The sequence below is a fragment of the Python bivittatus genome, unplaced genomic scaffold, assembly GCF_059951505.1.
Source record: "Python bivittatus isolate LINGU-HERP-01145 unplaced genomic scaffold, Pbiv_v1 ctg000020_np1212, whole genome shotgun sequence".
In the NCBI taxonomy this organism is placed as follows: Eukaryota; Metazoa; Chordata; class Lepidosauria; order Squamata; family Pythonidae; genus Python; species Python bivittatus.
In genome coordinates, this window is record NW_028277030.1 from 7,442,308 (window position 1) to 7,693,162 (window position 250,855).

At 37.6% G+C, this 250,855-nt stretch overlaps 3 protein-coding genes across 12 annotated transcripts; 2 read left to right on the forward strand and 1 right to left on the reverse strand.

Annotated features, from left to right (window-relative positions):
• The first annotated feature begins 6,347 nt into the window (after nucleotides 1–6,347).
• On the forward strand, nucleotides 6,348–13,463 carry OTX1 (orthodenticle homeobox 1). Of its 4 annotated transcripts, XM_088150423.1 has the most exons (5): nucleotides 6,348–6,445; nucleotides 7,763–7,770; nucleotides 7,989–8,176; nucleotides 12,639–12,815; nucleotides 12,936–13,463. In XM_088150423.1, exons 1-5 carry the CDS (start codon nucleotides 6,348–6,350, stop codon nucleotides 13,461–13,463), a joined length of 999 nt encoding a protein of 332 aa, XP_088006549.1. The 4 variants fall into 4 exon arrangements, with proteins under 4 accessions (XP_088006549.1, XP_088006559.1, XP_088006564.1 ...); XM_088150433.1 differs by lacking the exon at nucleotides 7,763–7,770 and having other exon boundaries at nucleotides 6,348–6,444; nucleotides 8,025–8,176; nucleotides 12,639–12,821; XM_088150438.1 differs by lacking the exon at nucleotides 7,763–7,770 and having other exon boundaries at nucleotides 6,348–6,444; nucleotides 8,025–8,176.
• A 21,577-nt stretch (nucleotides 13,464–35,040) lies between these two features.
• Nucleotides 35,041–208,050, reverse strand: WDPCP (WD repeat containing planar cell polarity effector). Of its 7 annotated transcripts, none has more exons than XM_088134019.1 (19): nucleotides 207,870–208,050; nucleotides 195,407–195,494; nucleotides 171,241–171,314; nucleotides 170,544–170,588; nucleotides 169,462–169,512; nucleotides 165,869–165,939; nucleotides 165,564–165,623; nucleotides 159,229–159,343; nucleotides 148,315–148,448; nucleotides 135,293–135,484; nucleotides 129,121–129,730; nucleotides 124,467–124,655; nucleotides 117,633–117,756; nucleotides 99,153–99,216; nucleotides 72,979–73,081; nucleotides 51,148–51,301; nucleotides 43,323–43,408; nucleotides 36,769–36,797; nucleotides 35,041–35,599 (listed from the first exon to the last, which is right to left on the reverse strand). In XM_088134019.1, the coding sequence occupies exons 3-19, from the start codon at nucleotides 171,299–171,301 to the stop codon at nucleotides 35,546–35,548; spliced, it is 2,142 nt and encodes a 713-aa protein (XP_087990145.1). In that variant the 5' UTR covers nucleotides 171,302–171,314; nucleotides 195,407–195,494; nucleotides 207,870–208,050; the 3' UTR covers nucleotides 35,041–35,545. The 7 variants fall into 7 exon arrangements, 6 of the variants coding, with proteins under 6 accessions (XP_087990145.1, XP_087990142.1, XP_087990137.1 ...); XM_088134016.1 differs by having other exon boundaries at nucleotides 35,041–35,596; nucleotides 169,456–169,512; XM_088134011.1 differs by having other exon boundaries at nucleotides 169,456–169,512.
• Nucleotides 208,051–211,556: 3,506 nt separating this feature from the next.
• On the forward strand, nucleotides 211,557–218,803 carry MDH1 (malate dehydrogenase 1). The gene is made up of 9 exons (XM_007435751.4): nucleotides 211,557–211,712; nucleotides 214,246–214,344; nucleotides 214,616–214,712; nucleotides 215,387–215,562; nucleotides 215,851–215,973; nucleotides 216,112–216,288; nucleotides 216,862–216,975; nucleotides 217,297–217,389; nucleotides 218,137–218,803. The coding sequence occupies exons 1-9, from the start codon at nucleotides 211,710–211,712 to the stop codon at nucleotides 218,260–218,262; spliced, it is 1,008 nt and encodes a 335-aa protein (XP_007435813.1). The 5' UTR covers nucleotides 211,557–211,709; the 3' UTR covers nucleotides 218,263–218,803.
• The last annotated feature ends 32,052 nt before the right edge of the window (nucleotides 218,804–250,855 follow it).

Sequence of the window (250,855 nt, forward strand, 5' to 3'; positions counted from 1 at the left end):
TTCGTTCTCAAAGCTCAAGTCCCTCGCCCTGCGAAGAATGGTCTCCGAAATGGACAAGGTCTCAAGCACCTAAGGGCACTTCGCCCTGCTTAGACTTTGGCCGAGATATTGGCCCCAGAAAGCCTCCCTTTGCTGCCCCATCTTTCTCCCTTTTTTGTGAATGGGCTGCGGCGGCTTTGTTCTGCGGAGAGGTGCCCGTGTCGCTGACTTTTGTGGGCAATAGAAGGATCTTGTAAACCTCTTTTCTCCTCTTCTCCCTCTCCTTCGCTCTCCCCCCTCCGTTTGATTAAATGTCCCCTCAACGAAAAAAATGTAATTTGGCCGAGCTGGCGGTCGCTCCTTTGAACATTAGCTCGCTTTCAGCTCCAACTTCAATTAGAAGGAGTTGATTTTGAGAGATCAACAAAAGAACCTCACCAAAGCCTTATTAAAGGTCCTAAGAAGATCTCCCGGATCCTTTGAGAAGCAGTTAAAGAAACAGTGTGCTTCCCTCCTATGCTGTTACCGTATTTCATTGGGGCTCCAAAGGAAAGTGTCTCTCCAGGAAAAAAAAATCACTTTGATGGTGCGGCCACTAAGTCCCTTTTCGAAGTCCTTTTATTTATTCTGTTAGCAACCAGTTGATTCATTTTGGGGAGAAAAATCGCGATGACGATTTTCACTTTGCTCTTTGTATGTTTAGAAGTTTTCCTTTTCTGTTAAAACTTTATATGTAAAAAAAAAAAGAATTATCTGTAAAGGATTAGGGTTTATTAATATTTATGAATCTGATACCCTGAATGTGGCATGCACTGAGTGTGTTGTACATGTATGAGCGTGTGAGAGAGACAGAAAGGGAGTAATGGTGTGTATGTATGTGGATGTGCAGGCAGGTGATAAACTGTTCAGTGGAAGATGTAGAGAAATGATATAGTGTATCTATGTATTTATTACAAATCTACATATCACTGATTTAGATTCCGGTGGAAGCATGTATAAAAAATATTTATGACTACACAGAGCTCCTCAGAAGAACCCATCCTTGTCACAATCATAAACATACATTCCCAGGATTAGCCCACTGAAGTCAGTGAGACCTCTTCAAAGTCATGCGTAGAATTACTATATAAATCTTTCATGGACATTGGGATAATGATCACCACCGAAAGAATGTTCTCTTTATTTCGTTGGAACTTACTGCACAATAAATAAGTTATATATTAGAGAATATTTTGGAATGGTGCTTGATTAAATTCACTGAGAACGGTCCTTAGCAAACTTCTTAAGGGGACTGTACCTAGTCCCATATTCCGTTAGACATACTGGCATGCGCTATTTTAGCTGCAGGTATACAGTGAGGTAGGCAATGTGATCTAGACAATGACAAATATATATATTTATGATAAATAATATAACAAAGGCTGAAAGATAACAAGTGCTTGTTCGCTTGTAAGATCTACATCTTACGCAGAATATCCGAGTTTTACATTAACCTACTTATACTGCCCCATCTTTCGTTTTCTGCTCAAAGAAAACAGGTGAATCCCTTGAAATGGATGCATAGAGCTTATGGATGTTTGTGTTCCTATTCTAAGTATAAGGAACGGTTGGTAACTTTTTCCGCTCTCAAAACCCGCTATTTGCCGGCCACTAAATACCAGATCTTCTGTTAAAAAAAACACAACCAGTGCGGGGTTTTTTTAATTTGCGTGGCAAATAGAATATGTTTTTTCCCCAACAAGACACTGGAATCCTTAAGTGCCTATTTCAATCTTATGTTACTCAAAAGGTAAGTCCCACTGAACTCCGTGTATGCAGGACTAGTCTTACTTTGAAAGTAAGTTTGATGAAAGAAACTGGGCTTGCAAGCCAGGGCAGATAGACCTTGAGCGATCCAAATGTCCCAGATTAGGTGGGGCAAACTTTCTTTTGTCGAGGAGCGATAAATGCAGTGCTTAAAAAAAAAAAAAAAAACGCCATCACTGCTTGGAGAGGAGCCCACGATTTTGGCGAGGAAACGACCCTTTGTGAATTGCAGGGGAGGAAGACCGTCATCTACCACCATCGCTCACAAACTGAGGATTATGCCCACGTGGTGGTCGCTCCAGGAAGAGCTGGCCCCAAGAGCGTTGCGGGAATGGGTGGGGTGGAAGAGCGGGATGAGGTGGAGGGGGGCTTTGGGCTTTAACCACGGCCCGAGGGCGCCTGGACGGGACGCGCGGAGCACGTTTATACGACGGCGGAGTCAGGAGGAGGAGGCGGAGGCCAGGCCGGTTTCCAAAGTCAGGCTGGAATTCAAGGGGGGGAATCCCCTGTCAGGCACGAGGACACCTCTCGCGCTATTCTTCTGCGCGTCGAAGGGAGTCTGAGGGAGGGAATGGAGCTGCGGCTGCTCGCTCGCGAGGGCAGCCCGAGCTTGAGCGGGGAGACGCGCGCGATTAAAAAGCCTTCCGGCTTCTGCCGGCTGGCGGACCGTCGCTGGCCTCCAGAACCTGCAGCGGGGGAGGAAGGGCGTCCATCCTCTCAGACGACCCGCTGGAGCAGGCGGCGGCGGCTGCTGCTGCTGCTGCTGCCGCGACAACTCCAGCCGCCTGCCCTGAGGGAGCTGCTGGGAAGAGTTGGCGGCTGAGGCTGCTGCGCGCGCGGCTGGGACTGGGGTGGAGTGGGGGATGGGGACGGGCCGAAGTAACATTCATCCCGCGCTGCTATTGCCCGGGCGGCTGTCACTCAGCGGCAGAGAGCTTAGCGATTGGCGCCAGGCTTGGTTACGCATTTGCCTTGCGCTCACATACAAGGGTAGGGCAGTAGAAAGGTGATCAATCTTCATCAGGCTACATTTCCAATCACCTAAACAACTGGGCGAGACAGCTACCGCGACAAGGTAAAAAAGCGCTTGATTTATTTCACTCCCCCCTACAGGTGAGGTCTCACTTTCCGTTCCTTTCCCGGGCCGTCCCAACATCACACTCGAGCCGAGAAGCCCATCCCCGCTTCCTTCTCGCCCTCCGCCCACGCCAGCTTTCTTCCCAGTTAATCTGGAGCATTAAATCCGCGCTACTTCGGTGCAAAAGTATCCGAGAAAACTAAGTTTTCCTCCTCCTCGTTGGGCGAAGCAACGCAAGAGCCCTCCTGGCTGAGAGGAGGCGGGGAGGTGGAAGTCGGAGGTGGAAAGCAACACGGACAAAAACTTTCCCTCCTAACTTCTCTTGTCCTTCGCTTTGCAGCGCTGCCTGGAAGGGGGCCTGGTGGTGCTGAGGGGTATTCCCAGCCCCCTGCTCGCCCACCCACCCCGCGGCTGCTTTCCTGCTCCTCACTTCTAAACGGGAATGCTCGGCAGGTAAGCAAGAGAGGAGCCGCCTTGCTTTCGGCAGCTGCCTTCTTTCTCCTCCGGCTCTTCCTCGCCCGGCTCGTGGCGCGCGCCGCTTGATGCTTCCTCCCCCCCCCCCCGCACCTCATCCCGCGCGCGCGCGCTCTCCGCGCAAAGGACGAGTTCTGTCGGAGGGGCCAGGATCCGCGCGCCCCTCCTTCCTCCAGGCGCGGAGGAGCAGAGCTGGCCGCCTCCCGGGGGAAGAGCCCGAAGCTCTGGGATCCTCCGTCCGTCCCCGCTCCACCCCCGGCACGCCACCAACGGCGTGCCGCTGTCGCTTTTCTGGCCTCTCGGCTCACGGAGGCATCTCGAAGGCAGGTAGCCGCGGAGCCCGAAGGGAGAGGTCGGGGTGGCTTTCCTCCTGGAGCTGGAGGAAAATGGCTCTGGTTAGCTTGATCTCTCTAGCCACTGGGAGACCCTTGGCCGGCTCCTCCGGGCTGGCGCCTTCCAACGATCGCTTGCCGAGGCCAGCGAATCTCAAGATATCTGGAGACACCTTGCTCTTTCCTTGGCACTTTTCCTGCGTTTCTCCATTGAGCAACGGCCGGGTGTCACCCAACACAACAACAATCAAAGGCGAAGGAGGGGGGGAGGGGGGAAGAGGCCGATCCCGATCGCCACTGAGCGGAGAGCGTTCCTGGACCCGGGGATGGATCTGAACTCCAAGGAAGGAGGCTTGGAGCGGGCGGTTTCTTGTCCCTTCTTCCTCGCTTGAGATAGTCGAGCCCCTCTCGTTGAGAGCGAGCCGCAGCTCGACTTTCCCCCTTCCCCAGACAAGGGGACTCAAGCTGCAACCTTATACACCCTTCGCTGGGAACAAGTCCCCTGCACTTGACTTTCCAAGGAGCGGGGCTCATCCCTTAGCCTACGTGGCCCAGCTTTTGTCTTGCCCAGGCCTACCTTGGGCTTCGTTGACTTTCTGTGCAGGATCCCCGCAGGATTTAATCAGTGAGTTCCTAGGCCAACCACAGTTTATCTATTCTTAAGATCTTTGCATCTAAGGAAAAGGCTGCTTGGTAGGAGCAAATCTGGGAGGAATTTTTAAGGAATAAAGGAAGACATCAAAAGTGTTCAGGGATACAAGCTTCAGTGAAAGTAAGTTTGGAGATAAGTATGGGGAAAAGCTCCAAAACAAAACAGAAAAACAACTTTTTGCCTTGCTGTTTTAAGCCCATGGCCCAATCCGAATATTGTCTCCTGATAAAGAAATCCCCCTGGTTTTAAAAGGCAATGACTGTCAAGTAAGTATACATGTAGTACCTTAGTTATCCTATGCTGCTTAAATAAACCAGATGGGCCGGTTTTGAATGCTTAATTGTAGCACAGAGAGAGAGGCAAAAAAAAAAAAAAAAAATCTCACCTCACAAATCCAGGCAGAACTCTAAATAAAATCTCAATTTAGGGAGAGCTGCAACAGGTTAGCCGGTCTGGGGGTATGGATTGTCTTCACGAATTTGGAATATTTTAACTTAATAGCCTAGAATCAATTGGTTAACATTAGTTCAAGACCCACTTTGCACCCTTTGTCTCCGTTTTTATTCATCCTTAGTGTTTTTAACTTGGCAATCTTTCTGTGCGAAAATGCATATTGGTAGCAGCCGGGCCTGCTCTCTACATAGTTTTTGGCCACAGATTAATTGAGATTAATTCTGCCACCATCTGGATGTAGGTTTTTATGTATCTGCTTGGGTGGTTTGTTCTGTTCAGGCATTTAATTTCCTTGTTTAATGAAACTACTTGGAAAAGAAAAGCTTCTGGATCAGAACATGGGAATTTAACCTAAAAATTATTTTCTATTTGGGAATGCTAGCCCACCAAGATCCCCAAATCTGTTCTGTAACTCTTGGAAGTAAATCATACCAAGGAGTTACAAAAACTTGAAAGTGTATATAATTGAAACAGAGCTACCACACTCCTGCAAGAAAATGCACCATGTTCTTTACCCAGCACTTTTACTTGGAGGTCAGTGTCATTAGTTTACTTTAGTTTTATTTCTAAATGAGCCTGTTTGAGATTTCACCTTCAATCTTTTTTTCCCCATACTCCTAGAAATGCATTCTTCAGCATGTGAGGGAATCCGTAAAGTTTTGGTGTCGCCATCCTCTGCCTTTCCTTCTGGCTTCCCGTCTGTTGGTGCAGGTTCTTTACAATACAGATTTCAAAGCTTACCCCCCCCCCCCGCCAAAGCTGTCTTTTTTAGATCATTAGCCATTTCTAATTAATGTGTCTGCTTCTGCTCTCTTTTAAATTAATTATAGTTCCCTCCTTTTGTTATCTCGTTTTGATTTCTAATCCAATTATCTTTTTAAATAATTGCTTTATCTCTCTCATCATTGATATTGTACCCCCTCGCAGCCCCTCGGCAATTGTATGGTAATGTGGCTGTAGTTTTTTTTTTTTAAATAATAATCTCGGTTTCCTTATCTCCACCCCACTACACTTCACTCTCTGCCACTTTCCAGTTTTCCTTGGAGGGGGGAGGAATTATCCGCCATGTTGAGAGAGCTTCTGTGTTGAAGAAACCTTGAAACTGTAAGATAGAAAAGAATTAGAAACTTTTAAAATATTTGGTTAGCTCCCAGAAGAAGCTTTATTGTACTTGATATGGAAATTAAATTCCTTTTTAAAATCAAGATCTATCATAACTATACAGTATATAAAAAATTATTGCAACTTTTTAAAATTGAAAATTACAAAAGGAACATTAACTGGATATGATCCATACTTGCACTTGCACTGAAAAACTGGAGTAGAAAAACAAAGATGTTATATTTGGGAATTACATAAAATGTTGATATTTTGTTATCAATTCACTATATGATAATTTTGTTGTTTTTCTTCTAGAGTGCTGTGAAAAACTCTTCTGCTCTTTGGGATTCCCTTCTGTTACCTGGTTGGATGAATACTTTTTTTTTAAATAAAGCACAGTTTGAGACCCTGCTAAATAAACAAATAGATAATTGTGTGTGGATAAATTGGAAAAATCTTTCCAGCTTTTAGCATGATGTCTTACCTCAAACAGCCCCCCTATGGCATGAACGGGCTGGGGCTAGCCGGACCAGCAATGGATCTTCTACACCCTTCTGTGGGGTATCCAGGTGAGCCCCCATCTTCTGCCCTTTCAGCCACTAATTATTGAGTAGACACACTCAAATTATTCCACAGGATTTGAAAAAAAGGAAGAAACCTGCCAATTCCTCTTTCTTGCCCTACAAGTTATGTGGAAAGCAAACAGGCATTAAGAAGGGAATTCTTTCTTCCCACGCTTCCATTCTTAGAAACTGCACTAGGGTTTTAATGGATTTTAGTTCTGTATCTACGTGTTTCCTAACAGTCTCTGAATGCTTTTCTTGCATTCAGTCTAATGATAATAAATGGAAAGCACTTTACTAAAATGTTAATCTAAGTTTTCATAATGGAGCTGATTTCAAATCCCTGATTTCTGCCTTGTTTTGTTTTTGCTTGCAGGTAGAGAACTGATTATGACAATTTTAGAACAAGTGTGTGGTTGTTTAAAAAGAACAGATTCAGGGCAATGAGGCACTCTGATAAGCAAATCTTTAAAAGAGATTGAAACTTCTGTGAAGGTTGATTTTTGTAAGTGTAGTTTTAAATGAAGACCAAGGGAAAAGAAAGTGACACTCGTAGCTTATGAATGCAGATGGAGGGCTGTCCCAATTTCAAGATTCCCTGCTACCTTTTCTTACCTCCAAGACTTGTCCTGGAGGAAAGGGTTTACAGCTGAGAGGATCTGCAGCCAATTAACATTTCCTCTCCTTCCATTAGCAATGTCCAGAAATCAGCACAGGTTTTGTAATCTTTTGTAGTCTGATGACAAATCAAATAAGGCTCAGAGTAGTGCTAATTAATTCAAGGGAATACTTCATATCCCTATAATTGTGAAAGATTTAAAGTGCCAACATCCCGATTCGGAAAGTGAGGAGCTCACTAGGTCAGCTGTAAACTGGATTGATTTTGGTGGAATTTACTCCCGTTTGCAGCGTTGTAACCTTACCCAGCCTGAAACACACATAGTTAGACCAGTAAAATTAAGTATGCTTACAATTGCAGCCTTGCTTGGACATACTACAGACTTCTGTGGAATACCTCCCTGTTAAGGTTTTTAGGTATGGGAATAAATAAGCTATTGAAACGCATATGCTTCTGTTTTAACTGACTTGTTATCTGGCGAGCCAGCTACTTTGAGGTAGCTGTTGTCGCAGGTCCGGGGCCGCTCCAAAGTCGTCCTTTGCAAAAGCCCCAGCTACAGACGAGCCCACCTTCTTTCGAGTAGATGAATGGAGGCAGCTTCCCTCTTCTTTTGTACTGTTTTCTGTGATTTATATTTATAAGCTAGAAACCTAATCAGCCTTTTTTCTCCTGGCTCGGCGAGTGCATATTTCCCTCTCGGATTCCCCCGTGGGATCGCCCGGCCCGTTCTATAGAAATCTATGGGGCGACTGGCGATCGCCTGCGTCAAGGGATTGGTGGGCGTGGGAACGAGCGAGCCTCGCCGTCTCGCCTCCCCCTCCTGAATCGGGGCAGCGGGCTGGCGGGGAGGGGGGCGGGGACGAGAGAGAGAGAGGAGAGCGCGAGACCAGGTCCGAATGCCTCTCATCTTTCCGTTTTCCTTCCTACCTACCTACCTGTCCTGCCGTGTGTGGTTCGGGGCTCGTAGCCACCCCTCGGAAGCAGCGGCGAGAACGCACCACCTTCACCCGATCGCAGCTGGACGTGTTGGAAGCGCTTTTTGCAAAAACCCGTTACCCAGACATATTCATGCGAGAGGAGGTTGCCCTGAAGATCAACCTGCCGGAATCAAGAGTCCAGGTCCGGGGGCTTTAAAAAAGCGAGTCTGGGGCTGGGGAGGGACTTGGGCCTCTGTCTGCGGGGAAGGGGGTCGTTGGGGCGCCCTAGTTGGCTCTGTTCTCCGGTCACTCTTCCAAACTTCAAGGTAAGAATGGCTCTGGATGCGGACGGTTCCTTTTATTTTAATGGTTCTTCTCGTTCGGGATCCACTGTAGTCTCCGTCTGGCCAGGGCCATTCTGGTTTTCAGTCTAGGCGCAGCTCTTTCGCTCTAGGACTGATATTTACTGGGGTAAATTATTCTTCGCTCGGCCGGAATAGCTGTGCAGGGAGTGACGCGCCAGTACTGGAGTTGCAGAAGGGCGCGATGAAGATCGTTCTCGGTTTATTGTATCTGGCAACTTCCTTTAGCTCCCTTATCACTTTAGAGGAATCGATACTTTACAGCTACTTACTTTCTCCTTCTCTCAAGTCAGTGTCAAGGCTACATCCCAATCCTAAACGCATCTCAATGGATACACTCCAGCACAAGTTAGATTTCACTAATTTCCATAGAGATCAATAGAATAGGATTTTTTCTTACTCCAGCCTGAGTATGTCTACTCAGAAATATAAAACTTAGAATGTTTCTGTATTTAAAATCATTATTAGCATATACAGTGCACAAATAGTGGAAGGACGGATAATTTATTCCTCTGGAATACTTTTATGTGTAAGATTAAGACTACATAAGCATTTAAATAGAAGCAACTTTAAAATCATTTGACATCCTAATCCTTAATGCACTTGTAGCATTATCTATATTTGTTTATCTGGAAATAAATTTTACTGGGACTTATCCCAAATTTATATTCATTAAAACTGTCACATTGCTTAAAAGTAAAATCAAATTGATTTTTAAGTGCAGGAGTTCCACTTAAAGTTTCTGATGCATTTCCAGTCCTCCAGTTGGTGACTTAATTAGAAGTTGTAAAGAGAACAAACTTGTGATTAAGATTTGGAGTCTTATCCTTGCTCCTTCCTGTGAGGCTTTTTAAAATGTATCATCTCTTCCTCCCCCTGCCCCCAGCAACAATTCATTTTCCTGCAGTAGAATTGAATCTCAGTTGTTGATCTGAAACTCAGACATTGCCTGTGACTGGTTTGCACTACTTTTTACTTGATTCTAAATGATTTAGGGGCAAAGCAGCTGATAACTTGACAATGTGGATTGTGTTTTGCATGTGTGAATGTGTGTATAGACTATATTATACAAACAGGCTTCAACATATTGTACAGTATCAGAAAAGGAAAAAATGTTTCAGAAATGTAGAAATTTCCCAGCTTTCTTATTCAGTTCAGTGTGTTGTTGAAGACAGTGTTTTGTTGAAGGGCAGTCTGGATTTTGGGGGTGGGAAGTGGGTGGGTTGCTGTAGAATTCAAAGCAGAGACACTATAAAAGCTCAGGAAAGTCAATCCATGTTGAATACACAATGGACACACACAGGTGAGAGGAATGGAAAAGGTAGACTTTGATTCTTCTTGGATTTCAACATAATGAGACTTTTCTGCCTTCACAATCCCTGGTTTGGCATCACTAAGTAAGGCTTGATAGTATATTTTCTGTCTGAGATTGGCTGTCCCTTATTGGGTTCAGTCTTGCTCAGCTAGACTAAACTGGGAAAGGAGATTCTTCTGGGAACTCCTAGAAATTCAGAGATTAAATTCTGAGTCTCTGAAACAAGACCATGGAAAGTATACTTTATCATAATTTCCACTGAACTTTGAGAACTTGTGGTAGATAAAAGGATAGGCACCAAACTATCTCTTTAGGATGTAAATAAGTGTGTAATTAAAATACAATCACACCTTTGCCATGCAAGCTGGATCCTTCCTGTTTGTTTGCTCTGTGTCCTATTTCTCACTGAAGGCAATTTGAAACCTTGAAATAAAGGCATTTAAGTGGGGGGGGGGGGGAGAACTGAAATTGCAAGTAAACCATACAATGGTGATTTCAGTGTGCATATGTATGCTTGGCTGGATCTCATGTAGCAAGACAGATTTTATATGCAACCATCATGTATTTGAACTATGGAAGGGAATGTAATGTAGAACATTTATAAAATATACTTATTTATAAAAATATGAAGTAGCCTTAAAATCCTAAGCAATTTGTTGGGAAGTGACTTACTCTGATTAGTTTACCAATATTAGCATATTCAAATTTTCTCTCATCATATTAAGTCTAGTGCTATTAGCTACTCAGGGATGTTCTACTTTTGAAAGTTGTGGGACATTGCAGGAATGATATATTTAATATTTTAACAATTTGTAGAGGCCCGCACATAAGAAGAGTGGAATTATTAGATTCTTGAATTCTGGAGTAAACATTTTGAGGGCTTGGATTGGTTCAGTGAACTTCCAGTTGGCTGTTGGCTAGTCTGCTTTTGGGTAGTGGGAATTCTCTGGGGAGGGAGGCTAGAAAATAGTCCATTAATTTGACTTGTGTATAATCTGAATGAGAGATGGGTACCCTATCCTGAGGTTATGTAAGAAGCTGCTGAATCCTGCAAGTGATGAACGTAACAGTACATTTGTTATGGTTGCACTATTGGCAGCATTGAAGGTATATTTTGTAAGTGTTGTTCATTGTGACACTGTCTCAGAATCTGTAGTGGGTCCTTCTTTGAAGAACTAGAGATACAAAAATATTCTGTTACAATTTAATGAAATGGAATATCAACATAGGTACATAAAACTCTGGATGCTACACTCCATCAGCAGTGTAGCTGTTAACTGCAACATAATTTTTATATTAATGAGAACTCTGGAAGAAAAATAGACTTGTAGAGCAGACAGATGAATCCTAACATCAGATGAAAATTTATTTTTCCCACCATTTCTGACAGTTAATTTACATTTTCCACCTATCTTTTCCATAAACTAGTCTTAATATTGGCTGTTAGGAGTTTGGGGGTCTGATTCATGAATTTTATTTATTTGAAATGGTATGGCAGGGATGACATGTGGAAGAAGTGTGGTTGAATTTGACAAGGGATATCAAATAATTATTCTCTTGGAAGTAAAAGATGTAGCTGATTACTGATTTGGTGTATCCTGGAGTATAAAATGTTGATGAACAAGGAAAATATCTCAGTGAAATTAAGAACCAAAATGCTGTCTTGCTCCATTGAATACAAGGGACAATACCGCTTAGAGCTGAATGCTACAGGTGAATGGCTTAAGTGTAACAGAAAGTAGCCTGGAAAAATAGGTAAAGTGGTACACAAGCATTTAGTGAGGACACTGAGGATCCTAATTTCTCCTCTAGTATAAATGCAGTTTCTCTCTATTTTCTAATGCAAGGTATCTATTGCCATGGACTGGCAGAGGATGGGCTAGGAGCTTTATAGTTTGCTGACAGCTTTGGGTAAGACTAAGCTGGCTGCTCTGTTGGAAGCAATGGGTCTGAGAACCTGGTTATCAATGGTTTCCTGTCTGTGTAGGCTTGGGAAGATAATAAGGTGTACATGCTGTATTATATCTTGCCCTGCCTGGATTGTTTTACTGAGGACATAGCACAAGGCAACTAATATCTACTCTTTGCTTGCTCCTACTACCTATATACTGTACACACCTGCATAGATTCAGAGCTGGGAAATCATTTGTGAGGAATGATGTTCTCTCTCCCCCCAAGTCCTCCCACTGCTATATTAATAGTAAAAGGTACATGCAGGCCTGAGTGTTGAAGATCTCGCTTCATTTATAAGTTCCAAACAAGGTTAGTTAGTCAAGGCTGTGATAGTAAGGATGAATGTAGAAACCTCTCTTCAAGATGGTGTTATGGAGATACTGGGTTTCCCTGATGTATGAGAAACTATTGATAAAGTTTTGGAGATTGACCAGTGGAGATAAAACCCAGCAGAACTGATGGCACTACTAAGAGAGGTGGGCATCCTGCCCAATGGGGTATGAGCATAGTGTGCTTTTTTTAGGATAGTTTGCGGGGGCACGTGGTGGTTTATACTCCCTGCGTCAGGAATGCTGCGCCCGTCCTTGGCCGCCTGGCTTCTCTTCTGCTGGCCCCAACCACTTACCACTTACTGTGCTCCTGGGGGCCCCACCTGAAGGCAGTGGCTGTAGCTATTTGGGATGCGCTGAGCCAGACCTGATGGCTTTGCTTCCCCTCTACGGGGGGCGGGCAGGCAGGCGGGCAGGATCAGCGAAAGGATAGAGCGAGTACATAGACCTGAAAGCTGTCTTTTTCGGCCTAGAGCCCTTGTGGAGCCCCGGTCTCTTTGGCGCCGAAAGCGACCGTAGAGAACCGAATCGAGGGCGGGGGGGGGGGGGGTGGCGGAGAAGGGGCCGAAGGGACCAGGGCGTTGGTCCTGGGTCGGGCTGCGGAGCGGAGCAGGGGAGGTCCGGCTGGGCCTGCCTGCTCCCGTCGGGTCCCCCCGGGAGAGAGGGTCTCACGAACGCTGCCTCTGCCTCTGCCTCCCTTCACAGGTCTGGTTCAAGAACCGCCGCGCCAAGTGCCGACAGCAGCAGCAGAGCGGCAGCGGCGCCAAGAGCCGCCCGGCCAAGAAGAAGTCTTCTCCGGCGCGGGAAAGCTCCGGCTCCGAAAGCAGCGGCCAGTTCACGCCGCCCGCCGCCTCCAGTTCGGCCTCCTCCTCCTCGACCAGCTCCAACTCTTCGGGCCCGGCGCCGGGCGGAGCGGCCTTGAGCAACCCGGCGGGCGCGGCGGGCTCAGCGTCCGGGTCGGCCTCGTCGGCTGCTTCGCTGAGTAGCGCGCCGTCGGCCGTGGCGGCCTCGTCCATCTGGAGCCCCGCGTCCATCTCGCCCAGCGCCGGGCCGGAGCCCTTGGCGCCCAGCGGGGCCTCCTGTATGCAGCGCTCCGTTTCCGGCGCCTCGTCCGCCTCTTACCCGATGTCGTACGGGCAGGGCGGCGGCTATGGCCAGGGCTACCCGGCGCCGCCGCCTCCGCCGCACTCATCGTCCTACTTCAGCGGGGTGGACTGCGGGTCCTACCTGCCCATGCACGCACCCCCGCACGCTCACCAGCTCAGCCCAATGGCGCCATCGTCCCTAGCGGGCGCGCACCCCCACGCCCACCACCCGCTCAGCCAGAGCTCCAGTCACCACCACCATCACCACCACCACCACCACCACCAGCCCGGCTATGGCGGCCCCGGGCTGGCCTTCAACTCCTCCGACTGTCTGGACTACAAGGAGCCGGCCCCGACCGCCGCCTCCTCCTGGAAGCTCAACTTCAACTCCCCGGACTGCCTCGACTACAAAGACCAGGCCTCCTGGCGCTTCCAAGTCCTGTGAGGTCTGCAGCGGCACCTGCCCCCCGTAGCGCCCCCTTTCTTCTCGGTTCCTCGGGACGGCCTCTTTTTCGTCTTGCAAGCGCTCTCCCTCTCGGTTCACTCGCCATCAGCCCTTGCTCTTCCGCCCCTTTGACCAGTTGGTGAAAACAGCCTTTGTTTTTATATTAAGAAAAGGAAAGACGCTGTGAGCACCCGGCTCGAATAGCGTACCGCTTCCAGCCCCTTCCCCATCACCAAACCCGGGGCTGAAGGCTGCTGGATCAAACCTGCTGCCCTCGCCCTTGCTGGACGTGCTGCCTCCACCCGCCGAGTTGACTCCTGGTGTGTTATTTATTCGCTCCCTGGGATTATGTTCAGGATCGTACTTTTTTGTTTTGAAGCAGAAGAGGACTTTAAATCGAGATTCATCCTCCTTCTTCCAACCACTCTATTGGCCTTGCCCAGCCAACTGGCTTTGTGACGCTCGCTCGCTTGGGTGCCTGGAAGGATAGGGGAAGAGGACGCGCCTGTTGCTTTCTGGCCAACCGCAGACTTCGTGTATAGATCTTAACACCGCCCTCCCCATCCCCTTCGAGGACTCCCCACCCCCGCCCCCACCCCCGCCCCCACCCCCGCCAGGTTCTCTCTGTAGGGTTATATTGCAAAAAAGCAGTAGGGATTTTGTATATAAATGGTTGAACGAGGTCCATTCCAGCGACCCTCTGAAGATGCTGAAGGTGAACTCTGAAGTCTCAGCAGGCAGGAAATTGAAGGAAAGGCACCTCTTCTCTCCTGGCCTGTTGTCTTCTCTTGCCCTCGTTGCGGGGAGGGGAAGGGGGAAAGCAATCGCCCGCCTGAGTTTGAACAGGGAAGCAGAGATGACGTGCTCGGGAGAGGCGCGGGGGAGGGCAGGGCAGGGCAGGGGAAAGCCGCCGGGAAAGAGGGGGGGGGGCGGGCGGAGGGCGTGCTTTGCGAATGGAAGCACGGGGGCAGCATAACATCCTGGGCTTGCCAGGGCAGCATCGGTTGGACCCATCTCAACACCTGGCCATCGGTGTCCCGACAGGTTTGGGACCCACTTGGCTCTTGGGGAGGGAAGCGGAAGGACAGGGGACCAAATGTAAAGTTGATAATTTACTCCGTTAATCCAACAGCCACCTTTTGACATGTAAGGCAAATCCTGCCCTTTATCTACATATCTCGATAATAAAATTCAAACTGACGAAAACCCTCGTCTCTGTCATCCTTCCTGGGGAGAAACAGCGTAAGGAAGAGGCAGGAACTGCTGGCAGTTCTCTTGGGTAGGAAAGGGGCAGATCGCTGTTACTTCCAAGGCCGGCAGAGGAGAGCTGGCCCGCTGCACGGGATCTCCCTGAGCTGCCTTTTAATGTCTGTAATTGGATTGGCGTCCAGCCAAAACTTTGATGGGTCACGTAATCAGTGAAAACGGTGGGATCGGCCACCTCCCTTCGCACCCCCTGCCAAAGCGGAAAAGTTAACCAGCGCAAACCTTCCTCGGAGACCCGAGCGGAAAATAAAGGGCCGGGCCAGGCGGAAAGGTGCTAGAGCTCCGTTGGCCGTGACTTTCTGGAAATCCTCTATCGCGTCCAGTTGTCTTGGCCCTTTTTCCTCATCTGGTCACTTGGCAAGAGCTGCTAGGAAGTGAATATTTATGAAACTTAAGGATTGCTGTAACCCTGTCACTTTAGGCTGAACATGAATGTCAAGAGCAAAAGCGGAATCTATTAACCATTGAAACCGAATGATTAGAAATACCTTCTGCTATGATATCAAAGGAAATTCAAAGGACGTTTAGGATTTAGTGAGCAGGGAGGAGGGAGCGCTATTAATTCCGCTAGCATTTCCGTATCAGGACTGCAAATCATTCCACCGACGTCTGTGGTGACTCTAACAGTACCCTGGTGCTCACACGAAGGAAATCCAAATGGTTTTTGACCAGGGTTGTGCTTTTTTATTTGGTAAACCCCATAACAATTAACCTGTAATATCAGCCTAAATTGTTTAAGATTTGAGTTTAAGTGTAAGGTTCAACAGCTTGAAAACAAACAAGAAATATAATTGCTGTTAAAAAAAAATCTACCTTAACTTTGTGTTGAATGGACCTAAATACATACATTTTTCCTTCCTAAAAAAGTAGAATTGGCTAAAACTATCAGATACAAAATAAAAGACAATGAAGGTAGAAGTTATAATAAAGTACAATGTGAAGTATCAGAAGACAGTAATGGAAAAATTATGCTAGTACTCCAAGCCAGAGGGAATACAAAATTTCCCTTCTGCTTGAAAAAGCAGTTTCCTTTTTTTTTTTTTTTAATTCTAAGGAGAGAGAAAACTTTACCTGGATTAGTTTAGACTCAGGTGAAACTAGCTCTAGGTTAAATCAGCATATAAATTAATATTAAATAATTAAGTGCTCTTATCAATGAAATAACTATTCTTATCAGTACATAATTATGATGCTGTATATTAGTTCAATATTTCCCACTCCTGAAATGGATTGAAGTTCGGGACAACTTTTTTTTTTTATTTTTCAATAGTAAGTGATTATTTCATACTCAATTGTCATTTTTTGAATTATAATGTTATAATTAAATGAACTCTTCGGTTTGGGAAGCGAAAATGATGACTTACATAAACAGTGGTTGACGGTGTCTAACTGTTCATTTGGTGGAGGAAGGCTAGAGGCGATATTTCACCCCCCACCCCCGTCTGAAGCTCAAGGCAGGGGTTTGTTTTTACCAGGGGACAGAGTCCTGTGACAGGAAGCGGAAGATGCGCCCTCCTGAACCGGTCTTTAAGCAGCGCCGCTCCCCACGCTCGGTGGATCCCCTCAGATCAGGAATCCTTCACAAGGATAAGGTCAAAAACCGGCGGCTCTTCAGATGGTGGTCATCTCCAGGGCCCAACGTTCTTGGCTCCTTTGGGCTTGGAAGAAGCGAAATCCAACTTCCGAACTGCTAGCCTCCGCCCAGCGCTGCCTGACCGTGCCGGGACAAACTCGGAGCCTTCCACACCGGGCTTTTTAGAGGGGCAACGCGGCGTGACCCCAGGGAGTCTGCTTCCGGTGAGGCTGGAGAACTAACACCTGCAGCTTACGGGGACATTGCGGCCGAAAGGCAGCTGGATGTGGATCCAGACTGTCCATAATTCTCTCTGGATAAAAGAGAGATCTTGAGATTTCCCTCGTGCATTCCGGACAGCTGTTTTTTTTTTTGGTGAGTTGGCAGCAGAAACTGTTGTTTTTGCAGCCGCTTGCGATCAGCTGGGAGTCGTGGGTTGCATCAGGCTCTGAGCCGTGCATGTAGCCTTTTTAAGGACTCAAAGTTGGTCCAAAGCTCGTATTTTTTGAGCAACGCGACGTGACCCCGGCGGTGGTTTAGGCAGCCACTGCAGAGATCAGAAGTGAGCAGCCCTTCAGGGGAGGGCGCCCCCCCCGTCGCTTGCAAGGAGGGAAGAGGACACATCTGGGAGTGAGGGTCTTCAAAGCGTCCTGGTAAAGCCAGGGGCCCCTGGAAAGAGACCGCTTCCTCTCCTGCGTTCGCAGCGGCTGCCCGCTTTCCGATAGCCAGATTTTTCCCATCCCTTACCGGGGCAGAAAACTGTGGGTGGGCGTGGGCGTTAGGAAGTGGCAGGAGGGCGCAGTTGCCGGTGAGACCTGCACCCGAACACGGTTGCACGACACATTCCCTGCCGCCAGGGTTCTGCCAGGATCCGGTGCAGGCCCAGTGGGGGAAAGCTTTCGCGCCTTGCTAGACCGAGGCGGCCTCTGCAGGTTGACACCAAGGCGTCGAAAAGACCCCCTTCGGGCCCTTCCATCTCCGGGAAATGTGAGTAGGTAATGCCTTGGAGCATGGGCAGAGCGCCCACTCCCAATATGCATCCGTATTTCGCCCGGATTAGAGGGAGATGGGCTTTCAGGTGACCCCTCCTGACTTCCCGGACCTCTGATTTAGGCATAAAGTTCTGTGTGATTCTGCACCTTGGAGCCTCTCTTTCTCCTCCCCAGTGTCTTTGCGGGGGAGTGGGGGGGGGAACAAATTATCGCAGAAGTGCAGAAACGTCAATGTAATTAGCATAATCGTTTAGAGTGATTGCACCATTCTTCGGCGAGCAGCTGGGCTGAATGCTACCTTCGCGCATTCTCCGGTCTTGTACCCTTTCCCACAGGAGTGTCGGGAATGGAGCCTTGAATGCCCCCGAGGGAGCCACAGTGCCCCATCCCACCACGATCTAGGGTTTTACTACGGCCTTCGGCAGACTTCACCCCTCCCATACGTTGCCCTTGGAAGCTAATAACGTAATTATTGTAAATCACACATCTATGATATTTTTAATGGGACAAAATGAGAGTTCTGCTGTACTAAATAAGTACTTCCCCGCTCCTGGGGTGGGGGAATCGACGAGAGAAACGTCTTTCCAGAGGCTGCCGGAGCTCGGGCTCCCCTCCCTCGGTCCTTCCCCCTCCTTCTCAAGCGGAGGCATCTGTTCTGAGCGATTGGCTGAAACTCCCCGGTCTGCCTGAACCGCTCCAGCCTCGAGTGGTTACTGTGCCTCACTAGGGGTAGCTCCCGCTTAGGCACTGGGCTCAGACTGGAACTTACTGGAACGTTCACTCGGTAAGAAATTAGAAGGGGGGGGGGAGAAGGTTTGGATCGAGTGCCTGCCCCTCCCTGTCTTTTCCCCTACTTGAGAAGCGGCTGCGAGCGGGGTTGTCTAACTGGCTCAGGTGGGATTAAGCCACCAAACTGACTGGGGAAGCAGCGGTGCTCAGGCGCCAGCATCTCGCCGCGTTGAGTCGGGGGGCGGGCAGGCGGCCGGCCGGCCCCGAGAGCGGCGCGACCCCTCGCGTTTCAGGGGATGGGAGGGAATACGCGTGTGCGGCGGCGTGTTTGGCTCGGCGCGCGCGAAAGAGCGCGGCCGTCAGGAGAACCTCCTTCGCTTCCAGCAACTGGAAGAAGGCGCTTCCTCGGCTGCCGCGCGAATCGGCCACCGCTGCTCCTTCTAGTCCTGTAGTCACTCCCGTTTGGAGGGAAGCCGCCAGTCAGACATCCAGCCGGCCCGCTCTCCCCCCCCCCCCCCGGTGCGTGGGAGACGCCGACGATTCCAGCGCCTCGCTCGGATAGGTGTTGCAAGAGACCAGCAGGAGCGTGCTGAGAGCCGGGCTGCTGCCGGGCGAACCCGAAGCGGAACCATCTTTCCACACCTGGCAACGTAATTAAAGTTCCCCTGGGAGCAACCTTCCTCTCCCTCCCGCCCAGGCGGGTCACGTGGCAGCGGGCGAGCAGCCGCGAGAGGCGGGCGCTCAAGAGACCAGGAGGCCCCGGGCAGGCAAAAGGGCGCTACCCCTCGGCTGAGAGGTGCCGTCCGGGAAGCCAGAGCGAACCGGGCGGGGTCCGAGGGCAGGCGCGAGGACGCGCTGCTGGACTGCCCGAGCAGCTGCCCGCACTCCTCCCCGGCCTCCTCACGCTACCTTTTCGCCAACTCAGCCCAGCCGGTGCCAAGAGTTGCAGCACAACCAAGGAAAAACAGCCGCCGCCACCGCGGTGCCGTCGCCAGCGAGCCGAGGGCGTTCGACGCTCCTCCTGCGCGCCTGTGATTGGAAAAGCCCGAGGGCGAGTGGCTGAGTTTATTGGAGGCTTGGCGGAGAAGCGCATCTTCTCGAAGGCTGATCGCTCGAGAAGGCCCGCGTGGAAGTGTGCGGCTCTCTTTTTTCTTCCAGCATTTCTCCGCGGCGGGGCTGAAGCAGGGGTTCGTTGCTCCGCTGGCGGGGAGGAGAAGTACCTGGGCACCCGGGTGCGTTCAGACGAATGGGAAATTATGTTCCGCGAAAGCGGTTTATATCGAGAGTTTTAGAGCACAGCACGTCTCAATACCAAAGAACCTAGCGACCTAACCCCCTCCGTCCTTCCCTCGTTGGCCAGCGTGTATCTGTGCTATGTATCTTCTTTGCTCAAGTTCTCTTTGAGGAATTATTTGGTTAAAGCTGGCCGAAACAGCAGAAAGTCCGAAGGCTTCCAAACCTTCACGGTCCTGTCATAAAACTTCCGAAAACGTTTCATGTGCAGACATTAAGCGAGTTTCACTACCAAAGCACTACCTGGCTGTATTCGTTATCCATTGGCATAACTTAATGCGAATGTAGTAAAATAATACAAGCAGAAAGACAAACGCGCCAGTTACACAGAGGCAACATTTCAGCCACCAAGGTTCTTTCTGCTGTTCTATCTAGTCCTTCAGCCCATAACTATTTTTATTTTGGGACAAATGCATCTGCCTGGCTTCAACAGATCAAGCAACTAGAGACTCCCTGCTATTTTCTGTGGATGCGTGTGTGCGTTTGTCTTCAAGTAAGACACTGGGTTCCAGCATCAGACTTGAAACAAGTTTTGCTGTATTTGTAGGTTTTCTGGGTTCAAATGATACATTTGTACCAGGATCCCATGCATCTTGCAAATCCAATCTCTGGGTTATATTTTCTGTAAGTGAAAGAGGCTGAAGCTATTGCAACTAAAACCGAGGTACTTGAGTAAGACCCAACCCTAAACAAATCTGTTCAAGAAAATCTTCAGAAGAAGCTGCACTTTCACAATCAGTTAATGTGAGAATAAATCTCAAATGACTCCATATTACTTACTTTAGAGCAGACTGGAATTAAATTGCACTATGTTTTTCTGAACCCAGTTGAAATTACTTCCAATTAACGTATGGATGTATTGTTATGGTCCACATCATAGCCTGATGTGTTTAACTAGCCAGTTTGGTTCATTTTTTACTTTGGCGTGTCCAGAGGTCCCAGAAAAATCAGGGTGCATAAATCATGCTTGGCTAAGCTCTAGCACTGACACAACTATTACTTGGGATTGAACAGCAAAAAAGCTTACAGGTACATATGCCTATTTCAGGGGTAAAGATTGAGGCATTGTAACATGAAAATATCAAATTAAACATAACTTCTCCAAAATGAAGTGAAATAAGGACCTAATCCAAAGGTTACTTTCTAAAGACAAGAATAAAATTAAGAGCTTAGATCAAGAAATTTAAAAGTTAAAATAGAATATCAATTTAAAGCATTAAAAATGCAAACCTCAGACTGACTATGCTGCTAATATTGCAGGCTAAATTACAGATTTTCTTTCATGGCTTCCTTTAATTTTCTCCCTCTTCAAAGTGAACAAAATTAAAAAACTGAGATTGCTTTGCTTATTCTCATGCCAATATTTTTAGTTTGTTTTTTGTCCAGTTGCTTCGCTCTGTGATCTGTGACAATGTCCATTTCTGGTTAGGCAGGAATCAGGATGACTGTGTGCCAAATCTGTGATGAACAAACCGATCCAGTTTGGGAAGAATGTGAGGCTTTCATCATGATGAAATTGACTTTTCTTGGAAGTAAATTGTTTCACAGATTTAAAAGAAAATATGCTTTTAAGTGAGGTGTTCTTTAAAATTGTTATTGACTTAGCATTCCCTTTGACCCGAGTTTGTCAGAAGAAAATTATTTATATCCCACATTTAGAATTTGGAAGTTGGTTCCCTTGAAAGCAGTGAAGCTGTGTACTGAATAGAAAAGCCATTTGTTATGGGCCAAAGGAGTTGAGATGTATCTTCTCACCTTCCTGAATGGGTGAAGGTGTACTTCACTGTACACTGTACTTCAGTTGTCTGGTTTGTGAACATTTCTGCGTGGCCAAAGCCAAGCCTTCTACTACACAGCTCAGGTGACCTTCCTGGGCTGTGCTCAGAGCAAGTTCATCGAAGAATTGGAAGAAAGGATATACAGTACCAGAAGGGACCCACCAGTGTATGCTGTTCACTTTCAGGAGATAAGAGGTTGAGCATCATGTGGCAAGATGCTACAATAACAGCAATAATGGCAACATTGGAATGTGTACCTAGACTAATTTCAGTGGAAGAAGCCAAGTGCACAGGTGTCCAGAAGGCCCCAGGCTGCTGAACAGATTCAAAACTACTAACAACTACAGTGGGAGCTTGAAAACCTTCAGCCTAATGAGCTTTCAAGGGCCCTGCCTATTAATCTAGATGCAAAGCACACAGCTAACTTGGGAAGGAAGCATTGTTTACTTGTGGCCAGGCATATCAGTTGTACAGAATCATCAGCTTCCTGCCTCTCCAGTAATCGGAGAGCACTCTGGTTTGCCAGGCCTCGTGCTCCACTCCAGCCTTCAGCCCCCATTTTTCACCCCTGTGGTGACCTCTCCCACGGAGAGATTTTTCCTTAGGATGGGGGTGATGGCACCCCACCATTGCCTGGCTACTGTGGCAGGAGTGGGAGGGAGTCACACATATGCCTTGGTTGTCTGGCAAGTGAAGCAGTGAATTAAGCTCTCCGGTTCAAGAAGCTCTTTCATGGCAAGGCTGGAGAGATTACTGACCTGCCTTGCTTTGTGACCCTTGACCCTGCTGTGCAGTGCCCGTAAATGTGTGCTAACTCTGCCCCCTCGTCTAGAAAATCTTAGCTGCCTTCTGCACATGGTCCAAAGCCTCTGACATGTTGACTGCTGGCTGCAACCCCAGGAGGAAGTGGACAGCCAAGGACTGGAGGAGATGGAGAGGTGACAAAGTGCAACCCTCTTCAGGTCTACACAGCAGGAAGTCCTAAGTTGAGCCTTATGCTCCCAGGCTGAACCCTTGCGCTCGTCGGTTTTAAAGAGAAGCCGCCTGTCTAAGGCTCGCTCCGTGAGAAAATCCGCATGGAGAAGGGCGAAAGCGTGGGAACTCAGCCCTGTGGCTAGCTGACAACTCAGCGCACTCTGCGAACCCCGGCAGTTGGACTGAGTAAGCCGTGGCTACGTTTCCTGATGGTAAGGCTGTCAGCCGATGACAAAAACGTGGATATGAAATACTTTCGTCTTCTAATTTGAATGGATGTTGCAAACACAAGAACGCAGAACTACTAATCGATCACTCGATTTGAAATATCTCTCGATTAGTACCCAGCGTTCCCCTTACGAGTCCTTCTGACGCCGCGTCGAGAGGGTTTTCTTTGCAACCCTTCCTCCCCAAAATGCTGGGGACTGAATCCGAGGTTTTTCACGTGTAAAATAGGACTCCCCCCCTTTAAGACATGTTGCTTGAGGGAGAAAAGAGTGTGGTTGAGGGAGGACGCCGGAGGGTTGACGCCTTTAGATTGTCGGGAAAAGTCTGACCCCAGTTTACAAACCGCTGCACAGACCCAGAAAATAAGCGGAGGGTCGGCGGTGGGTATGGTGCCCCGAAGGAGTCTTCAGGGTTACTCGCTGGCTACTAGGAATTGCCGAAAAGCCATCACTGAAGTAAGCGCTACTGATTTCAAGGAGGCTTGTACTTGGGTAAGTAGGACTAGGGCTCTACGCTGACACAGCGGATTCCTCAGAGGAAAGTCCCGCGGCGTAGGGGTAGGATTGCCACCTTCGTGTGTTGCGCGATAGCTGTGGATCGCTATATGGCCACATTGCTTTTTCCTTCGGGGAAAAAACTTTGCGCCTGAAGCAATAATTCTGTAAAAGCTCTGATATTGTAAAAACTCTGGTATTGGACTCCCGATGGGTGTTTCTCACGCCAGGCCGAACCCATATGAGTAAACACCGTGGCTAACCAATTCAAGGCGCACGGTTGTGGGAAGAGAGCTCGAGGCGAGAGATGCTGCACAGCAACCAGGTCATCACAAGCCTGCCTTACGCCAGAAGACCAAGATGCCTGGGGCAGGGATTCTGTCTTTTAAGTCCTTCCGGTTGCGGGCTGGAGAAATGTTGCCACTGTTCACCTTTGAAATACTCATTTGGGAACTGTGGCTCTGAAATTAAGAGCTGCCGTGCCTGATGTTCCCAGGCGGGCTCCTGTATCTCGGCCATCCCATGGCTCATAAAAAGCTCCTTGAAGGCTCTGCTGGTGCTCCCCAGAAGGCCCAGAAGCTCCCGCCCTGTTAGGGGGAAAGGTGGCTCTCTGGGCAGAGGACGCCGGGGGTCCTGGCGCAGCAGGACGGCGGCCCCACCTGCCAGAGAGAGCCGCTTCTGTTCTCCGCACAGCGCTTCGCTCTCTGTTGAAGCGCCCTCAGAACCCGAGCGAGCGAGAGGATCCCAGCTCGGGGTGTGTTTGGATCTTATTCTGGAAGGACTGGCGGCGGCCTGTTGATCCTCAGGAGTTGTTATCGATGGCGAGGGTGCAGCATTGCTGGGAAGCAAGGGTGTGGTTGACTTCCTTTCAACTTCCCCCTCTTGCTACAGTTGAAGCGCCCCAGAGGCCAGGTAAAAGCAAGAGGCGTGGCTGGCGGTCACCTTCCCGTGCTTTCCCACGCACTTACTAAATGGGTGCTGGTGTCTTCCTCGGTCTATTTTCTTCACTGATAACAAGTTGAGCCAAATAAAGGTTTCCCAGAGCAGTGCTTCCTCTCTTGCAGGATGGGAAATGCCTCAAGGGAATTCTATTCCTTCGAATAAAAAGTAAAAAGGGTTCTGAACCTTCCCTACCTTAACTGTCAGTTCAAGGAACCCTGATAACCCACTGCCCACTTTTTCTGAGCACATCTGAGACACGTTGACCTGGTTTTGTATTTATCTGTTAGGGTAAAATTTAAAGACACAAGATTTCAATAACATACAGAGTCCCTTCCTGAGTCTCACCCAGGGTACCTGTCCTACAAGGTGAGAACCATTGCCCCATACCACTATTAGGCTCTTGTTCCTTTTCTGCCCACCACTACTGATAAAATCTCACACCCCAAAAAATTTTGCCCAACAACAGATAAATTCACACAGGCAGGTTCTGTGAACTTTTATTAGCAACTCAGTTATGTAAATATTGATCGCCCAGATATATCATGCGGAATGCATTTGAAGACATCCTTGTGATTAACAGAACTCATTGTCAGGCAAAATGTTCTGGCAGGTGAAAAAGGAACCAGAGCTGACTGTTGTAGGCAATCTCCAAGATGCCCTTAACAAGCATGTTTAGACTTCAACAGGCCTACAGGGCTACCTCAGTGATGTATTAGATTACATTTATATCCTGACTTTTGTGCAGGAGTTCAAGGTAATGTACATGATGTTCTCTCCTCCTAGTTTTCCCCATAGCAACAACTTTGTGAGGGAAGTTGAGCTGAGAGAGAGTGACTAGCCCAAGGAGACCCAATGATGAAGCACTAGAACTTGCATTGTCCTCTCCCAGTCCAATGCACCACACTGGACAAATCAGTGTTTCTTTCCTGTCTTAAGTCCCACCAATCATTTTATCAAAGAGTGCCACCAAGACAGAACCAAAAGCTCACATTTCCCAAGAAGGAATTATTTGTTTGTTTATTTGCAGGCATTTTTTTTGTACATATTAGTTATGCTTAGTTTTTAAACGAGAGAAAAAATGGCAATAATAATACTCTTGATGATACTGCTGTAACTGTAAATTAATGCATAAGAGCTATCTGGAGTTAAATCCATGTTTACCACTTTCCCAAAGACCAGTCAAGTCCAGATAATGCCAGAGAGTTAACTAATGTGCAAAACATTACTGTGGCTCCTAAACCCAAACCTCTCAGAGGCTGCTCTGATCCCAAGTTGCAGGAAATGCTCTGTGGATTCTCAATTCCTTTGCTCTGCAGACTCAGCAGACATTAGTTTGCTCTGTTCACCTTTTCTTCCTCTCTGTCTTTCAGAAGTTCTTTTCTAATATGAGGAGGAAGTCATGACCATCTGAACTACTTTCATGTACCAAAAGGGCTAATGAGCAATAATGGTTTAGGTATGCTGATATAACACTTGGACTTTGGCATCTATCAAAGAACGAAATACTTTTATTTCAACAAGTCTTGATAATTTGATAATGGTGATTTCAGGTCACTCCTTAGGTGTTTTTAAAAATCTTACCTATAGGTATCTCTCTGTGAATGTATTAATTATAGGAGATCAAGATAAAAATAAATAAAGCAGCTTTCAGTTCAGAAATACACATTCTGAACTATAATACAAGTAACATAAAAGATGTTCAAATAGTACTTTTCATGAAACAGAAGTACAGTGTCTATGGAAAACCCAATTCATAACCCACATAAAACCCAGTATATAACTGAGGTTATAGGATTTGAGCTCCCAAACAGCATAATGAAGAATAAGTTCATTAATGTACCACTTAATGGAATAATTCTAACCTGTAAATTAAGGGCTGCAATCAGGAGTCTCCATTAAATACCTAGAAATATGTGGAGCTCAAAGACTTACAACCTAAATGTGTAAAGCCACTTTTTTTTTTTTACTGCTGGCCAGTTATGGTAATAATGAGGTATATAGGTAAGAATTTAATTTAGATGCTAGACAGATTTAAAAAACAAACATATATTTTTCAAGTAAATATAAACATCCAGAAAATCAAAAAGAAATTCTATTCTTTGGAGAGAAAGGAAATGAAAGAATAATTTATGTAAGTAAATAGAGAAATATGTACACTAGCTGTCTATGCAGTTACTAGAGAATGTCTTAATAATGGGCTGCAGGGAAAACAAGTATGTTTCTTTCCTTTTTTTTGAAGTGGGTATTGTAAAAGTGCCCAGGAGCGTTGCTCTAATTAAAGGGTCTGTCAACATTTTTATAATAAACAGATTTTTAAAGGTGTGTTTTGTTTTTTTTACACTTCAATATTTCCGAATTGTCTGTGGAGATTTTGCTTCAGGCAGATGGCATAGAATGTAGAGAAACTGTTTAATACTTATCAAAGCAGAATAGAATTTCAGCCAGACCTGCAGCCCAGTTTAACTAGTTTATTTCCACTGTCATGTGTCGTATCCAAGCTCTTCATCTTAAATTATTTGAACATTAGATTTTTTAAGAAGGAACATATCATATACTCAATATGATGAGAAATATTCAATGCCTCTACAATACCACTTCTACAGAAACCAGAAACAACACTGAGAACAATTTGATTTCTTTTTAAAAAGTCAATAGTTAGAAGCATCAATTGAAGGAGGTGGTAATTTCTTGGGTTAAAGAGCTTCTGATTATACAGGTATTTGTGTCGTATATATTTTTGGTAAAGTTAGTAGCTCTGGAGTCTAACCTTGAGAAAGAAACAGGAACATACCACATTCAAGATAATAATTTCTCAGTAGTTACAATCAGTTAAGCAGAGCTTTGTTGTCTTGAATAATCAGAGACGCACATTTCATTTCATTGTTCTCCAGAGAAAGAGTTTAATTTAATTTACTCACTTTAAGTGTATGGAATTTTACGGAATTTGATAGAACAGGTTTGTACATAGGGCTAGCTGACAGGTTTGAAGTTTTAAAAAATTCTGCATAAATTGAATATTCCCTAACCTAGAAGTAGAAGCAGCATTAACCACAATTCTGTTCCTACTGTACTGTATTTAGAAACTGAACTTAGTTGATTTCCTGATATTAAAAATGAACATAAACACTATTTTATAGCTATACCTGTTTAGGAATATTATTGTTATTCTTGTGTAAACATATTAATTGTTTAAAAGCAGAACTATTCTCATCTACATCTACGTAATAGATGTATGTCCAATTCACTTGCATTCATCCCAGCAAAGTAGCTATTTTTTAAGGATTTTCATATTTTGATAGCACTATGTCCACTTTAATTCTTATACATAATTTTCAGTTTAATTCTTTTATTTATCCAGTTCCCATGTTTTCTGTAGATGTTTTAATTTTATTTTGGCATATAAAATAAACCAAATTTATTTATCAGTTGATCTTTATTGTTGATTGAAAATTTGGAAATGACCATTAATGAACATACTAGTTTCTGGCACTTTCATCAGAAATCAAAATTTTCAAAGAGTTCAGATTTTAAGTAAACACAAAAAGAAAAGTGACTTTTTCATGTTCATGGAATATGCTGGTACTGCATTGCGTTATGGTGTAGAAGGTATAATAGCAAAAGCGTTCTATGATAAAACAGATCTTTCTTACTATTTAAGACCCATAATATACAGTAGCTGTGGTTTGATGAGCAAGGCAAAAAGAAGAGCAATGCTAGTTTCCAGAAAATACATAGAGGCTGTTGGGAGAGACTTTTCATCCTTACCTTTTTCTTAAATGTCCTTTGAAAATTAAAATGTCAATAAGCAAAAACAATGTAGAATTATAAAACTTGGCCTTTTATGATTAGTGACCTATGATCTTAGTTTGATAGGAATCGTGAGAACTGTACTTTAACGTATTTAGAAGTCACTATGTTGAACAAGACTGTATTTTTCAGAGTACTTAATTTGGATTCCAAAATAGAGCTCAGCTGCAGTAGAATAAAAATCAAATCCAAGACCTATAAGTAGTCCTTGGGTTATGACAGCAACTGGAACCAGAATTTCTGTTGCTAAGTGATGCGGTTGTAAAGCACAATGTCACATGACTGCATTGGTTAGCAATGACAATCCTGGCAGTCCTGGTTGCTGTCATAACCCCAGGACTGCATGGGTTCAGTGAGGACCTCATATGACTATGATGTGGGAAGAAGCAGGAGTCCCAGGAAAGCAGGTTGGCAGGTGAATGCTACGTGGAGGCACTGTAGATGGTTAGGCAGGTGCTGTCGGCAGGCGCTACAGAGCACGGGGGTGCATGGATGCCACAGGCAGGTGGGTGGGTGCTGCAGGCACTATGGAGAATGGATGGGTTGGTGGGTGCCACAGGCAGGTACTGTGGAGTACTGGTGAGTGTGAGGGTGCCATGGGCAAGTTGGCGGGTGCCATGGGCAGGCTCTACAGACTGTGAGCGGGCAGAAAAGTTGGCAGGAGCAGGAGCAACTTGTGACCTCCTGCTGGCTTCACTATTGACTTTGCTTGTGGGAACCCAGCAGGGAATGTCAGAAATTGTGATCATGTGACAGTGACTTGCTACGATGTCATAATCGTGAGCCAGGTGCTGAGTGCCCAGATCACAATCATGTGACTGCAGGGATGCTGAGATGGCCGGAACTCCAAGGACCCATTGTAAGTCCCCCTCATTCACTGCTGTCATAACTTTGAACGATCATTGAATGAAGTCATAATCTGAGGACTACTTGTATTTGTTTACCAAATTATCTTATCTAAGATATCTACCTATTGCTTTGTTACCTTTCAGTTACCTTTTGCTTCTATTTTTAAACATTTCCATATTACCCATTTTAGATGGCTGAATCCCTTGAAAACCTGCACATTTTTTTCAGTTGCTTTCTAAATCAATATGAGTCACTGGGAATGTCAGGAAAAAAAGTGGAATAATATATTTCCTCTATTTGGTGGATGTTTCTTCTGTTTGGTGATTTAATATCCTAATACCTTAAAATAAAATTTGTCTAATTTAGTTTTTTGAAAACAGAAACATCTAGAGGTGTATAAATAGTTCTGCAATTCAGGTACAAGTGGTATTTTAAGCAGTAGAGAGTTAAAGATGTTGTTGGCTATGAACTAACCGCTGGTCAATTTGTTCAAGTTTTGAAGAAATAAATGTTTTATGATTAGATATTCTGTCCAGGATTATTGATGCTTCAAGTTGCAATCATTTTTGTTGAAATCATTTGCAACATTTTCAGATGAATGTATTTAGCATGCATAATTTTTTTCTGAAGCATATCTGTATAGAAGTGTGTTCCATGAATTAAATTGGGCTTGCCTTAGGAGAATTTTGCTAACTTTAGAAATGATCCAGGGCATTTTTGTTTGTTCTGGGGTTGCTGCTGTTATCAGAAAAGCAAAGTTCATTTTCCCCTAAATTTCTAGCTTTTAAGGAAATATAGGTAAAACGAATAGTCTGTAGTTGCAATGCCTTCAAACCTTTGGATTATAAGAGTCTCTAATTTCAGAATTTGGCTTTTACAATATTTATATTTCTATCCAACACTCTTCCCTACTTCATCTACCTTCCTATCTGGTTAGTAGCTGTTGATTTTTTTGTTTTTGTTTTGGTGGGGGAGGGGATAAATTGAATTGGCATACTTTTTTTTTTTAAGTTCTATACCTGGTCAACACAGTATAAATCACTATTTAGGATTATAGGCTATGATGAATTAAATCAACACTAGAAATCTAATTTGTCATAAAGTTGAAATATAGACTCTATGCCTTCTTGTGCCTTGTTATGCCTTGTTTCCAATTGTTCTTTCAGTTTCTGTATGGTTTGCTTTCTATGATGCTAGGGAGATAAACAAATCTTACTAGCATCTCATAAAGAAATTTTAGACATTGAATTGATCTGGAAGAAACTCTTTAGTTCTTAATAACACTTTTATTTAATATCCTCTTGTAATAATAATTCATTAAGGTTCCACCAATTCTATCTAGGAATTCCTCTATTTAGTTTTATAAGTACTAGATTATGAACTGCATGTGTAGGAGATGCCACCTTTAAACTGATGAGATTAGTTAGTAGTGAGTTTGAAATCCAACACATAGCTATTCTGGAATAGGTGTTATGAACTGAGGAACAGTAAAAATCTCTGAAGGATCTTTGTATCTCCATGCCTCCATGAGAGATAACTCATATAATCTGAGATGTTTTGAGGGAGTGTTTCTTTTGGATAAAGTCATTTTATCCATGTAGGGGGAAAAACCCATTCATACTATATCTAGAAGTATTAAGATATCTCCCTCTCTCCAATTTTAAGAAGCAGTTGAAAACATCTTTTGCCCTCACCCCTTTATGAGAAGAACTTCCAGCAAATATTTCCTTTTCACTGTTTCCTTCCATGTGCTAATACTACTGAGATTTTTGGTGTTCAGCCCTTGAAATTGAAGGGAAGAAACTTGGAGCCACTTGATATTGTTCTTAGCTAATTATGAGATGAACTCTCATACAAAAACTAATATGGGAGCATTCTTTATAACATCAAATAACATATAATTTACCTGTTCTAAGAAGGCCAGTACCGGATTGTTAATCTACAGCTCCCCCCTGCTTTTTTTTTCATGATAGGGAGGACACTAAACAAAGATGAATCTAAAGTAATAATTAGCAGATATTTCTATCATTAAATAGAATAATCTTCCTAGATTGTTAACGTACTAGGAACACATCTAAGAAGTGCAGCATCCTTGCATATTTTAAGTGTGAAAAAAAGAATTTCTGTATAATAATAACCTCTGTTCTTTCAACAGATCCATCTGAACAAACTGTGCACTAGAAACAAAAAAAGACATTTTAGTTCTGAGCCTGACTTTATAGAAATTGAACAAATAAATAGGCAACTACTTATATATAAGCATTATAATTAATTCCTTGCAATAGATAACACCAGAGCAGTGCCAGGTTGCTGTGTTGTATTTCTAACTTCATCATTGGTATTTCATTTAAATCTTAGTAATGGCTTCAAATAATTACAATGCATCGGGGACTTAAAAATTGGAGAATATGCAGCAATGGCAAAACTAACAGAATACAGATAGTCCTCACTTAATGACCATAATTGGGACTGACAACTCTGTTGCTAAGCGATGTGGTCATTAAGTGAAACATCACATGACTGTGCCCAACTTATGATGTGAGTTCTGCTGTGGTCGTTAAGTGAATCACCTGTGGTCGTTAAGCACAACATCATGTGACCGCAACTTGTGACTTACTGCCAGCTTCTCCATTGACTTTGCTTATCAGAAGCTGGCTGCGAAGCTTGCAAGTGGCGATCATATGACTGTGACCATTGTAAGTGCGTGCCAGTTGTGAAGTGCTCAATCATGATCATGTGACTGCAGGGACACTGCAACGGTCATAAGTTTAAGGACTGGTTGTAAACCTAATTTTTCAGTGCCGTTGTAAGTTCAAATGGTCGCTAAACAGGGCAGTTGTTAACTGAGGTCTACTTGTACTTACATAATAAAAGTTTAACCAAATTTAAGCAAGAATGGTTCCCACACATACAACACATCCTGCAGCATGGTAAATATAACCTCTTACAGTATCACTTTTAAGAGGGCCTGAATGTTTACAAATATTGAAAATTAGCAAATGTATAAAAAGGGGGAAGTCAGAAATCAATAGTTTGTTTTTTAGTATTATTTTTTTCTCTCTTTTTTCCCAACTTTTCAGGTATGTTAATTTTTATTATCTCTTACAGGTGTTTCTCACTTAACCACTTGTTCAGCGACCATTCAAACCTACGACTTTGTTGAACAAGTGGTGCTTACATCAGTTGCAGCATTCCGATGCTCATGTGATCACCATTTGCAACCTTCTTTGCCAGCATCCTACAAGCAAAGTTAATGGGAAAGCTGGCAGGAGGTCTAAATGGCAACCACATGATGTCTTCACTTAACAGCCTGCGATGGTTTGCTTAACAATAGCAACCGGAAATGTCAGAATTTCTGTTGCTAAGCGGTGTGGTCATGTGACATCGAGCTTCATGACCGCATCACTTAGCAACGGAAATTCTGGTCCCAATTACCAAAGTTGAGTGAGGATTATCTGTATTTCCTTTTATCAGCATACACACACACACACAGAGTAATAATACAATAGAGATCTTAATATTAATTGATTAGTTTCAGACAAAAACTATTGTCACATAATTACTACTTTGATATGAAATGCAGTTCTTTTTTATGTTATACTCAATTTTTGATGAAAAGTTAAATAATTTTATGCTTGCAATATTGACATCCTAAAATGCTATTAATATTGATAGAATTTTTACTTTTTTCTTATTTTCAATACTTTAAACTTTCTAAATAATAGAATGTTCCTAATCGTATTACATAAATAGTATTGCATTGAAATACGCGTTGAGATAATACAAACTATCAAGATTTATAACATTACAATAAAAGGAAAACATAATTACAATGCATGTGCACCTGTACAATATTTTTCAACGTTTCTTAAAATATAGAGCCAGTGTAGATCCTCAGTACTTAGTTCCACTGATTTCGACCACCCTTAAAATTAAGTATATTTAGATTCTTCAGTGAGTCAAAATGTGTAGTCTGTAGAGCAAATCTTGGGGATGTTTTTACAGATTCTAGCTTGAAATTACTTAGAAAGCAGTTTGAGAAAGTTTCAGAATAAAGATAGGAAACCACAGTGTCTCAAATTTCAGAAGCTTTCTGAAGACCTTTGTATGATGTATCAACAAATGAGGGGGGCTTATCTTTCTCCGGTGCTGATACTACGTTCTTTTTATTTATGGTATTTCAGCCACATGCAAATTGGCTGGGTTTTTTTTTTTTTTTTTGGTTAAACAGTTTGATCTATTATTAATTGCATGATAGGATTTTTAAAAAATACTTATTTAAATTTTGATATATTATCCAGTTTTGAATAAAGGTGTGATGTATAAACATTTCCTAATAAATAAAACAATCAAGAGGTAATATATTTAAAATACAAAGAGCTTGAAGATTGCTTTGATTTTATCAATAAAACAATCATGTAACCCCCTGAATATGTTTTGCAATATAGGGGACTTTCTTTTAATGTCTTATATCCAATAAGCACATACGTATGCAGTAGAAGAACACAGTTGTAGGGCTGCATAAAGAGGGAAAGAAAAAAAACATGCCCATTTCTAGCTAAATCCCCATTCAGTGCTTTGAAAGCACAGAACTCCAAGAAACCCGTAAAGGGTTTTTATTAAAAACTGAGATTTTGGGAAATGACATTCCTGATCTTCTGTACATTTCCAGCATCACTTCCTGTGTATTTTGAAATCAAAATCCTCTTAGCATGCAAAGTAAATAGATTATGATATACTGAAGGATTAAGGATCACTGTCTGGTGTCAGATTAATCTCTCATACAGACCATCACTTGTACTGACAGAAATATGGCTGCAATTCAGCAAAATAGCTCTGTGGCTAAGTAACATATGTCAGCATCCTTAGGGTGAACAAGTGAAAGCCCCCCTGGATCTTTTGTTGGAGTCTATCTCCAACATTTACACATAATACCTCATGAACCATATGTTCTTCTCAAATGAGAAAAAAGCATATATATATATATATATGCTTTTATTTTATTAAAAATAAAATAAAAGCATATATATTTTATTATTTTATTTTATTGTATAAAATCAAGTATGATAATAAAATAGTATATGATTAATACGGTTAATAAATTGTTGTTATTATCAGTTAATGTTTACTAATATTTCCTCTACGTACTTATCATTATATGATAATGATGAGAATTTTATATATATTACTACTTTTTCTCTTCTGAGGATACATGGATTTTCAGCATGGATTTAATGCATTCATCTGATCATTACTGATAAATATGCTTTATTTCTCCTTTCTTCCTCTAAATCCATCATTCATATGTTAAATAATTTTAAAGGTTTTTTTTTTTTTTAATCTTAGGGAGGATATATTTAAAACACAGATCAGACAAAGCCTCTATTAAAATTAAAAAATTAAAAAGTTTCCTTCTCGATATTTTGCAGGGAGTCACTTTGAGGATATAACTTAACTTCCAGTAATTTTGATTTTAAGATCAAGATTAACTCAGACTGCAAAAGAAAGATTGTATTAAGCAATGCAGAAAAAAATCCATTCTTAAATATATGAGGATAAATGTAGCTATGCCAAAAGTAATGTAATTTTTCCTTCTCGGTCTATTTTCCATTAATGGCTGAAAAGTGAATGATTAAAAATCTGAATTTCTGTAGAATTAAAGACAAAATAATGATTATTATGAGAACACTTTTCTCAGAACATTAAATCAACCATTAAAGCTGATCTGTTGCAAAAAATATCTTGGCTGTAGATGTTATTTTTACAAGATTGCTAGATTGTCTTTTGTACAGCCTTAACTGGAAATTCACATAATGTAGGGAGAAACAGAAAATGTTGAAAAACGTAGATTTCTTTTAATCGCTAGGAGTATACTGTGCTACTCAGCCCTCTTGCCAATTCCCAACTTCCTGGGTTCCCACAGTGACTTTGGTGGAGACAGTAGGAAGATACAGCAGGCATGCTCCAAACCATTTAAGAAGAAATTCACTTTTCACCTTAGTGTGAAGTGCACCTTCAATCTTCCTCATGGTTTTATTTATTTATTGATAACAGGTTATAGGCTGCCAAATCCCAATGACTCTGGGTGGACTCCCAATGACACATAATGGTTGTCTTACATTGTCAACTGATGAGGATTTTGTTAATTTATGTCCCTTCATAATCTTGTTGGCGATGTTGTTCTATTGCACATAGAATTGTTTTTGCAATTTGTGGTTAAGGACTTGGACACTGATTGGTAAGCCTCCTTTTAAAGTAATTTGTGGGATAATAACATCGTTGGGCAGTATGAAACTGTTCAGACAATACTATGACAATACAAGCCTTCTAGTATAACCAGCAGTAGATGCTAATCAATTTATCAGTCTGTACCTCCAGCAAGATTTATTGGACTTTTTATAATAAAGTTGCAGCCTATTTTATGTGTGCATATATGTATTCCTGCATATCTATGAAGGAAAGATTATTGTTTTATTTTCCTCTACACTGTGAATATGATAAGAACCAAAGTGAAGCTCACAGTCTTACACTGTGTACAGTAACAGTAGTTAGGTGATTTGCTTTAGCCATAATCTACTATAAAAAAATACAAAATTACAAAAATGCAAAGAAAACTATAGAATTATGTTTAATAATATAATTAAAATCCAGTCAAAGGTCAGACCTATTTATCAGCCTATAAAGTACACAATTAAAAATATTTTATTGTCTGTTTATGGAATCAACAAGTATTGGGTATCTTTCAGTTAATATAAAATAAATTCATGAGGCAGTTTCCATCTAGGACAAAAACAATCTTATTTTATTCCAAATATACAGTATAATGTTGATGGTGGTTAGTCATCATATATGTTGATCTAGGAACATACAAATAATACAGTAGCTATAAGGTCCCATGTTTTATATAAATAAGTTATACGACTGAGTCCTGCCTAAAAACAGTAGATTCAGGCAGAACCAAGCACACTCAATTCCCCTTGATTTCATCACTTGCTTAACTTTCTCCCACTGAAAGTAGCTGAGATTACAAGCAGTTAATATTTACTACTGAATTATTTGAACATGATTTCAGAATCTATGTTAGTTGAAAGCCTTTTGTTTTTCACAACAAGTGATGTGTAGGACCATAACTTTCTTATGCATCAATATTTCTGGCTTATACCAGACCGAAATGCACCACTTTGATAGAGCTGTTTCCTCTAATTTCCTGCTGAAAGAGAAAGAGTAAAAATGTATTATAGTATATGAATCAAATAATATAAATTGAAAAGATTTTTTTTGCTAAAGAAAGGATGACATTAAAAACATCAAACCAAGGAACAAAAACAGAGGGTCACCATTCTGATATAAATAAACCTTGTGAAAGACAGAGATTGCTTTCTTGAAGTTCTTTTAAAAAGAGAGTACAATTTATAATTCAATTTAAGATGCTACAATTTTCAAGTCAAAACTCAAATTGATGTTTTTGAGAAAAAAAATATAAAAAGCAGTTTCTGAAAATGGATGTCTTACTTTGTAATATACTACAACAGACCTAAAATATGAGTGCTGTACTAAAGAACATATTTCTTTACAATGATGAATTACTTTTTATAACCATATACAAATGTGCCCAGCTTCCTGATGGAAATAAACTAGGTGTGGAACGTGAAACAAAAAGAAACTTGCTGTACTGCAATATTTAGCACATGTTCTAATCATTTCAGTAACAAGTTATACATTTTGGCAGGAGAAATGTGCAAGCTACAGCTGTTTCAGACTTATTTGTATGCTGGCAAGTTCAAGTAGAACTTTTAAGGATTAAAAAAAAGTGTTCACATGTCAGAATAAATCAATCTTGAAAAAAGACTAGCAGCTGTATCTGATAGTATGTTTGTTCTTACAAAGTTGTATAATACCTGCACTCCAGCAGGCAGCTAATATCCTCACGCCTATACCCTCTATATTGGGCCCAGCCTATTCTTTATATTAAATTGATGCAAGTAAAATACATCAAATGATCTTTTGAACAAATGAGCTGATCTTTGCTAACAAACCCAAGAATTGTTTTACTTGCACAACAAAACGTTTTCCCATACCTCTCTATATAACACAGCTTTCTACTGTCCCAAGTGCCATAAACGTAAGAGAAACCAATTAATATTTCCTTGTATATTTCCAACATGATTCTCTTCAAGTATAATTTGACTATCCTGAAAGTAAGACTCTTAGACAACATATGAACGGTAGTTTTGAACATACTGTATTGACTTAAACTTATATATTTAACTTTCACAAGGCTTTCAGTTGCTGCCTAGGAATGGGGGGGGGGGAAGCCCTTCAAGGACAAAGACTTGTCATTTCATACTAGAAAATGTAGAAAATGGGGAAAATAGTTACCTGTTCCTCATGTACTTCCTGAACATTTTCTAAAAAAAAAAAAAAAAGGAATAACTGAGTAAACTATTAGGAAATTATGTAAAATGGTTATAATTTAAGTAACTCTTGCTTTTAAATGTTACATATTATCTGCTATATGTAGGTGTACAGCTACATATGCATACATGCACATATGTATACTAATTGTATACGGTGACTGGAAATAGTGTGTATCCATAGGATAATCCATCATTCCTGTTCCCTCCTTATCTCGTATGCTTTCTACCCTTCCAAACCACCCCACTCCTGCCTCTTGGAAAAATAACATATAGATAGAAGGGGCAACGTGCTTTAAGCAATGTGTTGGTAACAGGATATCTAATTATTTCATCTCATTCATCCGCATAACAGTGGGGCATCTTCAGTTTACTACTCAACTAACAATTCTGTTAGTCGAAAAGGAAACAGTCAAGATGCAGAATTTTCTTTTCTTCCCACAGGCTGAACCAGCAGCTCTGTTTATCTTCTTCACATCTTTCTTTTCTTGGGAGTTGTAGTAGCAAGCATCAGGTGAATAATATTCTCTGCCTTGTGCCGGGTGTGTACTACAGTTTATCACTGGTATGCATGGAAAGCTGGGTGGGGTTCCGAAAGCTTGCCCTTGTGCCAAATCAAGCTTTAAGCGAAAGCAGCTCATTTAATTATTTGAAATGGGAAATCTTCAGCCCGCGAGGTGATTTTCGGCTTGGAGCTACCTGATGCAACCCTATACATGTATGCTCAGCAGCCGTCCCCCTGAGTCCAATGGGGCTCACTGTTAGGAAGTGGGCTGCCGTTTAGTATTCTAGCCTAAAGCTCTTGGCTTCCTTCTTGCTACCGAAAAATCACACTCAGCTGCAGAGGTTTGGTCCCCAGTTAAAAAAAAAAAAGAATCCGTATGACAGTATCAATATCCTGTGTTGACTTGTAGCCTAATGTCATATTTTGGTAGATTATTACATGGCTCTATTGTCTACTAGCCTTATTTATTATTTTCAGTTGCTGAAAATCAAATATGCTTTAATAACAGCACAGAGCACCCTTGACTACTTTTGCTGGAATAGCTTCATCCCAATTACTAACTGATTCCTACTACCATCTTTTTTTCTTCAGTATTTTCAGTATAGCTTACCTCTGCCCCAGTAATATCCATTATTTTATATTTCTGTCTGTTTTCATTCTATTCAGTTACAGTATCATATGCACCTATGATTTGTGTTTTGCACTATTAATTACATTTTTCTTCCTATTAATTTCTATCTGTTTCCTGTTTTGGGGACATTTATGACTTGGAGCCAGCTGTGATCTTTGACTTTATAAAAGAGTTAGTTAAATAAGTATCAGAGCTTTTGTATGATTTAAAACAGTATCTTTTAATGGAGTTCACAGACTCAGAGCAACAACATGGATTGATCAAGTGACGAATAGATTTCTGATAGCTTTACTCTGAGTCTTCTCACCTGTGACCCACAGAGCAAGCTATAGGCTGAAGCAGAGGCACACAACTTGAAGTTCCATGGACTACAGTGGCCTCACAAAGTCTTAAGTCCCCAAAATATACTTTATTTTTTATTTTGTGTCCTGAACTATTCACTTTGAGGAATGCGGCCCTTCATCAGAGGAAGTGGCATACTTCTGGATGAAAAATTATTAGACCTCCACAAAAACAACAGAATTGTATGGTATCTTAAACTAATTAATTCATTAAAGCTTAAGCCAGAAGTAGGCAATGTGTTGTTCCTGGGCACCTTCCTTGGCCACCAGTAGGCTCCTTGTCCCAATCTCTTTTCAGAATGCTTGTGTTAAAAAAAAAAAAAAAAGTTAAATAATAAAGTGCCAAGCTCCAATATCCTCTTTATTTTCAAAAATACCTCTAGAGTTAACATAGGCACCATAGGCATTCTTAGAAATTAATTGGTGTTTGACTAAAGCCCAAATATTTGTTTGGAAGAACTTGCCCAGAAAAAAAAAGTAAGTCTGGTAGAAGCATTCTGGGAGCTGTGGGAAGCAACTTTTGGTAAAGGGGTATTCTATAATTGGCCATGCCTATCATGGTAGACACATTGTGAGAGCTCCCCACAAGCAGGAATTAATACATTATCAATCTATTATTTCTGCATTCCTGTCTTCCTTGTCAAGATTGTCCTCAGATTGTCCCAGCTTCCCTCATATGAGATCTAAACCTTGGTTTGATACTGAATTTATCAAAGCAAAAAAGCTCCTCCTCCTTGCAGTAAATGCTTTCTAATGTAACAACTCTTTCAATGTATTTCAATTGCTTCTAGAGTAAAACAAATCTATAAAGACTTACTAAAATCTTACTAAAAAGAAAAGGCAAGCTATGAGAGAGGAATGGGAGATTTAATTGCAGCTGCTAAGTTTAAGAACCTGTTTTGATTCTGGCATCTAGGTAACAACTCTTTTAATGATAGAGGCTTTGATTCAACCTGCCAAATATCTGCAGGAGCATGGGAGAATAATTTCCAGAGTGTCTTCACAAGGGAATAATTAATTAATCCAGTTATGACTTAATCTCAAAATGCTCTTCCTAACTGGCCACCTATATCTACATCTGAACTTAAGGACCTTATTACTGTATAAAATTAAGACCTGGAAAAGCCCTTGGAAGGGATTTTATTCCCCCAGAATTATTAAGGGAGGGTTGGTGGCTTCCAGTGATGACTGCTTTATTTACAAATATTAACAGTTTAACATGTTTTCTGTTGGACTGGAACCATGTCATTGTTATCCCTTTCTATAAAAATAAAGGAAATAGGCTTGATCCTGCCAACTATAAACCCATTAGCCTGTTTTATACAATAAGCAAGCTATATGCCAAATACCTCTCTCTAAAATAATGGGAATGCATCAAAAATAAACATATTTTCGTTGAGGAACAGGCTGGCTTTAGAGGGGGTCAGTCAACTCTAGACTATTGTCCTTTACCATTTAAATGAAAAATATTCCTCCCATCCCAGAGGTTTCTTTTTTGCAGCCTTCACTGATTTCAAATTGGCCTTTGATTTGATCCAAAGGGAGAATCCATGGGAAAAATGAAGGGATTCCTCAGTAGACCAAAGACTGCTATTTGTTAGTCTCTCTATTCTAACATGTCTTTTTTTAATTTATTTTTTAAATTTTTTGATTACAAAAAGAAGAAAAAAATACACAAAAGTGCTTTAACATAAAAGTGAAAAAAATACCACAAAAAGAAAAAAAGTGTTAACATATCATTATAACAGTAAACAGTTACAATTCTATAGATGCTTACCTAATACAAATATTATTCAAATACATCTATATTTTTAATAGAGTTATATGACTATCATGTTTTTTTTAACCCAGTGTATTTTGTATAAGTGAGTCCCATATTTCATTATACTTGTCCATACAAAGTCTACATCTATAGGCAATCCGCTCGTAAGTAGCAAGTGCAATCAGATCTTCAATCCATTGAATAAATGGGGCCATAGGTTTATCTTTCCAATGCTGCAGTATCAGTCTTTTAGCCATAGTAAGGGCACAGAGAATCCATTTACATTGTCTGGGTGTCCAGTTCCATGTATTAGGTATATAGTTATAAAAGAATATTATCCTCTGAAAATTTTAGCTTTTGTTGCACAGTCATATTTATATAGTCTAGTACTTTCTCCCAAAACTTAGTAAGTATAGGACATTGTAAAAACATATGCTTTAAAGAGGCATTGTCCTTATTACATCTCCAACAAAATGCTGTTTTTGGCAATCCTTTTCTATACAGACGTAATGGAGTCCAAATTCTAAATATTATTTTGTGTTGTATAAGTCGTAGTTTGAGGTCCATTGACACTCTTGCTATAGAAGTTAAGACACTCTCCCATTGCCTATGCAATATAGAAACCTCTAATTCTTTATTCCACTCATCCCTTAACATCTGCATATCAAATTGATTTATTGATAACAAATATCTATACAAACCAATAGTAGGTTTTTTAGTTTTAAAGGATTTAACAAGTTGTTCTAATATCTCAGTATCACATAAGCTGAAAATGCTGCTGGTCCAAACAATGTGGTTAACAAATGTTGAAACTGTAAATATTGCCATTGATCAATGATATTTATCTCAACACAGAATACATGAAAAATTCATCTTCATCATCTATCAGTTGGTCCAAAGTCAATATCTCTGCTTCCATCCAATTTTTCCATATCACCATCTTTTTCCCAATTTTTAAAGTTGGGTTTCCCCATAAAGTCAATTTGGCATAGGAGAAAGGGTCAATTTTTTAAAATAGACATTCCATTCCATAGCTTTCTAACTGACAAAATTGTTTCCAAAGATATTAGAGCTTTAGTATATTTCAATCCTAATACTGTCCATCTGACCTCACATCTCTTTGAGAATTAGATATTCCAAATCTTTCTGGAACTGTTCCTACATAGAGAGGGGTGAGGCAGAGGCCATGTTACCTCCCTTACTTTACAATTTGTATTTTAATTCAATCATTCAAGCCCTTTCAGTTCCTAAGCATCACCCTCCTGTATTAGCAAATAGAGTGGTTCCAGCTGTTTTATACGCAGATCGTTGTAATTATGACTATTTCCCAGGTTGGAATAAGAAGGGCACTGGGGGCATTGCTCTCTTTTTGGCTTGAACTTGTTATAAATCATAAGAGAAGTAAATTTCTAGTACAGTGGCACCTCGGGTCACGAACGCTTCTGTTCATGACCAATTCGGGTCACGAACAGCACCGTTCGCAAAATTTTGCTTCCATTCGCGAATGCCGGATCGGGTGACGAACAGGATCCGCGGCCATTTTCCCTCCCATGACATGTGGTCGTGGCTTCCTGTAGGAAGGGGGACTCTCCCTCCAAGCAATAACCGCCTCCCCACCTGCCTTCCTGTCCTCCACGCCAGAAGTCGCATCGAGCAAGGTTAGCGTTCTCTCTCTTCGTACTGTATTTTGTTTCATATTTTTGTGGTTTAAAAAAAAAATTCATATGGTTCAGAACGGATTAACCATAATTACATTGAACCTTATGGGAAAATTTGATTCGGGTCGCAACCAATTCGGGTTGCGACCAGAGTCGCGGAACGAATTAAGTTCGTGAAACGAGGTACCACTGTATTTGCATGAAACTACTACAAAAACCATAATTGCTAAATTAATGGGAATTCTGTTAAGCAAGTGGGTCCCTATAAATTCCAGGCCTCACTGTCCTGGAGAGAATACTTTTCCTATATGGTTGGTGTTGATCCTGTCATTCTTACAGTTTGCAAAGTCTTTGTAGCCAAGGTTATCTCTAAGCTTCTCTATGGTGTCCAATTCTGTATTTTTACAAAGCTTGACATCCTTGAAGTAGTACAGTCTAAGTTTCTTAGAGCTATTTTAACTGTCCCAAGATGTTTTAAGAATACTGTTTTATGTTTACAGATGAGCTTGGTATTATCTTTTTAATTTCTGCTTAAAGCTAATTTTCTTCCCAGTGGGTTTGGCCCCATTGGTTCATTAAGACCATTTTAAGTCAGCCTGGTTAGGACTCTTGTTGGAGAACTGTTACTCATTAGGCTTTGAAAATGCCAGAAATATTCTAAGGCAGCATATCTGGGACATTGATTTTCAAATCAGATGTGTTTGTGTGTATGTTTTACTATATTTGACCTCTGGTCTATGGCCATAATAAGAAAGGTTTGAGTTGACTTTGTGAGAGTACCCACAATGTGCTCTCAAAATTTCAGAACTGCATTCTCATTCAGAACTGCTGGTTATCCATGGCACAAAGCCATAACTTCCATAAATCATTCTCAGGATGATTGTTTTTAGTCAAACTAGCCACTGTCTTCTGAAAATTTGGGACTGATTATCCACTCATCTAAGTTTACCCAGTCTGAGTTTTGTAATTTTGATAAGGTAGAAGTGATCTTGGAGAAGTCACTATAAAAATATGAGAGTAATGTTAAACTCTGAGCAGAGAAATTTAATAATGTACGGTTTGCCAATCAGGAAATACAATGTCCTGTATGTTTTAACATACTCTATTGTCTTACTGTCAGAAAGACTTGACGTTTTGGGCAGACACAATATTAGTAGGAATCATTTGGAGTTGAACTTCAATAAGTGCACAGAATCATGGCTCTGTTATGTTCATGGATACGATTTCACATAATTGTTGAGGCCCCTTATTTTTATGATGATGAACTTAAGTTATATTGTTTAATTAATATTGTTGTGCATATTTATATGTTCTTTTTAAATTAGTGTAGCCCAATAACATTTTAAAAATTATTTCACAGAGTCAGTACTCTCTGATTATTTCATGAGCATGAGGAATTAAGTTACAAAATATAAGCTTTGCCCTAGGATGCAGTTTCTCTTGTATCTTGCTGCTTCTCTTTATCAGTGGGCCATCCTGTCTCACTGTTACAGACATATACTCAGCAAATTGCCTCTAAGTCCCCACAACTTTTGAAGTTTCTGATTGCAAAACTCTACTGATCTGTTAACTCACCAATTTCTACCACACTTCTCATTATACACATTATACAGCACCCTTACCTGTTTGACATGAAGATGCAGGTTTGTCCATCTCCTGTTTAGTACAAAAATCTGTTAAAAACTCATGTTCCCTTTTGTTTACTTCACTAGAAAAAAATGGAGCAGAAAGAAAAAGTATTATGCAAAGGTCATAATTATATACACTGATACATCATCATCGTTGCTGCTGCTGCTGCCTTATTGCTTTCAGGTCAGTTTTTTAACTCCTGATGATTGCCTGGACAAGTCCCTGCAGTTTCCTTGGCAAGATTTTGGAAATGATTTGCCACTGCCTGCTTCCTAGGGCTGAGAGAGAGTGATTGGCTGAAGGTCACCCAGCTGGCTTCGTGCCCAAGGCAGAACTGGAACTCACAATCTGCCGCTTTCTAGCCTGGTGCCTTAACCACTATGCCAAACTGGTTCTGATACATTTTAATACACCCATAATTATGTATATAAAATGCTTATAAACTATGTTTAATGATAAAAATGGCAAGAAATGTAGCAATTAATAAGAAACATTAAAATCAAATGTCCAGCCTAGCCAAAACAGACCCCCCCCCAAAACAAAACTAAAAATGAGTAAGACTTAGGCATTCCATATATGGACTGCAAACGATCAGAAGACTATTAGATGGCAGCAAAGAACTAAAATATACTACTCTTTGTTGTCATCTGATGGTCATCTGGATTTTTCCAGCCCAGATATGGTATGCCTAATAATACTTAGAGCATAACATTTTCTAAGAACTCCTGTAAAACTACAGTGGTACCTCTACTGACGAACTTAATCCATTCCATGACTCTGATCGCAAGTCGAGTTGGTCGCAAGTCGAAGTAAATTTTCCCATAAGGTTCAATGTAATTATCGTTAATCCGTTCCGGCGTCTGCGGACCACGCGTCAGGGGCGGAAAAAATGGCTGCGGACCACATGTCAGGGTTGGAAAAACGGCCGCGGACCACGTGGAACGGGCGGGAAAATGGCCGCGGACCACGTGGAACGGGCGGAAAATGGCCACGGACCATGTGGAACGGGCGGGAAAATGGCCACGGACCACGTGGCACAGGCGGAAAATGGCTCGTAAGTCGAGGTGAGTTTGTAAGTAGAGGTAAATTTTTGGGGTCGGAGCTGATCGTATCTTGAAAATTTCATAAGTAGGGGCGTTCGTAAGTAGAGGTACCACTGTAACTTGTGGGACAACTGTAATGACAACCAAAGAAATCTGTCTTTAGACAAAGCTTATCACATCTAGGCTTGGCCGACCCAAATAAAGTAATATTACAAAATCTCTAAATTTCTTAAGATAACACACGAGTTTGCAGTATTTTATTTAGGTATGGGAGTTTCTGGAGATGGAAAAGGTGGCTTTATCTTGACATAGACTCTGGATAGTATAATATCAAAAGTATTATTTAAGTAACTTGGTTTCCAAAGGCTTCAGAGCAGGAAGATTTTAATTCTGTTTATTGAAATATGACCTCAGCAAACAGAATCCTTTGCATCTAGTTGGTACATCTTTTCATATATTTATGTTGTAATGTCTTCTGGCTGAGCAAGCAAATACAATTGTAATTGTAGTCAGAATTAAGGAAAACAGCCTTTCAGGGCAATTTGGCTATTCTAATTTTTTCATCTAAGAAAATATTAAACGTACTGTAGCTATACATTCAGAACACGCTAGGGGAAAGAAAAGGAAAATAGAATTAAAAATGTGTTTTAAAAATTAAAACATAAAAAGCCCTGTTCTCTTCTGTGAAGAATATCGTTCAAATCACCTCAAGAACTGTTGTAAGTTATTCTCTGGTTTGGAATCATGATGAAAGATAGCAGGACTTTGAATATCTCAGATCGTCAATCTCTCCCATACCCCTTTTTCATTACTTTATTGTCATTTTGGAAGCACCAACTATGGAGGAGAATGGATAATACAGAATGGAATCTAATATCGCATTTTCCCTTCACAAAATGAAATCACATGTCTAAACTTGGAAAAGAAAAACTGATCAAGCCCAAGAAACTGGGACATTAGAGATCACAAGATTGTACCTTTAATTATCATTTTTTCACTCAAGTCAAGTTGTAATCTTAGAAATGTAACTATCATTTCTAGCTGATGTAGTATCAAATTGCATGAACCTTTGAAGATGCAGATGGTGCAGTCTAAGTGAAAATACCCCCTTCTTGCTGACTAGAATTGTATGGGCATGTTGTGTTTGCTGAGGTTTTTTTTTGTCACAGGACAGTAAAGTAAAATCCATCAGTGATTGGTTTGGATTTATTATTGGTTGTTTATTCTGCTTCATTTTAGAAGCTGAAATAAACTGAATTGAATTGAGTGAACTTTATGCAAGCTGCTGTGAATCTATAGGAATTTTATAACTCTCCCTGAGCCATCCTAAAGCTACAGTAAGGCAGATACCTCATCCCAGTAAGCTTTATTGGCTCAGGCAAAGAAACTAAGGAACTTTATTGGAGACCAGATTAAAAGAGTTTCTCTTTTGCCCTCTAGCTCCATTATCTTTCCATAGTTTCTTGATCGGCTTGTCTACACATAGTTGTGGATTCGTTGGCAAACTGTAAATTGCTTTTTTGGCTGCCAAATTGCTGTAACCCTTCCATTTGTATTTTCGTAACAGAGCTTAAAGCTATCATTCCTTTCTGGACATCTCTTTAAAATTAGCCAGAACTTGGGTGGATTTCATATATATCCCAAAGGCTTAAAAGAAGATGTTACTTGCTTCTAATTTTTATTAAAGTCAACAAACATGAAAAGCCGAGAAAGGGATAAAAGCAACTTAACCACTTTTATCTAATACATATAAATCCACCTAAGAGCTCTGTGCAAAGCAGTACTCAAAGAACTACGTTTATTTCTATCTAAGATGCATAAATAAGTCTGGTGCACTTATATCACATGCTCTTGACACAGTGCCAAGTTTAATTTGAATCAGAAGGCTGTGTGATGAGTAAATAGGTTCAGTCTAGGCTAGTCCAGGTTATATTAATGTACAAATAATAGGCTTTTCAGAATAACAGTTTGTTTGGTGTAAGACACTTGGAATCGTACAGTGGGAAATGATTTACTAGACCATCTGCCAGATACTTTTTTACTCTTTTTGAAAAAAGGAATGTTGAAAACCTCTCACTCTTATAGGTATGGTTAGTGACAAAAGCTACTTGTTCAGGAAGAGAGTTAGTTTACAGCGAATACACAAGCTACTGCACAAGTCATGCCCCAGTAATGAATTAAATTAAGTCCTTCATCTTAACCATGTGATTCCATCATTAATCTGGTGCAGGAGCAGGCAACATTTTTCTTTAGCAATCCAGGGATAATTTTATTTTTAGTTATTTTCAGTTTTTAAGTAGCACAGGGAGTGATACTGTGATGTCAAAACAGGCTTGGAGAATTATGCAACTTTTCTGAGCAGAGGATGTATGATTTTTAATACAGGTCGTCCCTGGGTTAAGAATGCCTGGTTTATGGACAACCCATAGTTAAGAATGGAGCCTACTGTAGCAAAATCTGAGTTAAATACACAATGGTTTGAGTTCATTACACAATACTACTTATACAGTATTATACAATAATACTGTTCCAGCTTTCATACAAATTCGACTTAAGGACAGACCTTGGGAACAGAGCTCATTCTTAAACTGGGGACTAACTGTAACAAACATGATCAGCCCCAAATCAATCTACTGCAGGATGAAGGGCTCTTTATTGAAACTTATGGGTCATAATCTACCATGCTAGTTCAGCATGGGCTGGTAGATAAATGTCTAGGGCTGAAAGTGACTGGCTCAAAGTCACCCCAGTGGTTTCCATGCCCAAGGGAGGACTAGAACCTGGGTCTCTCCACTTCTAGTCCAGCACTTTAACTATTATACCACACTAGCTCTCATCTCATATATCTACACATATGTAGATGTGAAGGACTCTTGTGTCTATTTGTGCACATTTTTTAAAGTGAAAAATTGTGTTGTCATAAATTCACAATTTATCAGTGAATTTTGATGGCAAATCTTGAAAGAAATCAGGAGCTATACGTAGGGCAAGCACTAACCATCCCAAATCTACCCTATAGGATATGTTATGGGAAAAAGCATAGAAAAAGAACAAAAGAACACATGATTCCCAATCAGATGCAATATTTGGTATGAGGCTGATGAAAGTTTATTTTCCCTGTGCATTTTTCCATTTGGAATTCTTTTAAGGCAAGTTACATAAGGTAATAACATACTACAAATGGCATTGAAGTGCATTTCCTATTCACAATTTTCAGAAACTGCTTCCATCTTTCATTTACTAATTTCTGTCAATAGTTAAGATTCCTAAGTTGGGCTTATTTTTAATACAGAAAACTGATCCATTTTAAGACTATAGGCAGGTGAAAATGGGCAAATATTATCCAGATAAACCAGTTTGTTCAACCTACTATGAATCAAGATAAATTGATTTTGAATGCTTGGCATGCATTGTTCTTCTAGTACAATCTTTCTGACACACCTTAAATGTTATTTACACATTGGCATGGCTTTCTAGCTGAAAAAATTTAGAAGGAAAAAAACCTAGGGAGTAGCAGTTTAGGAAAAAAGAAATTGACAGAAACATTATGGTTTAAATTTTATCCCAAAATTATAATTCTATCAGTATACTGCATAAACAAATATTCAAATATTTTTACACACATTACAAATTTGAAGAACCTTGTTCTTACAAGTGAAAAGCTGAAGGAGTTTTAATAATCTAATGTCTAAGAAGACAGGATAAAAAGTCCAACTGGAAGATACTAAGATACTAAATATGGTACTGAAAGGACGAAACATTTATTGGCTTTCTATGGTTAGAAGGATCTCTGGAAAGTAGGTTAGACCTGCAGAGGAAATAAAAGATACTAAAAATTTGCCAGCAGATAGAATCCTGACAGCATCTCAAAGTTCAACTTTCTCTCCAACAATGTAGCCTACCTTCCAACATTTTCTAATCAACTCTTTGACAGGTGAGGATTTTGACTAACAAATCATGTTTCCTTACACATACACCTGAGGTAACTTACTTCACAGACTCTGTTACCTTAATAATTATTGAGTAGGAACAACTAGGCAGGAAAATCAGGATTATGTGTAGATTTATGTATGTAGATTGTTACTGAGCAATTGCTAAATAAACCAAAGTAACTATTATAAGCAGTTGTATCTTGCTGGTGTGAATGATGCCAGAGAGGAAGCTGGAGAAAGGGTTGGAATCCATAATCTCCATAAGGGTGTATGGGATGAGATACACATAAACTGCATAGTTTAGCATTTCAGCAGATTGGATACCATAAATGGTCGAGGAAGGGCAAAACCACTTTGTATCAAAGGATCTACAGTATTGCAGTTCTCTCAGATATCACTGGTGGTTTGCCTGCCCTGGCTGTCTAGTGTAATTAAATAAGAGCAGGACTAGTTTGGCAGCCCATAACTCCATTGCCAAATTATGTTCACCAAGCACCATGAGACAGTGTCGTCCATGGGGCGGGGAGTGTCAAAAAAGTAAAAATTCAGTTGCAGCAATGTGATTGAAGCCTTGCCCCATCATAACATCAATGCGTGTACAGAAGGGTGGGCTTTGATCATGTTGCCACAACTGTAATCTTCACTTTTTTGGCCCCTACGGAGGGAGAGAGGGTATGCATAGATGAATATCGATGGGCAATGTTAAATAATTCTACTTGCCATTCTGAGTTGATCTCCTCTGTGCTAACTTACACTTATCTGAGCATGCAGCCTCCTTAGAACAGAAGAATAAGAAGACGTGTCCCAATAGTCTAATTAGGACACACATTTCCCTATTTACTGCACTGAAAAAAGCAGTGTGATCAGTTGTGGATATCTGGGCAGGTGTATTGCAACTTGGTAAAATTACCTATGTAATTGAACTTTAAGACTGGTGTACTTATTACAGATAAATGTCCTAATATGGATGAAGAGGTGACTATTCAACAGTAGTCCACTATAAGACACAGGCTCTCTATTTCAGCCACCTTACGGGTATAGAAACGTAGAGAACATTAAAGACTTTTTAAAAGAGATTAGGGATCTTGAGAGTTGCATAGATTGCTAGTGATTCATAAAAACACTTGGCAGCAGAAATGTAAAAGCTGCTCAGTCACAACTAGTTCTTGGTTAATTCTGAGAATATAGCTCAAAAGTCTTTTCTGCTGACTACATTTTTAGAGAATCTCTTCTGAAGCCTCTATGGAACAAACAAACAAACAAACAAGCAAAAAACGTATTAATGTCAATGTAGCAAGGGGCTGGAACTTGAAAATGTGCAAATATATGCAAAGTGTTCCTTAAAAATTAGCACATTATGATCACGTGCTGTATTTTGTAACAGTGCATATGCAGTCTCTCAGCTTCATGGCTTCTAGCAGCAGACAATTATTCTCTGTGCCAATTTACATTTATTAGAGGCAGTTCCCTTTAAACTTGCACTTAGTTTGGCATTTGAATCCTGCACTTCTAGAGTATTTGTAATAATGACTGGATGCTTTTTTATAGTTAAAAAAGAAGGGGAAAGAGATGGTAGATCTGTATTATTTTAGGGTTGGCAGCACACATTTACATTCTAATAGTTAAAGAGCTGTTGGAGGGTTGGAAACTCTTTTTATGTTTTTTACCTCAGCAAACAATAATCCCGGTCTTAGAGGAAAAAGCATTTTAAGCAGTTTCCGATTTAGATGGAAGGATTAACCACTTGTGATGACCCTTTTAGCTGATCAGTTACAGTCTTCAATACAGTGATGAAAGAAGTAAAACTAAAGGTCGAAGAACTTTGGGACTACCTAGAGCAGAAACTCATACTGTATTAACAATGGACAGCAATGCACTTTTCTTTAGAAAAACTGAAATTACAATGTTCTGAAACTAATGCATAATCCTTTGAGATTTTCATTTCGTTTGAGGGAATCTTCTTCCAAAAAGGTATGCTAAGATCGCAATCTTAACCAATGCTAAATCTAGTTAGATTTTCTTTTTAAAAATGGGCAACAGTTCTAAACACATTTACTTGGAAGTATATTTCAGTGAAATTAACTAGTTCTCTCCATAGTACAGTAAGAAACTAATATCTGGATAGCAGTTTTGAATCCCGTATCAGAATACTTAAGGAACCATTGCATCATTTAAAATAACTACAGGAATCTGCCTATAATATATACCTATTTCAGTATACATTTAGGAGCTATGTATTCTCAACTTCCAAGTACAAAAGCCAGTTAAGCTATCTGAGTGACCACTTGTCTGTCTGTCTGCCTATTTTGTCCTGTCTGCCTGTCCTGTTTGATATAACAGAGTTGGCATGTTTTGGGTTCCACAAAAGTGTCATCTTGTGGGACTCGGGAAAAGGGCCTTCTCTGTCCTCAGGAACAGCATCCTCCTAGACATTTGTATGGTCTTTCCCATGACTTCATTTAAATGGGCCCTTAAAACCTGGCTCTTCCTTCAGGCCTTGGGCTAGATTGGGTGGCAGTTTCCTTGTGGAATGTTGCATGCCATAGAAGGTATTTTTTTCTAGCTAGTCATTTTTTCTTTGCTGTGTGTTGTTCACTCTGTTTTTAATACTGTACACCACTTAGAGCTGTCAAAGTCAGGTGGCCATACAAATTTGATTAAATACATACATACATACACACACACACACACACACACACACACACACATACTGCAGTTATATGTACCTATTCTTCCCATTATACTGTACATTATAGATTTATAGCCATATTTAACTTTGCCTTTCATGTGCATATATTCTTCTCCAGATGCTTTTGACTGGTTGCCTGCTTTGAGCATTTTACCTTGTAGAGCTGTTGCATGTCATATGTTTGAAGAATTCATCATTTATACTACATGGTGGGAGTCTGCCTTCAAATTTCTGTTCTTGTGGTGCCATAAGCAGGTCCACGACAGGTTCTCTTAGATTATCTTCTTTGTCTTTATGTCTTGGAATCTCTAGGGATTTAATAAATAAAACTGAATATCTTTTATTGCCAGAAAATATAAAACTTAAAAGGAGATAGTAATCGTCTTTAATAGCAATTGAAGTAGCATCTGTTCAAGTGGCTTCTATGACACTCCATAAGAACATACAGTATGAAATTACTAGACATTACTCTCACTTCATGGATTGTTATGTGTAGTGGCAAAAGGACTTGCTCATTCAATGATGTTATAACCTATGTCGCTGGAAGTGTTCACTAAATACAACCTAGGTAGGATTGTTTGTGATGCCACTGTTCATAGAAGACTTCAGGATACAAAGGCAACTTTAGCAACAACTACCAAGGTTGTATAATGTCAAATGGTGATGAGTAGGGAAATAACAACCAAGATCTGAGGCTTGCTAGGAACATTTTTTACAGACTTTGATGCCAGCATATATGATGGGAACTTTTAACTTCTCAGTAGACTCCTGCCTACAAGTTGTGACTCTAATTGATTGCTGCTTCCATTACTGTCCCCCAACAATGGTTAAAAAAATCCCGGTTTATGCATGTAGCCATGAAAAATTATCTTATCCTTGTCCATATTTTTAATGTGATCCCTTAAGATCATTTTTAAAAACATAGTATTGCTTCATTGGTCTTGATAACATGAAACATAGTTACTAAGACAATGGAGTGCTTGAAGAGATGAATTCATGAAGAATTTTATATATTGACCCAATTTCTACATAATGCTAATTTTTGGATGTGCGTGTGTCCCTTCAAGTTAGTCTTGATTCCTGATGACTGCCTGGACTAGCAACTGAGGTTTTCTGTACTATATGCAAACTATTCACAGCTTTTCAGCTAAAATTCTCAGATCAGTTTACAAGCTAAAATAATAAAATAATACACAATAAAGCAAATCAGAATACAGAATAAATGACAATGATGAAAACAAGTTTTTACAAATCAATAAACAAAAACAGTGGCTTCTTGTTTTCTCAACAAAACATTTATGAAAGAAGTGATAGCTAAAAAATGATGCCGCTGCAACTATGGAATTATGTCAGATTTTAGTAGACATTGAATCTGGTAGCACCTTCAAGACTAGCCAACATTATTAGGGCATAAGCTATGGAAGCAGGAGCTCACATCATCAGATGCTTAGGGTGGGTTTGCTATTACAGGATTTCAAATTTAGGGAGTGGAAGAGGGAGAACGGGATGGGAATAAAACAAGATGGGAAGTCAGTGATAGTGGAAACTGGAAAGAAGAGGCTGAGTGCCACTTTATCACTTAGCAAAGGTAATAGGCTAGAGCTCATTGTTTCTGTTCAAATCTTCTGTAATGGATGGTCATTTTTTAACGGATTGTAATTTGGTTACCAAAGTTTCCTGTTCCACCACTGCTATTTTGAGGTCAGTGATGGAGTGTTCTCTGATGCTGACATGTTGTGTTGTTGTCTTGTTTCTGTTTTGAGCTCTGATGCTCCATTAGTGTCCATTTATTCTCTTATGCAGAATTTGGCTTGTTTGTCCTGCATAGAATTTTGAGGAGCAGATTAGGGCATATCACTTTAAAGGATGAACACCTGACACTGTGGTGATGTTAGCTTACTGAGTATGTGTTTGAATAGCTTAACAACTAGTGACAACCAATTATATTCTGTTGTTGTGCCTCAAGGTACCTTTGGTGGAATAGGGACTTTTCTTCAGCATAAATAATACATTCTTGCTTTAGGTGAATTTATATTTGGACCAAGCCTAGGAAATGGAAGTGTCTGAAAACATCTGAAATTTATTAATGATTCCAAAAATGTAAATGATCTGTTATTTTCTTATTGAAGATTTTTTAAAAATTAGAATTTAAAATTGTACAAATTATAACTGCTGATACAAAGAAACTCACTGTCTTATTTCCTCCTTTAATTTGTTGATGAACATTAGCTTATCAGCCCCAGGAAGGAGGCAGTGGCAAGCCGCTTCTGAAAAATCTTGCCAAGAAAACTGCAGGGACTTGTCCAGGCAGTCTCGGAGAATCGTACACGATTGAACAGATTTTTTTTTAAAAAACAAATGGTCACCAGTTCCCACAAAAAGCTTACCATGTGCAATTTGATCAACAGGGAATTCTGGCAAGTCTTAGAATTTCTGTGTTTAGTTTAGCACATGGTAATGCAGATACACTTCTTTGTGTTGGCACTGTGCCCAGAAATGGGGAGCAATTTGCTTTCTCAAGTTTCCATAGTACTTTCTAAAGTGAAATTGGTTTCAAAGGTATATTATGACACAGAAGAATGAAAGTGGCATCTTAATATTGCATCATTGACCATTCTACTTAACAGGAACCATTAAATATGTACAAAGCAACAGCTGCTCTTGTATAAAACAGCTTTTTTGGCATGAAAGTATACATGATAAGTGAAGATAAATCATTTTTTAAAAATATCTTTTTGTACTCTGCATGATAGATGCAGTCAATTCTGTATAATCTGATGTTTACAAAGTAATCATAACGCAAAACCTCCTTAGGCAAGAATAAACCTTAAATTGCTGAAGCAAACATTTAATCAGAATTCTTCATGCTGATCTCGAACAATTCAATATATTCAACAAATGTAACTCGTAAAGATTAACTATGGATGTTTTTACATTTATTTTGCAGATATATCCCAAAGGAGCTAGTAAGCCAGATTTTGTTTGTTACTTGTTCAAAAGAGCCCTTACTGTGACTTTCTGTTCTTAAAGACTCATGAAGGGCATTCGTTGAGCACAAGACAGCACTTCCCGCGGAGTCTGTACAGGACCACAGTTACTTTTTGGGATGAAAAGTCATTCAGCCCTCCCAGGCCAGACAAGCAGAACAGAAAGCTGCTTGTATATCTGGAGAAAAATTGTCTTCGAAATAGGAGAGACTGCTGTTCCCCTAATAGAATGAGATGTGAATCTGGATGTTTCTCAATGGCTTGATACCAAAGGTCATTATTATCCTTGAGCCAACTGGAAATTGTGAAATTAGATGCTTTCTCAATTTTTATTTTGAAATAAAATAAAACAAATTAGGAAGATATAGTCCTTAATTTAATTTCTCTATCCAATACAAGCACAAATAGTTGCACAACTAATGCCAACACCTTGCTTTAGAACCCACTTCTTTAGACAGAAAGATGGAAGGGACATTTTTTGAGTTTGGTTGAAAACAATTAACTTTGGGTAGAAGAGAAGAATGAAAAAGTGAACATTTGCAGGCAGAGCCTCAAGCTAAAAACAGAGTCAAAAGGCTCAAAAAAGGCCATCCACATGATGTATCAAAACCCTAGGGAAGCAATGTATAAATGCAAGCTTTAAAAGTTTTGCATCTCTTAATAATGGGATGAGAAGACACAGGATTTTCCATGCTACCCAAAATTTTGAAAATAGTGATTGCCTCTTAATTATGTTGTAGCTGACAGCTTTATTTATTCTTTCCTAAAGAAAAGCTGAGTGACTTCATGTTCCATGAAGAAGATTCATCGTTATTTTGAATTCACCAAACCAAGGTTTCCTATGAAGTGGAACTGATTTTATTAGTGGATATGATCTGGATGGACAATAGTGACATTTCAGTTAAATACTATACTGATTAAAGGTATTGACTCTTAGCTTCTACATTATCAAAAGAAAGGTGGCAGGATGTAGAACTGGCCCAACAACAACAGCAGCAGCAGCAGCAACAACAACAACAACAAATCCTTCCTGGAAAAATGGGTGAAGGAAATGGAGCCTGAACTAATGTAGATTCTGGTATACTAATGCTAATGTAGATACTATATGTATCTAGTATGGAAAACCTGGGAGTCTTACCAGTGAGAAACACTAACAACTAGGTTTGCTGATATTGACTACCAAATGTTATTTGATCTTCCAAATAACTTTGGTAGAAGAGCATAAGATGGAATAAACTTTTGGCTAGTTTGTTTTCAGAACATCTTTGCCTGCTTCTACAGGGAAAAAGAACCTTGTGAATTTACCAGGGTTTATCCATTTGCCAAAGTGGAAAATAGGCCAAGATAAGGTATCCCAAAAATCTTTGTTCCTAATTCAAATACCTCAGCATTGAGTGCCTGCTCATTTTTTCTGTAGAGAAACTGGTTCAGAGAGATAGGATGCTTATTCGTAGCAATCCTGGCTACTTACAGTGCTGTCAATCTGAATAGGTACATGGGCCTATCCCCAGTTGATTGTGAAAGGGTGGCAATATCAGGAAGATGGCACTGATTTATAGTTAGTTGATGCTCTTTGGTTTATCTAAATAGTTCCAGGTCATTTGGCTACTACATTCACTAGTAGAGCTCTCCAGCTGAAATAACTGGCATGATGATATCAAAATATTATCAGTTTAAGAAGATGAAGATCACTGGGTTCAATGCTAAATTGTACGCAGATGTGTATCTATAGGGATATTTCTAGTTTAGGAATTACTCAATCCAAATTGTTAAAGGCATTAATCTGGGTTCTTCATTCCACACTCCCATTTGGTTAGAATTAGGGTGCATCTCCTTAGGGGCCTGACTGAGACTATGCTATCTTAGGTACTGGTTGAAGCAAATTCTTGGTTCATCTTACTTCAAATTAAATCAAATTCTTTACTATAGCTCAGCGACCTAGACTAAATACAACCTATAGAATATAACCTACAAAATAGAATATACAAAGTAAAATAAAGCACAAAAGGTAAAACATTTGCAATCATGCTTGCACTATTTTTCTATTAAAAAAAGTTTTATAAACTGCAAAAACAAACTTTGCAATGGCGAGAATTACCTTGGGATCCTTATCTGCCAGTAAAAATTTAACATAAAATTCTTTAGTTTGTCCTGAAATTGTGGAAGAGGTATTAGTTGCTCTTTATGTATGTCTCAATAGATGTTATAATACCACAGAATATGAGTTCGTGTTTCAATGTTACCATCTTTACAAGGGCAGAGCCTTTCTGGATATGGAATTTTATGAAATTTTTGACAGTATAATATTGAACCGTAATAATGTAAATAGTCACCAAAATGTATTGTTTGTAAATTGATCCAGACGTGATCCTTTGAAATGTGTATTGCTATAGTCCAACTGTATCCTAGGTGAGATTTTACTGTATTCTGATTGTAATTCTATATCAAGGACCACCATTGCCTGTTCTTAACTCAAGAGCATGAGCATCTCTCTTAAAAAAACAGTTTATATAATTTTTTGCCAATTTAGAATTTCCAGGAAGAATCATATTTATCACATATATATTTATTAATATTAGATGTATCAGACCTTGAGACTGGAAATGAAATTTTAGCCAGTATTTGAACACACATACCATGTCCTCATTTCAGCTTTTGTAAGTCCTGCCTCCACCCACAGGGCAACCTTAGGCAAGCATTTCACCACTTGGAATAGCTTTCTTAGGAATTTTGACTGTACCCTTTCCAAGTTCTGATAATTAATACCTGGGTTTAATTGGACTCCACATAAGAGCTGGGATAATATCTTGGTTTCAAAAAGCTTGAAGGGAACTGGTATGACTGGGCACTTCTGGAGAAGAAGAGAGAGAATTGGTGCTGAACTCTTCTGTGCATTTGAAACAACTGAATTGGTATGCATATGACGCTTCCCAGAGTAGTGTAGCACAAAGCCCAAGTATTTAAATCTGGGAACTACTTTATTTTATGACCTTCAAGGATCCAATACAATTTTTAAAAACCCCTTGCAAAACACACAACCTTTATTTCTTCATAATTGATCTGTAATGAATGTACTTTACAGAAATGCGCCAGAGTTCCCATGGCCCTTTTAAGACCTATTGATGTTTGTTATAATAAATGTATCATCTGCATAAAGCAGTATAGATACAGTATAGATACAGGTCTGCTGTCCAGTTTGGGGAGATGAAAATCTCCCTTGTTAAGGGTATTGGCTATTGTATTGCTATAACAATTAAAGAGTAATGGGGCCAGAATATACTCATGTTTAAGCCCTTGCTGGTTATCACTGTGTCTGAGAGATGACTGGCTGTGGTACCTCTCATCCTCAAACTGGTTTCTTTACATAGTGCATGTATTAGGGTGAGTAACCATCTATTGATGGTAGAAGCTTTCAATTTCTTCCAGAGAGGTTCACCTTACTTATTAGATAAGTTTGAATCTTAAGAAGACAAATCAGTCTTGATCTGGCTCACTGTAGCTTATATTTCCCAACAATAGCTGCTCTATGAAAATATGTTACTTATGAGGCTACCCTGAAAACTACAATTTTATAGAAATTAGAGATAGTCCACAATGTTACTGCCAGAGTTCTGACTTGAATAGGCCTACAGAACCCTTACTTCCAATTTGCTTCCAGGTAAAAATCAGGAGTATGTGTTGATTTTAAAGCCTTATGTTGTTTGGGAAAAATACTGGAAGAAGTATCTGCTTCTATATGTTATGAGTCTGCATGATTTTTAAAAACTTTGTCCAAGGCCTTGTTCTGGATTACAACCTCAGCACAACCAGTGATATGGTTTATTGATGATGGAACTTCAGTTGTGGTTGCCTCTCCGGAACATACAATTGATTACTATTCTAACCTAACTACAATATAAAAACAATATTGTATTCCCACTGGAGTTGCATTTATTTCTGTTTTACTCTCTCTCTCTTTTTAATATTCCTTTAAATGATTGTTCTATATTTATCCAGTTTATGGCTTTTTTATTAGAGGGTATATTTACTGGATGTGTATTAACTATTTTGTTTGTTAATCACTTTTATACACAGAATATAAAGGATGAGATAATATAAAAATAAATGTATAGTAGTATGTTTAGCACCATGCCTGTAGTCAGAGTAAATAATTGATGGAATCTATTCTCCAACTAGTGTTTTCTTTCTGATATGTTAAGAACATAATATGTTGGGTCCATAATCATGCTAAGAGTAAAGTAAATTAGTGGAGTTTATCCCTAAATTTGCATCCAACATTATGTTAAGACAATATGGTAGCATCAGAAGAACATGTCTGGAGTAGAAATTCTATAATTTGGACATTCTCATCTAGAAGATCCTCTCTGTAGAGATACATGGGTAATCTCCCAGGGAATAGTCTCTGAATTAATATCTTATTTGATGAATCTCATCACTTGGGAGCTTGGTACCTTATATAACATGCTAAAAAAATGTAATAGTTTCCATAGCTATCCCTTTCCTTAATGCAAAAAGCCCCTGTCTTGCTTCATTTATCTTCAGAAAACTCCTAGAAATCCTGTAATTCCTATTTGATGTAGGTCAAGAGATGCCCCAAGAATTTAGAAAGTTCACACTTCAATTTGGATTTAAGCAAGATTTGCAAGGCTTGTATCAGTCTTTATGATGGAACAAGAGGACACTTCTCAACATTTTTCATTATAAGAAGTGGTTAACTTACTTGAAAGGTTTTTTTTTTCTATTGTACTCAAGACAGTCTGAGCAATATTGTTAGTAGTCTCTACATGAACATCATGAAAACAAATAATAATTATATATGCTGCATAAAGGTAGATGAAACAAAGACATTTAGCATTAGGCATTTTTTACAGCTACAGAGACAAGTTATTATCTTTTTTAATTTTAAACTTTTATATTTGATTTTCTAAAATGAAAGTCTTAATAGGTAATAAACATAACTGATACTTGAAATGTTTTCTCGACTTGCGTTGACCTCTAAAATATATAAACTTCACAGATCTTTTTTCCCCCAAGTTACAGCTATTTTCTGAAAGCAAAATGAAAGACTTAACTGTCAAGATATGCCTGGCCAAATTTTTAATGGCCCAATGCACACATTTAACTGACAAGTAACTGAAATCTGACCCAGATGCTCAATCTTGCTTGTTACTTCCAAACTATTTTGGACTTAAACATCTAACACCTACAGGTATTCACAATCTCCAGCTTGTCAGTAATGCAGGCCTTGCTAGATATACTATTAGGACGTGGGCAGACATAAAGACCTCACAAGTGACTCCAGTTAAACCACCTTGACCACCTGTACCCCTCAAGGCTTTTCCTTGGTTTTGTCCTTCACAAGGTCACTTTGGAAGAGTAGTTAGTAAATTACCAAATGGCTAAAGCAATTATAGTGAAGCCATGCAGCAAGGGAGTTAAGCAGGGCAAGGGAATTTAATTTGATAATTCATAGTCATAAGACAGAAACTTAACATTTAACCTTGCAGCAAATTACAGTAGCTTTTTGATCCAGTAAAAATTCTGTGACCATTGAAACCTGAGAATATAAAGCACATTCTTATGAAAATTTACTGTTATCTCATTAGAAACATTTTCTTCTTCCATTAACTCTTTAGCAAAAAAGACAGGAGTGCATTTGAATATGTAATATACAGTGAGTAGTTTAAATTTAGACCTAGAATAAGTAACTCAAACCGAAATTTAAATGATACTTTTTCCCTAGTATTATATATTTGTAAATTAAAATATAATATCAGAGAACACAATAAATTCAATTCCTATACAGCTAAAAACAATAAATCTGAAAGCAAGAGAAAGTTAGTGGTAAAAGGTATATAAATAGCAGATCCCTTAAAATACCTGTTCTTCAGGCTGATGATGTTGAGGTAAATGTAATGATACCAAGTTTCATAGTGAAAAAACTTTTCTTCTTTTAATTACAACAAATCTTACAGAATATGAAAGAAAGGGAAATATTTGTTGAAAGCATAGTTTGACTACAAAGTGAATTCCAACATACAATAACATTGGCTCATTTATATACTGTATATTGACTATGGATTATGGACTATAATTTCTGTAAATTAATTTTTCAATTTCATCAATACCTAAATGACTGTTCTAAAAATGATCTCATTTGAGGAGGCTTCCAAGGAGATCATGACAGATTCCATGTTTTTTTAAGCCTGCTGTAATGAAGCCAAGAAAGATGCAGGCAGAGTGGAATCCAGTTGATCCAGTATTGTCAGATATGGTATACTTCAGTCTTTTTGAGAATCTGGTGGGACATAAAATAAATAAATAGCCTGGATTGATTATCTAAGTTGGAAGTTGGAGGCAAAGCACTGTTTTGCAGTAACCCTGTTCTTACAGTACTTGATGGATCTGAGATTGTATTGGAGGTTTATTTCACTGGGCCCAATCTTATTCTCCATGCTATCTAAAGTCTGCAGGAGGTTTTTGTGAATATCACCTGAGGAAGTGGGCAGAGTTATAATAAATTCTTATTTATTTTTAACTTTATACTCCACTTTTCTGTTTGTGTAAATACTCCAGGCATACTGTAAAATCAATCAAAATCAAACATTAAAATCAACAAACACCATTAAAATATTTAATGGGCATGATACCTAGCTTTAACTTCTTTTCATCTAATAAGCTGAGATAGTGAATGTTTTAAATCAATTGCTTGAATATAGTTCAATTGGATAATTTAGTATCTGTTATGTACGCTCTGGTAACGTCAATTGGATTATTGTAATGGGCCTATCTTTGAAGATGGTTCTGAAACTTCAGTTAATACTGCAATATTACTAACTGGGATTGGATGTTATGATGATGTGACCTTAGTGCTCTTTCAAGAAGATTGGCTAACACTCCATATTTGGGTCCAGTTCAGAAGTGTTGCTCCTGATAATATGTCAAAACATATTGGAACTGAAATAATCAGTGCTTCTTCTGATATGTGCTTGCATTGAGCCTCAGGTCATCCTCAGTGGCTCTGTTCAGAGTGTCCTTGTTGAATGCAATCATATGGATGGTTACTTTCCTGTGGTGAGGTCCTCTTTTTATCTAGCCCATATAAGGGAACAGAGGTTCTGAACCGTTTGCTTAGCATAGTAATGGACCTTTTTTTAACCAGGTTTTAAAATTATGGTAAAAATTCAATAGCCAACAGATCGTTCCTAGTTGTTCCTATTTTTCCCCAACATTTAAGGAAGTATTTTAAAAGATCAATTTAAATGTCCTAATTTGTACAGTTAAAAGGTCTATGTGACATCTATAATTATCAAAAGAACTGTGCAGTCCCTCCCTATAGCACAAATGAGAAACAAAAACTTGATATATTTTGATGAAAATTGCATTTTAAGAATCTTGACAAATATTTAATTCAGGGGGCAAAGAATTCACTGCCAGTTGATTTTAAGTACAATGCCAGCATTCTCAAACTAAAAAGGTCCTCCCTGCTCAGATGTACCAGAGCAAGAGGCCAGTAGAGTGTCTTCACCAAAATCGGGCCCTTCCTTCTAGTATTGTCATTCTATACAAACAAAAAAAGAAGATTCCATTTGTTCAGTGGTGGACATATATAAAAAATAGTATTAAAAACAGTTTCTGCTGTTTCATACTAGCAGTTGTCTAACATCAGGCACGCATTATAACCAGTACAGTACTTGAACGCCATTAGTGAAAGTAGCTGCAGCAGACGTATTAGCTGCAAAGACATGGCCACTGAACCAGGTGTGGAGATGTTGCTACCACTGTGCACAGTAGCCAATCAAGGTTTGCCTAGAAAAAAGTAAAGCACAGGCACATTAGGCCCCAAGGCTTGACCCTGCACAAGCCAGAAAACACAACTTTCATCCCATAACAGGAAAACACAAGCAGAGGTTGCGGTAGGTTGGGAGTAAGTAGGGGACATCACCATGTGTTCCTGCCCTCCAGAAACAATTGGTGGCCCACACTCGCAAGGGGACAAACTGGCAGTGCAGATATGCCCTGTGTTGTTATTTAGTCAGGAAGGAAAGTTTCCTGATGCTTTTTTTTCTGATTTGCAAACCATGGTTCTATGGAACACAGGATGGTATTTATTGCAGAAGAATAAATTGACAGTTTTTGAAAGTGGAAAATGTAATTTTGCACAAAAAGTGTACGTGTTTTGTATCACTCAGATAGTATCTTCTAACCATTACTGGATGATGTGTGTGCTTAAAAAGCCTGGACTTGCCTTTTACTGCTAGCTGAAAATATGCTTCATCAGGGAAGACAATACAAATATCTTAAATGTGTTTTTAAGGCCTTAGACATGAAAGTGGTTTGGATATTAGAACCCAACTTGCTTTAAACATCTCTTTATAACCATGACTGACAGTTTATAATTTACAAGAAGGGTGGGGCTACTAAATTTACTAAAGCAGATACAAGCACTGGCTTTTCAGATCTGTACTTACGCCTATCTCTTGTCTAAGAGCTTTGCTGAATAGAAAGGTTACAGCTAACATCACTTTCTATAGGTCTAGTGCCCAAAGGCTTTTAAAAAAAGAATATGAAATCACATATAAATTACAAACCTTTAAACTTGGGATAAGAATTTTCTTTTTTGATAAAATCCTACATTTATGCTGGAAAGTAATTTTTTAATGGTATCTCTGTTTTTGTATAATCTTTTAAAAGAATTTTTAAAAAATAATTTTTAAGAAGGGGAATCTATCTAAAACTTCAAAATATTAAATTCAATATAATTTTCTTTTTCCTATATTTTAAGTGAAGTAACTTCTGTGATACAAGTGAAATACTGTCTAAGATAGATTTTACAACACAATAAATTAACTTCTACTCCAAAGGAAGGCTACTGAATTTAGTGGGAGTTACAGCTTATAAATGTGTTTTGGACTGGAGCCTTAGAAATTATAGGAGATATCAAAGCAGTGTCACTCAACTCCGGACTAAAACATAATTAATTATATTTGATTCTAGAGGTGGCCATTTAAGAGAAATATTTGAGGAGTTTCACAGTAAAGCTATCAAATGCCTGTCATATGAGGAAAAACCAAATAAATCACTTACTGTATGATTAAATAAAAACTAAGGTGGGAAAATATGCTAACATATTGGAAAAAGCATTCAAACTCCTCCAAATTAAGTAATATATTAAATTTACTATGAGTTATAGCATTATTCGAACTATCTTCCCTCCCTATTTTAGCCAAATCACAGCCCCCTCCTAATCCTTAAACAACAGTTGCAAATATAATGGCATAAAAGGTCACAGATTGCGCTACTTTCCAGCCACCTGAGATTTGAGTGCTAACTACAGAACAACAAAAAAACACCATATAGCAAATATAAAACTGGGTGCTCTTTTCAGTGGTAAGAAGTTTTTTGTTTTTGTTTTTTTAATGGGGTTGGACACTGTACTTCTTTGTGGACAGTGAAACAATTAGATAATTTTACATGCTGGACTTAGTGGTCTTATGGGGGCCTTTTTCTTTTGATGATGAAGAGTATTTGTTCACTTACTCCAAGATGTGGTAAGCCAGCTATTGCATACGCGACCATTCTGTGCATGCGGGCACGGTCAACGGCTCGGATATATACACAGCCAGAATAGATAGCAGCTCTATCAATTGTTACATCATTAAAAATATTTCCATGTCTTTCATATTGTCATTTAAGAACTGAACTATATGTATGACTGGCTTCTAATGTTAGGTAAGAATCTAACGCTAATGCCTTGTTTTTAGTTGCAGTGTAGACTTTATCAATCTTAATTTCTAAAATAATTAGGAAATTTAAAAATAAATACAATTCAATAATGACATTCTGTAGATTAACCAATCTGAAGACTGGTAAAGTAAAAACAGCAAACAGAAACAAATGTTACAACTGTAAAGGCTCTGCCTTCATATTTTTAAAAGATACATCTTCATTGTTGAACATCTGTTTTAGATAAGTGATGCAAAATTTGCTGTAAATGTGCTGAATGACTTTGTATCACGTAGATACACTGTTTGCAGAATGAGCTATAAGACTTCAAAGTCTTTATTCTAACTAAACTAGACACATACCTCTGTAACACAGAGAACTAGCCATGTACCTCTGTAACACAGGACAATCCCTTAGCTTGGAACAATTTATATTTAAATGTGGCATCTTGGAACAATTTTGTAACTTCTTCACATTAAAACACTCAAAGGCGTTCAACTTTACTACTGTGATTATCATAATAAATTAATTAATTTGTTCAATTACTTCAGTTAAATATGTTTTAATCTATTAAATGTGTTTTCTATGAACTAAGTAAAGGCATAATTGTTTAAAAAATACTAACACTTTCATCAATATATTCACACAGTATCTTCGCTCATTCTCAGAACAGAATCACTGCAATTCTCAGGATGTTCTGGGATATAAATTAGTAAGAATTGTATAATTAAAATAATCAGGGAAGAGAGAATTCTGTAGACAATTGTTTTAATACAAATGAGAGTTGAAAGCATCGATTATCATTTCCTCCTCTGAGCTGAATGATCCATAAGCAGGAGTCTGAATTCAGCCAGTCATGATAGGTATACAACTCTAAAAGCGTCGGTATTGTGATGGGATTCCCAAGGTTGCCCAAAAGTGCTCTAAGTATATCAGTGCTCTAGCTCTACCTAATGCAACAATCTAACAAACGGGTCCACTTAATTTATCTGTTAACTGGATTATCTAGCAAATATATAATACCCAGTTACTTAATTAAAAACGTCAAGCATCTTAGCAGGACTCAGTCCCTGATAGGATGCATGACATTTTAAATTAGGTAACTGAAGGAAATTCAAAGATAGGATGAGAAAAATTCTCGTCTTTTTCAGGGTTTTGCCCACCTAAAGAACCTGGTTTTAAATTTTAAAACATTTTAAATTAGGTAACTGAAGGAAATTCAAAGATAGGGTGAGAAAAATCTCGTCTTTTTCTGGGTTTTGCCCACCTAAAGAACCTGGTTCTGGGACTTTTGTGAGGAAGAGTATTGAACAGAGTTGGCCAATCATTTTCCAGGACGAAAATCCAACTTACTTTTTTCTACTCCAGAGTTATTTCCTTAAAAATTTTGACCCATATTTCTTGCCTGAAAGGATAGAGTTGGAATTTTCTCTTCTGTCTTTTTGTGGGCACTGTTGCTTCTATCTAGTTTCCACAAGTTTAGCATTCTTCAAATTCACCTGCTCTCATGGGATTAGCTCTTGATTGGCCTCTGGAATTTGTAAGGCAAATCTTTTCCCTTGTAAATTAGGTAGAAGTAGAAAACTAGTGTCAACTATTGGAGATGCTCAAAGGGCACATTTTCCTGTTCAAGTCCACCTATCCTTTTTAGCAAAGACTCTGCTCCAGGTTGATAATCTAATTAAATAATATGTGCTGGATTTAAGCAGAAGGACTTGTATTCAGAAATTCCTGTGCATTGTGTTGATAGTCCAGCATCTTTACTTTCTATCACACTTTAAAATACTTGCAATCAGCCTACTCTATTTGCAAAATGAATTGGCTATTTTTAAAATTTCCAGATACAAGAGAATTATACATATTGACAGTTGATTATTATTGTATTTGAAAATTTTGCTGGAGATAAAAATCTTCCCCATATCTATCAATTTTCTGGAAACACTATTTGGTTAAAACACCTATTTTCAAGCTTAGAAAAACCATTCCTCTTGAAATTCCTTAGTTGACACATCACATCTGTGATGTGTTACACCCTGTCACATCACATTACATCTTGCAGAGTAAACAGAAGAAAGGTTATAAACTCAGTGTGCATACCAACTGCTAACAAGAATGTGTTTTTGCCAACTTCTATCTAAATGAATGCACTCAGGAGTGACAATACTGAGGATCAGATAACTTCTGGTTGAAATTCCTTACACATCTGCTGGTGGAGAAGTCCTATTTCTATCACAATAGTAAACTACATTTATACACTAGCTTATTTGACCAGGAATTTTTCTCTTTCTTGCTTTCTGGATGTATTTTATATTAATTAATATTAATACTGTGTGTGTGTGTGTGTGTGTATAATACATGAAAATTACTATAAAAGTTAGGATCAACAACGAAATAAAGCATTTTTTGATATAATGAGTTGCTTTGTTTTGGTTTTGATCCAGGATTTTCCAGCCCCTCTGCAAGTTAATCCTTATGAGGAGCCATAAAAATGCTAAAGGTTGCTTAAGGAGAGACACTTTGTTTACTTATTCGTTGTAGCCAGCAGTGGTAATGACATACCATCACGAAGATGATTCATGTTCCTGATAGCATTACCTTGTACCTGATGCCTGTAGCTAATCAGAATATTGTTTTTAAACTTTTTTTGTTGTTGTTGTGCCCTATTAGAGCTTGTGAATTCATAGTTCATCATCTGTATTTAGATAAGGAAACTATAAGGATTGTTGCAAACACAAACAATGCTAAAATACTGGATTTATGGCTACTACCATAATATAGTTTCCTTAAAATACAGTGGATCTCCTTCCCTGTTTCTCTTTTTTACTGATTACTGTAAGCCTAGTCAGCACTCTTATTCCAGTATGCAGAGAGTGAATACACAGACTGATGACGATAGACAAAGAACCATTTCAACAATACAAATATATGGTATAAAGCTAAATAGGCTTTCATATATTTAACTCTGGTTGGAGAAGTTACGATACAGAAGGGGAAATTAATGTTTGTTATTTACATTCTGGTGAGGACAGGCTAAGAAAACCAGTTGCCTTGATGTACATTTATGTCAATTATGTCAATTATCTTGCCATGGAATATATAGATCAAAATAGAGAACATGACATTGGAAAAGCAAACAGAAGTGGTCACAGTTATTGTGGCTGTGTCTTTTAGTCAGACCAAGAAAAAAACACAAGCTCAGCTTCCACATATAGCAGTGACTATCGTTCACTGTTTTAAAACTACAAAGTACTGAAGATAATATTTTTATAAAAGTTTAAAGGAAAAGCTGGTTAAAAAGTAAATTTCAAAAAAGTAAATTTCAAAAGTAAATTTCAAAAAAGCTTTATAAAACATATTTTATAAACAGAAATGGCACTATAATGTGGCAATTCCATGTAACATGGTTACATTTTTATGAACATTTCAACACTGCTCTATTAAAAAACACATCTTCAGATGTTGCCACATTATTCTGCCCTAATTTTTGAAACACTTGAGTATTTATAAGTCTTTGCATTAAGTAAGCCTGGAAATATCGTTAGGTATTTCTCTACAACAATAGGAACACAGTTTCTTCATCTTTATACAGAATTGCTCTAAATCACCATTTTAAATAGCAAATAACATATATATTAAGATAATGATAATGAAGTGCTGTCTTATTTCAGATTAATCCATGCCTGGGCTCTAATCCAGAGAGAAACAGTTAATGTGCGTGTCTTTTCCATTTCTTGTGTCCATAATTTTAACACAATGGTATGGATTGGTATATATGCATGTATGTGTGTGTCTCTCTGCGTATACACACACACACACACACGCAGACACACATATACACACACACACCAATCCATACCATTGTATTAAAACTATACGCACCCACACACACACATATAAAATAATAGTAATCTATAAATCATACAGAAGATAATTGGTGCAGATGTACTGAATCATAAAATCACAGTATGATAGCACTGCATTAATAGAATTATCTGAGGTTAACATAATGGTATTCAAAATGTAAGATGGTACATTTTGTCAGAGTTACTTACACATTTGACCTCTGCTGTAATTCTATGTCATTCTAAACATTTATTTTGTTTTGCCAATAATGAAACAATTTTATTATAATTAAAAATAAATTTGTTTTATCAGATTAAAATGTGATTTAAAATGTGATTTCATTTAATTTCACAAATGTAACATGATATATTTTTAGATTTCTAGTTTATATAGGATACTTCATAGTTCCATGCACATAACCAAAAATTAAATAGTTAACTTTAATTTGAAATCTTTTTCTTCAGTGTAATACTTTTTTTTAAAAAAGATCAAAAGTTCATGTTAAGTAATAGACCACTGAGAAAACCCTGGTAGGATTTTAACAATAATGAAGTCATAGCACTTTTAATAGAAAACTTTTCTTATACATGTTACCAAAATGCAAAGCAGCCAACAATTAAAGGCAACGTTTCTTTATAAAAGGAGAGGGCTCTGGAATTCTTCTTTGAACTATGCATCATTTATTGGGAATCTTGTCACAACATGAATCCCTTTGGGGTGAAAGCAAGTGATTTGAAGGTTAAAATAAATTAATCTTGCTGTGACCTAATGCAATTTATTGGAAGCTGGCCTTGGGAAACACATTGACATTTACTACATGGGCTTTTCACTGAGTATTCAAAATGCAGTAAGTTGTTCATCTTCACAAGCCTTTATTAATTACAGCATTTTAAACGACCCATTTAATTTTGTGTTAGTTTTGTTAAGAGTTTGATTTTATTATCTCTCTGTGTGGTAATAGCTACAGGTTTCATCACTTTTACATTAACAGCATTGAGCTGTTTGCTAAGCCAGAATTCCATCCTCCTTCCCTTGCCCACTGCCCCATCTCTATTCTCCTTTATGCTGATGATGCAGCCATACTGCATCAAGTAGGCCTCTGAAGATGCCTTAAAGCTCTATCACTATGCTGTGCTACAAAACACCTCAAAATAAATTACTCTAAGATAAAAGTATTGGTATTCTCTAGGAAACACTTTAAAGCTCCAATTAGATGAGCAATCAATGGCAAATTCATTGGCCAAGTAAAATCCTTTAAATATCTAGGTGTCTATTTTCAATCTTCTGCTTGCTGGTCTACTCAAACAAAAGGTAGACAGTATAGCTGTTCAAGTATCTCAAGGGCTGTTCTGTATAAGACAGAATTATCCAGAGTTGTTCCAGAAGACAGGACAAGAAACCTATGGGTTTAAATTATAAGAAAAGAAAAGTAGATTTTTGGTTGGCCCTCAGAAAAAAAAAATCATAATCATAAGAGCTGTTCAACAATGATACAGACTGTTCAGGAAATAAATTTCTTTTAAAAAATTGAACATGCAGGAAGAAATGAATGATACTTTTGAACTTGTGCAGACTGGCAGATGACATTTTTGGCCACAGCTCCCTTGCTTTGGGACAGCTGACTCCCAAGATCAGAATGGCCTCTTCCATAATATCCTTCTGGAGAACAGTAAAGCTTTGTTCTCCCTCAGCATCTTTGGAGAGGACAGCCCTGTATAATATAGACAGTGGCTTTAGGGATTTGATTAGGGTTCAGTATTCCTGATTATTTTTAATTTTGATTTTAGATATTTATTGATTATGATTGTAAATCCCTTAGAACTGACAGCTTTGATTATCCTGCTCCAAGTTACAAATGGGTTACTTTCTATGCTGTAGGTATAAGTCAGAAGCTGTTATGCCAGTCATCTGAAGATAATATTCCACGCTTCTAGTTTTTAGTTAACACCATTCTTGCTACTATCAGCATATAAATCACCAACTCTTTAGATTTTATTTTCTTCTTGTCTTTAGTAAATATTCCGAATAAAGCTTATTGTGGATCTACTGTATATCCTGATTGATAATTTTATCTGCATCTGCATTACCAAGCCCTCCAAATCCTTGGATATTCCCACTGCAGGTAAAAATATGTGTCTTTCTTATTGCAATTACACTATCAATAGCTCTCAGTAACTATTGTTGGGGAACATTAGTGGAATGCTGCTATTCCACTTATCATCTGCTTATGAACATTTGTTTCCCTAGAACATTTAGGCTTTGGCTCTAATGTTTTTCAGCTACACTTGAATGTTTCTTCACACTGCTCTATTGCCCAGTTCAGGTGGATGAGAGTTTGCTCTTTTCAAAATCTAATCAAATAATTTGGAAAAACTCTTTAATTTAGGGTGACATTATGTTTCCAATTTCCACTTATGCTTATAAAAATCTGGGAAATTGAAATTTAAAGTATGCATCTTAATATTATGTGTTAAATGAAATGTAAAGATTTTGTTCAATCTCATATGCCATAATGGCTTCACAGGTTAGGATCCAAATATCCACAATTTCCTTCAATCTTTCAAGTCAGCTCTGAGTAAAGAGGGGATACTTCCAGATAAACACTCAGCAGGTACAGCTTTCCAAGTTATTTGATAGATGAAAGTATGCCCAATGCATTTGCATAAGGCATTCTGCTTTTCATAAATTCCTCCTATTCTTGTAATTGATTAAGCAGAAACTAAATGGATCCATAAATCTAATACTATAGTGACATACAGTAGTTTCAATGGTGAGCACAGTGTATTACAAGTGATAGTTTTAGTTGGAATTGGAATTGCATCATTAGATAATTACAACCATAATTTATCTTGAGGTCAGATTGTCAAACTTTTCATGGATGTGCTCTGAACATGGTAAATATATCATGTTCATTCCCATTAAAATGGACGTTTCTGCTTTATTTATTTATTTAAGGAATTTATATGGCTTTAATTGCCCTTACTCTGGGACTTTAAGCATCTGTGTATGTTAATCAGGAAAATGCCTTGCAATTATCTTGAACTAAAAGAAAAATAATTATTGATCATAAAACAAAATAAATTTATTCTAGGAAAAATAAATGGTGTCCACTACATTCTTGCTAGAGGTTGTAGCTAATAAACATTGCTGAACTGAATCTGCATGGTCTCCTGGAGTTTCTTGGGCTAGGCCTGACATCTACCCTGGTCAAACCACTCCCAGCTTGGTCCCTCCTAGCCCTGAGCCTTGGTAAGGTAAGGAACTGCCTCCTCTTCAGCTCCCTCACCCACTTCTCCCCCCTCTCATCTCTGCCCTTTGGGCCACTCTGCTGCTGCTGCTGGCCTTGCCGCCCTGCGCTCTGCTTGCCCTACCACCCTGCTGGCCCTGCTGCCCTGTGCAAACTGGCCCTGCTGGCCTTGTAGCCCCCAAATGACTTCACTGTCTTCCTCCCACTGCTGACGAGGCGTGCCTGGCCTGGTCCTATGCGAGGCAGCTGCTGGCTACACCACACCTTTTTCCTGAGGCCGCTTGCGCCATTCTCAATTTTATGTAGACTTTATTGAGTTAGGGTTCGCTTGTTGAAAATCAGTGAGAATTCTGAATACACATGGTTGTATTGAATAGGGCAGCTATTAACTGGATATTAACAGTTATGCTAAAATGTAATATCTATAGTGTCAGAGACCTGGAAATTCATTTTTTCCACAAAGTCATGAGGAAGTAGCCCCAGTTCTGCCTATGTGAAATAGGAGTCACATTCTCCTTTTCTAGATTATTGTGAAGATGAAGGTTATCAGGTACATTATATACAAAGTCCATGTAAAATTCTATAGTAATATTCCATAGTTGTCTGTCTCCACTTTGAATGAAACTTGGGGTGAACAAGGAGCAGGACTTTATTTGATCTTATAATGCTATAAATTCATTCACATGGGATTTCAAACATAAAAAGCCCTCTGAGACCTTGGCCTCTTAAAAATCTTTTATCTAATTAAACTCAACAATATTTATTTGTCCCTAGGCAATAGGCAAAAGATAGCTGATTTTTCCCTTCAAAAAATCTCATATGAAACAAGCAAATGTTCTGTTGCCTGAAATCAAGAGAAACAGGACTTGGCAAATCCTCTCTTAATTTTCACTGGGGAGGAAATGGTTGCTCATTTACTTATATATTTATATGCTTATTTGACAAACAATGTCCTTGTAAGCAGGTCAAATTATAAAGTCAGAGTTTAATTTTCTTTGTAACATTACAACAAACAGTTTCAGGGTCTTGCTGTAATCTGTTCAAGCTACATACCGCATTCTGATTATTATAAGCTTATGGTGGACATAAATACACAAGTAGAAATATTTCTGTCTAAGTTTCAAGAGAGGCAAATCCCTTGTTAAAGAACGGGGTGCAGATCAAGGATCCCTTGGCTATGGAAGTGAATGGAGTAGCAGAGAGAAAACATTAAGAATGAGAGGTAGTTGTTATGATGTATATTTCAGTATATAAACTTGGGCACCGGCAAACTAAAACTGAGCAATAATCATTCTTTGATGTCATAATCAAATGGTCACACTTCTAACATTTTTCCCAAACAAATTTGCTGTGATCAAAATAACATATTTATCCTGCAAATGCAATGTTTGCCCCAAATACATTTGTCTTCTTCAGTTTTATATAATAAGATATGTAATATAAGGTGTTTTCATTCTGTTGCATTTAACCAATATTGTATTTACACATATTTTCAAAAACACAGGAATAAAAAAGAAAGCAAAAGATGTATTCCTGAAGCCAAGTCTTTTTTTACATTTTTATCTTGATATAACTGTATATACACAAACTACATCTGCTTACATATTTGTAATAAATCTCAAGAAATGGGATATTTTGTATTTGCCAGTGTGTACCAAAACATAAGTATATTAAGAACATTGATAACCAATCATAAAATTGTAGATAGGTCCAATCTTGCCAGCTGTGAACTTTTTAAAGAAGCTGACACATATATTTTAGAATAAAATAATCTGCAAATAAGCTGGTAGTAAATTTAATAAGTTAAAGGAAATGTGACGTCTGTGAAAAACAGTTGAGGAGGATATCCCCTTAAATATAATGTATTCTTAAAATATGAATTTTAAGAATTAGATTTCTGTTTTCAATATGCAAACAATATAATTTGTTCTCACTCCTTGCTTTATTTTATCAAGAATTCTTGTGTACTTGGGGACTTCTAAAATGCTGCCATTGTCACTTGGATATCTAAAGGCTGCTTTTGTATGCTTTCCCTTCTTCGTAAAGATGCCAACATTGTTCTCCCAACCAAAAACAATTCCAATTAGCCAATATCCCTACTACAAGCATAACATGACAGTGATACAAGAACAAGTATTGATTAAAACAAAAAGCCATTTTTAAAAACAGTGTTCATTCTTACCAACTCCAGTAGTTATTGATTCTGTGTCAATGTTGTTAGCCTTTTTCTTTGCCACTTCAGCTAGTGCCAATTCACCCTTATCTAGTGCAAAGTAATGGATGTCCTTTAGAAATAAAGCAAAATAAAAGATTAATCTAAAATGAATCTTGGGCAGGTAACAAAGGAGAATTTGAAAGGAACGAGCTTCTTTATTCCTTAGATCAGATACAGAGATGGAAATGATGAGACTATATTTATAATTTTCTTTGTGTTGCTCTTGAAATGCAGCTTTATAATCCAACTTGTATTTCTTTACTAGTACTTAGTAATGAATGAAGCATTAACCATTAACAGAAAGAATAGAGCCACTCAATCCTGCGGTACAACTTTTAATAAACAGCTTAGACTTTCTTGTTGTAAAAGCCAAAGCTTTTGCAAGCATCCTAGTATAGGAGGAAACATGAAGGCATATAATGAAGGTATATTTTTTCCTAACATTTCCTAATGATTTGTGATATTCTAATGAATATTACATAACTTTTTTTGCCTTTTTATTCCTGAGTGTCTCCAATACAGATTTTTATTTTTGTTTATTCCAGTTTGAAAATGAGAGGTAACAGTAGCTTGGAAAAGTTCATATTATATTCTAAATCAAAGATGCATGTTCTAAGGCCCCAGGCCTACACGTGACCCCCAAATTCTAAAGTATATTCACCAGAAATCTTTTTAAAGTTTTCAAATTGTAATTTTTAATGCGTCAGAAAGGAAATAAATGATTGGTCAGCAATCATATTAACAATATAAAATTAAATGACAGTCTCTGTAAATGCAGGTCTGTCCCACTCAAGTATAAAAAAATATGAATACTGTTTTAAGGATTCCATGTCATGGGGAAGTTTCTGAGGCCTTCCACCAGGTTTTACTTCTGTGGTTGTTCCTTTTCAAGATTGTTTTTAATTTAGATGGCCTTCCACACCAGAATGGAATTTGGGAGAAAATACCTAGAAAAGAGTTTAATGGGTATATCATCCAATTCTCAAGTGCCTTCCTTTTTGCTCTTCCCTGCATTGAAATAGAGTCACCTTAACAAAACTATCTGTGTAATCTTCCAGATCTCTCTGGCTGCTGTAAAACACTTGGGGTGTATCTGCACTGCTGGGCTGCCCTGACATGACTAGAGGCCACCAGTTGTTTCTGGAGGACTGTAACAGATCTCAACTACTGACCTCCAGCCCATCCGAAATGTACTTCTGCCTACTGTGTCTTTCTGCTCTAAATGTGGCTTTCTCCTCTGTTGAAAGTAGCATTTTCTGGCTGATACCAGCACCGGTACCACTATCCAGTTTGGCTACCAACGCTTTAATTTCTTCTAGGCAACCCCCTGTACTTTGCTTGGCAACTAGATAGACACAAGAAAACCCTCCCACTTGAATCAGTGATTGCCAGCCTGTAGTATTATAATCGTGGCTGCAGCTACTGTTGAAAAAGATCAAGCTCAATAGCATAACGTTTATAAGACTTGCCTGACATGTAGAACATTAGTGGTTCAAAACCTGGCAGAATATTTTTTAGAAAAAGAAACTCTATTGTTTTCCCCTTGTCCTTCCTTTCTGCTTGACTTTTTTAAAAAATAAGTCATTTGTGCCCTATTTTATCACTTCTCAGTCACTGAAATCCTTCTATCTCAAGTGACTGAACAAAAGATGAAATGAAACACCAAGTGGTGTTTTATATGTCCGACAAATGTTACAACCATTATGCCACTCAGACTCCTGTTTCTCAATAGTAGCTGATACAGATCTTATTGCGCCAAATTGGGAAAAGGCAAGAAAGGAATTTTTATTTCAAAGCTGGCTGTTGTGCCTGCATATATGTGTCTTCTGATCCTTTAATTCCATATATAAAAATGAAACTTTGTGGGTTGCATATAAAATGTATATATGGACATATGTATCTGTATAGGAAACCAATCAGCAATTGCTTTCCTGGAACGGTAAGTGGGGAGGGCACAACAGTAGGGGAACTGTCCATGGGAGCCTCCATTAGGACTGAATCCCTTCTAAGCCCGTTCCAAAAGGTATCAGTCTGGACAGTTTTTTAAAAGTTGGTTTAGAGTTAAGGCAGCATCAGCGTAGCATAGGAGCAGTTATCCTTCTTCCTATTTGCTTTGCTACTCAGATAGCCAGTTCTTGTTATACCAATTCTTCTCTTCTCAGTGGATTTACTAATATTTGTTACCAGTTTCATATGGTTGTTGTTAATCTTGCTTACTAAACAACACTTCCTACTTATCAGGTCTTGTCCCAATTTTAAATTCCTCCTTGTGGTTATCTATTTCATGCTGTGTAACACAACTTATTTATGTATATACTGTATGTATGCACATACTTAGGTGTTCTTGGCAACATTTTTCAGAAGTGGCTTGTCACTGGCCTTCTTAGGGCTAAGAGAGAGTGATTGAGCCAAGTCACCCTGCTGGCTTTGTGCCTAAAGCAGGGCAAGAACTCACGGTCTCCCAGCTTCTAGTCTGGTGCCTTAACCATTATACCAGACTAACTTTCTAAATAAGTATGGGGCACTCATAATTTGATCCAGATCAATCTCTTATTTATGTTTCCCTATCCCTGTTGAAGGTATTATTATTTTCATTCTCTACAAAATTGGGACAGCTTCTCAAAACTGCCAAAACTTCTATTTTCTTCTTCTGCACAGCTCAAAAGTTCACTATCGCTCTTTGTATCAACTCAAACTGAAAACTGAGATAATTCATGTGATCTCTTTTTTCGGAGGAGAGCAGAAGGTACAAAAGTTAACAAGCCTGTTTTTCAAATCTGTATAACCTGGTGCTAAATTATATTTCTTTGTGTAATCAAATATTCTGCTAAATTAATCAAAATAATTCAACATTTCTATATAGTCTTGGTCTTGCAGATAGAGTCCTGTTATGCAGTGTCAGTGTCAACAATTAGCAGTGGCAACTTCACGTTTGACTGCAATAATGGCAAACTTGAATTGAATGAAGGCGGATAAACTTATTAACTTATGTTCTGTTCTGTTCAATATAAACTCTACCAAAAAATCAATATGGTACAACCAAAGAAAAATAAAATTTTAACAATATTCTTTCAACACATTCTTACAGTATTTTCCAGGTAATTTTCTTTATTTGTTCCACCCAGCAGTTCTCTTACACAGTTTTTAAAAAATATTTATTTAGCCTCAACTTTCTGCTGAGCGTGCAGTGAAAATAACATAGATGTTAATGCTAAAAGAGCATGAAGTGAAAGCTTATTAAAGTATCTTTTCATGAATATTAATGCAACCACAAGGTGAATGCTGCGAAGACATTTTGGAACAAAGGAGAATACTTTGGGTTTTCCAAAAGGCTCAGGTCTCAATAACGAGTCTTTACTCCAGAATGAAGACCCTATGGTCCTCCAAATATTGCTGACCTACTGCTTCTAGCCATTTCTCACCAATAGTGATACTGCCTGGTGCTGCTAGAAACTGTAGTTTAGACCAACCAAAGGGCTGACTCCTCACCACTATTCTTATACTTTTAACTACTACATTCCTAGGCTTTCCCTATGCGTAATCTGAAAACAAAGGCAGGAAGAAGACATAGAAGAATCTGATTTCACTAAATCAAGTTGTTTGAATTATGTTTTATGCTATTATTTGATGATATTTTAAAAAAATATTATACTCCTTCCAGTGTGTTGTTTGTAAAGCTTCAACCAGTGGATTTATTTCAGGTGGCAAGTGGTCTGGTTAATTCATACTGTCTTCACTTGGCTGCCAGTGCAAATCCTGCCTGAGAATAAAAACTGGTTTCTTTGCAGATAAAATCAGTGGGATTTTGGATGTGTTCCTAGGTCAAGGAAATCAGTATCTAAAGAGGAAAATGTTATGAATTCATCTCGCGGAATGTGGGTCAGTAATATAGGCTGTGATGCAGAGCGTGCTTTTGGATCTCTATCCTGCCAGGTTTACAATTACTGGGGGTAAAAGATGGATTTTATCTATACATGTTTCTATTCCCAAAAAAGAAGGGACTTCTTCAGATATACTTAAGCTTTGTTATGATGCATAGAGGCTGAACCATTGCTTGGTCTTTTAAATCTACCAAACCGCTTCTCATATATCATTGGGTTAGATGAAGCAAAAGCTTCTTGAACTTTTTCATCCCATAATCCAGCAGGGCTTTGCATTAGCCTACCTTTGAAATTGGTTTAGAAGCTGCAGTTAGTAAGTTGTTGAAAGGGGCAACCTGTCATAAACATATCACACCTGTTCTGAGGAGTTGCACTGGCTGCCATTTTGCTACTGAATAAAATCCCAGGATCTTGTATTCATATAAAACTTAAAACTGGAATACCAGATAGCTTTTCACGTAAGGATTTCTTATGCAGCAACCTGGAGGTGGACTTTCTTAATAAATGTGTCCTGATTCTGGAATTCTTTTCTTGTTTGGTTATGATGAAAACTACCTGAAAAAGATTTGTTCACCCAGGCTTTTTATTCTAACTCAATTTATGCTGCCCTTTTCAAATAGCTCAGTTTTTTTCAAAATAGCAAAGAAGTTTATTCCACCCAATTTATTTTATACCATAATATCTGTCATTCACAATCACTGAGCACTACGGTTGGAGGTCATGAGAGCTACAGTTCAATAGCATTACAAGGCTGGAAGAACTCAGGTGAAAAAAATGTGCAAAAAAAAAAAAAATTGAAGCACAAAAGTAGAAGAATGTAATAGGCAAAATGACCTTAGTGAACGTGAGTTTATACTTATTTTTGATATTTATTGCTCCCAGGGTTGGAGTTAGGCTGTTTGTTGAGGCCCTGGCATTTTTGGATAAGGTATTGTCAGGTATTGGGTGACTTTATCTGGGCATATATGTTCCTCTGTTTTTTATTGTTTTTCTCTTCTCTTTTTAACCATGTAAACCACCCAGAGTCATTTTCAGGTCAGGTGGCCTTCTAAATCTAATAAAATAAAATAAATGTATAATTCCAGTAACTCAGCAAATTACTCTATTTATAACATCAAGCTGTTTAACACACAGCAGTTCAAAAAGCAGCTGATCAAAGTGAAGCTACATGAGGAAAACCAATTAATCTAGCCATTCCTGGTTTTTTTTGTCTCACTTTTTTTTTCCCCCCAAATTCAAATGTACAGTTCTACTTTATTATTTAACTTTATTTTAATGCTAGTTTAATTTTCTTAACTTGCTTGTTCACATCCTTATTGTTTCTTGCTTACATTAATCACCTTTGACTGAAGTTGGATCATAACATACAGCAATAAAATTTGTATTGCAAGAGAAATATAATCACACTTCAGTGGGCTGATTTATCTGTCCACTGAATATTCATAAGTTAAAAATGGTTGAATATTAGCATTGGTATGTGCACTGGCAAATATTACTGATCTCACTGTATTCTGAGAAGCTTGCAGTATTAAAATAGAGCACATTATGGAAGGAGCTGTAACAGTTTTATCAGATTAAACATATCTAAATGTATATGGTCTTTGATGTTAATTATTCCAATATAACACAATTGAAAATTACAAAAAACGGTGTTATAATGCTTCTGAAATCACATAAAATTGTTGCACATCAGACTATAGTTTCTAATAAAAAAATCTGAACTATCTAAATACTACTAAGACTCCTGTGTCTGTAATTTTCAACTGGGCAAAATGGTGCTTCATAGGGCAACAATTTTTGAACCAATGGGCTCAAATGGGCTAACATACAAAATGTGTCCAAAATCCGGGACCCATTACTACCATGGGATTGAAATTTGGGAAATTTGTGGCTGCTTCAGCACCTCTGTGCCACCGTGGTCAGCCCAGGTCATGTGATCGTCATGGGTGTATCCCCAACCTCTTTCCCGCCTCCCTCTGCCCCCTGAACCCAATCGGCTGGCAGCAAGGCCTGATGGGCAAGTGGTGATTGGCTGCTTTGGAAACAGGGCAGAAATCTGAAATCTCTTAACGGCTGTGGGCGTTGAGGGCAGGATGAGGGAATAACTTGTATGCCTGCTGGCAAGGTAGGCTGGCTGGGGTGTGTGGGTGCTTGATGGGTGAGCCCTCTTCCTCGAGGGAGGGGGCACTTGGGAACATGCCAGAATGGGGTGCATTTTTCCTCATGGTCCATGGCTCCCTTTGTTCCACCTCTCCCCAGCAAAGTGACAGGCAGTTTTGCTGGTCAGCTGAGGAGGAGGAGGAGGTGGTGGAGGCTTCAGCTGGGGCAAGGGAGGGAAGGAAGAAAGGAGGATGGAGGGAGGGAGGGAGATTTCTGACGCTCCCTTCCAGCTTCCTACAGCAAAGCCAATGGGAAGCCGGCAGCAAGTCACAAGTCGCTCACACTCGCACTGCTTTCTTGCCCTTGCCCATTCTGTTTCTCTGCTTAGGTAAGGAAATATCTCTGAAATGATGACCTAACAGGTCATGGGTTGTCTGGTTTATTATATTTAGTTTTATAATGAAGTGAAAGAAAGCAGATTACAGGTAGTGCCCAGATTAAGAACACCCAGTTCAAGGACTACCCATAGTTAAGAATGAAGCCTATTGTAGCAAAATTCAAGTTAAATACACAATGATTTGAATTAAATACACAATGGTTTGAGTTTATTACACAATACTACTTATACAGTATTATACAATAATATTGTTCCAGTTTACATACAAATTTGACTTAAGAACAGATCTTGGGAATGAATTCATTCTTAAACTGAGGACTATCTATACTCATTTTATTAGATTTATATCCTGCTTTTATTTTTTACAACTCAAAGCAGCATATATACTGTAATACTCCCTTCTCCTATTTTCCCCATAACAACAAGCCTGTGAGGTAGGTTAAACTCCAAGAGAATGACTGGTCTAAACATCACCCAGCCAGTTTCTGTGCCTGAGGGAGGACTACAATTTGTAATCTCTTAGTTTCTAGATTTATACTTTAATCACTACCCTAAACTGGCTCTCACCAAGATTATTTGGAATAAAATGTCATATCATATTATCAACTAAACGATTCATTGATTTGAATGTTTTTTGGGAGTACTGAATACAGTGGATTTATTTCTGAGTAAGTTTCATAGGTCTGAGTCACACATGTTAAGTTTAACTCTCTGGACAGATAGTGTTAATATAGTAAGCGCTCTGGAGAAGAAAAAAAAATGTAATGCAATGGATATACTAAGCTATTTTCCTAGACTTTACTAACACAAAAAATACAATATGAAAATTTTTAAAAATCAAAATGTGTAACACATTGGTTCTTGATATTTTTACACATTTCAAAGACTCAGCTGTCCATTATATGTAGAAAAGCATACAGAAAATGGCCTGCTACTGAGCTGCAGACAGTGGTTGGAGGGGGGCAATTTTAAGCACAGAAACAGCATTGGGATGAATTTGGAGAAAGAGTGGGGCCTTTCATGAAGAATAGGAATGTAGAGGAGAATTGTTGTTACAACAGACTTTTTCCAAGAAAATTCAAGTAGGCATTAGAAAATATTGCCAAGAACCTAACATTTAACAGTAGTTAATTTTAATTTAGTTTAACCTAGTTTAAACTTAACCTTTAGTTAAGTTTATTATTTAACTAAACACTGTATCAAGCAATATAATACTAATTAGAACAAAAGGTATTATATATGGTAGTCCTTCAGGTTCAAAGAAGACATGCTGTTGTGTAGTTCATCTGTGGACATGGAGGTGGCTTTGCAGTCCCAGTCTGGAAGTGCAGAGTCTAGCACAATGGGGGCACTGGAAGCCCATTGTTGTAGTAACTGTGGGTGTTATTCTGTGACACCACTCACAGTTTTCTATCAGTTTTTGGTGGCACCTGTCTTCAAAGCTGGTGGAGGCTTCATAGCAGCTTCATAGCTTCTAGTTCCCTTGGGCAGATGTCACAGTGGCGTAGGGTTTCTTTCACAGTGTCTTTGTAGCGCTTGCGTGATTGACCTCGAGGTCTCTTCCCAGACTCCAGTACACTATAGAGCAACTGGCACATCAAACCACTGGAGAAATTTCACATGTACACTCTCCGTTCCATCCTCGGTATTCGTTGGCAAGACCGTGTCTCCAACCTGAAGGTCTTGGATCGCATGGAGTCCACCAGCATTGAGTCCCTGATTTTCAGAGCCCAGATGGAGTGGGTAGGACACATCATCAGAATGAATGACTACCATATACCTCACAAAAGGTATGTTTGTTAGAAAAGAGACATTCACAACTGCTGTAATTTTCTGCTTCATAGATTAGTCCATGACAGACTGTCCCAAAGAGGTGGAATTTTCCCTTTCTTTTTCATACTAATAATAATTCTTAACTTTCCTCTCTGGTTCAAAGAATGGAAGACAGAAGCTAAGTACTACTAAACTGAGTTACATTTTTTCTGTATTTCCCATCCTATTCCAGTTGAACATCTGGGCCAATCATTGAGTCAAATGGATATTTAATGTCATGTCTGTGATCTAGAGGAAAAATGACTATCTGGCAATCCTAGAGTAGAGGTGTGGAGGAGGGATTCAGAGAAGGGGGAGGTGTTCTTTGTGTAATTCTATTCAGTTACACTCAGATTGGCAAAATAAAAACTTGGAACAGAACCATCTGAAAAAATCTCAACCACGTTGATTATATAATTTGCCCTGGGACAATTAAATTATCTCTGTGTCTTTACTTATTATTGCATACAAGGCAGCATACATGATGGTATAATTATCTTACAACTAATGTCCTTAGCTTATGTATAAGTCAACTGAAATTATAATTTTAAGTAGAAGGGAGAATTTGAGGATCTCCAAATGTTCGACTACAACTCCCATTATCCCTGACAACTGGCTATACTGGTCAGAACTTATCTAATATCTAGAAGGACACAGGTTCCCGACTCCTGATTTAAACAATCCCGTCTTTGATCTTTGAAAAGAAGAAAAGTTCTTGCTATCTGGTACTGTATCATAGCTTCTACTCATAGGACTGATTTCTCCATAGGAAAAATTATACCTTTGTTTTCTTTTTCTTTGAATGGCAAGAATGACAACAGCATTTGGAATGAAGTGCTATGGCAAGGGACAAGTACCTGAGAAATTGGCAAGAACAGCAAAAGGCAGAAATCAAATTGATGATTTTGATATATTTTTCTAACATGGTGATGGTACTTGTAACCACAGATAGAAAATATAGTTTGCAAACAGTGTCGTACTGATTTTCCCCACTTTCCCAACCTAAAGGGGACTTTAAGTTGTAGTGACTTCATTTCTCCTGACACTGGAATCAGGGAGGATATTGTACCAATTCTGTGAGAGTGCCAAGTAGACTAGTGTTAGTGAAGTGCACAGTGAATTCATGTGACACTCCCCCCTCATGAATAAGCACACAAATCACACAGGAAAAAAGCCATCTGATGGGCACCAGAGGAAGGGAGAAAGGCAGAATTGAGCATGTCCAGCATGCAGAGGACATTCTTCAGAAATATCTGTAGCTAAAATGTATTGGCCTTCTATTGTAAGGCACCATCATCTTGCAAGAAGTAGAAGAGACACAGTGCTTTGGCTGCCTGGAGCAGGTGGACAGGCTCAGTGCTGGTACCCAGTATAACATCTTCCAGGAAGAAGCCTAGGAAAAGCCACCCCTGGAAGAAAGGGAAGGTAAGACTAGGCAAGTGGTGCATTGGAGCAGAGTGTAACCTTTAAATTTCCTCATGACCTGACCCCCAGGGACTCTGTTTTAGAACATCTGGCATAGTTATTAAATAGTGTAATTACATAATTACAGATCAATCTATTTTTGTAATTCTGGCAATAGTCTATGAAGCAAAAAATATAAATCTTTCTGTGAAGAATTTTTCTTCTATCACAAAAATGTATCTATTTATCATTACAAAGTTTTCTCTTCAAAGACTTCCTATGAGGAGCGCACCTGCCCTTGTGGTTCAGGTGTGGTCAAAACAGTTGGGCATGTCCTGTTATACTTCAGATTTTATAGGGAGTTACACAATATATTTATTATGCTCCTGTTAGCAAATTTTTAGGCCACCTGGATGAATTCCTGCTCACCTTTTTACTTTGAGACAGGCAGCCTCCCACTATCTATAAGGCAGGAAAAAATTGCATAGCGGCATGTTCAGCATAATCTATTGCTTTTATATTAATATTTCTTTTACTATTTATTGTCTGGTGCTAGTGCTAGTTGGCTGTTGTAAGTGATTGGCCTTTGGCTGTAATAAAGGATTCATTCATTAATTTATTCAAATTCTTCCCTTTTCATGTTACTACCATTATAACAGAAGTGCTCTGAATGATTTTAATAGTTTCAAATGCCAGCATTTATGCACACCATTCACAGAAGATTTATGTGTCTCTCTGTGGTGTTTTCAAAGCAAAGTATCACAACTAATTCCTTTTTAAGTATATGCAGTCATAATTGGAGTGAACTTGTAAAACTTGTTTTTATTCTCTGATGACATTATAAATCAGTAACTTCAGGTAAAAACAGACTCGTGTAAGAAATGTGAGTCATCCCTGATGAATATAAGTGTTAGCTTTAAATGGTTAGAAATGCAAACCTAAGGCACCCCAACCTTAGCAGAGGATAAAGATGAAGGCACAGAATTCCTCAAACTCCTGGAAGTTTGAAGATGCCTAGTTCTCTTGAAACAGGTGTGGTTTCCGAAGAATGTCTGTCTGGAGGCAAAGTAGTAAGAATTTGCCATCAATATTATACTTCCTCTGTCCATAAGCCTAATAACATTGTCAGAAAAGAGAGCCCTGAGGAAGTTCTTAAATGGGTGAAAGTTTATACTATCAATTCAGCTAAGGTAATACTGTAATTGTGAATCTCTGTTTTTATAATGTTCTTAGCAATATATTCATCTGATTCAAATTAATTAAAAGGGTTTTCAGATTAAACTCATGATGCCAAATTTTCATAACTGATTGTGACAGCTTAAAACATTAAAAAAGTGAATTTTCCTGCTCAGATTTTGTTACATAAAGCACTCCCAAATAAAGGTTATTTATGGTTATATACCTTTTCTTCTTTGATTATATACTTCTTTGTTAGGAGCTCATTAGATGTATATCAGTCTTTCAACAACTACCCAATCAAATATACAGTAATGCTGACCAATGGCAACTGGCTTCCAAAATTTAGCAGCACAATTTCTGGGAATTTTGGAGGCTACAGAAGCAGTGTTCAAGGGACAGGGGAGTAGCACAGTGTAATCATTGCACAGTAAAAACTGGTGATCTGTATTCATATGTACATACTGTATAAGCCTTGATCCATGTGGTGTGTTATAACTTGCTTTATTATTTATTTTAAACAATTCTAGTTACAATTCATAAAAAGAAAATAATTTTCAAATAAACTTTCAAAACCACATCATTTTCTACACAAAGATAGTGCTGCATATGAATAATATTTATAACATAGATGCAAATTGTATTAAAATAGCATAAAATATTTTTATGCTAAGAATAAAAACAAAAAAGAACATAGTAAAGTTTCTATTTTTTTTCCTTTAAATAATCACATTTTGTTTACCATTTAAGCTAAACCAATACTGATTTCAAAGGAACTAATGTGCACCTATCTGGGCAAAATTCCAAGAATTTTTCAGAATGTTCTTGTTCTATACCGATCGGACCATCACATATGATCTGACACTTTTATTAAAGTGTCTGCTCCTTGGGTTTGTCCTATTTATAACAGAACATTGGCTGCCCTTTCAAACTGTCAGCAGCCGAAAGCAGGAGCCCACTACAAAAGGATTTAAAATGAACAACTTTAATGTTGCTTGATCTTTATTGTCATATATAAGATTAGCCACTTTGCTGCAGTAAGAATAGGTGGTATCCATTATGTTCATTTCTATGGTTTTTGAATTTTGTAGGAATTAATAATCATTGTTTCATTTATATGTGATATGGCGCTTTATAAAATAAGTAGTTTTTAATTTATGTTGAAGGACATTACCTATAAACTCCTTTAAGAGGAGGTGTCTACAATAGTATTACAATTGTTTCACATTTAGGCACTTCCATGAGAATTAGAAATACAGTACATAGCACTTAACAGGACTGTCACATGAGAGTGCCTTGAGTGATATCTCACCTCAGGTACCATCTTGCTAATTAGTTAGGCAACTATTGATGCTTGTAGTATTTTTACTCCACTCTTCAGGAAGTTCCAACAGCAGTTCAGAAACTCACAAGCACCTTCATTCCTAGTCTTCCATTTGCATTTTAAAGATTATGCTAAATATGGTGAAATCTTTGAGCTACTAAGAAAAATTCCCTTTTGCAAGGGTATTCAGCAGCTTCTACACATTCTCCTTCTCCCTGCACCTCCCACACAAACCGCCTTAGAGAATCTACCATCCTGCTGCAGTAGCATATTTTGAGAAGAGTGACAGTGAAGGAATCCGTTCTGTTGGTGGATGCCATTCTATTAGCAGAAGGACACCACTGGATGCAACAATGAAATTAATCAATAGTCTTTGCAGACTTGTACTGGATGTTGATTCAAATGTGTACCAGAAATAATTCTAGAATTATTTTAAAGGGTAAGAGTTTAAAACTTTAGAAATCAAGGCTACGTTCTCTTTTTATAGTTGCATCCAATTGTCTTGGTAGGCTAACCTGCCATTTTAAAATAATGGAGTGAGTCAGTCATTTTACACTAAATGCTCAGATTTTACACATATTCAGCCTGAAGCATTTAAACCCTAGTTCAATTAAATTTGCATTTTGAGTATGCATGCATGTAAAAGATCACATTTGTAATTAAAATGCTAACTTAATAATCTTTTTTTACAGCAGGGTACAACTGAAGCAAGATTTTTCTTGCTCATGTCTTAAAGAAACAAATGCTGTAATTTGCTGAAAATTTCACTCTCAAAACCTAGGTTGCAGAAATTCTATAGGGATGGTTTTTTGACTGATGGTTGAAGTCCAAGAAGGGCTGCTTCCCCTGTGGACTTTCTGCTTGCTACACAGCTGTTATGCATATACCAAACGGTTAGCAGACATGTCTTAACAAATGGTTCATTTCGCCCAAGTAAGGTATTCAGTCAATACACATGCCGCACTAAGAGAGGAGGAGGAGGAGATGGGCATGGCTTCGTTGTAGCTAGTGTGGCTGTGAAAAAGACAGAAACTTCCTTCAGGGGTTGATCTGGCAATCTTTCTTTGGAGAGGAGATGGCAAGAATATTTTATTCAGCCTTATAAATACTTCATTCAATTACATTTCACAATAACAATATACATAATCTATCCTATTTCCCTCCTCTACTATCTGCCATATATTCTTTTCAGTGTTGCCACCTGAACAGTAAAAATCTGATTGATTACACTGAAGAACCTAACCTTTTCTAGTCTCAAGTAAAAATAAATTGCTAGAAAAACAAATGATTTTGACGGTTAGTATTTATCCCCAAGAAATCTTGGGACTGTGAATCTCTAATACAGAAAGAGTTCAAATGTTAAAATGGATTTGCTTCAAAAAGCATACAAATGAATATACAGACACGCAATTTGCCTTTGCCTTAAGAATTTTTTTCATTTTTGGACTGTCAACTGGAGCCTGATATTTAACCTTTTGAGTTCCATACATCTAAATTGTTGAGAAACTTAGTTTCATAAACTAATATTTAGAGGTGCTCCTTTAGGCATATTGAAGAGTAAATATACAGTTGGATGAATCTTTAGGACAGTACCATGGCATCTATTTCATTCTAATTTGCTGTACAGGGGTTTGAAACAGTCAGTAAAAAAAGTAATTTCAAAGATGGTTTCAAACATACCAGCATCATAGCATGCATCATTTTACACTTGCCACTTTTCTAAACATAAAGGCAGATTTAGAGCAACATACTTGGAGACACACAGTCTGCTTATGAACCATTTTTACAAGTACACAACTTAAGCAAATGAAATAATAAGCATCCAAATACAGTGCTACCCTTTTTTTAAAAAAGGGATTTCCTTTAAATATTTTTTAAAAGACTTGGATTAAAAAGAAAAAGTTTTTCTAGCCACCTATCCTATAATTATCTTATTGTAAGAGGTAAGAACTACAGAAATTGAAGCTATATTCCCTTTTTATAGCTGTATCAAATTGTGTTGCTAAGCTAACTGCTATTATGTAACTAACTGGAGTAAGTCAGGCATTGCTCTGATTTTAAATATATTTTATTGGAAGCAATAAGGTTTGTAAGGCGTAGCACAATGACAGTATATTTTGACAAAATGCATATAGAAGATAAGGTGATATCTGAAAGGCAGGAGGGAAGCTGAATTCTAGTTATGCAGAGTAGAAAAGCAACTATGAAGCATAATGAATCTCAGAGGTCATCTAAAAATGGGCGGTATTCCTGCGCAGTTCCTCGTATTTGAATCTGTTAGAGCTGTGAAGGACTTTTTGGCAGAACCTCCTCCCTCCAGTAAGCATGATTGCCCCCCCCCCCAATTTCCCTAGACTCTTGCAGTAAATGCCCTGAAGAGAGGATGGGATGGTGGTAGTCATTTGAAGAATCAGGTTTATTCTTCATGGTTTCTTTTTCATGACTTCAAATGGGTGAGTGGCAAGTTTACATGGCTAGTGGAGACAGCAGGGGCACCATAAAGGAGAAGGCACTAATAACATCACTCTGCCAGAAGAGGTATCAGTGGCAGAATAGAAGTTTGGAGATCAAGTTGCAGTTTTGCAAATGTCAGGTAGGAAGATACCAACTAGAAGAGCTGCCAATGAAGAAATGGACTTTGTTGCCTGCTGGTCAGCTGATAACACAATTTAATGCTTTTCACTTAGCAAAATGCTGAGCAGATACTAACACTGTCTTCTTTGAATCTTCACAGCACACATAGAGATGAAGATAACAGTGAAAAAAAGCAGTCGGATCAAAATAGAAAGGCAAAGCCTTATGAACATCCAATAAGTCAATTAAACTTCTAACAACAGTCGATGAAGATGGGAAAAATTAGTAAGACAATTGGTTGATAACTTAAAAAGGCATATATATGAGTGCAAATTTTCTTTGTTCTTATGAAACTGTAAATGGGTTTAGTTTTGTTTAATTTAGTGTAGTGCATAACTCACTGGGACACCACACTGAAGGAATCAGCTTTAAAAGGAAGCTAGGGCTTGTTCAAAGTTATATAAGAAAAAACACAAGAGTTTTTGAAGAGCCTGTCAAGATTTGGTAGATAGGTAAATGTTCAGAAGTTCCTCCAAAACCATTCTGAGAAGAGATGGAGAAAACAGAACTGTCGCTTACCTGGCTGTGATAGGCAAAAATGGCCACCAGGTATACATGCTAAGAAGAAAGTGAAAATCCCTTTGATGTTAAGGAAAGAAGGGATTTCAAAACATCTTGTAAGGGACAATGAAACAATTCCTTCCCAAGAGTAGAAACTAACAAACAAAAAAGAACCATCCACTTGAAAATGTACGAATAAAGATACCTCTTTTTTTAGATCAGGATAAAATTGCAAGAGAGAATATCTGTCCACTGGCGTAAGAAAGGTAAATCCTCCTGTATAAACAAAGGAGAGTTGAAAACAATGACTGCCTCAGCCACCATGGAGTGATCTGAATTCAAGGCACAGCGACATGAGGCAAGTGCTTCAGACTTTTGCTCAGTATAGGAACTAATGGAAACCTGTGTAGAAGGTCTTTATTCGAAGCATAGAAAAAGACATCTCCTAATGATTCAGGATTTCATTTTGTGGTTTCAGAAATTATGACATAGGACATTCTCTGTTGAATGCTCAGCACAACAGTTTTCCATTAATGGAAAGTAGTGACAGACAGACTGACAGATTGAATCATTACACTTTTATCTGTTTAGGTGAACAGAGGCACTGTTCCCTAAGAAGAGTCAGTTGTTGAAGAGCTGGGGACAGAGATCCCTCCTTATTTGTTATTATATTATCATACTCGCAAGTTGGGTTGCATAGGTTGTTAAGAAGACTTGGCTCCTACTGCCATAATAATTTTCTGATTATTAATAAATCAAAGGAAAAATTATGGTCTTTGAAAAATGACATCATAGACATAAATGGCTATTAGATGGTGAGCCAACAGAGCAGGTTAACACCTTTCCTTATCTAGGAGTAGTCTTCTCTAAGACTGGATCTTGGCTTCCTCATCACCAAAGGAGCTCACTTAGAGCAAGGGCACATGTGAATTTACTGCTCAAATTGATAAATCACAGCTACCCAGGTTCCTTAGCCCCAGTTATTAAAGTATACAAGGCTAAGATTACTCCTATGCTTTTATACGGAGCTGATGTTTGGGGCTTAAAACAGGTACCGATATTAGAACAAACACAATCACAGCATCCGAGAAGTATCTTGGGCATGGATAAAAGGACTTCAGCTGCTGGAGTTTAGTTGTATTATATGTGATTTTTGAATGAAATATGTTGTTTTAATATGAGGGTCCCAATAGGTCGTTCATCTAATGTGCGAGTTGAATTGGGAATTTATACAATTTGTTCTTTGTCTAAAATCAGGGCATACAACTATTGGTGCAAAATCAATGCAATGGAAACTGGCAGACTCCCAAAACTGTGTCTGATAGAACAGAGAAAATCTCAATTACAGACTTCTTGGAGTATACAGTTGATAAATTCTATTAGAAGCTGTGGTCTCCCTGTCTCTTGTCCAACTATTTTTGGAGAACAAGTTAAAAAGATCGCTGCACAAAGAATCTTGGATATTGAACCACAGAGAGACATAGCCACCATTAGTAAGGTTGGTACATTGAAATGGATGAGCCATTACAAACGTACCTTCCAAATTGCCAAGTATTTAAACATAGAAATGCCTAAACGTCTTAGGGTGGTATTTACCTGAGCAAGATTCAAGCAGCTGGACACAATGGTTAGATATGAAAGATTTAATCAAGTCCTTTATAATGAGCGTACTTGTATTTGCAGAGCTCCAGAGATAGAAGACACAACACATACATTATTTGAATGTCAATTGTATAAGAAAGAGAGAGATCAGTATCTTGGACCGCACATTAGATGAATGACCTATTGGGACCCTCATATTAAAACAACATATTTCATTCAAAAATCACATATAATACAGCTCTTTATTGGAACAAAGCAGTACAGCTGAGATCTGCATATGTGGATCTGATTGGGGTAAACCGTAGGGATGATACAGAAATATGATTTGTATTTAACTTGTTTTTTTTATTCTATTTTTAACATATGGTTTTATTAATGTTTTGTGTTTTATATTCTGTATTTTAATATGGCCTAATGGCTGATCAATAATAAAGAATGAAATGAATGAAATGTTGGCATAGAAAATAGGCATTGAATCATCAGAAGCTATCTGGATCATGTGGTTCTGAAACACAGGTGCAAACACCTGAACTACTATATCTAGAAAGTGGCTAATAATTAGCATATGGAACTATATATGGAACTGGGATTGTTAAACATTATCTGAGAAAGGGGCTATAATATGCAAGCCACATCATGGAAGAACAGTTTGTGAACTGTATCAATTGCACTTCATATTTGGGTCCTGTGTATTTTAAAAAATTAGATTCCCACTTGGCTGGAAATTTATGTCCATTTAATGTTAACAGATTCATTTCTGAGAAGCTGCTTACTATACTGTTATTCCCAAATAGCTACAAGAATATCTACAAGTATATAATAGATTTGTATAGCCACAAAAAAGGGAAAAATGAATTTCTAAAAAGTGTAAGAAGGACCACACACACATACATACATGCACATTTCTAGTATCTGTATGTATATGCACACTTTCTCAGAAATGTTTTCAGAAGGTTCTTTTGAAGCATGCTTAATTGGGAAAGTTTATCACAGTACACACATCTTTCTAATTGGATGGAATAAGCTGGAAGATTAGAACTATATACCGAAAAGTATTAAAAGATTTATGCAATTCCTTTTTGTATAATTAGAAAGGAATTTTCAAAAACTATAAAAAGAGAATGTAATGGTGCAATTTAACACAGAAATTAAATATTAAGATCAAACTAACAGGGCAAGTAGCATAATAGGATAAATTATATTAGCAGCTAGTGTCAAGGCTTAATTTAAACAGAATGTCTTAATTATGCAAAAGAGTTGAGTTAATGTAACCCTCTAAGGTTTCCTCCATTTTTTTTTCTTCAAAAACAATAAAATCTCCTGCAGATCTACAGCAATGTGCTGGGAGACTGTAAAACTGCCGTTGTCCATTAAACTTAATTGTCAGATTGTGCTGCAAAATCTTTTAAGAAAAGAGCTTCCCAGAGGACTTGCATATAGGGCCACTTAAGAATTGATTTACTTTTATTCCTGTTGCAAATTGTGCTGGACAGAGATAACAGAGTGATAAAATATAAATCCCTCATTGCAGTGATTAACTTCTCAAACTTCAGTTACAGAAATCTAAAATGTGAAATGTGATGAAGGGTTTAAACAATCACAATGAAAAATTTCCACCTATGTCAGAATACAATTAAAATGTTATTTAAGATTATTGTGTTACCAAAACATATGGGATTTACCAACAGACAGTGCCATCAGATACCAACCTTCTTTCCAGGGGAATTTTTCAACATTTCCATTGATTTCATAAGTTCTACATGTGTTTGTCCAGTTCACTGATTCAGTAAGAATTTAATATAAACGATTTCTAAGTTGCACTAGACTTTCATCTTCAAGTTGATGGCAGCAAACAAGCTTCCTTATCCAGGGTTGGATTGCCCATATACGGATGATACCTTTTAGGTAGTTAGGTATGTTAATTAAGTCGCTACCAAAAACCCTTCTGAAAGAACGAATGACTGTTAATCTGTTTAAGCTCCAAAGCAACTGATTATTTCAATAGTCTATTATAGAAGCCAATGAAAATACCATATTCAAAGATGGTATAAGCTGAATAGGGTAAAATGATAAAATGAGGCTACATTCCCTCGTTTTTCCCATTAAAGAATTGTGAAGTTAAGATAATGTTGTCTTAAAATAAACAAATTTTCCTTTTTTAAAAATATATAGCTTTATTAAATTTTTTTAAAGACAAAAACTAACAAGAACTAATATTTAGGATAAAGAAAAGAAAGAAAAAGAGAGAAGAAAAAGAAAAAGCCAAAAGTGCAGGAAAGAAAGAAAGAAAGAAAGAAAGAAAGAAAGAAAGAAAGAAAGAAAGAAAGAAAGAAAGAAAGAAGGAAGGAAGGAAGGAAGGAAGGAAGGAAGGAAGGAAGGAAGGAAGGAAGGAAGGAAGGAAGGAAGGAAGGAAGGAAGGAAAAGAAAGAAGAAAATATAAAGAAGTAGCTTCTGATTTTCTTTACAGCAGTTATAGATATAGATATAAATTAATCTCTGACTATATAGTTATAGCATGACTTAACAGCATGATTTTTTTTATAATCTATTTTTTTAATCATCAAAACCATATATAAAAGAGTAGCTTTTTAACAAGATGGATGGTGACAAATTTGATATAGAAATAAATTAAATAAATAAATATATCATAATTTCATTTTTTTCTGTTTCATGCAAAAAGTCTATAAGGGGTTTCCAGTCAGCATTGAACTTAGATAATGTCTTTTCTCTGCTCAAAGCTATCAATTTGGCCATTGCAAATTTCCTCCAGAAACAGGAGGGTTTAGGTTTACCACTTTATTTCTCACAGGTGACATAAAACTATAAAGTGATCTATAGTGGAATGGCCAGATCTGAATCCTGCCCATTTATGGTTATTAATATTTAATTATTTCCCCACAGCTCCAATGCTGTTACATTCATTCCATGTATATTGTTATACTATTTCATTTATGACAGCAAAAGAAGTCTTATTGTTCTTTTATTACTACATACTACAGGTCAATCTGAAGAGTTTTGAATTAAGTTTCTTTTATTAGACAAAACAATTTTGTTACAGATAATGCTGCAAAGTTTTGCACAGCAGCGATCAATACCCACAAACAAAGGACCTCAGGTTCTGCTAAGTAATACGCTCATATGGTGTCTTAGAGACAATTTCTACATTGTGGACATTTAAATGCCATTTTATCTTTAGGGGTATGTGTCTCTGATCTTTGATCAAAATAAATTGAATCAATTAATATTCAAAGATTCCAAATTTCAGATTTAAATAATGATAATAATTGATAATAATAACAGCAACAATAATGATATCAACGTTATTAGCTTTATTCAGCTTCCCCAAAAGGGCTACTTTCTTAGGAACTACAGATTATTCTTCCAAAACATTTGCCGTTGTGGAATTTCAGAAGCAAAGTTAGAAAAACTGCCAGGAAGCACTCTGAGGTAAATCAAACTATTTTTTTTTAATTGTGCAAAAAAATTAAAAATAAATTCCTCAGGACTTCTGAGGAAGCAACAGTGGACTGAAGACAGCTCCGTGACAGTGCTGCTGATGGCTGTGGTGCAAAGAGAAGCCGGTGAATGGATCAGCTCCTCAGAACCCCTCTCGGGATCAAGGAGAGGGCTAGGATCACACATAGGTTTGCTTCATACAGAGGCTCCCCACCAAGAGATCGTACAATAGTTATCTCCAGCAAGTCTGAGAGCTCTGGGAGCCAGGGGAAAGTCATCCTGCCTAAGACACAGTTCAGCTCCTTCAAAAGGACATTGGATTTGCCCACTTCCTCTCTTAATTACCTTAATTAGGAAACTGCTTGTTACTGATCTTTTGGATGTTAAGAACCTTCTGAAGGGCATGTTTCATTACGCTGGGAGAGCGTAAACTGTTATTATGTCATAATATAAATTTGACCTGTTTAATGGTTGAACAGGTCAAAATTATATCTGCAACCGAATGTTTTCCATAGTCTGTATAGTACAATTACTGAAACCAATCCACATACAGATAGGAAACCCATTGATCAATTCTTGATTTGAGCCCAAAGAGGAATTGAATTTGGACATCAGGACATTTTTTATTCCAGCTAGTAACTGAACCTAGGAGAAATGCCCAATGATAAACCTGAAAAATTCAGTCCAGCTTTTTCGAATGGCAATTGTAATTTGTGTAAAGAAGATTTTACAGAATATGCTTGCTAAAGAAATGTAATAAATATCCTGTAAATTATTTTTAAATAAAACGACGGAATAAAGATAGGCCTCTCAGAATTCATTTTAATCACATTTATCTTACCCCAAATACTCAAAATAATCGTAGTTCATCTGTCTAATATTTTTGTGTCAGTTTGGGATAAATTCAAATTTACCAGTTGGGAAAGCTTCCTGGAAATTCTTATCTTAAATCCTAATACTAGAAAGATTATTATTATGACTCAGTGGCATTAAGACTGATTCACTCATAACTTGGAGTGGAACAAAAGCAAACAGGATCCCAAACTTTTGTCTTAATCAAAAGGAGTCCCAGATAACATGGCAAATTGCTGCCGCTTTCACCACTATGAACTCTGTCCATGAGGAACCAGGACTTCAGCAAATCCAAGTAACTTTACTGGCAGAATGCTGAACAGAACAGTGACAGCAGCCAGGAGGGAGACCTGCTTGTTCTCTCCTCCCTAAAAGGGAGTTCACCATCCTAAATAAGGTCACTGGTCAATAGCCCATTTATGCAATAAGGGAGGAGTAATGACATATCACCTCTCATTATTACAGTGTGGGCTCAAGTCTGGGCTTGTATCTGTGTTTAGTCAGCTTCATTTTTAGTTTTCTATTAATGCTGTAGGCCTCAATTCTGTCATTTGACCTCCTGAAATTTCTTAAAAAACAATGAGCACACCAGGATTGAAACACTGAGAAATACCACATCAGGGAATTTTCTTAAGAGCTCAGGTCACTAGATGCCAACCAGACAATCAATAGAACTGCTTGCAGATCACTGGGAAAATTCCCGAGAGCCTTCTAGAAACTCTCTGGATCTATCATGTGCTGGAAACAGACCCTCCAAATAGATTCTTCAGCCTTGTAGGAATCTCAGGTGGCAGTTAATCTCAGTTGAATCAGGAAGTGATATGACCATGGCAACAGGCTAGTTGTAATGCTCTCCATTAACCATTACCATTAATGGTGGTAATCTAAGTCACAAAAAGTGCTCTAAGGCAAAGACAAGATCCAAAGTGTGTCTTCCAACATATCGTGGGCCAGTGGTTACCTTGGGCAAGCCCATGGTTGCCATAAAGGCCATGAACTCCATGACTGTTCCTTTTTTAATAGTAATTTTATTAAAAATTACAATTACAACAATAAAAACTAATACAAACTAAAAAAAATTAAAGAATGAAAAGAAAAAATAGGTGCAGAAAAGAAAAAAGAAAAAAGAAAGAAAAAATAAGAATATAGTAAAGAAAAAGAAAAGAAATATATAAAGAAATGACTTCCCCCTTCATCACAAGAAGTATAAACAGTTTTAGTAACTTATCACCTTCTCTTAAAATACAACAAATGATCTTTTTTTCCCATATCCTATCTCTTACCTATAAACAAATCCTTAAGGCCTCATCATTTCAGGCCTGATGTCACAAAAGTCCACTATGGGTTATCAGAGATAACGACATATCTATTTTAACCTTGATCAAATAAACCAACTTTATATTCCTTCCTTTTACTTCTAACAAACTTGATCGTTATTTCCTTCAAATAATGTCCTAGAACTTAATTTCTTTTCATTTTTTCTTTGTCCCTTCTCATGAAATTCTTTAAAACTTTAACAAGCCACTTTTGTAAGCCCAATATAGGAAAATTATCCAGGTCACTCTTTTGGTTTGTTATTTGTATATCCCTTTTAATTATTAAGGCATCAGCTGGTTTCTTTTATATGTCCAGTGTAACATCTTTTTCCATCTCATTCTTATAATCTGCCATCTTTAAATTCACTTTCATATCAGTCTCAATCTTGTCAGGTAAAACTTGTTTCTCTTCCAAAACATCTTTTAAACACAGACTAGCTATAGAGGCAGATACTCTTATCCATTGTTCAAAAATACCCTTCGATATGTCCAATGTTTTTATTTACTTACTTACTTACTTACTTATTTATTTATATGTCCAATGTTAAAATACTTTGCTTCATTTTGTATTTGCAAGTTGAGTTTGAGTGATCTTCTCCTTTAATTGTAATCTTGAGTTCCTTCTAGTTCTCTCTAGTGTCCAATTTTTAAAGTCTTATCTTATGTTTTTTTTAAATAATTCAAAACAAAAGTGTTTTCCCATGGGAAGGATTCTTTATAATTAATTCCAAAATCTTATTTCAAATTTATCTGGACCCTTGGTCCATTTGTAACTTTCTAAAATCAAAGTTTTAATCACTTTTTTGCTATTTACTATATTCCAAAAAAAATTTTTTTAAGACCTTAAACTTGTAGTTAAAACTTCTTTCGCTATGGATTGATGGAAACTCACCTGGTCCTGTAAAATATGTCAATCCAGAGGTCCGTAATAATTGAAAAGCAGTTAACAAGCAATTTCCAAAAGTGATTAGAAAAGGCATAAAACCAAAAATATGGATCTGGTATGTAGATTACACCTTTGTCATAATAAAAAAGGAATAACTAGAGAAGATACATGAAACAATCAACAACATCTTAAAAGGAATAAAATTTACAAGGGAAGAAGAAAACAACAACACACTACCCTTCCTGGATATCTACATCAGCAGAGGAAATGATGGCAAATTAGAAATACAAGTCTATCAAAAAACAACCCACATTAACCAAGTGCTCCATTATGAAAGTAACAACCCAACCTCCCACAAGAGCTGTGTAAGAACATTATTGTCAGGCCCAGCCCAAGAACGACAACGAAGTGGTCCAGTCCAGTATAGTTCCTTTATTAGCTTGCACCTATTAGACAGAATCTTGCCAGACTAAACCTATGCTAAAGCAACTAGTGGATATACCCTGTGAGGCTCTAGGAAGGGGCCAGTCTCAGCTTCTTCCTATTCTCATGGTCCTGCCGCAGGCTGAAGAAGAGCTTGCTCTGTAACCTCTCCAGGAATACTCTTCCTCCCTCCTGATAACCTTGATCCCCCATTCCAGTATCCTCCTTGCACATGCCTTCCATTACAATTATTCAGACAAGCGCAAATGCACTGCAGCAACCCAGAACACCAGAAAAAGGAAACAGACCACCTATACAACATCTTCCAACAAAATGGATACCCACCCAACTTTATCAAAAAGTGTCTGACCACTCAACCCACTACAATGCAACCAACGCAAGCTATGAAAAGGATAACACTGCCATACATCAGAAACATCTCAGAATTTAACCAACAGACTATTACAACCACATGGCATCACTGTAGCACACAAACCAACTAAAGCTTTCAAAAACTGCTTAAATAAACCAAAAGAACAGTAGCTCAATAAGAAAAAACAGGAATCATTTACAGTACAACAGTGATAACCACTATGTAGGACAGACAGGCAGAAGACTAGCAGAGCGCATCCATGAACACCAATTTAGCAGTCAGAAGACACAATGAAAACTCCTTAATCCCACAACACATGGACAGACTTAACTACAGTTTCAATTGTCAGCATCTTAGACCAAGCTAAATCCAAAAATGTGAAGGAATTCCTGGAAACTTGGCATTCAGACAAGTGAGCCATCAACAGGCACATAGAGATAAACAACATTTACACACTATTCAAAAGAGACAAAAAAAGGATTAACACCAGGATTAATACCAGACAAACAATCAAGCAGTAAACAACACCCTAACCAAGGACCTACCAAGGAGAAAACAACACCCCCACCAACATTGACAGGCCAGCTACTGTATATAAACAGACAGCAAACCCCACTCCCTTCTAGCACTGAATAGGTTACCTAGCTAGGTAACAAAATGCCTGCAGAAAACAACCAAGCTCAGAGAACCTCAAGAACTCCCCAGTTCAACCCTGAGCTACATATATTCTCTTCTGTTGGTGATAAGAAAAGGAAGCATGCGAACCCAGTGTCCTTTCAAAGGTGCCAACTGCGATTTGCACAAGATGGCTATTCCTTTGTCTCCCAGAACTCTAAATCCGCCAGAGAGGAGCAACTGTATGGAGCACATGTGGGCAATCTCAAGTCCTCTTCTTGTCTGGAGAGGAATTACAAAGAGCCAATCTACTTGCCAGCTCTTTATTCTACCATGGTCGTCGGCTCCATTTTTTGTGCCTGCCATTTCTTCTCTGGAAGTCAACTCCATGGCTATTCCTGACCATGCCCCTATGGCATGGAAACTAGTCAACAAGCATCAAAAGTCAAAGGGACTCTAATATCAATCCAGCGACAGCATCAAGGACCCTAGAGAGGATCCAACTGGCTAGCAAGGCAGCTGGTACACCAGGGGGATACCAAACTTGTCCTTATTGCCCAATGTAATATTTAGGCATTTGTCTCTGTGGCCACATAAGCAGGGCTCTGGGTCACAAATAAGTTATCATGTAAGCACAATGCCATTCCTTTCCCCCATCCTTGGATTCAAGGTTACTGTTGGACCCCAAACCTAGAAGGGCAAATCGCCAAAAGGGTGATAGCACTGCTCTCGCCCAGCCAGGTTTTAGTAATGCACTCCAGCTCTGTCTGCTATCTATAACCAAGTCATGAACAAATGGACCTAGTATTTACCCCCAGCATTTATTTACAAATTGCATTTGTAATGGACCCAGTATTTACCCCCAGCAACGTGAATCCAAGGTCACCAGTGATCTGACTACTAAGATCTAGAAATGGGGCATGCTTTTGAGAGGCCCAGAACAAAAGAAATGGATTGTATTTCCATTGTCCAGTTCTTAGCCAAGGATAACTAAGCCACAACTAAATCAGTCCCCAAAATGAGATCAGAAACTAGAATGAAAAGGATTTTGACAGCTGCTGACTAAATATGTATTACCAGAATGCAAGACAAAAATGACAATGGGTCAGATTTAATAAAACTAAAACAGCACTGTAATATTACTCTATAAAGAGCTCATTCACACCACATTTATCACAAGACAATCACTGTATGTGATAGCATATTGTTGAGAATGATTGTTACAGATTATTGCTTGATCTTAGAACTGCCACTAGGAGATGAACTATAAGCTCATCCATTTAAAAAAAGATTATAAATTACTTCAATCCTGTTTAATATGCATCAAAAGTGACATAATTCATCCCATAACAGCAAAATAATACTGAAAATTCTTCAAGCATAACTTACCATAAATAAGTCACGGGCACCTATATCAACTGCTAGCAGAAAGGCCTTTTCAAATCTTTGGTGCCTATAGGATGAACAGAAACAAAAATAATTGAAATCTATGGGATAAACTACATGTAACAGACAAAAATATATAATGACAATCTTATAATCCCATGAGTTCTAGTCCTGCCTTAGGCACAAAGCCAGCTGGGTGACCTTGGGCCAGTCACTCTCTCTTAGCTGTAGGAAGGAGGGAATGGCAAACCACTTCCAAAATCTTGCCAAGAAAACTGCAGGGATGTGTCCAGGCAGTTGCCAGGAGGCAACACTGACTCAAAGGCACCAAAAAAAAAATTAATTAAAATAATTTTAAAAAATCAAAAGGAAGGAAGAGGCAAGGGAAAGGAGGTACGCTACACACAGAGGTGTAATTCCAAATTCACCTCCTTTTACGCTGTAAGTGCCTGTTTTCCTGCATTTAAACTTTGATAAGTTTCAGGGCAAGTGAACAGTTAAGACCCCTACAGCCACTATTTCTGATCACCAAAAGTTACTTTTCTTCTTAAAATGAGCAGAGTAGATTTGTATGTAACACATAACCAAAGCACCTCTCTACACTGAAATATTTTTGCAAAATGAAAGAGATATAGTTTTACTTATGGTACATTCTCCCACAAGTCTTGCCATTGTGCTCCAGCATAGTGGTGGTGGTGGGGAGTCCTGAGAGAGAGGAGCAAAGAACATTCAGGCATGCATGCCTAGGATCACCCAAGGTGTGAAAGTCTTCCCAGAAGCTCAGCTAAAGCAAGCAAGTGCCTATATTGGGAAGAAGTGATATAGGAAAATTCTGGAGGTGGATGATCACTTTAATGACAACAGCAAAAGCATATTTTCAACGTGTGCAGGAGAAGTCTATAGTAGACCACTCCTATATTTTAGCAAAAAATCCACATGGACAGACAAGATAAAGTGATTGACAATATAATGCTGGAAGATGGACCCCTCGGGTTAGATGACACTCAACAAACTATTGAGGAAGAACTGAGGATTTTACGGAGTACTAATGGCATTTATGACATGGCAAGATAAAAGTCTTCTGGATATCTAGTTTCTGATATTGCCTTCAGGAAAAGAAAACCCAAAGCTGCAAAGACAGAACAATAGTGGGAATATGGAGCATAAGAAGCATGAACATGGAAAAGTTCAACACAGTGAAAGATGAAATGAATTGACTACACGCTGACATCTAAGCATCAACTAATTGAAATTAACTGGACACTTTTGATCAGAAGATCATGCTGGTTACTTCTCAGAACACACAAAAAATAAGTGCTTGTTTTCATAGTCAGGAAGGTGTTGCTTTCATAGTCAGGCAGTATATAGCAAAGACAGTACTTGGATAGAATACAATCAATGAACAATAATATTAGACTTCATGGAAATCGTTTAATATTATGATTATCCAAGTTTATGCTCCAACCAGCGATGCAGAACAGGAATTTGACAAGTGTTACTGAAATATAGCAAGCAACAGAAGCATCAGTCAAGGTTCTAATCAAACTATGCCAACAAATCTGGAGAATGACATAGTGGCCAACAAATCGGAAGTATCAGTCTACATACCAATACTGAAGGAGATTTAATAGAATGAGCAAATTATTGTACGTAGAATTTCCTTATTTTCACATGCTGGTAAAATAATGCTTAGGATCATCCCACACGTATTAAAGCCCTATAGATTTCCCCATCTGGAAAATGCCAGATGTTCAAGCTGGCTTTAGAAAAAGGCCAAGGAATAAAAGACATTATTGCTGATTGCTGGATAATTGAAAAAGCCAAAGAATGCTAAAAAGAAGTCCATGCTTAACAAAAGTAATTCGGCCCAGAATTTCTATCAGTAAGCAATGCGGTCGTAAAGCATGACCGCACTGCTTAGCAGCGGCAATCCCAGCAGTCCCCGTTGCTGTCATTAAGAGAGGACTGTGAGGCTTCCAACAAGCAAAGTCAATAGGGAAGCTGGCAGGAACTCGCAAGTTCCAGGCAGCTCACAGGCAGCTGGTGGGCAGGTAAGTGGCTGCTGTGGCTTGGTGTGAGTGTGGCAGGGCCAGCTGCTGCCAGGTGGAGGAGGGTGCAGCAGTGGCTGGTGCAGCACAAGTGTGGCAGGGCCAAGGATGGCTGCTGCCAGGTGCGGGAGGGTATGCTGGTGGCTGCTGCAGAGCCGCATGAACACGGCATGCATGCGCTACAGAGTACGAGATCCCTGGGAGAACAGCAGAAAAAAACACAGCAGAAAAAGACACAGGAGTGGGAGCAATTTACAGGAGCGACTTGCAACTTGCCAGCTTCTCCATTGACTTTGTTTGTGGGAAGCTGGCAAGGAAGGTCGCAAATGGCCATCACATGACCATAGGACACTGCAAGTGTCATAAGTGCGAGCTGGTTGCCAAGTGCCTGGATCGTGATCATGTGACCATGGGGGTGCTGGGATGGCCAGAACTTCAAGGACCAGTCATAAGTACCACTTGTTCAGCTCCATTGTAATTTCAAATGGTGCTGAACAAGTGGTTATTAACCAAGGACTACCTGTATATCCTTTATTGATTATAGAAACACTTTTGATTGTGTTGACTATGTCAAGCTGTGCAATGTCCTTAGGAAAATGGTAATCCTAGAACATCTCATTGTTCTCATGTGAAACATGTATACTTATTGGAAAGCCATAGGCCAGACAAGAACATGACAAAACAGAGTGGTTATATACTCTGTCCTTATTTATTCAATCTATATCCTGAATATATATCGAGGGAGGCTTCATTAGAAGAAGAACATGGTTTTAAAAGTGGAGGAAGGAATATCAATAACCTGTGCTATGCTGATGATACTACTATGATTGCTGAAAATGCAAATGACCTGGAAGTTCTAGAAATGAAAAACAAGCAGCATGGTGAAAAAATCAGACTACAGTTAAATATAAAGATGACCAAACTAATGAAAACAGGTACACCCTTAGAACTGCCAACAAAGACAATGAAATGGTGGATAGTTTTTGCCTTTTAGGATTGACTATCAGGAAACAACATTCAAGAAATATGCTGCAGACTAGCACTTGGTAAGGTAGTAGTGAAGGCCTTGGAAAAGATATTCAGGTACTTACACATATGGTTTAAGCAGAATAGAAAGAATGTTGATACTGTTCATTGGAATAATGTGCCTGAACGTCGTTTCTGTGAAAAATGGAAGGTTGAATCTATGGCAGATCACCTACATAATCTAAATTAGTTGACAAAAGGGCAATGAAGAAGAAATTGTTTTGGAGTTATTATGCACATGAAATAAATTTTCTAGGCTCATTTTTCTGCCTGCTTTCCTTGTTTAGTTCCCCCCCCCCATCCATCCTTTATACATTTCATTTTTAGTTCATTGTTAACACTATGTATGTAATTTTCTTTTTAAATTGTAATTTAACTTCTATGTGCTGTAACTAGATATAGTGACATTAGGAATTGCTTACGCTTTGTATATGCTCAAGGCAAGCCTTCCCTGGTTTCCTTTAAACTACTTTTTCTCCAAGGCCTAATTGCTTCTCCATTGTTCCTGAGTTCACATTTCTGCCTGTGAAGTCTAATTCTTTTCTCTAAGCTTAACAGACTTTTCTTTTCTTTTTGTTTGGTTTTGCTCCTGTGTGTTCTTAATAAATGCTAAATAGTATTTTAAACAATTTATTTTTTTAAAAAAACAAAATTTTTGTACCAATTTGTGTCTTGGGAGTTATAATTTGGTAATAAAAGGCCCAGGCCTCTCCAGATTAACTATCAGAAAGGTGCTCCTGCGTTTTCATTTTTCGTCTTTTGGCCTTGCTCCCATAATCATTGTTGAAGGGAGGAAATGAAGTTGAAAGCAGTAACTGCTGCCTCAGCCCAGGCTGTCCTGGTTGGGTGGGTAGACTCAGTAGTAAAGGATTTCTTTACATGGGATATCTAGAATCTTTACCTGTCATGCACAGTCCCAGTCTATAGGAGAATATCTGAAATGGATTATTATTATTATAACATTTTCTGATTTGGATTCCTCTTCCTGGTTTTATTTCCCACATCAAGGCTGGGCAGGAGATGATGTGTCCAGTGCTATATTACTCTCAGTGCCTGATATTCTCTATTTTGTTTCGTTCTGTTGCATTGTGTTGTGTTGTGTTGCACTGCACTGCACAGTATTGCATTCCATTCTGATTTCTACATTTGATCTCTACTATCCTCTCTTCATGTATGAATTACACTATTCTTAATGCACCTTTACCATTTTCTCCATATACTTTGTTTTCAGATACTACTATATTTCACATTTTCTCCATTCCATTCAATTCCATTCAAGCAAGTTTCTTTATGTTCATTGTATTTTTGTTGTTTTCCAGATAATCTGGTATGGGCATTTTTCCTTGTGGTGTTCATACTCTTAACTTTACCATATTTTTCTGTATGGTCGTAGTCTATTCCACCCTTCTCCTTTAAGGCAATCAAAATTCTGATAATTCATACAGTATAATCTAAGGATGATTCAGGCTAAATCAGAACCTTCCCAGTTCTCATCAGTTTTCTACCAATTTTTTGATATTAATTGCTGGGGGCCTGGTTGCATTTGATTCAAGTAGAACTTATCTTTTTGTGCAAGCTCAGTTGTTCAGATATATTCTCTACAGCTTTAATAAACTAAATCTGGCTTCCTTACACTACTGCCTCATCCACAGACAGATAAATTTCACCTTCATTTGCCTGAAGGTGAATATCATGTTGTATATCATCAGACAAAACTGCTTTTAAGTTCCTGGTTTTCAGTTTTCTACTTAGTGATCTAAATTTGAATCATACAACTACATGTCCCCATTTTACTGATGTCAGTAGGCACAACAATCAGTGATACCATCTTAGTAGTATGTATTAAATTATTTAGATGACATGTTATATCCACAATCTTGTTATGTAGCTCATTATGTGGATCATTACATTTATCTCTAATGATCAAAATTCTCCTTACTGGTAAAGCTCACTGACCAGAGTACAGTAAAACCTCGGTTCATGAACGCTTCTGTTCACAAACAATTCGGTTCACGAACAGCAGTGTTCGCAAAATTTTGCTTCCGTTCGCAAACTCCGCATCGGGTAACGAACACGACCCACGGCCATCTTCCCTGCTCTGACACGTGGTCGTGGCTTCCTGTAGGTGAGATCGCGGTCGCAGACAGACACTGGCTGTGAAGCTTTTTGGTGTGCTTTTTAGCATGGCTCCAAAGAAAGTGCAGAGCAAGCATGGTGGTAAAAAGAAAGTGCAGAGCAAGAATGGTAAGAATAAGGTTTTGAAGAAAATAATCATTGAATTGAAGAAGGAAATTGTAGAAAAGCATGAGGGTGGTATTTGTGTGACTGATCTGGCCTCGGAGTACAAGATGGCGAAGTTGACAATCTCCACTATTTTGAAGAATAAAGATGCCATCAAAGGAGCTGATGTGGCAAAAGGAGTAACAATGTTAACCAAGCAGAGGACACAAGTGCTGGAAGAGGTGGGAAAACTTTTGTTAGTGTGGTTGAATGAGAAACAGCCAGCAGGTGATAGCGTTAGTGAAGCTATGATCTGTGAAAAAGCCAGGAAATTGCACAGTGATTTACTGCAAAAAAAACTCGTCTACAAGCGCAGCAAGTGAAGAATTTAAAGCCAGTAGAGGCTGGTTTGATAAATTCCGCAAGAGAAGTGGCATCCACAGTGTGACAAGACATGGTGAGGCTTCCAATTCTGACAAGGCCGCTGCAGAAGCCTACAAGAAAGAATTCGCGGAATTCATGAAGGCGGAAGGATACGTCACTCAGCAAGTGTTCAACTGCGATGAAACAGGGCTCTTCTGGAAGAAGATGCCGAACAGAATCTATATCACGCACTGCCGGGGCACAAGCCCATGAAGGACAGATCGACCTTTTTGCTGTGTGTGAACACAAGCGCCGAGCTGAAGATTAAGCCACTACTGGTCTTTCATTTCCATAGGGTTATGCAGCACAGGAAAAAACAAGTGACATTAGACAGATTTTTCACCAAAACTGATCCTGCAGCTAAGAGACAAAGAAGAGAGGAAACCCCTGAAGGAGATCTCCCCGATGTCCTTTTGGAGGGGGACTCTCCCTTCAAACAATAACCGCCTCCCCACCCGCCTTCCTGTCCTCCACGCCAGAAGTCGCCTCAAGCAAGGTTAGTGTTCTCTCTCTTCATACTGTACTGTACTGTACTTTGTGTCATATTTTTGTGGTTAAAAAAAATATATATATGGTTCAGAACGGATTAACCTTATTTATACTGAACCTTATGGGAAAATTTGATTCGGTTGGTGACCAAAATCGGTTGGCGACCACATTTGTAGGGGTCAGAACAGATTAACCTTATTTACATTGAACCTTATGGGGAAATTTGATTTGGTTCGCAACCAATTCGGTTCCCGACCAGAATCGTGGAATGAATTAAGTTCGTGAACTGAAGTACCACTGTAATATTTATACTTCAAAGCCAATAGTAGGCTTTATTTTCTGTATCAGAAGCTAGTACAACATAGTGCCTAAGCTTGGGATTTATGTAATGCCTAAGCTTAGGATTCAGTAATGAACAGTGGCCTAAGGTAACCACTATATTAACTTTGTCCACTGTCTCCAACCTACCTTTATGCATTTATTTATAAGACACTGAAGGTTGCCGGCCAGAAATGGTTGACACTTCAGCGGTTCGAGCCCAGCCTTCCTGCAGCAGAGTGAGCTCCTGCTTCCTCCCCCAGTTCCTGTCAACCCAACAGTTTGAAAACTTACGTGAGTAGATAAATGGGTACTCTCACTCCGGTGGGAGGAAAAATGCTGGCGGGTCCTTGCAAAAGGAGTCGGGAGCAGTTGCTGGTAGCGCGGAAGCCGCGCTCGCCCGAAAAAAAGGCGCGAAGCAACGGAAACCCCGCCTCCTGCGCTCACCAGCTGGGCTCTGCTCTAGGAAGGAGGCCCTGGCAAACCACTTCTGAAACACCTTGCCTTGAAAACTGCAAAGGACTCGTCCAAAAGCAGTCATTGCAGAGCCGGTAATGACTGAGTGCAGATAAAACAAAAAACAAAAACTGACCCTAGGCAATGTGCACAATCAAAAGACAATACAAGGAACAATATAATAAAAAGAACAAACAGTAATGACACAGGTTTTCTTCTGGCTGCTTAATTGCCAAAAGCCTTCCAGAAAAGCCAAGTTTTAACTATTGTTCAGAAGGCAAACAACTGGAGGCCAGTTCTTGCTTCATGGGATAAGCGGCCAGTTCTTGCCTCATGGGATAAGCGGCATCAGAAGAGTGGAGCGACCGCCAAGAATGCCTACCTCAGAGTCCCGTTGTATCTCTGATAGAAGGGGACTTTTAGCAGGCAGATAGAATTTACTTGGAGTTGGTGGTCTGTATGATACCCGGGCCCTGAGCCATATAGGACTTCATAGAAAATAACCAGCCCCCTGAATTGTACTCTGAAAGAGACTGGTAACCAATTCATCTCCTGCAGCAGTGGTATTACTGTATGTAACAATATGTATCAGTATTGCGATTGCCCAATAAACACATGGGTAGCTTTAGAGTAAATATAGGACTAGTTGTAAGAATTACCAAAACACTATTAGATACAGTATGATCTGAGCCATGGACTAAGCTAAGACGTGTAAACCTGATCCTTATGAAGTGAGTGCAGGTAGCCATCTAAAGAGTGGTTAATTTGAGGGCAATCTCTATAGTGTACTGTTAGGTGAGATATTTGCATTCATCAAGTCCATATACGTAGGCATACCAAGAAAGCAACCAAATTGTTTATATTAACACGGAGACTTTTACTACTATTACTAGTCCCCCCTACACACACACACACACACACACACATTTAATATAGTACATTAAATGAAATTACTTTTTTAAAAAAGGATCAAGATCTCGCTCTAAAAATAGAGGAACTGAAGAAAAGGTTAATGCAGGAAGAAAAAAACTAAAAAAACCTCTGCAGGCGTATGGAATACTACATGTGTTCTTTCAATTCCATTTACAACATTTAACCTATCTAAATTTAGTAGCCAAGCTCTTTGAAGAAAAGAAAAATCTAACAATAAAATTAATATAATAAAAATAAAAAACCTGGTAAAATAAAATAAGCACAAGGCTAATAAAGTAATAATGAAATTTTCATGAAGTCCTGATATTCTACTTAAATGTAGAAGAAAATCACACTAATACTCAAAAATATTTTTACTGACTAGCTACAACCAACAAGCTGTCTTAGTCATGCTCATTGACCATGTAAGTATATTCCTTGTGCTGGGCTGATAAAAAGGAAAAACGCTATGTTTTTCCCCTTCATCTCCAGTAAGAATGCACAATATTTAGAAAATCATCTGTAGCAGAAGAGCTATGCCACAGTTTTAATTTATAAACCTTTCTTTAGAAATGAAGAAGTCTCAGAACCTGCCTCATCAAGAAGTCCAGTGAAGGATGATGTGTGATATGCAAAAGAGAATTTAAAATCCTTCCAAAGGAAGACAATAGGAATAATGAATACTGGAAACAATTTACATGTAATCAAATGCAACTGAAATGAAGTTTTAATTTGTTCAAATTTTAAAATGCACATGCAATGGAATATCATTCGAGCATTTATTTAACAGCAAGCAATTGTATTTAAGCCTATGAATAGATGATGAAAATAGGTAAAAACAACTACATCTTCCAGACATTTATTTCAGAGCTTACATGATCACTTTTAATTCAGTTATTTTGTTTAATATTTCAATTTAATAGCTTATTCTTTCATTCAGTTTCTAGGCATCTTGCCCATTTCTTAAGAGCTATTATTAATTATTCATAAGAAATACTTTTCTTATAAATTCTGCTATTAGCAATTGTTGGATCAGAAACAAAATGCATGGAAGTACAAAATGAAAAATGAAGTTTCATTAACTATATTTTGCAATATTGTAATTGTGACAGTTTTCTTCTGGGCTCTGCTAACCAGCATTCCCTAGCCAACAGAACCAGAAGTGTGCTCATCCTACTGGACCAGATCAGATGGGTAGCAACAACAAGGGAGAGACAGTCCCTCCTGTAACCCAATCCCAAGCCATGAAGGGCTTTGAAGGTGACAACCAGCACCTTGAATTGCATCCAGAAGCTCACTGGCAACCACTACAGCTCATGAAGTAGTGGTGTTACATGTGCCAAGTAACCGGCGCCATTGACTATTCGTGCTACCACATTCTACACCATCTGCAGCTGTCAAAACACAACTATCTTAATCTTTGATACATTAATTTTCGTAATTAATATAATCTCCATTGCATCTTACAATATAACATTAACTGAAAATCATTGAGCTTCTCAGCCAGTAACACATCATCATCCCCATACAAAAATACACACACAATCATATCACGTTGTTAACCAGTACCCATGTAACATCATTACTAGCATTCTTTATAAATTTGTCCATAAATACATTAAACAGCCAAACGGATATTAAATATCCTTGTCTTATCCTGCTCAACCTTCCATTTATTCTCACACATGCTTTACTTCTATCCCAAAGCACTCTTATGGTGTTCAACAGCCAACCTTCAAGCCATATTTGTACAAGACACTTCATAATTCAAGCCTCTTTACTTTATCTTACATTTTCTTTTGAAAGGGCTACCATATTCCTAATGTTTTCCTACCATAGACCAACATGGGTCTCCTCATACAATACATTTCTTAATGATCTACTGAACAGCAAAAATCCCTTAAAAATGTTCCTTCTTCACCCACAGCCTCTTTCACATTATTCCATCAAACACCCTTTTTCCTATCTTCAACTAGTGTAATTCTACACACTTCTGTGACACTTAGTAAAATGTTTCTTTTCACTCTGTTCAGAGCAGCTTATGCACTTGCATCAGATGTCAGGATGCAAGTACATAATGGTGGCATTTGTGTGATTACATCACTACACATGTCATCATTTGCGGCCTATTGTGGTCTGCAGCAGACACTGCAGTCTGCAATTCCTCCCTGGACAAGGGAAAATCCTCTGCAGAGCCTATATTCTTCCTGATTATTGCCTGATAATTGCTTTCTTGTTTAGATCTCAGGATTGTATTTATTGTAACAACAAATTCTATTTCAGCCTCTCTGACATGATCAGATAAGGAAACACACAGTGGCTATTTTGGGGGGAGCTGCTTTAAATTAACTCTTCTAGACTAATGTTAGAGCCAGTTTGGTGTAGTGGTTAAGGTGCTGGTCTAGAAACCAGAAGGTTGTATCCTCTCTTAGGCATGAAAGCTGGCTGGGTGACTTCGGGCTAGTCACTCTGTCTCAGCCCAACCCACCTCACAGGGTAGTTGTTGTGTGGAAAATAGGAGGCAGGAATATTAGGTATGTTCATTGCCTTGAGTTGATCAAATATAAAAAAGGTGGGATAAAAAACTAATAACAAAATAAAACAAAAATAAAAAAATGTTGGTGAGCCATTTAATATAGCACTGTTTTGCTATAGGGATCAAAGAATTTTCTGCATAGAGTTTATATCTCTTATTATAACATCTCCTGATTAATAGGATAGGCTGTTGAGTTGAACAGTTCAGTACATGGAGATAGCTGGCGCTGAGAACAATTTAAAAGTAGCCTTCATGGAATGCCAATTCACTGGGCCCTAACTATAAGCCATACAAAAGCATTCTGAGTCGCTGTTTGTTACTGTTGGAAAGGATGAGAAATTATGCAGCTGGCTCCTTGAATTAGGCCAAGGCTCTGCTAGTATTATTTCTTTAACTGGATTGTAATAGTAAAGCACCACTGCCTATAATATAGACCTCATTTGTTTTTTTTTTAAATTTGTTTTATTATACTACCAGACATAAGTAATACATTATATTATTTCAGTACTGTGGTATTTATACAGTATTGCCTAGAGATTATTAACACTGCAATGTTTAGATTTTATTTATTTATTTATTTATTCATTCATTCATTCATTCATTCATTCATTCTTTGTTTAAAACATTTATATCGCTGCCCATCTTGTACCAAACTCTGGGGAGCTCACAACCAAAACTTAAACTCAGGTTTTAACAACTTAAACCTTTAAAGGTAGAGAAAAAGAAGAGGCTTGTATCAGTGTTGACTATGATTTGAAGTGTTGATGTTAATAAGCATAAGGTTCTTTAAATTAGAATTATAAAGCTAATTATAACATGAATAATTGCAAATTACATCAAAATGTTTGTCGTGCAATAATGGTTTCTGTCTTGAGCTGGACACTGAATACTAAGGTTTCCACTGTATTGTTACTTACTATTGTTTGTGCATGTTAGAGAAAAAGAAAAAATAGACAAAACAAAATAAGCAACAACAAAAAGAAAAAAAGGGGGGGGGAAGAGGGAAAAAACAAAAGGAAAAAAAAGCTGTTTGGTTTCTAACTTCCCCCTTTTTTGCCTCTACTAATTTGCGGTGTTTATAAACATTTAGGCCTCCTTAGAAGCCAAACTGTGTTTATATTTGCCATTCTGTGTAATATACTGTATATATGGGAACTATTCTTGCTTCCATTTGGTTAAACTTCTGTTGTGAAGATATACTGTTAATTCTGCTATTGCTGCGTATTCTCCAAGTTTAAATTCCTAATCAGATATTGTCAGAATTGTATCTTTCTTCCAGCGTTGCGCAAAATTTATTCTCACTGCCATGAACAAGTATCTCAGTCAATTATGATATTTCTTGATGTTTTCTGGGATTATACCTAGTAAGAAAAATTTCATTTCAAATTTACTTTCCAAAATTTTCTGCACTGTACTATGTATATATTTCCAGTACTTTTGAGTTTTTTTTAACATCTCCACCACATGTAGTAAATGTTCCTTCTGTTTCATGGCATTTCCAACATTTATTACTGTATGATTTATCTATCTTGGAGATTATTGGTGGAGTTGTGTATCATCTGTAAAACATTTTGTATCAATTTTCTTTTAAGTTGTAGCTTGGAGTAAATTTTATGGATCTGATCCATAATTCTTCCCATTGTTGTGTTGTGACTGTTTCTTTGAAATTTTGCTTCCATTTTATCATCTACAGTAGTTCTTTATTTGTTCTGTATGTGTATCGTATCTAAGTTTATATATGTGCCCTGACAAATGGTATTGGTTTTGTATAAACATATCAGATTTTGTCTTTTTTCTTAATGTCCCTCCCTCATTCTTAAGATCAGATTTTATCCTTCTGGCAACTTGTGAATACATCAGTCATAGTATATTCTGGCCTTTACTGAGTTTTTCTTGCTGGGTCTTTAATCTATTCATTGAATCTGAGTGGACCGTGTCTGCATCTGTAATTACATTTTTTCTTACTGTAGTTATCTCCAACATGGAAGGCATTTGAAGGAAAACCTAATGGTGAGATTGTTGGGCTTATTATATTCCTTGTAGAATTCCATTTTTTAAAATCAAAATATGTCCTTTTAAATTTGTATCCTCCTTTGAGCCTCTGTACCATAAATAACTATGAGGTCCATTAGCTAGGCTGGCTCCTTCCAGTATTGACATTCTGTTCTTAGGGAATTTTATCCACTCTGTTATCCATGACAAACAACTTGCTTTATGATACAATTTAAAATTTGGAAGGGCAAGGCTACTGGTATCTTTTGAATCTTGGAAAAATTTTAATTTAACTCTGGATCTTTTCCCACTCCATATAAATTTGCTGATAGTTTCTTGGCATTCTTGTAAAGTGCTCTCTGAGACTGTAATTGGCATCATTTGGAACAAATGATTTATTGTGGGTAATACATTCATTTTAGTAATCGCAATTGATCCTACTAACCAAGATGGCTTTGGATTCCTTCACAACCTCGTTTGTTGTTGTCAGTAGGATTTTATTTCATTTGCATTTCCACGTACCTTATCAATCTCTAATATTTTGTTTCTGTGTAGGGACATTGCTTAAGTTGCTTGTCTTTAATTCTAATCAGAATTTTAATAAGAGCTACACGCAACGCATAACTCTCACTGCCTCTATGTTTCCCAACCTCTTACTATTCAGTAACTTCTTAACTGTTTACTTCTATCTTTCTATACAGGCACACTCCATCATAGTCTTCCAAAATACAGATGTTAATTAAAAATGCTGATAAGAGCTGGTGATACCTGTTGTTTCACATTTATTTTGCTTAACCCTGTCCGTTTTAAATACCAGCTTTTATTACTTTAATTGTCTTTGGCCTTTCTTCTGTTCTAGCTTTAGCCCTCTGGTGATTATGTAAACTTAAAAGTAATATTGAAAGCTACATTGAGTAAATGTATCAGCATGTCTACACACTAAGACAGCCCTATAGCAGAGGCAAATATGGGCAAGGATGAGTCCCTGCTACTGCTGTATATCTCTATTGTGTAGATAGGATAAGCCAACAATTTTAAAAAGTGCAGTAGATGAGAACATTTATGAGCAGATTCTAGAATTCAAGCCTTTGACATTCTGCATGTAAAGCCCTTAGGGCTTTTACTACACCAATATGCAAAGCGCTGCTGGAGCAGAGATATAGAGAAGCATTTGATGTGTCACCTTGGTGGGTGAGAAATAGAAAATGATATGTGACTCCCCCATCTTCTTCAAAAACAAAAACCCTTCAGAATCCAGTGCTGTACAACTTATTTTTTCTTTGCAGGTACAACCAGTTTTGAAATTTACACCATTGTTTCTTTCTTTTCCCCTTATTTATTGCCCAGTTTTGTTTACAATGTGAGCTGCACAAAATACTTAGGTCACATAGCCATATGGCATAAAAGTATTTAAATAAAATTAAAACTTTCAGCGGAACTGGCTTGACCTAAAAAAATATTGTAGAATGAAAAACTGTTGAATATTTTACTGAATGAAATCTTTTAATTTTTTTTTAATAGAAAATTAAAATCCGATGAAGTCAGAGCCTCTCTATCTCTTGTTTTATAAATCAGTATAGCTGGGCAGTCTTTTCATCTTGTCTTGAGATCATACCAACATCAGTGTATTTTGATTACCTTTACAAAGTGATTAGAAGCTAAATATATTCAAAAAAGGATGCTTGTTAACAGATTTCAGAACTCCTGTTAAATCTTTTTCCTGAAGGTTATTTTTGATGCTAACACCTGAGAAAACTCTAATTAACTTTCAGGTTTAAAGCATAATTTAGGTGCTTCAAGACTTACCATCTGCACTATAACAATACCAGATACATGTTACCTTAATACTCAGGAAGCATTCTTAACTGCTTAAAACCACCGTAATTTCACATAGTGATGACGCCGGCTGACATGGTCAGAAACCCTAGCAAAGGATAATGTTCTTATAATAAGGTGGAAATTCCACTTTTGCCAGTGAATAGTACAGTTACATACCTGTTAATCTTCTCATTCAAAATATATTTTTAAAAGGTGTTCTCATCTGGAATACTTAAGGATCTCAGCTATCTCAGCAGGGAAGGGGGTATTCTCTACTATTGGCTAAAGCAAATCACCCTTACAAGAGCATCTTGCTGTTGTATGAGGTCTTCTGTCTTTCTTTTTTGTTTTGTTTTCTTTTATTAGTTAACTAGACAGCTATCAACACTTTTATGCCTTTCATACATATTTATCTTGCCTTTAAGAAGAAAATGTTTCAGTAATCTTTTAAAAAATGTAAAAGCCCAGAGATTCACAAGACAGATATAAGCTGCTCTGAGTGACATAAAAAAGAATCAACCTATACAAAGCAATGCACATTTAGTTTTGTGAATCTTTTGAAATTATTATTCAAAAGTAAAAATTATTATGAAATTAAGTCTAAGAAGGAATTGTGTGTATTTATATACATCAATTTATGTTAGCATATTTTTTCTTTAATTTATTGTTTTTCTGTTTCACACCTTTCTACTTAAGCAGACAAGGAACATGAATTAACTGAAGGATTTTTCTAGTTTTTGTGATTAGTAGTATTTATTTGATTATTTGAAAAATTTATATGACCACCTATGTAACGACCCTAGGTGGCTAACAAGCAAATTCACAAATAATAAAACATTAGATTAATATTCTAACACATCACCCATGTCATAACATTACCCATTCAAGAGGAACACAGACATATGCTGGGTTTGCCTTCCATCCTGACCTAAAGCCTGAGAGCAAAGCCAGGTCTTAATGGCCTTCTGGAAGGCAAGAAGAATAGGGGTCCTCCATATCTAAAGGGGGATGTTTCTTCATAGGGTAGGCACAGCGATGGAAAAGGCTCGCTTCCTGGGTCCCACCAGATGTCAACATTAAATAGAGGAGAGTTGGAGTGAGCCTACCCTATCCAATAACCAGCACCTTGAATTGCACCCAAAAAGAAACTGGGAGCCAGCATAGCTCTCACAGCTATGGTGTAACACAGGCCAACCATGAGGCACCCAAAATTGCCAAATGAAATTTCCAGGTAGTCTGCAAAGGTAACCCCATGTTGAACACATTGCAATAGTCCAAATGAATTGGGACTAGGGCATGACTGACCATGAGCAGGGCCTCCTGGTCTAGGAATGGGCGCAATTGGCATATAAGATAAATTCATGCAAAGGTTCTCCTAGTCACAGCTGCCACCTACTCCTTAAGCAGGAGCCATGAGTCCAGGAGGACCTTGAAGTGCACCAACTCTGTCCAGGGGAGTGTTACCCCAACAAGTGTTAAAGATGCCAACTCTCTAGATCCAGGAGAGCCAAAAACCTAGAGCTACTCTGTCCTGCTAGTGTTAATTCACAGCCAGTTCCTCCCCATCCAGTCCTTCACAGTGTCCAGGTATTGGGTAAGCATCTGAATGACATCACTTGTCACGCCTGGGGCAGAGATGTACAACTGAGTATCATCAACATACTGATGATACTGTACCCTATGCCGCCAGATTACCTTGCCCAGCAGCTTCATGTAGATGTTAAATAATGTCTGTCCTTCGAGGTAGACCAGACTAGGAAACCAAAGTTATGAATGTTAATACTACTTTTATTATAAATTTATAGTAACAAAGCCTTGCAAGACCGAATGCCCCTCCTCCCTGCCTCCCTTTACCTACAAGAGAACTAGAGAGGATCAAGCCTGAGACACTTTCTCAAGTTACATTTCTGTCTCAGACTCACATTTCTTTTGTCTCACCATTATTGGTTGCGGCTCTTCCTCCTGTTCCTAAAGGTTACTCTTACAGCCCATTACAAATAGGAGGAGTCAGAAAGCAGTCCTGAGGCACCCCACATAAGAGAGGCCTAGAGCTAGATCTCTCTCCTGTAACCAACAACAAATGGCCACAGAGGAAGGAAAACCACTGAAGAACCATGACTCCCACTCCCAACCCCCTAAGCCAGTCCAGAAGGATAACATAGTTGACGGTACTGAAAGCTGCTGATAGATCCAGGAGGACTCAGATGGATGCACCATCCCCATCCTGTGCCCATCAGAGGTCATCCATAAGGATGATCAATGCCATCTCAGTACTATAACCCCGCCTGAATCCTGACTGAAAAGGATCTAGGTAATCCGCTTCTTCCAGGGCCTTTTGAAACTGAGCCCTTACCACCCTCTCAACAACCTTCCTTAAAAAGGGAAGGTTGAAGACTGGATGAAAGTTGTCCAACATGGTCTGGTCCAAGGATGGTCTCTTGAGAAGGGGGCGAACCATCACCTCCTTCAAGGCAGGCAGAACCACTCCCTCCCACAAAGAAGCATTAACCACCACTTGGACTCAACCACGTGCCACCTCCTAGGAGGCCTTCACCAGACAGGAGGGGCATGAATCCAGAACTCAGGGGGTAAAGCTTACAGCTGCAAGGACCCTGTCCACTTCCTCAGGACCAATCAGCTGAAACTCCACCCAGATAACCAAGCAAAGATATGCCTCAGTCACTTCTGTAGGATGTGTCCAGCCACAATCCAACTCAGAGTGAGTCTGAGTGACTTTATCTGACAAATGACTGGAATAGTCTTCACAGTGGCCCCATGAGGGCTCCCTACTAAGGTTCCCCGACCAAGCAGAACCTGAAACAGGGCCATTGGCCGCCTATCTGCAGTGGAATAGAAGTAGAGAAGCGTACTCTCTTTGCTGCTTTTATTGCCACAAGATAATAATAAGACTCTATCTGTATTCTAGCAGATTTGCTCTTTGTCTTTCTCCAGTGGTGCTCTAGGCATCTCTTGTGTTGTGCTGTTTCATCTCCCTCAGAGCATAAAACAGGGTTATGGGATTCACAAATACAGAGTGCATTCCAATTCAAGGCCGTAATCACATGTCCATTCTAAGCTGTGACCAAGGTTTTGGCTGAATCTTGCACCAGAGCTTCAGGAATAACCCCACGTGCCCTCTAAAACCCACTGGGTCCATCAGGTGCCTAGGGCAGGCCAATCAAATACGCCCTTCCTCCCTGTAGTGCCAGGGCCGAAAGGAAGTGATCTGTTCATGGCAAGGGACTGCTGATAATCCCCCAACCTAGATCACTGCCCCAGCACAAAAACTAAATCTAACATATGACTCCTATTGGGTGTCAGGCCCTAATAAATTGAATCAGGTCCATGCTTGAGATGGTAGCTATGAACTCCCAAGTCACCTCTGACTCCAGAAACCAAAGAAGGCAAGTTGAAGTCCCACTGAATCATCAGCCTGGGGAACTCTACCACCAACTTGGCCACAGAGCTTAGGCAAGGCTGCCGCCGTACTGCAGGGAGGAAGGTAGGCAAGCAGCAAGCCCAACTGATCTTTATGGACCAATTTCACAAAGACGGAATGGCTATGTTTGGGGCAGTGCCCCTAAAGACCACCAGAGACTCCTGACAACAGCAGTCATGCTCCCACCCCTACTCCAGAGTCACGGTGATGCCACACTTGAAACTCAGAAGGGCACATTTCTGAGAGAGGAACCCCCACCCCTGTGCCCAACCAGTTTTTGTTAATACATACCAGATCAACCCTCTTGTCCATGATTAAATCATACATTCCTAACTGTTCTTTCATTCATCTGAACAGTTCTCAATATTAGTTTAACTAATGAGCATGAAAGATTATTTGATAGGCATTTCTCCTGTGTAATAGTATACAATTATATGGGTTTTATGATTAAAACCCTGGCATAGGAATATTTTATTAAGTAAAATTATTTTTTGTTTTACAGTTTTTGACTGTTTTAATCTTGTTTATGTACAGTAGGATTGTAAGCCACCTAGAGTTGGTTGACGAATTGGAATGACAAATAAACCAAGTAAAACAAACAAATAAGATACAAATTCTCAGTGTGTTGAAACAGACCAGGTATAAACAACACCCGAACATGTTTTGAAAAAGAACTAGTTAAAATGAGCAAAAATGTCACTGAAGTTTTTTTGTGTGTGAATTTTCTGGAAAATATGTTAAATGCTTTCTTATATGGAAATAGTATAAATTCTTTGAAATTAATAAAAGTCAAGACAGTTATTCACCTGAGCAAATGGTGGAAGAATCTTCGTGCATATCTGCTGATCTGGTCCCTGTATTCCAACACAGTTGTCTCAGACAAAGGCCGGGTTGGTGCATAAAATGTCCCAAGAGTTGCCTCCAGCTGAGCTGCGGAGTTCAAACACAAAAGCAGTTAAACAAATGGAGTAGCTTCCCTTCAAGTAGTGTGGGCTCATGTCACTTCTGGTGAGGTATGATGAGCTAGACATCCCTGAAGGAACGGGGATGGCATTACAGCTGAGATCGCCGATCAGAGGACAGATCCTGGCTGGTGAAACCTCTCTGGAGAAAGGAGAGATAGTGGGATTATCCACATGTACTCTGGACAGTGGCCCCTTGCGAGTAGACTGCAAGACCTGAGGTTTTTGTGGTTGGCTGGTGAGTGGAGTGGCTGGCAGTTGGCAGATTCCATCTACGCCCATAACTGTAATGTAATCTTTATGGACATAAAGCTCAGCTGAGCCTCATTTCTTAATTACTTTTTGAATTACTTTTGTATTGCCTTAAGTACCTTCAGAATGGCAAGTTTGATGGCATGCACTGGTGAGTTTCCTTCAATCTTTAATGAAAGAAATTTTAAGTGTGACTTTAAGGACTTAGCTATTTTTGGGAATAAATGGCAAAAGGGTGATTAGAGTGTTGTTTCTGGAAAGTTATAAATGGACTAAGGGTCTAGACTGACTTGAAATGGGATTTTTAAATTAATTGGATGAATCCTTCCCGTGGAAAATTGGCTCATGATTTGAATTCTGAAAAAACAAAGAACAGCATGATAGGATGAGACTTTGAAGATTGAACATTAGAGGGAGCTAAAAAGAAGTAAAGATTACAATTAAAGGAGAAGAATACCTATTTGACTTATTAACACAAAATGAAGCAAAACACCTTAATATCAAATGTACTGAAGGATATACGTGAACAATGGACTCTGAAGTTAATTTCAAAAATGTCTGCCATTATAGATAGGTTCTGTGTGAATGATGTTATGGAAGAGGAACAAGTTCTACCAGATAAGACTGAAATAGATTTGAATGTGGATTTAAAAATGACAGGACAAGAATTATCTGGAAAAAGATGAAATACTGGATATACAAATGAAAGTGGCTGACATTTTAATAACTAAAAGGGACATACAAACAAACAACCAGGAAAGTGACTTGGATAATTTTCCTATATCGGATTTACAAAAGAGACCTGTTAAAGTTTTGAAAGACTTGGTGAGAAGGGACAAATAAAAAAAGAAAAGAAATAAAGTTCTAGAACATTATTTGAAGGGATTAAATATCAAGATTGTTAAAAATAAAGGGAAGGAATATAAAGTTGGTTTATTTGATCAAGGTTAAAATAGATGATGTTATTTCTGTTAACCCTTAATGGACTTTTGCTGACCAGGACTGAATGATGTGGTTTTAAGGATTTGTCTATAGATAAAAGATGTGATGTGGGATGAAGAGATTGTTGGTTGTATTTTAAGAGAAAGTGATACGTTGTTAAAATTGTTTATACTTGTTGAGACAAAAGGGGAAGCTACTTCCTTATATTTTTTTCTTTATTTCTCTATTCTTTTTTATAGCACTCTTTTTTTTTTTCTTTCTGAACTTTTTAGTTTTTCTTTTGACTCCTTTATTTTTTGTAGTTTGTATTAGTTTTTGTCTGTTTAATAGTAATACTTAATACAATTATTTGGGGAAAAAACGAAAAGAAATGTGGGCTCACGTCTTCAGACAGCCAAGTTTTTTAAATGAACTAACTGCCGGGAAGAATAAATTTTTTAAAAAGTGACAGTACAGAAACAAATTTATGTAAGAGCAATCATTTCAGGCAGCACCTATGATGATTTGGAGCAACAACAAAAAATCTGTCAGAAACTTAAAATATATGGATCTCTAATTATTATTTTAATGTGGCAAGAATGATTAATGACCATGCTACACTTCGAGCAAAGTTTCTCCTAGTAAACAGCAACATGCAATCTCTTTTTTGTCCTTCCAGTTTTGACTTAGCTTGTCAGAACTTCTCCATTGTCCCACGGGTAAAGAACTTTTCCTAGGTTAGCCCCTCGGGGAAGGGACTTGACCTCCGTGCATATTTCAGCACCTCTGAAAGGAGCATTGACAACTGCAGGAATGTTGTTCTGCTTTCAGAATTGTTCGGCAGGCTTCAATAGATTCAAGATGAGTCATATCCTAATTCTGTCACAATAATATAATACCTAAGTGCAAATTTACAGTATTAATATATGTAATATGGATGTTGCTTCCTTTCTGAAATATTGGAAGTTTTATAACAGTAGCTGCATGCCACCTGCTGCAGGTCAGGAAAAAAAGAAACTTATCAGCATATAAGGTTCTTTTCCCTTCTGGCAAACTATACAGGGTAAATAAAGATAAACTTATTATTAGATTTATTAGGATTGATTATCAACTATAAATTTATTATCATTCATACTTGCACCTCCAATGGTATCTTGGACTCATGAGTACTCAGCTGTATTATTTGGCAGCAATTCCTTGGCCTTCTCTGGATTATTTTCCCCCCCAACTCTTTCGTTAATAGCTAAGACTTGGGGTTTTCACCAGGTTTCCCATGGGAGAGTGCTAGATGATGAGGCACTTTGCTTTAAGGTCTCACTGTAGTGTTTGTGGAATGAAATGAATCTCTCTAGCTTCTTAATTCCAACTTTTTTGAGGCACCACAACTACAGTTATTACTCAATATGAATAACATAAAGCATGGTGAAGGCCACTGCATAGAGGAGTTTTCAGACAGCTTGTGCTACTCAGATATCTATCCAGCTTAAATAAAGGTGAAATGAGTTGGACAACTGTTCAGTTTCGCAGGTGCATAGCCACACATTGGGTGAAATTTAAAATTAAAAAGTTTTCCTTCCAGTTAATTTATATTAGATTCTTGAGTTCAGTCATCTTTCTGCTATTCCTCCCACACTGTCTTACCCAATTTTTCTACCATTATTTAGAATGCAACACCATGGATGCACTGTTTTAACTAATGTTAGCATTATGCCATGCAAATGACTTTAAATGAATCAAGTGTTAAATTCCTTCCTTTTCTTTAATTGCAGATATAATTTGATTTCAGATATAGGCTTGCCTATCAAGACAGGTGGACACATGGAATTTTAGTAAATCAAAGTTCTTCAGGTGTTTAAAGGAAAGGCTATACATGATCTGCAGAAAAATAATTAAATAATCAAAAAAACAGCACTATCATGCTGTTCCTGTTTTTCCTTACAGCATGTCTTACACTTTTAAAATGATCCAGGCTACATGAAATTGGAGTAAATACTATTGTAGCTATAGATTTGTTAAATAATCTAGCTTCTTTGAAGATCTTGAAGATAACCATCATGGTTAAAACAAATTAAAATTTAATTTATTTTAAATTAAATTAAATCTGGTAACAAATTATCATGACGGATTGGTTAGGTTTGTTCAGAATAAATCCCAAGTGGCATAAGCTAATAAATAAATAAATAATCCAATAAAGCAGATTGCATATTGGGAGAAGCATAGAAAGAATCTATTTATAAAACATAGATATTAAAACCAAAAAAGTCCCCACATCTTTCCATTTTTCAGTATTTCTAGAAATTTTCTAAAAATAAATGTTAATCTTGTCTAAGGATGCGGTATGTCATGATAAGTGCTTTTTCTGTAGCATAAGGATTGTGGGTCTCAGCCTCATGGCCTGGAGGCATGTCTGAACAGCAAGCAATTTTTCTAAAACTTGCTGCTCACCATATCTTCTAGCATTTTCCTTTTCTCCAGGGGAAGAGTTTGGTGCCCAGTTGTACTTACAGGTCTGAGTCTGAGCTTGAACTGATCTATTAAAGGGACTTCCAGGAGAGTTATGGCGAACTGAATATGGCTCTGCGAAAGCAGAGCGGACAACTGTGCCAAAGACCAAGGAACTGGTGAGTTGACTGGTTCCTTGGAACCTCTCTGGCTAAGGAGAGGACAGGCAATTGCCCACATGTGCTCTGGATGGCTGCTCCTCATGAAGAGACCACAGGATAGTGGTTTTCCGTGGGTTTGAGCACCGGGAGATGATGGGATTAGCCATCTTGCTTGCAACTATGGCAGAGACTTTTAAAGGATTTGCAAACCTACTTTCTAATCACTTCCAGAAATTGCTCATTAACTACTTCTAAGCTATTAGAGACCTTTGGAATGACAAGTAAGAAAAAGTTGGGTGAGTCTGCCTTCAATCCTGAATGAAAGAAAATGTTAACTATAAGTTTAAGAATTTAAAGAATCTGAAATAAATATTAATAAATAAATAAAGCTAAATAAGATTTTGATCTTAGAAAGTTATAAACGGACTAAGGGTCCACGTAAAATTGGAATACTGAAACTTTTACAATAAGATTTTGGAATTAATTATAAAGAACAAACAGCTTCTTATGGGAAATAGATTCTGTTTTGGTTTTTATAAGACACAACAAAGATAAGCAATTTCATGATTTCAAAAACCGGATACTAGAGGGGACTAAAATTTTTAGGTAGAGGAAAGATTTACAAGCCTGTAAAATATTGCAAAATGTTATTACAATGAAAATACTGAAGGAGACTTTTGAAGAATGGAGTCAGAAATTAGTAGCCACAATATCAATGTCAGCAGTGATGTCTATCCTCTATGGATAGATGATGTCCAAAAGATGTTATTGAAGAAATGACAGATGTAGAATAAATTTTATCTGACAAGATAGAATTGGTATTGAAAGTTGGATTTACAATTAACAGGCCAAAATAATAACTTGGAAAAGGATGTTTCACTGGATCTACAAAAGAAACTGGCTGAGGTTTTAAAATTTAAAAGGGAAATACAAATGACAAGCCAAGACCTAGATAATTTTTTCCTATTGGATTTACAAAAGAGGCTTGTTAAAGCCTTGAAGGACTCTGTGCGATGGGACAAAGAAGAAATGAAGAGAAATCAAATCCTACTACAATATTTGAATGAACTAAAGTTTAAGACTGTTAGAAGTAAAAGACAGGAATATAAAGTTGATTAATTTGATCAAGTTTAAAACAAGATACATTATGACTTCAGGCAACCCTTTATGGCAGTGCTTCCCAAATCTGGGTAAATTACCCAAAATTGGGTAAAAGTGGTTTTTCTTTGGGAAGTGACATATGAACCCTTACCCAACCACAACAGGGACATTTAAATCGACTTAAAGATTGCCATGTGTACTAAAATATATTCAAAAATCTCCCAAAGTATTCCTATTAAGATGAAAATTGATGAAATAACCAATGGTAATATGTTGAAATGACATAAATTCAGTGATATTGTTTTTATAACACAGGTAGTCCTCGAATTACAACCATTCATTCAGCAACCATTTGAAGTTATGATGGTCCTGAAGGAAGGGATTTATGACTGGTCCTCGAAGTTCTGGCTGTTGCAGCACTCCTGTAGTCACATGAACAAAATTTGGGCACTTGGCAACTTACTCACACTTATGACCAGCGTCCCGCCTACCCTGCTGGCTTCCCACAAGCAAAGTCAATGGGGAAGCTGGCAGGGGAGGTTGCAAGTTGCTCAGGTTAGTCTCTCCCACCCACCCAGGCCTTTCTTCACTCGCTTGCACCACACCGTCCTTCCCCCCTTCACTCACATGCACACATACACTGCACCCTCCTTCCTTTCTTTGCTTGCTTGCACACACCACACCCTCCTTCCCCCATTCACTTGCTCACATGCATCTACCAGGTTTTGGGTAATGAAGGAAAAAAATTGGGAAGCACTGTTTTATGGCATTTCTGCTGACACCATGACTGAAAAAATGATGTTTTATGATTTGTTTATAGATAAAAAATGGGATATGGAATGAAGAATAAATATTTGTAACCTTAGAAGGGGTGAAGAGTCACTAAATTTGTTTATACTTGTGATGGAAGTTGGAAGTCACTTCTTTATATATTTCTTTTCCCTTTCTTTATTACATTCTTATTTTTCTCTTCTTTTTTCTTTTTTCATGCACTTCTTACTTCTTTCTATTCTCTTTTCTTTCTTTAAATTTAGTTTGTATTAGATTTTACTATTATAATAAAAAAATACACACACACACACACTGTTCTATTAATATAGGGAACTTCAGACATCACAGTATGCAATAGGGAAGAACAGTCTGAGACGTAGAGTATAAGTGGTAAAATTGATGGATGTTCCATTTCTTTTACCAATCATCACAGAAGAAGTCCAAACTCTTAACATTTCTCTTAATGGAAAAGAACAGGCTTAGCTGATTTTCTGATTCACTAATATGAAAGTAAATGCTGTACATATATACACACTCTGGGAGCTCCCCATTCCTTATTGTTTGATTTAAATTATATATTAATAACCCTCTTCCTTAAATAAGACTACTAGTATTGCTACTACTACTACTACTACTATTATTATTTTATCCTGCTTTTTTATATATAACTCAAGGCGGTGAACATAACTAATAGTCCTTCCTCCTCCTATTTTCCCCACAACAACACCTGTGTGAGGTGGGTTGGGCTGAGAGAGAATGACTGGCCCAAAGTCACCCAGCTACTTTTCATGCCTTAAGAGGCATGAACTCACAGTCTCCTGGTTTCTAGGCCAGCACCTTCAGCACTGCACTATACCAATATATTTACACTGAAAAATTGATTCTATACCACCAGTTGCTTTTAGCATAAAGATCAGTATATGCATGATCTCACAATGTTTTAAGTATAAGTAATCTGTTCAAAGTTGATTATCATTAAAATTCAACCATTTGAAAGGTAGGGATATTCATCAGACATAGCCCAACAAACCTTCTCTCGTGTGTGTCAGCTTTTGTCTGAGAAGGTAGTTTATTATAGCACTTAGGCTTACATAACAGTGATGACCCATTATGTTCCAGTTCATGCCATTTAAGATATTAATTGCCTCATATATCTCATCCTGATGAATATATTCCTGGATGATTTCCACAAGGCCAAGCTGTCCTCTTGGGGTGACACCTGCCACAAAAAATAATAAAAATTTTTTCACTTCAGATGCAAACCTAATTACGTTTCTTTGTTTTACCAAGAATCAAGCTATCTATCTATCTATCTATCTATCTATCTATCTATCTATCTGTCTGTCTGTCTGTCTGTCTGTCTGTCTGTCTGTCTGTCTGTCTATCTATCTATCTATCTATCTATCTATCTATCTATCTATCTATCTATCTATCTATCTTTCACCCACTTTGGGCAGGTGCATTGGTGGATAGTAGTTGCTTAAGCTATAGCAAAGCAGTACTGTATAAGGACATATAAAAATAAATCCCTTTGGAAGCAAAGAATCCAAGCCAATGAATTTTTGCTAGCCTCATATGATAATAAAAACTGAAGGAAAGATTTCATGGCTATGATAGCTGTAGGAGTATCGGCAAAATGACTAGACTGAAAGGTACTGAACTTCAAATGTATAGCATTCTGCCTGTGGACTGGAGTCTCACCACCCAATGGATTTTATTTTTTATTTTTATCTGTAATTTGAAAGTGACCATACAGTATATATTTCATATACAATCAACTCCTGACTGTTATCAAAAACGTATTAAGTGTCCATTAACAAATTTATGTTTACTAGATTAATACATTTTTACATAGCTGTAAAGGCATGTTGGGGCTATCAAAATTTGAACATAGATCAAATTAATACTGATTTCAGTACACAAACTCAGCAGAATTCAGCAAGGAAGAAGGGTCTCCATGGGCAAAATATGGACACTTTGTGGACTTTACAGGCCACATCCAGCTTGCAGGCCAGTGATTTCCCCACCTTTGATTTACATTTTCACATTGTGGAACATTAGTGAGGTCTAAATCTTTTCTTATATATGTTTTGGTCATATCCATTAGTAGCTCCTCGTTGGTTAGATATTATTGGAGTCATCAATCAGACCTTTGAAAGAGAATTAAAGTTTAAGTATGTTCATGTATTGTTAAATTATATTGCCAAAATTTGGAATTTGTCTGTTTATGAAGAATTTAGGATATATAGAACCAAGACTGTTGCAAAAAATGTGAGTCTGTATTCTTTAAAGGATGCGTTTATACCAAATTCTAAAGGCTGGTTCAAAAAGTTTGGAGGTTGCAGCCTTTGAACCAGCTTCGTTTTGCCAATCTTCGTTGGCAAGATTGGACATGATTCCATATAGTTTAGGTTTATAATGCAGGTTACTTTATAATCCTATTTATAATCCTATTACTTTGATATCATTTATCATTACTTTGATATCATTACTTTATAATCCTATTTATAATCCTATTACTTTGATATCATAAAAAAGAGGTGGAATTTAAAAAGTGCTTTTTATTTTCAAAATTTTAATTGAATAGTATTATTGGTGATTTTTTCCAATATTTTGGTGGTTTTTACTGTTTTTTTAAAGTTTCTTCTTTTCTTTTTGATTTGTTTAGTTGTTAGGTTTTTTTAGATATATAGCTTCTTCAACAATACTTTAAATGAAATGAAATGCATTCACTTTGTTTTTAATTGTTCTTCCTTGTATTATTACATGCTTTGGATCAAAAACTTAATAAAATTATTTTTAAAATTGCCAATAAAAACATTATCTTGCTAGTCTCTCACAAGTGTACCCACTATATATTGAACAGATTATTTGCAGTTAAGTACACATGTTATTGTACCCTTAGTGAGAGATTTGATCTTTCATGTTTCAAGGCCTACACTACATGTTCATGCAGATAACACTGGTGATATATCACAATTGCTATCAGAGTCAAACAGCTAGTTTTGGGGTAATATTCAGATGTGGTCACCAGAAGCTGTATGTTGTAACTGGAAGATCTGACTAAAGTAATAAATAAAATGCTTTATTATTTTTTATTTTTCAGAATGCAAAATATTTAAATTGCTATTTCCTTTTCATTCCAATCCTCCCAATGTCCTGTTTCCAATTATTTTCTTAGTTTTTCCTACTGTAAGAAAGCAACAGAAAAAGAAGTTTACAGATGTCTAGGGGAGAAGAGAAGTACTGGAAAATAAAGAAAAAGACAGAACTAGCTAAGGAAATATGGTAATAAGAGAAAAAATATATGCTGGAGAGTTTATGAAGATAGCTGGTATTTCACTTCATTTTAGGCAGGGGTGAAAACATGCAGTCCAAAGGATCCCTTTTGTAGCTCCTAGAGCCCTCTTTTCTTGTAGTGGAGTGAATCAAAGGGTTTTAAGTGCCAAAATAGTTAGCTTAAGACTTGCGGATGCATAAAGCATCGATTTCACATCTTGCAAATCCTGAACGCCTCTCCCCAAAAAGACTTTGGTCCTATTCACTTCTGAAGTGCAGCTTTCAACATGACAAGCAAAGCCTGTTCAACCCTCAAGCTGACAAAGGTTGCATATCTCTGATTTATGGCTTACTTGCCTAATAAGCCTTAGAAGGGACAAAAACTGAACATTATTTGCCTTACTTGACAGACTGAAGCTTACACCATAAATTGATTCTACTCAAGACATAGTAAAAGAGCTCACTCCACTGGCTTTTGAGGAGATCATGGTCTGAGAGACTCATTAATCACAGTCACACATCTTCCTAGAGCTACATACTGTATATTTTGAGTTACAGACGTTGGTTTATCTGTTCCCAAGAGAATGTGGTTCTGTATTTTTCTAACATGTTTAGCGTCTTAAAATTGCATGTTTTAAGTAAATTTTGAAAGTGCAAGTGTTATCTCAGATTTATGTTACATTCTGGTTTTCCTAATAAACCAGATAAGGCTAGGACAACCCTTTCTAATACATGAAATCAGAGAATCTCTTGTTGAAAATATAACAATTTTAAAAAATATTCCAGCTTTCAATCACAGAAGTCAACAGCTTCCTATTTGGGTGTCTGATTTCTTTTGGGTCATGCATTTCCAAGTGACCTACTTTGGTAAGAAAGGTGACAGCCAACTCATGGCCTAATTGATTTAGGAACAGTGCCCAGGGAGACAGTCCAATTAAGTTTACAAGCTGGCAATTAGCAGAAAGGCCTCTAAATCCCTGTACTGAGAGCATGTTTGTCTCAGTAAGAACATAAATGTGCTAGAGATAGGAAAAGGAAAGCTGTGCTTTTTGGAAAACTGCTGTGAGCGGAGCCACAAGGGAGAACTAAAGAAAAGCAAGGTAAGTGTACCCTGATTGCCTTCTGTTAACCAATTTCTAACCAAGAAATTTAACAGCATTTAAAAATAGGCAACATTTGAGAATACATCAGGAATCTGTTTTAATTAGCTTTCCAAATACCTGTCAATGACTGTCAAAACACCAGGCAAGGTGGAATAATTTGTCTCACAGTACAAGCTTTCTCCTCTTTAACAAGGTAGCAAGACAATTTCTAAGCAATATCCTGAATGTGTTGGTATATTTATATACCTCCTAATTGGTGGGATATGGGCAGCAGTTCGGATGGCTTATGGAATAGTCTCTAGATTAGAGAGACCAGCTCGCTTATAAAAGCATAAGCATGCTTGGGATAAAACTGGACTTTGGTTCTGCTTGCAGCGTATTGGCCAGAAGTATCAAAATGGATTGGTAGTATTCTTACTATGACTAGGGAATTCCCATATAGCACAGCTACAATAAAGGTGTATAATCTACTTTTCTCCCTGTCTTACTAAAAAGTGATAATGTGAAAGCCTCCATGGACCAGCACCATGACAGGCAATGGTGCAATGACAAGCATTTCCAGGTGACCTACTTTGGTAAGAAAGATAATAAAGTCAATATTTATGGGTGTATCTGGTGATGATTATAGCATATAGAAAATTGCACTATTTCCTTTTCTTATCTCTTATGTCTTTAATTTCTGTTACTACTATTTCTTACACCTTTTCTGTACTTTGGAAAACACTGTTTACCCTGAAAAGGAATAGTGATAGGTATGTATAAATGTACAAATCTGGTCAAATCTGCAACCATACTTGCTTGAAAACTATACTCTAGCTGCAATACTAATGGTGCTGCATAAAATCAAGTGGCCTACGATCATCAGTGGAATGACTGGGAGAAAGGTAATTGTTTCTCCAGCTCCCAGAATCAACTGGTGAATTGCCCAGTCTGCTGTAGCAGATTTAGAGCAAGGAGAAAAATAAAGGGAGGAAAAAGGCCCTCTGCATAAATAGAAGTTCCTTGAACAACAGTGGATTTCATCTACGTTTGCTAATTATTTTCTTGGGTTGAGACAGATAACCCATATAAAATACTAATATTTTAATTGTTCAGATTCCTCCCATCAATATATTTGGACAGATTCAGCCCAATATTTAATCATAAGCAATGTAATGTAATCTTGGATTCTTTTCTTCCAGTTCTTTTACTTTTCCTGCTTAGTTTTCCTACCTATTTAATCTTTTTAAAAAGCAGAGATTCTGTTTCTGATGATGAAATATATAAAAACTGCCTTTGCCATTAACTACCAAATAAACTTACCAGTTTTGAAATGAAGCACTCCAATAGGTCCTTTGTCAAATCTGAGTAATAGAAGATCATGTATATCTAAAACATCTATGTCCTGAGAAGAATCTTGTGGGACAGCCCATTGGATCTGAGTGAGACTGCTGGATACCTCAAATTTTTCACTGAACTGTAGAGTGGATTTGGGTGAGAAGTCTTCAGCTAAAAGCTGCATTTTAATTGGAGACAGTGCCATGTCAAATAACTGTAGCTCCCCTTGTGAACTACCAATAAGAATGATGGCAGCACTGGGGTGGCAACACATTAATGCAGGCAGCAGCTTTGCTTCTGTTACTAGAGTTACTTGACGGTAGGCTTCATATAGAACTATTGAAGAATCTTCACAACCCAGAACAAGTTTGTCTTCTGTAATATTTGTGCAACAGCTGATGGCCTTTGATGTTAATGGTATTTTGGTGATTGCCACACAATGAACTTTATTCCTAACATATTCATAGATGCAGCTGTCAACCATGGGCTTTTGATCTGCACTGAAAGACTGTTCCACAGTATGAATCTGGTGTGGATTACACATACTAAATCTGACATCAAGTGGATCCCCATCTGTATGCATATAACTCAGAATCTGAAAAACAACCCACATGCAGAATTAAAGTGTATAGAAACAGCAGACTGTTACAAGTTCTGTAAAATAGAAAATGCTATAATTCATAAACAAGATAACAAATAAATTGATAGAAATAGATTTCATCGTACTGTATTATCTGCTAAAGCATGTGACATATATTAATTGTGCCTCTTAATTGTTGAAGTTTCTTACCTCAGAAGTTTTTATCTGAAAACACCTAATAATTTATAAGGCAATAATTACATTTGAAGAAATAAAACACTCAATAATGTTAGACTTTTTAGGCTCTATCTTATTCTTTTAAGAAAAGAATCATCAAGCAAAATATATTGTAGAAGACTACAGACTTGGATAAACTGAACAATAACTTTTTATTTGGTTTGAGTTTCTGATCCATACCTTGAAGGTGTGAAGATATTAAATAATAAAGATATTACTATATGTGGAATCCTTGGTGTCCTCTGAGCTTGGTTGTTTTCTTGCAGATGTTTTATTACTTGACTAGGCAACATCTTCAGTGCTAGAAGGGAGTGGGGTTTGCTCTCTCTAGCACTGAAGATGTTACCTATTTGGGTAATGAAACATCTGTAAGAAAACAACCAAGCTCAGAGAACGCCAAGGACTCCACAGTTCAACCCTGAGCTATAGATATTCTCTTCTATTGATACTGCTATATCTTTTATGAAACACCCAGTATTTATTAACATTATCCACAGATCAGAAAGAAGACCATCCATGAGCTCAGCTTTAAAGATTTTAGATAGATAGATGATAGATAGATAGAGATAAGGGGAAGGGAGAGAAAAACAAGCAAGCTCACTTACTATTACTTGAAATGACATGTTTCCTATAACAGTTTGATCAGTGAAAGTTGTTGAAAAAGGAGAGGCGCCAAATAGCAATTGAACTGATAAGAATCAGCTGAATCACATTTAGTTTTTGTCCTGATTCCATTTATGCTTTTTAAAATGTATCATCCTAATGTTGCCACTCTAGGGCCAGGTATAGGCATTAGCCTGGAAATACTGGTGCAATCCAGTGTAAAACTGATCCTCACAGAGGTTGATGTGAGTTATGTTACTGACCAATATTTCAATGACCAAAAAATGGCCCAAGATATAACAGAAGAGCTAAAACATATAGGGATGCCCTGCCTGCTTAAATAAATTTACTTCACTTCCAGATACTCACAGGAGTATCTTCTTCAGGTAGAACTGACTTGTCCACTACTGTATGCTCATCTTAGCTGAGTATGCTGAAGATTCCACAGAAATCAGAAGGGAGAACTGTGAGTACCTGGGATACTTCTCTGTGGTAGCCCTCCGATTGACAAACAATAGCCTCCTTCTAGAGATTTGGTTGGGACTAACCCTGGCATATTTTCATGAAGCTGACAAGACAGAGGTGTTCTGCACCATATGTGAGAATGAATGTTGCTGGATTATTGAGTTACTGCTAGTGTATTATTGAGCTAATGCCAATGTATCTTCAAATGATTTCCTGTAAACTTGATTATTTGATTGATTGTTATAGGGTTATTCCTGTTTTGATGTTATAAGTATTTTACTATTTTAATGACTTATTGTACACTGCTGTGAGTCATGAGATTTAGAGGTATACAATTATACAAAAATATGATGAGTCTGAAAAAAAATCTGTGATCTATAAGGCAAAGTACTACTAAGAGTGAAATCTTTGTCAGAAAGTTGTAACAACTTGAATTTTGCAAAGGATATTAAATAATATAACTATAGAGTGGGAAGGAGAAAATAATCAAGTTCCATTCAGGTGCATAAACAATGATATTATTTTTGCAGAAAAATAAAGAAGAAGGAATAATGCCTGCATATTGGGGGGAAAAAGTTTTAATCAGTAGATTTTAAGCAGAAAATTGGTGAAAGAAAGAAAGAAAGAAAGAAAGAAAGAAAGAAAGAAAGAAAGAAAGAAAGAAAGAAAGAAAGAAAGAAAGAAAGAATCTGACTCAATTTTCCATCCTTAAATGAAAAATTCCTTGATTTACTTTTACAGATGTTAAAAAACTCCTAGTTTTACATTATAAATTACAAAGCAAAAAAAAAAAATTAAATGCTGAATTTTAGTGCACAAAATCAGTTTGTATATCAGTGTACAAATGGATATATATCAGTTTAAGACATATATTCTTGTGAATGTAATAACATGAGTAGAATTTCTTACTACTAAAAATAGGTCTGTCTTTGTGAAAAAATATTTATTGTAGAGCAATTTTTTTTCATTAAAATATAATTATTTTATTTTATAATGCATACACATACTCATCCATGTGCAAAAGATGTAATTATACTGTGCTTTTTTATTTTGAAAGTCACAATAAAAGCAGGACTGCCTCTAAGGAACATTTCTTAGTCTCTTCTCAGTTATATTAAACAGATTAGCACTATAATGATGCAATATATTTTATAACTTTCCCTTCAGGTCCAGCAAACTTAAACAAACATAGAAACAAAATATTAAAACAGTAGATAAGAAAAATATTCACGCTAAGAAATAAGAGTCGAAAATGTAAATTATGTTCTAAAACTCCTAAAAAAACAAAGAAGATATTTAACTGACACTTCATACTTTAGCAGGCCAGAATCTAAAGGAACCATTTTTAATTGCTACCCACCTCATCTAAGATGGGGGTAGCCAAAGAAGAAACTAAGAATGTTAAATCAGTATATCCATGTAAAAGTAGGTGCTTTTCCAATCATTTTGGAATTATTTAGTTATTTAAGGGATTGTGGGAGATTATGGGGAGATTGGGAAAGGAATGGAAGAGTCAACTAGATGGCCTGAGTATTGTGGGGGAATTGCATATGGTTTTCTACTAAATCTTTGCCATTCTCCTACTCTCTGAAGAAATTAGATTAAAAAATTATTGGGCCCTTCCCCTAAACTTAAATTATCCTTCTATAGCTTTTCTTTTACAACTGCCAGCTTCAAGGAAGATTCACCTGTTCTTTCATCATTCCCTGCTTTTTCCTGACTGCCCTCCATGCCCACATCTCTGCACCAACCCTCCGTCCCCTCTTGCTTGGCTTGTGGAGGAAGGAAGAATTTGAGGTGGAATATATTTTAGATTCTAGATGCTGATTGTGCAAATTGGAATATTTAATTGATTGGAAGGGAACTAATAGATTCTAAGAGCTTGAATTTGATATGTATGTACCCCCAACTTGTTTGTCAGTTTCATCTGTAATATCCTGGTAAATCAATACTTGTAAAACTGTTGTAACTGCCTCCAGCGGCTGCTGATTCAGATTGGGAGGATGATGTCTATTCTTTGCTCCCTTCCCCACTTCTACCTCAGTCTGTTCCTTGGACACAGAGACTACTTCAGGAGTACATATCCATCTCTTCAGTGCCTTCCCTGGTACAGTTTGGACTAATCTTGATGAGTTCTTTTTAAATTAACATCTATACATTTATTGTTAAAATAGTGAAATACAAAAGGAAAAAGTCTACACTGAATAGTGATAATACAGTGAAGGAAAAAAGCCCTAAATATATCCATATGATGAATATCTTTATGGAATTAATTCAATTGTTGAACTTGTCATTGAATCCAGACCATACAGTAACATAATGTGTTGTTTTTAGAGCACAAACACATTTCAAAAATAGGTAACATATCCTGGATCCATCCTTAAAATCAGGAAAGTGATTTTCTGTCCAGTTACATGGAAATATCCTCTTTGCTGTAGCTAAGCTTAATAAAGCCAAAGCTCTTCATAAGATGAGAAGTTCCATATTATAGGAATATGGAACATCATATTGTGATCTTTAAATATAATATTTCTTTCCAAAATTTTGTTAACATACATATAAATTTGAAATGGAAACAAAGCTATAACTTTTATGTAAGTTAAAGAACCTTCACATTTCTTACATTCCCAACATGAAAAGTTTGATCTCCATCTTTTTTAGAAAATTCTTTGAGGTCTAATAGACATGAAATCATATAGGTATTTATAAAGGAACCTGTCACATTTACTATCTCAGCTTCTTGTTGCCCAAGCCTCCCAATCCCAGGTTAAAAGGTATACTAAATCTGAATAATATAGTTTTACATCATTTTAATCTGAGTTTACATAAAAGGTTGAAAATGATTTTTTTCTTTCACTATGGATAGATATTGTGCAAATAATGCCAGACAATTTGAGAGAACAGACCTCAACCTTAAAAAAAAAAAAAAAAGACAACTGAGAATGATTAAATAATATGTTCTTGGTAAACCTCACTTTTTTTTTTTTGGATCCACTTTCAATCATGACTGATTCTACAGAGACTGCCTGGACGAGTCCCTGCAGTTTTCCTGGCAAGGTTTTTTCAGAAGTGGTTTGCCATTGCCTCCTTCCTAGGGCGAAGCCCAGCTGGCAGTCGCAGGAAATTGGGTCTCTTCCGTTGTGTTGCGTCCTGCAACCAGCAACTGATTCCTGTTTTCCTGTGCAAGGCGCCGCCAGCGTTTTTTCCTCCCACTGGGGTGAGAGTACCTATTTATCTACTCATTTACGCTTTCGAGCTGCTAGGTGGGCAGGAGTTGAGGGCGCAAGACGGGAGCTTACTCCGCTGCGCGGAGCTTGGGCTCGAACCGCTGAAGTGCCAACCATTTCTGGCTGGCAACTTCCAGCGTCATTAAGCCGCTGCGCCACCTCACTATAGTAATCATTTTCAGTACTATGTTAATGCATGGGAATGGAGAGTGGAATTATATATATTATCTCACCTAATTCTTAATCTTATACTTTTAACAGCATTTATAGCCATGCATATGTGCATACGGTTCTCTCTGTGTAAAAGGAAATCTAAAATAAGGCTGCTTCATTTCTTCGACTTGTATAGATAATATTTAAATAGCACTAATATTAGTTAAAAAGGAGAAGAGTTTCCTCAAGCTGTCCCAAATGAGGATTCTGAGTAAATAGGTATAAAGTACCAGATCAACCATGAGGTACTGAATCTTTCAAGTACTATTCCACTGGCCTATAGAGAGAACAGTTGAGAAGCTTCATGAGATCCCAGCTCCATTTGATTCTTTATCTCTCTGAATTGTTTCCGCTGAACCTAAAACTCTGCCAAATATCCCTTCAATTTTTGTTTTTATATAACTGTCAAGGGATGGACAATTAAAAAAAAAAAACCCAATGAATTCAAGGGTATGTATTTGTTTTCTGTAACCTACCCCCAAAACCCTTCAACCAAATCATCCTTAAAATAAGATTCCTCACATGCATAAAAAAGTTATTAGGAATTACATCTTAACAAATGTCTAATTCCTAATAACTTTAGGGGACATTTCAATTTCTGCCACAGTTGGGCTGAAGTACTTCTATATAGCACTAATTTAAACTGGTCATTATGAGAACTTTCCCCGCATTAAAACTTCCTTCCCCTTTTCCTTTTACATTGCATCATTTAGGCTGGAAACCCATGGCGGGGATTTTCTTGTTTGTTACTGAAATCACTCCAGACCCTTTTTAGCTAAATGGGGTAAAAATGCTTCAAACAAATATCCAATTTAGAGATTTAGAGGATTACCTCTAAGTTGCCATGTTCACATTTCAAGAGTAGCAAGTTGGCTCTCTCTCTTTTGCTAGACACTGGAGACCACGGCCAAACTTCATCCTTCGCAATAGACCACCAGCAAATAACCATATTCTGTACAATATTTATTGTCAGATGATGTTTTATTCTTCTGTTTCCTAGTTCTGGTATATCAACATAAGATATCTGAGGAATAAAAAATACAGGGCAAATGTGAAATTACCAAGCTTTTACATACCAAAATGAATATATAAAATGCCTAAACATTATTTCATATTTCAAGTCCACTGATAGCAGTATAACATTTCAGCATGTCCTATAACAGTTATCTCACTTCCCAGTCTTAGGATTTCATTTGTAGCAACAGCTACAGCTATCAGGGCAGAATTATCTAAGGCTACAGCACAATAAAGGAAACGGTACAGTATAGTCTATTTTGGGACTTGGGATATGCCAGTCAAACACATTTCAATAACTGTTGGTTCTTATCCTCAGTTCCAATACATAAAACATAAAGAACAGAGACTGTCTTCTAAATACTATTAAAAGCCTGAATATGAGAGGGAAGTACCGGACTAGGATCCTTGGGACTAGGCGTTAATCATGACTAAAAAGCTCAAGGGATGAGTTCAAGCATAATGTTGAGACTGAAGGACAAATAATAGCTATGTAGGAACATATCAGAATGCAGGAAGATCTAATGGAATAGATTCCCTTTCATATTACTTCTCATCCAAAGCATCCAGTAGCCTTCTAAATCAATCTGGAAGTAGAAGATTCTCATTAAGAAAATTTGCCCCATGAGTCAGTTGTACATAAGTCTAAGATACTATGCAAGGGATGCAATGGCAGTAATCAAGATTAGCAATAATTAGGCTTGAGGACTGTGAATCAGTATTTTTTCCAGTACTTGAACTACACTTAATAACCCTTCCTTGCAAATATACTCTCCTGATTTCTCCTGAAATTTTATTCAATCAGCCTACTTAAAAACACACACACACACACACACACAACTTTTTAATGTTTTTTAAAACTGAAAAATAGAAAAAAAATCACCAATTCGTTTAAGATCACTTTAAAATCTGACAATAGAACTGATCAATATTTTGCATGGTACAATTAAGCTTGTGGTAAATTCTGCTTCTCTGTGCAATATGCAGGCTAATTCCTTAAAAACAGAATTGTTTCGAATTAAATGCCAGCATCCAGGCAACTTTAAGAACTTATTTAACTTACTATTTAAATTGCATTTATTTCAATGTAAGATATTTGCTGAAGGATGCAAAATATCAGCTTATTGGGAAAATGCCCCATTTAACTAAATGGAAATTATTAAAAAAAAAATCCATAGAATTGCCCTGTACTAGCCATCTAAATGATTAATATTAGAAACAATTTTGCCTTGGTTGACTGTGTCCTTTAAGATTGTACTATTTCATAGATGTAAGAAAGTGGGTCTTGAATGCTACATTTGCAGTGCTTTCCACTATACTAGTGTGTGTGTGTGTGTGTGTGTGTGTGTGTGTATAAATACTCTAGACATGTACAGCTCTGTGGACAAGTATTCACCCCCTTTAGAATGTTCTGAACTTTTGCATATGTTTGCCAATGAATATTATCAGAGCTTCATGAGGGCCCTACTGATATATGAAGAGAGCTTGAGTAAACAAATACCACTACTAAAGATTGGTTCTTATTCCATTCATTTGATAGTGTAACCAAAATTAACCAACATGCAATGTGCCAGTGTGAAAAAGAAATCACCCCTTAGATTCAGTAACACACACACCACATTGACCTCCAACAACTGCAGTCAAAAGCTTTCTGTAATTGGTTATCAGTCTTTTACCTCACTAGATACAAATGTTGGCCCACTCCTCCACAGCAAACTATTTCAACTGAGTAGAATTTGAGAGTTTTCTAGCATAAAATATTAAATAATTTCAGGTTCTGCCACAGCATGTCTATGGACTCTAGCTCTGGACTTGGTCTGGATTGGTCATTCTGAGAAATTGAATTTGTTCTTCTTCAACCATTATCTTATAGACTTGCTTATATGTTTGGTATCAGTATCTGCATGACTCGCTCAGGCTTAAACACTCGCAGAATTCTTTGATGCAAAGCAGAATTCATGCTTCCTTCAGTGATGGCAAATAATCCAAGTCCAAATTACCAACACCAAACCATGACCCTATTAATTTGATGCCTGACAGTTGGTATGTGAAAGGCAGTGTTTGACTTCTAGTAGTTATATATATTGCCTGAAAAATTCCACCTTTAACTCCTCTGTCCTTAAAACTTCCTCTAGAAGCCTGGGGTCATCCAGGTGCTTTTCAACAAACCATTCTTAGACAGCAATGGTTTCTGTGTTGCTACTTTCCTGTGAATCCCATTTTATTCTCTGTTTTTCTGATGGTGGAGTCAAGGGAAATGATGCCTGCTGATCCCCAGATGTTGTTCTGAAGTTCTCTGTGATTTCCTGAACAATTTTACGTTGTGCTTTTTTAGTGCCATTGACAAAGTGGACGTTCTTAGGAAGATTTACTATTGTCCCAAAATATCTTTTTAGGATGGTCTCTGATGTGGACTGGTGGAGACCCAGAACTTTTAAAATGGGTTTGTATATTTTTCCAGATTGATAAGTATCAGTTGCTTTTTATGAGGCCTTCAAAAATATCTTTTGTGCCTCTAGATTCTATGTGGCAAGAATTTCCCTGCAACAACGGTAGCCAAAGTCTGTGTGATTTATAGAGGGCAGGGCTGGCCCAGTTCAGTCCTTATTGTTTGCTGAAATACTCTCCAAGTCTTAGTTATTCCTTTATTTATTTATTTATTTATTTATTAAATTGAATTGAACTGATTGTACTATGAACAGGATTAGTTTTCACACTTGCATGCTGAATGTTGGATTATTCTGTTTACAAAATAAATGAAACAAACACCAAACTTCAGTACTGTCTGTACTCAGACTCCCTTTACATATCAGTGGGACTCAAATTAAGCCCTGATTAACATCAAGTAACAAAGATGTGCAAACATTCAAAACATCCAAAAGACCACAAAATGCTTTTCCATGGAATATTGTGTGTGTGTGTGCATATGAATATATATATAAAGTCATACACAATTGTAGCACCTCTTTGAATTAGTGTATGTGAATGTGCAAGAGAGAGCTTGTTACATTTTCATGGCCAAGAGGTGTTAGATGTGTGTGTGAAGACTGCACATATAAGCTACATGCATTGATGCAAAGTAATTTATACTGGGAGAATGGAGAATGGTACTGTGTGAGATGATGCAAACTTCCCTCTCCCATGCTATGTGCAAAAAACATCCAATCATGAATTGGAGGATGAAATCATATGCAAATTATGGCAGAGGAAGGGTTAGGACTGGGGAAGAAAGAATACCTATATTATACCTTAGCTGATAATGTAATTTGCTGAATCAAGAATTTCCCTTTTTACTAGAAACCCAGTGTGATTTGAGGAATGCCTCCCACCAAAGAAGTCTGGTCAGCACAAGTTCTCCCCCAAAACTGTTCTCCCTTAAAAACCCTTCTTTTACCCAGCTGCTGATTTTCTCCCACCCGTTCAAAATTTCTCTTCCTCTTCCATTAACCTGCCCTTCTTCCCCCAAACTCTGTCAGTTCTTCCTGCTCACCCATTTATTACAAACACTTCTTTTGCCTCTAGGTGGTTTGATCTTTGCACAAATCGCATATTTCTTTGCTTTTCTGAAAAGGTCCTTCCCTTCCTTGCTCTTCTGGGTTCTACGTATATGAAACATGATGGTTGTATGTGCAAGGTTTTTGAGAATGGGATTAGAGCAACACAGTAGGAGGAACGTTGAACAAAAAGAGTTAGGAATGAAATATAGTACCCTTAATAGGGGAGGGAACCAACTGCCTTTAATGTGCCAAGTAATGATTACATGATACTTTTTAGAACAAAGAAATGAGGTGTTTTTTGGTATTGTAGATGACTTTTTTTTATTCATCTGCAGTAAAGAAAGATACTCTTTTTGTACTGTGGATGAGGAGGAAGGGGGCTGTAAGACAGAGGAGGACAATCTTTTTGTGGCCACAGGCTATGCTTCTAAATAGCATTTTAAAATAATTGCGATCCAGAATCACAGGAGGCATGGCGGTGATGCAATGACATCAATGGAGGGAATGACATTTTTGTCCCCTTTTCTTTTTGTTGTTTTGTATGCTTAAAAGCAAAATAGGTGTGTTAAGCCTAGTGGAATTCCCTGAATAGCCTGATTTTAATGGGAAAACGTGGACAATTGCATCACTGAAAACCAGCAACTTGCTACCATAGCATAGTAGTAGATGGGCTCTGAGCCCAAAAAAATGAGGACAGGGAACTGCATCAGTTTGCAAGCATCCTTGTAGTGGAGAGATTAGCACTATGATAAACTCTTTAATAATGTTTCTTTCTCTACCTGTCTTTGAAGGTTGAACAGCATGACTCTTAATTTTTCTTTTTTTTTAAATACGCAACTTATAAACAAGTATGCTTGAAAAAAAATCTGTCTGAAAGAGGGTTGCAGTGTTTGTTTTTCATGTCATTGGCTTTTGTTTTATAAGCCTTACAATAGTATTTGTTAATGGGCGACTGTTTATATTTAATGAATGAACGAATGAGAAGAATTAGGATGCAGATGGGTGGGAACTGGGCTTCTTGTATCCTTTTCAAAGCTCCTTTAGCTGATAATGTTTTTCTCCAAACCAGAATAAAAATAGTTAACAAAATCTCCACCACTGCTGAATTAACAAAGAATGTTTTCAAAATGCGCTTTTATGAATTTAGAATAATGGATTGAAATCACCTAAACTGGAAAATGCACACAAATTAATAATGATATATATTTTGCTTTGCTGGGGCATTTTCCAAGTATTACTCATAAATAAGTGTTTCTCATACTGTAACTGCTAATCTCACATTTCAGCTATTTTGATTGTAATGTGAGCTTTTAAAGATAATTTTTTGACTGACAGTATGATTAAAAATCTTTAATTTTTTGTATCCAAAGCTAGCATCTAATGTAAGCTTAATTCTGAAACAATCAGGAGATTATTTTTATAAATTTGACAAATAGATGATCCATGTTATTTTTCTTCACTTTTGTACCTATAAGTCTGCAAGAACACTTAAAACTCCTAGTTTTAGATATGGACAGGGAAGCATACAAGTTAAGGAGGAATTTACTGCTGTGACTCCAATCAATACTAAAATGTACAGTCATGGTTGCTTGACAGCATCGACCTATGTGTAAGGATTTAAAGCTACTTATATATTAAGTTCCGCTATACTGACCAAAAGTATTGGCAAAAGGCCACTCTTTTCAAATATAACACTGAACATTAAAAGGTCATTTACAAAGTATGAATAAGATATATATTTTCCTCCAGGGTTAAGAACACCAACTGTTACAAGGGAGGATACAGTTTTTGCCAAGTAATATGGATGAGTTACAGCATCATGTATAAAGTTTATGTGGCTTTTGAGAATTGTGTAGTTCTACTCCTTCTGTTCCATTCCTTTATTATTCAAACGATGTTATTTTGGAGCATGGTTATTTGAAAACACGAACAGTACACCATTTGGGTGACACATGCCAAGGAAATATAGATTGCACCACATTTCTGCTTAAGGAATTAATGAAAGGTTGATAGCTGGGGGGAGTGGAAAAAAACTATCTTGCTATTGCTGGTCAGCAATAATCGAACCACTTTCTGGGGATTAAGCGCATGGCTAAGCCTACTGGACCAGACACTAGCAAAGGGCAGGGGGTCTTCTTATCAGAGAAATGCTTCTGGAGCCAGTCTCACTACATGACAGATTGCTTTCATATTCCTGTCTGCAAGGCAACAAAGGATGGCAGTAATGCGATAATGCCAGAGTGCAATGGGTGTTAAGAACTCGTTGCATTTATGTATTGTATTTAGTAAATAATCAGACTCATCCAAATTGTGATCTCACCACTCAACCAAGGCCCATTAAAAATCAAGGTTAATGCTTTAATAATCCTTTGCTGTTTTTTATGGCCAAAAAGAACTCCTTTCTATTTGCATGGTCATAATATTATTGACCTCTTCATCCCCTGAATACACATCAAAAGGAACTGAAATCAAAGTAATTACCACTGTTCTCTCTCAGTAAACATTAACTCTTTATAGTCTCTCTTCTTACAGTTCAGCGAAGTGATCTAAAAAGCTATAGAAATGAAAATATGCAAACCAGCAATGATTTCAGAAGGTTTATACAAAAGTTTTAATGCTTTAAGGTGCTGAGAGTTTAGAAGAATAAAAGATATGGCAGGTTATGAAGTTTGAAAAAATAGCTATAATGGCTTCATTGAGCATTGATAGCATATTTAAGAAATGGAGTTCTCAAGCTATTAGATACTGAACTTTGTCACCCACCAGAACTGCTTTAAACTATATATTAATTTTTCATAGAGCTTCAACTATTTTATATTAATTTCAGCTTGTTTTTTAATATTTTTGTTACAACCTTTCCAAAATTAACATTAGCCATAAAAAATATTTTTGCACACTAATAGCAGCCAGGATACCCACTCCACCAATACATATTGCGCAGCTGAATACAGCGTACAATTTAATTTCAGCACAATATTTTTATGTTGAATATAATCTGCTATTTTTGTAACACTACCTTGAGAGCTTTTCAGTGAATATTAGTTTATTAAAATAAATTATATAAAAAGAAATAAGTTAGATATATGATTACAAAGCTTATTTCCATTCTTTCACAACACATTTCCTTTCTTCCTGTTGTATAGGTAATGGTATTAATAATCATGCTTTTTTCTCTCAGACAGGGGCTGAAAAATTATTGCTCTTGAAGCAAATTGTGTGAACAAGTCAGAATGGCTTCCATCCTATCAGTTAAGAGCAAGAGGAATGGGAAGAAGATTGGTATGTCATGCCAGCAATTTTGCTTCCTTCACCATGTTCGTTAGTTTTCAGTGTGCAGGAATGAAGATTGTGGGAAGGCGAGAGCTGAAGAGTTGGGTTTATCTGAGAAGAGGCAACCCAGTGCAGAAGTGAGAGGTGTGTTTCAAAAAAACCCCACCTTAATTAACTCACACTAACTGACACTATGAATTTACTCTTACAGTTATCCAGATTCTGGTTTTAGCCCAGACCAGCATTAAAAAAACCTTCCCAAAATCTTGCTACCTTGGTTATGCCAGCTATCTGGGGCTTTATAGCAAGCAACATGCTCTGCCCACATGTAGTAAATTACCGATGGCTTGCTTATGAAACATTCAGCATTAAGAAAAATACCAGTTTTTTCAACCCTTCACTATTTAAGCTGATAAACCTTCAAATACAGAGAAGGAGTGACTATCATTCAATTTTTAGAGAACTCCTTAATCTGTGTTAATGGGATATTTAGAATGTTAGTTAAAATATATTCCTTTTACTATCAATAATCACGACAGATAAGAAAATAAAGATAAAATCTACATCTCTAGCCAATCTAAAATACATCAGAACTAACCAAGCTATTCTTAATCCATAGTACAGCAGGTATAAAATGTGAGAAAACTGTTGTATTCAGAATTTCAGTAGAATGTATGTCTGAGAATAGAGTCTGCCAATGTAACTATAGTGTTTTATTAAAAACAGCTTATCTACAACATCACTCATCTGGCTTTGATGCCAAAAATCAGAAGTCTTATACCACCTTTTCTGACTAACACATTTTATTAAAAAGCATAAGCTTTCATTAGCTGTAGCTCACTTCATCAGATGCATGGAGATCCTACATTAGTTCAACCATTCCATGGTGGCCACCATAGACTGACATGGCTCTCCTTCTACAATTGCTTTGACAATAGATTAATTGCAATAGTTTGCAATAGTTACCCTGCAGATCCCAGAATATTTTATACTTCCAGGGACATAAAAGAAGTGGACCATTTTTCATCCAATATACTGTAACAGACTGGATTGTGTTAGCAGAAGCTTGTTGCATGTGCAAGAGTGAGGCTGATAATTTTGCTGTCAAGCTAAGTTAGCTAAAGAATAAGGGAGGCTTTGATTTAGCTCATGATTTATAGTTACTGAGTATATTATCTATTTTTCTTACTTGAATTGGATAATAATTAAAAGCACAGAAAGGAATATATTAATTATGGAAAAGCAGTAAATCATAGATGCATGATTAAAATTATTTGTTTAATTTTAAATCATCCCACATTCCAAGAGGAGTTCTTTAAGGGCTACAGCTGATGTCATAAAGCACCTCACCAACCATAGCTGCCTGCGTTTCCTAATTCCAATCATTAAGGTATACATCAGCAAAATAGTTCCAATAATTACATACAGTGCAGAACTATGGGGATATATAAATGCTCCCTTACTGGAACAGATACAGTCCACTTTTCTGAAATGTCTTCTTGGGGTGGACAAATCCGTGCCAACTCCAGCAGTAAGGGCAGAGTTGAGTATATCCCCTATATAAAGTCACCTAGCTGTTAAAGTATTCAACGGCTGAAAATCTTACTTACGGATCCAGATACATTACCCAAGCTGTGTTTCAAAGAGCAGATACTTAAATATGCCTCCTTGCACTTGGGCTGCCCACCTCACAATATGGATTCTCTGTCCAATTCCCAGTTCAATCACATCTGAAGGCCAAGAAAAGTTTCAGACAAAGAATCTTGGCTATTGCTGCCCAAGATGATATCACATTCCTTAAACATGCTAATTCCTTCAAGTGGCTGGCTCAACACAAATCAGCCTTCCAGATAGAAAAATATTTAACAATTTATATAGCCCAACATCTTAGAACAGCTTTCTCTACAGCATGTTTTGAACAACTAGATTCCTTGATAAGATATGGGAGGTTCCATGGAATTCCATCCAAAAAAAGACTGTATATGTGGTGCACCAGCTCTTGAAAACATATCCTGTTTGATTGCAAACTATATTCTGTGGAAAGGATCGTATATTTAGATGCTTACTTAAAAACTAAAATCTATTTGGACACCCACGAGAAACTTGTCTCACTTCTTGCAGGGAATGAACCTACATATCACTAGCAAGACTGCAATTTATATATCAAAAGTCATTTTGAAGAGGACAGACTACCTAGAATAGATTGGGGTTGACTGCAAGGATGATAATTTATTATGAATACGTCCTACTGTTTTCTCTGTATTGGTTTTATAGCTTTTTGGTCAGGCAACTAATCAATAAAATTTATTGTTGTTGTTGTACCACAATAACGATGGACAACGTTGCCCAAAGACAGTTGCCTGTTGTGATTACCATCTTCTGTTCCTAATAGGTTGTTTTAATCTTTAAAAATTAAAAATAAACTGATTAGAACTGGAAATTCTACTTCCACCCATAGCTGCAGCACACTTTGAGTTTAAGGAATTGCAGACAGGTACAATATTTGAGTCCCTGCACACTATGAAGCACGTTTTTCCTCAGAATTGAAATGCTGCACCAGCCCTACTATAGCTCTTACTGAATTATAACTGTTGGCTAATTCCCAGGTAAGTGAGTATAGGATTACTGCTTTAACTGCACAACTCACATCATAGCAAGCACATCAGTTTGAATCTGTTTGTTGACACCAGGGGTGGGTGGGGGTGTATTATTATTATTATTATTTTGTATTCAGGTTTTATTCTGTAAGCCACCCAGAGTCACTGTGTGTGAGTTGGGTGGCCATATAAATTTGTTTAATAAATAAATAAAAATTAATAAATAGTGTTTGTTATTTTGATAAAACATCTTTGTCCATATTACTAAATTTTAAAATGAATAGAGATGAACAATCCATTCTTCCTGTTTAGAGGAAATTTAAGATGACAAATAAGATGTAATAAATAAATACATGATAAATCTAGATCTTCCTGATTACAATCTAACACACTTCACTGAATCATTACAACACCTAGATTTTATACTGAATGAAAAGTAAATAATGTCTGATACTATTTGAGTTCATTTTTCAGCTATTAAGTAGTTCAGATATCTATTGTAGGAGGAAATATTTCCTTTTTTCTTTCCTAAATCTCCCATCACTCATTTACTGGGTGCTATCTTATAATATTATTTGAAAGAAGAAAATCTCTGTATACAATCTCTCCATACCAAGTATACCTCTATACACCTCTACCATAAACCTTCTTACTATCACTTTTCTAACTTCCAAGAAGAGATGCTGTGTCCCTTTTATCATTTTTGTCCTATTTTGCACTTTTTCAGCTCTACATTATTTTCTTTAGCTGTAGTGGCTAGGAATACACACTTCTTTACAAATATAGTTGCACCATACATTTGTATAAAGTCGTTATAGTTCTTGCAATTTAATTTTCAATTCCTTTCATGATGATAATCAGCACAGAATGTGCCACTGTGATGAAACCACAAACTTAGAGGCAGTATCTAATACTGGATAATGTTCTTCATGATTCAGATAGACTCCTTCCTTTTATATCAGAAATAAAGGGACATAAATAGTCTGCAAGTGAACTATTTTTGAAGGATGGGGGTGCTAATATTGCTGGGTCCCTTGTTCATGTTAGACTAGAATCAAGTTGATTATCTGGCTAGAGCTTAGGATGCTGAATTGACTGGGAGTTAGGCTGACAAGTTATGCTTTCTTGCAAGATGAAAACAAGAGTTCTGCAAAGATGCAAAATGGGGAGACATTACAAAAACTCAGCATGCAAGCTGGTTTCTGAATAGTTCCTATGCCAACATTATTGCATACAGCATACACACTGAGTACCAGTTGGAGGGAGGGGGCTTCATATGTATGTCTGTTCACAAGAACACCACCATGTGACTAATAATCTAGCATTACACCCATATCATATGCATTCTCTCAGTGAGAGGTATGAAAGGTCTGAGCCCAAATTCCTTTACTTTTCCAATGTTGTCAAGTCTTTCTTTTTGAAAAAAGCCTACAACTTGGTGATTTCCTTCTTGCTGTTTGTGTTTTGGGGGTTTATTTTATTGCTGATTTAATTGGTGCTGGTTGCCTAGGGTAGTGTTATTGTATAATTTTTTGTTATGCACAACTTCGTTAAATAAATGGTATCTAAATGCTTGAAAATTAATTTTTATATTTCAGAATTCTCATCACAGAGGGTGATTACACCTGTGATTTTAGTTATTATTTAAAAATAACGTCTTAATGTGCTACACTTACGATTTGCTTTCCAATATAGATTTTTTCAGAGAGACAAAAAGTACGTAAAACTATATACACATATACACAATCATTACAATCAACAATTAAAGACACATCATTGTACTCTTGTGGTTAATACAATCCAACAGACAACAGCAATTGTATAGAGCTAGAACACTAATATAAACACAAATTGTTTTTCAATTATAAGTATTAGACTGATTAAAGTATTAGAAATATTATTATAATTAAACCTGAAATACTTTAAATTGTGGTAGTGATTCTGATTTTACCTTTTTCTCAAAAGTTAATATAAACCATGTTTTGGTCCAAAAGAGAAAATAATTAAGTTAATTAATTAACCACATGCAAGACAGATTTGGAAAATGAATCATCACAGCGTCCTATGCCAAAGCTGCTTTGCAATGATGCTAAATATATATAGGTTTTGATGATGGTTACCAAAAGCCCAAACTTAACAAATACATAGAAGTGTGCATCATTCTGAAGTAAACAACATATCAGCTCAGTTCCTTGTGAACAGTGAACTGTCTCAAATCCATGTTATAGAGGTTGGATCAATCTTGCAAACACAACTCAGTATTGAAAAGAGGCCTTGAACTGAAGCAGCCTGGAAAATATATTAGATGTCCATCCTAGCAGAGAGTATTCCCAACAAATGCTATAATATAATCTGGCAAGAAGTTTAGTGTAATTCATGGAAACTAGCCTTGTAGATACAAAATCCATTAAACAGAGAAATAATCAAAAAGCAACAGGACAAACAGTACTTGTTAACAAAACATTTTCTTGTGTTTGTTATTTAATAGCTTTCTGGGGGTGGCAGTGGCAGGGGATGAAAGGTGACATATCTTCATACTTACTATGCAGTGGAGACCAGTCTTTTTCCTAATCTCCATTTTTTCATTTTGAAAAGAAATAATATGAAAAACGTTCTTATTGCATTTGAAAAACCTCTTCTATCTTACATATATTCAGATTTTTCAGAATATATCAGGATGGGACAAATTAATTCTAAAGCCTCTGTCTCAAATCTCAATATTATAAATTAAATTCAGGTCCCCATACCATAAACCAGTATTACCAAGGACTGTGAGAGCTGTAGTCTAAGACAAACCCTGTCTGATACCTAAGGGTACAGGGTACCTATACCTTATACCTAAATACCTAAGACAAACTCTATGCTTTTCCATCTTGTATCTTGCACTCCTTTACAAGTGTGATAGTGCATCAGGACCTGCCTGGGCTGGTGTTGCAACTGAATTTGGCTTTTAACATTTCTTTAGATCCTTCTATGCAAAGTTTGTAATAATTCCGTTTTATGCTTTTTGTTGCACAATATTATCATTCTAAGCTCCTACAACTGTTGCAGACCGGTTAATAATTGCTCCATGATTTTCTTCCTCTGTCAGGAACTGGATACAGAATCCGAATACAAGAGGAGATACTTTGTCACAGAGCAGTGGCCTCTGAGTTGGTTCAGATCAAGTGTTTTTGAGGTTTAGCATAATTTAGCCCAAGTCTGCCCAAAGTTTACCTTTGGCAACCATTTCTAAACCTTTATAGTATAAGTAGACTGAAATCTCTCTCTCTCTCCCTCTTCCTTTCTCTCTCTCATCTATCTACCTATCCACCTACTGTATCTTTTTTGACAGTTATACCAGTTCATATGAAATTCAATTTAAACGTACTGAAAAGATTTGTTTACACTTTATACTAAGTCCCTATCTTTCGTCAACATCCATTTGCCCAATTATGACACAATTATGACACATGCAAAATCTGTAATGGTTGTACCTTAAAATCGAAGTTTGAGAGTTTTTCAAGTCTTTTGTTTACATCCGGAGAATTTGCTTTTTTTGTGAATTGAATGAAACAGAGTTTGCTTTGTTCCCAAAATGAAAATATCATGAAACTGTCAGTAAGCACAGCTGGAAGAAAAAACAACATTGTTATACCTATCACTGACAACAAAATAAATTACTGAATTCTCCACTGGGATACTGGAAGATAAAAAAAACATTTTCATTTGTGTCTTGTTGAAAATGGTAAGTAAAGCTTAGGAAGCACTCAGATGTAATAAAACCAAACAAATTTTATGATAGAAATATTTTACAGATACAGTATTTTACAATATGTCCTCTGTTGTTTCTTTTCTTTTAAAGTTCTTTTAGAGAATAATCCCTTCTATAGTGGTTGTCACTGGGTGAGTGAAATATGCTGGAATGAAGCATAAATGTTAAAAAAAAACCCAGTATCAAATGAGAGTGTAGCTACTACTATAGCTTAACTGATTTCTTAGAGCTGTTGAGCCATAAGAAAGACAAATGGGTGGTAGGTGTTTGCTTGGTGCAAGCAATTTTCTCTTCATTCTTAAATTAAAGCATAGATGAAAATGAATTATACCAATTGGTCTGCAGGCACCTGAAGTTTAGAAAACTATCAATACACTCTTTTTGGCTGGGGGATGGGATGGCAATCACACTGTAATGAGCATCAGCTACCCCTGCTTTATGGCTTACAAAAGAATACAATAAAGACATCCACTGTAAGAAAAAAAAAACTATGATAAAAGAAGTGAAAATAATTAAAAATTTACTTCACAGACCTCATAAAACCAGAGCCCAAAATAACAACCCCTCCCCGAAACAACAGGAACATTTAAAAATAAAGGCTCTTTGTGTTAGTCTTTTAGTAACTTTTAGCTATCTTTTCACACAATTAGCTAGCAGCGCTCTTTTGTACTATGCTAAACTGCCTGAAGGAGAAGGAGTAAAGACTAATAACAGATTCCAGACAGATAAGCTTTTGAAATGCCTCAAAACAAGTGAAAAGTGAATATCTTCTTCTGACTGCATCCCAGTAAGTGTAGAATAAAGCAGTAAATGTGAGCAACTCATCCCAAAAGAAACTCAAGTGTGGAATAATCACAGTAAGAACTCTTTGTCTGTCCAAAATAAATGGCTTAATAGTTTAGGAAGAGATGATTCCCTTAAAAGTCTAGCATCTGAACATGCTCAGACTGAAGTGGCAAACTAATGCTTTCTTACTGCAGAGACAATGTCCTTGATCTTTCAAAACTTATCAGCCCTACAAGGTAGACCAGATCAAGAAATAGATTCCACAGGACTATAACTATAGTAAGAGAGGCTACAGTAACAGAATCTTGCAGGGGTGCTTGTGTTTTACCTTCCTCTCTCTTATACCTCACTGAGTCAGGGAGAAGCCAGCTTGAGCCTCTTCCTAACACGATCTCCTTTCCCAGGACTTAAGGAATGCTTCTGCCCCTGTTGTTTCTGAAACCATTCCTGAAGGGAACTTCAAGGCCATCCCCATGGCTCTGTACACCAATTCAACATGTTTATCAGCTCTTACACTGCTCCTTTGGCTGTCAGATTGCTGAGGGGGCTTAACCATTAGTTGGGGAGAGCTCTAATCTGCTGACTTTCAAAAAGTCATCACTCAACTTACAATTAATCTTGAAGTCCTTTACAATGTATCATTCATTTGACGCTCCTTTGTGTTCTTCAAGCATTTTAAATACTCTCTATCATGGTCTCGTGGTCAAGGTAGTCTCATACAGCAACTATTTTTTTTCCCTTGAGCCAGCTGCTTTGTATGCAGATATTAGTGACTGATACAGAAGTGATAGAAAATGGCTCCTCAGATTTTTTTGATGGCTGCAGAATTCTAATTAAATTCCAAACTCCAGGTATCCCACTAATGTTACTTCCACATCTAACCAAGTTGTGTGTGTGAGAGACTTACCTCTCAAACCCCTGTTGCCTATAGAAAGCACAAGGGTAATGCCATCCTAATTAACCAAGAAGTAAAATTATGTCTAATTTCAAGCTGTTAGATAAGACAGCCTTGAGAAGAGATAGCAAACTAACTCTGTCATCCCTAGACACTCTTTTCAGAGGAAATTTTAGTTATCAACTCTCACCTACCGGCTAAAAGACCAAACTGTTACTGGCCAGAAGTTAATTGATTTAAAACAAGCCTTGTCACTATGTATACTATGTGTATTATTGTACACTATGATGTAGTCTCAATTCTGTTTCAATGTCCATTTCCCGAGCTTGTAACCCTGAGAAAGCAATCCAACAATCCTATCTTGCAAACATCAGAACATCTGTAGTTCACTGAAGATCATTTCATCTTGATTCCTCTCTCTTTAGCCCCACACTCCAACTACTATCAAAGTAGTTGACATCAGAGTGAGATGAAACGTGAGGATCCCACTTTAAAGCAGTCCCTAAAGGAGTGCAAAAGCAATGAAAGCACTACAGATGTTTACAGTGTTGATCCTCCAGCAAACTGAGTTATACACCAGCCCTCTAAGGATATGTTCACTCATTAGGGAGCCTGCTCTAAAGCCCTAATCTGAGCTTTAGGATCCATGAGGTGAATCCAATCCCAAGAGATTTAGCTTCATCTGCTTCTATCACAATGATGCATTTTGAGACAATCTTGAAGGTAACTCCTACTGAATGACTTTTAGGTACTCTAGAAGATTTGTGGTTCAGTTCATGGAATATAACAGGCTGATCTTCCAAGAAGACCTCTCCTTTTATTGCTTGTTAGGGAATTTTGACATTTTTTTGCTAATTGTTTCTAACTGTTCCCTTGACTGGCCTTCTGTCATTACATCACAGATACTCATTGTTCAATTGGAAAATGGTAACTTTGCTGGGCTGGAGGGCAGACTCTTGTGGAATTCCTGACTGGTGGTCTCTAGTGCTGGCCTGCCTGTTTGTTCCTATTGATAATTCTTTACACATACCTCAAGAGTGGGATTAATCATAACAACTTTACTTTAAAAAAAAAAAAAAGTAAGTCCAGCAGAGCTAACTTTGACCAGTCAGCTTATTAAGCATTATAAATGAATTATATGAGCTTAATGAGAAACTTTTTTAAAAAATTATTTTTATTGCTTTTAAAATAACAGGAAAAGAAACAAAGCACAAAAATAATTATAATGCAAATACATAAATTTTCAGAGAAAAAACCCTATGCATAAAAAGTGCTTTAAAAAGTGAAAAAAATACAACAGAAAAAAGAAAAAAAGTATAATATATCCTTATAACAATTAACAGTTCTATATATACTTATCTAATGTAAATAATATTCAAGTACATATATATTAATTTCTAAAACGTTTATATAACCCTATCATTCTTTTTTAAACCTGCAGTATTTTGTATAAATGAGTTCCATATTTCATTATACTTGTCCATTCAAAGTCTACGCCTATAGGTAATCCGCTCATAGGTGGCAAGTGTAATCAGGTCTTCAATCCATTGAGTGAATGGGGCCATATATTTATCTTTCTAATGTTGCAAAGTCTTTTAGCTATAATAAGGCCACGGAGAATCCATTTACGTTGTCCAGTTGTCAAATTCCATGTATTAGGTATGTAGTTCAAGAGAATATTATCCTCTAAAAATTTTAGCTTTTGTTGCACAGTCATATTTATATAGTCTACTACTTTCTCTCCAAACTTAGTAAATTGTAAAAATATGTGTTTTAAAGAAGCATTATCCTTATTACATCTCCAACAAAATGCTGTTTTTGACAATCCTTTTCTATACAAACGTAATGGAGTCCAATAAATTCTAAATACTATTTTTTGTTGTATAAGTCGTAATTTGAGGTCCATTAAAAAGTTGGATTTCCCCATAAAGTGAATTTAGCATGGGAAACAGAGTTGAATCTATTTTTATTAGACAGTACATTCCATAACTTTCTAACTGATGCAATTGTTTACAGGGATGCTAGAGTTTTATTGTATTTAGATCCTAATGCTGTCCATCCAACCAAAGGCACCATATATGTATATGCCAAAGCTGCCCAAATTGGAAAATCAATACCGCTTGTGGCTTCCAGTATTTAATACTTGACAATAGGTAAGCAGGATAATATAGCTCCAGATTCAGAAAACCGAATCCACCCTCATTAATTGGTAATTGTATTTTCTGTAAAGATATTCTCGGAATCGAAGAACCCCATAGCAACATATTGCCATGATGAAAAAGTAGAAATTATTTAAAAAACAAAAAATGGTTTTCTATAATAAGTGGCATGCTGACTGCTACCATAACCAAGAAATCAATGGCATTCAAACCGAGATTCATATTTTAAATATGTAGGAAATTTATATATCTAATATTGTTTGGAAGCAACAAAACCTGTGAAAGTATATCTTGTGCCCAAAAGTTTTCCAGTACAATAATTAATTTCCTAGTTTTTATGCTAATGATTTCATTTCTGTAGCAGTCAAATTATAAGATGCTGAGTTTCCTGCTATATGAAGCCCAACTTTGCACAACTTGGAGAAGGCTGCCAACATTTAATATTTGTCACTAACTTCTGATTCTCTAATATGCTAATTCCTCATTTCAGTTTATTATTGTATTATTTTATTTTCCATTTAGCTAAGTAAATCTCAGTACACTGGAAGCTTTACAACTAATGTTTTTGTTTTAAACATGAAATCTTTTTAACAGCTAAGGATTGACATCTTAGTTGAAGCCTATGTGGTAGTGGTTTGGAGTTTACTGTATATTGATTTTTATCACAGCTTCCTTTATAGGTTTCTTACCCTATTTTGATGTAGCTTTGGACTGTGTTTTTATATGTTGTATCTGCCTAGAGTTGCATACAAATTAAAACAATAAATCAGTCTTCACTAGCAATTTTTTAAAGAATTAAATTGAATTACTATTCAAACTGAAGGCTTCAGACCTCCAGTAATAATTAAAATTATTCACTTAAATGCAGACCTTTGTTATCAAAAGATTTTAAGAATAATGTGAAGTGTAATTAGACAACTATCAGTTAAGAACAGCCTTTTAAAAGTATCATTTTTGTGAATCCTACTAAATTTATAAGATTATTGTGCTTTCTCATTTTTATTTCAATTCTAAATAAAATCACTACAGCAGTATTCTGACCCAGTTTTTTTTTTTTTTTTTTACAATCTCCATTCACTCTGTATAGGGTTTGTGATACGTAATTTCCATTAACTATAAAAATAGAAAGACTGTCTCAGGCTCAGCTCTGGTTACAACACTGCCTATCCATATCAGCTTTTTTACAGCATAAAGCAGTGGATTGCCATTGCCTTTTTTGGGGATTTTTTCAACTTTCCAATCTATCTTATGACATTGGCATTTTCTGGTGGCGTCCCATAAAAATAGTAACCCGGACCAACTCTGCTTCAATTTGGGGGGATTGGCCAATGTCAGCTAAGTGCTGCCACTTGCTGAATAAATATATTTAAATCCTTTCAGCTCTGTGGAACTGAAATAAGTTTTCTTCTGACTTAATAGGACCTGTAAGGCTATCCTTTCTTTAACTAAGGGGAAATTTTTCATTTTATGTAATTATACGAATTCTCCCTCTCCTCAGTTTCCTTTTTTCACATACAAAAACTGCAAGTGGCTTCAGGTGGAATAGAGGATATCTGGTAGGATAGAAAAGATGTTTATGGAATCCTTTTCTTTCCAGCTATTTGTCTCTTCAAAATCTCCTCCACACCTGCATTTCTCTCACAAACAAAAGATATGGTGACCTTTCTTTTAGCTGCCATGGGAAAAAAAGAGCATTGCGGGGGGGGGGGGACCGAGTCCTTAATCTGAAGCCACCTGTTATGTGATTAAAAGCACTTACAGCAGAGGGAGAAGGCATACAGAGCTATCTGTAATGTGTAGTTTTGCCTTTGATGTGATTGTGGAAAATGGTGAATGGATTTAAAAATTAGTTTGAACAGAGATCTCACATGTAAATTAATAGTGTCTGAGTCTGAGAGCTAACAGCTTTTAAAAAGAGCTATTTTGTTTCTCATATACCTGAAATATAAGCAAATGACTAACAAAATATTATATCATTTTCTTCTATCTATGAGTAATAACTTGCTTATTCAATCATTAGTTGTTTCTCATTTTTATTAGTTTCTCCAGTATCTGCCATAATAATATATGGTAAAGTCTAAAAAAAGTAGAAATTGTAAATTAAGAAGAACAGTTAAAAGTAAACGATAATTGATATTTCTATTATACAATTGATTTCAAGACATGAATTGTTGCTTATTCCAGAAACAATGAAAAAGAGGCTTCCATCTATCAAATTGAATTTATCTGAATCAATTCAGTTCAACCCTTTATCACTTACTTTCATTGGAATGTAACAGTAACATATTTGCCTCAATAAACAGAGAATACAGACTACCTTTTTCTCTGGAAAACATCTACAGAGCTACATTGGAGAGAAAGCTCCTGTCAGAATAGACATTAAATACTTGGAACAAATTAATCTAAGATTTCTGTTAATTTTAGGGAATAAAATTAATATTTTTAGTATATATTCCTGTGCCTGCAATTTGAAACTCCCAAGCCATTTAGGCTGTGCAAGTGTACATTTTTCCTCATGTAGCACACAAGACCACCTTGGAATCCTCTGAAAATTACATCACAACAGAAAAGCTCTTTGACTTTTAGTCAAGATGGCACTGTTGTCAGACAGACATCAACATTCTCTGACATCCCATGCAGTATTTATATAGTGATATCCTTTTAATTGTTACTTTAATTGCAATTGGGGGAATTAGAAACAAGTTGATTATTTTCTGTTCTAATTATCTGAGAAAAATCATTTATTGTTTGCTTGGATGGTGCCCAAGTAAGTTCCACCACCATCTTCTGCTATTATGGCAATAGTTTTACCACCTATTGAGAAAGTTGCCATAACTATTATTTGGAAGATGGATATTAAAGCCATTAAAGATTAAGGCTTTAAAGGTTGTGCTTCCGAAGGATGCAGGAAAGCAAATGAAGCACCTCTTCAAACTGTTAAAGGCTCACATGACTGTTTCAGAAGCTGCTCCTTGCTGTCTCCACATGTGTGGGCATGCAATACACTTTGCTTTGCATTTCTCCCAGTGTTCCAAAGCACCTCTTTGAAAGGATTTATGCAGCCCTGTTAGTGATACCAATGGAGCTGAAGATACAATATTTAAGTCAGAAGATTGTAGGAAGTTGGTAGACATACCCATAACTGATTTATTGAAGAATGGTAAGATACTTTAGGGCAAAATAATGTTTCTTAAATCTAAGTTTTGCTGACAGAATTTACATGTGATTAGAATACAAGAACAAGTAGTGAAAGGCCAACCAATTCTTTTCATGGAAACGGTAATTGTCTTTTCCAGGAGATTATCAGCTAAATATTGAAAGGGCTTCCACATTTCAGCTTCTCCTTTTGGTAAGCTTTTTGTTTGTTTGTGGTCAGTGACCACATAACAAATATCACCCTAGAATCTGAACCTTAAAATAATAACATTAAAACCCTACACAATAACATCCATGTTATTCTATAGACCAAAACAATACAATCCTGTGTCTGAGCACAATGGCAAGAAAGCAGAATACTGCAACTCTCCTAGAAATCACCACTGACTTATCAGTTAAAAGGATAAAGTCATCTTCTTCTGTAATCAGTTAATAGATGCATACTTAAGTCCTACACAGAATTGAATTAAAGGAGCAGTGAAGAAGGACATGAACTGGTTCAACTTCCCCTAGTGGACAGAGAAAGAGATGTTTCTGTAGGGATATACCACGAAAATACCCTTTAAAACAGTGAAGGCTATACATCAAACCTGTCTAAAATGAACGGGCTTCTGGATGTTGGCAAAGTAAGAAGCTCTAAAAAATGTGTTCTACATAAACCTAAACTGTACAGTTTTGGTTTCTATTGTGACATTACTCTCTCAAAATGAATCAAGGTCAGATATTAAATAGAAAGGCCCACAGGATTTCAAATCCAAATTTACCATAAAGATGTAAAATTAACCTGAAGGGTCATGGAAGCCAGAGGGCTCTTGAAATAAGTAACTCTAAGCCAGTGTTTTACCAGTAAAACTGCATGTGAGCCTCTACTGAACTCAGTTGTGATTTCACCCATAATAAGGAGCTGGATAAAGAGTGAGGTACATGTAGCTGAGCTCTTAAACTCACTCACTAAAGCAACTCACTCAGCTTCCAGAGAACCCACACTTGATATTTGCAGGCTATGTGCCATAGATCAAATATGACTTTTGTACTACGAAGTTTAATTGTTGTCAGGCATGTTTATTGCCATTGCATGTAGCAAAATATAAAGTTGTGTTTGCAAAAGTCTGAACCCACAAAGAGATGGTCTGTATTTGTTAGTTTCAGAATGTTGTGGCTTGAAGAGACTCCAAGATATTTGAAGGCTTTGATTAACACTAATGCCATTAATTTTCCAAGAGTGGCAGCACAGAAAAGGACTTCTAGCGAATACAACAACATTGGTTTTATTGTAACTGATGAACAGGTCATTCTCTCTGCAAATAAACACAAAGTTCTCTGAGGCATCTTCACTACATATATATAGAGAATGGCCACATGACCTATATGCAACAGAATTGAAATGGTGCTACTAGTCAGTACATGAGGATAAAACTCCTGATACGGCTTGCACAAGTGAGTTTATATAGAAATTACAAAGAATAGACTTTGGCCACGTATTGTGCGGTTCTCAAGATTTGCTGTCAGGAATAACATTTTCCAAAGGTATGATCTACACAAGTCTTGCATTATATTTATCCTGCAGAACACAAAGAAAGTCCAACAATGTAGACAAATGTTGAATAAAATAAAAAATATAGTCCAAGAGAATAATAATCTTCAGTATTTCATCAGATTTCCAGCCATTTTTATTTTGAAATTAGAAGATGACTCTCAGAGATCATTTTATACTCATGAAAATACCTCCTTAAGTTCCTGCTTAGGTTGCTTTAGGGAAAAATTAATACATTACCATATGCTGTTATACTGTTTACTTATGAGCAGACTGCTAGCTTTTTTTTAATCTCTAGGTCCTAATTAAGGATCTGCATTTTTTGCTTCTGTGCTTTGTCTTTTTTCCTCCTCCCTCTGCTCTTATTTCCTTTTTAAAAAATGTTCAGCTTAGTTTAAGATCTACATATTTTAACAGATTAATCTGTAGAATTTGGCCCTTAGATTCCAATTTGTTCTTCTAATTGCTCTGCACCCAGCTCATGCTGGATTTATACAGGGCTAACAAGATTCTGACAATATTAGGTTTTGAATTAATGTTCTAACTTTAACTAAAAACAGATAGAATCCAGCAGCTATAATTTGTTTGGATAGAAAAATATTTTAACATGGTTGCTTGGAAACTTTCAGGCAGGTTTTGACTTATATTGGCTTACTTTAGATTTAAAAGGTTTATTTAATCCCTTAATCACATTATTATTGTGGTATGCCCTCTCCTTGATTAAATTTATATCATAGTACATATCAAGAATGCCATTTAATCTGACTTTAGAACCTCTTCCCTGCAGGCATAATATTTTGCTATAAATAGATATTATGTTTTATATCAATGCCAAACATAATTTCTAATCTTGTTTCATTAATATGTAAGCTTTGCATCCTGTCTGGTTGTTCCATAAATCGAAGTAAATCAGACTTGATGCCACTGGGTCATAACAACTATAAGGGTTAATGTTTAGGTTAATTCATTTATATTGGCAGAAAGATTCTTGGAAGCTCTCTTAAGTGGTACCTGTGAACATATCCCCTATGCTGATGCAAATGAAAGAAAATCTAAACGAACAGTTCAGAATTATTTGGTACTGGCTAGGAATTAAGATAAATTTAACTTCAAGACTAAATTCAACTTGAGATGAATTACTTGATCCTACTGAAATATTGGCAAATATTGAGATTTATCTATTGTACTTAAGGCTGTAAGATAAATATTTAGAAAATATTATTGAAGTTATAATATCTTTTTACCCATGAAAATATTACATTATGGGATAATCTCAACTAAAAAATAGCAGATTAATCTGTTTTTCAAGGTATGCTGGACCTCTCATGATATCATTATTTCGGATCAGCTCAATTTTGATAATTTTCATCTGAATTCTTGGCAGTATATTTGATTCTAGAACTTGCTATTTAGACTATTTAGTCCTGATGCCATTGCTTCTTACTGAAGTTGCATAAGTGATTAGAAGCTTTGGAGAAATCAGTTAAGGCTCTTTTAAGAAATTAAAGGAAGTTGATGAAGGTGATACAAGTAACTTATTCAGTCTTTGGAATAATGTCCTTAAATGTCCTGACCTGATATAACAGTGGAAGTTTGCTTTAAAAGCTAAAGGTCACTGTTAAATATCCTTATGTAACTTTTTTTAAAAAAGCCACATGTTTTATGAGTCATACTTACAGAAATGGAAAAAAGCCATTGCTCTTTACCAGAAAACTTGCTTTGAATGTAGAAGAACCTAGGTTCAATCCATGATATTTATTTAATAGATGTCAGATAATACAGCAGAACATATTCTATGTCCAAGCCTGACCGAAATATAATGCACTCAAATAGGAAAAATTACCTGTGCTAAAACTTTAATGCATTTGGGGGAAATTACACGCTGACCTGAGGTTTAAAAAATGAATACAGTAATTGATAAAAACAAAAGCATTTTTTTCCTAAAGTGGTTTTTGTCCTGAGGGTAGTAACTGTAGCATTTCATGCAATTACTTCCAGTATTTTCAAGTCCCCAGTGGTAATAATTGGTCTACCTGTTGACATACTGTTTCTCCTTTTCCACTTTAAATGCAGGCAGCTGAATTGCATGCACATAGGTATAATTACCATCGCTGATAGTGTTAGAGATGAGCTTTCCCATCAGGGTTTTGTCAATCATCACTTGCTCCAGCTGCGGTCCAGAAAGGCTTAGGGATGCCAGTATACCTGAAGGAAAGAGGAGCTGAATCCAAAGAGATGGGGAAAAATAAAAGTTATAACTTATTAACAGAGATTGTAAATTCCATACTAAATTTATATCTATATTTTAGAGGTCATATAATAATTCAGCCAATGAAATGTATCAGATGCAGTAACCAAATTAATAACCAAAGAGAGACAGAGAGAGGAAATGAGGAACAAGAAAAGCAAAAACAAGAGTTTTTATTACATGTGATATAACAATGTGTCAAAATGCTTTACTGCATGAAGTATTTCTCATAACTTGCATAGACAATAATTAATAGGGATGTTGCCATTTAAGTCTGAAATCTTTCCCCAGGTAGCTGCCTAGAGAAAATGTGGTTGAGTAATTAAAAGGCACCACAGACTCAAGCTAGTATGACAGAACTATTTAATAACCTGTATCTATATGTTCCATACAGAAGGTTAAAGTAGTGATGCTAATAAGAATACACACTGCACAGGTAAATTATATGTCTTTTAAAAAACTGAAAATAAGTTTGGGAGGTAAAACAAATACTGAAGTAATTGGTACAAAGTAAGAAATACATAAAAAATAATATAGGTAGTTCTCATTTAACAATGCTAATTGAGACCGGAAACTCTGTTGTTAAGTGATGAGGTTGTTAAGTCAAAAAACCATGTGAACGCATTGCTTAGCATGGCAGTTCCAGCAGTCCCGGTTGCTGTCGTTAAATGAGGACTGCGTGGGTCATTAAACAAGGACTTCACGTGACCGTGACTTCTGCCTGCCTGCCAGCTTCCCCATTGACTTTGCTTGCTGGCTGGGAAGGTTGCAAATCACAATCACATAACTGCAGGGCATTGCACCGGCCATAAGTACAAAGCCTTGTTGTAACTACCATTCATTCAGTGCTGTTGTTAAGTTCAAACAGTTGCTGAATGAGTGGTTGTTAAACAAGTATCACCTGTACTTGCATACTTCCTATACAATATACAGTATATCCAATGCTTCTATCTGCCAACATTTTATAACTACCATTTATAAACAGCAGATCATTTTTTTTTAATGTGCAAATCTTTTGTAGATTTGTTTTTGTGCTATAACATCTAAGCAGTGGTGAAAGAAGTGAAAGTTTGCCCCACCTCACAGACTTATCTAGGTATAAGCATCCTTAACAAGCAATGGATTTAAAATTAACCATAAGTACTTTATTTAAATAGCTTATAGAGAAAATACAGCATAATTTAAAACAGCCTTGCCCAGATTTGGGTAAAGGGAGATTTTTACAAGCATTGAATCAAATGTATTTTTACATATATTATATCAAACCATGATTTAACTATGATCATTATCAACTGTTAAGATGTACTCCTTCAAGTTTATTACAGCTCTTAGGCCAGACACAGTCAAAACATCTAACAATAGCAGTAATACATCCCTCCACATATACATATCTATATAACACAAAAACAGTAAATATAATAGGGTCTAAAATAGTTAAGAATAAAAATACTAAAATAGATGAAAATAAAACACTATTGTAAAAAATTCCAAACCTAGATAATGGTGCAGCATATTATACAGATGATAGCACAAAACTGGGCAACTTGGCTGGATATTTTTGAGTCCTTGTCCGAAAGAAGTAACATTACATAAAATCACATTTAAGATATATGTAGTACAGGGATGGGTAAATTGCACTTCCACTGCATGAAACCTGAGGTTCTCTTTCTATGGCCCTCAGAATCCCTTCTGACCATGACTGTTGGAAACTAATAGTAGTTTCTCACCAAATGGAAACCCTACGGAATAACATAGCCCCTGAGATTCGGATGACCCAACTTTGCTGGCCTTTCAAAAAGATGAAGCTCTTCCTTCGAGCGTTGGACTGGGTATTGGGTGAAACCATTTTGATATGACTGGTTGGTTGGATTTTGCTCCGTACACAAAATATTGATTGTAATTGTTTTAATAATTGGGATTATTTACTGATAGCCATCCTGAATCACATGTCAACAGAGTTGCCATATAAATCTACATAATGCATAAATAAATAAATTTAGAGAAAAGCCCACACACCTAAAATAGGCATATCATAATTAAAAAACTCAAAAGCTCCCAAAACTGCCAGCCAAATCTAGGCTCACTATAAGTTTGATGAAACTCCATGTACTTTGCAGCCCCTGATTTTCCCCAAAATAATTAAATATGCTATCTGGCTACCAAAAAATTGCCTACCCCTGACTGGGCAATGCCCACCCATCAAAATACCTGTACTTTACAAGTAAAAAAAGTTCATACAAGGTATAAAGAACTGGTTCACTAGTTCAAAGAAAATGCTATTTAAATTTCTGAAAATATCTAGATAAAGCACATTTATTTATAAAATATAAACTGTGTCAGAACCACCTCCTTTTTTAGTGTAGTAACACCATCTTCAGGTATTCATCTAGACAGTTACTGAAGCTCCCCCAGTGATGGCAAATGTCCTTTAAGGTTTTGTCCTACTAAAAACATTAGACACAGTTAGACTCTTACACCTTTTATTGCAAGATCTCAAAACTTCAGTTTATCCTTATGTTGCAGTTGGATTAGATAAAATCTCAATTTATTTCCAAATAGATAATGTGATTTTATATCTTAACAGTGTTTTGTAAATATTTTTAATTGTCCTTCCCTCCCCAAAATAAATGAAAGTATCTGAAGAACAACAAAACTCTCTAGATGTTGTATAGACTAATATGTAGTCCATGTTTAAAAAATGAAGAAATATATGAAAAAAACCTGCCTATAGTATTCCAGGTTGAGGCTTCCTCAAGAAATAAATGCATAATTATTGAGAAAAAGAGGCTATTTTCTTCCTGCCAAGTCTCCCCAAACACTATCTATAATAAATAACTTTATTACAATGATATCAGATGCTATAAAGCAATCTATCATTTCTTAAAGAAATGACAAGAATCAGATAGGTGTTTAGAAGTCAGCAGCATCAATAATGAAGTTCAGAAACCTTCCAAGTGAAAATACTAATCATAAAAAGAGAATATTCTTTTCCATATGCTTAACTCAAAATTTTAAATACTAACTAAATTGTCCTATGAATCCCCTGTATTAGCAGCTGCCATATCATTGCAGTATCAGTAACAGTCTATCCAGTATTAGTCATAACTGCATGCATTTTCAAAAACAGCAGACAAACCACTTTTAAATTAATTTTCTGGTACTTCTTTTGGATAGCTAAGAATCAAAGTGGATGGGACAATGATATTATAATTCTATCCAGGTTGGGAGTGGCAGGAGGTTGATTTGCTGGCTTCTGAAAATGTGCATTAAGCTTTTCCAAATACGTCTCAATTTTTCTGGTACTGGAGCACAAAAAGGGAGAAAAAATGGAGAAAAAAAAACCTACCTAAAGATTGTTACATTTCAAGTCCCCCACTCATATCTTTGGTCCCTTTGGCTGCCCTACTTTCCAGCAGCCACTCATCCCACCCAGTTTACATCTCCAATCGCTGCTCAGCAACATCATCCCTCATTCTGGCTGAGAAGCCAACACCCCAAAATGGACCGTAAGGGAAAAACTCATCCATGCTCTTTGCAAGGAAAACTAAGTATTTAATGGAAAAGAAAAGCAAGAGCAAAGGGGGTTGCTGTCCCCAAACCACAAGCACAACAGGGGACATAAGGTAACCCAAGATGAGAAGAAAAGATGGTGAATGGAACACACAGACATACCTCTGACCTACAGGTCACACAGGAAGGTTTGGTAGCCTACACAGTTTCCTAGATTTACTTGCCACAATAGTATTTGGACAGTAGAACTTACTGACATTTGAGAGATTTGGTGCAAAACTGTATGTAAGCCTGTGCCCAAGCCTCCATGACTTATTTTGGTCTGCCACTGCTTGACTTGCTGCCACTTTTTTCATAATTTTGTGAGGTCAGTTTCCACCATAAACAGACTTTTTGGGAAATCTTAGAAAACTGGATTTTGTAGGATTGTACCCAAAACAAGGTTTGAGTAGGCAGTATAATGAAGCCTAATACCTCAGTATCTTCTCCAGCTGACAAGGAAATTGCTAAGTAATTTCACAGCAAAGCCACTAATTTGCACGTGATTCCTCACTCAGTTCAGTTCCTTTCCCATCTAAGGCCCTCAGCAAAGTGGGCACCCTAGAATCCCAACCACATACTTTAAATGGTTCCAAGGAGAAACCTACTGCTAATTTATCTCCATGGTGAGTTACTTCTATTTCTCTTTTCTTCAGGTCAGTTATCTGACCATAAGAGAACACAACCTCTTATGCCATAACAACAAATAAACATACAGGTAGTTCTCATTTAACATCCAGTCGTTCAGTGACTGTTTGCAATTATGACAGCACTGAATAAGGGGTACTTACAACAGTCCTCCTCATTGCTGCTGTCACAGCATTCCCTTGGTCAGATGATTGTGATTTGGGTGCTCAGCAACCACCTCCAATTATAATGTTGTAGCGTCCCGCGGTCACGTGATCACCATTTGTGACCTTCACTGCCAGCTTCTGACAAGCAAAGTCAGTGGGGAAGCTGGCAGGAGGTCACAAATGGCGATCATGTGACTGCAGGATACTGCGACCATGCGGGATTCGCCTAACAATGGCAACTGGGACTGCTGGAATTGCCATCGTGAGTTGGTGCAGTCACGTGGCATTGCACCTTATGACTGCATCATTTAGCAATGGAGTTCCCAGTTCCAATTGCCGTTGGTGAGAACTACCTGTAGAGGCTTCACTAAGTTTTGAAAGTCCACCAGATCACTTCTATCTATGTGATTCTGTAAGATTGGTGAAGCAGGGTTTCCCTTTGTCATACATTATGCTGATTTAATTCATAGTGAGACCTATATGTTTATTCATTATAGTTTCAGAATGCTTCCTAACAGTTTTTTGAAGATTGAAATGAGGCTCAATGTACCTTAATTTTTTGATCCATGTAAAAAACAAATAGACAGACAGACAAAAACAATAACCACCTGGCTTTGTTTCAGTTCTCTAGTAAGGAGGCCAGATTTAGTGATAACTCATTTCATAATTTCAGATAATCAAGTAACATTGCCTGGATATTATGAATTAATTTGCCAATCAGCCTTTGAACCTCATGTCTCATTACCTCTGACAATACAATCCTGCACATATTTATTGAGAAGTAAATTTCAATGAATTCAAAGTGCTTATTACTACGCATTTGGCACATTACTGCAGTCTAAATTGAGTTTTAGATTTTGCCCTAAAAAAACCTAGAAGTATGTAAGTTTTTAAAAGCACAATCCTGCATTTGTTTGTGTAGAGATATGTTTCAGTGGTCCCAGTGATCTTTACTCTCAAGTAAATATGCAGAGGATTGTAGTATAATGCATCACTATCAGATATTGAAACTTTGCCTTTGGAGTTTACAGCTAAGGGCATTCAGATTACCTGATAAGACAAAATATTATCCAAGTTGAGCTCAGTAACTTTACTGTTATAAAGTACACCTATAATTACAAGAAAATTTAATTCTTATACCAATACTATGACTGATTATTAGTCAGCATGTATTAATAATCTCCAAAATTCAATGTTTTATGTCATACAAAGATATGCCTGTTAAAAACATCAAGAATAAAAAGGTAGAAATAGCTTTTAACATATTTCAGGAAAAAGCTGTTGATTAGATTGCTGGATCACACACTCTGTGATGCCAACCTGTTCCCACTTTCCATGCTGCTAAGATGTGAGCAGATGTTTTCTTTATATATTATGTGGATATTTACATAGATACAGAGTACACATTCCAGGCAGTTTGGATCATAGAAAAAAAAACACTTCAAGTATAAAAATTAAATGATGCTAATTCTTTGATAATCCAGTTTGAACCTGGTGATGGGGTGATCCTACATGTGTATATTCAGAAATAAATCCTGCCAATTTCAAATGAACTTACTTCTGTGTTATGTAAGTGTACAGGGGACTGCAGCCTGGGTTTTCTAAATAGTTCATTTTAATTGAAAACAAACATTATGTATTTTTTGTGATTAATTCCCATTTGAATATAGACATTTTTGTCAAGACATTTAGCCAATATTATACTGGTTTTGTTCTTGAAGTGAATATATGCATCAAGAAATTATCTTAAACAAACACTGTATTTTTTTATAAGTTAACTTAAGATGAGTCTCTTAACAACTGTTCAGTGCTGTTGATTGAACATTGCAAAATCATGTCAAAACATTTACCTGACAGACATCCTTGCTCTTCCATTTACTCAGCACACAGTGACTGTTTTGCATCAATTCCTGGCGGAAAACAGAAAATAGACAGTGAATAGAGGACTGTAGACATTTCATGTGTAGTTCTTCTGTTTTTCAAAGAGGAAAGATTGCCTGACATCTAAAACAAAGATGCAACTGTTTTGGATATCCCACCACACAAAAGCCAATTTATCACCAGAACAGATGATCTTTTGGAAAATTAAAGGTGTTGAAAGAGATTTGAAAACCTGGATTAATTGTTATTATGCTTGAATCTTTCTGAAAGATACCTCTAGCTCCTTAAGTGTGTCTCGAAGCTTTTCTGGACGTTTGTTCTTAAGTACCCAAGGATAATTTCGAGCTGGCAAATAAAATACATATGTAAGATATTGCGTGTCATAATAAATAACTGCAAGTAGCACTTGATTTGAATCCATAGTTTATAAGTAATCTTCTTAACACAAAACATTTATAATACTGAAAAGAACACATTAAAAGGAATATATTTTCCCTGCATTATGAACATTATCAATCCCATTTCTTTATAATTCAAAGTGTCCACTTTCAATTTTTTTTATAATTCGAAGTATGGACATTTACCTTTAAAACCCTAAATGGCTTGGACTCAGAGATCTACAGAATGTCTGTCAATTATCAGCTTGCTAAACTCTGACAATGTGCTGTGAGTCTTTGCCACTGTCACCAAAGCATGACTGACAAGGAGGGCCTTTTCTGTAGCCAAGCCTGGATTATGGAACATGTTATCATGAAAGTTCTATTCGTCTCCTTTTCTGTCTGAGAGGTCCTTATTCTTCCAGATGTCTTACCTCACAAGTTAAGGAGTTTATTAGTTTGGCCCTTTGCTTTTAAGCTGCTTATAACTACAGAACCTGTCTTTTTTATTGTCTTTACTTCTATATGGGTCTCTTGCTATTCATTTATTCATGGGTTTGTTTTATGATTTTTGAGTTACTGCAACCACTCATGTACTATTTCTATAGTGGAAGACTGTAAATCTCATTCAATTTATAAATAACTGCTCAGGAAGGCCATTCAGATAAATACTCCTTATCATAGGAACAATCCACATGAACATATGCAGATTGTAGAATAAGAGATACTGCTAGTTGGGTTAGCTAAACAACTGGGAAAACAGTTTGATGGTAACTTTGGAGGAAGTGGTGAGGCATGGAAAAATTATTCCTTGAAGGACGCAATAGGGAGTGGTAGAAAAGAGCCCACCCACAATGAGAGCACACAGGAAAGAGCCACTCATCCATAATCCTGGGATGAAGTTGAGTGGGTCAAGGATTGCTGTAATATTGTGGGTGGTCAGTGGATGTGATGGGTGGGTGAATAGTTGAATTCCAGATGCTCCTTCCCTTGCTTAGATTATTACTAAGTAACTGTTCAGGTTGGTTAGTGTGTTACTCATCTTGGAACACTGTAGCTGGGGCTATGGAGCATTAGGGGATCATAAATGTATGGAAGCAAATTTCCAAAGAGACTGTCAGATTGTTGCTGGAGAACAAGGGCCTTCAAATTGGTGTTGTTCCCAGCTTTTTGCCCTTCTTTCCTGCATCTGGGTGACTTGAGTTGCTGGCTGCCTCAGCCTCCAGCTGCTGTTAGTTAACACCAGATCTGTATTCAAGTACAGATGGGTAAAGGACAGGGACACTGGTCTTTCTGACATATGCACTCTGGATGCTATAACAGCTGTGATTGTAAGATTGAGGAAAGGCATGATGTTTTTTTTATGAGACCTTAGTTGTAAGAGCTAAATTATAGTGTTATAGAGCTATGTGATTTCAATCTCCATGCCTTGGGTGTGGGTTCAGATTGGGCTTGGGATTTCATGATCTCCATGGCAACCATGGGCTTGTTCCAGGAAATATCTGGCCCAATACATATTAGCAGTCATATCTTAGACCCGGTAGGAGCAGTGGTGATATGATCTCTAGATGGAGGATTTGTCATTAGTCTTCCTGCACATATTCATATTGTCACCTCACTTGATGGCCTGTCACAGGTGCCTAATGGATCCTGAGGGCACTGAGGTATTTTCCCAATGATTGGGTAGGCAGTCTGACTGAGCAAATTGTTGCTCTCTCAAAATCAGAAGCAACCAGAGTATTGGATGAAATGCCCAAATGGCCTTACTTGATCACTGAGATTTGCGGGGGGAGGAGGGGCTCCTTGATTTTCTAAGGAGCTACAGATGAAAAGTTCAAGGTATCTAGAACAATATTGGCAGAAAACAAAAGTTGAATGTAATCAAACATGATACCTGTGTTCAAGAATATTCCGTGGCAATTACAGTAGTGATGCATGTTTATTTCTTGCCTCTTATTGTGTCTTCAGACTCATATCCAGCTGTCTTGTTCAGCATTACCCATACCCTTCTGGGTAAAGATGGAGAGATTTTTCTACAGGCTACTGTGACATTTTTGCAGGATTTTCATAGATAAAATCACTCACATTTGCTCAGAGGTAGATGCCACTTGAGCAAAGTCTTGCATGACTTGGGCAATATCTTACAAGATCAACTGCTTTGAGAAAGACTGAAGAATCTGTGCTTCTCTTGGTTCTTTTGGGCAAGCTATCTGGGATGTCTGCAGCTGGATTCAGGAAGTGATTGTTTTCTCTTTGAATCAGGCAGTGATACACCCTCCCCAGAAAAAATAATTTCTTCATCCATCCATGTTGGACTACCTCCTTCCAATCTCCAATCTCCCCTATCATATCATGGGAATATTATGGGCAAGGTGGTAGGGCTTCCACTATAAGGATTCTAGAGGAAACAAATGAGCTAGTTTCCTTCCAATCAGGATTCAGGCCCAGGCATTGGATGCAAATAGCAATGGTTGTCCTGGTTGATGATTTCTGTTGGGACATAGAGGGAGTATGCCTCTCCTGATCCTACTAGATGTCTCAATGGCATTCAATTTCATTAAACAGGCATTCATTTGGGCCACCTAAAAAGATTGGGAATTGGGAATATTATGGTGGTTCTACTCCTTCCTGAGCGAACAATTGTATCTAGTGTGCATGGAGCAAGAACAGTTGAGCCCTTGGTTACTCTGGTCTGGGATGACACAGGGTTCAGTCTTCTTTTCCATCTTGTTTAACTTCTATCTGAAGCTACTTGGGGAACTTATCTGTCAGTCTGAGGTGAGGTATCATCAATATGCTAAGGGCCATGAATGTTGTGGAGATCCTGATTAAATTTCCTTTCTAAGCAGTGGCCTGGTTAGTAATGGGGGAAGCAGTTTAGTAGCATTACAGCTTTAGTTTGATTGTTGCTTGGCTTCCAATAGGCTCCTAGGCCTAATTCAAGGTGTTAGTTTTAACCTATAAAGCCCAACATGTCTCAGCACCCATGTTTCTTCAAGGTACTCTCTCCCAATTAGAATCAGTCCACTGAGTGAGTTCATCTTGAGAAAGACTGCTGAGGATCCCCACCCTACGTGAAGTGAAAAAATCAGTATCAGTCATGGAGGTTGCAGTTTGAGAGGAAATGAGGCCAGAGCTTAATATTTTCTTTTGTAATAGTTCTTCTAACCCACACAACTTCATGAGGTTGAACAGCAAAACAGCCAAATAATCTATTTGCAACCTGGGGCCTTCCAGATGTTTTGGCCTATAAGTTTCCATTAGCCTGGCTATAATGAATGAGAACAATAAGAGTTATAGTCCAAAAGATGTGCAAAGAAACAGAATGTCTATCTTTGGATAAGCTGCTACTTCTTCTCTGAAAAGCTAGTCCCCTAATCTAGATAGCTAGTTCTATATCTGATTTTTAAAAAGCAAAGCTAAAGAAAAATATACATTTACATATTTGTCCATTTATTTGTAGTAACAAAAAAATAGAACATACTCTTACATTCTGCTAATTGTTGCTTCTCATATAAATAACCAACTTTCGTTTGTGGCTCTACAACAAGAAAAAACAATGTTGAATCATCTTCATTTCTATTGTCAACAAACTACTATTTTGTATTTTGGAAAAGTACAGGTTATTCACAGGTGAAAATTTATGCTGGTCTATGACCGTAATAAAGATTTGATTAGGTGAAAATTTAACATTGTTCGCTTCTTGGATAAACTAAATTGTAATAAAATGGAAGCAATCTCTACAGATGCAATCTTACTAAACAAGTTTTATTCTAATTAACTTTGCAACCAAATCCAACCCAGAAGTTAAATCAGTCTGTGCTGCCTGTGGAGACAGCATGGAATGCTCACACAAACTACTACTTTAATGTGGACCAAAACAGGAAGTCATTCTGGCTGAAAAGACCTTTTGGCCCATCATGAATCTTCTAGGATTAAAAACTTTAATCAGATAAAGAAAATTGATCATTCACTCTGAAATGCCCATTTCAAATATCAGGTAAGGAGGATCCAGGAGACCAACATCAGTGCATTCCTATGAATTTACAATGCCCTCTACTGGAACTTCAATAAATGAAAATGTAACAGGCTCTACCAATTTAATATATTGTACAGTATTAAATCTTTATTTTTATACAAGAAAATTTAAAACTTGTGAAGTACACACTTTTTTGTTCAACCAATGTTTAAAAGTAGGTTGAGCTAATGGCTAACTAGCTGCAGAGAAAAATAGTTTGGAATGATAATGACCAGTTTTGGTCCATGAGAAAAAAAAATCACAATTGGACAAGATCTTTATTAAAAACAAACAAAGAAGTAGAAAATTGTAGAAATATTTGAAATTCCCATATCTCATCAGCAAATAACATACTATAAAAAGCAGGACCCGAAAGAGAAGTGGAAACACAAGAAGGATAACGTATCAGTCTGTATGGACTACCTTAAGAAATTATCTTAAGATGTGCAGACTTAAATACTATATGATTTACTATTATACAAGTTTCAGATATCAGATGCTGAAACTTTAACTGTAATCTTATTATAACTCTTATTATAATGTCAAAATTTTACCTGGTTCCTTCTTATCATGGTACTGATAGATGCCAATATCTCGGTCTGGATAATTAAGGAAATATAACTTTAATTATAGCGTTTGAAACCAAACAAATTTCTTTGTTCATCATAAAAAAGTAAGGCATCCAGTGATACAAATACTATTCATGTGTGGATTTCTAAAATTGTTCAAATGGAGTATCTGCAAAAACCTTTTACCAAGTTGCCAGGCCCAAATTCATGAGTGGCAATTTCATATAGACATATGTAGATATACATACATATATACATGTAAATATTTGAAAAATACTTTGTTGCAATGACAACACAGAGTATAACTAAAAGTATCTACTGTAGCATATTAAATAGTGTGATAGAGGTTTGCTTGCTGTTGCATAGTTTAGGTATTATCCTCTCTGAAATAAGCAGCAAAGAATTCCTATGATCTATGCCACTTTCAGCCCAAAGTTTTACAGGTAAGTATTCTTTCTTGCAAGGAATTGAGCTGTTAGGAAATCAGATTAGAAATTACCATTTTTTGTTTAGATATTGTTAGTCAGATAACGAATGCTGGCACTCGGTAGAGAATGAACAACAAGCTTTTGTACACTGTATGATTCTGGAAACTAAGTGTAATGCATCACATTAAGTTTAACATTAACATGGTTTGGTAAGTTCCTTTAAAAAACTGGAAAAATTATAACATTTGTTTTACCTTCAACATATAAGATGCTCTTCAAAGACCAGAGGTGCATTTCAGAGAGAAAGACAGTCATCTTTAACTTAATTCTAGAGTGAAAAGGGATGGAGGCAATGGTAAGATGAAAAATAATGAAATCCCTTTATTATTGCACATCTGTAGGACCCAGGAATACTGTATTTTATCAATTTTAATGGATTGACATTTACTAGCTGTACTTATGTAAACTGAATGAATTAAATCAAATCAAATTAATTCAACTTATAATTCAATTTAAACTACACATATGCTTATTTCCCAAATTTTCTACCTTAGGGTTGCATTCAGTTGCATCCCTCCACCAGTAGAACTGAAGATTCAGATTCCCCACTTCTGTGCATCCCCAAATCTGCTCCAGAGTTGGAGACTCACCGCAGAGACTTGGGGTTATGTAAGGAATGCAAATAGGAGTATGTTGATGAAGATTCTCAGTCATCCACGTGGAATTGTCTGAGGTTGAGTCATGGCAGCTGGACTTCTTTTCTTTTGGTCTGATACATTTCGCTGCTTGTCCAAGCAGCTTGGAAGAAGCTGCTTGGACAAGCAGCAAAATGTATCAGACCAAAAGAAAAGAAGTCCAGCTGCCATGACTCAACCTCCAGATAATGCAAATAGGAAAGAAAGGGAGAGAATGCCAGTAGAATTAGCAGATATTGGATGTAGCCCTCTGAAATCAGGCGTTGTTGAAAAGGAGTGCTTGAATGTAACATAATCATGCTGCCATAAATCTTGGCAGTAAACCTGCAGAGTAATAATTTACATAAAGGACTAGCAATTGCTTTTTGAGTACATGATGGTGGTGATGCCTGTAGAATGCAAATACGGGGGAAAGACATTTAAGATGAGCAAATACACCCGCCCTGATCTGAAATCCAACAACAGCCTGGAAATAATATAAGAATGTATATCGTATCTTGAAATGACTCCTTGCACATGCTTTTTTTAAATGCACAAAAGTAGTTTATAAAGCCATCCTGAAGATCCATTAAAGACATCCATTGATTTCTTCATATCTGTGCTGTGTGAATATTTAATAGTATTTATATATTTAATTGTCAAACATAGGAGATATTTAAAAGAATAACTGTATAGTTTATTGACGTGATAATTTTTAGTAGCAAGAAATTATAGTTAAGAATTTCAGTATTCTGTTATATCCTCTTAGCTTCTGGCTCACTGGTGAATCCAGTAAGTAAATATTAAAATATTGTTTTATTAAAATATTTACTCTGTAGTACAAAACAACTAGTTAGTTACCAGTTCTTCAAGTGATCATCTGTGAATTCACACACCTAGTTATATAATCATGCAGAGCCCCATTTGAAAATTTTTAGACCTTAAGAGTGTTTGGTGTGGACATCATACCATGCTGCTAGGCATGACTCCCACTGAGCTCTCTTCAACTCCTAAAACCACTGCAGGCAATCTGAAGAAATAAAGTCATTTGAGACTATGTATTGTAAGACTATGTGAATTTATAAACAATCACCTGAAGAACTACAGCTACAGATAAATAACCAGTACTCATTATGATCTCTACAATTCACATAGGGATGGCTTGCAAAGTTCTCATCTGAACCACCTGGATAAAGGTGGAGAAATGAATCCATATAGCTGCCTGGGATCGTTCTAGAATGGTTACGATCTGGAGGAAGGTGTGAGGAAGTTGGCATTTAGCAAATGTTGAACCTATACATGTTATGGGAAATAATGGTATGCTCCTTGCTATGTGTTAAGTTTACCAATCCGAGGGCAATACTTTACAAAGATACCATCCAACATTGAATTTCAGCACATGACAATGACCAAAACTACATAAAGAATATTCTAAGCACAGCAACTGTATGGCAATTTATGATTCTTCCAAAAGAAGCAAAGCGTCCACAAATGCTACTACACAAGGAGTGAACATATAATCAAGGAGCCAAAAAGATTGTGTTAAATGTTGTATTAATATGTTATTTATTTAGTGTCAGAATCCTCGCAAGATTTTATAATAGATTGTCATATGGCTAGTTTAGAAATTGCTTTTTACATGCTGCGGTTCTGCCATTGTAAAAGGGGGGGGGAGCAGGAATGAGAAACCGTTAAAAGCAGATGGCTCCTTATCACAGGCACTGGAAGGTACAAGGTCGTACTAGCGAGGGAATCAGAAGACCAAGAACTAAGGGGGGGGGTTAAGGGGGGGGAAGTAAGAAAAACAGCTTTTGGCGCGCTTTTGCTTAGTCTTAGCAATGCTTTGGATCTGTACACTTATTCTCAATAAATGAACTTTCTTTTGAATCAATATTGGTTGCAAGGAAAGTTACTGGATTTGGGATCAACAGGTGGCAGCTCATTACATTTTGCTAAGACTCCCAGTGCAGACTTCCGCCAGGGAGATTACCCTGCGGGGAGTCCAAAGCCTCACGTTGACCGGGACCAACCGAGCAACAGGATGGCTGATGATGTCATTGAGGAAGAGGAAGAGAGACCGGTCCCCCCTCCATTGGAAGTGAAGGTGATAACCCAGGAGGAGCCAGTACAATCATCCCACCAAGCCCGAGCGGGGGCAAGGGCAACAGTGACGAAGGGACGGGGCCCTTCGATGAAAGATCGTATGGGGAAATTGGAAGGGCAGGTGGGGTCCCTATCCGATGATATGTGAGCACTAAAGGCAGCGGTAGATCAGCTGGTTGGAGGGGAATTTACACCCCCTACGCGAGAGTCAGCGGCCACACCGGGAGGTACGGAGGCGGCAGAGCAGTCAGACGAAGGTGAGACCTCCAGCGAGGAGGAGGAGGATCTCACACCTAGCAGAGCCAAGAAGAGCCCGATGCAGCAGCGGGGCATCTCCATGAAATTCGGGGGAGATGCTGAGCAGCTTGCTTGCTTTATCACCCAGGTTCAGATCTACATGGAAGGCTATGGGGGTCTGTTCCGCAGCGAGGAAGAGAAGGTCTCCTACGTGTCCAGTTTTTTTGAAGGTATGGCTGCAGAATGGGTGGTTGGCCTGCACAGGGCGAAGGACCAGGCTTTAAGGAGATTAGAGGATTTCATGGCGGCTCTCTGCGCGCACTTTGAAAGCCCGTGCATGGCGCTTAAAGCACGACGCGACCTGGAAAGGCTGAAGCAGGGGTCCAAGTCAGTATCAGAGTACGCCTACGAATTTCGGGGATTGGCTCAAAGGCTGCCTCACGTGCCTGAAGAGCTCCTGATCAAGTTTTTCCAGAGAGGCTTACAACCCGAATTGTTGCAGTGCGTGGTGTGCCGGGGTTTCCCCAAAACCTTTAATGGATGGGTCGCTATGGCCGGCGAAGTGGAGGAGCAATGGCGCACCATAGAAGCAAGAACCCAACTTCCGCCCTTACCCGGCACAAAGTAGGTGGCGGCCAAGGCGAAGACCAGCGCGCCGGAAGGTAGCAGGAGCAGGCGCGTCTGTTTCAACTGCGGGGAGCCAGGACACTTTGCCGCTGCGTGCCCTAAAGCAAAGACAGAGCAAGGAGGCAAGAAGACGGAGCGGAAGGGGCCGAAGTCTTCAAAGCCCGGCAAGAAAGAGCCAGCGGCAGTAGGCAGCGAGGCGGGAGCTAGAGCAGCAACACGCGGCGGTGGCAAAAGTTGTTAGATCTGCTCTCTCTCCGACAGGCAGCTACTCTCCCAGAGAAGGAAAGCAGCTCACGAGAGGACTTGGAGAGGGAAGAGATGGGGGTGAGTCCCATTAAAATTTGGGTGGAACTAAGGGTGGTGAGGACGAACCGAAAGGCAGAGATACAGGCGCTGATAGACTCTGGCTGCTCCCGAAATCTGATTAATCCCGCCCTTGCCCGGGGTTTGGGACTGCACTTAAAGAGACTCAAAACCCCTGTGATTTTTACCCAGCTGGACGGATCCCCAGTGGGGGGAGGGCCGGTGGAGTATCGTACTGAAGAGCTCGAGCTAACTATGGGGGACCATAGAGAGACTATTAAATTCCTAGTGACTCCCATGGCAGGCAACCCAGTGCTTCTGGGCATGAACTGGTTAAAAAGGAAGAACCCAGAAGTGAACTGGGAGGAAAAGATCTTGGGGAGTGCAAGTTGAAGGAATTACCGAAACGTCGTCAGATGAAGAGATGGGCGCTGTGAGTAGGGAAAAGGCAGGGGAGGCTGCAACTCAGATTCCCAAGCAATACCGTGACCTGCAGGAGGTGTTTAGCGAACGGGAGTCAGATCAGCTACCCCCGCATCGCACCAGTGACTGTGCCATAGAGATTGAGCCTGGGGCTAAATTTCCAAGGAAGAAAACATATCCAATGACACCCAAAGAGTTGGAAGCCTTGTGGGAATTCATTGATAAGAATCTAAAGAGGGGCTTTATTGTACCTACGCATTCTCAAATTGCTGCACCGGTGCTATTTAGGGAAAAGAAGGATGGCTCCCTACGTTTGTGCACAGACTATAGAGGGCTTAATGCCATTTCTGCTGACAACTGGTACCCATTCCCTTTGATGAAAGACCTGTTGGCCCATTTATCCAAAGGGAAAATTTTCACAAAGCTGGATTTAAGGGAGGCATACTTCAGGGTGCGAATCCGGGAAGGAGATCAATGGAAATCTGCTTTTAACACGTCCCTGGGGTGTTTCCGTTATGAAATAATGCCGTTCGGATTAAAAGGAGCAGCGGGGGTGTTTATGCAACTTATAAATGAGGTGTTCCAAGAGCATTTATACCAGGGGGTGTTGGTTTATCTGGACGATATCCTGATTTACACTGAGACCATGGAGCAACATGTACAATTGGTCAGGAAGGTACTAAAAAAGCTACTGGAAGCTCAATTGTATGCCAAGCTCTCCAAATGTGAATTTCATAAATAGCAAATTGACTATTTGGGGTATAGAATTTCGCATCAGGGAATTGAAATGGACCCGGTCAAGGTGAGGGACGTCACAGGTTGGGAGGCTCCCAAAACCAGGTGTCAGCTTCAAAGTTTCCTGGGCTTTGCTAACTTCTATCGGCAATTCATACCCAACTTTGCCCAGGTGGCACTCCCACTCACTGATTTGTTGAAAACCAAGGGCAAGGACAAGGCGAAGGCATCAAAACCAGGACCCCCTTTGGCCTGGACTAAGGAGTGCCAGGAAGCTTTTCAAAGTTTAAAGCGTCTATTTATGGCTGAACCGATCTTAAAGCACCCTGATCCAGAACAGCCATTTGTTATCCAGGCAGATGCTTTGGATGTGGCAGTGGGAGCTGTGTTGTTACAGAAGGGGGCAGGGGAGGAGCTGTTTCCATGTGCGTACATATCCCGGAAATTTTCAGAAACTGAGAGATGCTGGTTGGTGTGGGAAAAGGAAGTGTTCGCAGTGCGCTGGGCGTTAGTTTGCTGGAGACACTTGTTAGAGGGATCACCCCATCCCTTTGAAATCTGGACTGATCACAAAAATCTAGAAGCTTTGACTGCACCGAGGAAGCTGTCACCCAAGCAAATGAGATGGGCACAATATTTTCATCGATTAAACTTCTCCCTGAAGTACATTCCTGGGGAGAAAAATTTTCTGGCGGACGCCCTGTCTCGATTGCCTCAACACAACAGCAAGTGGGAGGAAGTGGTCGCTCCTGTAATCCCATGTACCCAAGCAGCCCTAAGAGTGGTCACCAGAGCTCAGAAAAAAAGAGGTGAAGAACAACCAGAAGGAGAGTTGTTGAAAAAATTAAACGCCCAGATTGCTCAGGATGATTGGTTTAAAAGCAACAGCCAATTACTAGTGAACAAGCAAGGGGCACGGTGGTGGCAGGATAAGCTGTATGTCCCTGCAGACGGTAGAAAGTGGATCTTGCAAAGAAGTCACAACAGCAGAACAGCTGGGCACTTCGGTTTTGTGAAAACATTACATCTACTCAGGTGTCAATTTTGGTGGCCAACAATGAGAAAAGATGTAGGGGATTATGTAGCTACATGTCCCACATGTGCAATGGTCAAAAGGAGAGAGGGCAAAACAATGGGGCTTCTACAAACAGTAGCAAACCCAAGTGCCCCTTGGAAGCAAATTTCCATGGACTTTATTGTAGACCTGCCGGAAAGCAACAAAAGGACAGTTATTTGGGTAGTTACAGACCTTTTTTCCAAACAAGCACATTTTGTGGCATGCCAATCCCTTCCATCAGCCCCCAAACTGGCTAAGTTATTTATACAGCACGTCTACCGAGCTCATGGTGTCCCAGAACGAGTAATTTCAGATCGCGGGGTCCAGTTTACTGCCAAGTTCTGGAGGGCGTTCCTAAAACTACTGGGGGCATCGCAAGGCTTGAGTTCGGGGTACCACCCCCAAACGGCGGGATCCTGTGAATGTCTGAACTCAGTGCTAGAACAATATTTGAGATGCTTCGTTAACTACCAACAAGACAATTGGGCTGAGCTCTTACCGTTTGCTGAAGTAGCTTATAATAATGCAGTGCACCAAAGCACTGGCCTCACCCCGTTTAAAATAGCTACGGGACAGGACTTTGTACCCATCCCAGAACTACCTAAACAGTCCACTCAAGTCACTTCAGTTGATGAATGGGTACAGCAAATGACACAAGTGTGGCCTCAGATTTCTGTGTCATTGAATGAGGCCAGAGCAACGTACAAGAAATTTGCAGATGCTAAGAGAACCCCAGAAAAAGACTGGAAAGTAGGCGATAAGGTTCTTTTATCTACCAAGCATCTTAAATCATTACAACCTTCCAGAAAGCTCGCTCCAAAGTTCATAGGGCCTTTTGTTATTGATAAAGTAATTAACCCAGTTTCACTATGATTACAGATGCCTGCCACATTTAAAAGAATCCATCCAGTGTTCCCCTGCGACCTGCTTAAACCCTACAAAGAGTCATCTCAATGGCATCCTTCCCCAGTGCCTCCTAAGCCAATAATGGTTGAAGGAGAACAACATTTTGAAGTTAAAGAAATACTGGACAGTAGAAAACATAGGGGAGGGGTTCAATTTTTAATTCAGTGGAAACATTTTCCTAAATCGTTGGCTGAATGGGTTGACAAGAAACATGTAAAGGCTCCACATTTAGTTAAAACATTTTATGATGTTTATCCTACAAAGCCTTAATGATTAGAATGGTTATTGTTATTGTATTATGTTTCTTTTTGCTTTTTATGTTTTAGAGTGAAGAAGAGCAATCATCCGACTGACATCCCCACTTGTGGAAGGGCAGCATGTCAGAATCCTCGCAAGATTTTATAATAGATTGTTATATGGCTAGTTTAGAAATTGCTTTTACATGCTGCGGTTCTGCCATTGTAAAAGGGGGGGGAGCAGGGATGAGAAACCGTTAAAAGCAGATGGCTCCTTATCACAGGCACTGGAAGGTACAAGGTCGTACTAGCGAGGGAATCAGAAGACCAAGAACTAAGGGGGGGGTTAAGGGGGGGAGGAAGTAAGAAAAACAGCTTTTGGTGCGCTTTTGCTTAGCCTTAGCAATGCTTTGGATCTGTACACTTATTCTCAATAAATGAACTTTCTTTTGAATCAATATTGGTTGCAAGGAAAGTTACTGGATTTGGGATCAACAGGTGGCAGCTCATTACATTTAGAAAGGAGGAGGAAGTTGGTATTTACCAAAAGTTGAATCTACCCATGTTGTAGGGAGTAATGTTATATTCCTTGAAATATGTTAAGTTCCTTTTTGTTCCAGGTCAGTCCAAGCTGATCTTTACAAACACAGTCAGCTCATTTCTTGTGTCATTTGATTATGTGCTATCAAGCTGGTGTCAGTGACCACTTAGCTTTTCTGCAGGATACTCTGTCTCCAATCTGTCTTTCATTTCCTCCTCATAAATGACTAGGCTGATCGCTGGTTCTCAGGTTGACAAGAAATCTAATGAACATTTCCAAAACAGAGCAAGTGTAGATTGTTCTGCCTTCACAGAAAAGACAAGTCTCTAGCACCAAAAAAAGTTGCACATCAGAAATCTGCCATCTTAAATTGCTGATATATAGATTTCTCATTTGAAAATAAAGTACTTGCTTGAATTCTGGTGTTGTGACCTTAATCTTTTAGTAAATATTACCATATTACAGGTAGTCCTTGACTTGCAACCATTTGTTTAATGACTGTTTGAAGTTACAACGGTGCTGAAGGTGACTTATGACCGCTCCTTACACTTACGATCGTTGCGGCATCCCTGCAGTCATGTGATCAGAATTTGGGTGCTTGATAACCAGCATGTATTTATGACAGTTGCAGAATCCCAGGGTAATGCAATTGCCATTTGTGACCTTCCCAACCGACTTCTGGCAAGTAAAATCAATGGGGAACCACATGATTCACTTAACAACCATGTGATTCACTTAACAATCACCTCAAAGAATGTCATAAAATTGGATGCGGTCATGTGATGCTTTAATGACAAATTTCCCGGTCCCTATTGTGGTCGTCGGTCGAGGACTACCTGTATTAATATTAGTAATCATTTGCAGTAATATTTGAATGATGGAATTCATATCATTTGTGTTGTCACAATGATATATTCTTTACCATACTTTGGGGAGCAATGGACATCCTTTCCCTCCTCGTAGTCCATTAAATGAGTTTTCACAATATTAAAATTAAAAATAAGAAAAGAGAAAAATTTAGAGAATCTCAAAGAACTTAAAAGACAAACATCCTATCACTATGGTAGTCAAAAACAAAGTAAAGGAGGTTTAGCAGCAGTTGCACTTCGCTGCATGGTACATTTGGGTGTGACTTCTGTGAAACAGCCTGAAGCTTTAGAAGCTACAGCCAAACAGGCTCATAACCCTTGTGTATGAAACACAGAGGCCAAAATGAATTTTATGGATTACTGTTATTTCAATAAATAATACTAGATCAAGTTGGTAGTAATCTATACAGTTCAGTAATTTTTCTCACTCAGTCGGATTCTACATATTTAGGTAGTACTATTGTATACTATTTCTGGTTTTAGACCACTGAGTTAAAACAGGAAATTATTTTTATCTATCACTCTTATCTGGAGGTTGAGTCATGGCAACTGGACTAATTTTCTTTTTTGGTAGAGATGTTTCGTTACTTGTCCAAGCATTCATCCTCAGAGGGATGTTGATTGTTGCCTTCCTGGTGAACTTTTGAACTTCACCAGGAAGGGGATGAATGAGGGATTAGGAGTCAGACATCTACATCTCAAAGACTCTACTAATCACGTCTCCTATTGTCCCTCAACGAGCCCATCAAGCTAGTAAGAAACACAGCCACCCTGGAAGACTTTTATGGGGTCCCCTAACCAACTTTTTAGACTGAAGCTGCTTGGACAAGTAGCAAAACATCTCTACCAAAAAAGAAAAGAAGTTCAGTTGCCATGACTCAACCTCCAGGCAATTCCACCTGGATGACTGAGAATCTTCATAAATATCTATCACTCTTATTTATTTCTAAAACACCAATAAATGCTAGATTGTCTACTCTGTAAAATTTAGTAGTAATTTGTGCAGGATAAATGAGAGCAGCAGGGCTCCTCCATCTCTGGTGGAATTACTTTTTTATTTGCCAGAGATGAGGACTCTATGGTCCTCCAGATGTTGCTCCAGCTGCCAGCATCCCTCACCATTGATCATACTGGCAGGGTATGCAGGACTTTATTATTCAGCAATACAGTTCCTACCACCGCACTAGATATTTTGGATCCAAGACAATGATAGACAAGGCATGCTAGGAAAAGTAGAAAATGGAAAAAAATAAGATAAGTAGATTTTAAATGGTATATGAACAAACAAGTTTTTAATTATCACTAGGAAGTACTACATATATGTTAGAAGATAAGGAACTTAATGATCCCTAGAAGAGGATAATTCAAGGAATTAAAGGTTTTGGAAACCAAGATGTAGAGAGGGCATGAAGGGGAGATCTGGAAAAAAGTGAATGAATACATTTCCAAAAAATCAGATGTAACAGAATTATGGAGAGAAAAAAATGTATGCAGATAGCAGAAAAATATAGATTTGGCAAGGTATAACATTTAAATTGGGGCCAAATTGTTGAATAATTTTGTGCAGAGAAAAAAAATCAAATACTGAGGTTATAAATGTATGTGACGGGAAAAAAAGGTTCAATTAATGGATTAATTAATTAATGGAGGAAAAGTGAAAGAAAGAAAGGATAACATAAAAATTCCTATTTGAGGAAGGACTGCTGTTTTTAGACAGAGCTGAAGAACATCAACATCTTAATTTCACTTAATTTCTGCTTGTTTGTTATTTTAAACACTATTATAATAGCTAAAAATCTATGCTCTTTTCTCACATATTCATTTCTTATGCTAACTCACATTAAATTGTTTTTTCCTAAACCATTTCCTAAATTCCAATGAAGGGGAAGAAGGAAAAGGAAATTGAATTTTTCCTCTATCCTGATTCTCCCTCAAGTATATTTTAATGTAAAAGCCTTTTTATTCTCCAAATGAGATTCTACATGGAAAGCAACCCTGAAAAGTTGGGGTGGGGGCATAATTTATCCTTAGGGTATGGTTAGTTTTGCTGTATTGGCTATATTAAGAGAATGTAATGGTTGTTTTCTCCTCTGATCATTTATATATTCACAAAGAAAATATTGGTGGAGTCTATATTAACAGCACATTGGTATTTTAAAATGCTAAATTTGCTAGTATAGGTTTTACAAATGTATCATTTAATTGTCACAGAGTGAGGGATAAATAAGCCAGTACACGGTATGATTGGAAAGTTACACCAAAACTTTTATTGTCACAAGAAGACCAACCATGAGTTGTATAATAACCACTGGGGGGAAAAACATTATCTGATTACCTAAGAATAGTGGCATGAAAATCACACACTGTAAACTTATTTCCATTTACTAAGAAGTTGTTTCATGCTTCACTGAATTAATTCTTCACGTTTTTAAGAAGTTTTGGATATAAGACCTATCTTTTGAAATTACAAGTGGCTATGTTATAGCAATAGCACTTTAGTTTTAAGACATTTACACGTGCAACAATATCAAAATTATATCTTGGACTGAGTTTCTTCTTTGGGGCAAGCATATGAACTAGAAAATTTCCATTCAACTAAGGCTTCCATTTTCATAAACAGAACAAATTACAGTTCTTAAGTCTAAGTAAAATACTAGTATCCTTAGCTCTGCTTTAAAATTGTAGGGAGTCACTATACGCCATTTGAATAATAAACCCTAATCTCTCATTACTCTGATGTTACTATGTGTGGACATACATCTTGTATAAGATTTAACAAATAATATTTGAAAGCCAATTATAAAAACCTGTCCAAATTCTAAGAATAGCTTTGATACAAAGACATTGAAAGTAAATGTGTGCACGTGCTTCCCATTTTTCAGTCTAATGGGTAACATCTCAAATACAACCCCTTTACTTCAGATATTACATAGATGTGAAAAAGCAAACTGATATTCTTCTTTCTTGAATGCTGAAAATTATTTATTCTATATTCTACTCGTTTTTTAAAATAAATATTAATTATTGTTCTAACATTATTTTGAAAGCCACCTTTTAATTAAAGTATAAAACAAGAGTTATAATAAGCATAGCTGAATAAACTTCAGGTAATATGAATGGTTAACAGTCATATTCAATTATATATGAATTTCACTTCCAAATTAATGAAGTCATTTTGTTTAAACTGATTTTGGAAGCTGGTTTAATTTTTTTCCAAAATAATTTTGTAAAGTTAAAAATAAAGAAGTCAAAGAAAATACAATACAAAATTACTAGAGCTTTGACAATGCAAGGTCAAAAGCTTATTTTTTAATTTGCTAAAATCTTTAAAAATGTGTGTAGAATATTTCATAGCAGATGTATGATTCAAACTAGAGTAAAGATAGCCAATGATACAGTCAGCTACAGAAATGTGAAATGCCCTCAGTTCAGAAGAAAACTTCTAAGTATTACAATTAATTCTCAACAACTCAAATTACAAGTTTATATTTTCAACAGTAATTATTCATTTAAAAATATGACTACTTCAATATGATTAACAAAAAGTATTTATAAGTACAACAAATCAATTTTCAATAGTATTCAAAATATATTAATATTCCCACAGTAATTTCTATAATATGTTATTTTCTGTTTAGAATATTGTCATGGAAAAGTTGTAGTCACATAAGTTGATTTAGGGCTGTTGAAGTCAAGTATCCTAACTTAAGTGGTTCACGATTTAATACATTTTGCTGATGTATGAAAATAGCAAGTCTCCTTAGAATACTTCCATTTAAACTGCAGGTATTAAATCAGGTAGTAATTACAATGCCTATGTGTAAGTCTGTCTTTTTGAAAAATGTACAAATAAGAAAGAATCCTTTCCTTCCTTTGTATTCCATTTTGATCTTCAAACAGGATTATATGAGGAAAAAAAATTGTATTTAGATATGTCCTTTTCCATTGAAAGAAAAGACCCATCAGCATTTACACTGAAATAATCCAGTGTGTCCTTCTATAGATAGGAAGGAGAAAAAGACTTTGATGAAAGATTTGAACTTTATCAACCACTTCAATAACCACATTCAAATAATTATGAAAAATAAATAACTACTAGTATAAATGTAAATGTGGGATCACCAATTATTTTTCTGTGTTCAGTGTATGCATTCTTTTAATTAATGATTCAGTACACACTTTTTTTTTGGAGGTTAAAAAGCCTTACTCATTTAAAACAGAACATTTTTAGTCATTCTTTTTTCTGCATAAATACTTGGTTCCAAAACATGCTGACTAACATGATATAATAGATTTGCATGTTTTTTATGATGCATGGTGCTGGCAATACCAAGGCACTTCCTGGACAGATATCATTAAAAAAAAAAGAATATCATATAGACTTAAATCCTTTATAAAATTGAAATGAAAATATTTTTTTCTTTCAAAATTTTCAGCCAGCCCTTGCCACTGGCTAGTATAAGCAATGACATTGTTTTGCAAATGCTACTTCCATTCATTCCATGACACTCTACATTTCACTCCAGTTTTTATGTATTTATCTTACAGTCTATCATTATAGACATACCTTTTCATAGTTCTTACATGACAAGCTAACTATTACAGGAGACAGTACTAAGAACCACTTCATGCATTACAGCCAACATGCAGAGATTGCTGAAAATGGCTTCCAATAGAGGAACTCCAAGAACCTTATGTGAAAAGTCATTAGGAATTTGGCATGCTTGTAAAACAGGAAATAAATGTGTTAAGCCTCCCTAATTCTTATTTTGAGTCTTATGTGGGAGAATTTATCACACCATCAAAAGTGACCATATACTGCTGAAATTTAGCTGCACAATCTTGAGGAACTCTGCAGTCAGAAAAATGGAGTATGGTGGCTGCTGACAAGCATGCCAAATTCCTAAAAACAGGTAACCGTAGTTTTTCTAATCTGTCCCAAAACTGGGTATTTCAATTGCATGATCATCTATTGCTGTGTGCGCTACCATACAGCGATTAGATTACCACACACAGCAACGGATGATCACGCGACTTGAAATACCCAGTTTTGGGACAGACTGAAAAACTAGGGTTACCTATAATCTTACTATCCAAGTATTTACTAGCACATTTGTTATACTGTAGCTGTTCCCTTTATTGAATTAATTAGTCTCTTTTCTGTCATTAGATATCTTGATGGATTTATACTGGTTACTGGGAGAAAAATGGATTCTTCCACATTGAAATAAAAACCTATTTTACCAAGGAATTCAGCCATTTAAAAAGATTATGTATAAAGAAACATTTAGAATATTTATTATCCAATTAACACTTTTTCCAAATAAACAAGAGCCATGAATAGTTTGTATGCTAATATTTTCTTTCTGTTTTTGGCATATTCTCACATGTTTAATTTTCAGCTCGAGGGGGAGGTCTTAACCCATGATTACCAGTTGCCTCTTAATTTAAAAAAATTAAGTATTAAAAATAATTTAGCATAAAGTGCTTTACATTCAATTTTACATAAGATTCAATTCAAATCAAACCTCACTGAAGACTTTTGGATATCTTTACATTATCAGTTGCCCTACTTTCTAGAACTATACTTACATGAATAGGCATATATTTTCTACATTTATATTCATATTTCTGCATTTAAATGATTCTGCATGTTTTAAAATGTAAACCCCCAATTTTTTTGTTTTTATCATGATGATATATATGAGATCATATGCAATAATATGAGGAATGTATAAGAATCAGACCACAGACAGTAGGCAAAACCTGTTTGAATGAGACTCTAGTATTTCAGGTTGAAAAACTTACATGGCAAACAATGCTTTGTTTATGCATTTTCAAGACCTATTACCTTTTTTTCTGATGAGGATGTGCAACATCAGAGAAAAAATTCTGTACAGTGTTTTACTGACTAAAGCTATAGAATAAAGCAGTGAAACTGAAATAATATATTAAAAATATGTGAGGGGTGAGCAGGGAATAATAGGTAACAAAACTACTTGCAGTGTTAAAAGCATTATGGATGCATTAAGTATGTTTTATTTTAAAATACATGCTATTTTATTCATTCAATGTATATGCCTAATTGTGTATACTTAAAGGACATTTGGTTCTATAACTACCATACAGTAGTTTCATATATAACTTACTCTTCAATAATGCTTTACATTCATTTAATTTTACGCACTGCTGTTTGTGGTATTTACGAAAAAGTGTAAAATCTGCTTTTTCTTTTAGTGTTGTTAGAAAGTACAATTTATCTGAAGTAGTAAGAGGAACAGAAAAGTTATACTGGAATCTGAAAAGCCAGACTCTTAATGCAGAAGCACCCTCTAATGGCTGCAAACCAGAGTACTTACTGAAGCACCTACAAAGCCTTTGGATCATGAAGAACGTGTAAGAGTTGATCTGGCAGAGTCATAAATGTTGTGTTGGTCAGCTTTATAAGTTCTTTAAATCAATTAAAAATAATAAATATATACCCATATAATTGCTGGTGTGCTCAATATGAATAAAATAAAATAAATATAGTTGCTTAAATCATTAATCGTTTCAGCAGGAGAAACAACAATAGTGCAGATGTTTACCCCATTTCCAGGCTGGAAAAAGAGTGATAATTTCTGCTTTTAATAATACCATTAAAATCCTATAAACTTTGAGTCTAACTAACACATGTAAACAACTGATAAAATCTAACCCAGATACCCAAGCAACTTTTATGATCAGGCAAAGGGCCACAGCTTAGTGGGAGAACTAGTGCTTTGTGAGTAAACAACTCTCATGTTTAATCCCAAACCTCTGCAGGTAGGAATGAAAAACATCATCTTATGAAATCCTGGGGAGCTAATATCAGTGAGCATACACTACTGAGATAGAAAGATAGATTTTAGCATAAGATTGCTTCCTTTTCTCTCTCTTCTGCTGCCACTCAATCCCATTCTCTTTCACATAGGAAGTCTCATTGGCCAGAAATATTACAGGCACCTGGAAAACAGTTTTACAGTGGAGGTGGGGAGAATGGGCTGATAGGAAGGAAGGAAGGAAGGAAGGAAGGAAGGAAGGAAGGAAGGAAGGAAGGAAGGAAGGAAGGAAGGAAGGAAGGAAGGAAGGAAGGAAGATAGATAGATAGATAGATAGATAGATAGATAGATAGATAGATAGATAGATAGATAGATAGATTTTTCAGGATTCTCTTACCAAGTGACTCAAAATATTATTTTTATAATATCAGCATCTGAAAAAAAGGGAGGAAACAGAAAACAGATTCAAGGTCAACCTCCCCTTCCAAGTGGGGGAAAATATATTGTTTATTATTTTCTTCCAGGTGACCAAGCTAATTCCCTGTATGTCTTGTTCTGACCCCTCAAACTAACCATGTTTCCCTCATGAAAACTTGAGAGGGAAAGGCAGGCAGATAAGTAACCTCTAGGAGAAGCAACTCCTGGCTTATAGCTTAAGTTGTTTGGGATAGATGAGGATTTCATACCACCAACGAAGTGCACACTTCTTTTAAGAAGGAATTGTGTCACAAATCCACCAACACATTTCACACAAATCTGCAATATGAGTTTAGGGCCTGCTGCCAAAAATTGTCTTCATGATAAAAAGAACGTCTAAAAAACGTAACCCTCTATTTAAACTTTAAAACTGGCCCGAAGGCTGGCTCTTGACATAAATTATCCAATTTAGGTTAAAGATATCAAAAATACAATTTTTGTTTCTAGTACATTAACAAGAACCCTTGCTGGCAGCAGTAAATAATATTTAAGAAGCATGCAGTTTGTACTATGAGGAGGTAATATTAGGCCTAAAGGGCTCCAGCAGTCCAAAGTGAAAGAACAGCTTATTCAGCACCAAACAACCCAACAGATGAACTCTTATTTTCCTGGTACACAAGAGATAGAAAGAATATTTTTCTATTGATGATTCTGTAATTTCACAGGATACCTATTTCCTCTAAAGGAGCCTCTCAGAAATGCTTTTCTCATTACTCATGTAGAAAAGGAACATGCTATTTTAATGTATTGAGCTTCTGGTTTAATTTTTCACAAACAACAAAAACAAAAACACCTTTTTGAACAATGGAATGCATTAAAAGAGTGGGAAAGTAAGAAGGGGAAAAAAGAAGCTTTAATTTGGCTTTATATCACAGTTAATAATAGAATCCAGTCTCTCTCTCCACAGTTATCTTAGGAAATGCATAAATGAATGCTGTGTTAATCACTTGCAGTTTTTGTCTGTTACTTAAAAAAAAACCAGAACTATACAAAATCATGAGCATTTAGCTTATATATTTACATAAAAACAAAATGGATTAGAATGAAAGTAGGAGCTTTTATGGAATTCATCCCATCCCACCCTGACTCTTAGTTCCTGGTATATGTTTTACTGAAGATACTTAAAATTGGACTCTACTTCATATTGTGATAATTACATGGAAGCAATTTTGCATGATAAACCTTACTAGATTTATGACTCTGGCCACTTTCAAGGTGTCTTTTTCCCTCAGTGGAAGTTGCTTTAATTAGTAACTATGCCATCCTGCCAACTTGTCAGTTCTCTTAAAATTGGAAAACATTCTCCTCACATGTGTTTTTCTGTTCACTGATTGCAATACAAATCATATTACTTAAAATGTGTTTGTATAATTAGATGGGAGAGGTGTCCTCAACATAATATTTATACACTTGCAATGTATATAATAAGCAGCCTAGTAGTGGAGATTAATACTTAGGTATAAAAGATTGATCCTTAAAGCAATGCACTGATTTAAAGTGAATGCTGTTTCTGCTGGCACACTGCCTTAAGTAAAACAGCCAAAATGCAGCTTCTTAAAAAGTAATGCCAACTCTCCAAATGGTTTGTAGGTCATCTAAATACTTGTTTACTTATGCTTGCAGTATAAGCCTTACCATTTTAAAAACAATATATAAATACATTATTTGAAATTATGAAACATTTGTTTGTAATTTATGCCAAGATTAGTTCCAAATGGTTTCCCAGGAAAGTTAAAATAATTATTTATATACATGAGTATATGGTTGTGATATATTTTGATTTGCTCAAAACAAGACCTTTAGGATATTTTAAAATCTCTAAAGTATATTCAACTATTTCTTTGAGGAAAAAAAAAGCCACCTACATTTCATCTCACTAGTAACTTTAACTTTGGCTCTAGCAAGATAGCCAATACGTACAAGAAAACTTGTGCATGCTCAACAAGGTGCTTTCCTTCTTCTCTTTTAATTTTAATATCAAAGGGTTAAAACACCAATTAAGTTTCATTATTAAATTTATGAATATACCATTTAATTATTTTACTATCTTGAGATTAGATAAAGAATTCATAATTTTGGTAGACATGCAGGTGAAAAACCACAGTCTATTCCAAACAAGGAGAAAGCTGTATTTCATGTTTTTACCCAATCAAGAGGCAGCATCAAATCTAGACAATATTGTATTACACATAATTGCTTTAATCCTAAGGCATTTTAAGATGTATTTGAAGTAATACAAGGGAAGTCTGTTTTACTGTTTTCACAATGAATCTGAAATTACCCGCTCCCTGTCTTGCAAAGACTGTTATTTGAAAGATCCCTCTCTGTAGAATCTAGCAGGTAGTGTTGATACAAATATCCTGATATATTTAAATAACTTAAGTGACCGCAGTATTATTCAAGATTTGCTTCATTATTTAACACTATTATAAAGCTATGGAGTGTTGCAAGTAGAAGACAATTTTAAAATCTCTACTATATGGTACAAAACAAGAAAAGCTTCCCAAATAAGCTATAAACTATCTTTACATAATAGTGCCATCTGCTGGCAAAATTCTATATCAGAAGACATACATATACATTACTGTATGCTATTCATTTTTCAGGGTAAGCAATGTTTTATAAAGTGCAGAAAATGAGTAAAAACTAGTAAGTTATCCAAAGAAATTAAGGCCTGAGATAAGAATAGGAAATATATCTAAAACTAGTTTATACCAACACCATCCACTGTATCTCTCAATATTTTTCTATTCTTACAAACCATTCCTGTTTCTGCTATGTTTGTACACCACTTTTGATGTTTACTTTCACCTCTGTTTTTCAGGATCTCATCATCTTCATCTAACCTCCTGGCCTTCTCCTATCTCCCAACCCATTCACTTTTCTTTCATATATTTCTTTTCTCATTCAGTCTTCATTCATTTATTCTCTTTATAGAATGAAACCATCAAAACATACTTCTTTCTTACTGGTCACTCACTTTTATATTCAATTAACATCCATTCAGCATCCATTCATTCTTGACCCTATATTTTCTCAAATATTAATTTTTATATTACCATTATTGACCAGCATAAGATATTGCAAAATTATAAGGCAAACAGTCTAACCTATAAGCTATGAAAAAGTAGCTAGGTTAAAATCACTGCCAGAAATGTACAAACTCACTATAACATTTAAAATTTATTTCAGAACTACCAAATGGACTATAAATGATATTAATAAGGACTTTGTGTAATATAATACATAGTACAGTATAATATTTCTGTTATTATGTCAAATGCCTATATTTTAGATTAAGAGTAATAAACGATATTAAAATGTCCGAGCCTAAATTTTATAATAAAGCACAATTAAAAAATCAAAATTAAAAGGTTAAATAACTGGTGGTAATGAACAACAATACAGATATGGGTATACCTTTATTTGCTTTAATTATTAAATCAGATCAAATCTTGTTCATGGGCTCAGACCAAAACAAAATATAAAACAGTAATACAATAAAAAGGAGAAGTGAAATGAATTATAGTATAGCAGTAAAAATATCAGTAAAAACTAGACTACAGCTTAAAAAACCGCTTGTGAATTTTGCAGGCTAGTAATGCAAATATAGTCATGGTGTATGTCATTTTACAGTCTTTAATCAGAGATAATGAACATAAAAACCTCTTCTTGTTTTACTATGTGCACTTCTTAAAAAAAATTCCCACTGATCAAACGTCCTTATATATTTCCCATTACATACAGCTTTCTCTTCCATATCACTGAAGCAAAATAGAGAGGCTGTTGGCCTCCTTGTTGTCTCTTGACAGGGAAGCGCTACCCCGAAACAGCAGGTCCAAGATGGGTGTGCCCCTGGGCTCATAGCTACTCTTGAGGGTCCTTGTCCAGCTTCATCTGGTGAATCAGTTACAGCCCTACCTGGAGCAAGAGGACCGTGCCACAGTAACTCATATGCTCATCACCACTCACCTAAAAAACTGCAATGCACTCTACATGGGGCTTCCGTAGCAATTGGTACAGAACGCAGCAGCCTGCATATTAACTGGCACTTTGCACTGAGAGCTCACTACACTCATGCTTCAGACTCTGCATTGGCTCCCAGTGATGCAATTCAAAGTGCTAGTTTTGACCTACAAATCCTAATATGGCCTAGCATCTGGACACCTGTAGGACAGCCTTGTATTACAGTCATCCCGGGAGAAGCTCTGGTTGTACCGTTTCCATGATGGAAGGGAGGCTGAAATACAGAGGCACTGTTTTTTTGGTAGCCGTGCCTGCACTTTGGAATAGCCTCCTTATTGAGATTAGCCTTGCCCTCATCTTGATTTCCTTCAGCAAGATACAAAAAATTGGGCTCTTTTTATAGACTGATTGGCACCATCTAGATGGAACATATGTATGTATCATCAATAAGTCCTTAATATGATTTTATTCTATTTAATTTTTAACCTTGTTTTTCTTGCTTTGTATATTGTATTGGTATTTACTGCTGATGTTTTATCTGTACAGCATTGTTAACCACTGGGACTCCTACAAGATTCAGTGGTGTACAGGCTGAATAAATAAATAAAGCGGACAGAAGCATGCTCTTACACACAACCATTTTCATTTTTTTTACTCCCAAACTGTTTGTGCAATACATAATAATTGTTAATATATTACGTAATAGTGTATACTACCACACACATAACTAATATGTTCATTTTCTGGTAATTGTCACTCAGTTTAATTTTCCAAAATTTTCTTATAAATATTTATAAAATGTTGTGATATAAAATGTTTCCGTTCAACACTCCACACACTTTCATTCATCCTCCAACTTCCTTCCCCCTCATTTGTGTGTGTGTCCATGTCCTATTAATTAACTTGATATAATTTCATAATGCTTATTTAGAGATGTAACATAGATACTGTAAAACAGCAATATCTAGCTAAGGCATATAGTTAGTAAGGTAAATGTTTCAACAGTCTCCTATTGTATAAATATTTATTAATTAATAAAACATTTTCTAAGAATTACAATAGAACTTGTAATGTATAAAATGTACACTGTGCTAAATATTTATATTAGCTTCTTATTTTAATAGGGTGATCAAAATGGCAATAAAATAGATTTTACAGTGTTGGGAAAAAATTATACTATTGCTAACACAGATCAAACTGTTCCTTTGTCTCATTGTGAAATTGCCAGTTTTCTTTTCCTGTAAGCAGAACTAGCTACAATCTACTTTTAAAAGGAATGAGGAAAGTTCTTAGTAAAAACCAGATGATTCTGAGGAAATTGTTAAAGTTTTCAAATAGTACAGCCCATTTCCAGGATTTTTATATAGGAACCTTTTTCTACTGCCATTCAGTTCTTGTAATGTTATTTGTAGTAGTAGAGCAGAATAAAACATTTAACTAAGTAAGTGCTTATATTTAGCATTTAGCATTTTTTCATTTGGGGGTGCTAAAATCTAGATTTCTCAGAACTGTAGAAATCAGGTTTTTCTTAGAATCTAGATTCTTTGTGGATATTACTGGTGGTGATATCTGCAGCTTTGAAGTTTCCTCTATGTCTGTCATTTGGTTAGGCTGCTGATGGGTCCCTGGGGTGCTTTGTCCTCTGGGATGCTATTTGGCTTTAATTCATCTCTGATTATAAGCAATTTATGCATTTTATCTGTTTTATATAAACATCAAAGGGAGTAGAGATACTACTACGCAAGCCACATTATAGATAAAAAGATGGCGATGTGATCTTATTTAGTTTTATTGTGATTCTCTTAAGCTGTCTTTTACAGTTTTTATATACAATGGTAAGTAATATTTCTTACTATGATAGGGATGTTCTATTACATGGTTAGTAATAGTTTAGACTTTGCAAATATGCTGAAAACAGATAAATGAATTTTATATCTGCCTAATTTTACTTTGAAATTCTGTACAATTCTTTATCTGCTAAATATTGCCAACTGCTTTGAAAGAAAAATATTACCTATATATTTGACATCTCCTATTCATGGATTTATACAGCCAGTAGTATCTACTGAGATAAAGGTTTCTATTACAAATTTGATTCTGGGGAACTAAGAGCTGAAAATATTTATTGTCCATAAATCAGCTATTTGTGTGATCTATGTCTTCCTACAACATGGATTTTATTTAGATTTACATTCCAATCTATTTTGGCTTTCATTTTTAAAAAATGCCCAGCCAGACATATGAATTTTATATAATTTTACTCTTTTGCGGTCAGAAATCCTAAAATTGCCCACCTAATTGTAAAATTTTGTCCCATAGCAATAAGGGTGCATATGTTAATGTTAATTCTATTGGATAAGGACTAAGCCCTGATACTGGCAATGATAAGTTGTATACATGTAAGTGATTATTGTACCATATCTATTATATGTTTATTTGTTTTATCTGAATTCTGTTCTATGACCATAATAAGGTTTTGTTATATGAATCAAACATGGATTAAGAATTACAAAACTGAGGCAATAAAGTGATAGAAGAGCATTATGTTGGATTTAATCCATGCTACATGGAACCATATATATCCACGTTTGAATACTGGAGGATTGATGGTAACCAATGATTTGAGACTCACTCACTACCTCAAAGTCATCCCTGTTATGAATAAGTTTACAGAATCACCATGATGTAATCTTCCCTTGACTTACTAGACTACTACAACTGTGCATTTACATCAAAATACAGCAACAAATATTTAAATACATTAAAAGAAAATTATCTTGTTTAAAGGTCCTATAGAAGCTGATCCTCAAATAAAATTACTGTTTCGGGACATTTGATTTCTCCATCGTCTGGACAACATAATAATTTAAATAACAATGATTATGGGCTAAAATTGAATTTCTGCTGCACTTTAATTTGGGAAACTGAATGATAGTGTAATTTCAGTTAATTCCTAAGGTTGATCAAGGGAGCCCATTTAGGAAGACATAAGCAAGAACCTATAAAGGAAAGCTCCCCCCCCCCCGCCATCCCATTACATACGTTATATAACCAACCACTTTTAATATGCCAGTAATTTCAAACATTATTTGGGAAGAAGTATCCTAAAACACAGAGAAAAAAAATCTGAATTGGAAGAGCTTCCTCACATTAGGAAAATAGTGAAGAAATATTCATCTGCTTGACTTCTGCTACTAAAGGCATAAGAATACTAACAATGTTTTAAGTAATAATTACTTAAGTAACAATTATAAATATGAAGTGTTTCCCCATAAACAATCATATATATGACTGTGTATTCAACTGCCTATCTGAGAAACTTATGTGAGGATAACACTGCCACTTTTATCATTTATACCACCTTCAATTCCTAGGAGGAAGGATAGGATAAAAAATTAGGGCTAGTGTTTCCCTACACACTGGAACTTTACCCTAAACTGACCTGGCAAGAGAAATAGAGGGAAACTTTTCTTAAAATGTATAACTCCTGTCTAACCTTCAACCCTGCTTTCTCCAGAGGTTCAAAAAAATGCTTCAGAACATCTTTTTAGATGATACAAAGTTCCTTTGACAAAACTAGCTCCATTCTGTTAGTGGAATTCTTCCACCTAACTGTAATTAGAAGCCTTCCACAGATTAAAGGAGCACTTTGGTCAACAGAAAATCAATTAAAAAATCAAACACACACATATGATAAAATGATAAAATACTTATTAATCACTTAGATTAATGAAACCTTTGTAAATCTATACTTGGAAGTAACCTTGAAATTAACAGGACTTACTTTTTGTAGTAATACACAGAATTGTGTTATTAGCATTATAAGATAAGAACAGAGTTCAGATACAAAACTATTAATCATTCATTTTTAGTCAGAACTCAATAATATCACATCTTCAAGTAATACTTTGACAGTCATTACAGGGCTATAATAGGACTCTGTATATGAAAATTTCATAGTGACTTAATATAGAGTTCAATTGATTTCAGTGTAAAAATTAGGCCCACATAACTATTTTATTGAAAAACAACATATTTTTGTACATTCAGTAACATTTCTCACTCACCTAAGAAGACAACTACTGTATATGCATTATACTGGCTCAGATTTATTTATTTTTTTAAATTGAGTGGGACAGTTCAAAATTATCAATGGATTCTAGATTTTCTGATACCAGTTTCTCTTGATATATACAAATATAGAGACCCCCCACTCGCCAAAAGCAAACCTGTTATACAGACCTTTTAGGGCAATAATAAGATTTAACTCTGTATATTTTAGACTTCTTAGGGTTTTTTTTTAAGTATTAAAATCCAATTTGGGCTTTTCTGTTTCAAAATAAATCAACATCTCCGCTCTTGCCCTATAAAAGCCTAACTGTTGTTTAGATTTAGAAATAGTAATAATAGTGATTCAAGATTATAGTATTTTGAAACATTAAAGTTGTAATCTTAAATATACTTACGTGGGAGTAAGCTGACTGAATTCAGTGATATTTACTTCTGAATAAAGAAATGTAAGACTGCATCACAAATCTTCACATTCCAGATGCTCTGTGCCAAAATATAAGGAAGGAATGGAATCAGAAATTGCAATATTTGCTTGCATTCTTAAAATTTGATCGGGGTGTGTGTATGGCAAAATTCCACAGTTTAATGAACCTACTTCCCACATTCTTTTCCATTTGAGACTACAGTCCGTAAACAGAAAAGTTTTTTTGGATCAATCTTTCTGTCAAAAACTTGCAAAAATTCAACCCTAAAATGGTGATGGAATTGGTGAGAAATATTTTTACTTGATAAAAACTGATTAATATATTAGTATATGTTTTATAAAATGTTTAAAAATTATTGTAGGGGCCTGCCATTTTTTAAATGTTATTTCTTCTTTCTCATGTCATAACAGGGTGAGATTTTCAGCTTTCTTGCTTGAAATGAATCTATAATCTAAACGTCTCTTAAGAAGCATAAAAGAACTTTGTGTGTATATAAATAAATAAATAGGACTGAAATGTTCACTCCATCACATATCCAAAGTATTTCATCCATTTCCTTGCCATTATACATGGAAATGATTCTCTAATTGCATATTTTGCGCCTGTAGTAGTTTATCCCTATCCCTTCCAATTTCTTGTTATGCCTTGAATTTTCCTGGAGAGCTAATTTTCTGTGCTATGAGTGGGAATGACAGCCTCAGGATTCTGTCATCTTAAGAATATGGGAAAAATCACAACTGGACAATGTGGAAGTTACCTAGAATAAAGTAATCTTTTAAATTAAGCAGATACTTATTTATATATGTTTGGAAACTGAACACTTCATTTATAAAGTCAATGAATAACAGGAAAGGTAAAATAACCTATTATCTTCTACAAACAAGGAGGCTGAAGAATAACTGGTAGAGATGAGCAGTATTATGTGTGACTAGTTATTTGAAAATACTAAGCAATCATCAAGTAAGTTACTTTTATCTTTTGAGCAACATAAGATGAACAACAATCTACAATAGCATAGTTCTGGGGTTTTCTTGCTTCTTCCACATTCTATGCTCTGTTTTTTGGGGGGGGGTAAAGTTTTATTTTACAAAGCATTCTGAAGAAGGACAATGGTTACTCATTCTTTTTTTCTATTCTGGATGGTCCTAATAAAAGAACTGTGCAACTATGCTTTTTAGAGTCTGTTACTGTGTGTGTGGGGGGGCACTGAATTGTTTCAGACTTCAATAAAATCAAATGCTTTAATACTATCACTAGAATAATGTGTGAGTCACACTAGCAGCTAGATGTAGAGAGTTGGTAATGTGATCAAAGAGTAGTATTAAATCTCTGCATTTACCTAGAAACATTTCACTTTTTATGGTAACTTCTTATGACTATAGTGAGAGCTCCTACTATATTATGTTCTAGACCATTTGTTCTCAACGGGGACGGTGGGAGGATGCTGAGGGGCGGTGAACTTGTTTTGGGCGGTAGGGGGGCGGTGGGCACGTTTTGGGCGGTAGAGGGGCGATGAGCATGTTTTGGCATTCGAACTTAATTTTAAAACTCCCCCCAAAATTTATTAAATCGATTATGGTTTACACCATTTGTACCAGCAATAAAACGAACTTACGCGACGGCTGCCCTCACGCACTTCTAAGAATGGTGAGACGAATTTGTATTCTAGGTAGGATGACCTTGAAGAACTCGACACTATGATTCTTCTCCGATCCCAACCAGCACAGCACATGCATCAGCTGTTTTCCCGTGTGATTAATCGCAGCGCGTGCGTCAGCTGTCTTCCCGCGCAATTAATCACAGTGCATGCATTGAGCATCCTTTCAATATGAATGTTTGATTTGACCCGTGTTTCTTGAGTTGCTTTTCGTTCGCTTCATTTTTTTTGCATTAGTCATTTTAATTTTAATAAAAGGAATGCAATTACCTTCCAGGGCAAAAGTATCGAGTTAAATTGAACAAATTTGGTAAGTCTACTGAAAAAAATTACTTAAAATTTTTGCCTTTTATAATTCAGTAACTCCCCCCCCCAAAGGGTGGCATTGAAAAATTTTCCGCTCCTTAGGGGGGCGGCAGCTTCAAAAAGGTTGAGAATCACTGTTCTAGACTGACAAAGAATGAATGAACAGACTGCCCTAGTGCATATAGTTGAAATTAACTTTTCGTATTTCCAATACTGAAATATCCAAAGCCTCATTTGCATTTTGTTTTGACAAAGACTTGTTTTTAAAGAACTACTACATGAAGATATCATATAACTTTGGTCCTATTTTGGGTGAGCCAGTTACAATTTCAATATATTTGTTCCAGAGTTCAGATGTCTGTCTATTAACTAATTATTTAATGTGGCTGAACTGAATATTTCTGATTTGGTGGCTATATAAGTCAAATAAATAAATGCCTATTATTTGAACAATTAATAATACAAAATTCTACAATTTTGTATAATTTGCAATTATGGAATCACCTTCCTTAGAGTTTGAAGATGCAGCATAGTTCCCACAGCTGCCATCTCCCAGTCAACAAATGAAGAGGAAGAAAAAGCCAGGACTACAGGTAGTCCTCGCTTTACGACTACAATTGGGCCCAGAACTTCTGTCGCGAAGTGATGTGGATATTAAGTGAGTCGTGCCTGATTTTACGACCTTTTTTGCCATGATTGTTAAGTGAATCATGTGGTTGTTAAGCGAATCTGGCTTCCCCCATAGATTTTGCTTGTTGGAAGCCCCCTGGGAAGATTACAAATGGTGATCATGTGACCCCCAGGACACTGCAACTGTCGTAAATACATGCCGGTTGCCAAGTGCTCGAATTTTGATCACGTGACCATGGGAATGCTGCGATGGTCGTAAGTGTGAGAACTGGTCATAACTCACTTTTTTCAGGGTGTCGTAACTTTGAACAGTTGTTAAACAAATGGTCATCAGTCGAGGACTACCTGACGGAGCCAACAGGTACCAGGGCTCCTGCAATGTTACTTGATTTCACTCATTAAAAGTCACCTTACCAAGATTTTTACAAAATAAATATGGCCAATTTCTGCAAGATCTGTATTCACATATGAAATCTTACAATTGGGGGGACAGTACCTACAACATTCTATACCATGAATGGCGACTGTCACTTAAAAAGACTGCTGACTCCCAGCCTAGTCTTCACTACCACCACTTTTCTTTAACAAAATGAATTGCTATCAGGACCTTGAATACTTTGGTTACTACTTAATATATTTCAAATATATTTCAAATATATTTCAATATGTCAGATAACCAACATAAATCTACATATGAAGTACATCTTTCATCATAAAAGTGTCTAATTTATTAAATAATATTGAGAGTCCAGTAGGCATTCATAAGAGAATAAATGCATTCTGAGACAGTAGCTTTTATTATGGAGAGAAACAAATTGCAAGTGTTAGCTGATTCTTTAGAGAAAATATAATAAAACAAATTCATATCCTGAGGCATTTTACACACCTAAGTGCTACTCAGTCTTAATCGCTGTCAGTTGGAAAATGTAATTCAGCATAAATTACTTCTGACTAACTCTTTTAATCCTTCCTTTTACTGATGATGCAGTCACTCTTTGTGCTGTCAGCTATAATGTCTCTCACTCTAACTGAAGGTTTTTGAAAGAATCTCTCTAAACCTGTTCCAAGATTGCTTGTTCTCCTATAAGAAATAGACTCCTTAGATCACATTTCTTAAAGACTACTGTAGGTTCTGGTAACAGAACTGAAAATAGAGCTGGTAACAGACTGGCAAAAGAAATGGTACTGTTTCGAGAAGTTTGGTTTCTGGGGCTATGATGTGCATTATGGAAAGACAGTGAAGGTAAAGACATATCATAAACTTTTAGAAATCATTTTTAAAAAGTCAACAGGACTGGCTTCTAGGAATCAAAGATGCTTCCTAAGCTTGCAGAAATGTTAGCTGCAAACTACTTAATAGATTGGAGAAGGAATTATTTTGAAAGGTTGGCCTTGGGGAAAAAAATGATTTATTTAATCAATGTATATAGTCATATAATATTCCAAAGAGAGAGCCAGTTTGGTGTAGTGGTTATGGCACCAGGCTAGGAACTGGGAGGCCATGCATTCTAGCCCTGTCTTGGGCATGAAGACAGCTGGGTGACCTTGGGCCAGTCTCTCTCTCTCTCAGCCCTAGGAAGGAGGCAGTGGCAAACCACTTCCAAAAAGTTTTGCCAAGAAAATTGCAGGCAGTCGCCAGGAGGCAAAAACTGACTCAAAGGCACATTAAAAAAAAATAAAATCCAAAAGATGTTAGACTTTATTGAAACGATAACAATTAAGTATATATGAAGACTTAATTTTTAAGACTACTGATGCAGTATATATATAAATAAACATTTCAAAGGGCCAAGTAAAAAATATAAAGTACTAACAAATACATGGCAGAAAATAGGGACTGATACATTTTAATTTTAGGTAAGAAGTATTTTGTTCTAGTGGACTGCTACTTGAAATTATTTAAAATATGTCATTTGGAAAAGCTTAAAATCATGTTATTACATTGTGAGCCTATATTTGCTAGACTCAATGTTCCTGATGATTCTGTAAAGTAATAAAAGTTTTCAGTTCAGAAGAGTTTTGCAAATTTGCAAAGGAATGGGATTCTATATATACTACTTCTCATCCTTATTACCTTCAGTCCAATGGTATGTCAGAAAGAACAATACAAACTGTACAAAATATTTTAAAAATCAGTTATTTAAGTCAGATGTATACCTTAAGTTCTTGGCTTTTAGAAATATTCAATTGGTTGATGACAAATCATCAGCCCAACTTGTCTACCCATAAAAATCAAGACTACATATCACAAGAGTTTTATTACATCTACATAGTAAACAAGGAAATGTGACAGAACAAGTGAGAAAAAAACAATATTATGACAAAGGAAAAAAATGTTACCCCTTTGGAAGGAGGTGATAAGATTAATAAGCAACAAAATGGTTTAGGGAAACCCATTCAAGTGATAGAAAAGCACACAACACCAAGATTTTACACTGTGGAGATTAGTGATGATGCAGTTTAATATAGGTACAGGAAATATCCGTAAGTGGCTTTAACTCTACCTTTTAGAAAAGAGCCTGAATCAGAAATATTGGAAGCACAACAGAAGACTGCTATTGTTATCAGATAAACATCAGGGTTTTGTAAAACCTGTAACAGCATCTAGTATAAGAGTAGTTAGAAAACCAGAAAGCTATAAGCATTGAAAATAAATAAATAAATAAATAAATAAATAAATAAATAAATAAATAAATTTGGGGGGATGTAGTGATTAGATTGCTTTTGATTAATGGGTTACTCAAGTGTAATATGTGAATTACTCCAGCAATTTGATGACATCTGTCATGAACTGTGGGCTTGTAGAGGAATAAATATAGATAACTGTGTTATTTAGGCTCTTCATGTAATTCTTGGGAACTGCCTTTTCATTTAAAGAAAAATGTAACAGTGACATTCTTAGAAGACACAAAATTTCACATCTGAATTATTTCAGAGTCCCCTGGTAGATATAACTGAATCTGATGACTTGTTTTCAACTTGTCAATAAGCCTAGAATATCATGCCAACACTATTTATTTACTTAGATTTAGGCACTGCCCAACTCCAAGCTAACACTGGATAACTCACAATATAAAACAAGCAATAGTAAAAAAATAGCATCCATCCGATCACTATATTATATAGACAGAAATACATCGAGCATGGGAACCCACATCCACCATACCCCAAGGCCTGAGAGACCATCCGGATTTTCAAGGCCTTCTAGAATACCATCAGGGTGGGAACCACATAATCTCTGATGGAATCTCATTCCAGAGGGCAGACACTGCAAAAAAAAAAAAGGCACACATCCTGCATCCCAATAGATGGCATTGTTTCATCAATGGGACCCAGAGTGCACAAACTCTGCCAGCTCTTACCAGACAGGCAGAAACCATGGGAGATAGGTGGTCCCTCAAATAATCTGATCCTATGCCATGTAGGGGTTTTATACATGATAACCAGAATCTTGAATTGGACCTGGAAGCACACCAGCAATCAGTGCAGCTTGTGAAGCAGTGGTGTCACATGGACATGCCAAGGCATGCCCATCACTGTCTATGCTGCTGCATTCTAGATCAGTTGAAGTTTTAAGTAATCTTCAGGGTCAACCCCATGTAGAGTGCATTGCAGTAGATGAGCCACAAGTGACAAGGGCATGAGTGACTATCTGAAGGGCCTCCTGATCAAAGAAGGGCTGCAACTGGTACACAAGATGAAGCTGTGCAAAGGCCTTCTTTGCATAACTGCCACCTGTTCTCTGAGCAGGAGCTATGAGTCCAAGATAACCCTCAGATTGTGCACCGATCTTGAGTGGGGAAGTGCAGACTAGCTATGGATATTAAGTCCCCCTGGATCTGGGGGTCCTAATATCCATATCCAGTCTTGGTAGGATTACCAGGTTTCTCCCCATCCAGACCCATGCAGCCTCAGGTACTGGGACAGGACCTCAACATCACTTGGACATCTTGGGGTTAAGAGATATAATTGGGTATCAAGGACTTCTGGGGAAGAAATGGTGAACCAAAGATGGTTCTGCTAAAAGTGGAATGAAGAGCTGATGAGTAGACCAGGTCTTTGTAATACCTCTCTGGACAAGGAGAGGACTTGAGATTGCCCACCAATGCTCCATACAGTTGCTCCTTGCAAGGAAACCACAAGACAGCAGTCTCCAGCAGGTTTAGAGCTCTGAGAGACAAGGAAATAGCCATCTTGTTCAAACCACAGCTGGTGCCTCTAAGGACACTGAGTTCGGATACTTCCTTTTCTAATCACTTTCAGAAATTGTTTCTTAATTGCTTTTTAGCTATTAGGAATCTTTGGACTGACAAGTCTGAAAACACGGGCTGAATTTCCTTCAATCCTTAGCGAAAGAAGTTTTAAATACAAGTTTAAGGATTTTTTAAAAATGTATTTTTTGGAATAAACAGCAAAAGGGTGATTAGAACTTGATTTTGGAAAGTTACAAATGGACTAAGGTTCCAGATGGATTTGAAATAAAATTTTGGAATTAATTATAAGAATCCTTATAATGCTTTTGTTTTAAATTCTCTTTAAAAAAAAATGATAGGATGAGACTTTGAAGGTTAGACACTAGAGGGAACCAGAAGGAACTAAAGATTACAATTAAAGGAGAAGAACACTTACATTTGACTTACTAATACAGAATGAAGCAAAATATTTTAACATAGGACATATTGAGGGATATTTTTGAACAATGGACCCAGAAGTTAATTTTAAGAGTATCTGCCTTTATAGATAGACTTGTTTAAAAGATGTTATGAAAGAAGAACAAGTTTTACCTGACAAGATCAAGACTGATATGAAAGTGGATTTAAAAATGACAGGCTATCATACAAGATTGATATGGAAAAAGATGCTACACTGGGCATACAAAAGAAACCAGCTGATGTCTTAATAATTAAAAGGGATATACAAATAACAAAACAAGAGAGTGACCTAGATAATTTTCCTATATTGGATTTACAAAAGAGACTTGTTAAAGCTTTCAAGAATTTTGTGAGAAGGGACAAAGAAAAAATGAAAAGAAACCAAGTTCCAGGATATTATTTGAAGGGACTAAAGATCAAGATTGTTAAAGGAAGGAATATAAAGTTGGTTTATTTGATCAAGGTTAAAATAGATATGTTGTTATCTCTGGTAACCCTTAATGGACTTTTGCTGATCAGGACTGAAACAACACAGCTTTAAGGATTTGTTTATAGATAAGAGATGGGATATGGGAAGAAGAGATCATTTGTTGTATTTTAAGAGAAGGTGATAAGTTACTAAAATTGTTTATACTACTTGTGATGAAGGGGGAAGTCATTTCTTTATGTATTTCTTTTCTTTACTATATTATTTTTTCTTTCTTTTCTGTTTTTTTTTCTTTTCTGCACCTTCTGTTTTTTTTTCTAGTTTGTATTAGTTTTTATCTTTGTAACTGTAATTTTTAATAAAATTACTATTAAAAATAAATATTAAAAAAAGAGATATAATTGGTATCATCCAAATATTGATGATACCGAATCCTGAACTGGCAGATGACCTCATCTAGCAGTTTCATATAGATGTTAAACAGGAGGAAAAACACAGAGTGTTGAACTCTGTGGTACCCCACAAAGGAGAGGACAGGAAAACGACCTCCCCCACCCATCAACACCAACTGGAACTGGCCACAAAGGAAGAGAGAAGATGGCGGTTTACTAGGTGACATAAAATCTGTCCCTCCAAACTGCAAGGGGACTTTCTTAGCTGTAAATTAGTAAGAATTTGGCAGAAGGGCTAATTTTTCTTTGGGGCTGTTTTTAGAGGGTGAGCCCACAAGATTAACAATCTTCACTAAGCCATTTGCAATTACAGCAGCGATTAATCTGATAAGAATCTTGGGAGCTGAACTTTACAGATTTATAGGTTCATAATTTTTGTTTCTCTTTTCAGACCTCACAGATCTTGTATTTTGTTCCTTTTAGCCTCTGTGGAAACTTTTTAATTGGAATGTACAACTATCCTTTTACTATTTGGGTAGATTTTATTACTTTGGTATTGGTTCCTGAACGTTTTCTGTGCTTGTCTATCAGCATTGTTTAATACAATAAAGATCCTCAAAACTTATGATTTTGGGAATCTGCTTTGATAAAAACATAATTTAATTTTCAAGATATTTGTTAATCTGCATTAAGAACTTTGACGTCCACTACATAGTTTGTGCAGTTGAATATTCCTATATAGACATTTTAATTAGATATATTTGTTTTATTATTTCTGATCTCAATATTATAGTTCGTTTAAAACTGGTTTGGGTTTTTCCTTCCTTCCCCCCCCTTCCAACTTTTCACCTAAAAAAAAAGAACTTGTTTTAACCACAAGAGAGCACTCCAACACAAGAAATGGTGAGACAGAATTTCCTGTTTCTCAGACAGTTTTCTTTTCATTAACCATAAGAGGGCATTCCAACATAAGAAATCATTTTCAAGTCTAACATGAACTAAGTAAAATAACAATCGCCTCCATTTATGCTCCAAATGATAATAAGACGAAATTTTATAAAATATTTTTACAACAAACGGAAACTACAATGGGTGACATTTCAGTCTTCAGGGATATGAAAGGGGTGTTATCTCCTCTTCTGGATAAGTCAACTTTATCAAAAGAACGTTAGTAAAACTTCCTTAAAGTGTTCCAAATTACATGACACTACTATCCATTTTGGATGCCTGGAGACATAAACATCCTGTAGAGAGAAAGTATATTTATTATTCTTTAGTCCACAAAATATATTCAAGAATAGATGTGCGTTGGATTTCCAATTAATTGTTTGTTTGCTTTTAGGCCAAAGTAACTTTATTTTAAAAAAGAAAAGGAAAGTGGGTTAATTTTTTTTAACCTTAAGTAGTCACATGCAAAACATTCAGAGGTAAAAGAGATAAAAAGATAAAATTGTTCAAATCACAGATGGTGTCCTCAAAAGATCTCCCATAGAAAACTACAAGGATAACACAAGATTCTGGGCAGACACCAGATAATACTGAACTGTTTCTGATTTAGAAAAACTCTGCTGTAAAGAGGTTCCAAGCAACATAAAAGCACATAATTTACTGAGAAGATACAGAGAACATAAACATAAGGAACAATAATCACCAGAGTCTTCAGTGCACACATTAAAGTAAATCAAGACTTCCAATTCATTGTTGACTAACATCTTTGATGTAGAGATGGCAGTTTCCACATATGCAGATCATAATCTAATAATTGTAATGTTAAACAGAGAAATCCCAAGTTTGAATAGATGGAGACTTAATGAACTGTTACTATTACAAGATAACATTAAATTGAAGTGTCCCCAGGAATTAAATAGCTACTTTCAGATGAATTTAATTTCTAAAACTTCCCTAACTACAGAATGGGAGGCTAGTAAAGCATTTATGAGAGGGCCCAATATCTCTCTAACATCAAACAAAAAGAAAATCATGCAAAAGCAGAAAGACATACAATGGTGCTTCAAAGTTTGTGAACCCTTTTGAATTTTCAATATTGATCTGATTTTCACACAAGTCCTAAAACTAGATAAGAAAACCCAATTAAGTGAGTCAAAAGCATTGTTCATTTATTCATTGATCCAAAGCTACATCTTTGTGTGTGACAAAGGCATATGAACCTCTAGGATTATCAGTTCATTTGAAGGGGAAATTAGAGTCAGGTGTTTCAATCAATAGGATGATCAGGTGTGAGTGTGGGAGGTCCTGCTTTATTTAAAGAACAGAATTCTGGGTATTGAATATCAAAGTCTAATTTTCCCCATACAGGTATGTGGAAATGTGACATGGCTCAAACTAAGGAGATTTCTGAGGACCTCCAAAAAACAGTTGTTGACGCTCACCAGGCTGGAAAAGCTTACATAATTATTTCCAAAGACTTTGGACTCCAGTAGTCCACTGTCAAACAGACTGTAAAAATGGAGGCAATTCCACATCATTATTACCATCCCCAGGAGTGATCAACCAACCAAGATCACAGCAAAGAGCAAGGCATGTAATACTCTGGAGGTCTCAAAGAAGCCCATAGTAACATCTAAGGAACTAAAAGCCTCTCTCGCATTGATAAATGTCAGTGTTCATGAGACCACCATCAGGAGAACATTGAACAACAATGATGTGTATGGCAAGGATGCAAGGAGAAAGCCACTATTCTCCAAAAATTACACTGCTGCCCATCTACAGTTTGCAAAAGATCGCACAGATAAGCCATAAGACTATTGGAAGAATGTTCTGTGGACGGATAGGACCAAAATAGAACTTTTTGGCTTGAATGAAAAGCGTTATGTTTGGCGAAAGACAAACACTGCATTCCAGCATAAGCACCTTATCCCATCTGTGAAATATGGTGGCAGCAATTTCATGGTTTGGGCCTACTTTGCTCCTCTGGCCAAGATGGCTTGTCATCATTGATGGAATTTATTCTGAACTGCACCAGCAAATTCTATAGGACAATGTCAGGGTATCTGTCTGTGAACTGAAGCTCAAGAGAAACTGGGTCATGCGGCAAGACAATGACCCAAAACATACAAGTTGTACAAGCAAAGAATGGTTAAAGCAGAAGTTAATGTTTTGGAATGGCCAAATCAATGGATATTTTCATCTTGTTTTCTTGGCAGCGATATGAAAGCAGTTACCATTGCTTTCTTCCAGGATATATTTTCAGTTTTGCTTAGTATTTGCATGGTTTCAGCACCAAGGTCAGCTAGGTGCTACCATCACTTGTAGACATAGCCTACTTATTTTCTTAGACTAGCCCTAACTTCCCTCAAGTCTAATATCATTTATCTTTGTGATACTATATTAATAACAAAGGAAGGGGAAAAGTCCCACTGAGCTCAATAGAGTTTACAAATAAAAGTATGGACAGCATGCTTAGATGTATTTATGTGTAAGGCAATTTATGTCCCACATTATCAACTCTTAATTGGATCCTTAAAGTTCAGAAAACATATAATAAAAACATTAAAACTTTAGGATTGGGGCATAAGGAAAATAGTGAGTTTCTGTTTTGTTTTGCTTTCTTAAGGGCTTTTTCCCACTGGTACCTACCAACAAACATGCCCTAGCAACATCTTTTTTCTGTCTTGGATCCAGAACGTTGCCTTCATCTTATCCCAACCCATGAACAAGGCAGGACTCAATTGCTTTTAGTTGTACTACTATGTTGAAGTAGTATTTTATCACTTAGTCTGACACTGATGAGGGGCAGCCTCATGGTGTATTAAATCTTTTAGCTTTGACACTCATTCCTACAGAGAGAAGTGAGGTCACTGCAGAGGCAGGATCGGGATCAGCAATGGGGACCGAAAATTTCATGCTGTTACAGTTTTCTGCCTCTCAAGGAAGGAAAATGCCACTTCAACTTGGCAAAGGGGAAAGGCCCTAAACTGCAAATTTAAGGTGATCAAGTTAATCCCATTATATTAATAGACTTAAATCACGATTAAGCTTTCACAAGGAGCTTTCATAAAGCTTAGGACAGATACAGCTACCCCTACGAAGGCTGCCTTTGCACCCTTCCGACACGTTTCACTGATTTCTGTGGAATCAATTCGGAGTATAGACGTGCAGCAGAACAGCCGAAGATAAAGCCCGCTAAGCCAGGAGGCTTCAGAAGATGGATGGAGGAGCCCCTGAATTGTTGCATACTGAGCAACGCTATTGCTCTCAGAAAGACGAAATCATAGGATAAATACGGCCAAGAGCAACACGAATCGCTCAGATTACACCCAAGTGAAAAACTTGTCACCGGCTCCCCCTTCTCGCCTCTCCTCTTCTTGCCTCTCGACTTTCCTCCATTATCAGTCTCCCCACAGCTCACCTTTCGAGAAGGGAAGAGCCGGAACGAAGACAATACATCGCGAAAGGCATCGGCGGGCAACTGGAAGCGAGGGCCGCAAGAGCGCGGCTCCTCTTCCTTTCCAGCGCGCGCTTTCCTCCCGTTACTTGGCAACCAGCGAAGCGCGAACTCACCCTCAGTCCGGAGGAAGGAGTCGCCGCCTGATTAGGTGCGCGTGCGCAGCAAGCACGAATCGCTCGAAGTCTCTGGCCGAGAGAAGAAAATTATAGAGCTATACTTAACACGAGTACAAACTTGTATCCTCGTTTGTGGCAAGGCATAAGTAATTGGCCCGTTTGTAAATGGTGGATATAAATCTCCGCCCTGTTTCTAATCTTCAGGATTAACATTAGAGTTCCCTGTAGATCTGGGATATGGAGGGGTTCTCCGAGCTTGTTTCTTTTCTTGCAAACGTTTCATTACCCGGCTAGATAACATCTTCAGTGCTAGAATGGGATGGGGTTTGCTCTCTCTTTATATACGGTGGCATGCCCTGCCAGTGTTGGTGGGGGTGTGGTTTTATTTTGTTTTATTTTTTCTTCTGGTAGTTCCTTGATTAGGGTATTGTTCACTGCTTGATTGTGTGCTTGGTGGTAACCGCTGCTTATCTGAGTGATGATTGCTGATGAGGAGATGTTGTGGTCTTTTGTTTTTTCTATTGTCTCTTTTGAATAGTGTGTAGAGGTTGTTTATCTCTATGTGCCTGTTGATGGCTGCCTTGTCTGAATACCAAGCTTCCAAGCATTCCCTTTCATTTTTGGATTTAGCTTGGTCTAAAATGCTGACAGTTTCTCAGTTAAAACTATAGTTGAGTCTGTCCATGTGTTGTGAGATTAAGAAGTTTTCATCATGTCTTCTGACTGCTAGTTGGTGCTCATGGATGCGCTCTGCTAGCCTTCTGCCCGTCTGTCCTACACAGTGGCTGTTACCGTCCTTACACTGTATGTTGTAGATGACTCCTGTTTTTTCTTCTTGGGTGATTGGGTCTTTTGGTTTGCTTAAGATGTTTTGGAGGGCTTTAGTTTAGATCTGGCATAAGCACATTTTTTCAAACATATCCTGTGTGAGATATACACTTACATACACCGTAGTTCTATAGTGGTAGAATAATGCATTATATTTGTATCAGAATTACCTAACATGCATTTAGTATTTTTAATAACTAAGATCTTAGAAAAGATTATTAACTCTTGTTTGCTGCTAAAGGTTGCCTCAAGTTGAGCCCAATTCCTGATAACTCTGCAGTCATATCCTTATTGTTTCTTGGCAACAGTATGAAAGTACTAGTTTATAGCTAGTGGATCCTTAAATCCTTATTTATCCTACTTCGGATATATTATGTGAAGACCTAGCTCTTTGGAGAAGGCTCTAATGCCTGGAAAGATGAAAGGAAAGAAAAAAAGACGATGACCAGCAGCAAGGTGCATAGACGGTTACAGGAGCGATGGGTGCACCATTGGAAGGTCTGAAAGATCAAATTAGGGATAGATTGTAATGGATACAATCTATCTATGTGGTCACTAAGAGTGGACACCAACTTGATAGCCTGTAATCAATCAATGCATGTGCATCCTTACACTCCTTATTGTATGTCTTTCACATCTGGACACATATTCTGCATCTTACCTTTTGCACACACATAAAATGCAGTCCACCTTTACTCAGGCATGCACATTCTACAGGCTTGCTGGGTGACAGTGAGAGGTATTTGTCATCCTTCCCCCAACACAAGCTACCCAGGATGCAACTGGATTTCTTTGGCTGGTGGTTTGTTGTTATTTCTTTGTACCTTCAAGTCATTGTTGACTCCTGGCAACTGTCTGGCCTACTCCCAGTTTTCTTGGTAATATTTCAAAAGTGGTTTTCTCTTGCCTCCTTCCTAGGGCTGAGAGAGAGGGACTGGCCCAAGGTCACCCAGATGGCTTCATGCCCGAGGCAGGACTAGAACTCACAGTCTCCTGGTTTCTAGCCTGGTGCCTTAACCACTGCACCAGACTGGCTCTGTTAACAGGCAAAAAGACCAATATCAGAGCTAATGGGCCAGATAGGATGAGGGGAGGACAACTTTGTGGGTTTCTCTCTCCTTCTTGGCATTAGTAATGTTTAGGGTTGCTGGTGGGAGCAGAAAGTTTAATTCCCATCCATTTCAAAATGGTGGCTACAGTTACCTGCTAATTGCCATGATTCCTTTACTTAAAGAATCTGTTTTTTGCTACAACCTCCTGAGCCTCAGGCTAGGTTAGATCTCTCTCTCTAAGCTTTCTCTCATTCACTTTTATGCTTGCTGTCCCTGCCCCCACAATACTCATCAGCAGAAGCTCTCAGGGAAAACCAAAAATGCCTGAACTGGGTCTAGCAGGGAAGTTTATGTTGCAAGAAGTTTGGAATGAATGGCTTTGTTCACATAACATAATAATTAAAGGTTTCCTGAATTAACCCAATTGTAACAATTTATAGTTGCAGAACAATAAATTAACACACTATTGTACTCCGCAAACTAACCAACCATATTTTTGCTTATGTGAACCCAGCCTAGATTCCTTCTCCAGTTGAAAGAATCTTGGGTTTACTAAAATAGGATTTTGCTAAACTATCAGAAACACTTTGAAACATGAGGTTGGTCCCATATGATTCAGGTATGGAAACTGCTGTTTGACAGAGGAGCATGAGGTAGCTCTGCTGAAATGAAGAATGATTGGCTCTTCTCATGTCTGCAGGAGAGCCCTTCTAGCTGTTGATCCACAATCCACTAATCCATTACTGATCTCTGACACTGGATGGGATCACAGTTTAATTCCACCACCCTGTATTTTCAGCCTTTAATTCTATGGTGAGGGAATCAGTGCTGCAGTGGAGAGATTCTTCTACTTTTGAAGACATCTTCCTTGTTTCATTCGTTCATGCATAGAAGGACCAAGCGTAAAATATCAAACTTTAATTCACAAAATTGCTTCAGTTATTTCATTATTTTAATTACTTTTCACTGATTCTTGTTTTCTTTTAGAAACTCAGCTCGAATATTAACCCTCAGGCATTTCAGCTATATGGTTAGGTGAACTCTGCTGGTTACTGCTGCTTAATATTGTTCTTTCTGAGTTGGATGGTGTTTGTGGCCTTGGGCATTATGGCTTTTGTTAAATTGTTTTTGTTTTTAAGCCTTATGTGCCACCCACAGTCACTTTTGGGAGATGAATTGTTATAAATTGTTTAAATAAGTAAATAACCACCGTTTAATTTATACTGTATTTTAAAAAAGAATTGGTCCAGTAGCCTTTCCCCATTTTGTTTTTAAGTAGTATATCATAAATTACTTTAAACTGTGCCTTTTTTCTGAAAAATTTCAATAAAATGATTAACAGAATATTTTAATATATTTCACGCGTGCCGTCGAGGTATTTATTATATGTTATTTTACGTGTATATATACATCAACCACCCGAGTAGTCATCCCTTTCTGCGCATGCGTCATAATTTGAAGCCTATTCCCTTATTGAAACGCGCGTGATTTCTACGTAAAACGCTACCTCAAATCTTATTCTTCTCTCGCTTATACTACTGGATGTACGGCTGAGGGTGACGGATAGCTCCGTTGGCTTCTGGGAATTGTAGTTCTTTTGAGCATTTAAAGCTGCCCATTGTCTCTGCTTTGGAGTGGTGGAACTACAACTCCCAGGTAACAACAAGAGGTTGGAAAATAGGGGGCGGTGGCTTCGCCTCCTTTCATTACCTTCCGAGCGAGACGCACTCCCTCTTTGCTGGAGCTGAGACTGCACTTGGAGGTGACCTCAAGGAGGAAGGCCGGTAGCGTTTTCTGTTCCCATCATGGTTAGTGCTATTTCACTCCCCCTTTCCCGGGTGGAGGACAGAGAGTTTTTGCGAGATATAAAGTGTAGCATTATCATAAGATAGAATCCGCAGTACAAGGGAAGGGCATGATAATTATTGGTGTGTGGCGCTGTAACCGGGGGGAGCTAGGAATGCTGCGCCCTTCCCTAAGAAAGAACAAGAGTGTAGCAAAAGGAGTGCAACGAGTCCCTTTGCATTCGGCAATTCAGTGGACGAGCCCGTTTAAATGTGGGGAAGCTGGAATTGCTTCCATTTATATGGGACTCAAATGAAGGGGAAAAATCCGGATCAGCGCTCGCATTACAAGATGGGCGGGAGGGGGGAGTGGTTCCATGAATGCTTGGGACCCCCGTCTGAGCTTCTGCTATTAGAAGAGAAGAGTCTAGTGTGATACATTTTCGGAGACGCGGAGGTCGAGTTCGTGGGTTCCTTTTTTAAAATCAAGTAGAAGCAGAAGTAGTGTATGAATGACAGATGGCGAATTTCTGTAACCTCAAGCATTCCTAACATGAACATGGGAGTGAGGAAAACCGGATGAATGGCATTTTAGTTGAGGAGCAAAGGGAATGATAACTGCACTATTTTAATGCAAGGGAGTCTGAATGAGCCAGGATCCATATTGCAAGCTACACCACACTGCATTTTCTGGGTTGAGTTTTTGGAACAGTGGCAGGATCCGCCTCTCTTTCTTTTCAGCTGGCACCAAGAAGGACATACTATATATGACTCTTGCATCCTAGAGAAAAACCCTTTAAAAGAAATATGTCCTCTTGCTTATACCAGTTTATTTAGTTAGAAAATTTGTGTGTTGCCCGGTCTCTTTATGTTTCTGGACAGTTCACAAGGTGAACTAAAAATATCGCTAACATCCTTCTAAAATAGCAAAATAGATACATAGAACACCAAAGAGCTAAAACAGTTAGAGGGAGTAGATAACCTTTAGTAATATATCTATTAAGAGGAGCATTGTTTCCAGTTGGAAATCACTGATTACTATAAGTATTTAGATGTAGCACTTCAGAGGAGAGCTGCAGAAGATGCTGCCAAGTTGCCCAATCACTGTGCCCCTTTGGTGGTGTTCTGCTGTGCAGGTGCTGCAATATTTGACCTAGTAGTATTGCTGTAATGACTTGTCTTGTGACTTTCAAGGTGATCTTTAAGTAGGCATATGCTTCAGACAATTTCATTTCCAAATTCTTTTCAGAAGTATTGTCTCAAAAAAGTTAGAATGTGAGAAGTTCTAGAGCTAGGAAATAGATGTGTAAATTGCACTGTACATTGATTGAGCTTTGAAGATGTGCAATTTTTGCAGTTTGCTCTTTGATTAGTGATATTTAAATCTCCCTGACTGGAGGGAGAAGAGGAGATGTCTTAACATCTTTGCTTCATAGGCCGTGGGTTGGAACTCTTTATAAATGATAGGAATGCTTTCTGAAATGTCCTAACTTGAATGTTCAACCCTCTTACCCAACATAAGTATTATTAAAACAGTACAAAGGATTCTACCCTTTATAGTTTTTTTTTTTTTTTGCTAAGAAATATGCCCTTGTTTTTGACATCATGATTCATTGGTATGTAGGAAATTATAGGGAAATAACAGAAATCAGTTGTTGCATAAATCTTTACTGCTTTTGCTAATAGTTTATTAATAATACTTCTTTTTTTTTTTGGTAACTTGAACAAATCAGTATTTTGTTCAGGCACTTCATTTGTATGTTAAAACTAATATTTCTCTGTTCTTCATCTTGCATACATTGACTTTATACAGGGCATGCTCTTTGTTCCTGGCTGCTTGTACTGCAGATTCACAATCTTAATAGCTTGCACCTATAAGCTGCTATGCCAATGCAATAGCCTGTTAATGAGTCCCGGCATTGTCAGCACTGCATGACTGCTTTATACTGTTGCAATTATCATTGGTCCATAAGGTCATTTCTTGAGTAGATGTGCCAACAGCTACAATTTTATCCAACTAGCGTTTGTAATGCTTCTTTGAGCATGAAACTGAGCAAACTCAGGGAGGCAGTGAAGGACAGGAAGGCCTGGCGCAATATGGTTCATGGGGTCACGAAGAGTCGGACATGACTTAACGACTAAACAACAACAACAACAATGCTTCTTGCATCTGTGCATTTTGGAGATAAGATTTTAATATCATACTATTGCTAATATTGTTATACAAAACTGTTTAGAAGGTAGGAAATGGCTTGTCTTGTGACATCTGTCCTTCCAATTCTAAGAGGACATATTATAATTTACTTACTAACCCGTATCTATGAATAGCTGAAGGTAGCTGAAGAATGCCTGACAGTCTGGCTAGCTCTCTCTTAAATGTCACCTGCACTTATCCTGCTGATTACACTAGCAAATTTTATCACAATTTTCTTTCAAAACTATATGTTCTTTAAAATGTCAGTGCTACCAAAAAAAGTTCTGTACCTTGTAAATAGTAAGAGATAATGCATCTCCCGATGCTATTTATTGGATTCTACAAATATCCTTTCTTTTCCAGTCTGAACCAATCAGAGTCCTAGTGACCGGCGCTGCTGGACAGATTGCATATTCTCTGCTCTACAGCATTGCAAAGGGTGACGTTTTTGGCACTGAACAGGTAATGGGTAAAAAAAAATTCAATATTATCCCTAAACAACAGTAATGAGCCTGAAGTAGTTGGAGTGGACTTTCTCAAGGACTTTCCCAGCAAGGATGAGATATCACTGAAGACTAACTTATGTGAGAGAAGGGATAGTGCTACCTGCCCAGTATTTTGAATATCATGGAGAATTGATAAGACAATAGAAATCCAGTCTAATTGTACGTATCTATTCAATTTTGCCAAAGATTTGTTCTAAGCGACAAACACAACTATTTTTATTTTACAGCCTCTTATTCTTGTGCTGTTGGATATCACTCCCATGATGACTGTTTTGGATGGTGTACTTATGGAACTGCAAGACTGTGCTCTTCCTCTTTTAAGAGGTGACAAAAAATCAGAATTAATCTTATGCAAATGTTTAGATTGGATGAGAAAGACCTCTGGACACAAGACACACTGCCAGTTTCACAACATTATTTATGGAAATAAGTATCTTGCTGTTGTTTTGTGAACAGAAGAGATGTCAGCTTGTATAGGAAATGAATCACCAGGTTTAAAGACACAATATTTCAAGTGCGCCAAAACATTTCATTTGTAATAATAAAAAAATAATGTTTTAAAAGGCATGAAATTATTAAATAGTGCACACATAGATTTTGCTTTATGAACGTTATGTACAATTAAAACTCAACTGTCTTATGCTGATTTTACAATACAATTTCAGTGGTGAACAACCTAATTTCTGTTCATGGCTTTCATTATCTGATTGTAACTAAGCTTTATTTTGAAGACCATAAGAAAAAAAGTATCAAGAATGAAAGCCATGAAGTTACATTTCATTAGATACATATTCTGCCTTTTCACAGATTGAAGTATTTATCTCTATTATGATAAGCTGGCATCTGAAAATAGTAACAGAACTTTATATTCACATGGAAATTTCAACTAGAGCTGTGTTTAGCTATCAGTAGATGCTAAGTTATTGATTTCTTTTCAAAATGGAGCCATGAACTCATCTTTTAGATGCAGCTGTTGATCTCTTCCTCTCTGCTTATAGAGGTAATTGCAACTGACAAAGAAGATGTTGCATTCAAAGACCTTGATGTAGCCATCTTGGTTGGTTCAATGCCAAGAAAAGAAGGCATGGAACGGAAAGATCTTCTCAAGGCAAATGTGAAAATCTTTAAGTCCCAAGGAACAGCATTGGACAAGTATGCAAAGAAGACAGTTAAGGTGAATATAAGTGACATAGTCTACTGTCCTGGCTGACTCCCTCAACCAGATCCAGCTGTTTACTAAAACAGCATTAATGCTATATCAATGCATTCTCCAAGTCTCCATGGTGTGGAAGAATTACAAATAATGTTAAGGCAATAGTAGGACATGGGAACATTAAAAAACAATATTGAATGAAATAACATTTTCTCCAGCAAGCAAAATTATAGAGCTTGGGACAGTTTACGCTTCCTGTCATTCAATAGCCTTCCTGTAATTAAGTCTGACTTTTCTTTTCTTTGTCAGGTTATTGTAGTAGGTAATCCAGCAAACACTAATTGCCTAATTGCTTCAAAATCAGCTCCAACCATTCCAAAAGAAAATTTCAGTTGTTTAACTCGTTTGGATCACAACAGAGCTAAATCTCAGGTAGGCATGAATTTTTAGATTCCAGTTGGCAGATAGCCTGTAAGTGAAGTGTTTTTCTGAAAGCAGTGCATTTAACTAAAACATATTTGAAATGATCAAAATGACATGGGCAGTTTCTTCTCCCTAACCTCAAACTAGATTGCTCTGAAAGTTGGTGTAACTGCTAAGGATGTCAAGAATTGCATCATCTGGGGAAATCACTCTTCTACTCAGTATCCAGATGTTAACCATGCCAAGGTGAAAGTACAAGGGAAATACACTGGAGTTTATGAAGCTGTGAAAAATGACAACTGGCTGAAAGGTGACTTCATTACAGTAAGTAATGGTTTTAGACTTTTGTGTTTCTGTTTTCACTTTGGCAGCATACAGCTGGGGTGGCCAGATATGTCAGTACTGATTGATTCTGAAGAGCAGCATTGAAAATAGTGTACCTCTGTGTCACGGACAAAGAAAATCTATTTGTGTTCTAAATAAAAATGTTGGTATAGTTTCTAATATACCTAGTCATTTTATCTTTAGTGTGGCTGATTTGCATAGGGGTGCATCTTATTTGTCTATACAGAAGGTAGATCAAATTATTTATAAAATTCGAACCATCCTATGTGTGTCTCTTTGTTGAAACTTTGCATTGCCTGAATTGCCTCCAAGCTGTTTCTGCCCACAAGTTCCAGACAAAAGCTTCATGCTATTAAGATGTTCTCTCTGTTACTGAACAATACTATGTACTATGTTCAAGCTTAGTATTTTTTCCTTCACTTGTAATAATAGAGTTCAAGACATTGGAACAACGTCTATAACTGATTCGATTAGTTGGATTCTCTAGACGTCATTGAGGACTAACAGCGGTACATACAAATAATCCTGTATTTTTACTTGTTAATACTTCAGACTGTTCAGCAGCGGGGGGCAGCTGTTATTAAGGCCAGGAAACTGTCCAGTGCAATGTCTGCAGCCAAAGCTATCTGTGATCATGTGAGAGACATCTGGTTTGGCACTCCAGAGGTAAATATTGTGTGGCCCATGAACATTTGCTCTTCAAAACATAATAATCAGCTCATGTTTATTGCGCACACTTGATCCCTGGTTGATAGAGATATGTATGTTTTCTTGAATTTTTTTGCAGGAGTGGGATGTAATTTAATAATCCTAACTGTAAAGAGAATAAAGATACCAATTTAGTCTTTTGCTAAACTATTAGAATATAGTGAAATGCTATAAGACACAGAACTTCTTCTGGAATATATTTTTACACAAAGCATTACAGCGTGAACCCTTGCACTGGCAGAAACATATCACATTAATTATTTTTATTTTCTTTTAAAGGGTGAATTTGTTTCTATGGGTGTTATTTCTGATGGGAACTCCTATGGTATCCCTGATGATTTGATCTATTCATTTCCTGTTGTATTATCAAAGGTGTGTAAGAAATATACTTAATTTTGTACCTGAATAAAAGTCTATATTTACTGTTTTTAATGTGACAGTTTCTAGCATACTCCTTCCTAAGTAGAACTCATAACTTGAATTCTCCTTCAATATTTTGACAAAATATCAATGCCTATAAATCTGCATTGAGTAAAATAGATTCCCAAATGTTGGTTCACAGTGGCAAGCTGCTGTGAACAAGGTTATAGAATGCTTTTGCCTTTAAAGGTACCACAGATTTGCAGTATTTGAATGGTTATTTCTAAAATTATATATTTGATACATGTTTGACAAGCATAGACAAAAATGTATCTTTAAATTACAGATAAGTACATTTCCTCTTTGTCTTATAAACACATGCATTTGATTCAAAAAAAATTTCAATTCTGATTTTTACTTGTTAATACTTCAGACTGTTCAGTGGGGGCAGCTGTTACTAAGGCGAGGTGAGGGGGGTAAAAATGTGTAGTTAGATACCTAGAAATCTTTTTTCCCAAGACTAGAGTTTTTTAAGCAAAACAAAAAACCAAAAACAGATTAGTGTAATAAATTAAGCCTCTGCTAATGCAGTGTCTTTAGCTAGGCATATCATATCTGAGTGCAAAAATCCAGGCAACCAGCAAAATAATATAAAAATACTATCTCTTTGTTACCATATAGTGGTAGAGTTTTGCAGCCCAAATCAAGTGGCCTTGGTAGAGAATGTTAAAGTTTTTAATCTTACCAATATCTTTACAGGATAAAACATGGAAGTTTGTTGAAGGTCTTCCTATTAACGACTTCTCCCGTGAGAAGATGGATTTGACTGCTAAGGAGTTAACTGATGAAAAGGAAACTGCAGTGGAGTTTCTATCTAGTGCATGACTAAATGATCATCAGAATATAAGAGATGGCTTAAACACGGAGGAGTCTAAAAGTCGTCTCTAAATGCAACATCAAATGCTATTCCTGAATCAGCTTCCTTGTGGCAATTTCTTCATTACGTATTTTCTTGGTCCCTGTTGCTGAGTGCTTTTAGCAATGAGATAGTTTTAAATATAGTTTGCAGACTTGACCAAATCCTCCTGATATATTATTGTTTGCTTCTTGTATTGCATCATGCATATGCCTACATTTTGCATTTGTGACAGCAAATACACTTTGTTTATTGTACCAGCAATCTTTCACTTTCAGTTATGATAAAACCATGTACAATGCTAGGATGACTTTCATGATATGGGTTTAGAATTAGGTTGATAAAGTACTCACCAACCATCTTTATGAAAGGATACAAGAAAGTGTATTTCTGCTCCAAAAAGCAAAACAGAAAACACTAAATATGATGAATGTGCTATGTATTGATCATCACCAAGTCTCTCATAACAAATCTTAGTAAAATTACATTAAATGTTGCATAAGCACTCCAGATCTCTTGTGACAGTATCCTGTTTAGTTCACTGTGATCAAAATATATAAAATGCAATCTTCACCAGAAAATTATATTTTAAAATAAAGTAGAATTTGGAAGTGATTTAACAGCATAGCTATGCATTGAAGAAAAAGCCTGAAAGGCAAGTTCAGTCATTCTAAATAATGGATGGTAATAATGGTAACATTTTGCAGCGTAACCCAAAAGCCTATGATTAAGTTGTTTTGGGCTGAAGAACAAAGTGGTGGGTTATACTTGAAGTGGTGACACCGAGACTTTGTTCACAAAGAATGGGGAAGTGTGCCTCACTGACATGACAAGTTACTGGCTTTTCTCTTGTTCTGATTTCCTCTTAGTCCTAATCTACCCTTCTCCTCCTCTTGCTTTGTCTCATTTGTTGCCTTAAACTTTTGGTTTTAACCATTAATTTCTGTGGGCTGTCTCCTTGGTTATATTTAAAAATAGGTTCAGTGAAGCAAGTAGTGAACCGTTCCAGTCAAGGAATTGATTGTGTTTCATTTGCCCTATTCATCTTGTTCCTTCTTCTCCATCCACTGGCTAGAGAAGGTGAGAAATGACTAAAGAGAATGAAGAGACATGGGCATAACTCTCCACAATCTACCATCTTCCATATAACATCTTGTATTTAGAAGTACAAAGCAACCATGCTGTAACATACTGTCTCTTGCAATATAGTCATCTCTTCAGGATTCCAGCCACTCCAATTTCTACTTCAACTTTCAACTTTACTGATTAGTCTTAAAACCATATCAACAAGGATAAGAAACATCAGCAAAGGTGAAACAAATAACTAATACACAAAATCCATGATACAATAAAATATAATAATAGAATGGGATAGTACAAAGCATAATACTACTATAAAATAATAATGTAATGCTAATATCATCATATAAGACTGTCACCCCTACATAATACTCCAGTCTGTTCTATATATCGGCCTCTCAACTGAGCTGCCTTATCCACAAACTTGGCAGTCCTACTCACAATAAAGATATTTGTGCCTGAAAGAAAATAGGATAATCTCTGTGTGGAGTCCCAATGGAGCCACTCCAATTTCTATTTTTCTTCTCTCTCTCATACACAGGGAAATACATGGGCATAAAAGCTGAGTTCAGACATCATTGCTAAGCCAAAACCAAATCACATTATGGCTTTGTTTGATACTGGAGCCCAGCACTTGTGGCTTTTAAATTGATTTATGCCTTAGCATGGTTTGTGAACCTAACCAGTTGTAATTTATTAAAGTATGGGTAAGCAAACCCTAGCTTAGCATAATATACCAGTAACATTTTGTTTTTTGGGTTTTTTTTTTCCATATGTCCAATGGCTGGTCAGAATCCTATGTATGTTTCTTTACTTTGGCTCAGATCTTTTTTTTCTGCTGGAACTTTTTCAATAAGGTATGCACAGGGTATCAAATCCCTTCATTTGATTTATATGGGAATGGTACGCCCTAATCAAACTAATAGAAAATTTGTCAATGTGGGCCACAGTGACAGAGATCAAGAACCTTGTTGCTGAACCAAGACCAGGGAAGGCCCCAGGAGAAGACCTAATCCCTTCAGAGGCCATTAAAAACAACTAGGGCTTCTGGGTCCCCACTCTGGCCTCACTCTTCGCCTGCATCAACACCTATGGCTGAGTCCCCAAGGACTGGGGGCTTGCAATCATTGTCCCTATAGGGAAAAATGATGAGCCTGCTAATTATAGACTGATCAGCCTCCTCAATGCTATCAGCAAACTATGCAAGACATCTGCAGTGGAAATTCCAGGACTGGCTGGAACAAGAAAACATACTTGCAGAGGAGCCAGCTGGTTTTAGGGAAGGCCGATCCACTATTGATCAGTGCCCAGTATTAAAACATCTCATTGAAAAATACTCCTTCCGCAACACAACCTCTCTCAATCCATGTGGAAACAGGCAGTGGCAACTAAAATCTCATCCTTGGGCTACTCTCCAGGTCTTCTACTCAGCATGGATTATGATCAGGCCAAACCACTCATTAAACAGCGTGTAGCAGATGCAGAGCACCAATTGTATCTAGCCGGGTCCCCAACCTTTATTGCCGGTGAATCCAACAGGTGCTCTGCCTCCCCTATACCTAACTAAACTCGAAGTATCTAACCACCGGAGGACCTTTACTCTGGCATGATGACGTGCTGTCCCCCTTAGCTGTCCTTGAAGGCCGATACAGGAAGATTCCTTACCTGGAGAGTCAATGCCCCTGTGACTCTGGCCACATGGAAACAACAGAGCATGTGCTTCTCCAGTGCCTGTATTACAGAGACATTCGTACCAGCTTCATCTCACCATTACTGCATAAATACAGGGCGCACAGGACCATCCTACACCTCTCTGCTGCTTTCAGATACCAACCCTGCTACAACTTATAATGTTGCCAGGTTCTACGCAGCAGCAATTAAAATACATCAGATGACTACCTGTTCCATAAACTAGACTTAATGAGCATATAGTCTGTCATACTAGAGCGCTCTGTAATTTGATAGATATAATCTGCCATTTACTAACTTTTATGTTCCCCTACACCCATGTAATGCCCCTACCCCCTCTCTATTTTGATCCTTTTAGACTCTTGTTTTTTATATATATTTTCTGTTTTATATCCTTTACCTTTTCAAAACTCTTTTTTTTGTTTATAAACTCCAATGTATCTTTTATGCTTTTTAATTGACTGTACCCCACCCTCCTTATGCTGGTCTATGACCATAATAAAGATTTGACTGATTGAGTTCCTGTTTGTTCATCGGGGCATTTAAAAGTAGCTTTTAGTATGACCTTTAAATATTGGATAGAAAATGAACCATCCGGACAATTACACTGTTTTCCCTGTAGTCTTTTGATATGTCTTCTACATCCTATTCATTCCATCTCCCATTCATCTCAGATATTTTTCTCCTCTAACCAGCTTAATGTTTTCATGGGGTGACTTTGGCCAACCCTCAAAGTAAATCAAACTGTTGCTGGTCATTGAAGGAAAAACCATTCTTTTCTGGTATCTTCAAATGTAGCTCAGCTAACCTGCTCCTAATTAACACTGGATCCCAAATGACTAATCAACTGAAGCTTTAGTAATCAACAAATGGATTAACTTTGCAATTCTAAAACAACTATAACTTCAATTTTTAGTACTTCAAAAAATAATTCTTTGGAGAGGAATACCAGCTTGTTTCATTAAACCATTTAATTTTTGATTAAGTGAAATGTAACCATTGTGATTAATTAGTAATCATGGCAAGTCTAATATTTCAAACAGAAAATTCTTAACTAAACCTGCAGATGGAGCTAAATGAAAGGGAAAAAACTGTAAGAACTGAGAGGTAGAAGACAACTTAATTTTAAAGGAGATAAGACACAATTCTTTACAGTATATTATCTTTCTAAATTTCAAGGATCAGAGTATCAAAGGAAGTAGATAAGCAATAAGAATACTCATAATTTATCTCAACTGCAGTGATTTTTTAAAATACATATTTTTAGGAGGCCTTTCCAATATTCCACAACTCCATTCCTCAGAAATGGCTTTACTTTATAGGAGATATTCTAGGATGTTTAAGGACACACAGCCAATATACAAGCATGCAAACTTACAGCAAGGTGATGAACCTATGATCTTCAAATGTTAATGAAATATAACTCCCAACACCCTTCACTGATGGCCATGTTGATTTGGGTTTGGAGCAACACCTGAAGGACATGTCTTTCCATTAATGCCCTCCCTCTCTCAGATTCTTGTCCTGGAACTCTCATTTTTTGAACACACTTCTGGAAAGGGAGATAACTACAAGTAATTAGATGAAAAGTTTCAGTTAAAAAGAGGACTTAAAAAATAATTGATACATTTCCAGCATTCCTCCATTGCCATCTACTGGGAAGTGGGACAAGGTGTTTCCCTACAATAATTAATTTCATTGAGAAATCCCAGAATCCCCTAAAATATAGTTGGAAAACTTCTTCTCTGCAAAAGTGAAACATGGCTTCACCAAACTGGATTTCACCGCATGATCCAATATGCACATTAATATCTTCAGCAAAAGATGGTTTTCGTGAAGAACAGATAAGCTTTTAATTCAACATCAGTTTAACAATCATAATCTTAAAAGTAGTTGCAAAGGAAAGAGTCTTTAGTTACCCTTCTTCCAGCCACTTAAATCTTTGCATGTGAATATATGCTCAGTTCTGAAGAATACAGTCACAGGAATAGTGCCTTGTCCCTCCTCGCTGCAATAAATATGGTTTATTCTTCTCAGTGTTGCGACCATTCCAACCGAATCCATGATGGTGACTTCCTCTCAGTTTTCTGCCAGACTGGCTTTTGCCTTTACCTGGTGTCGTTACCATACTGCTTGCTTATCACATCAAAATTGTGATTTCTGCCTATACTTTTTGGAAATGTACTGTCTCTCTTAGAAATACATTATTAATACAAGTGGCAAGCATCACAATTTTTTGTTACCAATGTATTGTCACCCCTAATTGGACTGTTCCTATTCAAGCTCCAACTGTGTTATTGTGTCCCTTTTCACAATACTATTAGCTTTTAGAAGTTGAGGGCCAATTATTTTCTCCTATCTTTTCCATTTTCCTTTCTGACATAGCAAACTGTGCTGTCTGTCAGGAGCTGGTTTTTAACGCCTTTATTTATAGGGTTATTTCTTTAGGTAAATTAAAAAGCTCATACAATAACAAGAACATTTCTGAACAGTTTGCACAAATTAATGCAGAACTAGCTGGGAGAAGATATAGATGCTAAAATACCGAAGGTAATCTAAAATACTAGAAAGCTAAATTAATTGCTCATCTGTTAAGTATATAAAATACTGAAATACAAAATACTGAATTCTAAACAAATATGTATATTAAGGTAACCCTAGCTGAGACAGAACATAAATATAAATTAAAGATACTATAGAAGATCCAAACTATTAAAAATGTAGGGTACCTTATTGACTATATGAGAGACTAATAGAAAATTCTAAGTGGATTGCACATGTTAAAATAAATCAGGCTAAAATATGAAATGCTAGGTTATTGAGCTACAAAACCACTAAATGCTAAAATAGTAAGTTAATAGTAAACTTCAATGGATTAACTCAAAAAAATGAAAAAAAATGCGAGTAATATTAGTAATTTTATAGACAATGTACTATATCTAACATACCAGAAAGACTTCTCCCTTTGAAATTTTCATTCATCTTCTCCCAAAGGATCTATATCACCAGTGAATGATGTCAAAAATTTGTCTTAATTCCAAATTTTCAGTAAACTGGATGAAATCTTTCCATGTTAAATTGAAACTGGTGTTATGCATTGTATCTATAGGTTTTGGCATTAGAACAGTTTTTAATAACAAAGGTCTATGGTTGGGATGCCAATCTCCTTTCATTTGGGGAGATGGACATTTTAGCTGCCAAGCCAGTGAGAGAGTGTAAAGGTTTTTCTTTTACTTCTTCTTTGGGGAATGATAGGCCTTGTGTATATTTCAACCAATTCACAGGTAAATTATGAGCACTTCATTTCAAATAAGTGAAACACAAAATATAATTTCTGAAATATTATTAAATGAAGGATTGTGATTCACAGATACTAATCCCATTAATTTACAATTATTTCTGTTTTATAAACATGTACGTATGCTTGGTGGATGAACAGCAAAAGGGTAATTTTTTAAAGAAAGATTGACATTCAACCATTATTGCAGGATTGTGCAGATATCTTGGAAATGCATCTGAAATTACAAGAGACACTGGAGACAATTCACTTTATCAAAATTGGGAAAGCCCCCAGTCTGGATGGACTTCAACTGAGTAGGATACATTTCTTATTGTAGAAAAAAATGTGAAAATAACATTGAAGAAGGTATGAAGGAACAACTAAGGGAAAATAAAATACTGCTCAGTCCTGGGAATGGTGAAAATGTGAAAAAGTAACCCCGCCTTGACTCTGTTTGGCATGAGATGAGATAGAAGGAAATCCTGGGAGGCTTTCAAGATTCTGTTATATACATCAGTAAAGTAGCATTCCTGTAATCCTTGCACTGTCTCCATCCAATTTAAAAGATACAGCCTAAAGTCAAGATAGGAAACAAACAGCCCAGAGCACATCCTTCCTACAAACCAACTTCCAGATAAGCAGGAAACAGCACCAGATAAACAATACAGAAAGAAACAATCAAGGAATTATCAAGGAACAAAACATGCCCCACCCCTACCCAACAAGACAGGCGGGGAAAGCTACTATATTTAAACAGCCAGCAAACCCCACTCTCCATCACACTGATGATGTTACCTAGCCTGGTAATGAAACATTTGCAGGAAAACAAGCAAACACAGAGATCACCAAGAACCCAAAACCTAGGTCTGTGTTTGCTCCAGATCTGTGTTCCTTTTGCCTAGGTCTGTTTTTACACCCACACTCCACACCTTTTATTCCTTGTTTCAGTACATTTTGTTTCTTCCCCCCAAATCTTTGGGAGACATTCCCCCTCCTTTCAGAAGGTCCCTAATTCTGTGATTTCCTTGTAAGTTCCACTTTGCTAAGACCACCCCATACTCTAATTATCTTATAGTATTTTTCCCTATTCATTCTTTCATCCAAGACCTGTTTCCTACATCCTATTAATTTCAAGGTCTTGGCACCCAGATTCCTAGTACCCAAGTGATTTTCTTGCTTCCCATGGCAAAACTACTAGTTTCACTCATTTCTCCAGCTTTACTGCAGCCTCTTGGGTTACAAAAATAATATTTTTATTGCAGTATTATTATTATTGATGATGATGATTTTAACATGGGAGAGTAACCTCAATGGCTTTTAGTGTGAAGATTTGCGTTTACTGCACAGTTTAGAGTAGGCTGGAAAGGGCAGGGAGAAATTCAATGGTAAGCCTTTTCCATGGAAAAAACAATAATGGAAAAAGCTTCAGTTGTTGACATTGTTTTGTCAGGCATTTTATTATCTGGGCTTGTCCTTAGTGTTGGTTTTTTCCTCTGGGGGTCAATTGTTTCCCCATTCTGGAAACATTTATCAAAGCAAAGAGACTAAAATGGGGCATAAAAGAGGAGATATAACCTAAGAACCTTCCATGTGGGGTTGATGTGATAGTTCTGCCTCTATGCTTATAACTTAGCACATGTGTCTTATATGCCCATGTCTTTTCCATGTCAAGCACAGGGCTCTCTTTGTTTTCTGATTTGGGGTAAAAGCTCTAGATGATCATAAAGACTTAATTTTCTGTGACTCTTCGTTGCTATCTACTGTTTGTCTGGATTAATGTGGCCTAAGTATGGTAGGCTTAACATATAATGAGCTGTGCTATCATATGCTATTGTGGTTTTATGCCTGATTTCCAAAGGACCCAAGGAGGAAAGAAGTCACATGATTAGAAGTTGGATATGGGATGAAGTTCGGCGCAGTCTGATCTTGGCAGAGGCTATCATTAAGGTGAGTTAGTCAGCTTGATAGATCTCCTCCGATATTTCCTTACCAATTGTCTAGCTTTAACTATTGTTTCTTGGCCTAAGGCAAAGCTTCTCAAACTTTGTGGTGCCCAGCATCCCTAAAACAGTAACTTAATTTGTGTGCTTCCTCTCCTCCCAAATAAAACTGTTGAGCTGCATCCTGACAGAGATCCCGCTCTTACCAGCTTCTCCAGGCAGAGTGAAAGTTTGGTCTGGCAATGATCCAACTGTGTGCATACAAACCAGGTTTACATACCCAAAGGTTCATCACTATCAAAACATGCTTGCAGCAATGGCTCCTCTGCTTGATCCTGTCCCCCTAGCCAAGTGTTGCATCAAACGCTGGGGGAGATGCACAGTGAGCAGCCCTCCTTAGGTCCCAATTCTGCTGCAGTCTGGAGGAGCTTCCACCTGCTTGGAATGGTGGAAGTGAAAGGAAAGCAAAGTAGGAGGGTTTAATTAGCACAGCAGAGATTGAATTGGCAGGTTCTGAGCAGCTTCAGCCTCTTTCTCTCCCCCAATTCCCATCAGAGCAGCTGTATCGTGAAGCAGGAGTTTTACAAAAATGGCAGCTGGAGGGCAAGAGCAGCCCATTCAAGGGAGCCCATCCCAGGAAAGCTGGCTGCCAGAGGAGAGGTCATATGTGGGCAGCAGCTTTCCCCAGCATACTCTTGGTAGGCAAGAGGCAAAGTTGCCAGTCTGGTCTTTACCTCTCCCAGGTCATCCTTCTTTGGAAAAGTAATTCTCAGGTGGTTTTCTATAATCATCTGCACCATGACCAATATGGGTCTCCCCAGGTGTCACTGGACTGGGGCACACAAGAGAAAATGAGCATCCCACTCCAAAGACTCCAAAGTTCCCCGATGTGCCAACTGACAGCCATCTTCTCTTTAGCTCTCTGCCACAGAGCTTGGAAGCTGCCCTCAAGAGAGGGTCATCCTCTAAGTTTCTAGGTGGGGTCTCTTCCCAAGCCTAATGTAGGGGTCAGCTAGGATTAAATCTTCAATCAGAATCAAGGGACTCTAGAGTAGTCCCACTTGCACCATGTCCACATCTTGTGGGAGGAATACATCTTGCAGAGAGAGGCCTGTATGCTCAGACTGCCTGAAGCAGGTACATAGGCTCAGCTCCAGGACCAAGGGAGAAGCAACCCAGGAAGAGCCACCCTAGAAGAGGGTGATGGTAAGACTAGACTAGACAGTCTCGATCCTGGCTAGGCCACCTTGGACAGCACCCAGAAGCGGGCTGGCATTGGAGCCATTGCTGCAAGTGCAAAGGCTGTTTGAGGAGAGTTTGCTCATGACTCTGAGAGCCTCTGGCCCAAAGGGAACATTACAACCAGTGCATTGGATCCCACAAGTGGTCGTTTTTGTATTAAGACTGCCTATGTGTACATGAGCACGTAAAACCATGACAATCATTTCATTTTTAGTAAACTAATCCATTATTTTTCCATGATGACTAAAATCCAGCTGTATTAGGGTGGTGCAGACAAACACGTCACACAAAACACCCACTCAGAAGTGGAGGGATTTTCACAGCAAATCTCTTGCAAATAGTTTGGAATTACAGCCAACTTTTTGCTTTAAAGCCATGTTTTCTTGACATATTCAACTGATATATGAAATATTACTGTCAATTTATCTATTACTATAACTAATTTAGAAAAGTCTAGACACTGAATTAAAAAAAACAGTGAGATTCAGGGAACTAGTTGTCAGAAGTCAGAGGCATGTTGCCAAGCTAAATATGAACTGAAGGATTTATGACATATTTGCTTTATTGCGCTCAATCATACCATCTGTTCCATTTGTAAGTCATTCCAAAGGCACATTAAATCCAGCGTGCATTTTCCCACTTGTCCCCATCATCCAAAGCTCAAACCACTAGCCAATCATGGTTGCCAGATGCTGAGTTCATTTCTCCCCACCTAGAACTCCCAAAGCTCCATGAATCAGCAAACAGCCCTTCTCTTTCTTCATAAAAACAGAAGCAAAGCAAAGCAAAGCAAGGCGAATACAAACAAAACAACCTTTTGCTTCGAGCAAAAGCTATCAGATCTACTTTACAAAAATCCAGATGACCACTAGCAAGAGATAGAGTCACCCGTTGGGGGAGATGGGCGGCATACAAGTTTAATAATAAATAAATAAATAAATAAATAAATAAATAAATAAATAAGATAGAGTGTATCTGTTTGCTGTCATCTGGAATCCTGCACCCCATTTTGGTAGTTCTAGAAGAGACAGTACTACTCCCAAAGGTGTGAAATGCTTACCCTGCATTAAAACCCAATCCCATCAACTTTGAAACGAAATGTTTTTTCAACATTTGCCTCCCTTGCCTCTCTGTTTTGTTTTTTCCCTTTGATTATCCTTTGGATGCCGAATTCATGTTTTAAGTCACTTAAAAATACATCACCAGTTACAGCTCAGAATCTGATGAGATTTTTAAGATGCCAAGGAACGAGGAGGTTTGGGTTTGCCTAATTTAAAATTGTACTTTGATGCTTGTGATTTGCTTTGGATGAAGGATTGGATAACCTTGGAGAATAAAGAATTATTGCAACTTGAAGGTCATGAATTAAGATTCAGGTGGCATGCCTATTTGTGGTATAATAAAGTTAATAAGGGTTTTAAAAACCACTATATTAGGAATGCCTTACTGTGGATCTGGAATAAATATAAGGTAAGATTGTCTCCTAATGTACCTTTGTGGTTGTCACCTCAGGAAACATTTACTAGAAGAGAAAATGTGGGAGAAATGAAGTGGTTAAAATATAAAGACTTGTTAAATTTTTGGAGGGTGAATCAAGTTTTAAAACAAGAGAACAGTTAGAGTTAGAAGGTTTTATATGTCATTGGTTTACTCATATGCAATTGTTTGAACATTTCAAGTTGGATAAAAGGAACTATAGATTTGCTAATGAAACATCTTATTTTGAGACTCAACTTTGTACAAATGATGCATTTGTTATTGCTAAAATGTATAAGATGTTGTTACAGATGAATCTAGAAGATGAACAAGTCAAGGAATGAATGATTTAAATGGGCTAAAAACTTTGGATACAATATCAAGTTGGAACAATGGGAAAATATGTGGAACGAAGGTTTGAAATTTACGTTGAATTATAATTTAAAAGAAATTTTTTATAAAATGATGTATCGTTGGTATTTAACTCCTGATAAATTATCAGAAATGTATGTATGGTGAAACAAATGCAGTAATAGGCCATTTTTTCCAACTTTAGTCTTTGGATCACTCTTAAGGCAAGGAGAGATTCTTGAAAGGATGATGTTTTGCTGATTCTACTACCTCGGGAGAACCTGAATCATCAAGTGTTTTTCAAATCCGGTGTTTGTCTGAGCCGGGAACCTCAGTTCTGAAAGTGGAGTTTCACCCTTGCTACAATAGGCCTTTTCAGCATATGCGGTAATAGGCCATTTTTTCCCACTTTAGTCTTTGGATCACTCTTAAGGCAAGGAGACATTCTTGAAACCATGATGTTTTTCTGATTGTACTACCTAGGGAGAACATGAATCATCAAGTGATTTTCAAATCTGGTGTTTGTCTGAGCCGGGAAATGTATGGTGTAACAAAATGTATGGTGTAACAAATATTTGTTGGAAATGTTTACAGGGTGAAGGAACCTTTTATCATCTTTGGTGGACCTGCAAAAAGGCTAAAAATTTTTGGGACCAGATATGTATTGCTATTCAAAAGATTCCTAAAGTGAGCATTCAGAAAAAACTTAGAACTGTTTTTATTGGGTTTGATGGAGAAAGGATTGGAGAAACAACATGGAACTCTGCTTTTGTATATGATCACAGCTGCAAGACTGTGATTTAGTTAATATGAGCAAAGATGGAAGGATCCACAAATACCTACAGTGGAAGAATGGATTATTAAATTAATGGACTTGGCTCAAATGGTGAAGTTAACAGCGTTAATAAGAGATAATACTGTTTCTAAATTTTCCTCTTGCACTGAAGAAAAATAATGGGATTCAAGAGGGTGGCTTGAGTCTACCCAGTGAACTGGTCATTCGCTGTCCTCTTTTCACTCACCTGAAGAGGACAGAAAAAATTGTGTCTGTTGAGGAAACCAGTTTAAGTAGGTTAGAGATCAGATTTCTTGCTGTTGGGAGAAACAACTGAATATCTCTGTGTTGGTATAAAAGTGAAAAATGGGAAAGGAGGAATCTTTCTGGAGAATAGGATATCAAGAGAAAAAAAAGGGGGAGATGGAGAACCTGGACAGAGGGCAACATTTTGCTGTACCTTGGAATCAATCTACAGGTAGTCCTCATTTAATGGCCACTCATTTAGCGACCATTCAAAGTTGCAACGGCACTGAACGAGTGGTACTTACAACTGGTCCTTGAAGTTCTGGCTGTCCCAGCACCTGCTAGTTCCCAATAGGCTTGCATGACAGCTGCAGCGTCCTACAGTCATGCGATTGCCATTTGCGGCCTTCCCTGCTGGCTTCCCACAAGCAAAGTCAAAGAGTTGAAAACCTGTAATATTTTCAACATTTTTTAGAGTTGACAAGGGTTTGCTTTATAAGACAGTACAGTCTTTGGAGAAGTTATCGTCTATGATTTTTTAAAAAATATTCATTTTAGTGCTTTATTAAAAGCTGTCTGGAGTGTACGGAAGCAGGAATATTAAGCATCTGATTGGCTGCTCTGGAAACAGAATGCTGTACTGGAGAGGCCTTTCATGTGATCCAGCAGGACTCTTCTTATGTTCTTAACAGAATGTTCTATCTTGAGTTGTAAAATGATACAAATGTTTCTTTGAATGAATTACTAGAATGCCTATCAGGAACTATGGGAGATTTCTGAAGATCTGTGTCTCTATGTATGGGAGAAGAATAATCGGATTATAAATAAGTTAAATTGCTAACAGGAAGAAAACAAAATACAGACAAAGGCTTACAATAGAAGATAATAGCTTTGATAAATCTTCATTCTGTATTCCAGAAAACTCTATAATGGAATGAACCTTCCTTATATTTCTTAAGATATAATTTGTTCTCCTATTTATACTCATGTTGAACCACTTGCCTTCCATCCTTCCTCCCTTTCCCAAAATAGCTCTTGCTTGAAAAATTGTGAATGTTATTTCCAATTGCAAAGTTGGAAATATTCGTTTTGAACAAAAGAATAAACCAAATATATAGAAAACAGGTAATCAAGAGGTGGGTCTACTGAATACCAGTATCACTGTGAAAAGCACAATAAAACCATTTACAGTTTAGAAATTTTTGTTAGGCTTTCTGGCCTGCATTTGGATTTTAGTGATTTTTACAATTAATTAGTTTGTCATTTCAAATAATAGTCCCTTTATTCCTTGGCACATAGTGTAAAAGTTATCTTTTTCCTTTCTTATGCAAGATAAATCCCATTGGTTTTAAAACAAATGTTCAAAACTGGCATGAAATATGACTCTTCTGCCAAATGTCTTACACCTTATAACAGGATATGAGTGAACATCATTGCACAAGTTTCCAAGGTATCTGGGCTTTCACTTATATTACAAATCAGATTAATTAAGGGGCTGGTTGGAATGCCCCCTAACAACATTGTTAAGCAGAAATTAATATAAGCAAGATATATAATCGGAAATATGATTTCCTATTTCATATGTTGAACCCAAAACAGGCAATGAGTTGATTATTGGTTCAGCAATGGTCAAGTGAGCCATTGACTGATAAATTATTATTTACCACACATCCTCGTTCAGGGATACTCACTTCATTTTATCCCTACTCAAGTTACAACAAAGGGCTACAGTATAGTAACTTCCTCTGTCACCCTGTCCTCTATTTTACTTTACTTGATGCTGTGTGTTCCTAAAATGCCATATATACGTTTGTTTCATGAATGCATCGATTTCAGTGAATTTCATCTGCGAACTGGCTATTGATTCAGAGTGACTGAATGTACCAGCCCATCTTCTTTAGTAAGTATGTCAACTTTACCTTTTTTTTTTTTGTATTGTGTAAAACACAGTTCTTTAATGACAGTGCCGTATATATAGGGGTATGTTACAAAGCACAATTCTTTACTTTTTCCCTTATATGAAAGGAAGCACAAAATTTTTGCTCTAAAGGAAAAGCACAAAAGTTTAATACTGTTTGCAGAAATTACGAATGTCAGCAATATTGAGCTGGTAATTTAAATCAATGTAAAAGCATCATGGGTGGAGAAGAAATGAGCAGTTTAAGAATGAAAAGTTGATACAATGTAGCCTGTGTATCCATGTAGATGTACTGGTTCTGGATATTCTTGAGAGGGAAAGGAAACTGGAAACTGGATATATATCAGACTAATGGGAATTATTTCCTTCTCTTTGAGAAGCTGAAGAAACGGTCTTTGTCAGAGAATGCTGAACTTCTTGGACTGCTCATTTCTTTTTAAATCTGAACATAAGATCAGGGCTTGAGCCTAGAAAAGAAGGAAACCTTTAGGCAAGAGAACAGAATTCAGCAGATACCAGATAAAACCATCTAAAATGTTGGAATGAACAGAAAATACTGGCCCTAGATGGCAAACAAGGAGATGGACAAAACAGCAAAAGGGGCAACCTGGGGATCAGGATGTGAAAGTAAGCAACCATGGCTCAAACATTAACGGTAAGTAAATAGTTTAATTTGGTCATATACAAGGTAAATGAGTGAAGTTCGAAATTACATCTGAAGAAACAAGGACAGCCTAAAAGCACAGCAAAAAGGGATGGAGGAAAAAAAATATATTGCCCCAGGCAACAAAGTCCTTACTATTTCTCTCTGCTCAATAAGTAGAGCAGTCTTTGTCCCCTTAATGTTCTCCAGATGTGTTAGACTACAATTCCTATAATTTCCAGCCCACATGACTAGGCTATGCTGGCTGAGAATTAATGGACTAATATTGATTGTACCTGGAGGGCACCTGGTTCAGAAAAGCTAAAGAAAGAGATGGTGGGAGAAACATTTACCAGTATAGTTTTTATTCCAAGTCAACCCTCATCTGTAATTCATTTCCCTTCTTAGTAGCCCAATACTAAATACATTTAATTTGGTGGTTTAATTGGGTTCAGAAAAAAAAATAAAAAGCACTGTTTTGGCTATATCACCATCAGTAGTGATGAAGTAGCTTGGTTAGTTTCTAAGCATAATCTGTAAGTCTGGCTTCAATCTAATTCTTAACTTTATCTAAGAATCACTTCCTTTCATATAAGGAAAAAAGTAAAGACTCCCTTGAGCTGAGCTCAGCTTCTGATAACTTCATGAACATATCCGTGTAATTTTCTTAGCAAAATATTAAAGTGATTTGTCACTGCCTTCCTCCGGGATTTTTTTTTTCTTTTTATTTTCCCAGACTAATCCACTTTGACTACAAAATTTGGGTTGCAAAAATCTAGTTGATTATTAGTAGTCATCTGGATTTTTGCAGCTGAAAACTGGTAGCCCTAGCTTACAGGCCTGAACTTTACTCCCCCAGTCAACTTCTTACTAGGCCAATCTTGTTTAGCATTTTTCAAGATCATCCAAGGTCCCCAAGGTGCTGCCATCTGCTGTTTGGACCTTCTTGTATAAATCTGACAGTAATCTATTATCTTCACGTAGGCCCTAGATAAGTTAGAACTTCTGCTCTATTATGGTTTTGCTCTAACAGGATTTAAATGATGCTTAATGTTAGATATTTAGTGACATTCTCTGATTTCATTATACTAAGAGATTTTACTCCTGTGTTTATTTTTTCTTTATGATGCCAAGGTTTTATATAAGTTAATCATATACTGTACCATGGTGATTTGTAAATGGATTAAATATATAAAAAATAAATATAGCTACACTGCACTACTTTCTCCATTGCTAAATTGTACAAAGTATATGGTACAAAGGTTAGGGTGAATTCTCTGAACATTGCTTAACAGAACTATACATTCTGTTACATTCATCAGATTCTCTAATAGCACCTATCAACTCAGTCAAAGCAGCCACTCTCTTCAGCAGTTGCAGATTTTTTTTTTTTCAAATAGTGTTGGAGATCGCTCCTCCTTCTCATCTAGGCGGATCCTTTATGCCAATTACTTCTGAATTAATTTTTGCCAATCATAGAAATAACGTGGAGTTTACTTTGGCAATGAATAACTTCTTGCAACATTCCTCCTTTATCCTTAGATGATTAATTCCCTCTTGCATAAGAAGATTCTGGCCCTTTGACTAAGTTAAGCAAATATTGCATTACCCCATCCTGTGCTCCTGATAGATGGGCCAGGCTTTTAACTGAGGGAATCAAAGTTCTTTTGTACAGGGAAGATAAATACTCTATGTACTGTCTATTCATACATACTAGGGGAGCCTCATCAATCTGATCCAACAGCCCATGTTTGCAGAATCATACTCCTCAAGATGAAGAGATCTTCCCATTCCTCTGAAAGACACTGTAGGAGTCAACTAGAACATTTTAGCTTTCACTCCATTAAACAACCTGATGGTTGCTCAGGTCTTGGACTCACAAATAGGCAGGAGATTTTCAGGATTTGGGGATTCACAAGGCCCAAATACAAGAGGAAAAGAATATTGGAAAGGGCTATTTGAAAACTATGACATCTGGAAGATAGGAGGCAGAACAGAAATGGAATAAGCCTGCACTCAGCCTTAGCTTCTTGCTGGCTTTTTATGTGTCCATGCATCTTGGCAGACACCTGGACAAAGTGGTCCTCACTTTTCTGATACAAAGCTGAGGGTAGGTATTAGTTTAGATTCTGATAGGAAATAGCTGTCATGGAAGAAGGAGGAATGGCAGATATGGAGTGGCAAAGGGGGAAGTCTTCCCCTCCTGGAAATCACCCAAGAGGACTCTGGGAAGAAGAAGCTTGGAAATAGAAGTACAGTAATGGTTGGCAGCTAAAATGGCAAACAAAGATAACACTAGTAGCCATTGAAGCTGGACAGTTGGTTTCAGTTCAAAGAAAAGGTGATTGAATGCTCATTAGATCATGAGTAGCCCAAACTCCACAAAACATCTGAGGGCACAAGTCATGGAAAGAGTACTGAAGAGGAAAGGAATATGCATAGGACCTTATTTATTGATCACAGAGAACTCCCAGTGGAGTTGAAATGATAGAAGAAAGAGGATCAAAAGTTTTACTTGTCAAAGGATCACCAACAAAATCAAGGTCAACTGCTAGTTCATCTGACTGAACCAGAGAAAGAGGAAATCTTACCACTAATACCTGTAAACCTTTCCTTAACTCTAGAATTAAGAACAGTAGGCACGAATAGAATTAGAATAGTGCACACATTTGTTAAGCTTAGATCACATGGTACACACATATTTAGAGTTGACTAGAGCTGAAATTTGGATTCCAGAAAAAAAATGTTATCACTTGTACTTCTGAAGCCCTGGACTTATGAGCAGGACAGGGATAATAGTTTGTGTGGATATGCAGAGCAGTTAGAAGCCGTAAATCATATTTGGACAGCTTAGCTGGAAAGGAACAAATTCTGCATTGTATTTCATTGGTAGTTTGAATGAAAAAGAAGAAAACCCTGGAATGCTGTTTTACACTGTCTCAATCAAATCCTTGGAATCCTCAAACAAACTAAAAGGTTGGGCTGTTTGAGATCCTACAGCAAATGTAGGCAAACTGTGCCATTCCAGAAGTTGTTGAAAGATTCCTAATGTTTTCTTTGTTCATGGGGAGGCCAGGATTTCTAGTTTGTTAACAACTAGACTGCCACAAAATGTCTACCATGCACTCAGCACAGGTCTTCAATCCATAGCTGGATTCCAACAACATTGGTCCATTGACTATAATATCCAGGGAATTATTGGAACTGGAGCCCAGCAACATCTGTAAGGTACAGTTTCTCCACCATACTATCAAGAGCATTCAGTTTCTACTAAGAGTTTACTCAGACTGGAGAACTAAAGGGCAGACAGAAAACTCTGGCCTCATCCATTCATCACAATAGTTGTGGCCTCACAATAGTGGATGGGCCAAAGGAACAAGAGTCACAAATCATTACTTCTGCAAGAGCTCCGGGAAAAGAAGATCAACCCAGCCTGACCTGTATATAAATCCCATCAAATAGCCATTTCTTTCTGGCCTTGAAGAATGGATCTCATTTGTTTTCCTGCTTGCTTTTTTCAGGCACTCTTTTTAAATTGAGAGTTGGGGGAGAGACTCTTTTTTAAAAACTATGTGAGGTACTCTGGAAGACAAAAGCTGTCTGAAAAACAAGATAAAAAATGCAGGTAACTAGACAATAAATGAATACATGTAGGGACAGTAACACAGATGAAACTGGTGGAGTGCCCACGGTATGTGATTACCTAGGATGACTTTAAACCTTAATTACCTGGAAGTAGGCAGGCTTTTCAGGGTTCTGTTTCCTAGATCCATGCCAGTGAAAACTGTCTGAGAAGTGACATGTGGTTGGGTCAATGTGGTAGTCTCTGCTTAGCTGAGAGAGATGCTGGTACCGCCTTGAAGGAGGTGATTGTATGTCCCCTCCTCAAGAAGTTTTCATTGGACCTGACAGTCCTGGACAATTTTCATCCAGTCCCCAACTTTTTGGGGGAGGTTATAGAGAAGGTGATTGGGCTGTTGTGTCAGAGAATCTTGGAGGAAATGGATTATCTAGAGCTCTTTCGGTCAGATTTAAAACCAGGACATTGTACTGAGACAACATTGGTTGTGCATGCTAATGACTTCTGGTGGACCAGGAAGGGGTACTGCAACCACAGTGGTTCTTCTTGATCTCTTAGTGGGTTCTTTTACCATTGACCAAGGTATGCTTCTAGGCTGCCTACAGGGACTAGGACTGTGAGGCATGGTGTTGTAGACATTGTTTTCCATTCTCTGTGGTCAGATCCATTTGGTTAAGCAGGGAAAAAGAGATTGAGATGGACCTCTGACGTGTGGGGTGCCTCAGGGTTCGATATTCTTGCCCTTCCTCATCCACATGAGGCTGCTGGGTGAGGTAATCTAATCAGTTTGGGGTCAGGTATTATCAGAACATCTTGTTGTTGTATATCTTGATCCCGAGCTGACCAGGTGATGCCATCAAGGTCTTGCCTCAGTGTCTGAAGGCTGTAGGTCTGGGTGAACAGGCTAAAGCTTAACCCTGACAAAATGAAGAGCTCTAGGTAATTGCATTACAGTACCTAAATATGGAAATGTTTTGTTTTAGTCCTGAACAGGTTTGTACTTCCCCCTTCAGGACTGGGTGCAATTTGGGGATCTTCTTGGACTCCCAGCTCCTGCTTGAGAAGCAGGTGGCAGCTGTGGCCAGGACAGACCAATTTGTCTAGTACCAATCGCACTCGCACCTGGACCGGGTATCTGAGCTATTGCAACGCACTCCACCCAAGGCTGCCCCTCAAGACCACCCAGAAGCTGCAGCTGGTCCAGAACACAGGGGCACTGGCAGCTCTAGGCATGCCGCGACATGCTCACATAACGTTGCAGCTTTGGGAGTGGCACTAGTTACTGGTAGCTTTCCAGGTATAATTCAGGGTAATAATTATCACCTGTAAAGCCTTTCATGGCATAAGGACTAGTTATCTGAGGGACTGTCTTCTGTAGTTTCTGCAAAATCAGGCAGAATCCGTGACTCTGGTTTCTGTCAATTAAACAGGGCCACCTGATGAGACCCAGGAAATGGGTCTTCTGTCTCAATGCCTGCCCTCTGGAACAACATCCATATGACCTCCACCCTATTTGAATTTGAGCCAGAGGGGCTAAGATGAGAGAGCACCAGTTTGGTGTAGTGGTGAAGGTGCTGGCCTAGAAACAGGAGACTGAGTTCTAGTCCCATCTTAGGTACGAAAGCTGGCTGGGTGACTTTGGGCAGTTGCGCTCTCTCAGCCTAGCCCACCTCACAGGCTTGTTGTTGTGGGGGAAATAGGAGGCAGGAATATTAGGTATGTTTGCCACCTTGAGTTATATATAAAAAAGGTAGGATAAAAATATAATAATAATGATTGGCCCGCTAGAGGTTATGTTATTTTTTCGAGACCATTTTATATTATTTTGTATTATGTTGTATTGAATTGTCTCATTTCGTCTGCCACCAAGAGGTGTGATGGAATTGGGTGGCCTATAAATGAAATAAACAAACAAATAAATATTGAACATCAATTGATGAGAAACAAAACTTAGGGCTATCAATAGAGCAGTTGAGATGCAATCAAGGGGAGTGGAGTAAAGTGGGGAACAGGAGTAGAAGCATGAGTTTAGTTTTCCTTTCAACATGATTCATGTTTCCTTTCAACATGATTCATGTTTCCTTTCAACATGATTCATGTTCCTTTCAACATGATTTAGTTTTCCTTTAGCTTGTCAGCACAGTACTAGGTGTGAGACAGTAGCCTAAATTTTCAATTCTGCTAAACCATGGGTTGTTAATCATAGTTTACTGAGTAACCTACAATTGGCTGGGTAACTAAGTCAAAATCAAACAATTTTCTGCCTGCCTGCCTGCCTGCCTGCCTGCCTGCCTGCCTGCCTGCCTGCCTACCTACCTACCTACCGCCACCAGGGGAAAAATGCTGAGATGAGTCTGTTGCTTCCTTTTCAGAAGTTCATTATGCTGATTCTGAAGCTTTTAAATTCTTTTAGGAGGGATTTGTGGTAAGACAGAAATATGTCTAAAATACACAGTATTAAACCCAGGCTGAACAGAGCTCTGTTCCTGCAGATGAAATGGGCAAGAGGTGTTTGTCCATACTCTCTTCACCCTGCATTCTCCCTGAAAAACACTATACAAGGACCAGGAGATTTGCCTCCCCCTTGCTCACAGCACAAGCAGAGGCCTTGCAGAAGGGAGAATGCACTGGCAAAATGTCCTGTATGCTCTCCTTTCTCTGGCTGGGGAGAAACCTGCTGTACCTTGATTCTTTCCAAAAATTGACAGGCTTCCTATGTGCAAAGGGCCACAATGAATGCCATCTAGGCTGGAAGAACCACACCACCGCCCATCATTTTTAAAAAGGAAGTTTCTGCCCCTGTCTTATAGTCATGGAGAGAAATTCATGTCGGAGCGGAGGTTTGGATCTGTGTCTCCCCAGTCCTAGTCCAGCAGTGAGAGAGATCATTATTTATTCCTAGTTAATCAGGGGAGATCTGAATGTAGGATAAATTATTTGCTTGAGGCAAACAATGTTTTTCACTAGGAATGTTAGGGCAATTCATCCCTTGCTATAATAATGCAATATCTGCTGGAATAGCAATATGCTGTCCTGACATATTATTTTGTTGGTTTATTTATTTACTTATGAAATGTATATGGCCTCCCATCTTAAGCAAACAGTTCTTGGTGGCGGGACAATGCAAAATGATAGAAACAGCATAAATACAAATACAAACAAATTTGATAGATGCAAAATGCAAAAGCTGAGGCGTCTCACAGATTCACCTCTATCCAGCCCTAATGCCTTTGGAAAAAGCTAGGTTTTTACAGCCTTCCGGAAGGCCAACAGGATCTGGGCTATCTGGTTTCTCAGGGCAGGGTGTTCCATAACGCAGGGCTGCAGCAATGGGTAGCAAATAATTGCCCTTAATGGTGATAGGAGAGAATTTTTGAAGATACCAGTTTGCCAATGAAGATTCAATGACATGTGCTTTCTGCCGCCATTCAAGCCCCTTCCCTAGGAACACAGGCACCTGGTACAACCTTCAATGATGTCATGACATCATCATGCAAATCAAATACAAAATACATAATTAGCATCATTTTCACAATGACATTACAGCACACATGAAGCTGCTTGCCCCCTTTGCCCGCCCAGTGGGCTGGAATCTACCACTGCGGATCAGGACACATCTCCCCAAAGTTAAAGGGAGGAGAAAGGGAATTAAAGTTTACACACGTTGGCTTTGTGATGGATTAAGGAGAAAAAGCAGGTTCTCTTCTACACCTCGAAGGCTTGGGAGCAAGATGTGGCCAGTGTCATGAGGTCAATGGAGAACATTGGAACATGAAGGACTTTCTGGTATGGCTGTAAACTGCAAATGAGGGGAGAGCTTGAACTTACAATTTAGGGCTGGAACGAAGGTCTCCTGTTATGTCTTTCCTGATATTTGCATGAAATTGATTCAGATATAAATAGAAATCTATTAGAGTAACTTCTTTTTCCTGTTACAACATAGCATATCATATTATTTGTTAGATTTCTAGACTTTCAAGAGAGTTATAGATCTGTGACACCTATCTCAATATGTAGCTATTAAATATTTGAGGCTTCATTTTCCTGAATGTTAATAGAATATAGTAGTTGAACAGGTTTTACTAATCAGTACATTGCAGCTAAATAAGATTACTGGCTTGTTTACAATAACAGAGTAGGCTCCCCCCAACCCCTTGCATCTGGGAAAATGTCATTGACTTCAGCTACCTTAAAATTAAAGTGCATTTAAAATGCCTAGCCATAAAGGGAAAGTGTCAAATATAAAGCCAAACATTATTCAGTCATGAGATCTTTTGAAGATCACTCACATGCTATCCTTTTTATCTCTAATAAATCCTTGATGGTTCACATATTCTGGTTTTTGTAGACTCAGCTGCCAGTGACTTTCAGAGACCAACCTTGGAGGAAGCACACACAAATCCAGCTATCAGGTTAACTAAAGAATCTCTGCTTTAATTCTCTAGCTGCAAGTTCATATTGCAATTTTTTTTCCACACATGCCTTTAAACTTTTTTCCTATTAGATCTGTAAATCACAGGACTCAATCTCAACTAATGAAAACAGTGCATCTCTCTGCTAAAATTCCCACTTCTATCCTTGGGAAAGTTTTATGATTTTCATGCATTAGATTAATGCTTCTTTAAATCCAAAATACTATCACATGATTGGCAGACATGTTCTTCAGAAGCTATCTGAGGGGATGAAGGTGACCTAAGATCACATTATGAAGATGAGAGTTTTAAGATTCCAAAACTAAGTTTAGGAGCTTGACTCCAACTTTGAACTGGAGCTGACCCAAGGTCCTCAGCTTTCAGCTTCAAAGACAAATGCACAGTGAGATAAACATCTTATTAAACAGAGTACAAAAGTTACAGATGCTTAGTCAGCAATTTTGTGAGTTAATTGAGAGATAGGGCCAATCCATTGTTAGAAACGAAACTTAAATAATGGATGAAAATTGTCAAAACAAAGCCAAGTCATACTGAACACTGTGAATGAATCAAGTGTGAAAAAGAGAAAAGTGAGTGAGAAAACACTCCGCTAATAGTAGTAATGATTCCTAGGCATTTGGGTCCACTTGACTGGAGTACCCTTTTGGTTGTTTTAATTGTCCCGTTGGGCTCACCATTTCATATATTGGGCTACTTTTAATGATGTATAATTACTTTTTTGCTAATGTTTATTATTGTTACATGGTACTCAGAGTCGTTGTTGCAGTTGGGCGGCCTTATGAATACTTCAAATAAGCAAACAAACAAAGGAGGTACAGATCTGGTTCTAATCTGAAGAGAGAATCCTTGGATTTACAATGATTCTTGCACTGCTTTGCCTTCACACATTAAACATAGAGCAAAATATTTACAGCATGTCATAGAAATGTAAATGATTTTCTTACTGCAATGTTGGAACTTGATTCTTCAAAATCTTTCAGGAAACTATTTCAGGTTTTTAATTTTGGTACAGCATCCCCAAAATAATAACCAGATTGTGGGGTCATACCATGTACATAGCCATAAGACGAATCTTTATTATGGTCACTGACCAGCAAATTACACAGTTAGCTTCTTCAAAAAATAAAAGAACAGAACACAAGGAACCAAGGTGTTGGAAAAGAATATAAATATTTCCTGGAAAAACAATGCAGTGTCTAAAATCTAGAATGCTTCTAAAACAACAATAAAGTGCTTATAGCAAGTTATTACAATACAGTGAGTACAGGAATCCAGCCTATATAATAAAAACGTGACAAATTAGTAAAAATACCTTAAGTTCTGCTTATGAAATATTGAGCTATTAAGTTGGTATATATTTACATGAGTTTCTGTGAATGTAAATATATATAAATAAAACTGTATAACTATGGTTTAGCTCATATAAGTGAAATTAATAATAATTTCTGAAGTACACTTTTGTGTATTTGTATGTAAATATGTGTGTATTATTTATTTTGTACTTCCATCTAAAGTCTAAACCACTTTGGGATAATTTTTAACAATAAATATTCTTACAAATAAAGACATGGAGATTTAATCAGAGAAACAGACACTGGATGTAACTGCTAGTTGATGTTCCATCATCTTTTTTTTTTTTTTTATTAATCTGCGCTCAGTCGTTACCGACTCTGCAGTGACTGCTTGGACGAGTCCTTGCAGTTTTCAAGGCAATTGTTTTTCGGAAGTGGTTTGCCAGAGCCTCCTTCCTAGAGCAGAGCCCAGCTGGCGAGCGCAGGAGGTGGGGTTTCCGTTGCTTCGCGCCCTTTTCGGGCATGCACGGTTTTTCGCGCTTACTGGCAACTGCTCCCAACTCCCGTGCAAGCGCCCCCAGCATTTTTCCTCCCACCGGAGTGAGAGTCCCCATTTATCTACTCACGTGAGTTTTCGACCTGTTGGGTTGACAGGAACTGGGGAGGAAACAGGAGCTCACCCTGCTAACGCGAAGGCTGGACTCGAACCGCCGAAGCGTCAGCCATTTCTGGCCGGCAACTTTCAGCGTCATTAAGCCACTGCGCCACCGCGTCCCCCTTCCATCATCTTACATGGTTTGAAACAATAATGTTAATACAAAAATCTTCATAGTTGATGGTATAGGGTGAAACACTTATCATTAGAAATTGATGCAGTAGCTTGGATAGCATTTAAAAATGCTGCAGAACTCCCATAGTAGCTGGAATATGGGAACCATATCCTTCAATGGTGTAAATAATTATATTGTTGAAAATTGTATTGTTCCATATGCTCCTTTATGCTCTTAAGATTACTCTTGGATTTCTTTCATAGAGAAGGTCCCCATTGGATTAGGCCAAAAAGAGCTTTAGACTAGCATATAATTCCCACAATGGCCAATCAGATGCCCCTAGGAAACAGGTCATGAGACTAAAATGTTGCGAGTCACACATATGGTATCTATAAGTGGTTTGTTTTAATTCCTAAAATCACAAATATTCATGGAGCGTTGTTATCCTAATATCAGAATTAATTGAGTAAATAGGCAATAATAATGTCTAGCATGACATAAAAGCAAGGTAAGGATTCTAAAGTATAAACAGATGAATAGAAAAATTTAGAAGAGGTAGAAAAATGGACAGAAGTGAGAGGTCAAAAACGGCAAAGAAAGTACAGAAATTGAGTCAATTGGAAAACTAGAGAACAACACTAACAGAAAGCTTCTGCTGAAAAACAGATAATCATACTAAGATTCCCAAGAGAATGGCTTGTGGTTTATAAATTAAAGCATTTGTGGAAAGTTACAAAAGACTTATGAAATAAAAATTAAAACTGCATGAGGATTTTACAGACTCTCTGTATAAACAATATCAATATGGAAATGTAATATTTGAAATGGTTTTTCTATTGTATGTAAATGTGGAGAAACTCTTTATAATACTAACTGCATAATATAACATGTTGGGAATTTGTCATTATTCAAGAGAGTTTCTTCTCTCTTGAAATGCGAAAGCATTCATGTGTATCAGTTCAAATTTAGGCATAAAAGAATGGAGTCAATAAGAATGTTTAGCTTTTCCAGAGGAAAAGTGTATATTTTATGTCTTATCAGTGCAGGAATTGTACCAGGTTACTCTCATTTCCTGAAAAAGTCAGTTGTTTCCTGTACAGAGTTGACTTTTCAACACCATCCATTAAATTGCTAGGCTAAAGTTGCTCTGCAGTAAAATATTAACATGAAAACAATGCACGTTTCCAGCTGCAGACAGAACAAAGTAATTTAAAACAACCACAGTGAAGAAATATAAATGCTAATTCATTTACTTGTGAATGCACATATCATTCAATGAACTTGAAGGCTGTAATTGAACAGTAATCCAAAAAACAATCCCTGATGAATTTACTGATACTTTCCGGAAACCAGAACTTTAAAAAAAAAAAGGGACAACCTTCATAAAACCTAATAATAATAACCTCATGAGTGCCTGTTGTTGGGTAATGCTACTTTCATCTAGTTTAACTTTAAATCCTTGTTCTAGAAAAAGTGACTGATACTGCCATCCACCAGCAAACCATGCCAGTTTAGACTATGCTATGCTTCTTCATTCTGCACAAACATGGGAGTCAATTCTGATTCCATGGACTCATGGCTTTTGCTAGATTGGATACATGAATCTGAAGTAGTGAAATTAATCAGTAGTGAAATTATTACTGATTGGAATAAGATTGAAACTTCAGTGATTCTGAATTTTGCCCAACTTCTTTTAATTTTTTTTTGTTTCTTAAAAGCTACATCTTGTTTCCTAAGAGTTTAAACATTACAGAGAAGAAAAATTCATGATCAAATATTTGATTTTTTGCACTTTAAAGGAACCATTCAAAGGATATGTGAGTCATTAGCAAGACTAAAGACAGAGAGAGTAAGGGACACTAAGGGTTAAAAAAACTAAAACAGGTTGATCAATGACAGATGAATAAAAGCAAAGATTTCTAATTATTTAATGAAATAATAGCATATTTCCTTCAAGAGATGAATGACTAGTCTGATAATCATATTTAACTTTTTTGTATTTTAGAAACTTGATAGACAGATATAAAAAAGGAACAACTTTATCACATGCTCTGAAAGGTTTTTCTGTTACAAGAGGTGGACAAAATCTCTCATATTCCTTAATTAGTTCCACATATTAATAAATATTATATTCCATGTATTATTATGATTCATAACATACACAACAGAATTTCAATAAGTATGTGAAGCAGTGACAAGGAGCAATATTAATTTTTATTTTATTTATTTAATTAAATTTATTATAGCTGCCCAATTCCAATGGAGTTTTCATACACTCTGAAAAGTATCACAAAAGAAAAGTACTGGTAGAATTAAGACTTTACAAAAATACAAAAGGGCATTATGCTATATCCAGGATAACTTCACTACTGGTTACTAATTATCATATTATGTGCCTGTCAGAACCTGCATCAACCAACAATTGTTAATTTACAAAGCATAGCAGTCAATGGGAGTTTGATTGATTTGCTTCTGCCAATTGTGACTAGGGAGGGGGGTTAGTAGTTAATGGTTGTAATAGGAGTAGTAATGGGAGATGGTGAGGAGCTTAACCTTATATGGGCAATGAGGCCGGACCTGATTGCAGGCAAGGCCAGTGGGGGCCTGATGGCCAGGAAGGAGCTATGTATCCGTGGGAGGAAGGAAAGAGGTCACCACCAGGTGAAGAGGAATTGAGGCACCAGGGCAACAAGGGGAGGGGGGATAAATAGAGGGAAGTTTACCTAGGCTTTAGTTTTAGCAACGTTTTGTTTCAAGCTGCATGTACCACACAATAAAGGAGCATTTATCTGAACCAGGCCTGGTTTCATGAGAATTCTTCTGAATTGGGGTTTGGACTTTGTGGACTTGACAGTGCCCAGGATGCCCCAAATAATTAATAATGCACAAAATAGGCTAAGCATTGCATTATGGTGGCAGAAGAGCCTCCTTTTACATTACATGTCCCTAAGATCTAATATGAATTTTATTAAATTATAGCAATTTATATTAGCAATGTTTATATTTTAGTAGTAAGAGGCATATATTCTTAAATCTGATTAGGATTTTCCCAATCTGTTGGGAAATCTTTCCAACAAGGAAAGGAATGGTATTTCTACATATTATATTACCATTTCTCTGCTCTTGACTGTAATTGATTCTCAAGGCTTTTCAGATTCATGATATACAGAGTCAATAATATACTGCCCTATTCAATATAGACTAAGTGCAAGCAGAAAGTACAAGCAAGTAAAAAACATTCCCGTAGGATGCATATTAAATTTCACACATACTGTGGTCTCATTAAGAGAACTTCCCCCTGTCAACTCTACAATGTTGGTTTCCATAGAAAAATAGTCCTTTGTGGGGAAGTTTCTATATCGTTTTGTTTGTATTACAAAAAAGGGAAAGAGAAAAAAAGCACTCCAGACAGGTAGCCTTGATGTCAGGTTTATTTCCTCTCCTACATTTTTACACGGGCCAGTGATTATTGCTTTGGTAGTAAGCATTCCATGAGGGTCTCATTGGCAGGGCATTCTGAGAAATCCAATCATGACACATCTGGAAAATATCAAGTTGCAGAAGGCTGATGAACAGGGTCCTTTCAGACTGGCTTTCGATATGCCTGCAGCCATTTGATCTAGAGGGAATTTTAAATACATCTGTAGTTGCTGGGTTCATCAACTCTGCTAGGCCTTAAAGTATGAGGGCAGTTTTTGTTCTGTTTTGCAAACTGTCACTCCGACCTATCCAGTTTATTTATTTATAGATTATTTATTTATAAACATTTATGACCTAGTGCAGTGGGTGAGCCCAAGCTACTGGGGCTTCTTTAATAACCTATGGATCAGCAAAGCAAAGCATGTGTATATATAGTTGCCTCACCGTGGTCTGATGCTGCTGAAAAATCTGATTATGGCGAATCAAATGCATTGTCGCTCTCAAGCAACATTTCCTCATTAGCTTGAACAAACTGATGACTATTGTCAACATAAGATGTCAATAAAATCTAAGGAATGATGAATTGTGTTCTGAAAAAGGGAAAAAATCCAGGTCATATTTTGGCAAATCTAAGCAGCTCACTATGGCATTATGTGAGGAGAAAAAACCTCACCTCACAACTCAATGCAGCAGCCTCACCAGGGGGCAATCAATATCGACAAGATTGCAGACCATTGTAGGGCATATGAACCATCCTCCTTTTGAATGTGCATATGATGTTGATACACGTACCAAAGAGGTGCAGCTTACATCGCAATGCTCTAACTGCCACTTTGTCAATTTTGTTCCCCTCTCTCCCCCAGCAGACACCATTGACTCAATCCTCTTTTAGTGGATGGTTTATCTGTCCAGGTCCTACCTGTTATGAAAAGAGCTGGACTACCTCTAAAGGATCAAGTACATAGTTGGAGATCTTCCAGACCTGTCTTTGTCATTAGACATGCACGTCCTCTGTAGTACCTTTTATCATCATCCATTTAACCTCTCTATAGCAATACATGCTCTAGATTCCTGCAATGTGTTATATAGTATGTGCAGCAGCTTTTGAAGATAGTCTGGAAACTTCAGTATATACAAAATACTGTAGCAAGAGCACTGACTGCAACTGAATATTATAAACATATTGTGCTAGGCTTATACCGCCATCACTTGCACCCAGGTCATTTCCAGATCCAATTCCAAGTGCTGATATTAACCTATAAAGCCCTGCATGGCTTGGAACCATGGTATCTGAAGGAAAGTGTCTTTCCATATGTTCTTACTTGTATCTTAAGATCATCTTTGGCAGTCCTGCTCCCTCACATGGTGAGATGTGACTGGTTTTTCAGTGGAGAGACTCTGATGAAAGCTTAACGCTAACTTCAGAGATGCATGATGATGGGGTGCATCAAAACTACAGCAGGTACAGTCACTGTGCTAAATAAAAATAAATAATTAATGGCTTCTTCCTTCATTACATTGCATTTACTTACTAGTGGTCAACAATGATACCCATGCATGGCTCAAAAGAACAATTTTGGTGGGTGGGGGGGCTCTTCATGAAACTGTCACCCAGTAGTGATCAGCCATCCCTTATCCCCTTCTCTTCTGCTTTTTCTAGCAGAAGGGAGAAATCCATTTAGATACAAAGGCTTGAAGGAGAAGTCCCCATATCTGAAACGATGGGAGCTCTACAAACACTTTACTCCCCAAGGTTTGGGTGGCTTCTACCTCAGTATTCCTCCTTATATCTACCCCTCCCACATTGCACTCCATCACCTCACCATAGAGGGATACAAGGGAAGGGACAAAAGGCAGAAGTGGGCCAGACATTCTTTCATGAGCCACCCAATAATATGATGTGACTGTGGCATGTTTCTCAACAATAAAATATGGAACTGCATGACACTTATGAATGCTAATGTTGCAATTCCAAAAGTAAGGGGAAAATGGGAAAGCAGGAAGTTTGGAAAAAAGCAGCTTTCACCTGGACACAGTCAATTATAACTATCACTAGATGATTGCTGTTTAATTGACTGATATTAGAGACAGGTTGTTATCAATCTGAAGCCAGGAAAGACTTTTCTTTTATCAGGCTATTGTATTAAAATCCTAGAATTCTAAATGGATTTTTAAAAGTCTTAAATAATATGTTAATAATAAGAAGAAAGATATGCAATGACCTTAATATGTAATGGTTGCCTGCAAAAACATACTGGAGCTATGATTCTATGCATAACCAAGCAGAAAAATACTTGCAGAACAACTTTACTCAATCTGGTTACTCTAGAAGAGTTGAGACTAGAATTCCCCAAATTCCCCAGCCAGGATATATGCTTTTGGTGCAGGAGATCTGAAACTGAATTTTGGCCCTCTAGAACAGAGGTCATTTGTGGTGTCAGTGCATCTATTACCCCAAAATACTACAATCCACAGAAGTTAAATAATAATAGTAATAAAAAAAATGAATGGCCAAATCTCAGGAGAAAACTAAAATCCTCACATTAAATTTTGGGTGTCTCATATGAGTACTTATGAGAGTTGGTCATGAGAGTGCTGAAATCTAGTGAAATTTAGGGATCTTGGAAGATTCCAGGTGCTTTTTTGGAGGGTGTTTGGGTAAATCCTCAAGATCACAACAATTTCATTACTTGAAGGAAGCTTCCATTTGGCAATCTACAGGTATTTGAGGTGTAAAGGAATGTGCGAATGACCTTGGGAGACAGGAAGAAGAACCTCAGACTAGACAACGGTCAGATTAGAGGCAGCTCAACCCGCAGAAGCAATGGGTGTGTTGTAAACATCTCAGAAGTACCCTCCCTAGTTTCTTGGACTGTACAGGTGACAGGGGGAGAGATGTACTTTCAGACTTGCAAGGTTATGTTAATGTAACCTTTCAATAAAGTTAGAGCTAGTATTTCTGGGTGTGCTTCTTGTCTGCACTACCTCGCAAGGCTGACAGTAGGAGAAGAGTTCAGAGTTAATGCAGAAATAGTGCATCTACAAGGACAATTTTGACATACAGCACACTTGTACAAAATTTTTGAAAGAGAGGTAGGGGGAAAGCAGATTATAAACTTAGCCAAGGAAAATTGGGAGCTGTAATATTCACCTCAGTTTGGAGGCAAACATTAACCATCACTGAAGTTTTTATTCCCATTTTTGCTCATAGTGACTTTACTGAAACATTACAAACAAATAAATAAAATCTGCAAATGAAACTTTGACCACAGACTTGCAGAACAGCAGAGGACTATTCATGGAATATTTGCTACGTTTCCAATGCACACAAGCAAAAGATAGTGATTCCTCCTGTCTCCAAGGCAGAAAAAAAAAAAAATACTTGCCGGCCAAGTCAGAACTTATTACTATTTTTTTTAAGTACTTTCCTGATCATAGGATCCAAACTTGATTATTAAAATTGTGATCCCTATGTTTATGTAAAAATTTTGCTGAAGAAACCTGTGTTCACCTGACAATAGCCAACTGTTGCATCTGTTTTTTTCTCCAGATACTCTCCCCAACCCCCACCCAACGTTTATGAACTGATCTCTCCTAAGGTGATATGGTTCTCTGAAGAGTAACACTGGTGAATTTAACTTAATGACTGTTAAAAAAAATGTGAAATTTAATGCCCTCACATCATGGTTTATGAAGTTATATCCAAAGGTCACTGTAATAGTATCCTCACCTCAAACAACCAGAGATTGATAGGACTTGTGACCATTGTAGTATTTTGGGAACTGTGCATCATTCAATTGAAAGCAAAACAGAAACACCAGCTGAACGTACGTACTTCAGAAAAACTGCTGCTTCATTGATAAATTCTATACATATCATTCATTTAGAAGCACGTATACTACTGTAGTGCTCAAATTCCATCAAGTCTTAGCCAGTTCACAAGTCTCTCCACTCTTCCTAGCATCCTGATAATTAAATGAGTAACTAAGTGTGTACAAAGCTAGTAACTATACTGAAATGTTATGCAATTACCATATAACACACAGTCATGAAAGCCGTAGTAAAACAAATAGGCACTAAAGGTGATAGATCCTGGGTTATATCTCCGAATGCTTACTAAAACCAGGAACAGAGCTGTCTATCAATTAAACAACAAAGCACCTTGAAAGAAAACTTGGCAGAGGGCAGAAATCTTTTCCAGGCCTACATTTGCAGCTGCTGGGTATTTTAGATTCATTAATGCAGAAAGTTTAGTAATGCTCCTGCACTTGACAAGTTACTTCTGTTATTTAATTTGATTGCAGGCTCTAATTAACTAAATTAATGAATCTTCTGTAAGGAAGACAAAACTTGACATGATCAAGAAAAAAATTACTTGCTCTCTTGTCATTTAAGAACGGTGCAACGTGCTTTCTAAATAAGGAATA

Excerpts from the sequence above, each read along its gene's own strand:
- OTX1 (XM_088150417.1), top strand. The coding sequence starts at position 6,348 with ATGATGTCTTACCTCAAACAGCCCCCCTATGGCATGAACGGGCTGGGG. Across the intron at positions 6,445-8,024 it reads CCCTTCTGTGGGGTATCCAG|CCACCCCTCGGAAGCAGCGG; the intron begins GTGAGCCCCCAT and ends CGGGGCTCGTAG. Across the intron at positions 8,177-12,638 it reads TGCCGGAATCAAGAGTCCAG|GTCTGGTTCAAGAACCGCCG; the intron begins GTCCGGGGGCTT and ends CTCCCTTCACAG.
- WDPCP (XM_088134011.1), bottom strand. The coding sequence starts at position 171,301 with ATGACTGTCTTTCTCTCTGAAATGCACCTCTGGTCTTTGAAGAGCATC. Across the intron at positions 165,624-165,868 it reads ACACACTTAAGGAGCTAGAG|GAATTGATGCAAAACAGTCA; the intron begins GTATCTTTCAGA and ends GTTTTCCGCCAG. Across the intron at positions 73,082-99,152 it reads GTGCCCGTGACTTATTTATG|GACATCCATTACTTTGCACT; the intron begins GTAAGTTATGCT and ends TTATTTCTAAAG.
- MDH1 (XM_007435751.4), top strand. Across the intron at positions 215,563-215,850 it reads ATGCAAAGAAGACAGTTAAG|GTTATTGTAGTAGGTAATCC; the intron begins GTGAATATAAGT and ends TTTCTTTGTCAG. Across the intron at positions 216,976-217,296 it reads TCTGGTTTGGCACTCCAGAG|GGTGAATTTGTTTCTATGGG; the intron begins GTAAATATTGTG and ends TTTCTTTTAAAG.